We start from the raw sequence: 288,358 nt of genomic DNA on the forward strand, positions 1-288,358 counted from the left end.
CTTTTTAATCAGTTATTTCTTGCCTACTTTCAGCCTCCCGCTAGATGATTTTTCTGGAACAGACAAAACAGCAATGAAACTTTTGCCTTTTGGTGATATGGTTGATCTGTGTGTTGATTTTTATCTTAAAACTAATGTTTTTCAAAAAAATGACACGTGCACTTGAAGGTTATGGCCTGGTGGTTATTTCATTCCCCTCCCTGTTTTTCTTTCTCAGTGACAAATACATGTCTAAAAGCATAGGGTAGAGAGAAGAACAATGAACTTCCATAAGCTATCTCCACATGAAGAACAGTAAGACCTAGAGATATGGCAATTATTTTACAGAATTCAGAGATCCAGGTTTAGGCCCTTGTATTTGCATCACTTAGATACATAATGCATTATTTTTGCTAAATAAGTGTACTGGGGTTGGGGTCCTGTCTTCTTGAATGCATATGTATTCTTTGGCTTAAACCACAAAGCCACGCCTTGAGAACGCATCTGGTATTCAGCTGTCAGTTTGGTGATCTGGCTTAAGATTCAAAATCTTTCCAAAATTCTGGTGTAGCAGAGACAGTAACTTGTCAGTTCACTTCATTGCAGTGAGAAGGGAGTGTCTCTGTAGCTATGTGCTATGTAGCTGTATGTTCTTTATGTTCTTTGTTTTGTTTTGGAATTTTTTTTTTTTTTTTGCAGCTTCTTAGTAGTCTTGTCCCAGGGCAAACCTTAGTGGCAACTGACAGGATTTTGTTGAGTCTACATTGGGCAAGAAAAGCTATAGGATGAAGTATAGAAATATCAGATACTTCTATAAGTATATAAGCAGTACAGAAATACCAGACTTGGATAAAACTGCAGGAAAGTAATACTGCCAGCAATAAAAAGATAGGTGACGTGTTACTGTTAATGGAAACTTATTAAAAGTATTGCAGATATACTTTATGTAAGACCATCTTTAGACATACGATTTTAAAAGGTATTGTGCACCAAAAAACTGCTACAGTGCTGTTCTCTTTTTTTTTTTTCTGGTTCAGATGCAGTAGGAACCTAGTGCTCCAATCTAGCAGTTTTCTTGTCTGGACTTTGACAGTCTTAGCTTTCCCCGTGCTTTAATACTCCTGCTGGTAAAACAGTGAGAATGGTTATACTTTTAAATATATGGGTATTGTTTCCTTAAGTTACTACAGATCTATGTATGCTTCCCAGTTTTAGTGCCTCAGCATATTCAATTGCTGTTCATATGACTGACTGGAGTTCAGACCCTTAAGGAAGACTCCTGCGTTTCTCATTCGTTATGGGTAATGTTCACTCTGTCACTTTTCCATCATTTCTTCATGGTGTCATTTGTAGCAGTGGTTTCTAAGGTTAACTAGATTTGAGCTGGCTCTGGATACTTCTGTTCAGGATATACTGTAGTACAATGTAGACACCCTTTGATGCATGGAAGTGCTGCTGAGCTCCTGCTTTGGCCTTCAAGTTCAGAATTTTAAACCTCAAAATCCCTGTTTGGGTAACAAGTACTTTTTGAGCTGTCATAGTGATGGCACACCACCAGCTGTTTCTGCGGGTGTTCCTTGTGTCTCAATATCTGGTTTTGGCCATGGGTAGAAACACCTCATTCTTGACAAGCCCAAGCAGCGAAGAGGCCTAGCTTGTATTAAAATCATGTCCAAATACACAGGTTAAACATTTCTGTGATCACCCATGCTGACATATGGTTGGCATTCTTGGAACAAGCTTCACAGGTCACATGAGAAACCACCTCCTTTGTCACTTCTGTAAGGCTATGGGAGCAAAGAACTTATTTCCTATCTCTCCTACAGCAATTTGGTGTCAAATACATAAGGAGTCGGACTAGGGACTAGGATTTTATTTTAGATATAAAATATTGTACTTCTGCCCTCTCACGTTTTCCTTCTCTCATGCTTTAAGAAGTGTGAATGTAGAGTTGTGAAGCTTCATCCTCTCAGAGGAAAGTTCATAAATCCAGCCCTTTTCTTGGATTTAAGATATGTCTGTTTTGCAGCACTGGCTAGTTTAGGTGCTCAGGCTTATTTATAACACGTGGGAAAAACTAAGAAACACACTTAGGGCAGTGAGATTTTTGCTGTATTTAGTTTTACAGTGCATTGCCACTCCTGAATTCTTCTGTGGGTTTAGCACAAAGGCAGGTTCTTCAGCTGTCAGTCTGCAGACCACATCCATTACACCAAAGTTGAACTGCTGATTCCACGTCAGTCTAATAAAATCCCACAGAAAACCACTCCTTTCTGGGAATGCTGACTGAAGAGCCTGACCTGTGAAAAACTGTTACGGGCCCATCCTGTTAGAGAAGGAACATGAAATAACTGGCTGTTTTTGCTGCTGTAGCATTATTGCTGGTTAGATTAAGAGGTGCGGCTATGAAGAAAAGATATGATGTGCTCAGAAGTAATTACTGGATGCTTAGACTCAGCAATACTCCCTTCTCTATTGAATTGGAGCCATGCTTGAGGAAGAAGGAGGAGCCCTAGAAAGTGTGTACACACTTTTTAGACACTTTGACACATACATAGAGGTCACTCACTCTGGAGCATTTGAGGATAGAAAAGGAGGCATACGTGCTTTGATGGGCCTGGTAATGTTGTGGGGTTCTAGTAATGATGCTGAACTTCAGTGCTGGCATGCTGGGAAAGCAGATGTTGAGTTCTAGAGCTGAGCAGCTGAATCCTTGCAGAAAAGCTGGGAAGAACCGAAAGACTTTCCTCAAAAAGAAATTTTAGGTTATCAATTACTTACACATATATATTTTAAAATTATTATAATGAGGATGTATCATAGACTTGCTAAAATAGCTAGAGTGTACTGGTGAAATGCCCACTGCCTAGGCCTAGCTTAGATGTTACTTTACTCACTACAATCTTGCTTCAAGTTGTCAAGAGATTTATACTGCAGTCTCTCTTAAATAGCAAGGCAATTTTCATTTTACTGTTAGCAACAGATTTTGGGGTTTTGTAGCTTTTTGGAACACTAGTCTTTCTGTGCACGTGTAGTCAGCTTTCTCATTAAATATTTAGAAATTAAAAGGCTAGCGGCTATTAAAGGGTAGAGTTTGGAGAAATATATACAAATATATACTGTGACAGGATGGGTGTGACAGGAAGTGGCTCTGTTTCTTGCTTGGGCTTTTTTTTTTTTTTTAATATCCAAGATATTTTTTCATCTGGATTTGAAGCTGGGAGTGACTTCTTTCTGGGTATTGTGCATAACTGTCTTGTGCATTTTAAGATGGTAGGGGGATAATGCTGCCTTTCTAGTAAAAGGATAAGGTATTTTTTGTACTTCATGCTTACTGTATGATTAGTTAACACAGGTGTTACCTGATGATAGTTTCTTGTTTAGAAAAAAGGCTTTAAATCTACAAAGTGTGCAGAGCACATGCAAATAATCTCCGTCTACTGATAAAGTCCTCCAGACCTTGTAGCCTCAGAGGAGTCGTTAGTAAGAGTGTTGCTACTATTTTCTCTCCTTTTTTGAGAGTTGGCAACAAAGGGTAGTGCTCTCCTGAGCTCAGTCTGTTGGCTTTCCTTGCGGTATGTGTTTCCTGGAAAGCTCCCATTTTGGACAGAGAGAAGCCTTCTTGGAAACTAGCTGTTAGAGTTGTTAAGTCTTAAGTCAGTGCTGTACTGGATATATTTATCAGACCTCTAGAGGTCTTTTTATTTCTGTAGATGTCAATCATTTTACCCAGAAGCAGCTTTGAATCATAATGAAATTTGCGTGACCATATCTGAAGGTAAGTCTGGTTCCAGGCAATTCCATATCGTCTTGTTTAAATCGATGCATTATTAGATGTCAGATAAATTTGAATACATATGTAGGTTTCAAGGACTACCCAAGGCAAATAACTCCCATCAAATAAATCAGTAATTATGAAAACAATTACAATGTCAAAATTCCTGATTATTTTCTTTCTTGAGTGAAATTTAAGTGTACGATTCCTTTAAAAACTTGTATTTCTTTTATTACTTTATGAACATTTTAGGGAAGAGGAGAGGGACAGCAGGGTGGCAGGAGAGGTATGTTAGCCTGGATCTCTGAAAGCATGGGAAAGAGCAATTTTATGCTGAAGAGAGTTCTCAAATACTAGTAAAACTCATTGTTACAGCATCCAGTAATTAGAACCTTAGACCTACAACTTGGTTTTTAATGCAATTGACTTGTGAAATGCCACTCCTTCAGAACAGCAATAGAATATGTAGGGCTAATTCTGCTGGTCCAGACTGTCTAAGTTTTATACTATATTCAGAAACTAAAGAGTACATGTTAAACAAGCATTTTGCATCTTAGTTCAGTGCTTAACCCAATGTGTCCGATTTCCCTTTCTCTGGCTATTACCGCTGTGACAAAAACATACAGTCAGTATTGGCCATTACTTACGTCGTGGTTTAACCCTATCCCAGCTGAAACTAGGACAACTTAAAAATAATCACCAGTTTAACTCTGAATGGAATAAAAAGACAGCGTAGCTTCTGTAATGAGGTCTTTGTGGAAACCTTGCATACTTTAAGAAAAAACATTTTTTGCACTGTTGGGTTTGACTGTGTACCTAATGAAGGGCATTCAAGGAAGAGACTGCCAGCAAGCAAAGTACCTTCATTGATGGTCTTACCAGATTTTTGCTGTTCAGGTAGGATGGAGGTTTTACACGCCTACTCTTAAATGTATGGGGATTTTTTTTTAGAGCTGAATTATCAAATTTAAATTGTGATGGTCCTTCACCCCTCATTACATGGATAAGCAAAACTTTCTGCAAGGCCAGCCCACTTAAACCTAGTATATTGAGAGGGACAGATTTTGAGAGAGCTAAGGCAGAGTTTTAACTTTTTAGGGACAGTTTAATTACTGTGTTTCAGCTCTGTCATGATAGAGAAACTAAGTCAGCAAATGCTGTACAACCTTAAACGTAAGTGAAGAAGACTTTGCACCATGCAGCTCCTTCTTCTGTTCTGAAATCCTTCAGATTTACAATTAGATGCTTATTTTGTGTAAACAACAGACATTTCAAAGAAAACAACTACTCCAAAATAAGCTTTATTGCAAGAAAAGTGTTGTCTTACTGATACACACCTTCAAACAAAACTTTTTTTTCTTACAAACATTTGATTAAAAATGTACAAAGTTTCTTTTTCTTTTCAAAATCCCCAAACTCAACAAAAGAAAAGAAAAGAAAAGAAAAATCACTGAGTATAACTTGATATAATCTTTGGTCAGCACTGATATGCAACTGAAACAATCCTGGAGTCAGCATGTGCTTTGGCTATTTTCACATATGAGATTCTGTCACATGACTAGTTACAGGCACCAGCTGTCAAAAAAAGCACCATTGAGACATACACTTAACACATAATGGTACGACATTTTAAAAAAAATACTACAGTAAACTAAATGTCAACTCATTGTACAAACATCTTTCTTACAAAATAAGCTATGATAAAATGAGGCGTACGGTGTATAACTACAGTATTAATGAAACCTCTAACAAATGGATTTCAAATACACATTTTCCTTGTCTGCGCTGCATAATTAGTTTGCACATATGGCAGTCCTGATACAGCTTTCAGTTTTTAGTAAATGCACCATTAATTCAAGCCAGCACCAAACAGTATGAAACATCACATGTTCCCTTCAGAGAGACATTTTCTTCAGCTGCCTACAGTAATGCAAGTTTGTAGAGCACCCTTTCTGAGAATGAGGTGTGGTTGCATGTGTGGTTCCTTGAGGTTATTGGAAGGAAGTACAGTACAGTTTGGTTCTGCAATTCTAATGGTATTAAAAGCAGTCAAGGTATTTTGCTACAGTGGTTGTGCCTCTTCTTCCATTATTTGATGTGGGTGATTCAGAATACAATCCTATTGAGCTGCTGTGAAATATGATCTCTGCAGAGACTGATATTGTAATTCTTCTCCTTTAAGACTCTTTTTTTTTCCTTTTTTTTTGAATACTCCAAGTTTTGCAAGAGCACTTTAGAATATCCGTAAGATGTACTACAGTGCTCTTTCAGCTCTGATGATACATTTTAAAATTACTTATATACTATTTGGATGACTGGCCCAAATACAAAAGGAAACATCTTTCAAATCTCTTTTTTTTTAATTAAGAAAGTACCTCTAAAATGTTATAGCTCAAATTTATAAATCTAAAGAAAAACAAGCAAGTTTCCCTTTTCGTTTACATAATTTGTTATTTTCTCCATATATTACTGCATTAAAAATAAATAAACTTCTATATTTTTTTTAATTAGGAACTATAGCAAAATACCCAAAGTGTTACAGACTGCTAACAGGAAAAAAAAAGCTCACATTTTTGTGCCATTTAGTGCCATATGATGACTCCTTGAACTTTAGCTTTTTAATATACTTTAAATTGAGGTTATATAAAAGATACAGTAACCATGATCGCCCTTGTAATCAAAGTTTTGGCGGTGGCAAAGTTTAAGTTACCCTCCTGCAAGGGTGGTTCTGCAGTCTCGGCAGGTTGGAAAGAAAGAGGTCTTCCCCTCTCCCTTCCTCCCCCAGAAGTCAGTGACTATTTCAAAGCCTTTGAAAAGCAGATATGCTCAGGTGGGTAGATAGGTGAACAGAAGTGACTGAAGAATTGGACTCTGTCTGGAAGATGGCTAGTAGAGGTCTACCCACAGCCTCATTCTGAGAGCTTCCCCGAGCTCTCCTAGGAGGTAGTTGTCCTCATTGCTGTCTTCCAGTTTCTGCAGCTCCTTTTTCTTAAACAGAGGAATGCTAGTGATTTCCAGTGTGTGAGTTCCAGGCACTGACTTTTTCTTAACTGTGTGCAAATAACTCAGTCCATCCCTCTGATGGATTTGAAAGATGCCATCATCATTGCCATGTGAGATGATGTAGCGCACATGGTTGGTAAGGGGCTCGATGGCTGGCATGAGTTCTAGGATGTGCTCCTTGTTGTCAAGCCTGGAAATGTTGACTCTTATCTTCAAAGGACTATCCATGTCTAAACTTTCCAAGCTAATCTTCTCCATCTGAAGTAAAGGAGGAAAGATTGTTTAGAGCAGGAGAAAAACAGATATTCACTTGCATTGAGAGAAGAATAATATGTGATTATTAACAGTTTCTGTATTTGTCAAAATCTAGCTGTGAAAGAAGCAACTGTAAATCCCTTCCACCTTGGAGAACCGCTTGATTTCATATAACACATCCTGTAAATCTTAAAGGCTTCTCACACAGGTTTAACAGGATAATTAAAGTTACAGCATCAGGTCTACAGAGGGGGCTCAGACTTCAGGCTCTTTTCAGAATCTGTTTAAGTTCATGCTTGCAAAAAGTCCATGTAAAGAAGAGACCTATGTTTACTACTGCAGTAAAGACTGTACGTGAGGCACAGTCTTGTTCTTATGATCAACTTCAGTGAGGAGCATTACAGAAACACATACCACAACACTGTATGGGAATTCCCTGAAACTTCTGGTAAAACTGTTTTAATGAATCCTAGCTTCTAAAAACAAGCAGGCTCAGCATTTGGTGATGAGGAAGTACAGTGCTTATAAAGGAAATGGAAGTAAGGAGAGAACTGCTGTATTGTTAGCCTTCTGCAGAAAGGGCTGGTATGTCACATTCTCCAATTACATCCTATTTGGAGTGTGGAAAAAAGTCCCAGCATCATTTTTTCTGACAAATCAGTCATGTTCTTTTTTACTTTGAGCTTCAGGATAGTTATGCTGCAGATGTGAATCTGTGCAGAGGTGTTAGCTGTGAACACACTTGGGGGAGGGGGGCGACAATGAGTGCATTCCTAGAAAAGCCATCTAACAAGCAACGGCTTTTGAAAGTGCTTCTACAAAAACATATAGGCTGTAGTCTTCTTCAGGAAACCTCATACTGTGAGGTACCTAGCCTATATGTCAAGATCCTTTCATGCTTGTAAAGATAGCAAAGGATTTCTCTCTCTGAGGGAATTCCAATCACATGTGAGTGCATATGTGTACTAATATGTAATGTAATTAAAAACACATGGTGAAAACAAGGAAAATTTGTGGACAGGAGCAAGTACTGTAGTGACTTAAATACCGCACCCCCTAGATGTCATTAGTGATGAGATTATTTCTTTTTTCACGTAGTTTTATGGATGTGAAACCTTTCACTTTTACTGCTCACGATGTTCTAGTAATAACATCTGAAAAGGTTAATGCTATAAAAAAAAGTAGTAACAAGATATAACAATTATGAACTAGATATGAAATTAACTGTGCAACAGAAAAAATGCTTTTCAAAACATCCATGTATTTCTGTGGTGGGTTGACCACAGAATTCAGACTGGAACAGGTCCAATGGGAGTGGCAGTGGGGAGGGAAAAGGGATGTTTGTGGGACGTATGGATGTGTGTGGGGAAATGAAACATTTATGTTTTAAGTGCCATATCCTTTAGATCAGAAATTAACGGGATTACTGACTTTAGAAATTTTGCCAATACAAGATCTGGCTTTGATGGCATCATGCAAAGTAGTGTGGAGGCTGGAGCTGCTGGATTGTTTAACGTCCTTACCCTTTTAGAAAGGAAACTTGTTTTCCCATTGTTTCAATGTAACTTGTTTCCCCATTCTTTCAATGTAACTTGTGTGGCTAGCACACCTTACCATTTTAATTGAGGGTTTGCATTTTGCCTGTTCGCATTACACAGCTCTTGTACTACTGAAGGAAAATCTGTGTGTCCCCCTAAATTGAAGGGGACTAAATTGAGTCAGTGTCCCATTACTGCAGATTTCAAGACCACAGCTAATGCTACAAGACAACATCATATCATGCAGATAAAGCAGATAACAGATATACTTGTAACTTTTGGAAAAAAGCATCTAAAAGGTGTAAATTGTACGGCTGTCCTTTCATGAGTATCCCATAACTTGTTTATATAAGTCCACAAAATGCAGTAAGAAAAAAAATTAAGTCCGAAATGTAACTCTCTAATACCCTCAGCAGTTCTGCAAATATTGGACTTAAGTGTATCAGCTAGGTCATGGACTCTAGTCTCCCGTAACTGTGAGCAACCATGGAATAGACACTTAGACTAAAATGATCTGCAAGAAGATCTATTTAGCTGTCCCAGACCACAAAATGCTGGCTAATCTCCTGACAGTAGAACAGATTGCAGACATGACCAGTTTCCTAGCTCTCTGTAATTATAGGAAAATTATTTCCCTGAATATATTTTGAGGAACTAGATCACATCTCGCACTACAAAGGATTCTTTACAAGCTTTAAAAACTTCATCCATTCATAGTTGTTGATGTCTTTCTGATTGTCACATCACTCCTGCCAATAGGACCCAAGTGTGAAAACCACTGAGGCAGGGGAAAAAAGATTTTCACCATTGCATGTGGCCTGTTAAAAAATTCCCGCCATTTACTGATAGTGTTGAGTATGGTATCTCTGAAAATACCTCGAAGTACATTATAGTGCTTATTTATCCTGGTACATACAGTGTCATTAGCACTTCTCTTCCTCCTGTTGTCTTTTTTGGAATAGCCATTGATTTTGCACTCATAACATGCTTCAGGGGACAAAGCATTCTCTTCATCAGCATCTCCATCCAGTGGCAGGTACTGGCCTTTGTTAAATCCCATCCCTGAGACACAGTGGCTGTTGAACAAAAACATGTTTTAGTTACTTCTTGCAGTTTTATGAACTGCCCTGTTGAATGGAAAGTGAGTATATGTAATCTGTACCACAGTGTCTGTATCCCCTTCCTTTCCTTTCTCGCAGCAGGAGGTCTGTGTGTTAATTTTCTTGACGCTAGTGTGGCATACTGAATGAAATACAACCATTGGCTAAAGGTCTGTAGGCTTTTCTAATCTTCATTTACAAGTTTTACAAAGGAACAGAAAAAACCAGCCTGCCCTGAACTTTGGAACTGAAGAATTTAGCCAATTACAAATTGTCACATACCAGAACAATACTAATTTGTGTTTGATATTCTGGGTTGATCAGTGTGGCTTAAAACCATTAATTATCTCAGTACAGATGGTACCTATCCTTAGGGAGGAACAGTCCTCATTGCGCAGGTTTGTGAAGGAGTTCTTGTGCTGATCCTGGGAGAGAAAGCAGAACTAATTGCTTAATGTTGCTTATATACTAGATTTAAAATGAGTGTCATGCTACATGTACGGACATCTTTTTTTCTATCTTATTGTGTGCAAAGGAGTAGAAAGGATGACTTAGTAGCCTGTCCTTCATTTGCACCTCTGCTCTTCAGTCTGACTAGGGTCCAGTCTTTTTATAGCTTTCTGAATGTGTCTTTGATGAATGACTGTGTGGAGATAACTCACCCTTGTCCAACTCTGTAATAGCCAGGTGGACAACCACAAAGATAACCACCTTCAGTGTTGGAACAACCATAATTGCAGGGGTTCTTGGTAGAAGAACACTCATTCACATCATGGCATGCACTGGAGAATTGGTCATAAGAAAATCCAGATGGGCAGGCACACTTGTAACTTCCAAGTGTGTTGTAGCAAGAAGCAGAGCCACATGCGTTAGGATTGGAGCATTCATTTTCATCTAGTAAGCAAAAAAAAGTATATTGGTATCTTCTAATCTGATAGATATCAGGCAAGCATGACATAGCTAACAAACCAGAATATCTGCAAGTCCTAGGGTTCTGCTAGATCCTTGACCTCATTACGCCACAGAGACTTGGCTCTCTGAAGAAAAAGTACATTGGATCAGGACAGTAAGATCAGCCTGTAAGAAATGTATGGCAGTGCTCACAGCCCATGCTCTGATTATGACACCATTGACAGAGAACCATGAAAGCAAACTTGAAAGGGTAAATACATTATGGTGCCTTGCAAACAGTACAGGATAGGATTGTTTGGGTGTGTGTTGTTTTTTATTAAAAAAAAAATGCCCACATTTCATTTGGTATGGGAGTTAGCTTAGTTCATGAAACACAGAAAAGAAATGATGGATTGAATGAGCAAAACCTACAATAAAACTGCTGAGCTGATCAATTTGTCCCTGTTCCATGCCCAAAGAACTAATGTTGGCCTTAAGACTGTATTTTGGAAGTAAGAAACCCTTAATGGATATGTTGATATTTTTTCTCCCCATTCACCATAGCTGCTATTCTGTAGTATTCTCAAATTGCTAATGATGGTGAGTGATTCTTACTGATGAAAGGTGGGATTTTTTTCTTTTTCTTTTGTCCCCCACCCCCAGCAGAGGTATTTACATTGATGCTTTCAGGAATTCAATTAACATCTTTCCAGCTTTCTAAAATGGGGATTTTTCCAAGGAGAGAATTTAGCCTTTACTAGGAAAACTCCTTGTCACATAGAGTTTCAACAGGATGAGTGTGTTTTATTGTTACCTTATGTCATTGATTTATGTTGGGAGTAATAAGTGTATGGAAGGAGGGGGAGAGAAGAAAAAAACATTTGTTTGCATACCCTTTGTTCTGCCCATTCCTGTCCTCGCCTGGCAGTTGTCACTATAAACACTATGACACCTTTGCAGTTTAAATGTATTCTGTGCTGTTTGTTTCCTTACCAACACATTGATTCCACTGGTAATGCTGAATATATCCTTGTGGGCATCCACATCTGTATCCACCCAGGATGTTTTGACAGCCATGCTGGCACCTATGGTTTCCATCACATTCATCCACATCTTTGCAGTCGGGAGAGAAGTAGAACATGAAAGAACACACAATTATACACATTGCCAAATACGTTACTCACTTTGATCATAATCATTGAAACACCAGTATTTATGACAGAGGAGTACTGCTGTAAGATGGAAGCACCACTCTTCTTTTGGAAAAGTCTTTTGGAAAGCCTGAAAGTCAATTAATGTAGTGTTCTTTCTATCTATCAATAATCCGATTGGAGCTTTTGAGCCTTTACATTCCTCAGATTTGGAGAAGAAACACTATTCCTGGTAATCCCACATGATGTTGCTTTGATGTAATGTTTAGAATCTAAATGGTTTTTTATTTCAGTTTTCAAACCAACTACGTAGGACTAAGCTTTCAGTTTTCTGGAACATATTGAAGTGTTTGAATATGAGGATACATACCAAATTTGCATGTAAGTGCTTACCTTTGCAATTAAAAAGAAAAAGCCATCTAAAAAGTCTCTGAGGTATGTGTAAATAAAGGAGAAAGCCACAAAGAAAAAACAAAATGTAAAAACTGTCATCTGAAATAGTGTCTGCTGTAAGAAATAAGTAGATTGTAAGCAACCTAATGTGTCAGGTACAGTATGCAGTTCTCGTAAAAAATAAAAAATCATGCATGATATCACAGATTCTAGGTTACACTCTAGTTGTCCACAGTTGGGAATTGTGATGTCCCAAAGCCTGAGGTGCAGAAAACCATCCTGCCAGGAACAGAAAGCTGTCATTTTATCAGTAATGGCAATTCTAATCTGCTAGTTGTGTACGTATCTCGTGAATGCTTTGATATGTATAATTTAGTGTTTTGTTTCATAGGTGCTGGGTAAAGTACACAATAAGGATGTATCTACTTTATAAGAACAAAGTAATCTGACAGAAAATAATGCTTTCTAAAACTTCTGCCTGCGTGTATTCTGCACTGTTACTCTAGAAATAAGCTCTAAATACCAATTCCTGTTTTAAATGTTGTATCAAGGTAGCTGACATTTTGAGATGTCATAAATTTGTGCACGTATACCTCTGCATTTCTAATTCTCAGCAGCCAGATGGCCTAGTACTGCCTTTTAATTTCTTCTTTGCTCAATATCTGAGGCCCACTGAAGAGTCTGGAGATCTCAAATAGAGATTTCCTGACTGGGGCTCCCTTTCGGGCCAACAGAGAGAGATGAAGCTCAACAATGTAATTTGTGTTTTAACTGTAGTGAATTACCCTTCTAAATGTCTATCTCTATGGTAGAAGACTGAAAGTACGGAATTTAGAATCTAATCTTAGATACGTTCAGGGGGATGATTACAATTAGCTGAAACAAAAATTGTAGATTCTGTTTAGACTGTATGAAAATGAAAATGAAAAAGAAGAAACTGGACTTTTAGATGCATAAATCTATGTGAAGTTGAAATGGCAGCCTGGAAACAGTTGTTCAAGAGTTCAGCTAAAAAGTCACTTTTTATTCTAATCTGTGTAAAAATTACTCAGGCAGTATGTTGTTACATATAATTATGCTTAAAATTACTCAGATACATTCCTATTTCTTTTTGGTATTTACTTTTACTATGACTGGTGCTTTGTTTTATCTGTCTTTGACACCACAGGATTCACTAGACACAGAAGTAAGGATTTGCACCGTAAAAAAATTCGACCTTCACTAGTTACCTTCGCAGTTTAATCCAGTAGAATCCAGAGAAAATCCCCTTTGACATTCACAGGTAAAACTTCCGGGGGTGTTTTGGCAAATTCCTTTTGATCCACAAAGCGATGGCTGAGAACCACATTCATTGTTGTCTTAAAAATGCAGAGGAGAGAGAAGAAGGTTGGTATACCCTGTGGCATGATTTTAGACATGTTCATGTAACATTTCTTACGAGGCTGAAATCCACAGAGATACAACAGTTTATTTTGAAAATGTAGCCTTTCATATTTAAATGTCAGATGACCTGATGACCCATGCAGAGCTATGAGTAATTAATAAATTGGAAGTGCAACTTGTAATTCAGTTATGAGTGCAAAAGACCCAGTATGTAATTGCTGACAGTGGAAAAATGCTGCACTTCTGTATTAGCTGAAATAAAGTAGTTTCAGTTGGCAAGAGTCATACATATGCTTAAGATCTAAAGACATCTGTATCTATTAAAAAAGAAAATGCAGTCTGTTTTTGTTTAACTACATTTTTAAATCAGATTTTAATACTTTACCCCTTTGTCTCCATGTGGTTATACTTAGAATATAATAACATGTATTAAGTATGTACAAGTGTTCACTAAGCAAGAAAATACAAATGGTGGATAGACTGATTTTTCTTTAGCTGTAATTGTTGCTTTTCAAAATCTGTTTTCTGGACTGATGACATTATTGCTCTGTATTATTACTGTTTATACAGAGCAAAAGAAATGAATGAGAATTGAGAATGTTGTTCTTACAGAAAAACTGATGCAAGAAAACTAATGTTTTTCTTACCAATACAAGCTGTGTGATGTTGCGTAAAACCCGGTGGACATTTGCATGTGAAGCCTCCAAGGGTGTTGACACAGAGAAACTGACAATTGTGTTGTTTGGTTTGACATTCATCAAGATCTGAAAGTAAGAGATGTTGTTGTCTTAAGAAAAGTCAACAAAAAAAGAGATACATTTAGTCTAACCTGATAAAAACATCACACTTCAAAACTAGTTCCTGTTAAGTCAAAGTGCAACAAAATTAAAAGTTACTGTGTATAACTTTCTTTACCTTTACATGTCTTTCCATCTTCTTGAAGGATGTAGCCCCGAGGACATGAGCACTGATAGCTCCCTTCTGAGTTCTTGCAGATAAAATTGCATGGTTTAGGAGACTGGGAGCACTCATCAAGATCTAAAGAGAGAAACTGTTAAGTATCTGTTGTACTGATTTCTTTGTCTGTCTTTAAAGGATGTTTTCTAAACAGCACTGTATTTAAGAGAAAAATGTTTGTAGAAAAAGTCCCCAATTTACATTTGTTCAGAGTTCCTATTTCTTTCTCTATGGATGTGTTGCTGTGGAGTTTCTAGGGAGTTGCCACTACAGTGACAAACTGAGTGTCTTGAAAGATAACATCCTAGAGCGACAGTGGCATTAATATTTCCATCTAAGGACTAAGTATTTATTTTGGGGCATACTATGGTATACTTGTATATGTCAACCAACATAAAGTGGGAAAAGTGGAAAGTGGGAAACTGTAGACCACAAAGTAATAAGCTGGTTTGTCAGTCAAAATGATTATACAGCTGAAACATATTTCAGTGCTCATTCTACTGCAGGAATATTGCCAGTAGAGCTTGCTTCTCGATTTCCCCAAATAAAATACAAAAATAGAAGTGCATATTAGGAAAAGAAAGATAGAAAAGAGATAAAGAGAAAAAACTGCTTTGATACAAAGGTTTACAGAGGTTGATACATCATGTACCAATTAAAAAAATAACTGATTAAGATATTGAATCTTACCAATACAAGATGTGCCGCTTATGTCAGTGGTATAGCCAACTTTGCAAAAGCATCGGAAGGAGCCCATAGTGTTAATACACTGTCCATTTCTACATAGGTTTGGCATGACCTTACATTCATCAATATCTGTACAGAAAATATTAAACACGTCATCTTTCAGTTTTAAATTTGACTTTTTTCTTCTCTTTCATTTTTGCACTGTTCCTCATCATTACGCTTCTGATAGGAACTTTACCCTTTCTTTCTCTTTAAAAATGGATCTGAATTCAAAGTCAAACATCCTTCAAACTTTCCTTATTGTTTTTTGTATCAAAACCTTCCTGCTATTTCATTGGGTAATCAGGTTCCAGTTTTGCTAACTCAAAACACAAAACCCATAGAAGTGAATTTTCTTATGACCAGTTAGGTGATGTCAAAAATTTTTCACCACAATTTAAAAATGTACATTAGCTTCTGCTTCCTGTGTGGAAATAGTGACTGCAAAGCATTCAATGAGACTGTTGTTAGAACAACTGTTGTTGCCTTTGCCATGTATGCATCTTTTCAGCATACAGAAGGTTTGGGATCATTTCTAGCTTTTAGTTACTGGTTGGTACTCCTGTTTTAGATCCCAACCCTGAAAACTCTGCACAGCTGTGAGTATTCTGGTTGCAGCTACTGTTTAAAGGTGTTTTTAATTTCTGGTCTCTCAGCAGCATTTGAAAAATCAAACTCTGTTCTTTCACAGGAAATTCTTCGAAGGAACTTCAAAGACAATTCTGCATTTTCTTAAATATGTGAGCATATTCGTTTCCCCTTTTCTGCCTCTTTTCATCCCTGCAAATACCTCTTCCATCTGTAGTATAGCCTGGTCCGTGTGGACAGAGTTTCTTATACTGGGTGGTTCCGGGAAACGGACAGAGCTCACACTGGTTACCCCAGCCCCGGCCTCCATCACAGCAGCACTCAGATTTAGTGACAAGATTCCGGCTGCTTGAAGCCATCTGACACATTGTCTGTAAAACTTCAGCAAAGCAAAACCCTTGGCGATTATCTGTAAGGAAGAAGTAGAGAGATCAAGAAAGAGTAGGAGATAAACATTTGATCCATTAGGCATCTGATGTATTATTCTGGCCCTCTGTCAACTCATGCAAGCACTAGAAGATTATTAGCAACCAGTCTGTGAAGTCTATTTTGATTTAGCCTTTCAGATTTGTTGTGTCTTCTGATAATCTGCTGCCATTCCAATTGTATTTCAGACATTCCTAAAGTTCAATATCTGCATGAGTTGGGTAAGAGTTTTACTTCTAGGAAGGTTGTGCCCTGGGGCATATCTGCTTGATATGAGCTTGCTTGATAGCAAAACAGGCTACAGGCCAAACTGAGCTTCCGCTTAAGCTGCCTATATTTCGCTTGCATTTGAACAACTTACTTGGAGTGGGATTAGAAATTTCTTTTGTTTGTTTGTTTTACTGGTCAAAATAGCATGTCTGATCATCTGTAATTATCCTGTTGTGGTTTAAATGACAAAATCCTTAGCACTTGGAAGTTTCTATGGAACTCAGTACTTTTTCAGTGGCACTCCTAGTTTTTGTTGGGGGGAGAAAAAGAAAGATTTATATGGCCTTACTGTTGATCTGTCCCTTTCTAATTCTGTTTTCCTTAATTTTTAAATCTTTTGGTTAATACCTGTCTATCATGAAAGAGGCGCAAAACTTCAGAGTCATTAAGCTCCTACAATTTCCTTCCAATTGGGGAGCTGAGATTCCAGCTGTCAGTGTAATGGAAACTCCAAATTTTGCAGAGATGGTATCTTCTAACTAGGCTATGTCACCTGTCTTATTTGTTAATTAAAATGGAGATATTGTCAACTATGGTCTGACAGATGCTTATATGTATCAACGTGTATATGTATCAACACCCAGCTGACCTTCTCTTTTACAAGTATGAGCAGTAGAATCTGTACATTTCTTACATGAATCAGGTAAAATGCAAACTTTGGCTTTAGGCAAAACTTACTTTGGGTGCCTGGTAACTTAACTGTTTACATCAAATAAAGCTGTCCTCACTGAAAGTGTCAGTTGTGAGACAGCATGTTTGCTGTAGTAATTTGCAAGACTCAGCAGATTTCTCTTCTCCTAGATGGGTATGTTGTGCAGGTCTTCATGCACATTATGACTTGAGGAACATATAATGCTTTGTCCCCAATTTGAGATGTGGAATAAATTTTAATGTGAACAGAATATAAAGGTTTGCACAATATATTTAAAATAATGTCATCTAAGACTAAATGTTTGTGCTTTAATTCTGAAGAAATACTTTGTTTCTGCCAGACTAATTTTTCATTGTAATTTCTGATCGAGGAAACCCTAAAGGAAAAGCAGCAATGAGCAAACTAACCCAAAACATAGTTTTCAGAGAATAATAAGAAAATCATATATTAAATATAAGAAAGCAATAATGACCTCCAAGCAGGGTATCTGCCTGGCATTAATGACTGGCTGGGGTTAACAGACTGCAACATCCTCTTCCCATCTGGTCTTAATCCTTAGGAAATACCCTGCTCTTCCAATGTTATTGCTTTGCCATGAAGTCAGCACACTACTGATAACAATTTACAGGGAACTGGTTTTATATACTTGCATAAGATAATACAAAAGTATTTTTGATGCAAGAATACTAATAAATACTCATACAGTTTCAGTATTGTAAAACACTTTGAAGTATCTACACTTGAACACTGATCATGAGAAAGTAAGGTTTTGCAGTTCTTTTTGATTTCTAAAAAGAGAACAATTAGTTTTATAGTGCAAATGACAAGTCTGAACATATTGAAAAGGACATACAGGTTGATGAATATAAACTCCTTCATCAGCATTTAATAAACTCCTTCATCAGCATTTAATTAAAACTTTTTAATATATCTTGCAATTTTTTGGTGAAATCCTAGTATTTTGTATTCACAATCACTGTCTGAATTAAAAGTACAGAAAATTCAGATGCCTAGTTGCAGTACTGTGGTGCTTAAGATCGCGTTCTGAATATGGAAACAATTTTGCTCTGCATCTCAGTTTTTGATATATCTAAGGTAACTAAATTCTGCTTTTTCTTTGAAAATACCTGTATTTTGTCTGGATAGTGTTGCTCAGCACCATATTGTCCTTTGGAATTTAGACACTTCTATGTGAGGCCCCTGATTTCTAGACTCAGCTGACATTCTCAAGATGCTCCTCATTCCTATCATTATTTAATATCGTAGCATCGTTTAATTAATAAGGATCACTATTTAATTTCTGTAGATATGAGAGCTGTGAGGTACTCCGAAACCTAATTTACACTCTACATCCTTTATACTTCAATGTATGATGAAATGTATATGAAAGAGGCATTTACCAAGACACTCAATGCCTGATGGACTTGACAGGAATCCTTCATTACATTCACATCGGTAGCTCCCAATAACGTTCACGCAACGACCATTTTCACAGATACCTGGCTTGGTGCGGCATTCATTTTCATCTTTACAAAAATGTAATTAAAAAAAAAATTGTTACAAGGAAATATATCAGACTCATAGAATGTGTTAATTATTCTGTGTAATATTTGCAAAATATTTGGAAGAATGGAAAATCAACAACTGATTAAGCCTGGAAGCACTATCCTGTTCCATTCCTTATGTACTGCATCCTAGGACAAAACCTTTAATCCTTGTATGTTCTTTGTAACTTATAACAAGAAGCAGAAAACACTTGCATCAGAGCAAGTTCTAGTCATAACTTTTACCTGGCAAGTAACATTTAAATGAAATTGGAATACATGCATGATTTGAGTAACAAATTTTCACTTTGTAATCATTAAGAGTCTCTGAAATTCACATTGACCTCTTCTGCAGTCAGTCACATTTCAGTCTGCACATCATTTCCCTGAAACAGTTTACAATCTTAGTGTATTTTCTTCCACAGCTGATGGCACAGATACTGAAGCAATTACACACCTTCACAGATGCTTAAAATAAAACCTCAGAAAAACCTCAGGTGATTTAAAGGCAGCATTACATGGCAAAAAAGGCAAAATTCTTGTTAATACAGATTATCTCCCCTGAAAAAAATCATAAAGATCTGTAAAGAAGAATAGTCATTCTCTTGCTGAAGGAACACCATTTTAAAATATTTTCATTTAAAGCATTCACTGAGATGGATGTTAATTTTTTTTTTTCCTCTAAGCCAATGAGGAGCAGCCTCAGCTACTTCTGTCCACAGAGAACTTTGGAATGGTGTTGGGTTTTTTTATGTACCAGAGGAAAGTATAATTTGCCAAAATGTAGCTATCGTTTCCCCCTCAACTAATTGAGAAAAAGATGGAGGAAAGCTGTTTGCTTACTTACAGGATGGAGAATTATCTTGAACTGTGGCAGTTTCCACATCTTTTGCTCTTCATGGCTTTTGTATGTTGTTTCAGAATCTTACAGTTTTAATTCTTTAAGGAACTGCCACATTATTTATAAACAGTATTAATGCTAAAAGTGTAACTTTTTTATTTATGATAATTTTGCTTCCTACTCATCAAATGAGGTCTCTTTTATTTAGCAACTTAATTTTTTAAATCTAACAAGTGTCTGAAAAACTTTCTGATTTTGTTGTACAAACCAGAGTTGTTATTCTGAAATACTTACTAGTCATTTAGAACTACTCTCAGATAAGGCTCAAACCTTGATATAAAAAAGAAAGTTTAAGATGTTGGGCATCATTAGCGATCTTAAGTGTCCTTTATGAATTGCTATTTTCTAGTTTACTATATACATACACAGAGAATTTTTCATTTGTTTGCTTGCTTGTATTTCAGTAGATGTCTTCTCCCCTTTCTAAGCTTTACCTGTGCAGCCCTCTCCATCAGGTCTCCGGGTCATTCCAGGAGGACAAATGCACATGAAGGTACCAATCAAATTTTTGCACATCATGCCTCTTGATTCGCAGTCATGGAGACTTTCAGCACACTCATCCAGATCTGGAAAAAAAAATGTATTTTGTGTTTGGGCTTCTTTCCGGTAGCTTCAGTTACTGAAGACAACAAGCACTTTCTCAAGAAAAACTAACAAGCTCTGAAGAAAAATCTGAGAGCTATGCTTAGCTGCAGTTGTCTTAATCATTGTGAGCTGTATCATCTTGTCACGTTAAAGATGAACTTCACCACTGTGACCTTCTTGGCTTTATAATCACCGTCAAGGGGGTACACTTGATAACAAAAACACTAGATACTGGTCTTACATAAGTTCTGAAAGAGTAAATCATCATCTGCTGGGCTGCTTGCTACATTCCATCGAGAGGATGAATGCAAGATGTGCAGAAATATTTGGATTATGCTTTAGCCAGTACAGGGTGATAGAAGTTGGGGAAAAGTTTATATGTCAGTCATTACCTTTGCACATCTTTTGGTCTTCTCTTAGTTCATAGCCGACTGGACATGTGCATTCATAGAAACCATAAGTGTTGATACAACGAAAAGCACACAGCAAGGGATTCTGAGCACACTCGTTTATATCTGAACAGAAAGGAACAAAATAAACGTTCTCTACTAAGTTTTAAAACAATCACCAAGAAGGTTTTCTTATATCTGTGCTTCTCTTGTCAACTAAAAAGTATCAGAAATGTAGTAATTCAGACCAGAAACTTGTGGATGTTTGGTTTTGAGTAGCCAGAGAAAATTGAACAAAGCTCTGCTTAAAAATAATGGCATAATAAATATGGATCTACGTGAGCTTAGAATGACAAGTTGGGACAGGCCTATTTCAGATTTTTATTATATGATCATTTTTTAATGCATTTTTGTGTGATGAGAGATGTCAGCTTTTTTCCCAACTCTAAAAAAAAATGAATTCTTGCTTCAGAAAGCAAACTGATTATGATTCGTGAAATACAAAATTTGTAAGAAGCATCCTGATCAGCATCTGATGAGAGTAGAATGGTTGTACACAAATCCCACACTATGAAAAATTAGAGGTACTTAATGAAACTAATAGAGGATTAGTTTAAAACAGATGAAAGAAAATACTTCTCTAAGTAGTGAGAGTAGTGACATTCTGGATCTTGCTCCCACAAGAGGCTGTGGAGGCTGTGAATCAGCAGATTCAAGACTGTACCGGACAGATTCTTGGACAATAGATCCATAAGTGGAGACTAAACCCACTCTGCAGGGATGCATCCCCAGTTTACATCATATTTTCTCTATATCCTCTCTTGTATTAGAGGAGTGAACTGCAGCAAGTTGTTAGTCATGCCCGTATGCTGAATTAGCATTTCAGCTATGAGGGATGAAATAATGGACTAGATGGACCAGTGGTCTGACTTCAGTTTATTGCATTCAGTGTAACTCACTTGTTAGTACAACTGTGATAAGTGGGTCAGTTCATAACTGCTCTGCCTCGGTTATGAAAAATGCTCTGCAAATTCAGGCATTTTTGCCATGGTTAGCTATACCGTTTATGAGGGTATTTTGTTACTTTTCTGCGCCTCCCGCCCCCCCACTCCCCTTTCCAACAAACAGCTGAATAATGTAACATACCACAACATGCAATTTGGGAAATCCTGTGATAAACTAAAAATACTGCTTAAATCAGCTCAGGACTTCTTTTTCAATAACATATTTCAAGCAGAGAAACTTTTTCTCCTCCTAGTTATTATAGCACCAAAGGCCTGATTAATAAAGTAATTTGAATACTGAGGACTGGACAAAAACTAAAGGAAAACTAAAATAAAAGAGGACAAGTTACCTTCACAATTCATCATTGGGCCTGGCTCAAATCCTTCATGACAGTTGCACTCAAAACTGCCGATCACGTTAGTGCACGTACCGTTTCCACATGGGTTGCCAATTGAACATTCATCAGTATCTGTATATAATAAACAAATGCAAACTGAAGAAAACTGGGACATATTTCAAATTGTGTTTTAAATTCAAGTGTTACAATTCTTAGAATTTATGAAATACGGACACACCAATGCAATGTACTCCAGTGTAATCTAAGTTGTATCCCATGGGGCACTCGCAGCGGAATGATCCATCAGTGTTGATGCAGTGACCATTTGAGCAAATCCCTGGGCTTTCAAGGCATTCATTGACATCTAAAAAGCAGGAAGATATTAGCAACTACTTAGCTGATGCATTTTTGTATCAAGCCTTAAAAAAGCATTTTAAAAAAATGAAATGCCCTATTCTGTTTGTCTCTAGCCATGCAATTTCAAAAGAAATCTTTTAACTGTCATTTCATAATGGTCCACATTTATTAAAGCTCAGCCTCTTGTCACCTGGAGTTCTGGGGACTAAGCCATCACAAACTATAATATCCAAGTCTAGTTTTAAGCATAAATAACTTTTTTTGAATTATCAGGAAAAAGAATACCTACCTTCACGTGTATCATCAATTCCAGGAATAGTTCCATGACCATATGGACACAGGTCCTGAAAAGCAACTGTAGAGGTATGTTTTTTTAAAAGAAAGAGTGAGTGAGAGACAGAACCATGACAGACGGTTAAAGCCATCCAAAAATCTTCTATATCACATTTTTCAAATTTGTCAACTGTTTAAATCACGGTCATTACGCTGTCTTGCCAGATGCAGAAGTAACACTATCTCTAGGTCTGAGAAGCAGCACTAGAACTCGTTGAGCTTCTGTGTGCGCATGCTTGGTGCCTTCCCCTTTCTGTACTTGGACAAAACCAAGAACTTCAAACTGTCGATTACTTCAGGGATTCTTGGCAATGTCCCATTTTGCTCTTCTCTTTTGCCTAAAGCAGGCTAGATCTACAGAGGGAGGCTACTAGTTCATTTCTCTACAGAGCAAAAACAACAACTCAGTATTTCTCTTTTTCTGTAGTTTCTTCCATTAAATTTTGTTCCTTTTGTTGACCCGAAAATGGTTCTAGAAAAGGCCGTTAAGAGAGAATGCCAAAAAGATCTCTCCTTCTAATGATCAAAAAGGTACAACACAAATGTGGTCTTCCTTTTCTCCCACCTAAAAAGGTTTTATTTTAAATCTTGATGTGTACCTTCTTCTTCCTTTGGACAGAGCTCACAAGGATCACCCCATCCTTCTCCTGGCATTTTACTGCAGCAACACTTTGCCTTTGTGGTGTTGAAAGCCTTTGGCACTGAGCATTTCCCATTCTCAAAGTTAGTGAAACAGAAGCTCTGGCGAGTATCTAGAAAAAAAAATACAGTTACGTGGAGCTAACACCTCCTACCTGGTTAGATGATGACTGTCTAGCCCTGAAAGGAATAACGTTAGACCTGTATTTTTCATACTATTTTGAAAGCATTTTCCAACCCTCCCAAGGGCATAGTTTAGAAGGGACCTGCAGAGGTCCGTTTTTACCCATTCTACACAATATCTGTTATCTGTTAGAATAAGTTACTACATTCCTTCATCATTAACTTACCAAAACATCTCCGTCCATTATCAGACAGCACAAAACCTGTAGGACAGATGCACTGGAAACCTCCTGGAGTGTTCGTACAAGAGCCAAAGAGACAGATGTTGGGATCCTCGTTACACTCATTAATATCTATAAATCAAAGGAGAAAAGGTTCACCATAACCCTACTGGCTGTGAATTCCTTGGTTAAGAAAGATTGTTTATTTTTTTATTTAACTTCAGCAGGAGGTGCTCCTCCAATAAAGCACTCAAGAGATAAAGCATCCTGGAGGCTCCACTAACTCTTTCAAATTTATTGCGTTTCACTGGCATGCACCTTCCTCTCCAAATACCATTCTCTGTTCTTTGCCATAATTATAATATAAACATTAAATAAATGTTTTCAGACTGAAACAGAGGAGAAGATATATTTCTGATACAAAAAATATTTTTCTGTAATCATAAAACACCCAAAGATGAATTTTTAAAAATCTGTAAGTTGGGGGTTCTTTGTAATTAAAGCTGGGCATTTTTCATTCTGATTGATTCTTAAACTGACACTATAGCTAGTTATTTTATATTTATATTATAGCTAGAGGGAGACCTATGATTATATTTATATATTCAGATTTATATTTACCAGTCTTCCACAGCCACTCTTGATGTTATTTAAAATTTTTTCCTGTCAACTGTATAATTCAGAATATATTGCTATGCCTATTGAAATGTGCGATTTAAATTTATTTTTAAATAGAGATCTTTTTATAATTATTAAAAACTGAAACCAAAATAGGAGTACTTAATACAAACACCAGGTGCCTGTAAAATTGTGCAGCTCAAACAGTATCAGGCTGCATATCCTGCATCTATATAGACAACAGACAGAGTAAGAAAAGTAATACATTAATAGGCCTTTAATTTTTCATATCTATTATTTTGAACTATATTTTAATTTATTCTATTCCGCAAATACTGACAGAAGATATAAGCCTCCTTGCTAAAGTAATTGGTAAAGGTAATTGTAATTTAATAAATTGTGAGGTGTATTTTAATAATCTTCAAAGCTATACCTGCAGTACAACCCCTCAGTAAAGGATATTAAAAGATCCATCACAGAGACCTATGGCTGTATAAGTGTTCTACAATAATATCCATATTGATCTTAATCATAAGTGTAGGCAGGAATAGGTATTCTCCATGAAAGTAAGTTTCATGGATGTTGAGTCACAAATTTGTAGTGCCATTTTTGCTGATATTTGTTGGACTCTCTACTATATTGAATCTTAGGAAACTGACCTGTATTTAGCAGATAAGGAAGCAATAGAAATACAGTCTTTATCACTAGGAAAATATAAGTGGAGTGATGGAAGAAGTCAGGTAGGAATAGATTCTTTGATGTTACTTCTGAAAAATATTACCTTGAGTCCCATTTTCAGAAGTTACTATTAGGTACAGCACATGAACAAACCACTGTAGCGTAATCTGGCATATGACCAAACTCTGCAGTAGCTTCCCATGGAAGGCTCTTACTATGTGAAGCATTTTAAGTCAGCTTATTTCAGTGAAAAAAAGGTAACTAATTTCCCAGTTAGTGTGGCAGTTACTAATATACAAAGCTCAGCAATTCAGCTGCATTAATGGGATGGAAAAAATGCTCTTCTGAGGTACTGATTATTACTGTAATGAATGGCTTGGGACTAGTGGAAGAAACTCCTTTTGTGGCCATGATGAAGAGGTGACTAGCCAGACTGTGGAAGTAAACGAGTCCTCTCCCCTTCATTCCCATAAAATGAATGGGAATATATTACACGGGTAGGTGAAAACTAAGAATTTTTCTGTGGCTCCCATCTGTTTTGCTTTCTCTTGCATATAATCACTCTGAGCTCAAAAAGTAATCTAGCCATTGCCAACCTTCACGTTACAGACAGAAGTAATGAATTCTTATAAATCTGTTTGCATATAAGATCAATGGAAAGTAATGGGGAACATATGTTCCAAGAGCTGTCACAATATTAATCAAAGTATTAGTACAATCACACATGATTATCTAGGCATTTTCTAGGAACTTTAGCTGCAAATTTTCTGGACACATGGTAGAATGAAGAAAAAGAATGCAATTAAGTTCCTTCTACTCAGTTCGGGCAAAAACCTGTTTGGCAGTCACTGATGCTGTCAAAAACATCAAGAGAGTCTGTCAGGATACTAAAGTGGCCATAAACAGTGATTTTCCTGGAAAACCAATAGCTTTCATTTTAAATTCATGATTTTACAACTGTAGGTGATTTGAATTCATCTCAAACATAACTGCTAATATGGAAACTGCAACTGCCAAAAGAAACCATGAAGTTGGCAGGCAAACTGAATATGGTGGCAGGATACAAATGGATGAGAGAACTCTGGGGCTTAGAAAATACATCCTGTTGTTCAAGACAAAAATTCAAAAAGGTTCCTGTGATCCAGTTCCTGCACCCATACAGATTAGGTGGCTATAGGCCAAATCTTTATGTCCTCGCCAGTGTTTTCTTCAGTCATACAAGGACAAGCTGCTCATTTATTATTGGGAGTTATTTGGATTAATGTGTGTCTGGGTGTCACACCAGCTAACTTCAGTCACTTAAGCTGAAAACCAGGTTTTTTAATGTAGTCACACTGGAGAGACAGGTGCTTACTCTGTCCTCTGACCATGCAGAAACTTAAGGCTTCTGGGATAGCTACCTAAAACTAGTTATGTGCACCTTCCTTGCAAGGTGACCCACGTAGTACAAAATATCTTGCCTTCCATTTTTAAAACCTCTTCCTGAAGACTTTTCCTATTTACTTATTCCCTGTCACCATGATTTTAAGTCGGGCAACATTCACAAACGTTAGGGTGTACAACTTCTTTCCACCAAATTAGAACCAGCAACTTCTAATTTTTAAATTGTTCAGAAGCATCAATTACAACTTGCCTTACCAATACAACTTTCACTTTTGACTTCATATCCTGGTGGACAGATGCATCTGAATGATCCTTCCAAATTTTGACAGGTACCAGGAGAGCATGAACCGGGTAGTGCCACACACTCGTTAGTATCTTTGGAGAGTAGATGGAATCAAGAACGGTTTAGAATCACGTAATTCTTACGGTAACAACAGGCTTATTCATGAAAAACACTGTAGGATTCTTTTCTAATTTTCTTTTACTAAGGCATTTAAATGCTTGAAGATCAACAACTATTCCAGAACCCAGTTACTTCTACTGTGTTTTCATTAAAGCCACTGTCTTTTTTTTCAGATACTGAAACTGTGGTGCTTCCCTCTGGATGGGAGCTAATAGTTTGATTATTTCAGCTCATCAGTACTTTAACATCTCCGTGTGGTATTATACATACCAATGCAATTCTTGCCATCTAGAGTAAGTTCATATCCTTCATTGCATAAACACTTGAAGGAACCAATTTCATTGAAACACCGTCCATTTCTGCACACCTGACCAAAGAAGGAACTGCACTCATCGATATCTGTAAAAAAACCAAAATAAAACCCCAGAAGCGAGAGTTGGGTCCCAACATAGTATATAGTATGTTATAAATACACTCAAGTTGCAATATATATTTCTGTGGAAAAGGCAAATCTTGCAGCAACAAGGGAACAGCTGACAGCTAGTGGAAAGTAACTCTCACTCAAGTGCATTAAGGTGTATGTTCTATTTAAACAACACCCCTTTTTTATAGGGTATTATAATTTTCAAACTTGCAGCATTACCTCAGCTACTGCATCTGCAGACATTCAATTACTGCCAAGTGACTGTATGATACTAACTCCAGACATAGAAAAGAAAACGTTACATGGAGTGTTCTGGATTTTATCTGGATTTATATGCGCTCAAGTTTCCTGCTAAAGCCTGCCTTGTCATTTTCAAATTTTGGAATATGTCATTTGCTTTGCGCAGGATGATTTTCTCCTTCATAACAGTTCTGAAAATGAGGCTTGAAAATGCTTATTAGTTTGTAGAGTTACTTTAATAATGCAGACTTAAGGGAGCACTGCATAAGGAAAAATACAGATGAGAAAGTGTCAGAACAAATGAAAAGGAGATCGGATAAGCTTCATAGTGTAAGAACAACTTACACTTAGCTGTTTTACAATACTTGAATTTGAATGATGAAGACTAACTCAGTTAGTCTGAAGAGGTTTTAGTCTTCTTCAGAAGCATTAAGTACCAGCTCCTGAAAAAGATGTATCTTCTGTTTCAGCCAGTACAGCTGTGCCTGTGTTATTAGTTTATTCCATAGTGCATTTCTTCTGTGTTACAGTTCTACAAGCAGAAATACCTCCAAAGTATTATATTGGGATGGACTAAATTGCCTTTGAATGACTGGGATAGTTTGGAAGAAAGCCCTGAGGCTCTCCAAGCTGTCAGGAGGAGTGCTAACAAAAGGCCAAGTCTCTGAGTCAGCTTGGGCTCCTTGGCCTCTTGAAGGCACAGCCTGGAGCAGAGGCGCTGGACGCTCCCGGCAGTAGATTAGCAGCTATATTGCCAAGGGAAAGAACTTCCTGGGCAAATAGTGCCATTCTTTGGTAGCAGACTCTGCTTACTTCAACAATTTAATTTTCTCTTTCCTGGACAAGAAGAGGATTTAAAATACTTATTTAAGATGTTTTAGTTCTCTCCTGAACCAGAAAGGAACCAGTAGACTTTGTTCTGTCTTTCTTCTGTAGCAGGAAGGAATGTAAAGCCTTCCTCTCTATTGGCTTATGCTCTGCACAAGGGAGAGGATTTCCAGAGACACATGAGAATGTTCTTCGGCCCAGGGAGATTTTAGTTGCTTTATGACAAGTATCCAGGAATAAGTTGTCCAAAACCATCAGATATTCTGGTGTCCTCTGCTTTAGGGAATGGGAAATAGCAATGCCTGTACAAACTCTGTATGAGCAGAGTTCACCTTAGGAGAGCAGATCTGGTAGATTAGTTGTACTGGCTTTCTTACTGCTGGTCTGCTTCCTCTTTCACACTGTGTGCAAGTGTCAAGTAATACGGTGAAATAAAGAAATGATTTTAAATTCATGAGGCAACACTGGTGCTGTGATATAATATATGCTTATTGTGAGTGGTGCCTATGGACATGTGCTGTAATTACCCAGGAAATCTAATGGAGGTGAGGGCTGCATTAAAATGCCAGTGAACTGTAAGTTTGTCCCAGTGGTCCAGAGATTTAGGGTTTACGTTATCTCAAGCTGTCCAGTAAAAAATATTTTTAATTAGTTTAAAAAATGATAGCAATGATTAACTTCTAGGGCTGGTAACAGTATCAGTTACTGCACTCAATTAACTTTCTTAGCACCCTGACCTGTCTTCTGTTTAACTATATACCATCCTCCTTGCCATACCAAGCCAGCAGCAATGAAAATAAAGTTTGGATTACATCACCTACCCATACAATCATTATTATGAGTTAATTCAAATCCCGGATAACATAGGCAGTTATATGACCCAACCGTGTTTTTACAAGTTCCATTTCCACATGGATGGCGTTCACATTCATCAACATCTGCAAAGAGAAACAAAACTGTATGTGGGAACTGATTTTCCAGGCATGTGTTAACATGTTACCTGTGCAATAGTGACAATATTCTAAACCTCAGTCTCTCCTTTCATCTGTCACATTTTCTATTTATACTCTTCATTTTTACAGCTTCTGAGTACACATAGGAAAATGTTACGTGATGCATTTTTTATATGTATTTTAAAATAAAAGATACTGAAACGTGCAAAGATAAAAGTAAGTGCATGTGCAGTATCTCAAAGCATTCTGTCTTTTTATTTTCCATACTAACATTTCTTAATTTATTAATGTAGGCTAGTGATCAGAATTTAGTACAAATGATTGAGCATCACAGCCCTGGAACTATTTCAAATTTTATGTACGTATTTTCCTCTTATGCACATGAAAATCTGTTGAAAACGCTCTATAAAGGAGGTTTGTATCATTGTTCACAAGTCAATTTACATATGTAAATATATTATGTCAATACTACATCCAGAATTATAAAGACTGCTTACAAACTCTTGGAAACACCAATTTTTAAAAGGCACTAAAATTCAATGTTTCCTGCTGCATGTTTCAGTAATTTCTGGAGTTTCATGGGGATCTGGAAGGTATTTAGATCTTGTTCTCCTAGTTCTTGTGGACTTTCTGAAACATTTTATTTATTTACAGAAGATAAACATCTTGTCATATGAATCATTTCCCTAACCTGTCATTATCTAGATTTGTATTTCATACTATGAAATTTTTAGAATTAGTTTTAGAATTATTTAAGTTACTGTTCTAAGTAACAAGGCTCTCAAAATTTTGCATTGTTAACACAAGTCACTTTCCCAAATATCCTCCTCAGATGGTTTGACAAATGTGATTTAGTCCAAATATGAGAAGACTTAAGGCGTATATGAATATGTAATACAATGTGAATAGGTTTTAAATGTCTGTTTAAAGTTGAAATTGGAACACGCCTATGTTATAGAAGACATTGAACTTATCTATATCTTAGAACTGACATTTAGATGATCATTATTTCAAAAATCAAAATAATTTTTTGGCTATTTTTCTCAAAGAGAACCAAATTCACATATGCATCACCTTTTCTTTTTAAAACCCTATAGAACTGATTATGAAAGATTAAAGGAACAAGAAAAACACTCTTATTTCTTATATCATCTCTATCATGTCATCATTTTAATACAAAATAAGTATAGATTTAAGTTACATTAAATGTGGGATTCTGTTTTTTAAATGAAACATGAACTCAATAAATTTCTAAAGAATTGAAAAATCTGTCTTTTTTTGTCTCCAAACTCTGTGATACATCCTACAAATGTCTCTGTCAAATAAGCCACTATGATGTATTTTTGTGAAAATGGGGTTAATATATTCTTCAGTAACATGGAGCTATCTCTGAGAATACTGTGATTTTTTTCTTCGAACTAATATATCCACTCCAAGAACAACTTCACATACTTTAGTCACAAAAATCCAAAAATGTATGAGTCGGTCTTTTAATGTCACTGTAATGTCCTCAAAAATTTAGACTCATCTCCTCCTCCTTTTAAAAAAAAAACCAAACAAGCCACACACAAAAGCATTTTCTTTCCATACCCATGCACATAGTCTGGTCTTGGGATGCCTTAAAACCATTGTGACATATGCACTGGTAACTTCCTTGCATGTCCACACATAAACCATGACTGCAAACATTAGGAATTTCCAGACATTCATTGCGATCTACAACAAAAATATAAAACAGATGGTACACATTATTGACTTTTATTATTCATTCATTTTACACAAACATGTTTTTACAATCTGTTATTGTTATTAAAACCAGACTCAAAGTTATCCATAACTAAACCTGAATCATAACAAAACTTCATTTTATAGGAACTTCTTGCCTATACACCTCGAGGTCAAAACTACTGTTAGGATTTGGTTGATGCATCAAGAATGTTCTTTAAAAATTTTACCCTGCCTTTTCTTCCCTTCTACAGAGAAACAGGGCTATAAAGTAAAAACTGTTACATAAAACAGCAGAATACGCAAGGTAACAGAAAATAAATGATGCTTTTACTCTTCGAGAGGGTCACACATGTACCATTGATTAGGTACAAACAGATTCAAACAGATGAGAAAAGTCAACTGATTTCTTACCAACACAGGCACCATTGGGTGAAAGTTTAAAACCAGCAGCACATTCACAGCGGTAACTACCAGGACTGTTGATACAGTCTGCGTTTCTCTGACAGAGATTGTCTCCATTGCTGCACTCGTCAATATCTGAAATACAAGAGTCACGGTTCAGACATCAGAAACCACAAGACAGTTACTTCTGCCTAGAATTCAGACTCTATTGTCTGTCTTGTGCAGGACGAATCTTTTGTCCTCAACAGAGCATGCATATTCTGATCTTCAGCCTCCTCTGCTATAAATGCAAATGAAAAGCAAAATAAATACAATTTCATCCATAACACACTTTTTGGATGAAGGAGGATTCTACGAAACTTACTACACACTGAAGTGGTTTTGCAATTTTAAGTGTCTGCCTAAAGAAATTAGTTTTTGTATTAATAAATGTTCCTCTTCGCCTTTGAACTGAGATAGTAAGTGGCACAGTTTGTTAGCTTTTTAAGGTGCACATGGCAGCACAAGACCCTTGAATATCAATGACAAAACTCCTATTGACTGGAGGACACAAAAAATTTCACTATTAGCTTCTATGAATATCTTCACCTAGAAAACTGTAGAAGAACAGACACAAGACCAAAAAAATCAAGAAAACTTTTCTTTGAGAAGTTTTAAGAACAAGAATTAAATTTCCTCCCTAAAATAAAATAAAATCAAATAAAAGCATTTCATTTACTTCCTATTTAGGAGTCAGTGAATTGCTTGACACAAAACTATTACAAATTTTATTAAGTGCATGTGCATATGTATTAAAGACAAACACATCACAAACTGATTTATACACTTGAGCCCTACAAAAAAGCTCAAAAAAAGCTATCTCTTAGATTTAGAAAAACATGTAAATTCCATGTTCCCCTTCCCTTTAAGATAAGCATGCTTATGGGGATTAAGTAGAAAATAACCGTCGTTTCAAATCACCTTCACAGACCAAGAGCAGGTCATTGTAGCTGAATCCAGTGGGGCATTCACAGCGGAAGCTGCCAATCTGATTGATGCAAACACCATTTGCACAGATTCCTGGGATTTCCTTACATTCATCAATGTCTGAAAGTGAGATGAGCTAGTCAAAGTACAATACTTCATGGCTTTACATACCGCTTGGGTTCTCAATTTCACTATGCTTAAAACTGAGTTGAGAAGTTCCTTTCAATCTACAGAAATTGTATACAGGATATAAATCTAAACATCTGCCCATTATGAGAGAAAATAAACTCTGTGAAGTTCAGGAAGTGATCAAAACAGAGTAATACTAAATATTAGACAACATGCAGAACTGTTACAAATGTGCAGATAAGTCTCGCAACATTTTTGAAGCCAAAACCTTTTATTTTACCAGTTAAAACTGAAACCTGTGAACTAGGATGGAGGGTGAGCAAAAGATCATAACAAAATGTAGAAATAAAAAAATATAAATCAGAAATACTTTACACAAAAATTGGTCTCACAATTTATGTCACCATTGTAACTCCATAATGAAATTAGAATTTTATTATATGAAATGTTCATTTTGGTACCATTATGCAGCTGCAACAACCTTACGCAAAACAATTTTTCGTTAAAATAAGTTTAGTGAAACTTACCAACAGCTTTTCCAGTATGAATGTCAAAAGTGAAGCCAGGAATATTCCCGCATGTGTTCTTGAATTCAGCTAGAGCAAAACAGAGAACAATGCATTTTTAGTGAATATTTATAAATCTCCCAAGAATTACTTGTAGTCTTCACAGCTTTTCAAGATCTGATACAAGCCAAATCTACTCAGAAAACCCATTGCCTCCTGTACAATTTGTATTGAAAATTCAGATTGCCAATAAATGAATGCAAATTGAAACCCTAATTCATACTTCTCTTTTCTCAAATCTTTGCAGACTTTTGCACATGAGTAAATGTCTGGTTTGAGAAAGCAGCACTTCAGTTTTTGTTTTAAATAGAACTCCTTAACTTACCTTTTAAGGTTTATTCCTGCTTTCTAGACATCGGTAGAGAGAATCTTCAGCAACAGTTTCGATAGGAGAAATAAATGCAACTTACCAGTACCTAGCCTTCTTCGACGATACTATCTCTGTTCTTTTCTGCAGAGGTTACTGCAGCTGAGTTCCACTAAACTGTAGAGCAGAATGGACACTCTGCTTTCAAAAAAGATGCTCCAAAAAAGAGCATTGTTTTAGTATGCTCATTTTATATCCTCTTTTCCAGAGCATCTTGAGGATGGGAAATGCACGGTATAAAGTATAAAATCAATGAACCCATGGTTTTCCAGGCAAGGTGTATGAAGTTGAGTGGATTTGCAACATACAGAGAAAAATTTCTAGCATGGAATTTATTAATTATTGCAGGATGTAAGAAATCATTATTTCTTTAAAAAAAGTATTTCTTATAAAGCATCTATGCTGGCATGAGATTTTACTGGTAAAACACTGCTTTCCAGAAAAAAATGTATTACACAGTTACAGTACATTGATAAATTTTGATCTAGGTAGAAATATGAAAAATGACAGGCCTACAATTACAACTATGTCAAATCTGTAAAATACAGACTACCAGTAGAATTGTGAAATGACAGCCCACTTGTTTGAGGGGAACAAAATAATTCCCATGTGAAGACACAAGCAGTTTGAATGAACAGTTTGCTTTAAGTGAGTGTTTGCAAACAATAACCATGCAGCTGCTATTCATCATCTTTTTAGATCATATCAGCATTCAAATTCTCCAGAAAAATAATAAGTATATTTCAATATTAAGTTTCCAAACTGTTGTTAAGGAAAAATTCCAAAGCACGTGGTAGATATTTGTACATTCAGGGCATTAAGCCAAGGTAAAATATCCTTCTAAAGAACGTGGATAAAATTTACAGAAACTTCCCATTGACATAACATTCAAAGGGGTTCTGGAAGTATAGTCTCTGGAGACTTCCATGAGTGCTTGGTCTACTGTTCGTGCTGCTGAGGACCTACAGGAAGCCTATTATCTATCCAACGAGAGGGAGCATATGGAGTTTACTTTTAACTCACCTCTACACCTGAAATGCAGACAAATTATTAGTCGTCTCTTCTAGCACCAGAAAAAGAGAAAGGAGACCTTTTGTTTTCCTGTGAGTAATGATCTTTAATCTAAAGAGGTGATAGTTTATTTCTCTACGGGCTGTAGTTTGAGGTTCTTGATCATCTACATTTTAATGGCAGCCCTTCAGTAGCTTATAATGCTGTAAAGTTTAACCACTGGGGTTATAACTTGAATAATTCTTGTCTCCCTTACACCAAACATTCTCATTTATTAAAATTTCAGCAAAGGTAGTTGATCATTGCTCAGAATGAGATCTGGCAAAATGTTTTTCTCACATTCAAACATTCTTTGTAATTTCCTGTATAAGCCAAGTAGGATCCAGTATACCTGAACTTCAGCATTTTCTTCTTTCTTCTGTCCTATTGTTTAATGACTGCTTAATGCCTGCTGAGGTTATTCTTGCAGTGCCAGATACTGGACCATAGAGGTTCCTGCCACAGTGTTTTACCATCCCGCAATTTTCTGCTCTTTTATATTAACATTTATAAGATTTGAGGGTTAGAAAACAGTTCTTTTCTGCAGGGAGCTTTATGCCATTTACTGCTGTCAGTAAACCTGTGAAACACACATACTAGATAAAAAGAGGGCCTTGTATTCACTACTCTGTCTCCATGGGTGATGATAACCTACTCTCGTGATAACGCCTAACACATCAGGTCTGGGAGGTTGAAGAAGAGGCTCTGAGAGTTGCAGGCCTTCTTTCATCCTGTGTTATGCTACCTACACATTCCATGCATTCCATTTAATAGAGGTTTTCCATATTTTTTTCAGTTTGTACCATGTAGAAAAAGAGCATATGATTAGGTAAGGACTGTATGATAATGCATTTATACAGTGCCAAATTATCCATAAACAAACATGCCAGAGATTTACTTTCCAAAAGCTTGACTTTTCATCAATGACTTAAAAAATATTTCAAAAACCCGTATCTTATCACCATATTATTTTTTAGGACAGAACAGGGAAAAACTCTCTGAGGTCAAGCACTCCTGAAATGATCAACCATGAAAGAGTTCTGTAAATACTCGGTTACCTCTTAGCAGTGAAGCAGCTTTTTACATTTCTTTTTGTGAAAAAGAAACCCAAACAAGAATGATTATTTCTGATTATAGTCTGTATGGTAATGGTTATGATCTGTATAATGTGTAAAACCAAGCAATACAGTCTTTGCTACCTAAAATCATCAAACAGAGATCGATTGTTAAGCATAAATATATGAAAAGGAAGAAAGAGCTCTGTTCACAAAGGAAAAAAAATGCAAATGCGTTGGCATGTGAAGTTCACTTAGAGGAAAAATATAATTCTCATCAGAGCAGAATAATGCTCTTAATGAGCTACTGGGCTCAGTCTAGCAAACTGGTTAAGGTCAGTGTATCGTAACCCCTGACTGTGATGTGTAGCCTCCACCCAGATTTCAGAACAACTGATTATACCACATAAGTGCAGCTATTCAACCATTTACACTTGGAATTTGTGTTTGATCCCTCACGCAATCTCTTTTCATGGCGAAAAAGGTTCAAGCATGTCTCCAAATACAGTAAAGGCATTTAGAAGAGCTAACAAGGCAATATTGAAATATTTCGGGAAATATTTTAACCCCATAACTGCTTGCAGACTAAGTGGAGTTGTCTTAACAAATCTTTAAAAGCTGCAGAAGTTTTTGAGAACTTCAGTCTTACCAATTTAAAAGGAGAATTCTTTCTTCCATCCAAGAATATTAATTGCATGAATCCCTGCTAGTACTTTGCTGTATTTTTCTCATCATGTTGTCATCATGATGACAATTTTATGGCACTGAGATAAATGACTATGGGAAAGAATTTTATGAGCTCTCTGTGATAGCAAACATGTATTTCCTCTCTCAAGCTTATTTCCATCTCCCATTCCTGACTGCTAAGAACATTCCTTCATTCTCCCTCCTCCTACTTAAGAATGAAAAGGAAGACGCTGTTTTTTCTTTTCAGTCCCATTTTCCTCCTCTTCACTGCTTGTGGGGGAAAGTCTTTCTTAAATTATCTGCTGTTTCCCTTATGTCACCAGGATAAACTACTTGGAGTGAAAGTAATACATTCTTTACACCAACATCACAAATGATGCAGCACCAGAGGTATGGGTTTAGTGGCAGTAAACTTGGGGCAAAGTCAATTAAACACTAGAATGTATTTGTACTAAACAGGCATCTGAGTTTTATCTAGGCACCTTTGCTCTTTTTACAAATATAAGAATCTTTTATCGAAGGCCAGGTGCTACTGTCAGGTTTCCAAGTTGGTGACTCTCCCACCAATGATTTTTCTGAGTGAGCTTTCAAGGGTGTTTTGTTCCAGGCAAGGAACTCCGTAACAACTAACTGAAAAAGAACTGTACCTTATTATTTTCACCTCCCTTTATAGAAGGGAATTTTTACTTCCCTTTACAATGCCCTGCTTAGTGAGCTTCTGCAAGTTCATCACCCTCAATAGAAAAAATGTAAAAGCAACTGAAAGGATCACACTCAGATATGAGACACAAGTGAAAAATCTGGAAAGGCAATACACTCAGTAATGAAACCCGATCTTTTTATTCTGACAGATTAGTACTACCAGGATAACTGTATCCCCAACTATGCAGTAACTCAATTATACTATCTTAAATTAATTACCCTGGAAGACAGACCAGGCAGCAGGCATCTCTTATCAGCCAATATCTTCAACCCCATTATTATTGCCTGATGACTGCTTTTCCAGAAACCTCCCAGCTTTAGAGATGGGAGTTCTGTCATCATGCATTCAGAAAACTTGCTTGTGCCTACTGTGCCACCCTGGTGGGTCTTACCTAGACAAACATAAAATTTTTGACATAAATCTAAATAACTGAAAGTAATTCTATGTCCATACAAGACCTCTGAAAACCTTGGCATTTGTTAGGAAGAAAGAATAAAACATCACAGCATACTCATTTTATAGAGCCCCATCACCAAAAAAGAGGTCTAAATAATTATATCTACCTACAGGTACCTGTCTTAAAAACATCCTTTTAGCTACAGCACTGACATACTCCTGCTGCTGATGGGAAGGTCAGTCTGTACTCTCCAGGCCTTTTTATTCATCTCAGTGACACCTGACAGTAGTTTGTTCCCTTGCCCTTGCATTCAGTGGCAGCTGAGAGGAAAAATATGCATGTTGTTCCTGAATTTTTTTTCATCCAGGGGGAATGATTGTGCCTTCAAAGTAGTCAAGCTGTATCTTTCCACTCAATATGGAGTGATACTTCTTCCACTTAAAAATATGGAAGAAATACCTATTTCTTGTTTAGCACACTGAGACTGAATCCAGGATGGCGGGGTATTGTCACTCTGCTTTGGGAGTACAGCAAAGGTTTTTTGGGGCTGAAATATTAACTTTAGCTAATAGGTCAAAGGAGCAAATAAGTAAAGAAAGTAACAAAATGGGATGATTATAGTAGGGTTTACCTGTTCCTGGAGTTGGACATGGTTCACAAGGTTTGTTCCATGCTTTCCCAACATTGTATGTGCAGCAACACATCCTTTTGGTTACATTGAAGGGCAGTTCATTCTCACAGGAGGTTCCATTATAGCTTCTGTAGCAAAAGCTTTTCCTCATATCTAGATGTGAGAAAAGAATCATTTACGAAGTAACCAACAAACTAACTTAAGTAAATATCAACTCCCTACCAATCTAGACAGTGGTTCATTAACTCTGGCTTCTGAATGCAACCCAACCATATGCATGGATGCATTTAAAAATAATTTAAGGATGGAAGTAATCTACAGTCTTTGTTTTAGACTTCCCTGAAATTTGATGTATTTTCATTTTTCATTCAAAGACACAAAGGGGAAAAAGGAAAATTCCCAAGAAATCAGAAACACACTGTAGATGCTCATCAGATCCATTTGTATAGTAAAACCTACCATTTGTAAATGACTAGTGAAAATACAAAAAAGATTTCTGAGATCTGTTAAGGAATAAGAGCTCGTGAACACTGCACATCAGTCATTGGGATCTCTTTCCTGGCTACATGACATAACTGTCTGGGAGTTAAAGGCAGAAAAAAGCAATACAAGGCTTTAGAACTGGCCTCATCTAAAAGGAAATTTTAAGCAGAGAGTCTGGCCCCGAAACAATCTGATCTTCAAATGGTTCTAGTAAAGATGAGATTTTGCATACCCATGCAGTTATGTCCTCCGTTCACTTGCATATATTCAGGTGGGCAAATGCAGGTGTAGTTCCCCAAGGTATTGTAGCAGGTACCAGGACCACAGACACCGGGATGTGCAACACATTCATCAATATCTAGAGACCAAGTGAAATCACTACAATTAACAACGGAAAAGAGGAACAAGTCCTAGCAAATATTTCTGAGAAATATGACCATAATAAACCACGCTAAGATAACCAAAATGTTTCATTTAAAGGCTAACTTGGAAAGTACAGCTCACATTTGGGCTAAGTAGCTATTGTAACAGCCGCTGCAAAGTAATATTGTTAACCTCTACTAAGTCCAGCCAGTGAAGTGAAAGAGAACACCCTAAATAAATTCGAAGTTGTTGAATTTACCTCTGAAACTGGAGGGCTTGCGTTCAGGAGAGGGAATATATGCATGTTGTTCCTGAATTTTTTTTTCATCCAGGGGCAATGATTGGTGCCTTCAAACTAGTCAAGCTGTATCTTTCCACTCAATATGGAGTGATACTTCTTCCACTTAAAAATATGGAAGAAATACCTATTTCTTCCATATGGATGATCCCATCAGTTCCACAAAAGACATTTACACCCTCTTCTCACAGGAATGTTACGTCACGTTTCAGTTCTGTTAATGTGTTCACTACTTCACTGAGAAATGACATTTTAAGTCATTTCTAACTCTAGTTAGAAATGGGCAAGCTGAATAATCGCATAGTCTTGCTGCTCTAACCTTGGATCTTCTTGTTTAAGGTATTTGGGGTGTAAGCCTTTTTTGCCCATACAATTTTAATTTCAAACCCAGTTTGGTCCGTTTTCTTCACCTGAGCTTAGCAAAGCCTCAGGATTCACAGGCTCTGTTTTGAAAGGAGACAATTTTTTTTTCTCACAAAGTGAATGAAGAAGGGGAAGGTGACTTACAACACTCCAAACTAAGAGAAACCATGAAAGATTCTTTACATTTTTCGGTCTATTTACAATTTTGGGTTCTAAAATGACAAATCTCAAACACAAAAGGAAAATCAATATTAACTTTACTTCACGTTGTGTAAATTAAACTGCTACTCTAAGATACTGTGAAGAGAAAACACCTTTTCTCACTTAAAATACGAAGAGCCTAGTGAAACTAGCAGGAGATACAAGGTGTTGCAGTAAGAAGCCAGAAATCATGAATAACCACCTTAGTTTACTGAATACACATAGCTGAGATCTATCATGCAGAAATAAACATTAGTATATTTAAGTGTTGCATTTCAAGCTTTATATTAATCATATCACTGGTGCCAAAGATAATGATTTTAGAGAGTATTTTAGGCAAGGGTGTGGGTACCATAACCACTTATGAATTTAAGGCTCAAAATGACAGCGTTTTTCATAACAACTGCACTGTGATAGAGAAGGAGGTTTTAAGGGACTCAACCTTCACAAATTCTTGTCTCTTCACTGAGGTAGTAGCCTTTTGGACATTCACACTGGAAGCTGCCAAAAGTATTGATGCAATTTCCACCTTGGCAGAGGCCTGGCAGTTCCTGACATTCATCAATGTCTGAAAACAGAGAAAAAACCCACCATATTTCCATTCCAGAACGAAAAGAAACAAGAGACTTTAAGTACTCCCCTGAAATTTTACCAACTAGTAGCTTTTAACGGTCACATGGATTTTTCTTTTTTGCTTCTAAATTTTGCACTTCATGAAAGCATGGATGAGATGCTCATTCTCTTCCTTTAAATAGCTCTTCAGGAGCACGTTTCTGCTTGATGAGCCCATGGAGTTCAACTTCCATTACTGTTCACAGGAATTTGGCATCTAATTCCTCATTCCTGCACACTCAGTTTCTTTGTCCAATGAGTATTTCCTGAAACTTATACCTTCCATTGATAACCTATAATTTTCATAAATGACTTATCCTTCAGGGGCCAATTTCAAAGGCCAATTCAAGTACGGAGGCACACAAAAGGTATGCATCAGCTTATTTTCCTACTGAAATATTGTTGGACTTCTTCAATATTCTTTTATGGTATGCCTTTTCATCATGTTGTTGTCCAATTCATATTAGCAGAGGGTTTTGCTTTGCACTAAATGTAATGATTTCTGCAAAATATAGTTCCTGTATATATCTCTCCGAAGGTGACACTTTTTTTTTTTTTTACCAGTCATCACAGTAATTTACAATAATCTCACCTTCTAAAATAATAGTGATGGGATTTGGTCTGAATCCTTCTCCCCCTGGACAGAGTGTATTATATTCCGCTAAAGTAAAACAAGAGAGAGCATGTCAGTCATATGAAGAATAAAATGCTAACAACAGAAATATAAAATTTCACTTGTTTTTTCAATGTGTCTTCTTCCCTACACTCATTGGTTTTCTCCTCTTCTTGACCAATGCACAGTAAATAAAGCAAGTGCATTAGATTAGTAGAAAATCAAGGTAAGATTAAGAGTTCTGCTTAAAACTTTACCATAACCTCAGATACTTTTAAGGCAGGCACAACGCTTTTTTCTCCGTACTGTGCCTTTATAAAGGCACATACTTTGTGTTTTGACTAGTTCTTTAATATGAAATGTCAGTATACCATTGATAAAGATACATGTCAAAATTGGAATTTATACTGTTATGAGACTGTTAGGAACAATTGTTTAACATTTCTGTTGCATTATTCATTCAAAGAACTTCAAATCTCTACAAAATTGGTAAGTATCATCGGGTAACATTTTTGAAAATACTCACGAGTGACTTAGAAATAGTTACCCAACAGTTACCAACACTGTCCTACGAGAACTACTGCAGTTCTCCAAATTAAAGGCATGATTTGAGTTCTAAGCATTACTAATTTCTTTACTTCCCTAACAACATGGAGTTGTTAAGTAAAAATTCCTAGTAGATGCATGCAGTCCGTTCCTTTCTTAAGACACATAAGCATATCTGTAACTACCTTAACTTTTTTTTTTAATGGGAGAAAAGTAAAAGCAAAATAAAATAAAGTGCCCAAAATTACCCAAAGTACATGGGACTGGGCCAGTGGGAAGTGCCTTCCAAAGTTACCACTGATTTATTACTGTGAGAATAAGCACGAAGTCAGCCACAGAAGACTAAACGTCAGGTTTTCTGATACTCAGGTCCACACCTCTGCATCACCCCTCTGACAGTAGTAGGGAGATTTTCTTTTATAACTATGCCAGAACACTGCCTCATGAAGAAGATCAGTTTCTTAAATGATAAATGTATAGTAATACAGTAAAAGATTTCAAATACTTTTTCCATCCCTTGTTAGCATCTTCTATAATAAGAGGGCAGGGGGAAAATAAGAGAACATTTCCTTACTGCTGTTTACAGGGGGACACGTCTCACAGGGGTTTCCCCAAGCCTTTCCCAGAGAGCAGCAGCACGAGGAACGACTGACTCCAACCCCAATTTCAGTGTTGCAGGATAGGCTCCCATCCCCTCGTGGTCCATACTTCAGGTAGCAATTGCCGACACGGTTATCTACATATAAAGCACGTATGACTACAGCTTCACACAATGATCCGGATAAAGGAAGAGCAGGCATTCATTTTTACATTTCATATCAAGAAGCAGGAAATTCAGACAACATTGTGCTTCTGAAGTCATTGGCAAGCTCAAAACACTCATGTACGCCCGCAGTTACTGATGTTGAGAGAGAGAGCAGGGAAAATGGGTAGCTTCAGCTTCCTAAGTACCCAGAGACAAGTTCAAAATGTTTGCATGTCTTCCAAAGTCACACCGTACTCTAATGTAGCACATACACTACTCCCAGTCTTTCACTCCAGAAAATATCAGAAGCCTTGCTGCAGTTTGCTGTTAATATTTCTTCTCTACATTCTGATTGTGACTAGGCTATGACTCTCTGTTGTGGAACTAGAAGAATTCACATATTTTTCTATAGACTCACAGAACAAAGACGTGTCACTGGAAGAATTCTTCCACTGGCAAAGAAATTCTCCAAAAATCATTAATATTGAAACAAATAATCTAAATGTGCAGTAGGTTTGAGAAGAATGAGTTTATTAGTCCACTCAGACTGTAACTTAATGATTTAGACAACTGCTGGCATTAGTAGAATGAGCAAGGAATCTAAGAGAAGTAAAGCTAAGAGTTTTCTTACTTCTATACATACTGTCTCCTTGTTCTTTATAAATGGAAAGTAATTAGCAGTGAGTCATAAATATAAGGAAAGAGAGGATAGTCAATTATTATAATATTTCTTATTACAGACAAATAAGACAAACATTAATTTCCTCAAGAGTAGTGTTATAATTCTAAAGATCATTTCTATCAAAGGTTGCCTCTAAAGAAGCACAGAAACCCACTCAAAAATTTTTTGATAAATTCATTGCATAAAGGCCGCAGTATCTTTTTGCATTTTTACTATTTCTGTTAATGGTATGACTAAAAAACTTATAAATGAATTTTTGAATGATTTCCCAAATGCGTATTTTACCAAGAAATATTACATTTTTAATTTATTGCTTGCAGCAAGTGCCAGATGCTACAGCCTTAGCAATTTACATAGAGTAAAATGAACACAGTATGATAAATGTGGGTAGTCCATACTTTCAAAATTTCCAGAGTTTAACAAATGTCTTGATATGACTTGGGTTTTTAAATTATCCTGAGGTTTGGGACATATCTATGAAAAAAACTTGAAGGGAACTTTCTGTATTGTTCGGAACGACTTGTTCTCAAGATCCTCAAGTTAGTTAAATATCTATAATATAAAAACACAACTTCGCATTAAGTTTCAGGCTGAATTTTTTTTTTAAAGTGTCTTAACATAAATCAAGAAAAAACCTTCAAGCTTTCCAAAAGATTTAAATTTGTTCAAATTTAAGCATTAATAGACAAGTTTGGGTGAATCTTTCTGCACAGTTTTAAGACCATACTGTAGCAGAGATTGTGAAAAAGGAGCATTTTCCTGGGCCCCACATATTCTACAACAAATTTCAGTATCTCACCATAAATGCACACTGTTGTAAAGCTAAAATACTCAGTTAAGCATTGAGTGGCAGAGGCATATGTATTCTGTATCTCTGAGCCTCCGATGGAAAGAGAAGAAACTTCAACCAGGATATCTTTATCTCCCTAGAGGCAAGATTTACCTGAGATCACTTGTCAGCATATGTTAGGGTGGAAGTCCTTTTTTTTTGTTTTTAAAGACAATGTTAGAAGAGAGTATAATGAACAGCCTTTTTAAAAGGCCACATCCTGTTGTTCTCATTGTAGACTTGACCTGAAACAACCCAAACGTGATTATTCTGAGAATACCTGTCTCCTCCTGTTCTCAGAGAAATTGCATGCTTCTCTCCATCCGTGATAGCATGAGACATCTGCCTTTTTAAGAGAAGCCAAGAAGAGATTGGCTTAATTCTTCTTGGGAAAAGTGAAAAACGATGACCATTTTGGAAGATGGCTTCAGCCCAAGACCTCAGGCCCATTAAGAACAACAGGAGATGATAGACCTTGGAACGAAGGCAGAGTCTGGAATCCTCTAGCAGAATATCGATACCGAATCCATCAAGAGTTTTAGGTTTCGGTTCACTCCTCACATGAACTGTCTTGACACGGCACCATGTTCCTCTTTGCCAAGGATAACATTTCTGTTTCTTCTGAAAGGAACTGAAATTTAAATTCCTCCGCCTGTTTTGCTCAAGCGTGCAAGAGATAATGCTGTTGAAGAGAACCAGAAGCTGCTGTCCTTTGACAAGAAGTTTCTGGAACGTTTTTCAGCACAACTTGTGCATTCCAGAAGCGAGAAACTTTCCTTCTTCTGGGTGAGGTCTACTAGTCTCTGTGGGTGTTTTTTTCCAAATGACTACAAGCTTAGAGTGAAAACTGGGTAATGTTTTACCATGTGCCAGTGACACAAACATCATTGCAAGTGAAGCTGCAATTTGGAATTGCAGTCCTGAGACTATAAAGGATCACAAGCAAACTGAACTTCAGTTCTTTCCTCTTTGGACTGCGTAAGTCAGTAGACATACTCAAAGCATACCAAATCTAGAACCAGAACTAGTATAGCTGCATTGGAATGGCAACTCTCTCTATTTCCACTTCCCCTGCAAAATCATTTAACCCTCTGGAAATATTACAAATGAGAACTGCTGGTGAAAGAAGAAAAGTCCAAAACCTAACAATGCCTATAGTCGTATAAAATAGTATAACTAATACGTTTTTAGTGGCCCAAGGGCTTCTACAAAAAAGGGGCACTAAAGTGTAATTTCATTCACGGATTAGGGCTTTATTTCTATTATCTTACTCTGATGGTATTTCATGGGAAGCAGAGGCTTTGCTTGACCTGTCAAAAACAAAAGCTGAATGTTCACTGAGTGTTTTTTGCACTTTGTTATAGAATCAGGCTGTAGAGAGATTGGAAGTGTACACCCAAGGCTAGCAGCTCCTCCCACAGACACATAAGTGGATTCCAGTTCTGCCACTGTCTGAAATTGAACTTGAAAAAAATCCAAAACCCAACCAAAACACCCATGTTTGCTCAGTCTCTTTTCTGTACAATCAATTGTTGAGAAACTAAAAATGCTTCTTACACAAAGGAAAGGAAAAGAGTCTTTGTACCAGAGAGAGGGACAGCTCTAGTAGTATTTCCTCAGGAGAGAAATAAGGAAGGGCCAAATAGTTTTTCTACCACTTTCTTATTCAACATTTTCTCTTCAGAGAGGGAGGGCTTGCTCTTTCATTTGGGACTGTAGAGTTGCTAGATTTACCCTTAAGTAGGTTCCCTTCCACTGTGGAGGCTTCTCTAAGAAAGCATGGGACCCCTGCCAAAAATGTCATTGGGACAACTGGTCCCAAAGTAGAGTGCCATTTTTTAGCAAAACAAAAGTCAGCTAGCAGTAGGATAGTTCATTCTCATAAGCTTCTTCAGAGAGCACGTAAATTCTTTGGTCATAATTCAGGGCTTGCAGGGCTGATCATACACAGCATCTGGTCGTAGGAAAGAATGAGGATCTTAGTAGTTACAGATCTTAGTAGCTGCAGAAGAGGAGCCAAAAAGGCAGGATTTCATTGCTTCAACTGAATCTTCAGATGAGGCAAAATTAAAAGCTTAAGTTACACTGCAACTGCAGAAGAAAACTATTAAGGCAGGAATTGTCAGAAAAGTCTATGGGAGACAGAAACACAGGTTTCCAATAGATTACATAAATTCACTTCATCTCTAAAAAACTCGGCTTAAAGTTTTAGAATAAATTGGTCAAGACTGTGGACATCTGAAGGTCTCAAACAGGACTTGTTTCTAGCATCCAGAGAAGCAACAGAGCATATTCATAGGCAGAAAATGGAGAAACATGGAAAAGATGAGGAATAAAATTTGTTCTGAAGGAAATATGCATTTCTTTAGAAATTATTTGCTTAGAATGTCTTTATTTGCCACCACACTGCAGTATCACTGTAAACATTTAGAAAATGGACAGAGTTCTAACCACCAATTCAGGAGAATTTGAGTTTTCCCAAGGTAATAAAATAAAAAGGCTGTTTTCCAAAAAAAAAGTTAGAAGGCTTTCCCAGGATCCCACACAAATCTTTTTGGCTGAATCTTAGCCCCTCTCTCAACCCACCTCTTCCCAAAAAACTTCCCTAGACTCTAATCACATGACAGTCCTGTATCATGTAGCAAGGGGGAAATGTAATAAAAATTCACTTTAAGCCTGTGTAAGCCAGAGAGAATTACATAAACTACAGTGAAACATGTCTTTTACTTTGTTTCCAGCCAAACGGGTACCACAACCAGTTTTAATTCATTTAGACTTAAGCTAAATACATAAATCAGTCCCAAGACACATCTAGGATTAAAAAATTAAGTTTTTTAAATAAGAATTGTTGACTGTCAGGAGAATGGAAATGCAGATAATATATGTTTTGACAAATTTTTAAAAGGTATATTTTAAAGAAACTATAAACACCATTCATCAGTTAAAATAATTAACTCCATCTATAGAAAACTACATAACAGGATATGCAGCATGAGCATGTGGAATTATATTTTTTCTGTCTTGCTACCCTCATTTGCATCAGAACAGTGACCTGGTCTGTGATTTCTAAAGTAATACTTCAGGTAGCTTTTACTTACCCACACAGCCCACTCCAGTAGGATTCAGCTGGAAGTCTGGAGGGCAATTACACTCATATCTTCCAGGAGTATTTACACAAATACCATTAACACAATTAATGGGATCGGCACATTCATCAATATCTGAAATAGGAATTATAAATCTGCTCACTGGACAGAAAAGAATAATTTTACTTTTTAAGACAAAACAGGCAAGAAAATTTCAAATGCAAGTGAATTTTAGCTGAAATTGAACAGAAGAACTACTAATAATTCATCAACCATTTAGGAATAACCTTTGTACAGCTGCATATTTAAGAAGCCATTCTTTTTGTTCCATTCTTAAACCAACTCCAAAGCATGCAATTCTACACATCACTTGTTTAGTGGGGAAAAAAGCACTCTGATTGTTGTAAGGGAATACAATGTATGTTTTGTGAACTCATCTTTAAATTAACTTGATGCAATTAAAAAATAAAAGAAGTCTTGACATATTTCTGAACAGAAGAGACATACCTGTACAGTTTCCCCCGGTTCGATCCAGTTCATAGCCATCATCACAGATACAATGAAACATTCCCGGTAGATTATTACAGGTACCAAATACACATATGTTCTGGAAGGAGCATTCATCGATATCTGAAGGAATATATTAAGAACAGAAATGTACATAACATTACCATATTAATATTACAATAATGCGTTGTACTATTAAAAGCAAATGAAGACACATGTAACTTAAAAAAATATTTTAAAAAGCAACACTGAGTAATCACTTTTGGTTTTGTGTAGAACGCTACAGCTAGGGATTTGTGATGCATTCTCCATTAAGCTGCTTGTTACTTATTCCTGTTTTATGTAGTGGGAGGTAAAAATACCAGACTGACTTCTCAGGACTCAAAATGAAAGCTAAGTCAAAAAGCCAGTAAGTTCTTTTCAAAATGTGCATTAAATAGAATGAAGTGTAACACCATACAAAGGTGTCAGTCATTTCTACAGACCAGTCAATCTCACCTCTGTGCTTGAGAAGATCATGGAACAGATCCTCCTGGAAACTATGCTAAGGCACATGGAGGACAGGGAGGTGATTCGAGACAGCCAGCATGGCTTCACCAAGGGCAAGTCCTGCTTGACTAACCTAGTGATCTTTTAAGATAGAGTGACTAAATCAGTGGACAGGGGAAGGGCTACCGATGTCGTCTACCTGGACCTCTGTAAGGCCTTTGACTTTAAATTGAAGATGAAACAAAGTTGAAAGACATTGACAGAAAATTAGATGACTTTGTCAAGTACAGTGCTAGAAAAGGAGTTAAATATTAACAGCACAGAGTGCAAAGTTATGGTTTTAGACACAAACTAAAAAGGACTTCTGAGTTGAAGATAAGTAAAATAAGAGGGAAAAAACCCCTGCATGCACTGTCTGATATCAAGACTTTTAAGTTGCCAAAAGAAAGCAGCTGTGCAAAAGGCTAACGCAACTCTAGCATGTACGAGTGAGCTATTTTTAGCAGACACAGGAAAGTGGAAAGCATTAATACCATTTTACAATGCACAGCTAAATCTTCATTTGAAATTCCGTGTACAGTGCTCTGTTCAAAGTGATGAACTAAAATTGAAGGAGGTGTAAAAAAGGGATATTAAAATGATTAGAGTGATGAAATACCTATTTTGAACTTGACTTGCTTGCCTTAGCCAAAGCTTGAGAAGTGATATAATGACTCTTTATAGGAACATATGAGAAGGGGTAACTTTTGAGGGAGAGAGAGAGAGAAATTTTCAAGGGAAAATGAAATTTAACATAAATGCCTAATATCCAACAGTCCTGAGTAAATTTAAACTGGAAATTAAAGTACGGTTTCTAAGTACCTTGGAGTAGAGCCATGGAATGAACTCCAAATTAGATCACGAACATCACTTTGTGTTCAGATGAAGCTTTACAAAGTTATGGAAAAGACTATATCATTGAGAAGCTAATGTACTGACATTTCAAGGGATTTCTGAAGAAATTGGATGAATTATTTGTATTACAACTATTGTACTAAATCCAGGCTTTGGATTTTGTCCCTTGATTGCAGAAATCAGCCAAGAAGTCACCTTATCATAGGACAAATTAATATATAAACTTTAAAAAAAAACCCAAAAAGATAACTTCTTTTAAGTATTCAGCACCCAGATCTTTTAGTTCTCCAACAACACAATTTAATCTACAGAATGCTTTCAGATCTCTGTTATACCAATAATATACCAGTAATATACCAATATACTGAGCATTTTTCCAAAATTCTTCAATTTATTTTTCAGAGCATCATTGTGGACAAATTGAAAAGCCAAATGTTGGTGACCTGCTGTCCCAAGAACTAGAATCATACTGTTTTTCAAAACATTGATTGGCTGATATCTATTTGGGGATTTTTATTAGAACATTATTAGACTATGTTAGACTATAATATGACTAACTGAGTTGCACTGAGAAATTCAGTAAAGACAATTGACAATACTTGGTGACTGTTAACAGATCTGACCAAAACAGCTGCGTAGCTAATTTCTGAGAAGCATCTGCAATTTTTTTACAGCTAGAAGTCTGATTCATACATGTACACCTGAATGCCAAGTTACGGGCTAAAATCTGGAGACTACATTTTGGAATCTGTTTTTCATGTCTCATCAAGAATTTTTATTTCCTAAGATGTTATGAGGTTTCCACCATTAAATATGAAACAAGTTAAAAAGCTTTGGAGCACCAGCTAAACAGTTCTCTTGTATTAAACAACAAAAAGACATAGGAACACAACAGGGAATAGAAGCTGAATTGGACTAGAAAGATAGTAATTCCTTTTGCACTTCAGATGATCTGGTACAATACTGATAGTGAAAGGGTGATGATAAAAAATCTCCAGTATGCGTTTTAAGGAGTATTACAAACTTGTCAAATATAGGAGTGATTTGCCTACTTCAATTTTCCTGAAAACATTTGTTTTAAAATGAGATCACCTAATGCAGTTTGTGTCTCCTATGTAAACACACTAAATAAAACAGTGATGAACACACTATTCACTAGTGACAAAAAGAAGAGAAATAATTAAAAAAACAAAATTACTGAACCAAACCTCTACTCTGGGATTTTTGGACAAAGGCAAGGAAAACGTCATAAAAAGATGAAAGCTACCTTCAACATAATTCACACTGCAAAATAATCCTTGCTTGAAGAAATTACTCGTATGTGAAGCATATGCTGAATATTCTGCTTCCAGGCTGAGGTCCTTCCAGCATTTGTCGTTTGCTTTATAGCAGCCAATCCAAACTCAGAAAATGAACTTAAAGTACCCGTGGCTTACCTTGGCACGACTTGCTGTCCGAGGCAGGAGTGAACCCCATCTCACACTCGCAACGGTAGGCACCAGGGACATTCAAACACTGCCCATTTTCACACAGATTAATATTTTCTGCACATTCATCAACGTCTGTGGGAGACAGAAAATTTCTTTGAAACTAAATGTTTCACTAGCAAAATACAAATAATAATATCCTGACGTTGAAAATAATAGTGCTGGTGAGTATTGTTGACATAAAAGAAAACATTTACACCTGAAGATGAAGTAAATTGAAAGAATGCCGAAAAGCAAACATAATGTCATTTCCAAAATTATTCCTTTTGCCCTGCCAAGATTCCTTATTCCTTGTTTTTCATTAACAGATCAAGAGTTTTTTTTAATAATGCAAGGTTTTCAGACTCAGTACTATTAGATTTGACAAATAAGTTGAATACTTTGCTTACAAAGTCAAAACTTTGTCTCCTGGTATATATTGTTATGTTACTTTGACATAAAACACATTCAAAAGGCAAATTTTCTTAAGTAAGTGAATCATACATAGAAAATTATTTTCATAAGCATTTTAGAAAATATTCTTTGATGTCATAGTATGAACATTACAAGTACCATTTGCACACTCTGGGTATTCTTCTTTTTTTTTTTTTTTAAGAGGTATAAAAGAGCAGAATGACAAAGGAAGGCATTCACCATTGCAGTCATCATAAGGACTCAAAATTTTGTCAGATATGCTTACGATTGCCCAAAAAAATTTTCAATACACTTGCTACATTTTCTTAGTCAAGCTCTAGTATCTCATCTGATTTTTAAAAAACAGAAGATCTGAAACATAGTGTGTTAATAATAGGTATGAAAGTTCTTATTCATTAACCACAAACCTGAAACACATAAACAAATAATATTTGAAGATCCTTATTCTGAAATAAAAAAACTTACGATACTAATCAGAAAATTGGTTTGTTAAGGTGTAAATTAATTTTGATTTAAAATTAGCCAGTTAGCTAGTAATTAATGCATTCACATTCACATTCACCTAGTTTCTAGGTATTTTACTATCATTAGGATGCATTCCTTCAAACCTTCAAATCTGCTACCACTTACAGGACACGTTAGAAGTCAAGAGCAGAGATATTGTTGCATCTCCACTCTGTAAGTGATAAAAACCACAGTAACTCAACAATCAGCCATTAATGTTCAATATAAAATCTTCAACTTTTATGTAATCCTTTACACATCAGTTTATTTTGAATCACTTGCTGCATGCTAAACAATGTTCATTCTTAATAGTGAGCATTTACCAACAGATTTAAATGCAGAGATCATGGGCAGTATTTTTCAGTTGTAATTTGTTTTTCTTTTTAAAAAGTCCTATGTTAATGATTAAATCCCATTCAACTAACACAGTGAGGGGAAAACAGATGATGCCTTCCCTGCCAGAGACAGACCTGGCCTACAAGACAGGAACCATAACAGAGAGCTGGTGTTTTGTGTGCTTGACTAGAAAGCCTGCAGCTGCAAGCAGTACATGCACATTCAAAAAAATTGGCATGAAGAAGAGAAGGAGGAGGAGGAGGAAGAAGCAGCAGACAGGAACTTCACCCAACAAATGGGCCTAGTGGGTCCAATTTGGCACACAAATCAAAAGAACAATCAGTTGCCTTTGTTAGCATTTTTTCAGCAGATGGGAAGAAAACTGATCTTGAAAGACCCTTTTACATTTACTATCTTGCACTTCGGGCTTAGATCTAATTTGCAAAGCTTCCATACAACAGAAACAATCCGTGACAAGTCAGCTTTCACAGAAACTTCTTACCAGAACAAGTAAAGCCATCCCCAGTGAATCCCTCTGCACAGGCACAGCGGTATGACCCTGGGGTGTTCACACACTGAGCGTTCACGCTGCACTGGTGGGTCCCATTGGAGCATTCATCAAGATCTGCACATCAGGGGCAAAAGAGTGCAAGCAGTAACAGAGCAGTTAGTATACTTGGTTTACAATTAACTGTCAAGCTAACAAGTGCAACTGCAAAGATGATTTATGTCTCCATAAACATACAAAGTTCTCATTAGAAGATACAGGGTTAATCTATAGTGATTTTATTTTAATATTTCTTCCTTTAGATTAAAATGCATGGGATTGGGTACAACGTTTCCAAGCAACAGACGGAATTCAGCTGACTCGTTACTTGAATGTTAATACCCTGCTATAGAACTTGAATTGAAAATGAGTTAAAAACCCAATAAACCAAAGAAATATAGCGAGGTGAAAATCTGCCATACATTTGGAGAGTCTTCTCAAGTAATAGAAGAATGTGACAACAAAGTAACCCCATGAAAGTTAATGCAAGCTTTCTTATTTACTTGGATGTCAACCTGGATTAAAAAAAAAAAAAAAAAAGAAAAAAGAAAAGAAAAAAGAAGAGACTTTCCCATGCCCCCCCCAAACGGGCATGTTTGATGGGAATGGCCATGTGGGTCCATGACATATGAATCACACTAGCTAGTGCTACGGGGTAACCGACAGTCCTTTCTGACTCATCTGCAGAGTAGTCTCCTGGAAGAACACTCTATACCCAGGAGCTATTCTAACTATGAGGATGCTGCTGGAAAAAACTTTTTAAAGTTTTCTCCTTCAAATGGGACTTTTTATTTACTTAGTAGAACCTCACACGCTTTTAATTAAATGATAATAATAAAGACCAAGGGCCCTTCCCCTTTTTCTCAGATATGGCTGAAAAAGCTTAGAAAATCTGGCTTGTAGTAAAATCCCATAATATGGTACTTTTTCTTTCACATATTACACCAATAAAGCCTAATTCTTAAATGAAGCTCCTCTTCCATAGATCCCAAAATGTTCTGGAAAAAAAAGATAAATATTACAATCTTTTACACACCAAACTAAAAAATGAAGGCAAGGAGATACGATGCTACTCTAGCAGCCCAGCAAAAGTAGAATCAAGTTTCCCATGCCTCAAGTCTGATCTGTTTTATGTTAGGGCCTATAAACTAGATATACTACAGGTCATTTACAAAAAATGGCATTAAGTAAGAGGAACAGTATCTTACTGGCAGGAAATCACAAAACAAATTCCATTTTATTTTTGACTGATTTTTTTTATTTTGCACATTCTAGCAGTTGTATGTAAACTTTGTAAAATACATAGTTAATTCAGTAAGATGTTACACAGACAGGCTTCTGAGACAAACCAGTTTTTTTCTCAGAAAACCAAATCCCTGAAACATAAGAATCTTGCATATCCATCTATCCACAGAGTGCAGCAGATAGAAGAATAATACTTGCTTCTAATGGAGTAATCACACAGTCCCATTACTTGCTTTCATTAAATAAAAAAAAAAGAAAAAAAGAAAAAAGAGGAAAGCTTTATTTTCTGTACACTTACCAATACATTTAATGCCATTTCCAACCCATCCTTCTCTGCAACTACATTTAAAACTTCCTGGTACATTGACACATGAGGCATGCATGTCACAGTTGTGAGCACCAATTTCGCACTCATCCACGTCTACAAGCACAAAATAAACTATTAGTATTTACATCAGGAGCACCGGAATATTACAAATTATGTACCTCGCTTATTTCCACTGTGCAGGTTTGTAGTCCTTTAAAAAACAAATGTTCAAGACTACAGAATAATTCAAGCAAGTTACTTCATATTATACATTCATAAAAAATAGTGACAGCTGTATTTCATTTTGTTCTTTGTTTGTAAACATGACAAAATTAGTCTGCTTTCCTACAACTGCTTTTCAGTTTGAAATGAAAGCTGTTTTCCAGACATATTAAATATGCTGATCTTTATACATCTAAAGATGGGATGAGACCTTTGCACAAGCATGTTTCAGTTATAAAAATTAGTCCAAGATTTTAGTAATTATAGAACAAATTCTTAAAGACCAAATTATAGGAGAAATTCTGTCAACCTTCCCAGAAGAATAATTTTGGATTAACTTATGTCGTGGTTTAACCTCGCAGGCAGCTAAACACCACATAGCCGTTCGCTCGCTCCCCCGCAGTGGAATGGGGGAGAGAATCAGAAAAAGGTAAAACTTGTGGGCTGAGATAAAGACAATTTAATAGGACACAAAAAGAAGGGAAAATAATAATAATAATGATGATAAAAGAATATACAAAACAAATGATGCACAATGCAATTGCTCACCACCCGCTGACCAATGCCCACCCAGTCCCCAGGCAGCAGCCGCACCCTGCCCTGGCCAACTCCCCCAGTTTTTGTTCAGCATGATGTCTTATGGTATGGAATATCCCTTTGGCCAGTTTGGGTCAGCTGTCCTGGCTGTGTCCCCTCCCAGCTTCTTGTGCATCTCCAGCCTCCTCGCTGGCAGGGCAGTATGAGAAGCTGAAAAGTCCTTGACTTAGTGTAAGCACTGCTTTGCAACAACTAAAATATCAGCGTGTTATCAACATTATTCTCATACTAAATCCAAAACACAGCACTATACCAGCTACTAGGAAGAAAATTAACTCTATCCCAGCCAACACCAGGACACCTTAGCCTCCTGAACACAGTGGACCCAGCTTGCAGAAGACAAGGTACTGCTTAACTATCACAGAAACTGACTGACTATGATTCTTTAAAATTTGTTAGCATGTGTTGAAGGATGGCATACACTTTGCTTTTTACATCATCACTTTTTTTCATTCTTTTCTTTTTTTTTTTTTTTCCTTTTTCATGTTCTCTGACTACAGGGTCATTTCCTGCAGCTTTCGTTGACAGATGAGTTCATACTTCAAGTATGTATGACAAATGAGTACTGATAAAATACTTCTAATACAAATGCAGCTGTGCCCACCCAAGCTATATTTCGTATCACAGATACTCCCCCAATCTATACTGATAAAAGCTTTGCCTTTAAAATTACAATTATGTAAGGGGCCCTTCATATCATTTATACTGGTCAAGAAATGTACCTTCTCAAACTCTGGATATATGCTGACAAATGCTTACGCTTATATTTATTATTATATACAGATACCACTCTCTCACTTGTGTGTGAACATTTGTGCATTTATTTTACCTGAAAGCCAACCAAGATATGTGCACACCATGCCCTATATGCTGGAAATTGGCTTTACCTGTGCATCCAGTGGTTCCCTTCTTGACTGAATATCCTAGCTGACAGTGACAAATGAAGGAACCTTTAGTGTTTTCGCACTCCCCAAACATACAGATGTTGGAATTCAAATCACATTCATTCACATCTGTAAGTGCACATAAATTCATTATTAGTTGAACACTACTGTCATTTAACAGTATACTTTCTCTTTTTGGGATACTTTCATTCACGTGAAAATATCAGAAGCGTGGTCCACCCCTATGACATGTGACATTTATTCATCTTCATCATAATATATTTCAGCCATTCCATTCTGTATTCTTTTAATTCTCTAAAAACAAGTAAGGATGAATGTGTAGTCTAAATATCACAGTGTTTCCTAATTTGTTTAGAATGCTAATTATTGGACTATGAAGTCAACTACTTCTTACAAGAATCACTTTAAAATATTTTTGAAAAACATGTTCTTGATCATAATACAGCTATAATTTTCTTCCGAAGAAGAATTAATACAGTAAGTTGATTACTTTTCCTGTACTGATATTATCTACAGATTTCAATTTGCACATCTTGATCATTATTTAAAATTGAATATTGATATATACAAGTGTGTCGATACCTCTGAATAGCATTTGTCAAAATCATAAAAAATAATAATAAAGTAAACTCAAACAGTTTTTTTAATAAGAATTCAACTTAGGAAAGACAATGAATCTTATGAAACAATGGAACTAGTATAAGAACCAACTAGAATTGGGCACCTGTCAAGTGGGTAACTGAGGAGTTTCATATGAGTATTCTGAGTCTTACCGCAGTGGAGTCACATGGCCCAAGAGTTTTCAAATACCTTGTCCAGTATTTCCATTGGTCCCTTGAAATGATATTAACTAACAGTATTATACTATGACATTAAGGAGAGTCACTGTACTGTGGACAAAAAGGCATTTCTGGTATTTGCAGTTGACCTTTTGAGTGAAGTAAGATGTCATGTAATGCAGCCAAAGCAGAGGCCCATATCACACGTAAATTAAAAGTATATTAATTGGGATGTAATTAATATTAGTTTGCCTTAAACCCCAATATAAGCATGTTAGAACAGTGTAACTAGCAACAGCATGTAAGTGTTGTGTAATACTGTGATGGCATAGCCAAACACAGTTTTGCATAAAGACGTGAGCAAGGAGACTGCTAATAGGACAAAGAAAGATGGGCGTAGCTGAATGTAGGACACATCAAAGTCATAGAAGTTGCCAGACAAAGGACAGTATAAGCACAAGGGACTGCAGATAGGCAGGAAAACCTCACAGGTACACTACAAGAATGGCTGGCAAGACAAGAAAACAAGATAAGCCCTACAAGGAGTAGAAAAGACCCTGCTTTTTGTGAGGGGGGCAACAGCATAAAAACATAAGCATGGAAAATTGGAGAAGAAAGAAGACAGAGACACTTCAGTTCCAGTTTTTCTTGTAGATAAGCGCTCAAGCCCGATCACCTTGACCTTTGTGAATAAGCAACACGAAGGGCTGGAATCCATGCAAACTACCTGTAACAGCTCTGTGGTATTGTATACTTGCATATAATTTAGAATGTGATTGTTAAAAACTAACAGTTTTGTATGTGCAGTGATAATGATAAATATTGGGTAAGAACTGACCATTGGCAATGTGTTGTTATTAAACGAATTTTGTAAAATTTAGTTTTGTGTTTTAAAACAGGGCTGATTTCGTCAGTCTTCTAAATAGTCTCACTACAGCAACCTTTATTTCCCTAGTATATTCAGCTGTCACACTATGAGGCAAAGGAAAGCTGCCATGTTCTAAGTCTCCTCAGTTGCAGGAGCTGCAGACTTACCTCTGTAATTCTGCTTGCTGAGACACCCCTGGAACATAAGAATTGACCTGCTTTTCCAAAATCTCACTGGAAAAGCCTGAACTATGAAGCATATCAAATAGGGAACTCTTAACACCACAAGGAAACTTCAAACTCCTTCTCTTAGTAGCTCATGGCTATGAGTAGCTCTGGCACAGCCTTCCATTTAGGTTTCGTAGAATGTCTATAGATCATTGGCAGCTTTTTAGTACAGACCTTTACCTATCACTCTGCTATGCCATTAGAAAATGGGTAGCTAGGAAATAATTTTTAGTAATGATCCCAAGTGTGTATGTGTGTGTGGTGGGGTGAATTCCTTCCTGACAAGAAACAAAGTCCCTCTGATTTTGAAAGAAGCTGAAAGAAACTTCAAGACATTTCAAGAGAGGAAGAAAAATCAAAATGTCTATCGAAGCTGAGGTTAAGTAGGAGGGAAAGAAGAGGTCAATAACCATTGTCCTAACAGTGTTGCTGAAAGCCAATTTGGGAGAGGGTAAAGAGCAGAGACATTAAGGGCATGCCCTTGAGAAGAAATGCTTCCAAAAGTTAGAGCTGTCTCTGGTACATACAAACACACAAAGCCACCACAAAGGCAACATTCAAGGAGAAGTCTGGCTGCAGGTGGACTGGGGAAAGACCCTTGCAGAAAGAGCAAGTGATAAGCCACAACCAGAAAGTTTTCCGACAACCATATTAAAAAAAAAAAAATAGCCACAAGGGAAAACAGGTCATCAGGACTGTAGATGTGCTCCTGTGCCAGACTCCCTTCCCAGACACCTCAACAATGTGACTGCTCAGCACTTGCTGCCTTGATGCAGTCTGAAGTTTCGATGTCTCCCTGTTCTTCCCAATTTCACTGAGCATTGCATATATGACGAAAGCTTTCCATTAGGAAGAAAACCTCTCCTAAAGAATAATATACCTGAACCGTGTTTTAGATTTTTGTACTGCATACTACATCTTCAATATAGGCTTTCAACTATAATACAAGGCTTTAACATTATTCCAGAATTTACCTCATTTGGAAGCTAAATAGTTGATAATTAAAGATCTGGTTAAAAACTTGTAGTTAAAACATAGTCTTATTATGAGTTACACCTATGTCAACTTTTTGACTTTATTCAAATAGCTCCCATTTTACACCAGTTAAATGCCAAAGATCATCTAATTTCACATACTGTCAAATAAATACAAGATATTGAAAATATTTCTGCTGAAAAAAAAACAAGTACTTTGTTGAAAGAAGCGTTAGGTCCAGTATGACACTGTAGTTAACCCAAAGGCTTTTTGACAAACTGGATGATACTGTTAGCAAGGAAAGCAATTACATTCATGGCAGAAATTCACACTTCCTCACTGTAAGTTTCTAACCCTAATATCAGATACTGTTTTCCTAGAAAAGAACATTTAAGAACGGTTGTGTATAAAATGAAAAAAAGTATTCTGATTTTACAGCTACTAACATGGCTAATATGGAAAAAATTATTGAATAGATCAGTTCTAAACTTTCAAGTTGGTTGCATAAACATGGAGTATGTGCGCAAAACTGAGAACAAGAACCTGGAATAACATAAAAAATGAAGGTGAAAAGAAAATCTTAAATTCAACTCTAACTCTGGAAAAAAGGAGACAAAACCAGCTCAGGACAGCTTTGCTCAGCATTACATATAACTAGTTTCTCCTCAGTGTGTGTGTCTGTGTGAGTGTGCACACGTGCAAAGTGAAGGTTTGTTTGACAGATGCTCACAAAATGTAAAAAATGTTATCAGTATAGCCAAAATCACCTTAAAATATGAAACATATGAAACTTTATATTAAATGTAAACGGTAAGAACTTCATATAAACACCAAGATAAACTAAACAGGTTAAGTTAATTTGAGGAGATACTTTTATTTTAATTTCCTTTATAATTACTCATGATAACTTTCTGTAGTTGAGGGAACAAACTGAAACATTTACAAGAGAAGAAAATGCTGGGGCACTCAGATAATCTCTTCTCAATAGAGATGTTTTAGAGGAATCATATCATTACAATTAAATCACTCCTATTTTTGGAACTATGTGATCTGATTCATCTTTATGGACTTTTCAAATTTTTTTCTACCCTTCCTGACACCTATAGTGATAGTCAAGAAAGATCAATAGTTTTTTTTTTTTTAATAATATACGTAGTTTCAATATCCACTTTCAAAGATTCAGTAGAACATCCTAAAGCATTAGCCGCAGAATTTTTAGACTTGCATTAAATTTGGTGCATACAGCTACTTACCAATACAAGTTTTCATATCCATAGAAGCCATAAATCCATCATAACAGAGACAGCGATATTCCCCTGGAATATTAGTACATTGCCCACCATCACAGATATCTGGGTTGTTTTCACATTCATCAATATCTGGGAAGAAAAAAAAAAAGAAAAGACAATAATTCTTTCACTCTGGTACAGATCGGCTAAAAGAATACCATGTTCATATGGCTGGCTGAAAGATACGATGCTGGAACTTTTAAGATATTAAAACCTACCTGCACATGTCCTGACATCTGGCATTAGAGCATAGCCATCACTGCAGCTACATTCATAGCTGCCTTCCGAGTTAGTGCAGTGGGTGTCACAGCCTCCATTCATTATCATGCATTCATCAATATCTGGGGAAGCAACATTACTAGTAGTAAGTCTACTTTTATAAGGAAAAGTAATCTTCTCTTGCCATTTTACTTAGCAGATGAAACCATTTATCAGTGATATGATTCTGAATTTTTATTCTCACTCTACTCTCTCTGATTTCTATTTTGTTCAGCTTTCTCTCTTTCAACTGCATTTTCATCTGTGGGAGTAAGTGGCTACTTTTAGTTGTTGCTTTTGTTCATATATATCACTACGGATGTAAAAAAAAGTGCAAAAGACAACATGTGGAAAGGAAAGAAAGAAAAGCCCTGAGAAAATTAGGTTTTATTAAAGCTTGAAATGTAGCACAAATTTATATTTTTGCAAAAAAAACCCACCAAAACCAACAAATAAAAGAAACTCTCAATACTTCTGTTTTCCTCAGCAATGTGATGACAACTACATAATTCAGTACTACTGTAGTGAAGGATTTAAGAGATGTATACAATAAGGAGAAAAAGTGAAAGAGAAACTATCGGTGCTTGATCAAAAAGCAAGCAATATTTTCTGGTTGTTAGCTCAAGCCTCTGATTTTAATGGAATAGTACCATAAGAATATTTTTTCTCTAAGTATTCTGCAGAGTTCAGTACAGCAACAATATTTTTATACCTTCTTTATATTTCTAAGGTAAAAGAAGGGTCCATGATAGTTCATGATATGCTTAACAGCAGATGAGAAGATGGCCCTGCTCAGTTTCAAGAGGAAGGTATGACATTAAATAAAAACAAAGACAGATGAAACAATATATGCTGGAGCACAAATACATAGGTGAAGGTGTACAACACTTGCCTATGCAGCCTTGTCTGTCAGGAGTGGCCTGGTACCCAGAGTTACAGGAACACTGGTATGTTCCAACCATGTTCACACACTTGCCATTTTTGCAGAGACTGTCACTTAAGGAGCACTCATTTACATCTGGAAAAGAATCATTCGTATCAATTACTTGTTATTCAGAATGCAGGCTCTAACTGCCAAATGCCAGTGAAAGAGGGCGAGAGGCAGTATTTTAAACTAGTGGTTTTCGGGCTTTTTCAATTTCTTTCTTGTTCTTAGCATGCTCCAGTTCAAGGTGTGGAGCTCTGTATAGTATGTTTAAGCCAGCGTCCAAAGATTTATCTTCTTTGTTTCTGGTCTGTGCGTATTAACTACACAGTCTGTTGGTTTAAACCAACTCTTGAAGCAACTATGCATCAAACACAGAAACCAAAGAGACAATATGCATTATGTTTCTTGCATGTTTTTCACCATTTTGGTGAATTATGTGCAAAAAGGAGAGCTGCATTTCAATAAGAGACAATTCTTTTCTGTGACTGCAGGAACGAAGTTCACTTTGTGCTTGTATGTATTTTACTTGAAAGTTGCCAGCATGAGTGGTACAGTCCTTTGAGTTGCTAGATAATCCCTAAGAGGCCTGGTAAAATACTCCTCTTTGAAGTCAACAGCGTTAAGGGCACTGGAAATTTTACAGGATCTGCTACAAGGTTTTAATTTGAAGATACTCATATAAAGGAGGAGCATGAATTTGTATAAGATATTCCTGAGACCCCATCCTTGCCAGAGACAACAACGTTTCATAGCACAAATGACCATTCTTCTTAGAAAGCTGAAGACCACTATTCTGAGTTGAAACTCACCTACACATTCCTCACGTGATGGTGACAGCTCATGTCCCAAAGGACAGTCACATTGAAAACTCCCTTCGGTGTTCACACATGTGCCACCTCTACACAGCAGAGGGTTGCGTTCACATTCATCAATATCTGCGAAGAAACCACGATAAATAAATATAAAACCATTACTAAGGAGCAACAAAGAGAAAAGCAATTCTCAGTGTCTGTAAGTGACAAAATCTGGAGGTCAGAAATAAAGGAATTGTTTCATTGAAGCAGTGCGGCTCCTTTCCTCATACTGCATAAAAGGGCAAACAAAAAACTATACATTAACAACTCTAAAAATGGGTATTTTTCTCCTCAAGAAAAACAGAAATTCATCATTCAAAATTAAGTATTCTAGGAGACACAGGACACAAGAAAAGACAGCAACTGTTTGGATGGCTGCCATTTAGAACAATGTATTAATGTGATGAAATTTTTTAAAAAGTGCTTCGTAATATAACCAGACACCCATTTATGTATGCACTGAAAGTGTTGTCTATGGATGCCACTAATGGGGATGTGTGTGTAAACTTTTAACTAAATGGCTATTCAATTTGATAACTCCTGCGTAGGTCGTTGTGCGGCTCAGAAATATGCTTGCTACAGCTTATAATGGCAAGCTGAGTATTTGACCGACAAACCTGAAAAAAACAGCTAACACTGTAGATGTGGTTGAAGAGAAATATGACCAAAAGATGTTCAAGGTGGGACTGGGCATGTTTGGACTCCCAGGAAGCATTATGGCTACCTATCCTTGAAACTAGAGACTTTTATTCAGATAGGCAAACTAGTGTTATCTTTCATTAGCCTGAGAATTTAGCCAAGATATCATTGGGCTTCGCAGGTTATTCACATGAGGGGAGAAACTGCCTGATGATAGAATTCAACATCTCTTTTGCTATACTCCTGCTTGGACAGTCCTCACAGCTCCAAAATGTTTTCACTGAACATTATGCCCTCTCTTTCTTAGTTCCTGCAAAAGGCTCTCAGAAAGTCATTTATCTTCTTATCTCCTCACTCTCTGCTTATTTATCTGACATCTTGCTTTCCTGCCTCTATCTTACAGATAATGTATCTCCGTCATACAGTATTGATTCTCTGCATTTGCACTCTGTCTGTCATGAAGGTTGTTCATCTTCCACGGTTTATCTTCTTTGTTATGTTCATCCGTGATTCAGGCAATGATTTCTTGCTGACTTTTGGAGTCTAAAAGCATCACAATTTGCAGAAAATCAAGTAAAGGTATGCACACAGGGGCATAGGACAACTTATTTAGTTCAATTATGAGCACAAAAGCTCCTGACAAAACTCAAACACAAAAAGGAAGCATAAAATAGGCAAAAGCAGGGACAGGTGATGCAGGAGAAATAGAGAGGCATTGTCTGAGTGTGCAGGGATGGGGTTAGCAAAGCCAAAGTCACCAGGAGTTGACCTGGCAAGGGATGCGAAGGGTATAACAGCAGCAGCAAAAAGATGAGGGGAAATGGGGGAAGTGAACTGCTTATAAAGGACATGGAAAAGACCCATGAGCGCTGAGAGGGAGCAGCCCAATGTCATTTTGAAGCCACTCCTGACCATCCTTGAAAGGTCACAGAAATCAGGCAAGGATCTTTAGGGTGGGAGGAGAGGAGATGTCAATCCAATCTTCAAGAAGGGCAAGGAGGAGGACCCACTCAGCCTCATCAAGATGAAAATCTCAGACTTTCTAATTTTGATTATATATTTCATGATGTATTTCATGAAGTATTCCACAATACTAACTCAAGATTTTTTAAGGTGGCTATTAATTTTTGGCGTCTCCATATCTATTCTTACAACTTTAGACAGATTAAAGAGATGCAATTTTTCAGGAAATGCACTCAGAATTTCTTGAGTCCTAGAAGTATCACGGAAAAGGGAATCACACTACTTTTGAAACTCCAGCCTTCTATTCCTAACTTCACCAAATGTTTGGATACCTCATTAGCCATTTTTAAACTAGATGAATGAATAGTTGCTGCCATTCTAAAATATCTATACAGAAATGTGTAAAAGTAATTAGCAAAACGAACAAGCAAAGCTATATGCATTGTTCAGTTATCTGTCCTATAAACTGTGTATCTGTCTCATTTGTTCAAGAAGTCACAATAATTATACATATGAAGAGTTCAGTGGAGCAGAACTAGTATAGTACAAAGTATAGTCAGGCTTTGTACAGTAAACGGACAGACTTCAGGTCACTCTGGCAACACTTACCCATACAGTTCTTCATCATCATAAATCCACTTTCGTAACCATCAAAGCACTCACACTCAAAGCTTCCAGGAGTGTTGACACAAGTACCACTTCCACATAAGTCTGGGGAGATCCGGCACTCATCAATGTCTATTTTATAGTAATGGAGATGTAGAAAAATCAAACACAGTTTAAGGTTATCCTGCTTTTCACAGAAGTGAACACTTAGCCATTTTAAATTAACTCTACAGAAATCATATACAGTACATAAAGCAACAGAGAAAAATGAAATTCATTTAATATTTAAAGGAATATGGATCATGTGAAACAGTGTGTGAAAGATTCATAATGCAATGCCTTCAGAGCTCTCAACTATAGATTAAGCTATGTAACAAGTAGGTGTCCACTAAGTGTAATTTAAGTTTAGATTTCTAAGGAAATTACTAACTGTAACAAGTTCTGAGTTGTTATTATTACAGAGGTACCACTGACTCCATGACTACAGCGCCACTGATATTAAATTGCTTATTAGGAAGACATCTATCCAGTAATAGCATTATAAGCTTAGATATACCCTTTCCATTAGGAATTAAAGTAGCTTCTTTGAAAGCTAGATTTACCGTTTACTGGTTATCTATCTTATTAGTTAAGTTTGAATGAAACTTACTGTGGAGGTTTGTAGCAGGGTTGTAGAAAGTAAAAAGAGAAGAGAAGGAAGAGCTCTTTGTAAGACACACGGGTAGTGAGGCAGGAAGCTAAAGGAATTTGTAATATAGACATGATCCAGTGAAACAGGTCAGTGTTGAAGGAGAGGACTGGAAAGAACAACTGTATAGCCTGTTATTTACTACCTCTTCATATCTTTCCAGATTTCTCTCTTCCTTACTCTATTGCCCATCCAGTGTTTTTGGGATGAACTAGGGTTTAATGCCTTTGTTTCATGTTCTCCACTATACCCTCTACCTTCAGCTTCATTCACTACTGTGTCATTAATTTTTACATATTAAGAAATCATGAAGTCTTTACAGGGAAATAAAAAATAACAGAATATTGGAAACAATGAAGACAGTCCAGGATAGAGACTGGAATTAGTCCATAGGATTGGTTCTGTCATCCAAGAAGTCGAGGGAGCAAGGAATCAGAGAAGAGCATCAACATGTTCGTAGTAAGGTGGTGAGCTGGACAGTAGACTCATTTGTGTAAGTGGCTGAGGAAAATTAGGCAAGTATAAGCTTAACTAAAGAAATTGCTAAAGATTTAAAACAGTTCTTTTTTCCCCACACGCAAGAGTCTCTTCTGCCTCTGTGTCACACCCTATGGCCAGGTTTTGCTGGGTGAGGATAGTTCAGTCCTCACACACAGATGTGTAGAGGCGTCAGATGGTAACCCATGTGGTGGGCCTGGGATGTTACAGAGTATCTGCCCTCCTGCAGGCTTTATAAAACATTTTGTTGCTAATTTAAAACAAAAAAAAGTCTTCCATTTAATAAAACCTGGTTCTCTACAGCTGCTCAGTGGAACATTCTCATCAGAACGAACTTTCAATGGAAAACAGAACCAAAAAAAGCTTTTGTAGAGAGAAGTTTTCTTGACCTATTCTTGTTAGTTTAGAAATAAAGTTTGTTAAATGCATTTCTCATCAATGCAATCACTATAAAAACAAGGAAATCACCAGTTAGGGCAACATTAACATCCAGACCAACCTCAGTTAATATGCCTTACCACCCACACTTCATATCACTCAGACTCACTCATAGACACCAGTGTGGTATAAAAAAACCTCCTTCATTTTCAGCACAGAGCCACCCACAATGCAGGCATCCAGGCTCTCATAACCAGAAAACTATCAAGCTTATCTTCTGTTTCAGTTTTTCCAGGCAGTAAATAACAAAATATTAAACTTTTAAATTAAACGCACGTCTCTTCTTGAGTTAATGTTGCTCTGATGTCAGAATTGCAGAGGTGCCTCTGTGTGTGCTTGGTTATCAAATTTAAATGAAAATTAATTTGCAGTGGAGTCTCTAAATTCATTTGGTAAAACAATGACCAGAGAGTAAGGAACGTAAATTAAGTTAATCTGTATGTTAAAACATTGAACTTGGCTTCGCTGATGATTCTTATTGATTTTTCAGGTTGTACTGATAGAGCATGACCTTCACATCTTTAACATCAGTTTAAAAAATTCCTAACGTATGTGTACAAGAAGAATGTTACATTTATTAAAGAATCATTTTCTGAAAGGGAAACTTAAGACAGTTGGCCATTCTGTCCAAAGATTAAGCTCTTAGAAACTGAAGGAAATTAATGACATTAAGTTTCCAGATCACCAAGCTATGCAACAAGTGCCAGTTCCTTTAAAATGCCCCAGGGACATGGTAAAGTCCCCATCACTGGATGTTTTCAAGATGGACAGGGTGCTAAATAATCTCATCTAGGCTTCCTTTCCTACAAAAGGCTGGAGCAGATGATCTTTTGATCTTTCAAGCTGGACTATTCTAAGATTCTAGGAGAAACTGGGGAAAATGCAAGACTTACCTGTACAGTTTCTTTCCTCCATATCTAAAGTAAACCCACTGTTACATCTACATTTGAAACTTCCAATTGTGTTTCTGCATTTACCATTCATGCACATACCAGGGAACACTTTACATTCATTGATATCTATGAAATAAAAACAAAAGAAAAGAGCATTCTTAAGCACAAATATAGATAAAATTAATGGGGATTTCCTGTTCCTTCTTACCAATTGTATTGGGCGTAAAAGACAGGGTTTGGGTCGCAGGGGACTGGAAGGATGGCCTCCTCCTACACAGGTTAGGAGAATTGAAAAATGAAATGGAGGAGGCAAGCAGGAGGGGATGTTGTTGGAGACATGACTGGAGATGCACTCTCGGCAGGCAGAACTCCATGTCCGAGGAGGAAGTCCTGAGGAACTGCCACCCCTGGAGGACCTATGTCAGGGCAGAAACACCCCTGAGGGACCGCAGCCTGTGGAAGACCAACACCAGGGCAGGGACACGCCTGAGGGACTGTGGCCTACAGGTGACCCAAGCAGGGGCAGGAACACCCTGAGGGACAGTGGCCCATGGAGGATGCATGCTGGGGCAGAGACACCTCTGAGGGTTTGTGACCCACATGCAACTCCTGCTGGGGTAGGGAGATCCCTGAGGTACCATGACCTGTGGGTGATCCATGCTGGGGCAGGGACATCCCGCAGGGACTACAGTACATGAGTGACCCACATTGGGGCTGGGACATCCTGAAGGAGCATGGGCTGTGGACAACCCATGCTGGAGCAGGAACACCCCTGAGGGCCTCTATCCCATGGAGAAGCCCATGCTAGGGCACAGGAAATGAGAAGAAGGAAGGAGCAGCAAAAGTAAACACTAAGCAACAAGGGGTGACAAAGAGAAACCGTCGCAGTGTCCCCAACTCCCTGTGCTGCCAACTGCCTCATCCATGGGACTAGAGGGGCCAGAAATCAGAAAGGGTGGAAGAGAGGTGCTGGGCTGAAGCCAAGCCTGGGGGTAGGGGAAAAAAGATGTTTCCCTACCTGTTGAATTATTTATGCTTTCTTTTGTTTCTCAAACTAGTAATTAAAGGTTTATGTTAATCAGCAATCAATCAAATTCAGTGAAATTCCCTGAGTTGAGACTCTTCTGCTCATGATGCCAACACGTGTATTGTGCTCTATTTTGCTTTTTAACACAATGAATATTCATGGTGTTCCTGAGCCAGTTTGTAAAAGATGTAACTATTACCTGTTTGACTGGCTTTTTTTTCAAATTGAGATTGCCAGAGTGGTATCTGGAGCTCAGTTTAGAAAAGGGTAATTTTTCTTCAAATGAAATGTTTCACCTCTTCTAAATGCATTTCGCTGGACAGCTGTGTAACACAGACTGTTGAAGGATCTTGCATAGGACAAATAAAGGTTTTTCATGTGTCAGCCTCTGTCATATGCACCCCCCTCAACAGCATTTACAAACTTGAATGAGCTTTTCTTACAGTGTATGATATATGATATAATTTGCTGGATGAATGTCCTTACCCAAGAATCACCTTTGATGAAACAAACTTCTATCTCCTATATATTAGTGTGAATGGAAGAAAAGTGTGGTCCAAATACAAAAGCAGAAGCAAAAACCTTACAAAAATCTTGGAGTGTACAAGATTTCATTATTGTTATTAAATAATTAAGAATTTCTTATTTCTAATTAAATATATTTTAATAAAAATAAACAATTATATAATTATTATTATTAAATTCCTCATTTGGTTACTAAATCACCACTGAATGTTCAAAGCTTTCCCTGAGAATAGTAACTCCTGAAAATCAGAGCTTATTTATGGTGAAGCAGAGGTCCAATCTGTTAAAGTTTTCTCAAGCAACTCAATGTATTCCAAGACAAATGCTTGAGAATACATCTTCTTAAAAACAAATAAAATACTAAGACATTTCTGGATCGCCTCAGCTTCTGCACACAGAAATTTAGTTCTTCTTCTCAGATGTCAGTCACCTAAAGTATCTCATATCTGGTTTCTTAACATTTTCCAGCCTCTTCAGATTTGTTTTTGCTTTACAGGAGTTGAAGCTAGTAAAAACTGGACAAAAGGCTTTTATTTACTTCTTTATCACTGCAGCTCCTCATTATCATTGCCCTCATAATTTTGATGCAACAGACACCCTTCCCTTCTAATCACTTATTAATTCTGGAAACCAGAGAAAGAACCCATCTTCTTCAGTCTCTCTTTCAGAGAACCCTGGCTAAATTTTAGTAATATTTTACATTTACATCTTAACTCCCTGACTTTATGGAACTTCATCTGACCCTCAGTTCACTCTTCGCAAAGCACTACCTTAAAAAAGGTGCACATTTTCTGTTATTCTTATCATTCAGAGGTCCCCTCCCTTCAGTCCTGTCGTAGTCATTTCCTTTTTCTCCTTACCAAATTCAAACTTTGCACCTTTTCCTTTTAGGCTCCTGTAACAGTCTTGAGCACCATGCAAGCAGAGAGTTTCCCACTTGTAAGGTCAGCTCTTTCAGGCAAACATCTTTATAACATCTCTTACCTCAAGTACATAACTAACATAGACACAAATCCTAGCATTTTCTTACAATATTCACCCAGATGTACCTATAATCCATTTTCAGATGCAAGAATGAACCCTTACCTTTATAAAATGGCCTGCCAGTTAGAATATCTCCCCTGTTGGAAAAGCCAGGACCTCTCGGGCACAGAGCCTCATATTCCTTGGTGCCAGGCTTAGGACATTCCTCGCAGTCGGAGCCCCAGGCAGCCCCCACAGCACAGCAGCAGGCATCCATACGAAACTTGCCAGGCACAGACTGAATGCACTCATCTTCATCCCACTTCAGGTAGCATTGCTCCATGCGAATATCTGCTCATTTTACAACAAATAGACATTTTGCCCTTTACTAAAGTTTTCTGTTTTTCAGAAGCACCTATTTCTGAGGGATGAGTACATGTGAGGTTTAGTTTCTGCTCAAGACTCTACACTTCTGCACAATGTTCAACCATTTGAAGTAGCTAATATTGCGCTATAGTTAAGTTTCTGGATCTCTGTTGTACCACAAAAAAGTAAAAGCATTTCTTTTGTTCTCTCCCAATATCAAGATATATCATTACTCTGACACGATTGTGCTTTTGAGGTTTCTATGTGTATTTGATAGGACAGAGACATGTATTTCTTTACTGTATCAGGTATTCTCATTTACAAATTGACCTGCATTTGTGGGAAAAAAAAATATTCCTACCTACGTTTATATTATTAAATTAATTTAATAATACAAGGAATACAGAAAAAAAAAAAATCTGACCGCTGTTAGGCTTACTTTAACACCAGTTAGCAGGAGAAAACAATACGGTTTCCAGAAAAATTAAGTATGGTTATACTCAAGGGTCCCATTTGCAGAAAAGCAGGTCAACCAAAAGATAGATCAACCAAGTGTGCAGGCAAAATCTGTACTTGCATACCCAACTGTCAGGAAAAGTACACCACACTGGTTTGTACACAGAAAAGATCAGCCTTGCTATATCTCACATACAGTAAAAAATAACAATAATAACCCATTTGAAAGCATTAGTACCTTCCACACTTTTCATCTATTTGTATTTCAGTAAAGAAAAATAGTTTAAAGTTTTTAGCAAAAAATTTAGTATTTGTTAAAATATAAAATTGGTATAAAAAATGGGTTGTTAAGTCTCTACATGTTAATTTCTACAACATAGGAGAATTTCTATGCCCAAATTTCAAAAATCTGGCAAATAATACCAATAATGGGAAATGGACAATATCAATTACAGCAGAGAAGATGTCAGTGATACTATACAGAAATTTATTGGTAGCTTAATGGTCTCCAGGAAAACAGAGTTTTCAGTGTGTAAGGAAGATCACAAGGACACACCGTGTCTGATAAAATAGCTTCTGGACATATTCTAGAGCCTCCAGACTGAAATGGACTGGAGGTCAAGCTGTATTTTCAGGATAAATATAAGCATTAATGTTTCATATGATATACTGGACTGGAAGTTAGGCTTTAGCAAACCTAACAGAACTCTTAAATGACTACCGCAAAAAGCTTTGGAGAAGATGCAAGATCTAAAAATAACACAGATGAGCTGCTGAACTATTTTCCATAAAAGCCCTTCAAAGTTGTGCAGATTTATAATATAAATTTACCCCATGCACATCTGAAGTTAAACAATTTAGAAGGAACTATAAGAAATGGAAATTGTTCAAAGAATACTCATGGTTTCCTGTAAACTATTCCACATCAGGATCATATTTATTTTCATTTCCAGAGATTCAGCAAACATACTGCTAATAAATATTTGTTTGCACTAAAATCACTGTACTGGATCCTGCAGGAAATAAACATATTTCAGAAACTTATGACAGAGTGCACAGTGCTTGTGTAGCATAGCAGAAGGCACATATCTTGTCATATAAAAGGTCATTTTTTCATTAGAATAAGAAAAGGGAACATGCGTTTGAGGGTAAACGAATCCTGTGTCTTGCTTGAAAATGGCTTCTTCGTTCCAACTTTTTATTATACTTATCAACTGCAATTAAATTCACATCTGTCCTTATCAAATTTCTCATTGAGAAATAATATAGGGTTGATGGCCACAGATGCCAGTGACTGGCAAGAGAATTAGTAAGTTTGGGGGGGCTCAGGGTGGTGGTGGAACATCACCAAACTGCATATGGTATGCACAAACATAATGGATACGTGCATACGGGCAGACTTGGTTTTGAATTGTTTCTTTTTTCTGAGACATTTATACTGATTGTACACATCTGCTTCATTTCAAAATTCTGCTTATTTTAATAAATATCTCTAGAATTACGTTCATATTAAAAAACCCCACAACCTGGTAACTGTCTGTATCAGCTATTGGTAAGGCATAGTGCAACTAAATCAGAAGTGTTTGCTTAAATTTGAATCTGCTTGAGGAAAGAGAACACTGTTGAAATAAAAAAATAAAGGTTAGAGTAGGAAAATCCTTGACATGAAGCAAGGGCTGAAAAATCTTTTTTGTTCTGCTGCACTGTTTTCTTAAAAGAAATCAATGCTGTCAGTAATCATATTTTTACAGTCCTTAGAACTGGTAAGAAAAATTAATATGGATCCCAGAATCTATTCTAAACATCCAGCACCCTGACTTTATCTATTTTCATCTCTGACCATTGATTTCTAAAGATGCAGATTATTAACACTAACTACACTTGCTACCGGATACTTCTCTCTTCTTGAACTTACACAGGGGTTCAGTATTTTTTATACCTGAAGTCTTGCCTAGAGAAATGTGTGTCTTCACAAACATCATGTTTTGTCAGTAGAAGATACTAATCCGTACAACAAAGATGAAGTCTTATTTTTATCTACATTCAGTTTGATTACTCTCAGACAGACCAATTTGCACCAGCATTCATCCTACAAGGTAGTATCTGAGTTTCACAAAATTACGAGATAGTAATAGAGAAGAGCACTGCTCACACTGCATTACAAGCTGCTGGCTGACCAGCTGACTGCTTATCGTCTAGCTCCCAGCGAGTCAGACATTTCTGTTCGTGAACAGGAGTCACAGTAAGGGCAGCACTCTAGCGAAACCTATTGATTGCAGTGTGGGCAAAACAAATTTTAACACAAACATTCATATTCCCCCAAGGGATTAAGAGCTCTTCCCTGAGCTGACACAGGCATTGCATATCTAAGCAGGCATAAACTAAAACATACGCTTCACAAACTGCTTTTGGAGGAATTCAGAAACAAACCAAACATCCTTTCACACCCTTTGAGAATAATTTCAGACAACTGTTGGACACAGCTAAAAAGCTGGCAGAGTTGAGTGCACTCTTACCTAAACACACTCGCCCTGTTCCATCCAGTGTCAGTCCTTCAGGGCACTCGCAGTGAAATGAGCCTCTGCTGTTAACGCACCGCCCGTTGGGACAAACCCCCGGGAAAACAGCACACTCATTTACATCTGTTGGGGAAACGAAGAGTTGAGTTATATGCTAACTCGAAGGAGACAGCTACAGCTTTATTGAGAATTTAAGCTACGTGAAAGAAAGTGAGAGGCTTTCATCCATACTGTATTAGAATCTGAACACTGTTCTGAATACGCATCTGGCTCAGTCTCAAGGGACTCTTGCAAGATCTTCAAGACATAGGGCACTAAGATGCCACATTCTCTTCTCTAAGACAAGATGATGGATATGGCTGAGAGAAAGGAAAAACTGAAAGGATTAAATGTATTTTGAAGGCTCAGTTCCATTCTCCTTGTATCATTTTGATATTCTCCAACAAACAGTGTAACATAATGCTTCCCCACAGTCAGTAACTGTTTGTGAAGGCATTCATCTAAGGTCAATATGATTATGCCCTGACAAAAACAACATCATAATAAATCCCCTTTTATCTCATTTTCAGAGGAAAAAAAAGTGACATCTTGAGTAAGAAGCAAAAACTTCACCTTCACAGGTAACACCCTTCACTCTGGCAAATCCTCTTGAGCAAGCTGTGTCTGGAATCAAGCCAGAAAGATATATCACTGCTTTAGAATGACAGAAATATAGCAGTAAATAATTTAAAAATAAATGTATCTTTGGAATTCTGTAATAATTTGACTGTATAAGGAGGTGAGTGCTCTAGCCTCAATCAAGAAAAGCACTGACTCATACATGTTACTTAAAACAAGTGAACAGTTGAGGAAATTCAATCTTAGACAATTACTTTCTCATGTGCTTTCCTTAATGGAGACCAGAATGCTCAGCATCTGATCATATCAATCTCTGCACTCTGATACAGCTGAAAGGTAAATTTCCTGTAAAGTTGCCTGAAGATTTAAAGCTTTAGTGATGCCAGTTATCACTAAAGACTTTTTCCCCACTGCAGCTTCACAAAGGATCTGAGCAATGACATTATTTTAGGATATGCATGTAAAATGTAGCATGATGTAGTGATAGGAAAGCTTGCTGAAGTTTAACTAGTTAGAGAATAAGAAATTAAATGGCCAAATGTACCCAGTCTGAGCTAATTAGCTCTCTAGATTGATTAGATTTTGATTTGTTTTACCAGTCTAACCTGACCATGCTGCTTTCTGGAATCCAAAGTAATATCTTTGCTTGACGCTGCCCTGCACAGTTAAGAGCTCTGCTGGATGTTGTTTGCACCATGCTTACTAGATGGGATACATGTGCCCACAGTTATTGTTCCAATTAAAAATGAAAGGCTAAAACGTCCTGACACTGGTTCAGCTGCAAGTGGCATTATTCAAACCTTATGGGCAGAACGCGGCACAGTATTTTTTCCACAAACTACAACATGCAGTTAGCATTCTTGCTTCCAACTTCTACACCTAGCCCTGTAATCTAATAGTAGTACTATTCTGCAACCAATAATTGTACATAAACTATGTGTTTGAAAACAGCTGGAAAAAGTGCTAACAGTCCACAACATAAAAAGCCCTCAAGACTTCTACCAAGTATTTCACTTTATTATTGTAGTCCTTACTTCCCTACACCAATGCACAGTGCTTGTGGAGACGAAACATATGTAATTATTAAAAGATTTATTCACATGTTATTTCCTGGTAATTTGAAAGGTATTAGAATGATCTCTGATTGTGGAGATTACAAGTGATCCTAAATAAGACAACTTCATTTCATAGGTTTTTTGTGTTGTCCGTCTGCTTGTTTTCTATACAGAAAATGATGAGAATCTATCTAGTGGTGCTTCCTCTCATCTCCCAAAAGATGCAGGATATGAAAGCATACCTAATTCACATCGCTCACATGGGCTGCCCCAAGCTGCTCCTAAGGTAGCACAGCATTCAGATTTCAGTGTAGCACCATTGATGTTGACTTCACAGCGACTGTCTTGGATGTTGAGCCAGCAAGTCCCCTTCAGGCTATCTACAGCGGAATAGAAAACAATACGGAATATTGGTCACAGCAAAAAGGGTTGGCATGCCATGTTCATGCCATCAGTAGACAGGGTACCAAGGGAGTGCAGGCCCTCTTTTGAAAGAAAACCTTCCATCAAAGTCATTTTGTACAAATTTTAGTTTAGAAGTGATGGAAAGGAACAGCACTATCACGAAAAGTGAGCAATACAGCACACTGCTCGAGGCATTTTATAGTCCAAGTCCCACAGCTAGCAGGGGTCCTCCAGATTCCAGTAAGTGCCCAGCCTCGTCAGGCAGCACCTCCTGACTGTTGCCCAGGCTAGACAGCCACTGAGCAGAGGCGAGATTTTCAGCCACAAGCGTCGTCTCTGCTGCCTGAAATCCTCTGAAATTCTCTTTTAGGTACCCAAATCTTCAGGTCTTAAAATCTATACTTTCAGTGCCCAAGCTGTTTTTTAAAATGTCCATTAGATCCTAAATCAGTTACGTACTTTAAGAGTTGTACCTACAGCACCTTTGCTCAGTACCTTTACAATGTTACACTCAAATGGTATAAAATCTGTTGAAGCAGACCACAACCTTTGTGATCAGGCAGCAAAAGCAGTCTGTAAAGATCTAACCCAGACTGCGCGGTCAGCCTGGGTAGAGTTTAAATGCATGTGCATTCTCAGAGTTCAAAGCTAAGCAAGTGGCCCAGATGAATTTAATGAGATGACTAATGAAAGAAGAATAGGATTTGGCTTTAAGATTTACATATATTATATGTACAAAAAGCCAGACCGTCTATTAGGTGCTGTTGATCAGTATTACTAATACCTCATGCTTAGGAGCAATGTGCTTTAGACAGAATCATTCCAGCTTATTTTTTTCAAACAACTTCAACTTTGCTACAAAATTGTCATGTTATAAAATTATGTAGAACACAGAGAGCACAACCCTTCTTTGGCTAAAGTAACAGGAAAAAAATCAGCCCAAGAATGTGACTGGAATCAGCTCTAGAAACCGGGCAATGTACTTCATTAACAGTTAAGTGTAAAACAGTTGCATTATTTGCATTGATATTGGGGCAGAACACCACACTTAGAAAAATGCACAAACCAATGAGGGGTATAAAAGAGTGGAAAAGGCATCTTTTCCACCCCTTGATAAGCCTTTAGCTAACAGTCAAGACCTCGGTCAACAAAGACAAAACCTGGACAGTCATTAGCTGGGTTGGCTCTTACCCAGTCATGGGATGGGCATGTCCCCGGTCATCATATGTCCCAAATTCAGGGACCAACATGGGGAGAGGTAATATAGGTTCTTTAACTGCTCTTTTACACCACATCCAGCTTGCTGCTCATATGTTGATGTCTCTGCTTTATGTTATCAAAATGTAAATGTTTCCATTGCTTTATTCACTAGAAGTTTCTTGAGCTCAGTATTATTTAGTTTTAGTAGCCAACTTTACAGGATGGGAAAATCAAACTAATATCTCAAAAATGATTTAAACTATACAAATTAGCAGGTGGCTTTCCTCACACCAGCTGCATCTGCATTACCCTGCCGAAGTCTGCTTGTCTTATCTTTTTCAGACTATGAGTTAATTTCCTTTATTTTACATAATCTCTCTTGTCCAGACGAAATCTACAATGGGCAGTCACTGTGGCTTTTGCTTTGGTGAAAAAGTTATTATCCAGCATCAAAGCATTCTTTCTGTTGCTTGCATCTCTTTGATTCTGTCTTGAAGAATAATATATGCATACTACAGGCAGATGGCAGCCTACTTATCGTGCGCTGTATGCATTCCACAAATCTTTACTAAAACATGCATAAAAAGCATATATTAAGTGCACACTTCAAAAAACACAAATGGCAGTATCCCTACTGTATGAGCAATTCCCAAAACAGCAATGCAACACTTCTACCACCAATAGATGTATTTCAAAAACAATTTCACTTTTTTCCTCTAAGAGTGCAGCTTCAATATTGCAAACACTGTCAGTGTGCAAGCAAAATAAATGCAAAATATGTCAACGTTTTTTGCTGAATGCTTTTCTTGTAACTGCTGAACTAACAACCTGGAGGTTTGAGCTTAAATTTGTGACTTGAATGTTGTGACTTGAAATCTGACTGTAATTTGAGCAAGTCATTTTTTCTCTACCCAGGAAAGCTCACAGAGACAAATGGCTCATATCTATGCTCAAATTCTACAGGTAATATGGATGCAGATGGCTCAAGCCACCTGGTTCTTCAGCCTTGAGGCTGAAGCAGACTGAGCAAAGGAACCAGAGGAACTGACAGACTGAAGTCTTCTGTCCACAAACTGAGTAAAGAACAAGCATCAGCCATATAGCTTCTCCGTATAAGATCAGTCTAACGTGCCGTACATGATCTGAGTCCACAAGACAGTGAAAATCAGAAATAAGATCAAGTAGCAACAAACACATTGGAGCAATAAATTGTAAAGATAAAATTAACAGTGATGTTATGTTAATCCTTTCTTATTCTAATGTTGTTGTCATGTGCTTTTACTTAAAAATTTTATGCCATTTTTAAGTTCAATAACTTTAAACATCATCATGAAAGAAAGAAAAACTTACTCTTATAATGTAGGACTGATTCTGGTTCTGACATGAGAGCAAATTTGAAATTAAAGAAAAACTAGAGAGGGGTCAGAATCTGACATTACCTTACTTTGATCATTCTTATGAAGAATACAACACATTCCCAAACCACAACACTATTTTAGCCATACATTTATGTTTTGGCATATGCTTTTCATATCTGATGCTACAGGAATGCTTTACAGGAGCAATCCGCCAAAAAATTGTGGCAAATACATTCAATATACAAGTCTTTCACTGCAGTTGTAATGGGAAAAAACAACTTGCTCTACTGTAGAGATTTAAAAAGGCATACATTCGATAAGAGCATTTGCAAGTTTTTCACATGGTAAACTACCTATAACTTCCAACCCCTTACTCACTTTTCAATAACCCAGTCTTCCCTCCTCTCATCACTACCAATTCCAACTGAAATTTTGCCAAGGTAGAAAAACATAGAACTGGGCTCTAACGGTATAAGCTGTATATCTCGCATTAGCTGCACTTCTGTCCTAACATATTCTCATCTGTAGTGGAGAAAACTCTTCCTGAAACAATTTTAGTCAATGTGAAAAATTAATGATTAGGCTCACAGTATATAGGTGGTTCCTAATCTTCACTTTTTATCTGACTGCCCAGGTATGTTTTTTGTTTACATTTTATGTTACTTATCACTAATATTCAGGCCAAATGGGAACTCACGATGTAAACACTCCAACGGAAACCATTTGCAAAGTAAATCCAGAACATTCTCATAATTAGGCCCTTAGTGAACTTGTAGCACCTTTGGATGTGAGAACACCACAAGATCAAAAATAAGCAGTACAAAGAAGCATAGGTTGGTGTAGTTATATCAAGAAATTAGCACAATGTAAAAAAGAACAAAAACAGTACTAAACTTTACTGGCCAGTGATGCTACAAGCAAATCCAAGAGAAGGCTTAAGCACAAAAGTAACATTCACTTAAAAAACATATTAAGGCATAGACAGACTCCATCATTAAATGGAAACTTGAGTCTTTGCATTCAATTTCCTATCTTAAGAAAATCTTGGCAAGGCAAGAAAGTTGAACCAAGAACACCAGACAAATTCATCTTAAAATAAAAGGAACATTTAAAATTAGCATCATCCAGTTATTAATGACACTCCAATCCAATTTATCCCACATATCCTACAATGACTTCAACTATGTTACACAAATAAGATGGAACAATGGCAGCTTATGATCACCTGAGAAGTACAGATGTCTCCAATCCTTTCAGTTTTCTTGGAAAGGCAGGAAAAAACCACTAATGAATGGCTTCCAAAGATAATGCCAATGACATCTTGCAGACAACTTGCTGCTAGCTCCAGTAAAATCTGTGCAGTCTTCTGCTTTTTTTCAGTGCCACAGAATCCTCAAAGGATGCTAACATTTTTTTTTAATATATTTTTATTTTGTGTGTGTGTATATATAAAACCCAGACAATACTCATGTGTCTGCTCCAGGGGCAGGGATCCTGACACTCAGATCTTTCTTACTCACCTTTACCAACTTCCTACAAAAAAGGTAAAGTATGAGATTGTGCTATAATGCAAAAGCCATTAACATTTCCTTATAGCTAGGAAAGTCGGCCTTCAGTTTATGAAGAATGCCCTAGAAGCCATGTGCTTTCCTATCACTATTTGAGTAGATGTTCCTGCAGTTTTACCTGCTTTCTTGTCTCAGATTTGAAAATGGCCAAAGAACTGAGTGGGCATTTCTGCTTTACAGTTTCTCATCTACCAGACTAATCAGCTATAGCTTTACTCATATTCTCATTCTCCCAAATGACGAGATAATTCCTATTAATAATAAGACACTCCCACTCTCTCCCAACAATCGATACCTGCGTTTCACTACATTCACCATAGTTCGGACATCCTCATGAACTATGTTTCTCTCAGTTTGTTCCTGCTCCCATGGAAGCAATCAATTAGTACATGTTTATTTGGTCTTACCTATAGAACTAGACATATTGCCTGCTATCATGGGGAAATCACCCAAATACATTATTTTCTTGCTTAATTAATCAATATGATCAATGTTTTTCAAGTTAGTAAGAGAAAGGGAAAATAACAGGAGGAAATACCCACCAATACATATCAGTCCCGTAGAGTCCAGCTTGCTGCCAGGTGAACATTCACAATTGAAAGATCCAAGATTGTTCCTGCAGGCACCATTGACACACGGGCTGCTTTCACATTCATTTATATCTACAATCCCAAAACAGAAGACACTGTTAGAACTATGATGTGCTTCTGGAAAATATCATACAGTATAAATGCTGCTGTGGACCATGATTTTACACATCTGCCTGGTAAATTTGCCGCCCCCACACCTCCTCTCAGCATGACATTCAAAAGACACTGGGACAGGCAGGTAGCAGGACGTGTACAGGGGCACATATTTTGAAAGTGTTTATTAAATGGCTCTTTTCTACCAAGATAGTAATTTCCAAAAACTTGGACTATAAAGCATCAGTTGTAACTCTCCTGTGAGAAAACAAAACTCTTTTTTCATAGAATGCAATGCATTCCCAGCCACAACATGCAGTGCACAAACAAAGGCCTTATTGTTTCTGTCATTTATGGCTCCATGAAGCTTTGGAAGAATTAAGAAAACCCTGTCAGAAGCAAAATATTACAATGCTGGCTGCAATTCTCTAGTTCTGGAAAGCATTCAAGAAATAGGAGTTGAAACTGGAATACTGTAAATGGTACTTCCCCTAGCCCCTAACTCCTTCTATTTTTTACCCCTGTGAGTTTTTTAAGCCTGTTCACATGTAAGAATAGAATCCCTGTAGACGGTATTATTTGCTGGGGTTTTTTTAAAGTGAAATCAGTTTTAAAACAACACTAGCAAATTCTTTCAAAGAACAACTGCAGATGCATTTCCACCATTTCTTCCTGAACTCAACCAATTTCATTTTTTGATTTGGGTCCTGAATCAAGCCATACATTCTAATCCAACCAGACAGTTCCTTTGGTGGGCCAGAAATAAAACTGTTTAGTGCTTGCTTATGTTTGCTAGTAGTGCTTGAGGAATAATGTCATATCCATAAACTAAAATAGTCTCATTTAAATTAATTATAAATTAATGCACGATCTAGTTAAGCACTGGAAATATTAATAGCACCAAGAGATCATTTTCAAGACAAACTAAAATGTCTTCCTTATTTTTTAGAAGTCATGAAAAAGGTACCATTTGCTATTTGCTATGTTATGATGCACCTAGCCTTCATTTCACTAGACGTATTCTTTCATAATCTTCTGGGGTCATAGGAAGGAATATGTGTTTAAAATACTCACCAAATTATGACAAATTATTAAAAAAAAAGAAAGAAACAAGAGAGATGGAAAATGCCCAGAAATCAGTAAAGTTAGGAAACTCTGATCTCTCTCTTCGTGCCAAAAGCAAGCACTTAATTTAAAAGCCAATTTTTACTTAATGGAATTACCTAGAAAGAGCAAATAGGACTTGAATGCCAGGAAGTTTTTGAATAGCAACAGAGCTTTACGTTTGTGAAGTCTACTCTTAAACTTGTGGATTACGCAGCTTACACATTAATCATACACAGATGCAGAGATATAAAATCTAGGAGGCCTTATCAGGTCAAGACAGTGTGTTACATGAACATGCCCACACAGCTTCAATGGCTGGCTGTACTGGGCTAACTGCTTGGGTCGGCAGCACCCAAGCTGGCAACCCCCATCCTACTATGGGCTGGTAGTCCCGTAGGGCATTAGGCAGAGCTTCCATGTTTCTCTGCAAACAGCCTGCTGAGACACAGTTGGTCGTGTTGTCTCAGGTTGGGTCCTGAGCCAGCTTACTATGAAGAGTGCAGCACACTGTATGAGCAGGTAGGGTCAGGCGGGGTCTGGCACTTTTCATGTACTGTCTTGATACGCTGGGAAGTGCAGTACAAAGGTAACCAAGTAGATCCAGAAAGCCAGCTAGTTCTGACAGAGCAAGCTCTAAGTCCCTCTGTACGCGAGCTGGCAATCTGGAGGGGGTCTCCGACATTTATCTGCTCTGCATCTCTTCTCCGCCCTGTAAATACATTTCACACTTTATTACCTAAGGTTTTATTATCCAAGATATGCTCCCTGCCTCCCTTGCCTCCCGCTCTCTCCCCAGCCAGCAATACCTGGTAGTGGAGAGTAGTCTCTGCTGCTTTTGCAGAGAAACCAAGTATCTGGTTCCCACAATTAGAAACAGATCACACTGAGACAAAGAAGTTATCTTAAATATGCACTGTATGTCCAATAACTCTCCATACAGAAACGCTCTTGGAGAAAGATACACTTTTTCTTCCTTTCCATCTGCCATCTTGCTGTCAGCAGTTTGGCTAGCTTTAAAAAAATGAGAAAAATTGAGAAGACAGGACAAATTAACTAAATTTAAGCTATATATAGTTTCTCCCTATCAAAGGCATCAAATATTCACTGTCTCTTAAAGTCCAAGAACAAAGGGACATCCAATGAAGCTGGCTGGTAGCAAAACAAGTAAAGAAATGGTTCTTTACACAAGAGGGAGAGAAATTGGAAATCCTTGCCCTAGGATGCTGAAAGCGTTCATTAATCAATGGCAGACTGGACAAGTTCGTGGAAAATAAATTCATAAAGGTCTGTATAAGGTAAAGATCCTACTTCTGGTGTCAGAAGCCCCTGAACCACAACTGTTCATGGTTCAGAGACTATTTTTGGAAAATAATGTTGTGTACTTCCTCTGTTGTGGGCTGGAGGGATCTTTGATCAGTCTCTGCATTTATGTCTTTGCTTTTATGCAGATACGATTCTCTGTCCAGTCAGTTGCAAGTGCTTTTCCCTGCTTTTAGCTAAGATGCAACTTCAGAGAAGTTCCCATGACGTACCAGGCATAATCTGTGCCACAAAATCTTTGGGGCTTTTGGACACTAAAAATAGTCTCCACTGAGCACATACAAAATGAGACTTACAACTTGGTCACATCTGAGCACATTTTCAGAGTAAAGAGACACCATCCTGACACAAAAACTACTCAAGAAATTTCAAGCTGCAACAGCATAGAGGAGCAACAGCTTTTTAAAAAAAGGTCACAAGGTTTGCATGTTTCTAAATACACAAATCAACATTTTCTTGCAAATGAACAAAGCTTTGTGTGAATTTTTTAAAGGCAAAATTAAAATCTAGTCTGACTCAGACAACCAGGGAAGAAAATTACAGGTCAAGAGCTTGAAGTCTGCTGAAGATATTTATAGCTGAAACAGGTGACTTTCACATAAAGCGTCAGATGGTTTTAACAGCTGGCAGCCCCACCACACACAGGTCTGCACATACACAACCATTGTGCAAGACTGTAATAAGCAGATAGTTGCCACTGTCCAAAACATCGCTTCAATCATATTCAGAACATTAAAAAATGCATGAAACTTAAAATACTTCACATTTATAGATGTAGTACCAGGTTATCATGCCTATCTTTAATTCTCCCTGATATTTAGCAAGTTAGGTTTACAATCAATTTTCTTCAAGGAAAATACATCTTGTATTTTAGGTTTTCAGAGTTAATAAGAAACTCAAACCTACAAAAAATAGTTGAGGGCCACACCTGGAAGTCAGTGTCCTCAGAACTATAACCTAAGATAAGTGAGTAAGTGGAGATGGAGGGGCCAAAGCATCTAAAGTTCAACACCTTACGAAGAGGGAAGCAGCTCTCTTGATTTCATGGGCCATATTCTTCATTCTCTGCCAAAGACAGTGAAAGGAGAGAAGAGGACTCAAACCGAACATACAGGTGAGGAAAGGTGGGGAAGAACAGAAGGGTGATACACCCTTGTCAGAGCTGAACACTTTCTAGACTGGGATAACTGCCTGTCCATTTCAAGCCAAAGTCAGACGATCTACTCTCTCACTCAAGTTTGCATAAAACATGTTCCTTGGCAAAACAGCTGACTCGATCTGCCAGGTTGCTGCCATCTGCAGGGGACATTCCCCTTTCACCCTTCCTCCTCCTTTTTCTCCCACTCTCAGTTTCTACCTTTCTCAAGTGCCAGTGCCAGCCCCTCACTGATCCCACAGAGAAATAGTCACTTTCCATCTTCTGGGATGAGAATGGCAGAAGCTGGTCGCCAAGATCGGGGGTGAGGGAAGATGCATCACGTAACCAGACTCTTCCTCATTTCACTTTGCCCTGATGCAGGTGAAGGAATATTCATCCCATTTCTCTCTACGGAGTAGAAAGAGGGAGAGCAGCTTTCACTGAGGATTAGGGTACACCTATCTGGAGGCATTAACTTCTGTTTTTTTCTAAAACGATCTTGTGACTATGCTCTAGATCTCTAACTCCCAAAAAAACTGTTTGTTACTTTCTGCATTTCACATGCTTCAGCACTATGCTAGGAAAAAATAATAATAAAAAAAAGAAACTAAAAAAAAGAAACAAAAAACAAATGCAATGCTTTTGGGTATTAACAGGTTTAAAATACTGCATTGAGTACTTCCCAAAAAGCACCATTCAGGAAAAAAAAAATTAAAGGATGACTGTAATTCAGCATTAGTGTTCTGCTGAATCAGGCGAAAAAGTATCATATGCACAATGTAAACAAACTCCAAATTGTTTCCATACACCTTCTTATAATAATATTAAATGGCAATTTTAACAAGACTGAGCAAGAAACCAAACTGATTTCAATACCGTTTTATATTTTAAAATAAAAGCCACTATGTATGAAAATATTTATCAAGGTTTTTTTTAAAAAACACTTTTTTTTTTTCATAAGTGAAGTGAGTGTACACTGTAAATGTCAGAGAAACAAAAATTGAAATAGTCCACTGTACATTCCTGGAAATGAACTTCAAAGCACATCTGGTTTACATTTAACTAGTTATGTCACTGGAAACACAATCTAAACCACAGAGCTTGTTGTAAAAATCTCAACTTTCACAGACTCTGGAGCCTCAAACAATTCCCCCACTCTCCACAACAAATTGATAAAAAATTTCAATTGAACTATAAATGAAAACAGTGAAGGATTTTGTTGTTTCGTCACAGTTACTGAGGAGAGTTATATTAATTAAAAATATATTGGTGAGTAATAAGCATCAGAGCATTTTCAGAGCACAACGCAAAGCTTCTGGCTACAGAAGTTTTTTACAACTACTGAACTTGTAACTCCAAATCGAATTACGTAGCGTTTCTTTGAAAACAGAATTTGGTCAGAAAGAGATTAATTTATTCCTCTACTGCCAACCCACTCAACATTAGAAAAAATGCAATACATTTAATAGGTTTTACAGACAGTTTTATGCCAAACCCCTCCTGATCAGCTTTTTCACCTCATCAGCTAAATTTAAATGTATGAGATTGAACATGAAGATGACAGATCCTTCATGACCTATGTATGTAAGTTAATGTAGATAACAATATTGAAAGAAACTGAAAATCCTTCAGATTCTGCTGTACAGATAATAAAAACGATAAGTATTTTAGGGTCATTACACTAAACCATGTTCAGAAAGGAAATACTCTTACAAGTCTGAAGTTTTAGTTGATGATCAGTTGTTTGTTAGGTTTTTTTTTTCCCAAATGAGAAAACAGGTTTTTTTTCATTCCATTAACAAAAAGTTTTATTATTTTAAATATTACTGCCGCATTCATGCCCAATCACAAGCTCATTGCTAGGAGTTCAGCAGACAAACAGGATTATGAAATACAGCCAAGAGAAGCACGGCCACTGTCATTCTACGAAGATGGCAAAATATCCTCCTTTTCAGTAACAAGTTAAACCTGATGACTACCACGAAAGGGAGATGAGACAGGGGCAGATCTATCCTTTTTTAGAATCTTTTGGAATATCAAATAATACGCTTTCATTAGACTTATTATACGAATATTGCAAACATGTACAGATGCATGTTCTTTTATGAATATCTAAAAAAAAAGGTAAAAAAAGAAAATGAGATTAAATGCATTAATTAAAACCTCACCAAACCCACCAAATAGAAACCCAAACAGTCTTACTAAATGAGCTTGAATGATCGTTTCAGTAATTATTCTTTCCCAATAGAATAGATTTTAATTTCCATAACAACCTGCTTAAACAAGGTGTGCGTGCATTTTCTACCTCATGCTCAGGTTCACTCGAGTTGTGAAATATCTCAGTTCCTGTATTACTAGATGACTGTCAGAGGCACTATAACGTGTTAGTTTGAATAAATCATACTGGTTCTTTATTCATGTTTTTAGAATTGATTCATCAACTGATAATTTGGGGAATGCACCTAATTCCCTTAAACAAAACCTAAAAGTGTCACATTCATTAGAAAAATGCGCTAAGGAGCCATTAAGAGGGGACATGCTTGCCATTTGGATTTCTGCTATTATCTTCTCTTCATATATTTTCTTATAAATTCTATTTTATCTTACCTGTAACTTTTTTTTCATACTATGGTTTTGCAGTCAATATCAGCTCTCAATGCTATCTAAAGAACTCAATGAACTATTAATTCAAATGAACTAGTAAATTCACTTCCCCTCCAGAATAACTCTCCCTCATGCTATACTCCACTTACACCTCCTCACAAAAAAACTAAGATAAGGGATGCCCAGATTTGGTTCAACTATATCATGATCCCCAGACTACTTCCAGCACAAGAGAAAACACACTGCAATGATGATAAGGATGTCCAGAAGACAGAAAAGATCACTTTTTTCCTAAGGCTGTGGTGGCTCAATGCAACCATGAAACCACTTTTTTGTTGTTGTTGTCAAATCCTTATTTTGAGCCTTTATATTAATATTACTATTATTAATACCATTAAAAAACAAATTTATGTTTTGTATTTGAAAATCTAGATACATTTTATTTCAATAATTTTGCCTAGGGTGTTTGCATTCCTGCATCTCATTCATCTACCTTTTGGTCAGTGTTATGCTCTGAAGTTGATGGCCTTTTCATCTTGGTAATGACCATCTCCCTTTACCATACTATTCTAGTTTTTCTGTCTAGAAGATTCCTTAAGAAACATGCACATTAAGGGCACACACGGTAAGCTCTTTTCACAGGTAGAAATCTTTCAGTGCACGGAAACTAAACATACAGACAGACCCTGAACAATAAATTTCACCTGAACATTGTGGACAGATACAAGGCATTGAGACAAGTTAGCAGAGAGAGCACTATAAATCCGTGGGGGTATGATATAAGAAAAGTTCTAATCTGAACAAGTGCTACTAATTTGTAACATACCGGGAGAGAAGAAATTTTAACTTTCAAAAGTGACCTCTGAAACACACATGTACTAAAATATAAAGGAACATAATTTATTTTGAACAGATGGGGTGAAGAGGTGAGTGATTTGATACTGCCAGAATTCAAACCATTTCATGAGATGTTTTGAATGTAAACACATGTTCACTTTCCAAACAGTTGGAGACATTCAAAACACTATTGCCCCTCCCATGTTGCTTACTTCCACTCCTCTGCTGAAAACTGGCAAAGAGCACATGAGTGCTCCTCACCTGCTTCAGTGCAAAGTTAGCCCGTTCACCATATGCTGCTAAGGAAATGGTTTAAGTTAACCTGACTGATCTTACACAGCAAGAATGGTTTATAGAGTGCTTCCATTTTCCTTTCTGTGTGTTTGTTTAGCTGTATGGCAGTAACTTCTGTCTCATCAGTAATAAAAAGCAGTTGAGGACAATAATGTCTGCCACTGCTTCAGACAAATCTGGACAATGACATCGGTTCACCTAATAGGTATTCCATAACAAAGGATTATAGTTTCCCCATCACTCACTCAAATGCAAGACTATTTACTATAAAAACTTTCTAATGACACAAATATTGAGATTTACAGATCATGGAACCAAATAAAAAATAATGCAAAAGACCAGTAAAATTCTACTACTCTGAATACTAATTAAAAATTGAGACAAAAGCTAATGCTTCTATTTTGACTTGTTTTCTACAGCCTTGCTTAATTTTTTTTATAATTAAAACTTCTTATTAGTTTCTGCTATGTAACATTTTCAGTGATCTAACATCTGTGTTCATTAGTAATATAAGAAAGCAATTTTGATTATACTGTAAAAATAAAGGACAATTTTAGTATCACCAGGCAGTAATATCCAGATCCTGGAATTCAAACATCACATAAAGCATCACAAATACCAGAATTTGATCTAGAATTAACTGTCACCACAGATTGAAGGGAGAAAAGAAGGAAGAGACTCTGTGATCAAAATAGACGCAATTCCCTAAATGACAGATGAGGTGTCCCTGCTACATGATCAAAGGCAAGCATATGTTCTCCTTTATTCTAGCTTAAAAATGTTTCATTGAAGGAAAAGAAAATATTTTCATATAAAAATGAACTGATTACTTTGAAAGAAATTCAATGGCAAGACCCAACACACTGAAAAATAGTGCAGAGAAATTACAAGAGGAATGCAATGATTTATGCAATATCTTAGTTCTGCTTTTCCTCAGGTATTGGTCACCACTCTGAATCTTTTGTGATTGTTTATCTTTAATGTTATATAATAAGCAATAAAATTAACGCAGCTTGCAGATTTTTCACCTTCACATGTGTCTGTCTCAGTGCTGAACACATAACCCTTTGGACAAGTGCAGCTGTAACTTCCAGGGGTGTTTCGACAGAGCCCGTTATCACACAGCAGCCCGTTCACTGAACATTCATCAATGTCTGCAAAAAGATGAGTTAGACATAGCAATGAGTGCAAGTGCCATGAGATGCCTTCACCTCCACAAGTAGCCCCTGTTGCTTTCTACAGCAACAATTAAGTTGCCGGATATGCAGTTTTCAACAACAGTGACTGAGCAAGCAAAAAAGTCTAATTCATTTTCAGATTCTTATTACCAAAAATTCTGTTCTGCTTTTAAAGTTTTTCATTAGCAGGTTCTAAAAATAGTTCATGGTTAGTCTTAAAATAATAACTATGTTCTCCTAGAATGACCTTGGGATCTTTGTCAATTGTATGATTATGTCACCATGGCAACTTCACGAAGGTCTATTTGCTTTGAAACCAGCATTTTAATGTATTTTTTTTTTTAGCACACAAATAACAGTGTGTTAGATTACTGTTTTAATCCTGTTTTATGGGCGAAAATTGATTTTGTTTTCCTTGAAGTGAATACGTGCATTAAAATCTAAATTGTACAGTTCATGTATGGCAGACATCTCAAGAGTACACATATGTACCTCCCCTCCAGAGGTATATTGTATTAAAAAAACCTCCTATGATTAAGATATCAAGCACACTGAATAGGAAAAACCCATAAATTAACATCACTCCCTGAACTCCTCCTATATTAACTGCAAATAACGGTAATAAAAAGCAATCAATCTTCCTCATTGCTCTATCGTTTATTTTTAAAAAGAAAAAAAATTATAATTTTAAGCTACTTTCCTTTAATGCCCATCACATGTCACAGATACTTAAGCTTAGCGAAAATACTGAAAGGATAAGCCATGATAAACCTGACACTTTATCCTGCTTCAGGGTGTCTCCTATATTTTGACTGCTTGATTTCCCAAACTTAACACTGCAACTTAATTTTTAAATCAACTAGATTTTTTAGAGAGTTTAAGTTTAAAAATAAAGAAGAAAAACAAGAAAGCAATATAACTACAATCTAGAGGCTTTTGGTTTCCCTACTACTTTAGATTTTACAAGCTATGCCTATAAATTCCTTTAGGATTCAGAAAATAAAGTCTAAATTTCCCCAAATGATGAAGCCGAGATTTAAGTTTGGCAGCTGTAAAGAAGCTCTTCTAAATTAACCTGTCCTTAATCTAACCTCATCTGATTTTAAGTAAAGAAGGATGGATTTGGAATTTGACGTTTTCAAGTGCAATAGACTTTAATTTTGAGCGTGTTGTCATACAATCCCTTAACCCAAACTAGCAGTGCTATGAACGTATTATTTCCTTAGAATCTCACAGAATACCTTTAGATTTGGACTGTAATCTATTGTGATATGCACTGTAAAAACACAGAACGATATAGCTCATGCTCTAAAAGCACTTAAAACTGACAAAAATACTGTCTGCATCCTGTATGATGACCATTTTTATTTCCTGGCAGCTCATAATCTGTATCATTAATTAAGACATTTCAACCCGTTATTTGAGTGTTCATAATTAAATTCTCTTGTGCAAAAATTCTCCTAGGAATAAATGCACCCTCACAGTCAGTATGCTGTATTTTTCTTTAAGTAATTAAACAGATGTATACCTATACTAGCACTTACATAATCCCAAGTGTAACTAGATAAATAAAATCCCTTGCCATAAAATCCATTTGGAAAAGGAATATTATGTGAAGTATTTTAAAAAACCACCAACAGTTTTCTGCAGCAGTGCCTTTCCTGCCAAAAGGTCATACTTAGGGCTTTTAGAAAGTAACTAGCTGTAAAATTCCTTAAGTCAAGCAGATGAAAAGAAACACTTTTATTACTTTGTGTTTGCTTTGCGTCACTAGGTAGGAATGTTTGGTATTAAAATTATACCACAGTTATATAGTCCAGGTTTTCCCTACCAAAAATGGTGGGCTTTTATTGACCACAAATATCAGTGATAGGTCAGTAAACCTTTAAGTGTGGAGAATAGTAATTCCCCAAAATAAACACATCAGATGGAAGGATGATACTTAAGGCTTTCTAATGGTTTCAGATAGATTTCCATCAGCTTTTAATACAAACAAACTTCAGTTTTCTATTTAAAATTACAGGACTATAACAGGACTATAAGCGATATTATTGTAAAATGTACCTGTGGTATAATACACTTTTTTTGGATGTAAGAATTCCCAAAAGAAAAAAAAAATCTGAATTTCATGTATGACCATGAATAATAAAATTATTAGACAAAGAGTGAAACGTGTAATATAGGTATCTTCTGCTGGGTATTCCTAAACTCTTCCAGAAAATGTATTATAGATACTGCAACAACACTGGTATAAACCTAGACCAAACTACAAATACCAAGTTTCTGAAATGAATCATTCCTGTATACTGGTGACCTGAAATTCTGAAGAATAAAAGAACAGCTGTTACATTTGAGCCCACTGTTCAGACATGGTTTGTGAAATCCTAGGAATGGGACATTGCTTCCTTCATGCGCTGAAGCTTTCAGAAATTAGAGGACTAAGCGTGCAGCAATCCATTCTGCTGTACTTGAGTAACTCAGGGAATGAATTATATATTATATACATCATGAATTACTGCATGCTGCAGAGATTGTGTACACAGGCCATCAATTATCATTCATTATGATAACGACAGCCATCTGTTACGTTTTATTATGCAAAATCGTGACCTTCAGCTCTTGGCAAATCATCCAGCCTTGAAAGGGACACATTTTAGGTGGTTTTGACAAATGTTATACATTAAAATATAACACAAACTGATCCATGCGTTTGAGAAAATTAATTCCTAACCTGCAATGATATCTCCTGTTTACACTTCCCAAACAGTAATACCCCCCTGCCAAATAACAGAAAAATACACTAGTAAGAATATTAGCTATACAGTGACTGAGAAAAGCAGTTTCATCAGATTTTTTGCATTTTCATTCTAGCTTTAAGAAGTACATGTCTTGCAACCTAAATTTGCTCAATTCAAATTAGCATCAATATAGTGATGAATAATTCAACAATAATAAAAAAATGGAACAGCTTACCCACACAATTCCTTCCAGAAGGATCAGGCTCATAGCCACTGTTACAGTTACAACGATAGCTGCCACGTAAGTTTTCACAAATTCCATTGGAGCAAATATCAGGATCCAATGCACACTCATTAATATCTGTATTAACACAACACAGAAGATAACCAGATACTGAAAGATATGGAAAACCTGATCCTGTCATAAATGTGGACAACATCTGACTCACTGGACGCTGGGGCTGTCAGTCAGAGCAAGGGTATAGCAAGGGTGCAGCCAGAAGGCTGAGAGAAGAGATTATTCCCCTCTATTTGACACTAGTGAGGCCAAACCTGGAATACTGTGTACAGTTTTGGGCCACTTCATGAGGTTCACATGGGCCCACTCCTCAAGCCTGTCAAGGTCCCTCTGGATGGTCTCTCTTGCCTCTAGCGAATCAATTGCACCACTCAGCGTGGTGTCACCTGCAAACTTGTTGAGGGTGCACTCAATCCCACTATGTTATTGATGAAGACATTAAAAGTATTGGTCCCAGTATGGACCCTTGAGGGACACTTGTTACTGGTTTCCTCTTGGACATTGAGTCCTCGACCATAACTCTTTGCTCATGACCATCCAGCCAATTCTTTATCTATCTAACAGTCCATCCATCAAACCCATCTATCTCCAATTTAGTGGAGAGAGAAGAATGTTGTGGGGGACAGTATCAAAGGCCTTGCAGAAGTCAAGGTAGATGATATCAGTAGGTCTTCCCTTGTCCACTGGTGCAGGCACTCCATCGTAGAAAGCCACCAGATGAGGCAGGCACGATTTGCCCTTGGTGAAGCCATGTTGGCTGTCTCTAATCACCTCTATCTTCCATGTTTTGACATAACTTCCAGGAGGATCTGCTCCATGATATTAGCGTGCACTGAGGTGAGGCTGACTGGTCGGTAGTTTCCAGGGTCCTCCTTTTTACTCTTTTTTAAAAATGAGTGTGATATTTCTTTTTCTGCACTCACTGAGGACTTTGCCTGACTGCCATTTTTCAAATATGAAAGTGGCTTAGCAACTACACCTGCCAGTTCCCTCAGGACCCTGGGATGCACCTCATCAGATCCCATGGACTTGTGTATGTTCAGGTTCCTCGGGTGGTCTTGAGCCTGATCTTCTCCTATGATGGGAGGGACTTTGTTCCCCCAGTCCCTGCCTTGATGTTCAGAAACTTGAGAGATATGGGAAGAGTGATTACCACTGAAAACTCAGGCAAAAAAATTGTCGAGTACCTCAACCTTCTCCATGTCAGTTGTCACTAGTTCTTCTGTCTTATTTATCGTGTGTGTGTCTGTGTACATTTTCTTGTAATCTTCCTTTCCTGACCGATGTACCTGTAGAAGCCTGTCATATTCTTTGCATTCTTTGCCAAACTCAGCTCCAATTGTGCCCTAGCTTTCCTGATCTCATGCCTACACATCTGGGTGGCATCCCTGTATTCTTCCCAGGATACATGTCCCTCGTTCCACTACCTATGCATTTCCTTCTTACACTTTAGTTTGACCAGGAGGTCCTCACTCAGCCATGCTGGTCTCCTGCCTTCCTTGCCTGATTTCTTGCACATGGAAAATGAGAGTTCTTGCGATCTAAGGAAGATGTCCTTAGAAAGCTGCCAGCTCTGTTCTGCTCCTTTATCCTTGAGGGCAGTTTCCCAGGGGGTCCCATCCACTAATTCCTTAAAAAACTGAAAGTTTGCTCTCCTAAAATTCAGGGTCCTAGCTTTACTCTTCACCTGGCCCACATCCCTCAAGATCATGAGTTCCACCAGGGCACGATCGCTGCAGCCCAGGCTGCCATCAGTCTTGACGTCACTAATTAGTTCATCTGTGTTGGTAAGCAACAGGTCCAGTAAGCTTCTCCTCTAGTTAGGTTATCACCTGGATTAAGAAATTATCCTCAGTGCACTCCAAGAGTTTCCTGGACTACATAGAGCTTGCTGTGCTGCTTCTCCAGCACATGTCAGGGTGATTGAAGTTCCCTAGCAGGACCAGTGCCTGATGTATGAGAAGAGGCTGAGGGAACTAGAGTTGTTTAGCCAGCAACAGGGAAGATGAGAGTGACATCTAATAGCAGTTCTCTGATCTTAATAGAAGTTACAGAGAAGATGGAGCCAGATTCTTCTTTGAGGTACACAATGACAGGACAAGAGACAACAGTTACAAGTTACAACAGAGCAAATTTTAACTGAACACCAGGAAAACAATTCTTCCGCATGAAAGTGGTTAAACACTAGCGCAAGCTGCCCAGAGAGGCTATCCTTGGAGATTTTCCAAACTCCACTGGGCAAGGCCTTGAGAAACCTGATTCAACTTTGAAGTTACCCCTTCTCTGAGCAGAAGGTTAGGTTGGACCACCTCCAGATATCCTTTCTAACCTAAATCAATAGGCAACTATGTGTTTTTAAGAATACCTTGATACAAAATATCTAGCCTGTGCACTCAGTGCCTGTGGTTTAAGGATCTAGGTAAGAAGTTATAAATTATTAGGTGACACAAATACTTTTCCTAATAGAGGACTAATGCATAGGTCAATACCACAGCATACTCAGTCTTATAGAAATTATAGCGCTTGTTGGAAATTTAAAATTTTTCTCAGATTGACAGAATAGGATGATGAATGAGATATATTCCCTGAATTTACAGTCCCATATAGAATTTCTGCTGTAGTCGGAAAATTCCAAAATATTCACATGAACTATAAGAACACGAACAGGCTAGATTTAATACTTTTTGTCTCTGAGGAAAAGAGGGTTTTTCAATATTAAGTTATTTCTTCCCATACGGTAAGCCCATTACTTTAAATAGTTCCCTTTCCAAACCCTGGAAAGAACAGTAGGGGTGCTGGCCTAGCTGTGACTTCATAAAAAGCTTGTTTTATACTTGTACTGCTCAACTTTTTATAAAGCACATTTCCTCTTTAATCATAGTGCAATTTAGATCATGATTTACATATACTCAGATATGCATTTGGAAAAATCGTGCTATCCCTGGATTAAACTCAAAGCTATGAGACATCTGAAAATTTCATAAGAAAATACGAATTAGCGTAGTATTTCAGCTTTATGTTTTCTTTTGAGTAAAAAGTTTTCTGTAGTTTACTAAACTTGTTTGTATCTTGGGGACAAGCCACACGACTTCATGACTCTATCTCTCCTTATCAAATTAATGATTTCAGTAGGTCCATCCCTTCCCATTACTTCTTATATTGAACCAGACTGCAAAACCTCTGTCCTCACCTATGTCCAGACTTCTCTCACATGAAGACATGAAGGTTTTGTGCTTGTTAATCACAAACTGAATGAGAGGAGTAGGGATGTAGTGATGGACTGCAGTCTAATTAACTGAAAGTCAAATAAAATCTCTAAGACAAGAGCTTCACTGATAAAGTGTACTCCCACTCACTCTTGATAATAAGAATGCATGAGGAACAAAACAGAATTTTTATTATGGATTAAATGTGGTGGGATCAGTATTCCTCTCCTATAGGAAACAGAATTGGCAAACAAAGTCCTTTGGTGTAAGCAGTGGTAGGAGTAGCAGCAAGAAAATTGTCTGCGAAGTCGCTGCACAAGATGTACAGAAAATACTAAGGTTTTCTTTAGAAACCTAAACAAAGAGGGATTTTAGTTGAGATTATAGTCTTTATCATGCAGTTGGTAGAGACCACCATTGGTTTTATGTTTTTAGTGAGAAATTGTATTTTTCATGTATCCAGACTACATGCAAATTCTCATGGTAGGATGCTGTTTGCACAACAATATTATGGTACACTGCTGTTATTTCTCAATGAGATTTAGAGAGTCTTCAAATGGACCTTGTATAATTCATTGAAAAGAAAACTGAGAGAATATACAAACTCTATGGATTTCAAATTACTTGTAAGCTTGGCAACATGTTAAGCAATGAGCTCATAGAGAAGAAAAAACTACGCATATACACTTACAGTACTGAACAGAAACAGAATTTCTTTTATTACAGTACTATTTTTAAAAGGTATGTAGGCTGTTACTAAGTATAACGATCAGAGGGTCTCATTCTGTTCCTGCTGAACTGAACAGGAGCTTTAATGCTGACACGGATAAAAGCTATATAAATTAAATGCCTGGAAATATTAAATGTACAGTATCTGCTTTAATTTGGCTGCAACTTTATTAACTCATCAGGGAACTATCTAGCAATAAATCATAATATTGTGTTCCACCATTCCTTCTTCAACTCACTCTACTTATTTGGCAGCTGCAGCATGCGTTGCCCCTACTTCAGGCCTGGCTCAGCTATTATTTTTAAAATCCCTCTCTCTGCGGTGCTAGAAAAAGGAGCTGGAGCTTCACAGTTCCCAGTACTAAATGCAAGTGCTCACTTTCAGGACTTTTTTTAGGAGGATTTTTTTGTAGTAAGCTCCCTTCCAACTCCAACTCATCAGAGAAACGATTCCTCCATGGAAACGGTCCATGTAGTGAACACTGGATCTGGAGTGAAAAACTGCTCTATTACTATCCCAGCTGATTGAAAATCAACTGCAAATGCAAGTGGCTCCTGTCATTCCCCAAATGAGGGAGAACTGTCTTACGCCTATTCTAAAAAAAATAAATGATAGGATGGCTTTTTTTTTCTTGTCAAGGTCAGGCAAAATCCAATGTTGTAGAGAATGAATTCTGGCCTTTTCTTTAGACAACATTTAAATATTGTACTTTGATAACGAAAATACTAAAATCAACATATTAATCTTGAGGCAAAAAACTCCACCCTAGTATGTTAAAGAAAAATATAATTCTGAGTATATTTTTTTTTAACCTTGAATCGTATACATTAAAGAAAATGTGCAACATACCTCGTCCATCCACAGTAATACCTATTCCACTGCTACACAGGCCATGGAATTCAGCTACTCAATTGAAGCAAGAGATGTTGGGGAAAAAAGAAAATGTTATTTCCAGTGTTTCACCTTCTTTAATCCTAAACCAAATCCACCTGGTCTTTTTTCAAAATAATTTTTATACAATGTAACTAATAAAATGCCAATGTTCACATGAAATAAATATTTGTAGATGATATAGCTAAATACGTCAAGTAGCATTCCACCCTGAACTTTCACATACATACAAAACTGAAATTTGATAACAAGAATTAAACACTTAAGCAATTTCATTAGTCTTGACAGTACTGTCTCCTTAAGTTACTGCTTTCAACCATAATGTCAGTTTTACTTCATTTCTTCTAAATAGTTTTATGCTGTCTCAGAAAATGACACTGAATGGAAATACTGTCCAAGATACATCATCTCAGTTATACATTCAAGAGATTTTTTTTTTTTAATCAATCCCCAGGTTTATTTGGAGAACTGATTCTTATAAAATGAAATACAGATTTCTAAAATTAATATAGGCTGCTCTTTTAAACTGGATTGATTTGGCCAGGAAATTTACAGATTCATCAGAGAACTCTGCTTATTATCTTTAAAGTATTATTACTTACAGCTAATACTTAATTCAGGGACCCAACTTATCCTTAGCATACTCATGTGCTTCGTCTTGAATTTTGTCACAGTCTGGCCAGCTCTGGGACTAGGTTCACCTCAAACATTACAGTGCATAAAAACACAAATACTCAACGTAAAATACCAGAGGGTTTTTCTTTAAAGGAGAAACCATTTCCAGAATCAGTGTACAATTCCATTAAGTACCTTATTCATTTCTCTTTAAGGCATGAAATAAATGAGCAACCTGATCTGAACAAGATTTTTTTAAGTCTGTATGTTCACTGTAGTATTCAAAGAAACACAAAATTTCACCTGAGTTTTTAGCAGGGCAGGGGTGACATGGCTCTCCAAAACCATAGTCAGGATTGGCACAGCAACATTCAGACTTTGTCACAGCACCAGGGAAAGGACGGACACACGCTCCTTTTTTGATGCCTCCATAGCATGTGCTACGCATATGAGTATCTAAGAAAGGGCAAGCAAAGAAATAATTTATTTCCCCAGGCTGAGAGTGAAATATATGCATACTATCGCAATGAGAGCTTAAAAAAACCCCAACTTTTATTCAACAAAATGGTTACACTGCACTGCTCTGTGACAATAATCCTGATGGCATCAAGGCCAGTTCTCAAAATGGTTAGCTCCCAGAGCTCTCTCCAGAGCACTTTAAACCCACCTAAACTAGCATATTGTGGGCAAATTTAAAAACATTCCATAGGACCCAGCAAAGACGACCCACACACCTGAGCAGTTTTGTAAATCCATCAACACATATCTCAAGAAGAAACACAGAATGGCTTGAATCAGCATTTTTCCCTTTGAGAAGTACTACAACCATAACCTGGACATGCAGATCTCTTATTTACTTCCAAAATGATTCCTCATGTAGGATAACTCACGAGCAGCCGAGGGCTGGTAATATGGGAGGCTACCTATTTCCAAAAGGAGGAGCATAGCCTCCTACTGCATTTACAAATTCTGCACAGAACTGCAATTTCTGCAGATTGTTCAGACCAGGATTTACGTGACATGGCTATCTTAATAGGTTTATACATAAACTGGCAAAAGTGCTGGATTAGGGTTAGGATATCAAAGACCTCCCAATACCTAGCTAGCAACAGCGATTTAGTAATTCTTACACACGACTAGGTAGTGGGGAAAGCAGCACTACTGCCTCGAGTATAAGAAACTTCTGGAGGTTTGTGATCGAAAAGCCACTATGGAAATTACAATGCCATCCCTGGGGAGAGGGCTGGAAATGATGGCCAGGACAAACCACCACTTATTACACAAAGAAAACAGATAATACCTGGAAGGTCTCCAACCTCAAAAATCGTGTCATAAAAGACAGCAGAAAAATTATACAGGACAGCCACAGAGCTGTAAGACTCATCATGTGCATACTGCCAATCTTGCAGCTGATTTAGTCATATAAATCAATTTGACTGACTTGACCAGTCAGATGTAGTAAGACGCATCTTCCAAGGCAGGCCTTCAGCCCTACCTTTGCAGGTATAACCATCTACTATACTTACCCAAGAACTATGAGAATGTCTTTTAGACTGCTTTTTATGTTTTGTTTTGGTTTTTGTTGTTGTTTTGGTTTTTTGGTCATTCCAAGGTTAGATGCTTTTTGCATTATAGGATAATATTGGAGATCTTCTAACAAGCATGTGAGCAGACAGTCCACCTAAACCTGTGGTTGAGAACTGCAGGATACAGATGGAGTAAACAGGCTTTAGTTTTGACTCCCATATTTCTACAGCACTTGTTGGAGATACAGAAATACTCTTTATTTCAGGCACCTTTATGGACCAGGCCAGAACACGGCTTTAATTTATGCTCCTTGTCAATCTCCCAGTAAAACTACCATACCCTGTGGCCTGGACATGAGCCTCGGTGCACTTAGAAACTGAGTAGGGTCTGAGAGAATCCAGACAGTTACTTACTTAAAAGATGACCCCAAAACAACAGAGAAAAGTTGCATGAAAAATCATACAGTGGATGTTAAATACGCTGTGCCAATCCAAATAAGAACTGGCAACTCCTTCTGTGTTCTGCCTGCTCTTTGAGTGTTGTAAGCTGGCTCCTACAAAACAGGATTGCCTGTACATAAATGTTTTCTCTTGCTTTTGGTATCCCATGGAACAGATAGTTCTGGAGAACAGTTAAATGTGGCCCAGATTTCAGGGCTTATTTCTTGCCAGGAGTCTAGGTGAAGCCAGTACAATTTGCTTGCACTTGACAGCAGGAAAAGATTATTATGCTTGACAACAATCAAGAATTTTTGCACAAGAAATGTCTGTTCATGTACTCTGCAAAATAATGAGTTGCATCACATCCTTTCCCTCCACCTCTAACAAAACCAGATGCGACTCTGCCATGCTCTGCCATGAATAAAGGGGCTTCGATCATAGCCCTGTCACAGAAGGGAAGGCTTCCCCCTAGTTATGTGTTTTGGAAAGAATGGAGAAGCAATTCAAGGGAAGGAAATGGCACTGAGGGAAACTGCAGTGGCAGAAAAGTTTGGAAAGTGTGAAAGAAACACGTTGCAGGAAGGTCTTCAAAGATGTGAAGTGTGGGAAGCAGCTGGAGAAAGCTAAAGATGTACTGAGCAACTGCTCCGCATAAGAAGAGAGCAAGTGCTTTTCCACATAAACCAATGTTTTATAGAAGCAGCACAGGGAATTTGGGGAGGATGTCTAACTAGTTATAGGAAAACAGTCTTATTCACACAGTCAGTGATTCACAAAGCGTGTGCAGGATAAAGAACCAAGCTGGCTCCCCCAGAACCAAAACAGCAATCATACGTCAAGGAGAATGTCCTCTCTGGGCTGTGCTTCCCATGCTGATAGCAAGGATGAGAAAGAGAGTCACTGCTTTGTCCATGGCTTAGTTACTGTAGGCACCTCACCAAGCTCAGGTTTCCCACGTCACGACAGTTCTGAGTGTGCACCTTACTGATGAACCTGTGCTGCTCCCCATGTATAGTTTGATCAGCCTTTGGCTACTTAATTTCAGAACACTGGAAAGCTTATTTTATGCCCTGGATCAGAGTTTAGCATTGGTGCTGCTGTAGCCATGTACATGTTTATGGGAAACTCCACTGTTTCCCAGACAATAACATTTCTAGACTCTTAAATTTTGTGGTGTAGCACTTCAACATCTGTAAATGTTATCACTACCATACTTGTGGTCAAGGTTGGGTGGATCAGCGGTTGACCTATTCTCAGTGAAAGTCACTGCATTCATCTAGGTGCCTTGGAAGGTCAAATCATGCAATGCTCATGACAGGCACTTTGAGGTACAGTTCTGCAAAATAATCAGAGTAAAATAAAACTTGGCTACTTTGTCCTGGACGGCTATAGCTTTGGGCAGAGATGTGAACTGCAGACTGAATTATAGTTAAAAGTGTCTCAACAGAGAACAAACAACATTGCGCAAAGCTATAGCCATAGCTCAGTACAAGTTCTGAGGTGATACACAAACACACACACAGAGCCAGCTGAGGTATCTGAGCATAAAGCTGCACTTAGAAGTACAGCCAAACCTGAAATGCCTGCAAATACTAGTTTGGCTCTGAGAATTTATCTAACTGTTCCTTTTCCAGGCATTTGTTCCCCCTTGCTGTATTTTTTTTTTCCAAACTTGTATAACATTTTGTGATTGAGTCTGCCGTACTTATTAATACTAAATAAAAAAGCAATTTACTCTATGAATAGTCCCACCAGAATCAATGGCACTATTCAGAAGTAGAATACAGCTCAAAGTAACAGTGAGAGAATTGGACTGTAGGCTCTTTGATTTTATATTTTTGCTAATTGCCTGGTACATTTGTGGGAATACTGTTAAAAGGAAGCCCCATGTAACTTATTAACTTTCAGACTACAAATACTCTTCTAGCAGCCAGAATGTCTGAAAAGTATTATTTAGCTCATGTAATACATGGGACAGAATAGCCAGACAGAGAATTCCTGTAGTTAACACAGCATGTGTATTTATATATAAACACAAACACACACACATACACCACACACAAAATTCTGAACAGCAGATTGGCTCAGGAATTCTATTCTAAAGGTCATGTATGGAGATATCTTTGTAACACAATATTTGAATTTCCCATGTTACTTTATGCCTGGAATAATTACATCATCTTTTAACAACGAATTTTCCAAATAAATCATGATTCTGCCGTATGATTTTTGTCATATTAAGGACAAATTTCCTGTTGAAAATTTAAGCATTTATGGTAAACCTTAAGGCTATGTGACATGTGGAGCTGAACACATTCAAATAAAAAATAGTGTTCACAGCTGATGGCCAACTTGTGAAGCCTTCAGCTGCTAGAACTGTGATAGCATTAGGTAAATGAAAGCACAGAAAATTGAGCACTGCATTGATTCTTTGCAGCTGTATCACTGACAGGGGTAAAGATGAGGCCAACTTGGACCACAAAAAAGGTACTGAACAGCTTGTACTCAAATCTAGTATTGCTGCTGTGCCACTAAGCAGTGAAATTCCTGTATTAAAAACAGTATACCAAGCCTTTTCTCATTGTTTTATCTTTTTACTGCTTTTCTCCAAACGTTTGATAATTCAGAAGAAAACAACTTGGCTACTACATAGGAGAGAACAAACCTTGCTTTTGTTGGTTCAATCTTTAGTACAGTTTTGCCTACTAAAAAAGCTCGTTTATTTAAAACAACAAATATTTGGGTTCTAACTGAGAGACTGAGAAAGTGTTCTGGCTTTTTATTAGCCTATTTTTTAAGCCATTCTGAGTTTTTATCGTGCATTTTTTAAACTGAAGTGGTAACAGAAAGCGCCAGCTTGCACAGGCATTTGATAGGAATGCTTGCACTAGATTTTATTTTAAAGAATGATAAACTTCAGCACAATTTCGAATTTTGTTTTAAATGAATTGCTAATAGTAACACAAGGATGTAGTATCTCACATCCCTTTGGTGCAAGACAGCCTCCAAACATTGTGAAGAAGTCTGTCTTTCCTTTATGTGGACACATGCAGATAAGACATAGGCAGATAAGACATATACGCATCCATCAGCAAGAACAGTCATAGCACTGATTAATATATACAACTATTGCAGAGCTAAGCCAATGGTTTCCTCTCTGCCTTTACTGCTTCATGAACCTGTCAAACATCATGACATAACCAGCTGGCATCTAATACCTGCTCCAATGGCAGTCCAGTAACCAGCAGCATCTAGTACAGAAGGCCACATACCAAAAGTCAAGCTAATGTGTTGTGATGCTGCCAGAGGTGCACTTTTCACTCAAGAAGGCCCGATTCCAGGCACATTTGTCTGCTGAAGCTTAATGACATGCCTATCCACTAACTGAGCCTCGAGTCACCAATACGCCTCATGATAGATACATTCATGAGCTAGGAGAGAAGAAACTTACAGGATACAGAACTGATGTTCTGATATACAGGAGAAGGGAAAGATGGTATCTCCTGTGGATTACTGGTTTAAAGAACTTTGCAGTATCGCAGACCCTAGTGCATGTAGAACCATCACTCTCAGAAATTCTTATAAAACGTATATTCCTCTCCACCCTCTTCATCAGCAATCAGTAGAAAACAAAGGACTGAATACCTCTTGCCCTCTACCCTTTTTTATTCTTCATCAGGTTGAAAAGGCTCCATTTTTCTCCGGTAAGCTCCCTGAAGCTTTGCTAGAGATCTTGGTGGAGTTGGGTAAAGAAGCTCTTAACTGTCAACTAGTAACATTTGAGGGGGTAAGAGGCTGCAGTTCAGATTATATGACAAAAGATTACTCATTAGCAGACTAGAAAAGGTATGGCTCAAAAACAAAGAGATGCCAGGAAGAATAAACACTGTAACTTTATAGGAATAACAGATAAACAAGAGATGGTGCCACTCTGATTCCACAGAGGAATTTAAGCTTCTTGTCTTTTAACGCTAGGTTTATGGGATAGCATAATGCAAGATTTCTTAATAATTCTTAATAATGATATTTGAGTTCACAGAAACAAGCCTATCTAGTTTTCACTATTTCTTCTGCTAGTAACACTACGGAACAGGGAGAATAAAATATTATCAGATTAGAGGAAGAAATGAAAAGGGGAGTGCAAAAATATCAGTGTCACAACCAAGATATGTACCTGTTTTAGTGATTTGAAGTGGATGATACACAACTGAATATAAATATGAATATACATATGTGTATACATGCACATACATATAGCAGAACAAAAGACAAATACTCCAGATTTATCCTAGAAGAGATCCTCTGTGGTTTGATGTCAACATTATCTAGAAGGATGTCATTTGACACGTTTCTTTAATTTGACAACCTGATAATTCCACTTGATTTTAAATGAAAAAAAAAATCTCACTTACCTACACACACACGACCATCAACTCCAACAGCCAAGCCAGATGGACACTCACACCGAAAGGATCCTTCAGTATTTATGCAATGACCATTCATACAAATTCCTGATGTCTGACATTCATCAATATCTGTCAGGAGGCAATACAGTTCAACCATGTATTCACTGGTTTTAAGCAAGATTACAATTAATATTACATTGCCAAATGACTTTATGATAGCAGATGACATCAACATATCCTTGTTTTGTTTCTAATAAAAATCTCATCTTGGAATTACACTAAATAATTAAAATTCCAGGTGTGCATTAAAAAAAAAAAAAACAAAACCAGCAAAACTGTAGGATTAGAAGTACTTCAGATTCTACATTAAGCAAAATTAATGATACATTTTCCCCTTTGTCCATCCCACGATACTATAACTTTGCTTTAAAGTGTGGTTAAGGAAGCACTAATCACAGAATATCCATATGATGGTGAATTTTAATTTCAAAGAACTTTTCAGTGGTCATCAATTTCTATCTAAGTCAACAGCCCAGCTGCAATGTACATTAAGAAAACCACAATTAATAGAAATGGTTCAACTTCAAATCAGAAAACTAACAATTTAGATGATTTTGCACTTACTAGAAATGACTCAAGCCCAAACCTACTTCTACTGGCAGCAACAGGTATCTTCCATTAATTTGCTTAAACTGAAGCTAAATCAGACTCTATTCTTAAAATGTTTAATATAAGTTTTCGATGACCTCACTTTAAAAACTTTGTAATGCTATGTAGCAAATACGATGTCTTAAGTGTTATGCACTGTGAATTGTCAGAATAATGATGGGGAAAACATACTTGTGTTGTTTATCAATGTAAAAACTTTTAAACTTCCCATATTGCTGCTTACTTTACGCTTCATGAAGGGCCTGCATATTTGGCTGCATTTACAATGCTCCAAGACTTTTCAAAAGCTAATTTATCATCTGTTGTAGCTTTCACAATACTATTAAATAATTCAGTTATTTCCTTCTGTAAGTTAAAGACCTATTTCTATTCTAGGCAGCTTAAAAAATCTGCGGTAATGAGTTAGTAAGGTATTAGTATGATATTAAATCCATGTGACAAGATTGCCATTCTTGCATGAATGAATGGACCGGAAAAGCTGTTTTCAATCAAGATTGTCTTAATGCGTTACCCCTCAGTTCTACATACCAGTACAGTAACGCCCATTTGGAGCCAGAACAAATCCTGGTTTGCAGATGCATTTAAAACTCCCATCCTCATTTATGCACATCCCATTTAAACACATGTTTGTAGTGGTACACTCATCGTGGTCTGCAAAATATTGCAAAGAAAACTACTTATACTTCCTCACCTTCCAGAAGATGACACAGTAAACATAAATGATCAGAACTGCTGTGACATATTCCTTCACTTGAAGATTAAATTCTACTCATAACTCTGATGAAGTATCTGAAGAGTTTTCACTCTATAGACAAAGCAGCAATTTTTTTTCCTGTTGTGATCAGTTACTTTGCGTGTTTTAGCAGACTGCATATGGAAGAACAGGGTGCATCTTTCCTTCTTACATGAAAGGATAAAAAGCTTCAATCGCCTGACAGAATTAAGAGCTTGTTGTTTATCTAGGAATTTTTTTTTGACACAGTATAGTCAAGATTAAAAACAGTTATTTCTTCAGCAGTGCTGATATATGGAGCACTTGCTATGAAGCTTCAGGGAAAAATGTCATTCCTGGCACTGAGTTAGCTGGGACTCTGGAGGAGAGATGTAGCTTCAAAAACAAAAATTACCTCAAGTTTTCTTCGAAATCATGCAGTTCCATACAGTAACTATTTGAATGCAGGGGCTATAATTCACCTCAGGTCGTACCTTATTTCAAAAAGGTAAACCTTAATGATCCTTAATTGTAGTATGAAGTACAATTTCTAGAATCACCACGGAATGCCTCCCCCATTATTTAGAAGAGTTCTTACCCACACAATTTTTTCCATCTGTAGTCAGTTCAAACCCAGCATTGCAAATACACTGGAAACTTCCATCGGTGTTTACACACCGGCCATTTTTACAGAGAACACCATTCTGGATACACTCATCTATATCTAAGGCAAAAAAAAAAAAAAATCTCACAATCAGAGAATTACTGTAAGATAAAAACACATATAGTGACAATTATTGCTTTGAAAAATACTGGCATGTTATTTAAATACTACTTAGAAAAAAATTTCCAAAGATGGTTAAGAATTTATTCTCATTGCATCAGAGATAAGAAAAATATTATTTTACAGATTTGTACAATAAATGCTACAATGCTACATTTTGTGATGCTCAGCAATTACTTTATGAATACTTTTAAAAACCTACTTACACATACATACATAAATATAAACCTGCCGTACTAATAGTCTATTTCCCGATTTTTTTGTCGAACTCCCGGCTGGGGAATTCCCTGGCCAAGTGATAGATATTCTAGAATTATGGATAAACGTTAAAAGACAACAACAGAACAAATGGAATGGTAGCTCAGAACTAGAGCTCCAATTAATATAACAACTGTTGGGATTTACTGAAATTGCATTGCTAACTATTTTTTGAACTCCAGTGGGACCTGACAAAAGGGGTCAGAACATCTGCAATGTGAGTGGACATGAAGCAAGTTTTCTTACCGATGCAAGCTTGCTTGGTAGGAGTTCTCTGGAAACCTGTGTGGCACTTGCAGTAATAGGAACCAGGTGTGTTGACACAGTCTCCATTAGAGCACGGGTTTGATGTGCATTCATCAACATCTGTTGGTAGCACAGAGGAGCATTAGTGACTTCACAAAATATAGAACATTTTTTTCAAGTCTAGAAGTTTCTAAGTGAAAAAGACGGTAACTAACAGTCAAATGCTAAATACTAAAACTTGTTCTTGGTGCAAAATCATTACTTTCCTAAGCACAAAAAGCTGTTCTTAGTCCAACTAGGCAGACATTTTTAAGAAAGGAAATGCTACTAAATAATTTATACGCATCTTGAAAGACAAAAGAAAAATACGTGTGAGGATTTTGAGACATGGCATCTGACAGTTGCCTAGTGAAAGTGAACAACACTTTATTCAACATAGTTTGATTTAACTGAATGACCATTCATTCTTCGGAATAAAACCAATACAAATCAGAATTGGCATTTTAAATGCAAATCATGGCAGCCAAACCCCCCCTATTATATTACAGGTTTATTGTAGAAATATGAGGAGGGGCCACACACCAGCAGGGAGGATTCTTAATGAGACCACAATCTGTGCACCACATCTCAATTATTTATGCCCCATTGCATCCTCAATCCCAGTCTTTGCATTTGAGCAATGCCAGACTTAATCTATCCCTTCTCTGTCATGTACATTACTCTCCTTTCCAAAGGTTTTTGGTATTTGGGTGCAACCAAACACACTTTAACGACCTTAAATCTTACGTAACCGCTCAGAAATAATTCCCATTTGACACAGGGCTCTGAAAACTTCAACTCGTTTCAAGAACCCTTCCCAGATTTGATCCCCAGTGGTTACCAATGAGTGAGCTGTGTTTTTGGCCCAAGACAGCTATTCCCAGCTCTAAATAACACTGATTGTTCCTCCCCATTACACTCCTCTAAACCCTCCCAGGATCCTTGCCCTCTGTGATCCCAGGAGGGAAGCAAGTGCATCCCTTTGGTCTGGCAGGCAGGACTGCTGGCTGAGTCTCTGCTGCAGCTAAATTCACAGGTTACAAACCAACTGGATTCCTTGGTGAAATCTCCCTTTCTTCATCAATCACCTTTGCTAATTTGACTTTTTTCCCTCCAGCTATGCCCTCCATTTCACTTACAGGTCTGCAATTACTCATGTCTTCATTTAGGTAGGCTTTAGCACCACAAAGGCAATGCTGATTTGTGGGGGTTTTTGGTATCTGGCTGTAAGCTGCCATAGGAAGCTGGGGCTAAGTAAAGCCACTGCTGATCAGTTCTTAGTAATGATGATCTTCCCATGCATTTTGCAGTGTACGCTACCAGAAATATTAGGAAAAACCCAGGGTAATTTTGTTGATCATTTGTACTCACCTTTTATCAGGTCTAGTTCTAAAATTTAGTTCATTACATCTTGGAAATAATGGGATGGAATGAGAAATTAAACTTATAAGAACATTTATATGTTAAATAAATGTGTACTTCTAGAAGGTGGTGTGCCATGAATGACTTGATTCTAAAAAAATGGCAAAAGGTTAATTTTCTTCTAATTTAACCATAAACAAGACCATGCATTCCACAGGATTTACTGCGTTAATGCCACAGTTAAAACCAACAGCATCAATATCCATATCAAAGAGATCTGGGTTTACCCAAATCACTGATTTAATGAGCTGGTTTACAGCACTTTTGGTGCCTAGATACAATCAGACTGTTTTGGGTAAACAGTTAAATGAATAAAGGCAAAGCAAATGGAAGAATCAAATACCTCCTCTCACGTGTATTTAGCTCATAGCAGCTAATAGCACCACTCCAGTAAAACCACAAGAATGAAGCAAGATAAAGGAAAGAGAAAGTCAGAGTGTTAAATACAATGAAGATAACAGTAACTATATCTTTATACTGCAGTAGACTTCTACGTAATTTTAGTATTTTCCTGCTCTCATTCTTCTCTATGGTGCCTGGCTGTTGGGACGCTCTTTCTCATGAGTGCTAGGTTGGTTATTTTTTCCTCAGTGCTCAGCTGATATGGGGGGTCAAGGAGGATCATACATAATTCCTTCAGAACAAAGTCCTCAACTACCAATAAAATGTCAAACTCTAAATGTCATTTCCATGTCATGAATATTTTGTCAAATGTCTTAATTCAAATGACTTTACTGTATATTTATCTTGCTTTAGTATAGGGGAGGACAGGGGAAACTCATAAAAGCTATTTTATTTAGTTTTCTATTTTATTTATTTATCTATTTTATTTAGTTTTCCTACAGAGAATGACATTTATGACTTACTTTATTATAGACTTCAACTTGCTTCATCTGTTAAAGAAAACATATTCATGCTAGAAATGGATCTCACTGTAAATTAACTTATAAATTGTACAGCAGGAATGCAGTGTTCCTCTATGAAATAGTTGACTTAAGGTTAGAAAATCCTTCCAAAATCATGTGTATCAAATGATTTCCATATAAAATATGCATCTTAAGATGCTCTTATTTTTATAAGCTCTTGATAAAAGAGGGAAATGGCAAATATATATTAATATATAGGAGTTGGCTTTGAGTTTGCATTGCAAGCATGCATATTCCAGCAGTATAAACAGGAAACATCTGAGACAGAGATATTTAACCCATTTATTCTATCTCCCAGCACACCCCTCTTCAGTGTCAAATATTTCTCTTTCACCACTTGCATCACACTTATCTCCACTTTTCAGCGTTTCATCTGTAACACTTGTCAGAATTTCACTAGACACAGTATGGAACTTCCAAAACCCCCTTAAGACTCACTGCGATGAGTCTGAAGATGTATTATAAAATTTAAAATATGGAGATTTGTATTTGCAAAACAACTAAAATTGAATACAGATACAGGCTTGCTGTCACTTTCAAAGCCTCTACTGTTTTATCCAGAGTTTTTATAAACAGAATGAAATAAGAAAAGGTAATAATATTACAGCTATCAGTTTGGGGAAAGGGACTGACCATTCAGTGTCAGATCACTCAGGACACTTATGGTCCTTGATGCATCAGGCATGTCCCATCATGAGAGCAGCATAATACAAGTTTAAGTCAGAGAGCAGTATGTAACACCATTATTTTTTGATTTGGCAGGATAATTTTGAAATAAGACTTTTCTTTAACTCTATACAAAAATACCTAACGATTCTGGCTTCTTAATTTATTGCCTGGGGAGTAGGCAGCCAGAGAGATAGAGCAGTGTGGAAGCAGTGTTCATTTATATTCCATTAATCTCACCCCAGTCAGTGAAATCTAACTGTTCCCAATGCCCCAAGACTGTTCTTTCAGTAATGAGAAGAGTATCCAAGCAAGCCTTTAATTTCATTTAATAGTATCAGAAATTCCATGCAGTTAAGTTCCTGCCTACATTTCCAAGACAACTTTCTGTGTGATTTATAGCAACTACCATTCACAAATCCATGATTTAGCGTGGCACTTAAGAAACTCTGGCTACTTCTTTATAATACAATTAGAAAGCAACAGTGAAAGAAAGCTGTGTTATCTAAGATAAATATTCACAAAGTATACTCTCTTATAAAAAGTGTTCTGAATATAAGCAGCTACTTGAAAGGCAAACCACTGAAGAGGCAAAATAATTAGTAATGACTGATTTGTTTCACACAGAAAAAAATAGGCAAAATGACTTAAATGTGCTGGAAGCATTATTAGAGTTTTTCCCCCACTTTCAACCTAGGACATTACTGTAGCTGGCACAGCATCTTCTGCTTTTGTTAAACCAGCTGAAACTTTTGTTTTGATCCCAGCACATACAAAATTGCCTCAGTTTTCAGACTACTGTTTCATGCTGAGGTGTGCATTACAAAGTCGAGACTAAGTTCCCTAAGTAATACACCTTCTTCCTGGGCACATACTGTGTGTTAGAGAATTAAGCAGGTCGACAATTTTTTTTTTCCATCCACCTATCAATCTAGTCTCACAGTTTTCAGGCACTTTAACCTCAAACTGAAAATCAGATACAATTTCACTGTTATCACAAGCCTGGAGTGGAAGGTGAACGACAAGGCTGGTGGCCTACAAGGTGACCCCACAAAAGACAAAGGGACAGAATGCCACCCAGCTGTTAAGAACACATTATATCTTTCTGTCAATCAATTTCAGCACCCAGACATGTAAATCTGATGGGCCTTTTAAACCATAGATGGTTGTCCTACTTCATTTTTTCATGCACGATTTCTTCAATGAGAATTGAAAAATAAAAAAGTTTACATTAAATCCATATAGCTTTACTTGCTGCAACCGAAGTATAAAGGGGCACAAAGATAGAGCAAATGAAGCATTTCACAATAGGCTCAACCACAGAGTTTAAATCCTATTCTGGACTAATCCCAAAAGCCACTCTCAGATTAAATTAGTACATTAGAATCATAGAATCATAGAATCATTAAGGTTGGAAAAGAGCTCTAAGATCATCATGTCCAACCGTCAACCCAACACACCATGTCCACTAAACCATGTACCTAAGGGCCTCATCTACACGTCTTTTAAATATTTCCAGGGATGGTGACTCCACCACTTCCCTGGGCAGCCTGTTCCAAGGCCTGACCACTCTTTCAGGAAAGAAATTTCTCCTAATGTCCAATCTAAACCTCCCTTGGCGCAACTTGAGGCCATTTCCTCTCATCCTATCGCTTGTTACTTGGGAGAAGAGACCAACACCCACCTCGCTACAACCTCCTTTCAGGTAGTTGTAGAGCACGATGAGGTCTCCCCTCAGCCTCCTCTTCTCCAGGCTAAACAACCCCAGTTCCCTCAGCCGCTCCTCATAAGACTTGTGCTCCAGGCCCTTCACCAGCTTCGTTGCCCCCCTCTGGACACGCTCCAGCACCTCCATGTCCTTCTTGTAGTGAGGGGCCCAAAACTGAACACAGTATTCGAGGTGTGGCCTCACCAGTGCCGAGTACAGGGGCACGATCACCTCCCTACTCCTGCTGGCCACACTATTCCTGATACAGGCCAGGATGCTGTTGGCCTTCTTGGCCACCTGAGCACACTGCCGGCTCATGTTCAGCCGGGTGTCAATCAGCACCCCCAGGTCCTTTTCCTCCGGGTAGCTTTCCAGCCACTCTTCCCCAAGCCTGTAGCGTTGCATGGGGTTGTTGTGGCCGAAGTGCAGGACCCGGCACTTGGCCTTGTTGAACCTCATACAGTTGGCCTCAGCCCATTACTACCTGGTCCTTTAAGTTGGGAAGCCAAAAGGGAGCCAAAGGCACCATTTCTTTTGTGCCAGTGTTACTGAAACTGGTGTTCACTAAAAGCAGAACTTTAGACCTTTAGAACTTTAGACATAAAGTCTAAAAGGTCACCCAAGCTCAGGTGAGGCCTTTGGTTTATCTACTTACCTAAAATTTCCTAACATTATTAATTCCTAGTATTTAATCTGGAGTTATCTCTTATTTAGGAGTTAACCTTTCACCTGCATCAACACTTGCTTTGGTTTGACTTTATTTTTCACAATTCATTTTTTCCTAAATTCTTAACTTATATATGCCACATTATCAATATACGCATTTGATTAATAATGCAATGCTTGTAATAGTATCAAACCATACTAATTTTTACCTCGGCGCTGCCATTTATTTTCCATGCTTTGCAAACTGAAAAAAGGGCTTTGTGAGTTTAACAGCATTCAAACCTCATATGTCACAGTGAACTGCTACTTAATCACAGGCCAGCTTTATGCTATCTGCTGGAATAAAGCACAAAGTAGCTCAGCCAAATTTGTCTTATCTTAATAGGAAATGATTTTAGGAACAGGTGACATTGTGCCTTTCCATGGTATGCAGGCTCATTTTTTAGAGCTATGTCCTCTTTCAATATATTTCTTCATGCAGAATAATTCTTCATAAGCATGAGCAAGCATTTAACATAATTATGCTCTACCATGATGTTATTTATCACTGCTTTGTAATGATTCGAACACAGGATGGTTGTCTCAAAAAGTACAGTTTAAAAAAGCCTTTCAGTTTTTTCAGTTGCTAACTTTGTAACAACCATATATTCAGATTTCTATCATTACTCATCTTTATTTCTTCATTTGAACTTAGAAAGCAAAAATAATAAAAATTTAATAAATGCATTGTGTTATCAAATAAATAACAAACATCTGTGTGCTTCACACAATAATTTGAACTTGCCCCCAAATAACAAAGAATATGAATACAAGCTGTAAACTAGATTTCATCAAGAAACATTAGTTCAACATGCCAGCTTTCAGAAGATGCTCAGCACATCTCAAGACAATTCCTCAAGAGTCAGGGTCCACCATAGTTAAAAATATTATTGATTTCAACGACGCAAAATTTAGTGCTGGGAACAAAAGTTCCAGGGCTCTCCACATACTGTTGTCGCGAATGAGTGGTTTAGAGGCCGCTTAAAGAAAGAATAGCCATGCAAGACAGATTTATAGTAAAACTCCCACTCCCCACTTACAATGCACTTATAGCTCTTGAGGCCCAAGGATGCAGCAACAGACTAAGCCTCTTGAATTTCCCAGCCAGAGATGAGAGGTACAGAAAACTCTCAGCCAAACAAAAGAAGCTGAAAAAGTTGGACTTGCTATATCATAGAGGACAACTTGGAAGAAGAATTGTAACAGTCTTCAAGTACACAAAATTGCAAAGAGAAGGGTACTGAACTGCTTTCCTTATATACTGTGGACAAGACAAGAAACAATGAACTGAAATTTTTTGCAATATAGTGTTTAAATTAGATTAGACATTCTGAAAACGTTCTGGAAGTTCAACTATTGGATCACTGCAACTGCCTGGGGAAGTGGTGGAATCTCTATCAACTGACACTTCTTAAGAAGACAGTGTACAAACAGTTGTCAGAAATGATGCAGCTATAACTGACCTCCCTGGTGCAAGCGAATGGCCTTAGCTAGGGGGCCTCGCAAACTTTCAGGTGCAGTATATCAAGTCAATTTGAGAAAGGAAAACAGAGGTTAAACATGGTAAGAAACAGGGATATCAAAGGAAAAGTACTATTCAACAGTTGTCACATTTCACTTTTCCAGAAGGCAGGGTGCCAAGCCAGGCAGGTCCTGATACTCAGTTTGCAATTCAGCTGGAGGTGGAAGAATTTGCAACTCAGAGATGCAGTATTCCCAGCTCAGCTTCTGGTTGATACCCATTCTGCTGCATGTATGTCAAAATCTGCCTGTACTATTCTCACTTGCATACCGTAAACTGCATAGTCGTGGATTAGAAGATTTTTTTAAGGATTCATGTAGCTGCAATTTTCTGCGTTCCTTTGTTTCTGTATTTTCCTCTAATCCACAGTCACTCTAGAAATTGATTCTAAAAGCACAGTTTCAGTGAGAAAAGCCTATTGTTAACAAGCTCTTGTACGATATCTTTCATTCACAGATCTCAAATCTCTTTATAACGAATCAGTAAGCAAATATTCAATCAGAAATATAACCAGACCTTTCTATTTAGGATCTTACATGTTTACTAAGTTGTATCCTGCATACAGGATTGTTCTCCACACACTTTAGATTGGACATTAGGAAAAATTTCTTTACTGAAAGAGTGGTCAGGCCTTGGAACAGGCTGCCCAGGGAAGTGGTTGAGTCACCATCCCCGGAAGTATTTAAAAGACGTGTAGATGAGGCGCTTGGGGACATGGTTTAGTGGGCATGGCGGTGTTGGGTTGGCGGTTGGACTCGAGGATCTTAGGGGTCTTTTCCAACCTTAATGTTTCTATGATTCTATGATTCTAACTACCCCACAAGAACCCCCAGATTTTGTATTTTTGCTGAAATACCTGATGAGCCTTTGAGACTGCAAGAGTGAAGTCCACAGTAACTGAATAAAAGTGCAGAATCCCAAATTCAGCTCGTTATAAAAAGTTAGCATTCAATATTTTCATATGAAATGCAAATATAACCAAAAGTTAATTAATGCATTTTTTTAATGACTTGATATCCTTCAAACTGTCTTTCATCCTTACGAGTAGGTAAAACATGAATTCTACCCTTCGTTATCTTGAACATAAGTCAACACTAACTCCTGTAGCAAAAATGGAGCTATGCAAGCATAACAAAAGAGAACGTGGAACAGACCTTACTTTACTGAATGTGAAGACAAAAATGTACAATACCCATCAAGAACAGGAATACTCAATACCAGTATTTGCGATTAAAGAATTCCTTTTTTTTTAAGGACACAGATAACTCTCATGAAGATTTTAAATTATTCTATTGTAAGTAATACCATGGTCTTTGCACGCACTCTCACAAAAGCAATATCATTAAAATTAGTATGTATGCGAGGGAAAAAGAATATGCGTTTTTTTTTTTAAAAAACAGATTTAAAGCAGAAAAATGTTAGCATTTTAAAAGTGAATAATGGATTTTAGAAATGTGCACTTACCAATACAATCCCCATTTGCATCCTGCTTATATCCCATGTTGCACTCACATCGATAGCTAGAAAGGGTTGGTATACAACGTCCATTTAAACAAAGGTTGGGATGGTGCTTACAGATGTCTATTGTCTGATTGAGTATTGCTAATAAAAAAAACAGAACATGAGACAAATATTCATATTTTCAAATAGAAGTAAATATGAAGATTACACTCGGCTTCGTAAAGTATGTTATCAGGTGCATAAATACATGCATCAAATCAAGTATTTTTTCCAAGCACTATGTGTTGACACGACAGTAAACTAACAAAAACAAGTAGCTCTCAGAAACAAAAAACACAGTCTTAATTATGATTTACCATTTATGTGAATAGCCTGATGAGATTGTCAGTGGCCTCATGAATAAACTACAATCTGGGTGAAAGTTGAAGCAGTCTGTTCCTCTGTGTTTACTATTTTTGGTGTACCTGTCTTAGTAATGCTCCTTGCATTTTATTAACTTTACGGTTCTGATCCTAGAGACGTGCTTACACTTTATAAACAACTTTACATATATGAGACTTCCCTCTGAATAATATTCATCTTGGGCTTTCAGTCAAGGCAGTCATCCTGCAGAATAGGTAAGTTTTACATTTGGAAGAACAAGGAAAAAGAACAGTTTATTTTAAACCCCAGTGGTTTTTGGAAAACAGTTAGAAATTTGGAGTTTTATGAGTGCTGACCAAGACAGATCAGCAGGGACAGCACAGGCTCAAGGACTCTATAACTGAAGTGAAGGAAAAAATCTCTACATCTAAACTCTTGTTAAAAAAAGGGCTCCTGAACCTCCTAATGTATCAACTGAGGTCTCTTAAATGTGCTTGAACAGAAAGGCATTTTTATGTGTTAAGAACACCATGTTATTTCCAGACTTAAAACTAAGCAGAAGAAAAGGAAAAAATAGAAGGCATAAAAAAAAGAGAGAAACAAGTCAGAACAATGCAAGTACTTACTTAGTCCTGTAATTATTGGACCATTTCCAGTGGGACTTTGACCACCTGTGCCTACCCCTGCTCCACCTACACCTGGGGAGAAACCATTGCTTCCAGGGATGGGAATGAATCCTGCTCCTCCTGGGCCGTAGCCATTGCCATTGCCACCGGGAAGGAACCCGTTTCCTCCTGCCGCACCACCTCTGGAACCACCTCCAGCAGGAGTGCCATCCACGCAAAGTCTGCGGTGTTCATCTATTAATCAGGAACGCACAGAGAAGGATAAAGTAAATCAACCCTTCAGAGTCAGCTTATAACGAAGATACAGATCTTTTATGCTACAAAAACCAGAACATCAACTCCTCGTTTCTTTGATGTTTTTTGTTCCCTCTCCCAATCCTAATCTCAGGCAGATCCCATGATTGTACAGGTGTTATTTAAGGAAGGACAGTAAAAATAAAAAAAAAAGAAATACTGTAATTTACAACTATTTGTTGAAACCTTTTTGTTGATATGTTGCCAGCAGCGCTGTAACTCCCTGGTCACTCAGAGATCTTGATATAGATAAACTGAAAATACATTCATTAGGGATGTGGACTATTGTTCTGTGAGTAGAGTTGAAAGAATAAATTCTAGTTCAAAGTAACCAAAAATTTAATGGAACAAGAGAGCAGCTGTTTCTTTAAATCAAAAAGAACTATGGACCCTCAGAGTCATCTCCTCTTCGAGCTTGACCACAAAATCTTTCCCATTTCCCAAGAACTATTTCCAAAGTCAACAAAAGGACGTTAAAGAAACTAGTCCCAAACAATCATGGACCAGAAAAAAATGGTTCACAGATGGTAACATCAGTATTAAAAACACAAGAATGAATAATAATGTAATTCCTGACTTTCTTTTTCCATTCAGCCTACATTTTAAAGCAGCTTAAAGTATTCCAGTGACCTCCATCCCAACTAGAATGGACAGCAAGAAGGAGAAAACAAACCAAGCAACCAACAAGCCGCTCACCAGATCCTCTGACAGGACACATTTCTGGAACAGATCCGATGGCCCAGCACCGGCCAGACTCACAGCAGCACTGCCTTTTGGTGAACCTACCGGGAAGCTCCTGTGCACAGCGGCCACTCACTATGTTGGAGAAACACGTCCTTGCCCTCTGATCTGGAAGTTAATTTAAAAAGAAAACCAAATATAGTAACATGAACTCTCAAAATTACTTTCCCTTATTCAATTCATGTAAGGACTAAAATGTTTAAAAAGTTGTATTAAAAACAACCCAAAACCAAACCCCAAAATACCCCAAAACACACCCAATAATTATCTGAGGTGATCAGCATCAACACTTTCCACATTTGGTTTACTGCAGGATCACATATTTGCAGTGACACTAGTCTTGCATTAATCCAATATGCAATCTTAAAGTCTGCTCAAGCTAACAGGAAATATGGATGATAGAAAAGATACAAAGCAATACAAATAGAAACTAGATACAAATATATAATATAAAAATCCTACTATGGCAAAAATCGAAACACTTCATGTAACAACTGCAACATCAGTTGCAGTGGAGTTGCGATGGAGGGGAATGGACACAGGTCCCTGCTCGGGGCACCAGGTGAAGCCCCGCCCGGCCTCCCTCACCTCAAAATTCCCAGCTGCCCCTACACAATAGATACGGGGCTCTGGAACTTGAGGGCCAGACGAACGAGGATGCAGATGAAGGCCCATCCAGGGGGCTGCCCGAGGCGAGGCAGCCAGCCCCACAAATTACGACTGCCTCCGCTAAGAAAAAAAGGAGGGTAATTGTCATTGGTGACGCCCTTCTGAGGGAGACGGAGGGCCCAATTTGCCGGCCAGACCCATCCCACAGGGAAGTCTGCTGCCTCCCTGGGGCCCGGGTGAAGGACATCACTGGGAAACTCCCTGGTCTGGTACAGCCCTCCGATCACTGCCCGCTACTGGTTATACAGGCTGGCAGTGAGGAGGTTGCAGAGAGAAGTCCCGAAGGGATCAAAAGGGACTTCAGGGCACTGGGGCGACTGGTGGAAGGATCGGGAGCACAGGTAGTGTTTTCCTCGATCCCTTTAGTGGCAGGGCGGAATACTGAAAGGAACAGGGAAACTCATCGGATCAACATGTGGCTCAGGGGCTGGTGCCATCGGCAGAATTTTGGCTTCTTTGACCACGGGGAGGTTTACACGGCACCAGGCCTGCTGGCGACAGATGGAGTTCAGCTGTCTCACAGGGGGAAAAGGATTCTCGTGTATGAGTCGGTGGGGTCATCGAGAGGGCTTTAAACTGGTTTCGAAGGGGGAAGGGGATAAAACCAGGCTCACCAGAGAAGAGCCTAGGGGCGGCACGCCAATGTCGGGGGAGAAATCGGCAGCCCAGCTCAAGTGCATCTATACCAATGCACGCAGCATGGGCGGCAAACAGGAGCAGCTGGAAGCCATTGTGCAGCGGGGTAGCTATGACTTAGTTGCCATCACAGAAACGTGGTGGGATGAGTCTCACGATTGGAGTGCTGCAATGGATGGCTATAAGCTCTTCAGAAGGGACAGGCGAGGAAGGAGAGGCGGTGGGGTAGCCCTGTATGTTAGGGAATGCTTCGACTGTCTAGAGCTCAATGGTAGTGATGATGTGGTTGAGTGCTTGTGGGTAAGGATGAGGGGGAAGGCCAACAAGGCAGATATCCTGCTGGGAGTCTGTTATAGACCACCTAGCCAGGATGAGGAGGCAGACGAAATATTCTACCAGAGGCTGGCAGAAGTCTCACAGTCGCTAGCCCTTGTTCTCGTGGGGGACTTCAACTTTCCGGACGTCTGCTGGAAATACCACACGGCAGAGAGGAAAGAGTCGAGGAGGTTTCTGGAGTGTGTGGAGGATAACTTCCTGACGCAGCTGGTAAGCAAGCCCACTAGGGGAGGTGCCTCGCTTGACCTGCTGTTCACAAACAGAGAAGGACTGGTGGGAGATGTGGTGGTCGGAGGCCGGCTTGGGCTTAGCAACCATGAAATGGTAGAATTCTCGATACTTGGTGAAGTAAGGAGGGGGGCCAGCAAAACCGCTACCATGGACTTCCGGAGGGCGGACTTTGGCCTGCTCAGGTCACTGGTCGAGAGGGTCCCTTGGGAGACAGTCCTGAAGGGCAAAGGGGTCCAGGAAGGCTGGACGTTCTTCAAGAAGGAAGTCTTAAAGGCGCAGGAGCGGGCTGTCCCCATGTGCTGTAAGAAGAACGCGCAGGGAAGGCAACCGGCCTGGCTGAACGGGGAGCTCTGGCTGGGACTCAGGAAGAGTACAGGGATCTCGTTAGGTTGTGCAGAGAGGAAATTAGAAAGGCAAAAGCCCAGCTAGAACTCGACCTGGCTACTGTCGTGAGAGACAACAAAAAATGCTTTTATAAGTATGTTAATGACAAAAGGAGAGCCAAGGAGAATCTACATCCTTTATTGGATGCGGGGGGGAACATTGCCACCGAGGACAAGGATAAGGCTGAGGTACTTAACGTCTTCTTTGCCTCAGTCTTTAGTAGTCAGAGTGGTTATCCTCAGGGTACTCAGCCCCCTGAGCTGGAAGACAGGGACAGCGAGCAGGACAAACCCCCCATAATTCATGAGGAAGAAGTTAATGACCTGCTACGCCACCTGGACGCTCACAAGTCTATGGGGCCGGATGGGATCCACCCGAGGGTACTGAGGGAGCTGGCGGAGGAGCTTGCCGAGCCGCTCTCCATCATTTACCAGCAGTCCTGGTTAACTGGGGAAGTCCCAGACAACTGGAGGCTTGCCAATGTGACGCCCATCTATACGAAGGGCCGGAAGGAGGATCCGGGGAACTACAGGCCGGTCAGCCTGACCTCGGTGCCGGGGAAGATCATGGAGCGGTTGGTTTGGAGGGCGCTCACGAGCCATGTCCGGGACAACCAGGGGATCAGGCCCAGCCAGCACGGGTTCATGGAAGGCAGGTCCTGCCTGACCAACGTGATCTCCTTCTATGACCAGGTGACCCGCCTAGTGGATGAGGGAAAGGCAGTGGATGTGGTCTACCTGGACTTCAGTAAAGCCTTTGACACTGTCTCCCACAGCATTCTCCTAGAGAAGCTGGCAGCTCACGGCCTAGACAGGTGCACTCTTCGCTGGGTAAAAAACTGGCTGGACGGCTGAGCCCAGAGAGTTGTGGTCAACGGAGTTAAATCCAGTTGGTGGCTGGTCACGAGCGGTGTTCCCCAGGGCTCAGTGCTGGGGCCGGTCTTGTTCAATATCTTTATCAATGATCTGGACGAGGGGATCGAGTGCTCCCTCAGTAAGTTTGCAGGCGACACCAAGCTGGGCGGGAGTGTTGATCTGCTCGAGGGTAGGAAGGCTCTGCAGAGTGACCTGGACAGGCTGGATCGATGGGCCGAGGCCAACTGTATGAGGTTCAACAAGGCCAAGTGCCGGGTCCTGCACTTCGGCCACAACAACCCCAGGCAACGCTACAGGCTTGGGGAAGAGTGGCTGGAAAGCTGCCCAGAGGAAAAGGACCTGGGGGTGCTGATTGACAGCGGGCTGAACATGAGCCGGCAGTGTGCCCAGGTGGCCAAGAAGGCCAACAGCATCCTGGCCTGTATCAGAACTAGTGTGGCCAGCAGGAGTAGGGAGGTGATCGTGCCCCTGTACTCGGCACTGGTGAGGCCGCACCTCGAATACTGTGTTCAGTTTTGGGTCCCTCACTACAAGAAGGACATGGAGGTGCTGGAGCATGTCCAGAGGGGGGCAACGAAGCTGGTGAAGGGCCTGGAGCACAAGTCTTATGAGGAGCGGCTGAGGGAACTGGGGTTGTTTAGCCTGGAGAAGAGGAGGCTGAGGGGAGACCTCATCGCGCTCTACAACTACCTGAAAGGAGGTTGTAGTGAGGTGGGTGTTGGTCTCTTCTCCCAAGTAACTAGCGATAAGACAAGAGGAAATGGCCTCAAGTTGCGCCAAGGGAGGTTTAGATTGGACATGAGGAGAAATTTCTTTACTGAAAGAGTGATCAGGCCTTGGAACAGGCTGCCCAGGGAAGTGGTGGAGTCACCATCCCTGGAAATATTTAAAAGACGTGTAGATGAGGCGCTTAGGGACATGGTTTAGTGGACATGGTGTGTTGGGTTGACGGTTGGACACGATGATCTTAGAGGTCTTTTCCAACCTGTATGATTATATGATTAGTAAATTTATTTAATGGATTTTTCCTTGGTGTAAGAATGTTTCCTTGGACTGAAGAAATGCTATCCAGTCTGCTCTACTCAGTAGACTGGGTATTTTCAGTAGTGCCATGTGAAAACTACTCTATATAAATATGTCAGTGTTTATTATACTCTAGTTCCTTCAAGGACACATCCTAGATCTTTTGTCACACTCCTGATTGCTGACTAGGAGAAAAGCTCAATTCATTTGGAAGGACATGGTACTAATTACAACAGTCGGCCACATCCCAGTATTTTGGTTAAAAGCAAATATTTATCTCAAACTGGGAAGAATAAAAAATTCGTATTAATAAGGATTACATTCTTCACTTTTCTCCTAAATAAAGGAGAAATTATACTTCTAGAGTATACAAATTATACTCCAATACTATAAACATTTGGTAGCACAAGAACTTTCAGACACATGTACATTTAAGGGAAGGAGACTCTGTGACATAAGGGCCTGCCTTAGAAGACTAGGGCATGTGATTTGTATGCAATTGGTTTCGGGAGCTGACTTTAGAAACCAGATCAAAAAACATGCCAAAATGCATAGAAATTTTCATTGTATTGGAGATCATAGATTCTCAGTATTCCTGAGGCTAGCCACAATATATTTGAAGTTTGGCACTCCTCAGATGGACCTGGATAACAAAAGCTGGCTACATTGTGCAAAAAATTATCCCTGTGAAATCACTTGTAGGTCTGGTGTTGCTACTGGCTTACATAATTTATCTGTAATTCAGAAATCCCTTCAGAATTCCCATCCCTTTCCCAACATGAGAACAAAGTGCTTTGAGATGTCTGAAATAAGAAGAACCACATGAGATATAGAAAAGACACTATTATTGGCAATTGTTAATGTTTTTTATACATGGTATGCAGTATTTTTAGTTAATTCATCAGAATGGTTTATACCATATATTTAACACGTGCAGCTGTATAAAAAAAAAATCACATGAAAATAAGCATACATCTTTTTTATAATATAGAAACAGGTTTTAAATAAATTATCCTGGAAAAGCTACAATCTAGTGAAATCTAGTATTTAGTTTGTTTTATTATCTGTTCCAGCCAAATTAGTGGCACCTCAGCATACACTACTTATGTCTTCTGAGTTTATGTATGATGTGCCTTACATTGGTCTCTAAAGGTTAAATTAATCTATGTGAGATGGAACTTGAAGTACCAAGTAAGGATAAATGTTTGCTCCTTTAGAACCAAAGCGAGCTTAGCTTTTGGCTTCATCAGATGCAGGTTAGAGAAGCAAATATAATTAACATTTCCTATGTTTGCCTAGACAACAGAGAGATATTAATTGCTGTTTTCCTAAGAAGATCCAGATCTCAGGCAGGAGTTCTCAGGCTACAATACAGTCAGCACAGAGGGATCTACTATCTACATAGAGACGGTTGCAGTGGCAATCATCATCAGAGGAGGGTGTTACAAATTTTAAGTAGCTGGATCAGAGATAACAGTGAATTAGCATATAGTGAGGTCCTGGGGCGGGAGGGGAGTGCTAGATGGTTGGGGCAGAAGTTCTTTTGTTGCTGTGTGTAAATTGCCTTAAGAACCTTGAGAGCTCTAAAAGCCGAAAGGGTGGAATACCCACCAATACAGCGGGAGCCATCCACGGATGTGACATAACCCCGTGGGCAGATGCAGAAATAACTTCCCACAGTGTTAGAGCATTCACCACCTTCACAGATTCCTGGGATGATGCTGCATTCATCAATATCTATCCAAAAAGAAAAGGACATAGGATAATTAGCAGAGCATTTGAACATACTGTATTAAAAAGAGGGAAAGAGAGCTTTTCTGAAATGAAGTTGTTATTCAACTCAGATTGAATAACATATTGCTGGTGTTTGCATACTGCAAATAATTTTGTTTGCCATCTAATGGAGGCTTTCCTTATACGTTCAAGGGGTGCACCACTTCAAGTCACAGAGTATGTGAGAGCAGTCTGGGACACATACTGAGTACCATCTTTAGGAAGCACACAACAGCTACAATGCAATACCAAAATACACATCCTGCTTTTGAGCTGAAGGAAGAGGATGGTACAGTAGCCAAGCATGACAGCTCTGGGCTTCTGCGACCACAGAAATATTGCTCATCAGATCTGACTGCTTTCTGGCCTTCTAATACTCCAACTATAAGCAAGAATTTTGGCCAACCTCTTCAAATGTGACCAAATGTTGCATTTTCACTTTTTTTCAGATATTTTTAATCCGTTCAAATGTTTCTGCTAACTAAAAGCAGTGGACTCATTTGAACACTGAAACAATTTTGTATGTAAATACATATTAAAGAGATGTCATCAGGCTGCTGAATGAGCTGCTGCAGGTAACAAGGGGCTGTTAGGGCACTTGGCACCAGGACTGAGAGCACCGTGTCCTGTTCCAGCACAAATTGGAAGCAAAATGAGGAGCTGAGGCAATGAGAAGCCGTAGGAGGAAGCAGTCTGACTGTATTGTTAGAGATGTGAAGCACAGCAGAGCAATCTGGAATGGAAGAATAAGCGGGAAGAACAGCATGAGGGTAAAGACTATGTCACGACCATTTATACAAACAAGCCATTTTAAGCAACCACTACAACTGTGACAATCTTTAGACACACAAAGATTTTTAGGGTCATTTTAGTAACCTAATTTTGCTTTTAAGTGACCTCTGTATATTTCCTTTTTGAGTAGCTTTCAGTGAATGTGAACTGTGGCCCAGGTTTAACATGGGAGGCATTCTGAGAAAACATGGGAAAACATGGGCCAACTTTCTAACTTGCTTGAGATGAGTTATGTTTTTCAGTTGGAATGATATGATACCGCATGTTTTGCACAGCTTGATACCAAAGATAGTTACAGGTACAATTTAAATTAGCTTTCCTACTGCGAAACAAAAGTCAAAACAAAAAAATCAGACTATTGAACCCATGTCTCATGTCAGATAATGCAGGAGAAGCATCAGAAAGAGCGTATGACAGAAATTATCTTGTGATGACACTGTGAAGGTCTTCACATTCCTGACCCCACAGACCATTCCTTGCACTTTTACACAGACCTATCATTTCCTTGGACCTGTCACTCTAGAAATTCTCGAGATGAGTAATGAGAAATAAACTTTAGCAAGGGTTATTTCTTAGGAGACTTTTATGTGATGAATACTTTGCTCCCTCCCTTGCCACATTCTCCACACTGAAAACTCAAAAGAAGAGTGCCAAAAAGATCTGGCATGCTATATTAAAAATATAACTCCCCACTGTGGGAAGGTCCATACATGAAGAATTCTGTTTAGATATGAATCTACAGAGGACATTCAAGTACTGAAATGAAAATTAAGTTTTGCCACAAGGCCACTAAGAATGTGAAGACTGTTCTTTGTAAAGTGAAGGTATTAATAAAACAATCCCTCTCCCCAGGCATGTCATTTGGAGTGTCATTGTAGAAAAGACAATTTATCTTACAGGTAACGTCTTCAAACTTCCTAACGAATCCATACATATAAGCATCCTGCGGCCTTTGTTGTTTATTTTACACTATGAAGCAGAATCAGAGGAAGTGAAAATTTTGCGTTTTTAATAAGGTTATTTAAGCATTTCAGAGGACACAAAAAGTTTAAATTTTACATTAAAATAGTTACAAAATGATGACAACTATTCCCTACATTTTAGATATCTGTTCAAGTATGTACAAAAGAAAGTGTCATTTTTGCTAAATCAAAACACTTCTAAGAAATAAGGCTTTCACTTAAGACTTCATAGTTACCCACTGCAGAGATTCCAGAATTCCAAATGATGGTATAAATCAAAACCAAATTAATTCCCTAGGAAATCTCTGAAATCTTGCATTAATTTACTACATTAAAGACAATATATATAATGTGGTGAACTGCTTACCATCTGATTTAATCCAATGAAATGAAACCATGTGTGTAAATCAAAACAGAACCGGAACCGGCTGCATGCCTTGATGAGATCTTTCATGCAGTACAGGTCTTTCACAACACTTAAGTCTTTTAAACATGAATACACACAGTCTGAAACATCACGTCAGAAAGACAGGTAAGAAAATTGGACGAAATGAGGACTCTGCAGGAAGAGCTTACTTTTTCCAGAAAGTGACACCTTCCCGATGGCAGAGTCACTGGATGCTCATGCAAGAAAACTCCTTTGTTTTACTATCCCTTGAAGCACACCTTCAATCTCAAGAAAATACTACACTATGCTTTTTCATCACTGCTGTAGCGGTTCCAGAAATAAATTCCAAGACTAATTCTAAAGTTCAGAGGCACCCAAACTTTGATAAAGATATCACCAGCATGGTGATCACCATTTACCAGCATGGAAATGCTGTCTGAAGATGCAAATACTGTACACAGGAACAGGATATCACAAAGCTGGTAGCAACGGCCACCAGTGGTATGTGAGCAAGTTAAATTTAAGAATCCCTGTGCTAGGAACTAGTTACACAGCATTTTCAAAATATCTGTTTCATTCAGTCACTTTCTTAGAGAGTGGGTCTTAAATCTTCTAGGTTTTGTAGCATTTCTTTCTTGGTTTGTTTTTTTTTTTTTTTTTTTGATAACTGAGGTACAACAGGAGCTATGACACATAAGGAAAACAAAAAAACCACAAGAAAAACGAATCTATAAAAATTTTACTACTAAAACCAGCAGGCACTTGAAAACTGAAAATTTCCCCTTCGTTTTCACTCTGTGAAATAGGTACCTGTTACTTTACATCTGATCTCCTACCAAAGGAAACCAAATTCCAAACTAGTTGGTCATACGGTAGAAAGCCTATTGAGGTAATGAGTAGGTCGAGTTTGTAGCGCTGGCAAGTGAAAGACATAGGAAGGAAGTAGTTAGCCACTTCTGCACAGCTGCAGGACGTAGACCATCTTTCTCACCTGGCTACATGCACAGGAGTTTAACACTGTCTAGGGCTCTTGTCCAAGAATGACAGGGAGCTGGGAAGGGAGGAAGTACCTTCCTGAAACCTGGGCAATGACCAGAGTGGTAGTAAGACTCCAGAGCCTTCTCCATGCAGAGAGCAAAACTTTTTTTTAAGCAATTAACATGGAGAACCCTTATGAAAGAATAATTTTCTTACTTACTGGAGCAATACCAAGTCAGTGGATTTTTCGTTTCACTAGTTTTTGAGCTAAATCTCTGTCTCTCCTTTCCCCCTCCCTGGTTCTTGCACGTGCAATTCTTTCAACAAGATCTCTGTTACCTCTGACTGGAAATTCTGAGACTTTACCTCAGTAAGAGCTATTTTTAGAATGGCTGATTGAAAAAGCTACTCAATTTCCTCCGTTCCCCCCCTCCAAAATATATAAATTAATGGTCTCGGGAAAAATGCTCCAAAGACAGTAAGAGGAGATGCTGTCTTAAGGGTGAAAAAGACTGGTGGTGTGAATGGCTGTGGTTCCAGCATTGCACACGAGATGAGAAGGCCAATTTCAATGTGAGAACAAATTTAAATGTGTGGCATAAACTTTGCAGGTGTGAGTATTAATAGGTGAGCTTCTGCCAAAAAAACCCAGTCTGGCTACCTGTCACCCAGAATTCATTTTACTGCTAGAGTAAGCAGGATTTTATGAATAACTGAATTAAAAGTACCAGAAAAAGGGCTCTCAACTGCTGAATTCTGAAAAAGGGTTCCCTGAAAATAGTTTTAGTCTATAGTGGTACCTGGTAGTATCAAATCTGAATAACGCACAGTGTAATGAAATTATAGGAAGGAATTATTAAAGCAGGAAAACCAGAAATAGAACGGTTTCTTTTAAAAGGTTCTTTACATTTTTGTGCCCCGTTTAAAAAAAAAAAAAAAGGAGTTAGCCTGTGTCATATAGTCCTAGCCCTTTGATGTCAATAGTACAGCAACATATATTTTCGGAAGAGCATCAGAGGCATCCTACCTCCTAGAGTACCTTTGACTGTAAAGGGTGTCATAACTAACTACATTTAGTCAAGGAGTATGATGTATTTTCAATTTGAGAAGAGTAAGTGGAACACATTTATTAGATCCTTGAAGTACTAATAAGTAGTAGTCCACCTCTTATGTAAACCAGCAAGCACAACTGAAAGCTTATTTCTCCTCTCAGTTTATCGATATACAATCCATCTCTGAACAACCCATAGACGCACATTCCACTAAATCTGGAAGATAACATCCTAAAAATGAACAGAATTTCATTCCTAAAAAGACAATGAAAACTCAATATATTGTAGATCAAAACTTTTAGGCCAAAAAGGAGAGGTGGTTTTCTTTTGTTTAGTTAAGACATCACACCAGTGCTCCGGATATCTGGAATTTGGTACAACCCTTGTAATGGCCTTTTCCAAATTTTTTCAGCTCTGTGCCCATTGCTTGAATCCTTCCATGACTTGCCCAGTATTGGAAGGAGTTGTCCTGACTGCTGTGGAAAGTCTATAAATCAGAAATACACAAAACTTATAAATAAAATCAGTAATGTTGAACCCTGAGCTGGATTAATTTTAAAGGTCATATTTCCCCAAATAGCCTAAGCTACCTAGTTACATTTCTGCACATGAGGGCATATACACACAGTTACACATACAAGTTGTTCTCATGTGTTTTGGAAATCCTTTAAACCCTCTTAACTGATATACAATTGCCAGTAATTTCTGAAAGGTCAGTGTTGGTAAACTGTAATCTGAGGCTCAAAATAAATCCGGTAAGTCAAATACTGATTTTTTTAAAAAAGAAACACGGGAATATAATGGAAGCAAATAGCCTAGCAAAGTAATGTTTATTGCTTAGCATACTTCTAGCAAAATACCTTATGGCACAAAAAGCATAATGTGAACATTTCTACTTATTCTAACAATAGCTATTGTCTCCAGGAGGAACGATGGGAGAAAAAACTCTAACCTACTGTCGTGGTTTAACCTGGCAGGCAGCCAAATTTTGTCTTACTTTGTTTTATAGCAAAACCAGCCTTCAGAAGGATTTGAATTATTCTCTTCCCTTTCTCAAAAACTTCTTCTGCTGTGCTGCCCCACACAATGATGTCATCAATGTACTGCAGGTGTTCTGGAGCCTCACCCTGTTCCAGTGTGGTGTGGATCAGTCCATGGCAAATGGTAGGGCTGTGTTTCCACCCCTGGGGCAGTCGGTTCTAGGTGTACTGGACGCCCCGCCAAGTGAAAGCAAACTGTGGCCTGCACTCTGCCGCCAAAGGGATTGAGAAGAACGCATTAGCGATGTCAATTGTGGCGTACCACTTGGCTGCCTTTGATTCCAGTTCGTATTGGAGTTCTAGCATGTCCGGCACGGCAGCACTCAGTTGTGGCGTGACTTCGTTTGGGCCATGGTAGTCTACTGTTAGTCTCCACTCTCCATTGGACTTTCGTACTGGCCATATGGGACTGTTAAAGGGTAAGCGAGTCTTGCTGATCACTCCCTGGCTCTCCAGTCAACGAATCAGCTCATGGATGGGGATCAGGGAGTCTCGGTTGGTGCGGTATTGCCGCCGGTGCACTGTTGTGGTAGTGATTGGTACCTGCTGTTCTTCAACCCTTAGCAACCCCACAACAGAAGGGTCCTCCGAGAGACCGGGCAAGGTAGACAGCTGTTTAATTTCCTCCGTCTCCAAGGCAGCTATACCAAAAGCCCACCAGTAGCCTTTTGGGTCCTTGAAATACCCTCTCCTGAGGTAGTCTATGCCAAGGATGCACGGAGCTTCTGGGCCAGTCACAATGGGGTGCTTCTGCCACTCATTCCCGGTTAGGCTCACTTCGGCCTCCGATACAGTTAACTCTTGGGATCCCCCTGTCACTCCAGAAATACAAATGGGTTCTGCCCCTTTACGGCTTGATGGCATCAGGGTACACTGTGCACCAGTGTCTACTAGAGCCTTATACTCCTGTGGGTCTGATGTGCCAGGCCATCGAATCCACACAGTCCAGTAAACCCGGTTGTCCCTTTCCTCCACCTGGCTGGAGGCAGGGCCCCTCTAGTTCTGGTCATAGTATCCATCTCTCACTTCTTGCAAACGCGAGTCAAGAATTTCTCCGTTACAACTCAAAGTAAGATCAGTCCTTCTAGTCTGTCTGCGGAACTGTTCACTGGAAACCGGACTGTTGTGAGACGGGTTTTTCCTGAAAACTGGAGCAGCATTTTTCCTGGGGGAACCCCCTTGTGTCATTGTCTTTCCTTGCAACTCACATATTTGTGCCTCTAGGGTGAAGGTAGGTTTTCCATGCCTCATGTCCTCTCCGTGGTCACGCAGGTAAAACCACAGGGTGCCCCGTGGTGTGTACTCTCTATATCCTCTCTCTTGAGCAGAAGAACACTGACTCCTAATGGCTGAGATACTGGTCCGTACAGGTGGAGAACAGGACCTATTGTCTTTGAGTTGCTGGACCTCCCGGGACAGTTTCTCCACAGCCAAGACAAGGGAGGAGGAGACAGTTTCTTCATACTCCCAGAGTCTGCTATCCATGTCATCCACCGTTGGTGCTTCTTCCTCTTTCCAGCACAATACTGCCAACGAACTGGCATGCGACACTGGTACGCTCCGAACCAACTTCCGCCACATGGGTCGCGTGCACTGGACTTCATCTGGATCTTTGGGCGTTTGGTCATTGTCCAGGTCACAACAAACCACCTCCAGTATGGCTAATTCTCTGAGGTACTGGATACCTCTCTCCATAGTGGTCCATTTGCCTAGGCGATATATAACATCTTCCTTGAAGTGATACCTTTCCTTCACGCCTGAGAGGAGTCGCCTCCAGAGGCTGAGGGCCTGTGTCCCTTTTCCAATTGCTTTGTCAACGCCCCCTTCCCAGGGATCCCAGCTGTTTGGCTTCCTTCCCCTCTATTTGCAGGCTACTGGCCCCATTACCCCAGCATCGGAGCAGCCAGGTAACAATATGCTCGCCTGGACGACAGCTGAAATCTTTCCGCATATCTCGCAACTCACTCAGGGATAGGGATCGGGTGGTTTCCGTCTCGTTTATGAGTTCTTTCACTTCCTCCTCCCCTCCTCGTGATGGCCCTGCTTTTCCATCATCCCTTTCTAAACGACCTGACTTCTGCTTACAAGATTTCTTCTTCTGTACAGGGGCGATGGATAACAGCAAGGGTTGGTCCTCTGGTTCAGCTGTAGTACCTGTTCCTGGGGTTTGGGTAGCTGCAGTGCCTGTCGTGGGGGTTGGACTAATTGCAGTGGCTGTTGCCAGGGTTTGAGTAGCCACAGTGCCTGTCGCAGGGTTTGGAGAAGCTACGGTGACTGTTGCCGGGGCTTGAGTAGCCACAGGGTTTGTCGTGGTGGTTGAAGTAGCCGCAGTGCCTGTCGTGGGGCTTTGAGCAGCCACCGTGTCTGTTGCTGGGGTTGATCTCCCGCTGCCCACCACCCCCAGGACCCGCCACTCCACCTGCCCCGATGAGGCGCCACTGTTTGCCCTCCCTCTTTTCTTGTTGCTGAGGGTTGATCTCTGGGCAGTATTCCTGAAGAGTTGTTTAACCCTAAACAAGGCCTGAACCACACTCAGGAGACATAGCAATATGATCATGCTTGTTTGAACATCCCAAGGATATTCAAAATTCTCAGGGAATATTGTGGACATCTTCGAGAGGAGGATAGAAGAAAAAGGAGTTTCTGACGATATGGAAGGGAAGATGAACAAGTGGGAGAAAGTGTCCCATCCTGTCTCCCCCTTAAATTCATTCTCCGAGGAGAAAGAAGTGTAATTACTAATAGTTTCTAAGAGGTGGTTCCCAAGGTACAGAGATGACGGCAGTGCCAAGTACAGATACCAGATTAGACTTACAACCAATGATTTTATCACCTCATAACAGCAGCAAAATGATAATCTTGGCCCAGTTCCGAATAATGATAAACAGCACAAAAGGGAACACATACTGCAGGCAAGGTATTACATGACCCAACATTGAGAGCCAGCCCCACAACTTTGAGAGCCAATACATCAACATTGTGACCAATCAATATAATGAATGCTTATAACAATCTTGCCTTAACACACTTTGATCAGATCTATCTTTATCTCAATCCTTCGAGCCCCACGTTGGGCGCCAAAAAGGACTGTCGTGGTTTAACCTGGCAGGCAGCCAAATACCACGCAGACGCTCACTCACTCCCCCTGCCGGTGGGGCGGGGAGAGAATCGGAAAGGTGAGAGTGAGAAAAACTCATGGGTTGAGATAAAGACAGTTTAATAGAACAGAATGGGGAAAATAATAATGATAATGATAGAATATACAACATGAGTGATGCACAATGCAATTGCTCACCACCTGCGCTGACCGATAACTAAGTAGCGATCGGCACTTCCTGGATCACACCTACCGTTCATATACTGAGCATGACGTCACATGGTATGGAATACCCCATTAGCCAGCTCGGCTGGCTGTCCTGATTATGTCCCCTTCCAATCTTGTGTACCTAGCTCAGTCGGTAGGCATGGGAGCTGTCCTTGGACTAGGAGGGTACTTAGCAACAACTGAAAACATCAGTGTGTTATCAACATTCTTCTCATACTAAATCCAAAACACAGCACTAGGAAGACGTTTAACCCTACCCCAGCCAAAAGCAGGACACCCACAAAATATATCTGGATGTTTAAGGGCAAAAGATACAGCAGGGGATCTCAAATCCTTCCTTCTTAAGTAGAAGACTTGCTGTTAAACAAAGAAAGTCTGATTAGTTAGTGTAAGATTCCAGCCTCTGCCTCTGAACACTGGAACCTTGCCTGATTACTGACTCCAACTTGGATTTTGTCCTTTGTAGCCAACAACTAAAATTTGATCTTGTTTTTCATACTTAAGGAAGGGAAAGGAGTGAGCAGAATACTCCATACTACATCACTTCTATATAATGTTTTAAATAAAAAACTTCATTAGAACAATGCAGTTTCTATTAAATAACTTCTCGGTACACAGGTTCTCACTCTTTATATCCTTCCCAATGGCCCAATCCATAAATATAAACGATATAACTTTACTCAAATGACCAGTTCCACTAACTGAAGGTGTAATTGTCTGAAGAACTGGCTTAGTTTTATCCTATAAATCTCACACTGAGAGATTATGAACACTCAAAGCCTTTATTGGAAAAAAAAACAAAAGCCTGAATAAAACTATGTCTTGGCTTTCATTCTCTGCTTCATTCTTGGAATAATGTAAGCATGGTATTATGCTGGTGTAATTTCGGCATTACTACCTCGGTTGTGAACCGTGGGGAAACGGACAAGTAACAGTTTCATTATGGTTTGTTCCCAGAAAAAATGGCACAAACTAGGCACTGCGGGTTGTTATCTGCATAATTCCCTGTGGGGAATTACATGACTAGGGAAGCTAGGGGGAAGCTGTGACCAGAGACTAATTAGTACCTAACTTCTGCCACAGACAGAAGTGGCAGGGGCTTAGAAGAAACAAAGCCAGAGCATATGACCTGTTCGGCAGTAGGCTGCCAAAAAAGCTGGAAATGAAACCCCATTGATTACTGAACTATGAGATAACAGCAAATATTTCAGGCTGCAGATGATGTTTCACTTCTATTAAGCATGGTCCCATAAGCACCACAGATTTTTAAGCAGGTATGTGTTGAAAATACATTTACCTTTTCCTGTGGATACTATCAGGGACAACTGTTGAATAACATTTTTAACAATTCAAGCAGTACTTTAGATAGGTTAAAGAAGTAGAATGCAAAGAATGCTTTAATTACTGTTTCCAGAAGGAAGGAAACATCACTGAATAGGTTCTCCTTTTGGCATCAAAGCTGGAGTGCAGATGCCAGACAGAAACACAACATACACAAAATGACTGCATTTTTTGGATGTCTATGAAAACAGCCATTTGATGGATTTTAACTGCATCCTTGCCTGAGAGGAGGTATCAGGTCTCCTTCACATGGAGCTCTTCTAGGGTTAAGAGCAGTAAAGCATGAGCTCTGCCACGGGCAGATCACAGACATCACCAGAACAGGGACTTCATTTATTGAACTGAGACAGTAGTCCACCACAACAGATATCCAAATGCTGTCTTTGCTCTGATGATATATTTATCACATTAGAAATGGCTTTTTTTAGGACTGACACCTCAACAGCTGGCTTGGGCAAAAGCGCTATTGCCCTACTCCTGCTGTACAAGTCTCATGGAATAACAATAAATACACCACGATTGAGAGAATCAAAAAAACAAGTACACCTCTAATGAACGAGGATAAGTAACTATTCATCAAAAAACATAGAATCATAGAATCATACAGGTTGGAAAAGACCTCTAAGATCATCGTGTCCAACCGTCAACCCAACACCACCATGCCCACTACACCATGTCCCTAAGGGCCTCATCTACATGTCTTTTAAATACCTCCAGGGATGGTGACTCAACCACTTCCCTGGGCAGCCTGTTCCAAGGCCTGACCACTCTTTCAGTAAAGAAATTTTTCCTAATGTTCAATCTAAACCTCCCTTGGCGCAACTTGAGGCCATTTCCTCTTGTCCTATCGCTAGTTACTTGGGAGAAGAGACCAACACCCACCTCACTACAACCTCCTTTCAGGTAGTTGTAGAGCGCGATGAGGTCTCCCCTCAGCCTCCTCTTCTCCAGGCTAAACAACCCCAGTTCCCTCAGCCGCTCCTCATAAGACTTGTGCTCCAGGCCCTTCACCAGCTTCGTTGCCCTCCTCTGGACACGCTCCAGCACCTCCATGTCCTTCTTGTAGTGAGGGACCCAAAACTGAACACAGTATTCGAGGTGCGGCCTCACCAGTGCCGAGTACAGGGGCACGATCACCTCCCTGCTCCTGCTGGCCACACTAGTTCTGATACAGGCCAGGATGCCGTTGGCCTTCTTGGCCACCTGAGCACACTGCCGGCTCATGTTCAGCCGGCTGTCAACCAGTACCCCCAGGTCCTTTTCCTCTGGGCAGCTTTCCAGCCACTCTTCCCCAAGCCTGTAGCGTTGCCTGGGGTTGTTGTGGCCGAAGTGCAGGACCCGGCACTTGGCCTTGTTGAATCTCATACAGTTGGCCTCGGCCCATCGATCCAGCCTGTCCAGGTCCCTCTGCAGAGCCTTCCTACCCTCCAGCAGATCAACACTCCCGCCCAGCTTGGTGTCGTCTGCAAACTTACTGAGGGAGCACTCGATCCCCTCGTCCAGATCATTGATGAAGATATTGAACAGGACCGGCCCCAGTACTGAGCCCTGGGGAACACCGCTCGTGACCGGCCGCCAACTGGATTTAACTCCGTTCACCACAACTCTCTGGGCTCGGCCGTCCAGCCAGTTTTTTACCCAGCGAAGAGTGCACCTGTCTAGGCCGTGAGCCGCCAGCTTCTCTAGGAGAATGCTGTGGGAGAGAGTGTCAAAGGCCTTACTGAAGTCCAAGTAGACCACATCCACTGCCTTTCCCTCATCCACTAGGCGGGTCACCTGGTCATAGAAGGAGATCACGTTGGTCAGGCAGGACCTGCCTTCCATGAACCCGTGCTGGATGGGCCTGATCCCCTGGTTGTCCCGGACATGGCTCGTGAGCGCCCTCAAAATGAACCGCTCCATGATCTTCCCCGGCACCGAGGTCAGGCTGACCGGTCTGTAGTTCCCCGGATCCTCCCTCCGGCCCTTCTTGTAGATGGGAGTCACATTGGCGAGCCTCCAGTCATCCGGGACCTCCCCAGTTAACCAGGACTGCTGGTAAATGATGGAGAGCAGCTCGGCAAGCTCTTCCGCCAGCTCCCTCAGTACCCTCGGGTGGATCCCATCCGGCCCCATAGACTTGTGAAAGTTACTCTCCAACATTAAAGCAATCATTGCATTTAATACTATAAAAAGTTCTAAACAGTCTCAAGCTGAAAGAGTCCTGCCAAGATAACCAAATGTAATTCAAAGAATACCAATTTGAATAAAAGCCTTCAAATGAAATGTCTTGCAACTGACAACACAAATCCAAGATGAGTAACAACAAAGCATACATTTCTAATCTATACATTGCCTACACAATCAAATACACTACATGTTTGTTTAGCAATTACAGCTGGTTTTGCTTCAGCTTTGAAATGAGTTGATTATAGTTCTAACATTTTCAAATTCACTCTTTCAAGTGAGGCATCACAGTCACATTTTGGAAAACATTCAACATTTGCAATTTTTTGTCTGATAGTTGTTTCTATTTAATGGCATAATTACAAGAAAACGTTTCTGAATTTTGTGTACTTTATGTTGTGATGCTCAGTAAACTTAAGGTTGAATTCCACTGAAAGATAAACTGTAACGCCAGAATTTTTCAAAATCATGGTAACTGTTACTTATTGTTTGATATCCCACATAACACAAAATGATGGTAAAAATAGCCAGTTATGCAAAGACAATTGCAAACAGTAGATGCTTATTCATTCCCTAAATGTTGTGTAACCATTGCAAAAGTACATTGCTTAGAAGGTAATGATAGCATTAAGATACTAACAAAACTAATCATGTCAGGTATATGTCAGATTTAAGGTGGGTACAGGTAGCTGTTAAGTTTACTGTGCCTGTGGTCTGGGCTGGTAGGATACAAACTAGCTTTGGTGCGCAAGTTACATATCCACATCAGTATGGCACCATGTCTGACCTGATAGTAGTGCCAGACATTGTTATATAAACTCAGTCATAAACTAAGTTGCATATAATTGTTAATGATATCTGCCAATTTACCTTTCCAAATGATTAGAGTTCGTTATCAGAAAAAAGCAGGTAGTGTTGGATTGTTATTATACATCTTCATACTTTGTGTTCTGATTCATCTATTACTAATACCCCCGCACCCCTTGCCACCACTACTCTATAAGGAAATAAAAAGGAAGTTATAATTTTAAGAGACAGTGATCGAGCGGCAAGCAATTCCAACAGCAGCTGGGTTTCTGCAGTTAGCAATGAATGGAAAGGGATGCTTCATCCTTTGGGCTTCCTTCCACATAGGTGAAGAGGAGAAAGCAGCCAAGTAAAGCATCACAAGCTAACAAGCATGATGTCCTTTTCTAAAAACAGCAGAAGCGGTGGATACGTGGTCTCAGTTACCTTTTTTCTACTTTTTCCACCATGGGTAGAGTCCAAAGGAGGGCTCTTGTGAAGGGAAAACAAAGCACCCTGCCCTCTTCCTCTTTTTCTAATTACTATTCTCCTTCCTGTATGCTGATGCCTCACTGAGAGTCTACAAATCTCATGTATCCTACCCACTCCTGCCTGTTCGCCTCCCTAGTAATAAAAATCCCACTACTTCTTGTCTATGGTTACATTCCCATTCTGTCTCCCACAACAAATGAAAGATTTTACTAGGATGTGCTGCGCACTTTATGCTTAGCCCTGTTCGTCACAGGTTGTCACAAAGCACAGGGTAGATGAAATGCCTTGGGTTTAATTCTCCCAAGGAAAGTGGCTCTGATTACAAACTTCCCTTTCGGTCATCTTCTTTTGTAGGATTCCTCATGCCACTTGGTGTCTTCTGGTTTCTCCCTTGATCCTGCAGAAGGCTGTGGAGATGCCATTCTGTTCTATTGCTCTACAACTCTTCTACTGTTCTATTGTCTTCAAGGTATGGGGAAATTCTTTTTGCTGGTGTCTCAGCAAGTTCCCTGGTGTTCCCTTACTTTTAAAATGGTTCAAATGGATCTGCTTTACCTGTGAACGTGATTGCTCCCTGCAGAGCCCTAAACTTCTGTGCATATACTGGATACCTATCAGCACACCCTTGAATACAGTTAGGTAGATACACAGGCGCACATGCTGCTTCTGTTTCTCCTCAAGTGTGATAAGAAAAGCAATATTTCTATAGTTGCAGCTCTATTTCTTGCAAATTGTTTCTTGGAAGGTTTTAACAAGATATAGCCAGGTCTGTCCTAGAAAAACTCATGACAGGAATATCATTGTGTACTGAGCAGAAATTGAAACTAATAAACATTAAAAAACAGACGAAGGTGGAGGACAAGACCAGAGAAAAATATCTTTGGATTTTTTTTTTACTTACTCTTCAGTCTTACTTGCAACAACACCAGATGCAACATTGTCACTTATAAAATGTGATTTTCAAACTGATTGTATTACTTAATTTCTCTGCGAATTCTGTATTGTAGGCAAAACTAAGGAAAACTCTGAGACGACTTCCAAAATTGGCTACAAATCTTGTGTTTGTTTGTAACTGAATACTAGGTATAATGTAATTTGGTAATATACTTAAATTGCTGCCTAATCACAAACCAAAGCCTTGAACAAGCAGTCCTCTTATCTGTGTAACTTGAATATGAAGGTACCCACCAGCTGTGATGAAGTTTGAGAGTTCAGATTTCTTTCCAAGGCATGGCAAATTCTCTCAAATCAGTAAAGTCTTCATCAAACCCACAAAAACTCAGCAATTTTCTATCGCATTATTTTAAACTATACAGAATTGCTGCTCTTCATTATATCAACATGTTTACTGAATAAACATGGTCTACGTTTATTAAACTACGCCTACTAAACATGGTCTATTTGATTTTCCATCTGAAAAAGAAGGACATTTCCAATGCATTTTACTTACCCAGGCTCTACAACAAAAAATGTGCATAGCAGTAATTTCTTACATCCATTACCAAAACTGTCACGTTTGCTTTTCACACTGTAGTCAGTAGGCTGAAAATACCCACCTGTACTAGAATATTTTGGACATTTTTGAGAAAACAAACAAAATGTGAATAACTCAGTTGCGGTTATATGCTGCTCATGGATGCACTCTTTATCAATAGTTCTAAATTTTGAAACAGGATGAACACTGTCTTTACCCACATGAGTCAGACAGAAAAAAACTTCTAATGCAAAATATGAACAGCAAAGTAGAAACAGATGATGCTGTGAAGAAGAAACAAAAAGCACATTACAATGATGTTATGTGTGTTCAGATCAGACACTGCAACTATTCAGAACCTTTTCTTCCATTACTGAAGCACTCTAATGCTTTACTTAACCACTTTTTAGGTATATTCTCTGACAACATCACTTACCATCACATTTTTGAGTTGCCTCATTCTGTTTGTGACCAGCAGGACACTTGCACTCGTACGAACCTACTGTATTAATGCAGTTTCCTCCTTGGCAGACTCCAGGGATAGCCTGGCATTCATCAACATCTACAAAGACAAAAAAGAAGGATTACTTGACATAAGATACAAAATTTCATCATGGCTTTTGCTGATAGACAGAGAGCTCTGAAATTATTCTTAAAAATTACCATAGCAAACCCCAGCACATTCCTCCACTTCAGCACCCACGTAAGATATGGCAATTACAGCAGTAACGTGACTCAGACCTTCATGCGTGTTGTATTCGATTCCGTATAAGCTCAAAATGTATTACATGTATTGCCTTACAACTCACATACATAGCTTTAAATATTTAAGAAGTGCACTTAAGTCAAATCCGTACAACTTACTGTTGATATCCCATGCCCTCAGATTGTTCCTTATATATTAATTAAAAAACACAGATTCTTGTTTTGAAAGGATCTCTACCTGTACATATGGACTACCCTCCTGTCTACCTTAACAAGATATGATAATTCTTGCAGGATATTCTTTCTGGACAGAAGTCAAACTACTCAAGTCAATAGAAAATAGGTGCTATACAGCCGTGATAAGTTGTGTGGCTAATGATCTGCATAACTTTATTTACTGAAGTAATAAGTAGTACTAGACTTTCATAGATTTCTTTAGGCTCGACTGTCAGTTACATAAATGCTCTTAGTAAACATATTGCTGTTTTTGCTTCACATCTTACTTTCAGTAACTTCCTGTTGTATTTTATTATGTACTATTTCCAGTTCAAATTGTGTTGGGATTTTTGTTTCCCACTTTTGTTTGTTTATACATAAAACATCTTGTATTTCTGCAGGTTTTTATACAAAACTATCACATGACTCAATGTGTAAGTGCAAATGGGCAGTTAGAGTAATACCAAGGATCATAGAGGCCTCTATGAAATAACCAGTGCTAAAGCAGACTGAAATTCTTTGTACACAAGAGAGAACAGGCATGATATACATCTGATATGTGGTATTTAGCTTCTTAGTAGCTCTTTTTAAAAGTTCAGTTAATCTATAGCTACCAGAGAGTTCAGAATTAAAAAACCGTACTAATTCCTTCACAACAAAATTTTGCATGCAGCCAAATGTTCATATAAGAGAGAAGGCTTGGAAGTTTTGTTCCAAAACCGGCAGAAGCTCTTCTGTGAGATTTCAGGTAATATCTCTTGTCAATCATTTTGCCCTTCCACAGAAGAGGCAAAAAACAACTGATTTTCTTAGCTCTCCACACTGTGAAACAGAAATAAAGGAAACTGTCTTTTGCAGGTTGTAGAAAAGGGAGCCACACAGCTTCCAAAGAGTTTCCTCTGTGCAGAGGTCAATTTCATACTATTTTCTCTTCTTGGATTACAATTAAGTATGGAATTCAATTATAGAGTTAAAGCAATATAGTGCCTATTCTAAAAAAACCACAATTTTATTTCACTCCTTTCTCCACTATGATTAAAATACCTATTTAAGATTATTATATTTTTAGAGCATTTAGGAAAAATATTTTTCATCTTTTTTTCCCCAAATTTTTCATTAGTGCCAAATAAACAAAGAATCTTAACCATTACCCTATTTTCCACTTTCAGTCGGCTTTCCTGTTAGCTTGCATGCATTATTAAATGAAGCAGCTGGTAAACTTTATTTAAGATGCAGAAGAAAGCATCTCTTTCCTCTTCACATTCATGTTTTCTTTCTCTCTACCCTTTCCCTTCCACAGCCAGCTCTTTGCCACTATGACTGTACAGAACAGCGAGATACAGATGGGGTAGGACAAACATAGTAATAGTATAATACAGTACTCCTTTTCAGGAGGATGTTCATTATCTCGAAGCCCTTACAAGACACCGAAATTCCACCTGAGCCTGTGGATTATAATACTTCCTCGGTTTTTGTTACTCCTCATGTTTGTGTTATAGATAAAACCTGTGATATATGCCTTCTCCGTTCACCCGCTTTTTCATTTAAGCAGGTATAATTGCTCATTGTCAAGGAAGAAGACAATTTTTTTTTTTTAAACTACTGGACTTGGTTGTAAGTCCATTTGCTGGAGAAGTTTGCATGTAGTTCCTGAATCTGTGCTGATTTAGTCAGCACAGTACCATGTCCAAAAGCAACAGTTAGATTGTAAATGGATTAAGGACTTTATGAGAGGCATAAACTTTCTGCAAGCATTTTTCTTCTAAATAACTAGTGTTTGGTGCAATCTAGTTTACCTGGAAAGCAAACTTTTCGTCTCTGAATTGTTTTAAGGAATTTGGACACGATTTAGCAACATCTAGACAGAAGATGGGTTCCATCATTTATTCACATCCAGCCCACCTAGTAGCTCCCTTCTGAGTAAAACTAATATGGTGTTTGTCTTTTGACCCTTGGGCCTCAAAATGCATTCATCACATGCAGTATGCCTGTGCCGTGTGTCATTTATTAATGCTCATTTAAATTAAGCCAACTGTGTCAGCAGATCAGTGGTTAAAAATAACCACTGTATATCTTTCACAGTTTTGTAAGCCAAACATGTCAAGTAATAGTAAATTAGTGGCAGTAGCAGCCAGAAATGAATACTTTCCAGAAACAGAAAAGGTATCACTGAAGCCTTGAAGTGAACAAAATGTTAAGAACTATTGATTCCATTCATTTCTTCCAATTCCAATCCTATGAAATTGAATAATTTAAAATCCAATCCTTTAAAAGGACAAATAAATGTCAAGCTCTGCTGAAGTTTGAAAAGCCGATCCCAATTATGCAACACAGTATAGTGCTTGTCCAGTGAAGAAAACACAAATAGTATCATGTACACTGTCCTGCTTTTCTGTGCTAATATCAATCTTAATTTGCGAGGGCTTAGATGTTAACTATTCTAAGACATATTCAAATGTAGAAGGAGTAAGTATATTCAACTTCAGTGTTAGCTTAAAAACATATATACACACTACAAGCCTGATGCTTTTTTTTGGTCAGTATCACCTTTTGATGAAAACCCAAGTTTGTTTTAATATATCATTCGTGCTTTGGAACTGAGAGAAGTCAGAAAGGACAAAAGTATTTTCCTAAAAGGACGTATTTTATTAATTGCTTCCTAAACGCCATTTTAAGATATAAGACTATTTTATCTGAAAATACAACAAATTAGAAATGAAGCATATTTTTATTTACTTTTTATATCTTTGAGAGTCAGGCTAAGCCACACAGAAGTTTTAGCATTATTAATTATCCATTTACTCATGCTTTTAAACCCCAACCACATTAACACAATAAAATTTTTGCCATAAACAGAAAATTAGATGAATAACTCTTTAGATACAGTTCATATACAGAGGTTCAATATGCTACAAATTAGGTAAAATGTTTCCATGTGTTCATAAGCTTGATAATATCTGGCAAGTGAAAAAAAGGTTCTTTGCTTTTGCAGAGTTTTCTCTGCAAAATGCCTGCGGGATTTGCAGAGCTAACTTTAAACATGTACCTTTGAAAATAGAGCCAAATTCGGCTTCCCCTTCTGATGAGTGGACTGTTTCTCAAAAAACTCTGAAGAACCAAAAAGCTCAGGAAAAATAAATCCTCTCAGATTTTATACACAAATTTTGGAAAGTGCACTTTTTATTTACAATGGTAGTAGTAACAATTACCCAAATACAAATTTTCTCTTGAATTTTACCTATAATACGTATTGGGAGTTTCTTTGCAATGGATTTGGCATGTGGGAACTAGGAAGTGAACTGGTCATCAATATAATGGAAAACTATTGGTTCTCCCTCTGCATCCTAGATAAAGAAATACTACAAATACAAACATACAACAGAAATAATACTAAGCTTTTTTTTTCCTGTTTTAATCCTTATTTTCATGACAGCAGGATGGGATCTTAGATGACACTGTTAATACTGTCAGTAAACCAGACACATTAATTCCAACCACTAGATTATCCAAAAATTATCATCTATCACTCTTCATTGTGAATTTGAACCTTCATCTGTCTTTTCTCTTTTGTCCAGTCCACGTCAGTGGCTCTAGTTTTCAGTACAGGATATTCCTACTATAGAACAGATTTTTTGGGATATTATCTCCTGTAATGGCTATACATACTTAACAACGTCAGCAATGGAGGCAGGAAGAAGAACCTTCATATTTTCAAAAGCTATTCAGCTGGGACTATTTTTCTCTCCTTAGTGCAAAAAATTAACTGTCCGAAGGGAAAGGGTGTAGCTGAGAAATGGACTGCTGAGGAATGCAGGGAGGAACTGAGAAAACGTCCAACATGGGATTTCTGCCATTACACTATTCCTAAGGCCGTGTAGCAACTGCAATAAAGTACTTTCAAGTGGAATATTTACGTTCTTCCTGACTGAATTCTTGAGAAGAGGGATGTCTGAACAGCTACAGTTCCTGTTTAAGCAATGACTGAATAGAAACTGTTGAGGGGGAAAAAAAAAACCAAACCAATTCGAATTTTGATTGGTTTTGCTTTTCTAATTTTTTAAAAGCTGTTCATGTTAATAATGAAATAACAATACTACCATAATGTTCTATACAAGCACATTACTCGGAAAACTTATTCATCCTGAAAAGGTGTTAAAGAGCAATTTAAGATACACTAAGATTGCAACATGTACATCCTGTGAAGAGTAGGAGCAACTTCATACTCAGTAGCTAAATCTTGTCACACTCTGACATCTAACGCATATTGAAATTATGACCTATTTCCCAATAGTAAGGCTTGCACGTTCTATTGATTTCAACTTCTTCGTATCAGCTCCCGAACTAGGCTATCTGCTGATGTAAGCATTCACTTCAAAAATGACAAGCATTCAAACTGTGGACTGAGTGAGTCTGGTCTAATCGGTATGTAACAAAAATACAGTTTTACTGAATACCAAGGAGTTTTGTGTTCCTTTAATAAGTGTCTCTGTAAATTTGATGTCATCAGCGGAAAGAAAAGCATTGAAAAGCATTAGCCAGATCCCTGTATTTGTTTCTAAAACCCTCAGAGAAAATATTTCATGCCCATCTCATCTGACCTTTGTATTTTGTGAAGTGAAGCCTCCTCAGATAGGAGTTATCACACTTGGAGAACAACTGTTTCCTGAACTGCTAATACTCCTCTCTCGTTAAAATTTTAGTAGCACCCCCCCAGAGCTCCATCTTGGCCCCTTTATTTTCTTCTTCACGGTTTACCTCTGGGCAGTCATAGCTGTTATCATTATTGCAGCTTCTGTCTATGCACAACTCACAGATCTACCACTCTTTACTTCTTCTATTTGGATTAAACTCTCCATTCACCTTTCTCTGCCAGGATGAGTTTGGCACAGAAATTTTAAGAATTGATTATATTTCCTTGCAGTATTGCAGTGTAGTAGCAAGTACGTCAGTCCCAATTTGTCTGTTCAGCATACCCCTTGGCTCCCTCCTAGAGTTTCTACTTCAACCGAGGTTGGTTGTTGGAGGTTTTTTTGACCCCCTGTGAATAAAACTGCTGTATCGCTTTTTTCTAAAATTTTCATACCTAGCTGTAGCAAAATCCTGCAGTTTATTTCTACAGATTATGTAGATTATGGAGTTTGGAAAGGTAAAGAGCGTCTCCACAGTGTCAAGTGCTATATCCAGTCCCTTCCTCCAGTAGAATGGTCTGATAATTTAGGGCAGAGCAGACAACATGCTATCAACTTGTAAACACCACAGAACTTAGGTCAGGAGAAATTACCAGTACTCAGAGCTTAAAAGGGACTGTCTCAACTGTTGGAAGTAAAGGCAATGACTTTGTGGAACAAAGAAATTCTTCGTCTCTCCTTTTCCACACAGAAAATCTAACTTTTCTTCATCTGTTTGTGCCTTACCATCATCTTGTAACATCACGTGCTAACTCCTGCTGACATAAATACTATCAGATCTTCCTATACAGTAATAATATGCCAAAAATGTAGCAAAAAATATGTCTGTTTAAAATTCCTTTGTTCACCCATCACACAAAGTAGACTACCACATTGTTTCTATGCTTCCCAGTGGAATTCAGCAATGAGGTTAACTATATAACTTAAAAATATTTGCCACACAGAATAAGCTGGCAGAAAAAGAAAACACAGTATTGTGGGCACCAGTGCTAAAGAGCTCTACTGATCTCTCACATAACTTAAATGAAGCCCCAGAAGCTATGCCAGGATCAGTTTGGCAAAGAAGTTTTAAGAATTCATTGTATCTGGCCAATGTTTTTGTCATACAAAGGAGTTTGACTTGGAGATTGTAACCAACGTGCATGTCTTCAGTACGCTGTTTCTGTTTATGACACTGTTGTGAAAAGAATGTCTAAAACATACTGATCACTTCAAGATGAACAGTAAAACGTAAGGTGTTATACACAGACAGAGGCCTATTTCTGACATATAAGGAAAAGCGTCATCAAATATTTCTCCTTAGTATAATTTGGATGCTTTAAGCAGTGTAAGCACAGAAAAACAGGAAAGCAAATATTTGAAATAAAGAAAACCGAAGGGATTTATTGTCCCTTAAAACTAATCTAAGCATTTTAAATGAGCTTCCTGTCAGCCCATTTCTCCAGCCTGTCGAGGTCCCCCTGGATTGCAGCACGACCCTCTGGCATATCGGCCACCCCTCCTAGTTTGGTGCCATCTGTAAACTTGCTGAGGGGATGCTCTGCCCCATCATCCAGCCCATTAATGAAGATGCTAAATGAAACTGGACCCAGTATCAACCCCTGGAGTACAGTACTAGTCACTGGCCTCCAACCAGACTTGGCGCTGCTCATCACCACCCTTTGGGCCCGGCCATTCAGTCAGCTTTCCATCCACCTCGCTGTCTGCTCATCCAGCCCGTACATCAACACCTTATGGGATACACTGTCAAAGCCCTTTTTCTGAATTTCCTAACACAAATTCTTGCTAACACATACATACACACAAACAAATCCTACCACTGTGTGCTTTTTGTTGTTTTGTAAATAGGGAATTACAGTAGAAAGTTCTCCACCACTACAGGGAATCACCTATATAAAAATATAGAGCAGATCATTTTAGTCAACTTTACCACGTTGTAAGAAAGATCTTAACTCTGTCACAGAGACCTGCTTAGGTACGCGATGCCTGCAGTACCCCGACCGTGCTGTCTCACAGGGATTTTGGAAGCCGTAAGATTCGGATAGACAGAGACAGAAAAGCACACAGATGCTTTGTGAAATCAGAAAACAAACAAAACCAAAGAAAATCTGCGACGCAAAATTGTTTGAACCTCTGTTTCTCCCCAGATTGACTGGGAATTGGTTGATCAAAAAGGATTTTGCTCTCTTTGCTAATTTATTTCATTATACAGATCATAATCAGCACTCAAAGAACTGTGTTGATTTACAGCATCTGATTTCGGCCCAGATACCAACCTTACTCTGCACTGTTAACAGATGTAACGCTCTGCGGGAAGATGACCCAGGTGGAGGGGCCCTGCTTTGGCCAGGGTCAGGCCCTGCTTTGGGCCGGGGTCGGGCCCTGCTTCGGCCGGGTCGGACCTTGCTTTGCGCCGGGGTTAGGCCCTGCTTTGGGCCAGGTCGGGCCTTGCTTTGGGCCGGGGTCGGGCCCTGCTTCGGCCGGGTCGGACCTTGCTTTGGGCCGGGGTCGGGCCCTGCTTTGGGCCGGGGTCGGGCCTTGCTTTGGGCCAGGTCGGGCCTTGCTTTGGGCCGGGGTCGGGCCCTGCTTTGGGCCGGGGTCGGGCCTTGCTTTGGGCCGGGGTCGGGCCCTGCTTTGGGCCGGGGTCGGGCCTTGCTTTGGGCCGGGGTCGGGCCCTGCTTCAGCCGGGGTCGGGCCCTCCCTCCTGCGGGGGCCGCGCCGGCCCGGCAGCAGCGGAGCGTCACCGCTAGGCAGCGAGCACAGGCACCGCGAGGAAGGGTGTATGAATTGCTCCCCGAGAGGCGGATTCGAGCGCTCCCACGCCTTGGTGGTCTCCTCTCACTTGGGACGTCAGGTAAGGACACTTTCCTGGGAACTGAGTGGTACCTATTAAGTGGATTATAAGGAAATTTGGAATAGAAGCAGAATAGCCCCCACACGCAGAGTGGTGTAACTGTTAGCCACTTAATAAGCGTCTTTCCTAATACACCTCACTTGGTACCTCGGAACCTTGCTCCTTCAAGGGGTAGATAGCGGCAGAGGGCAAATGGTGCAGCGAGCAGGGTCTGAGGATAACAGGGTAGGGGTTTATTTGGGGTAAGCATGGGATTCCCCCCAGCCCCGGTTTGACAATGCTTAGGTCCGAGACCGCTGGTCTGAGTGGGACAAGGTGAAAAGCCACACGGACCTGGCACAGGGAGAAGTTAAAGATGGGACAGGTAAAGGCATCATCTGTAAGATGTTGGGTGCATGCTATCATGCCGATTGTAATGAAAAGAAGCGATGGGAAGAAAAAAAGAACTGCTTGCCCAAATTGAAAGGTTACAAGAGAAGGAGAAAGGCAAGAGATGCAGCTGATGATGCAAGGTCTAACTTTCCAGAAACAGAGAAAATGAGAACAGATTAGATGATAAAGTAGCACAGATGGTCAGTGCTAACTTGGAGAAACAGGGCGGGACTGTGGATGCCCTGAAAGTGTGGGCCCTAATACGAGATCCCAAGCACCGGGACGGGGACATTTGGAATGACCCCGATGAGGAGCCAGGTGACTGGCCAGATGATGGTGATGATGCCGCACAAGGAGTCTTCCCCATTATCAAACATGAGATAAGTGGGGGGACAGACAGGAGACCTGCCCGGGACAAGACCTGCCGGACCACTGCTTTTCCCCACTTTGATCTGGCCAAGTAAAGAGGGAGTTTGCTAAACGGCCTGATGAGTCTCCAATCAAGTGGGTCAAACGAGTTCATGAGATGGGAGGTGATCGAATAGTTTTCGATCAAGAGGAAGCTCAGGCGGGAGGCTGGGGAGATGGCATCTTTCTCAGCACACGTCCAGGAGCGCTCTGTTCCCTGACCACCCAAGCTGCCTATTGGGCAGGGAGGTGTCCCTAAACTGGAGCGAGGAGAACAACTGTGTATTCGTGCTCGCTCTGCTCAGGAATTAGCTAACGGATGACTGCAGTTGGCTGTTGAACAGTTTGTTGATCAAAGGGGACACAATAATGATGGGGAAGCCTCAGACTCACCATTGTATCTGATCCTGATCCTAGATAAATTGGGACTGCTCATACAAAGGTTCGGACCCAGCCTTAAATTAATCTTAATTAGTACCGCCCATGCAATGCAAAACAGGCAAAACAATTGGGGATTGTTCATAAACCAACTAACAGAAAAGGCTAAAACGATAGGGTGCAATGAAGATGTCACCTGACCAAAATCCCTGAAAGAGGCCAGAACTCTCAAACAAGGTCCTGTGGGACCTCAGGTTAAATCCTCAAGACAAGAGATGAGAAAGACCTCAGAACCAGACGGTGGAGGGAAGGTTTAGACGTAGGTTTGTCACTAGAATGAATGCATAAGAAACACACTAGCAGTTTTAGGGGCCATGGTCCAAGCTGTCCGTGAAGCCGGCCGGCGTGGCAAGGATGCAGACCACCTGTCCGCCAACCCATTTTATAAAGATGCCAGAGAGGCTCTAGACGCCATTTGGCGTGCTACTGCCCCACTGGTGGAAAACTAGTAGTGCCCATACCCTGTCTGGTGTTCCGGGTATGGCAGCTTAAACTTTTCAAGTGGAACACCACGGGGGGGTCCACATGTCATTATCGGCCTGGGCCCTAATATGTTCCCTGTAAGATGTTTGATTGACACTGGAGTCCAACTTTCTTGTTTTCCCTCTGCCTTAATGGCAACCTCGGGTATCTCTCCCCGTGCATGCGTTCATGTTCAAGGAGTGGGCGGCCAACCTCTCAGTGTGTTCACTGCCTGGGTGGTGTTGCACCTTCCTGATGAAAAGACATTGCCAAGTTAAAGTTTCTTTTGTTCCTGACCTAAAACAAGCTCTACAGCTCCACAAGCCTGAATGGGACACTTGTGGACAGCGCTGGCCAAAATAAGTTTCCACTGGGGCACACGCGGCCAACCAATTGGCAAGGCTTTTCCGCCTGGACTGCCCTTGTCGAACCTGTCGACTCCCCCGGGAGTGCCTCGAGACCTGCAGATTGGGCAAGCAGTATCTTTTAACCACTCCACCGAGGGACTTAAGCAAGGCCTCCTTTTGAGCATGCATAATAACATCTGGAATATTCAGACTCCTGACAGCAAGACCCTAAAAATTCCCCAAAAGTGGATCCAGGGGTAACCGTCCAGGCTTTCACCGTGGAGACCGTTTTCTTTTCTGTTCTCCAGGAATGTCAGGGATCAATTCACGACTCAAAACGGCCTAATTTGGTTCACTTGTATGGTACACAGTTCTTGTATTCTGCTGAAGCCCCATTGCCAGCACAGTGGGAATACTGGGTGGTGTTAATTGACTTACTAGAGGGAGCAGGCAGATTTGCCCCTAGTGACTGGGTCAGTTCGGGTTCCTGTAGGTTTTCTGAACTTTTGGTGCAGCTGTTCGGCGTGCAGCACCATACCTCTAAGACGGAGGCAGCAAATGACACTACCCCCAGTGGCAGGCTAGACCAGGCTCTATTATGAAGAGCTTGCTGTAGGGTTGCTGCTGGTAGGATGTGGCCAACCAGCTGCATTTTGAGTAGCGTCACAGATGCCTGAACGATGCCAATATTAAGTGGCTTGGCCTCTTTTTCCTGACGGCCATCAACGCAGCCCCACAGACAGATGCTTCAGGGAGGGCTTAAAAGTAATGTAGTCTTGAAAATGGGAATGGATTTTGCGCGAGATGTGGACATTAATGACGGTCTGTTTTCTGCCTGTATTGCCACTCCGACATCAGCTAAGAACTTGCCTTTACACCTTTATGGCTCAGGCATTGCCATATCAGAATTAATAGCAAACATTTCCAAAACAGCTGTTCCCCTCAATACCACTGAAGGTGTCCAGGTGTGTTGTATACCTCTAGCTTCAGGTTGCATGTGCTTGAGCCTAAATGACAGTGAAAGCTGCCTGGAAGGGGTAGATGGCTGGACCACCAACACCACCACCCATACTTGGGACTGGGATTGGGCCACCCCAAGTAGTGGATTTAATTTAACCTACTTTAATGCACCAAAGCCTAACATCTCTATCTCCTATACAATGCAAGATTGTGATATGACACACTCAGGCAAAACATGCAATGGTATTCTGTGGGACATTGAGTGGTTCAATTTAGAAGCACTAAAACAGCGACTCCCACGCTCATTTCAAATTCCTTGGTTTCAAATACAAAATGTTCCCTGATACATCCACTTAGGAGGAAAATGAAATCTAAGTGGGCCCATGCAGTGCATTACTCTAAGGTCTAAGAGTTTTAACTCATTGACCCACCTCAAGAGAAGTGGGTCCTCTGGTCTCATACTATACATGAAGCTTTATTCATGTGGGAAAAGAATGCTTCCATGGTGGTACGGACACCCCCAGGGATGTATGGCTGTGCAGTGATAAATATGCCTATCCCAACTTTAATTGGTAGAAAAATGAAACCTGGGAAAATGCCAGCCACCTGCACCCTAGGTACCATTCTATTTTGTCCTAGGAAATGGATGCCCCATATGTTGCACCCCTTAACTGGGCAGAACTATCGGATAGAGTGAGAAACACTTCCTTGGGAAGAAATAAATGTGGGTCACAGATGAAATGACAGGATGGGTGGCTAACTGGTTTATTCCAGATAGCAACATTAAGACCAACATTATCGAAGATAGCCTCGTCCAACTGGGACGTCTGGCCAATAGCGCCAGAACAGCCTTCACGTTGGTCAACACACAATTGCAAGCCACCACCAAGATGATACTACAAAACAGACTGGCGCTAGATGCCCTCTTGCTCAAACAAGGTGGAGTGTGCGCACTCGTCAACGCAACAACAGACTGTTGTACCTCAGACTTTGAACCTTATTCCTTCAGGGGGTAGCTAATGGCATAGGGTCTGACCGCGGCACCTACTTGGTTTCCATTGCTTCTTGGGAAGGTTCTAAGACAACACAGCCTGCAAACTGACCATGTGCACCAGTCTGTAACAGAAAAGTAGTACATTCTCCTTCGAGAGCCCTAGTATCCTCCGTTATTGCAATTTAGCCAAGCAGCTACAGCAGAACATATCTTTCAGGATAGGCAAATTGCAGTAACAACAGAAAGGAGGAGCAGCAAGTCTCTTCACATCACGGAAAAAGATATTGGATAAGGCAAGAAGGCTTTCCCATTTCTCCAACATTTTATGAATCGAAACACAGAAGACTGTAGTCCTTCCTTACTCATGCATTTTTTCTAGCCTTGTACAAATAGTCCAAACAGACCACCTAGAAGGTTCACTATGTGCTTTATCTAAATGATAGAACTAAAAAAAAAAATTATCTATATAATAACTCCCAACCACTTCAGAAAGAAAACAATTCAGTAGAAAAAACAGTGAATTTTTCAGTAGAATGGATGAAGTATATATTAGTTAAGGGCTAAAGCAACGTAAGCCTGTGCCTGATTGGTGCTGTACTGCGGTATCTGATATCTGTGCTCAACAGGCATTCTGACCTTTTCATGCTCTGTATTTATGACTTCTCGATTGGCATTCATTTTTTCCAGGCACTTGCGTTTTGTTCTATGTGTTCACTAGTTAAAATCTGGAAGCAGCAAAGCATATCCATATTTTATCAAAAGTAAGACACACAACACACACAAAGAAAACAATGATTTTGTTTTAAGTAGACGCAAGGTTTTCGAGATGCGTATCAGCAACAAAACAGTCATGCACAATTTAAACCAGAAGGCTTACCTTGACATGCTCCAGTGCGAATATTAGGGATAAAGCCACGACGGCATGGCTGAGGCTGAGCAGGGCACATTTCACAGGGGTGACCCCATGCACGCCCAATGGTTGCACAACAGAGGGTTTTTGTGCAAACAATTCCAGTTAGCTGGCCCTGGCACATCTGGTTGTTAACTTGTGTGAAACATGGGCCTGTTCTGTAATCTGCAAAAAAAGGAAAGATCACTGTATTATACAAGACAGTGTACCAGTAACTACAGAAGGAATCAATTTTTAATCCAGTACCTACATTAAGAAAATTCCAAGAGGACCTGGAAATTTAAGTTATGTTAATGCTTACAGAAGTAGCATGATACCTTCCACTGAAGGTAATGATTTGCACAAGGTTATCTTATCTTTCAATTTATTTCTTCCTGATAGACACAAGTAATGAAAGGCAGCTGGACCCAAAACTGATTTGTGCGTTGACAATGTATCCAGTAAAATCCATAATAAGTGAAACAGTTTTACAAACAAACAAGCAAGCAAACAATCAAAGCAGATCAGATTAAGCAAACAAGGACTGGGAACTGGTTTTCTTGTTCCTAAGTTACTTCATGGCGATTCATGGGAGGGAACTACAAACCACAGCAGCCACACATTTGTTCATTCCACATTGATCAAGGTCTATGCCAGCGACCATCACAGAATCAACATTCCTGCTGGAATGCTTAGTGCAAAATATGCTACCTACAGAGGACTGATTGGTAAACTATCATTTATTTTCAGAGGAATAACATGAGATAATACAACTTTTTCAAGCTATACTGAGTACACTGATTATAGCATACAAACTATATGAAAATACACTCCTAGTCAAATTCCTGTAAATAGTTAACTCATTAAGGCTCAACCTGTATAAAGAGAAAGATTTTTTGAGCTTATGAGGCAACACAAACTGGGAACAACAATTAACTGAAATTCTCTAGGAACAAATGAGAAACAGATGGTTGCTCTAAGCCAGATTTCATATCCTTACGGAAACTTTAAGAGGGGAGAAAAAAAAAGAAAATGCAAAGCTTCCACTCAGACTCAGTCATGTGAAAGAAGGCATAACAGTGGGGTTACGGCTGCTCTCCCTGCTATCCTGTCCTATGAACCCTTCTTTCTTACTGAAAACAGACCCCAATACTGATATGTGGGTCACACACTGTCTTCCGCACACTTTCATTTGTGTGCAATGGGTCTCACAAACAAGCTACAAATGGGACAATCGATGCCTTCTAGAATTTGATACTTTCACCCTGAAGAATAAAAATAAGAGCTTTGACATGTTTGGAAAGGGAGAAAATGGTCTTCCCAGTGAGATCCCATATTAAGTTTTCTTTGCACTAAGATACAAGGCTCTTAGAGTAAAAGCTAGCTCAACTAGAAATAAACGTTCTGCTCCCTATCTTTGATAGGGTTCATTCAGTCTGGGACAGACTTTTGCACACAGTTAGTTATAAACATTGGCAGTTAATTTCAGCTGGGCTGTTCATTTTATTTAAAGTTAAGCAGGCACATAAATATCTACAACAAAAATGCCTAACAATAAAAGAAGATTAAAAGATCTTAAATAGGTCTTGGTAAGGACTATGAATTTTAATCTTTCTTGATTTTCATTAGAAAATAATCTTCAGGCTTATACTTTTGAGCTTCCCCTGTGTCCATCAAGCCACAAAGATAGTACTTTTTGTAAAATACGTACATTATAAAAAGAAAATCCTGTCTATTAGAAAAAGGTTTCAGTGATCTTTCATCCAACGTACTGGAAGACAATCAGCTTTACAATGGTCTCCGTTTAATTATGTCCAAGGCCCTTGCCAAATGGGAGAGAGATTAATTTTTAACATAAAATACAGATCCTGATGACTGATAGCAGAAGGCAATGATCTCATCAAGCTATAGCCTCATAAGAGAATGACAAATATTTGAAACACAAACTCCAACCATCAAAGATTTAAATTCCAGTAACTCACTGTAATCTTGTCTGGATTTTAGGTAAGGAGTAAGGGTAAGAAAAAGATTCCATCACAGATTATTACTGTATACTTTTTTCATATCAAGTTTACTCAGGTGTCGCAAAGATTGAGGGCAATACGTGATAGACTGCATTTAACCTGCAAATCATCAGCAATGGTCAGCCTGCTATCAGAAGAAAAAAGAACTGTTCAGAATTTAACAACTAAAGGAAATGGAATTAAATCCTGACTCCGGTGAAAACAAATGGGAATTTGGCTATTGAATTCAATGACAACACTATTTAGTTCTTGGAAAACAGTATTGCACTCTTTAACAAATAGTTGTATTATAATTTATTGCATAATATCATCTGTAAATGCATTCTTTATGTCACACAGCAAAAGTAATGAGCTTCATCTGCACAGAAAAAGCTTTTACTACTGCTCAGCGAGCAGACTCCCATTCTAATGTCAACTAAATCATATACACCACTAATATGATAGTAATACAAATGATTACAAAGAGTCCACTCATTTAATTTTCTCATTAATGACTAAAGTAAAAATAATAGGCAGATTCTGCGAAAGTCTGTGTTCTACTTTATGTATTGAGAGCTGATTGTTTGACTGTAACCCACACATTGCAGAATTTTTGCCCAAGTGATGATTGCTGTCAGATCAATAAAGACTGAGTCTTTCCTGAAAATTGAGATTGATTTTAGCCTCCTCATGAATAAGCTTCTCAAAAACATGAACCTGAAAAAGACAAAAGGATGTGTGTGGGTAAACCTGAAAAGACCATTTACGAGCCACTAGCAACACTGAGAGTCCCATTATAAAATATCATCACTCTCAGAAGAAAGTAAGATTTCCAGTAGTGCGAGGGAGCATGATCTCTGGATCCACACAAATCTGAATGGGAATACCAAATCCTGTCCTGATTCTGAAGTTGTATTCTGCATCAGCCCAGGTAGGCATAGATTCCTGGAGGGCTTCTCAATGTGCAATTCCTTTGCAGAACTTAAGCATGATGGCTGGTCGTGCATTCCTTACTCATGCACTCAAATGGAGTCTAGTTCTTCATGGGGGAATGCCCCCTGTAATGAAATCAAATAATGATTTATTATGCATCTCTAAAATTTCCAAAGCTTGCAGTCTCCAGGACTGATAATCTTGACACCCCAGCTCACTTTGGAACTCCTATTCAGAAAATAAGTAGTTCTGCTGGACAGTATTGTATTTTTATAGCATCTGTTCTCCGAGGCACCCTTTTTAATAGGACGACTCTTTGGACAACATGAAGCAATTACAGTAGGAGTAGAAATAATACAAATTATGTATTTTTCTGTTTAATGGTTGGTGATCCACAGGAATATTCTAGCCAAAGATCTTCCATGTTAACAAGTTTGGAATTCAATCAGACAAGACTAAACTTGGAACTTAAATTTGAGTTGTGAATTGTATTTGAGTTCCATTTCCTTCCCATAAGACATAAGATGATTCTGCGTATACTCTGTCAACCCTAGTAATGGAAAGTTCAGTTTGGAGGGTGTGTTTGAAACAAAGATTAGAGAATATAACCAGACTACAAAGAGTGTTTGTGCAAGAGAATATGCATGAGTTAGATACAAGAAGGAGTGATACCAGTACACCCATTGCTTAATATATCCTATTAGGTGAGAAACATACACTCTGGAAACCTATATGTATGTGCCTGCCTGTGCCTTAATAAAAAGAGAACACATTAATCATAATGTCATAATGTTCACGTTCTATAACCAAGCAACTTCAATCAATGTAAATCTGCAGGAAGGCATCTGAAAATCTGACAACTGCAGCTTAAACAGTAGAAGAACAAACTAAACTATTATTAAACTTTCAGGTAGATTTACAACTAAAAATAAATTCAATTCAAAATGCGAGATCCTGAATGATACTTCAGAATAATGACATATAAGCAACAGATCCTGAGCTCCTAAGAGAATGTGAGGCTTACATAACGTTGGGCTACAGAAGCAGAAACCTAGCAGCAGACCATTTCCAGATAGCAACAGGGAAGTAACCTGCTGTCTGCACCCGGTAAGAGTGGTTCTTTGCACAGCTGTGGCAATTGCATTTCAAATGGGATGCTGGAAAACTGGAAAAATTATGCAAAGAGTCAGAAGAATAATTTAAGATTTCAGAAACATGCTTTATAGTAATATTAATATTTTAAAATAATACTGTCATTAAAAATATTATCCATAACAAACGTATCCATTTTAAAAATCTTTATCCATTCAGTTTATCCAAAATGAAGTCCAAAGGTAAAGAGTCTGAGTAGTGGCTGGTCTTCTACCATAAGAGGAAAATGTAAGATTTTACAATATGAAGTGAAGGCAGGCATGTTCGGGCTAATAGTAAAGTACAGCTGTTTACCAAGGTCTCTAGTCACATAGTATATTTTTACTTATGGGAAGCAAACATACTAAAACTAGATGCCATTCTGAAGATACTTTGTAGTTTCAAATGAAGCTGTGGATTTGATTCAGAAATTACCACATGAGATTCTATGGTCTGTTTTATACAGTCAGTCAGATTATATTATTATAATGGTTCATCTGACCTTGAAAACCCTGAGTTTATGAATCAGTCATCTTTTCCATATTGGTTTTCTCTTTTCCCAGCATTGCTGCCGGAATAATTTTGCCAGAAAGAACATATATTAGAACATACGTTATAAATCATTTGTTGCTTAGAAAAGGTAACTGCTTTGGTGGAAGAAAGTAATTTTCAGCACATACGTGTTATGCATTTTTTTTAACCTCAGAAAATTATATTCAATATGCACCATGACTTGAAGAATGACAACATTTATCAACAATCCAAATTGTTAATATAAGTAAATTTAATAAGAAGTACTTTTTTCTTGGCATCACCATAAAAAAAAGAACACTGGAAATAGCATACTGGACTTCTAAATGTCTATTCCTTCATAGAAGGGTGCATTCTGTATTCACAAATGGGACTATCCAACTATCATGGTTCTTGGGATCTTTTTCATTAACTCCTTTTTAAAAAATTGTAAGTCTGTTCTAATTCTACCTGTAGTTTAAAAAAGGCTGTTTGACAGGGAACCTGCCACAAGCATTAGAAATGTAAGAATTCTAGTGTTGGGTATGGTCCAATATCCATCTATTTTGTTTTTCTTCCTGTACCTCTGGCCAAAACCAGATGATTCAGATGAAGGTGTAAAAAGCCTGCTGTAAGTAGACATGGGATAATCTGTCTGCCACATTAAGTTTCCTCCTGGTGTCTAACACCCACTAGCTCAAAACCTGAAACACAACGTTTAACATCCCAACTATGATTTGTTGTCGTTCAGGACAAAACATTAAAATATTTGGTACACATATAAGGATCCAATTTCTAGCTGAATTTTGTCACAGTCTTAGCCTCCACAGTTTCATGCTGTGTTAACTAACTACTCCTGCCCGTGAAAATTTTACCTCTTCTCAGGCAACTAAAAAGTGAGACATAAAGAAAAAGAAAAATAAAAAGGCACCTAGACATGTTGGAATGTCCATTGCAAGTTATCTGGAAGAATATGGAAAGTTTCTTTTCATGGGAAAGCACAGACTGAAATTTTAACTGAAGGCTCCCAATACCTTGTTGCTTCCGTGAGAAGCCCAACAGTACTATTGGTGGTGCAGTGGCAGTCTCCTGCAGCTACATAAAGCCTATGTAAAAGCTCCGGAAGGGTAAAAGGACATAGATTGCAGTGCTGGAGCAGCATATTATCACAAATCCTGTATTTCATGTCTGTGAGTGCTAGAAAGATTAGCAGGAAGGAACTTTGAAGTCTCTTCCATCATTTTTATTTAAATAAAACTCCATAGAACCGTAACTAAATAAGGAAGCAATGTGTCTGGACGTAAATATTTTTAACTATAAGCTATTTGCAATATTGATACTTCTATTACTAAAAATAAAATAATGAAAACATTAAGCATGTTGAATCACATGAGAAGTGAGTAAAGGAGGAGTCTGAGATATGCCCTCCCACCCCCGTCAATTAAAGAAAAAAACCTAATACTTGATAAATCTGTTTCACTTTCTTACAAAGCAAATTTGCCTTTCATAAGGACTTTTTACAGAATTTCTCTCCCATAAGTATGATTTAGCAAACATTAATGAAGGGATGAGAAAATGAGTCATTTCAACTTCTACCACCTCACTTGCAGGCTCAAGTATAGTATACAGACTATTATCATTAATGACACCTCAAAAATCAATTTCATACATCAGCATTATTAGATAAACCACCTAATACATGGGACTTGAATGCTGGAAAGTAGTACCTGCTGTTAGGGTTACCAGGAACTTTATCCCCTTTCAAAAGAAAAATTAGTACAGTGGGTGAAAGTCCAAGCAAGAGACTGGATTCTGTGTCAGAGAACCTTCAGAGTGAAGAGATTAAATCCACATTGGCAAAGATCTGAAGTTAAATTCATCTTGCTAGAAGATGCTCCAACAGGAAACATGCTGGAGAAGCAACTGTCTTTATTACACCTCTGATGACAAATTTCCCCATAATTTCCACTAACATTCAGAGTTCTCCAGAAACTTGAAACTTATTTTTGCTGCTTGTTGCAGCATCTACTCCTTGATTACTGATGAGATTTTTCAAAGAAACTGTATCTGAATTTTCCCCTTTGCAATGTGAAATCTAAATGTTTCAATAATTAAAAGTATAATTGATCTCTATCTTCCTGCAATGGGAAATCCTACCATAATATCAGCAGGATTGGAAGAGTAAGGCATACCCCATTCTCTCACTGATTCTGCATAAATGACAATGTTGCCCAGACCTGGAGTTTCCAAAAAAATGGGAGATCAGGGCTTTCCTTGATTAACTTTTCATCTGAAGATGAAAGGGTTGGTAATACTCATAGTTGTACTTGAGTTCAGACCACAAATCTGAAATGTGTGCATATGCAAATATTATTCTTCTTGTTCAACTCCAACATCTGCAGATCATAAGTCACAGTATGCAAAAAGATATTTAAACATTACAAAGGTACATATGTTTGTTTTATTAAAGATTACCTAAAATTGTTTTTCCTTCAGTATTTTAATCATCCTAATATGGAAAATTATTCTTTTTGCAGTAATGTTTAGCTGCCAACACTAAGGGTTCACCATAAGGGAGGTTTCAAAGGTAACAAGAAGTTAGATGAATTGTACTGATTCAGGCTTGATATAAATAAAAAGCATTTTTTTCAAAGGTGACATCCAACAAGTTATGGAAAAAAGATTGTTGGCTGAAAATGAGAGCTAGTCTCTTGGAAAATGAAAGAGACTTGGCAAAGCTATTAATTTCTCTTGGAAAAAATAGTCTATGGGCAGTACAGCTATTTAGACTAAGAAGTTCACATAAACCAAAGCCTGAATAGTAAAGTCTGAGCCTCCTTCCCCTGACTTTTTTTTTTTAAAAAGAAAACTTGTGTGTCAAGTCCTTAATTAAGTATTTAATACAATTAAATTTATGATTAACGTAAACAATGAACACTGAAGTCTTTTAAACATTTAAATCTCAACTCAAAGTTCAGATACATCCCCAGAAGGTTCTTTAGTCATTATCTGAAGCAATGATTTTTATAAAATTTATTTTGATATGTAATCGTGAAGAAGAGCAGTTTAGTTGAAAAAGGTTTTGAACATTTATGTTAAATATATCATGAAGGCTTAGAACATTTTTGCACAGCTGACAGCTTTCATTTTCAGGTTGAATTTTTACTACTGTTCTACTGGTCCCACATGACCATTTCTGACCAGCTCCTGCAAAGCAACACTTTCCATCACACAAACTCCTGCGATTGATTAGGCAACTTAATATACACATGGCAATTAAAAAAGGAGTGGAGGGCAGCTCTAAATGAAAGAAGAAAAAAAAGCATGTTAAATGCAGCAGTCTATGTGGGCTTTGTAGCTTTTAGCAAAATTCCAGTTTCCACCAGTACTGCTGTCATGTCCATTCTAAGCACATTCTCATTTTCCTCTTGCTGGAACAGCAAAAGTAGCTCTTTTCCAAAAACAACATTCCAGGGTTTGAACACCCATTTTAATATAATTGATATTATATCAGTTTTAAGCAGATAAAGTATTAGTATAGTATTATCTGCAGATCTTAAAACTCTTTTTTTTTAATTAAAAATAATTCATTCTTACACACCTAAGCATATGGGAAAGGATGGCAAAGTACCAGATAATCAACAATATTTGTGAAATAATATGCAATATTCTGTAATCAATCATAAAAGAAAATGTTTCTAATATTTTCAAAACATTTTGAAAAATATACACACACAAAAGGCAGAGAAAGATAGAAACATGGAAATACTTTGGTTTTGTCATTTATGGAATTTAGTTGCTTTCAGCAGTAAAGTATTGCCATATACTTACAAACTTCTTGGAAGAAACTGTTGCCATGTGCAACTGCAGTATCATACACTGACTGCTACAAAATTTCAAGTGTCAAATAACAGCTGGGAAATAAATACACCTGAATCTTGGTTCCAGAAAGGTCACCAATTTTGGTTCGTTTGGAGCTTCTTGTAAATGTATGTATTTCCTTGTACTTCCATAAGCCCTGCTACTATGAAAAGACTGCATCCGAGTTTGGATATTGGACTCTAATGAAATACCTCTATGAGCAAATATTTAACACACAAGCTAACACACAACGAAATACTAATCATCAGTTTTACAAGAAGTTACAGGCTGAATTACCCCTGTGCAAAATGTACATGGAGATAAGAAATCACATGAATAATTTTTTGCAAGATTCAGCAGTTCACACCTACTATCCTAATATTAGCTTCTTACATCTTTACTTTGCTGAGATGTCTACAAAATTCAAAGCAGTGAAGTAACTCTGTATCATGCTGCCTACTGCTCTCTCCTCTTATGTTTCTCCTTTGAGTTAGAGCAATTCCCTGCATTCTGCCACGCTGGTCCACAACGAGGCCCCTTCAAAACTACAGCACAACAAATAATACCCGAGCCCAAAGCCCCAAGCCCCAAACCTCACAGCATTAATGGAAGGGAAGCCAGAGATTTTCCTCTCCAGCATACAGTCAAGGGTAAGACCTAAGTCCACCAAACACCAGAAGAGCAGAGTGAAGCCAAGGCCATTTAAATCCTCACTGGGAGAGCACACTACCAACAAAGCTTTGTAGGTGAAACAGGGAAGTGCAGAAAGATATTCTGTTACAGCCTAACAGCTGGATGTTTGATTTTCAATGACAGAAAGGATTTTCCTTACTCCTGTTGAAACTCCGTACCCTACACAAAACCTTGTATTCAGATTTCATTGACAAGACAAGATTTGCCTGTGCGATGAAAAGAAAAAGACATTACTTGTTAAAACTTGGACTCTGGAAAGCCGGACAAATGCACATGATATTCTTTAATTTCTTCATATCCCAACAATTAAGAAGTCAATACCTTGCTATATGCCTGCAAAGAAAATATGCTACTTTTCTGGACCATAATATGAAAACTTCAATTACATCTTCCACAGGTTTTTGGTTCACCCCAGGAAATCAGCGCTATTCAGTTCAACCTCAAAGGAACAGAATCCCTTGTCAGCAAAGAGGAAATTTAAAGATTCAGGTCTGTAGATGTGATAAACTTTTAAGAGTATTGAAGAATAGCGTAAAGAGCAGAGCGTAGACTCCTCCACCCCCCCCTCACCCCCCGCTTTGGAGTTCAGTGTCATTACTCATGCCAGAAACCAATCCCACTAATGAAAGTGAGGCATTTTATACTGCTTAAGACTACCCACATGGAGAAGGGTTTGCAGAACAGGTCCACAGCGAATACTTAATTATTCTCAGAAACTCTGATCTCACCGTGGTATGTTGGGACGTATTTCGGTTAGCTGAGTGCGAAAGAGCAGTCAGGAAAATTTAAAGGTGCACATGTACAGTTTTCTATAGCTGCAAAACTTAAAAGCAGCTAAACATAACAAAATTAAATTTTAGGTGGAAAAGTGGTCTAATGTTTTTTTTCAACCCTCTGGCAATCTGCGTACTACTTTGTGAGGTCGAAATAAGAAGGAAGACATAAAAGGAGATGATGTTTAGATGTTAGCCCCCAGCTGGCCACAACCCAGAGTCAGAACAAAGTTAGGCGCCGTAACGCACAATGGAGCCTCTGCTGATATTAGGTAAAAGTAAAGGCTGCAGCCGTGGAGTCTCTCCCATTAACTGTATTCTTCTTAGTAGCCATTTTAGGAAGGCCTTCAGAATGTATCCATATTCACAAAAAGAGGAGGGAAAACACTGCATAATCAATTCCTGAGTAAATTAAGAGAAACATGCAAAAAGCCTCAGCAGATCAGAAGCCCTATTAAAACCACGGACATGAAACTGCATGCAAGGTTGTTAATTGTTAATATAAGTAGGAAAAACAACTGTTTCACACACATAGCTCTTAGGAAAAAAAAAATCACATTTAGCTTGCAAGAAACATTTCCCCAGATGACTGTCTAGACTATCCTGATACTTTGTTTGCGTTGATAATAAACTGAAAAGCCAGCTACTTATTATTTACTAGGGTGTTCTTTGTGGAGAGGCAGAAGCAGAGTTTCCTCTTCAGATCCCTGTTTTTTATTCAGCAAAACAAAAGAGCTTTGGAGGTTTACCTCTTTGGCTTATACAATATTTTCAGTGGGACACTATAAAGCTGGGTATCTTTTAACAATCAAAATACAGGACAGAAGTTAATTCAGAGGATTCATCTCTTCTCTCAATAAAGAAACAACTTACTGCTGTTTCTCATATACCAAGCTATTATACTCTGAGGTGGAATAAACCAGCTTACTTTTGGCACTCCAGTATTTTGCAAGCCTGGACGCAATGTGCTCTTGATTGGCTTCAGCAAACTCTACCCTTGATAATACCTGGATTACTCTTTTCCATGTAATTTTATTAGAGTAACTATAGCTTTTAAGACATTGCATAACTAATGCTTATGAAGACAGATATGGTTGAAAATTTAAAGCAGATCAAATTTAAAGAATTTTAAGCCTTCATATTTAAATTCATTTTAAATTGAACAATAGTTTAAAATTAAACATTTCATTTGATACATAATTGCCGTGCCATACTTGACTGTCAAAATTGTTAAAACTTTAATTCTGAAGTCCAACATGCTTTCCACCAGTTACACGGAGCTTACTTTTTGACTGTTTCAAGCTGAAGAACAGAATCATCTTCCAGCCTCTTTCAGTTTCCCTTTTTAGTTCTTTGAGACCTGATCAGTGCTACAGTGTTTAGGTAGCAAAACCAGAAGATCTATGTTTCAATGCAAACAATGGTCCTAAACCTGAACTCTGTTCTTAAATCAAAACTCCCAGTAGCTTCTCTGGGATTTCTGCCATACTTAGTAGTGCAGGACTGAACCCAAAATGTCTATTTTCATTGGCTTCGGCTGCTCCCGAAGGCTGCTCCCCTTCGGGAATCTGCAGAGAAGCCTCTCCTCCCTCTGTCAGCAGAAGAGAGAGTGATGACTGCAGCAGGCTACCAGCCTTGTGAAGGGCACTCCATGAGGGGAGAGGCTGTCCACAAGGAAAGACAATGAAGTCGTGGCAAAGAAGGAAGGACATACACATTATACATTTCACCCTCACCAGAAACAACTGGGGAGGATACTCGAAAGTCAATACGTCCGAAGACTAGATCTGCCAGCTACTCAGAGCCCCTGCATTTTGTAAAATCTGACCTCAAACACAAGATTTGTCAGGGAGCTGGCAGCAGAACAGACATAGTGAAAAATATCAGGGCATGCAAAAAACACAGGAAGAAAAAATAGAAAAAGAAAATTATTTCTGAATATCTGGCATCTGTCTAATGCCCAACCGCAGAGCCACACAGAGTCTTGTGTCCTCCACACTCATCCTCCTGGCTCAATATTTAGACAGTTTTATTAAACTCCTTTTTTATTAATCAAAACAAATATAAGGTTTAGAGTGAAGGACTATGCCCTTTAAGGGAAAAGCAAACAAACAAACAAACAATCTTCCCATTTCTTAGTTTTCAAACTCAAGTTTCCATGAGAACTGTTCAGGTGTTATTGAACAATACATCTATATTTTTCCTCTTTTACTTCTCGCTCAACCATTGAGCCCCAGAACAATATTACAAAAGAAGACACAAAGGAATATTCGAAGCCTTCTTTTCACTCTCTCTCAGCTCTAATTTGGTATCTCTGTCTACACAGAACGTGCATACACACACCCAAGATAAAACAATTCAACAATTTTGTTGTATGATGACCCTCTTCATGGGCTTTACAGAAGTTAGATAATTCTATGTGACAGCAGTGACATAAAATATATAATTATTTATATAAAAGTAAGAAGAAATATAAACAAATATATTATATTACTTATATTGAAAGTATATAAAATACCTTCTTCATATATATGTGTGTATAAACATACATACACAACATTGTCAACAGTACAGGTTAGCATATGTTTACTATGCTTGCTTGCACATTCCTGTGTAAGAATTTGGGAATAATAATATGTAATTTTATATATTAAAATTTGGGAACGATTATATAGCTATCAAAACTACAACCACTAAAAACACCCAGAGCAATGACGTAACACTACCAATACACCCTACAAGCTTGAACCGCTTAACAATAGAATTCTCTTTAAGACTACTGACAACGTGTAAAAATGTTTTTTAATTTACATTTCCTATTTCTCTTCCAAAGGATAATTTTTTAAATACTAGGCTGACAACAAACAGTGCAGATTACTGGAAACTTGCTACCAATACCGGGGCTGGGGGAGAAAAGAGGTAGAGAGAGAGAGAGAGGAACTTCCAAAGCCTACTCAAAGTATGAAGTAATTTAAAATTTTAATTATTTGTATACTAATAAAGGCCTATGTTTGCTTCTTTCTTTCGATTAATTTTTTCGTCTATGATCCCTTCTACTGTGAAGCAATTTCAGCTTAACAATTCATTAATGTAGCACAGTTCAAAAATTCCTGCCATTGTTTTAAATATTAAAACCAACTATGTCTACAAAGTATCAATTAAGTCCTTACTTAGAGCTAAAAAATTCAAGGGAAAACACTAATCCTTCACACCACTTTAATTATTATGAGTTTTCTATCTCTTCTTGTTTCCAGCTTTTAAAAGTGAATTAGCATTGCTGATGAGGAGGGGTTGGCTCTTTGACTGTTTTGGTCAGAAAAGAATCTTGTAAGAATTTGTACTATTATAGCTTTTTTAGTTCAGATACATAGTTTTACCTAAAATGTATACAGAAAGGTAAGCTCTTTTATTGGATAAAGCTGAAACTGTTGAAGAAAAATGGAAAAATAATTGGGATCTGTGTCCCCTTATACCACATCCAAGAAGATTCAGGGTTTGTCTGGTTTATTTAATTATGTAAACCAGTCTAGTGAGAGGTACCTTTCCCTCCAGCCCTTCCTTCAGAAAGCATCTCCATAAATGTGCTTAATCGGTGTCTGTATGTCACTGTATATTCAGATGTTACTAGAAACCGAGCAATCAACGCAGAAGCAAAAGCATATCCCATGCATTCAAGGGCTTTTCCTTTCCTCCTTGGGAGGCCTTAGTTAACCCGACTGAAATGAATAGAAATCTTTCCACTAGATTTCAATAAAGCTGGATTTGTTACAAGTTTCTGTGTTAGGTTTCTTCTACTTCTTTTATAGGCAGTCCCCACCCCTTCCTTTGCTAATCCATTCCACGCATTTTCCTGTATTTGTTTTTTTCTTCCTAAAGTGTAAAGTGTGAAGAGAGCCAGAGTGAAAAACATCACACAGCTGTATTTTTAAAGTACCCACAAAATCTTAACAATATATGAGAGCATTAAAAAAAATATTGCTTGTTATGGTGTTATATTTTAGAAATAGGCATGCATCACAAGTAACCATGCTTTTGGTTCAGTTCATTGTAATTTTGAACCTTGTATGTTTGATTTAGACAATAAGCAATGTAACTTCAGGCAGAGGACTGGCAATAGAGACAGAAGGGAATTGTAAAAACATAACACTGTGAAGCAATAGAATTACACCTTTGGAGTGTAATGGCGTTAATAAAAAGGAGATTTACTGAAATACAGTTACACCAGAAGAAAACTACTCTACTTCTTTAAAAGCTACTGTCTTTTACTTTTACATTTTTTACTTTTACTGCTACAGAAAATGAAACAAAAGAAAGTTCTTTGGTTAGAAAGGTTTTTGCTTAACTAATGTGAAGATCTGTAGTTTAAGTAACTTTTGTATTGTTTTATATTTTAAGATATTCATAAAATTATAGAAGTTTTTATCATCTAAGATACGCTAATAGAAATGAAGTGGAATGATTCTCTAGGCATAAAAGAGAAAAGAATTTCAGTTATTCCTAGTGCCACACTCAAACTGTGTTTTGGATACCTTGTTAAGAGCAGATAAAAAGATACTTTATTCTGTTCATTATGCTGGTCCATCTGTGACCAAGCTGACATCTCACGAAGTTAAAACAGCATTAATCATCTTCCCTATGCTGGCTTATGAGTGAGAATGATTGCTTCAGCAACTGTCAGAAACCACAGACATCACTTACTAAAGCCCCTTCTTCTGCCTCGATCAAAATGCCTTTTCTATGAGCAAGATGTAGGGTTATACACGAGCAACACCAGTCGCTTTACAGTAATTAAACAGTAATTGCAGCTTGCCATGAAAATTCTTCCTCTGGCAGGATCCTGATGGCCTTGGGGAGCCTTAGAGCTCTGCATTGGTACAAAGTGGCACAGCTCAGTCTACATTTACAACAAGGAAATAAAAGGGTCCAAAAAGGGGACTGAAACATTAACTCCTATTATACAAAATTGCAAGAAGAGTGAAAATTTTATGTAATTACATTGAAATTAAACTTTTGCCAGTAAAGAACTTTGCATTATACACCTTAACTCTAACATGGAGATGGAACATCTTTTCACATACATGCCTAAATTGTCACATTTGCATACAGCAGTCAATCAAAGGAATCCTCTACCTAAAGAATGCAAGATTAGATTCTAAATTGTATCATCTGAGACTTAATTTTGTGACACTGATATCCAACCTTCAATCAGCCAGGGTTTAAAAACAAAAAATTGTTTCTCAGGAAAGAAAACATCTTACAGTTTCAAATGATATAATTTCTACACTGGAAAATATCCCTTCCATTGTTACATTTTATTATTTTCAGATGTTTTTGGTTTAACTGGGAGGCCTTGCTTAAACTTTCCATTTACTGTAGATATTGCAGATTAAGCTTGCATTCTACAAATATTCAGAAGCAATGAAAGTTTTTGGGCATCAGACTTCTAAGTGTGAGGTAGGTACATGATGTCTCTGGTAGTACGATGTCTAAAAAATCACGTTACAGTATAATCCATCAGTTAAAATAGTTGAAATGAGGTAAAAAATTAACAAGGATTCTCCCTTTACATTATTCCTGTCATTTATGCTACAAGGCCCAAAGGCTGAAAAGATCTGAAAATCTGTATCTGGCATATAAACCAGGTTTTAAGTTTTAGATGCAAAGAGGAGACACAGCTCAAGGTCTTGAAGCAGGTGAAGAGCTAAATTTTAGCTCACATGCGAAGGTCACTTACTGTCAGTCCTAACAAGAAAACTGCAGACTCAGAGTAATGCAGTGTCGGGGACTGAGAAATGGTACACCCACTCTGGAAATACACATCTGCACTGAAAATATAGGGAGGATAACAGAAACAGCCCACTGTGTCTCACCCCAACATGAAGGGATAATTAGGGAGGAAGAGCAGAGCAGAAAGGAAAAAGCAGGTTACAGGGCTGGATATCATGACAGTAGGGAGATGCATCTTTTTAGGCATGGCAGGGAATTGTTTTTCTGAAGCCAGAGATTTATAGCTATCGAGAAAGACAACAGAAAGGTTCCTTGGGAGAAAAAGTTTAATCTGACAGTTTTAAGGTGTGAAGAGAAGGTCTGGACATCAGCTATAAACGTATTTTTCCTTGATGAGTTACACTTATTGAAAGCACAATGAATTGGAGGTACTTTGCGAGCCTGTTATATTAGAGCCTGATTTCCAAGAAGCACCTGGAGCTCCTAATAAAGTCAGTAAGAGGAATGTTGTTCCTCACCTTTGAAAAATCAGGACACTTAATCTTACTTGATTCTTGCAGGTTAGGAATCAGTATAATGCGAGACAGATGTAAAATAGCTTTTCTTGGTAGACAATGTTAGCTACTGTAATGCTGTACTCACATTAAAATGGTATTACACACCTGCCTCGCAAGAGGAAAAAAATCAAGCAGAGAAGAGACCATACATGGTCATCAGACTGCAAAACTTTGGATCCCTCCTCAGCCCTGATTAAGAATAGATGACCATGTTTATTAAGCCACTGACTGGAATGAGGAAACCTTTGTCATCATCCATTTGTTTAGGACACATAATGTATGCCATACCCTACTTGAAAATCAGCTCAAAGCTCACAGAAAATACAAAGCTGTGCACATACAGGAAAAGTCTGCATTGCGTGTTAAGCCGCGCAGGCAAAATACAATCCTCATGTTTTCTTAAATGTGAAGATGACAAAGCATCCACAATAGTAATTTGCCCAACAACCTGCCACATAAGTAGTCAACAGTTTCTTTTTTGAAAAATAAATTTCATACCACAATCGCAAAACACACAAAGATGCTAAAAAAATAGCAAGATTGTCACAGTGCCACAAAGCGACATGCTGAGGTGAATGTCCTTAATGGGGCACACAGAGCAGCTGCAGATTCAGAGAAGAGCAGGCAGACCTGTGCCACTACTCTTCCAGTAATACTTCCTTTATAAGGATTATTATTACCCGTGCTTTTTTTTCACTTTATATTTAAATCAGTAAGAACTGATCTTAGTGATACCCCTCCTGCTTTTTCTGAAATTTGTCCAAAATCCTGGTTGCATGGCTTTTAACACCTCAGCAAGTTTAGCAGCATGTCAAGATTTCCAGCCAATACCTTACTACAGCTTTTTCAAACGTGCTGATAGTGTTACAGGGTGTATAGCTCCACTGCTGTGAACCGACAATGTGTTGAAACTTGGCTATGAATTGACCTTAAGCACTAATGTCTTCATTTTCCATGGGGCTCATCAAAATGCTTTTTGTCAGATCCTGTCTGATGCAGATTTTACCGTTTACCCATGATGCTTTTACGCTATCCAATTTCATTCCTGACTGTTTTCCTTCCACTGTTTTCAACAGCTCATTGCTTCATAAGGAATATTTCAACTCCCGCTTTATTTGTTATTTCCATTGACTTTTCCTTTGCTGTTCTTTTGGGCTTTTCATGCTTTGAACACTTTGCCTATCACTGGCTAATTGTTGGCTAATTTAAGATAGCGATTAAATAATGAAAAATCTTCTCTCTAAAGAGTCATCTAAAAAAAGGTCAGCAACAGGCTTTTACAAACCATTGTTCCTAAGGAGATATTCCCCTGAAAACGTCATCATTTTGTTCTATATTTACTAGACCACGAAAAGTCATAACTGTACTAGAAACATACTTAATATTGATCTAATAACACTTAATCTAAATATCAATTACAATTAAATCACATTTTATTGTTATCAACTTAGTTAATACTAATAAATTAAGCTATTTTAGATTTCTACTAGCACTTTACTTTCCGTTGTATGGAAAGATAGGTATCTGTCATCTATCTCCCTTCCTTGCATTTAAAACCAGAAAATCCAGACCAGTAGACCCTTCACCGGCTCTTTGGGAGGAATTACAGAGTAAACCAGCCTGAGCATGCAGCTTCCAAAGGAGGAAAAAATAGTGTCCTCCCAAAGGACTCACAGCAAATCTCTTTCTTGTCAAACACTCCTTTTCATAATTTTCATAAAATATTTGTCAGTTACATGCTTTGTGCAACATTTTTTGTTTTGGTCATGTTCTTGCTTCTTCCCAAACAACAAACATGATGTAGTTAATTCTTCTTTAACTGTTTTTCAAGTTATGATGATAATTTCTATGACTATACAAATTATTAACTAAATCCTTTCAAAGAATTTTAATATTGGTATACATATACACACAGATTTGTTCTTGTTATGCTATGCAACTGGTTATATGCTATTATTCCTGTTTTACAGGTTGGATGACTCAAACATTTTTGAACAGGAAAAAGAAAGAGGAAACGCAACTTTCCAGGTTAAAAAATTACATTATTTAAACAGCAGGAGTCATTTGGAAACACACACAAACCATGTCACAGCAGCCCCAACGAAAGCATAAGAACAACATGAATCAGAATTTGGTTTTACTCTACAGAAAATATACATTAGTTTTTATTGAAACAACTCTATTGAATTATTCATGCATTTCCTATATTGATATAAGGCCACATTGGCATTATGGGCATACATAAAAATGGTGACAAACATTCACTCAGGGCAAAGAGCATCACACCATTTTGGTATGCCAAAAGAACAAGACTACTTATGATGCTTCAGGGCAGTTATTCATCAATATCTAAAGCCATAGATAAAATGTGTTGACACCATACTAGACAGCAGTCAACTATTTAATTATGTAAGTTGACCAATCTACAATAAATGCGCACCAGGTCATTTAGACATCTTATTATGAAAATGTCCTAGGTATGGCAAAACCCAGAAGGGGTTCTGGAGGCTCTGGAAGTTAGAGGAAAGGGAATAGGCCCAACATTGCCTCACATAGCCTCGAAAACTTGTAAAAAATGTGTAAAATGCCATTATTTCACTATTGTCAGAACAGCAGCTTTTCTTACTGTTTTCTCACCTGATTTTATAAAAGAAGTCAGATGAACTACCATGTGGTAACAACTGGAATAACAAAGCTTACCCATACACCCCCCCTTCAGTGATTCATTTTGCATATAAATGTATGACAAATCATGCACACAACACTATTGGATTTGTAGTTATAACAAAAGTTGAAACTGTGACTACAGGACCAACAATCCAGGACGTCAATGCTTAACACAGTGGAATCATACAAAACTATCACACAGAACTTCAGTGTGATCCGTCCTACAGTGATGGCATTATGGTTTATTTTCAGTTTGCTGCACAATGATTAATTTTTTAATTTGATTAATTTGAATTTCAAAAATTAATGTGAATTTCAATTAGAGTTGAATTCTGAAAAATTCTTATCCATTCCTTTATTTTCTTAAATAAAAAGTCCACTATAAATCTATACTGTCTGAGAAACTTTTTGGGAGGTGTACTGTGTCTGGCTGGGATGGAGTTCATTTTCTTCACAGCTGCTGGTAGAAGTGCTGTGTTTTGAATTTGTGACTAAAACAGCGCTGGGAACACACCAGTGTTTTGGCCACGGCTGAGCAGTGCTCACACAGTGTCAAGGTTTTCTTCCGTTATCCTTTTCCCGCTCTGCTCTCCCCAGCAAGTAGGCTGGGGGTGGTCAAGAAGCTGGGAGTGGACCCGAGCAGACCAGAGGGATATTCCATACCATATGGCTTCATGCTCAGCGAAAACAGCTGGGCGAAAGGAGGAGGAAGGGGGGAGGTTTGTGGTTATGGCGTTTGTCTTTCCAAGTAACTGTTACGCATGCTGAGACCCTGCTTTCCAGAAAATGGCTTAACAGCTGCCTGCCGATGGGAAGTAGTCAATAAATTCCTTATTTTGCTTTGCTTGCGTGCACCACTGTGCTTCACCCATCAGACTCTCTTTAGCTTGACCCATGAGTTTTCAGCTTTTGCCCTTCAGTTTCTCTCCCGCATCCCACTGTGGGGGAGCGAGCAAGTGGCTGGGTGGGGGCTTACCTGCCAGCGGGGTCAACCCACCACAGGAGCTGGTTGGTTTGCTTCCACCACTTGTATATGCCGAGGCTTCAGTCCGAGGCACTGGATCTTTGGACTGACAGCCTCTGTCCGGTTCCCATAACTGCAACAATTGCTTTTTGTGGATGCTGTCAGCACGCAGGTCAATGACTAAGGATGGGAAATAAAACTACTTTTTCATTCACCCAATCAAGACTTGAAAATCTTCATAAAACTTAGACTGGAAAACAGTGAAAATTCTTCTTTTCAAAAAGACTTGACTTTGACTTCTTTTCAAAACTTGACATTAATAACAAAAAATATGTCATATAGAAGAACTGGAGGAAGTGGAACATTCCCAAGAAGATTATTTTTGTTTCTGTACAAAACTGCCATTTAAAAATCAGAAGATTAACATAAGCCAATGAAGCACATTAAGTCAGAGGGTAAAAGGAAGATCTAGACCCCACAGAGCCAGAGAACGACTTTATTACCAAGTCTACAGAAATTCATGTACCTTCACATAAAAAAAAAAGGCAAGAAATTACAGAATTCCTGTAGTTTGCACTTCTAAACCTGTCCCCACACCAACCTGAATTTAAAAAACATTCAGAGTCAAGAAGTATGCCATAAGCCTCCCTTTTTCAACAGCTAGGTTTTAACTGATGTAGGAACACTGGTAAGTATAGCATTGTGGAAGAATCAATGTGGCTTTTGTGAAAGAAAAATCAAACCCTGTATACCTCGTGTAGTTCCTTAATGAATCAACACACCTATTAGGTGGAAGCAGATACAGCCTAGCGGGATACCCAAAGGACCTCAGCTGTAGGCTCTTCAAGAAAACAAAGCACGAAATAAGAGGGAAGTTCCCTACCTGGGTAAGAAACAAGAAAGAGGAAATGGGGAGTACGTGACTAGTTTTCACACTGGAAGGAATGCTGGGACCCACGCCGACTCATGTATTCCTAAGTGATCTCAGGAGTGAAGAAAGGGACAAAGCAAGCTGGTCACAAGCACCGTGGATAAATGAATGACAAGGTGTTAAAAACGATTACAATGCCACTTGCTCAGAAAAATCCTGAGCCACAAAATTAACTGACCCTGGGAAAAAACTCGGGGAAATTGCCACTTCTCCTGTTAAACTGGCTACTGGCAGCGACGGGATCCTAGGCTAGACTGACACTTTAGTCTGATGCTGTACGACAGCTCTCCCGTACGCTGTGACTTGCCCTCCAGGCGTTTTCAAGAACTTCTTTTCATTTCTCTCATGTTCTTGGATAATATAAACCTCTATACAACATGAAAAATGTTTCAAAGTATACCTCAGCAGGATCTCTTTATGGGTAGAGTTTTTCAAGTTTTTTCAAGTTTTTTCAAGGCTTCCAGGTTTTACACAAGTGTTTATAAGGAATACAGAAATCCAACACAATTTCGAACATTTGTAACAATTACAGAAATAAACAACTCTCAAGGTTCCTGAATTCCCCAGAGGATCTCTAAGCCTCCTCTAACACAATATTTGTAAATCTGTCAGTAAATCTATTTGTCCAATTTGTCCTAATACATTCTACAGTCACAAAAGCAAAGAATTTAATTTTTTCTTCATTTTTACAGTACTTCAGAACCGGGTTCTTTAAGTTATCTCTGCTTTTTTCCAATTTTAAAATTTGCCTACAAATTTTAATCTGCCTACATAAGCAATAGAAAACATTAGCACTTGCTGAATTTGACAAAAGTTTTCCTATTCACTTGAATATTTCAGGGGGCTTTGCACTTTCTTTGTTAAAAACAATTCCTGTTGACAAGTGTCTCAATTTTGTTGTGATCTCTAACTTACCTAAATATTCTGCAAATATCTCAAATTTTTTTTTTCTGGATATATTACAAATTAATTAGTTTAATAAAATCAATATTTTTCCTCATTTTTCTGAAGAAATTATTTTTTCTTCTGAAATTCTAACAAAGCCATCATGGCTTTGCTCAGCTCCTGTAATCTCATCCCCCAAATAATTAAAAAAAAAAAAAAAGTCATATTCTAATGCATCTGAGAAACAGTAAAATTTTCACTGAGGAAGGAAAGAGATAAGACTAGACAGAATTTTCCAGAGACATCATCTTCCCTCTCCTCTGCAACACACTCCCCACTCATGACTTTGGTCCATTGCTCTATATTATCAGACCCTTGTTTTACTTTTCAGGGAACAATCTCTAGATGCGGAACATAACCCAGTCTAAGTCCTACCTGACACATAAAACCCCCATATTTTATGCTCTCCTGGACTTGTTCCTCCTGCAGGTAATAGAAAACACTAGTTTTCAAATACAGATTTAAAAAATACATATATAAAGAAAATATATCTATTTGCCATAAGTATAGAGTATAAGAGCTCTGCTAGTTCTTTCTTTCATTTCACAGTCTGGAGCAGTGTAGCTACAGTGCTTCCCTTTTAAACCCTGACTTGACGCAAAGAAGCTTCCCCTGTGTCTGAGTTGCAGGAGAGCTCCATTTTACTCTGGTGAAGATTCCCAAGTCCTTGGAAGCGGTTATTCAAGTCTATATTTTCATCTTCCTTTTGTAGACCTAGTTTAAAGGCATAAAATTTCTGCTTTTGTTTCTAACACAAAGTGCAATAACCCCACATCTATAACACTTTAATACTTTCCTGTCATATGCCTGAACTAACTGAAAAGTATTAAAGATTTCAAGTGCTTCAAAACCAGCTACAGCAAAAAGTAACAAGGCTGCTTCATTGAAGGATTTTTGCCTTTTTCTTCTGTTGGTGCTTAGTGTTTGTGGATAGAAACATAGTGTCATTCAAATTTGGGTGTTTTTTTTCTTTTTTTTCTTTACTTTTTTCCTTTTTTCCTTTTTTTTCCTTCTCAGTTTCAGCTCTGGAGGAACTTGTGACTGCTCTATACTCCTCAAGATAGCTTCTCAGGGCTTTTCGAATTGGGAGGTGGGCAGAGGCTACTTCTGATAAACTGTACTGCTCAGAAGTCACACAGAACTAAGGATGCCCATAGCCAGCTGCTTCCTTCAAGGTTTGGTTTCTCCATAAAAGGAAAGGAAGGAACCGATTCCCCAGTCACACCATATCCTTTTAAAAGGTACGGTTCCCTAATACTGTTGGCTTCCCATATTCAGTTTAAGCATCCTTCCCTCTTCTCATTTGTGGTAACAGGCCACAGGAACTCTCCAGACCCGAGATTACCTTTGTTCAGTTGATTCGTACAATGGCGCTTTGATCCCTGACATGGACTTCAGCTCTTACCGAAATGATTTTGCTGCCATTGCATCTGTGAACCGTAGGTTCAGACTCACGAAGTCTGCTACTATGATCATTTCTGTCGAAAATAGCATAGCCAGCTTTGGCCTTCTGCATTCAAAGACAACATGTACTACACTTACTGTGAGAATTATTCAAGTAACTTACAAGCATATGCTATATATTATTAGCATTCTAGCATAAAGTGACTTTGTTTGCTGTACCCCTTGCTAGACACTTAGCTAACAGACTGACTACGATAATGCCACCAGAGGAAAAGTGGGCAAGAGGGAGGGAATACTAGTCATCACATCCTGAAGCACCCAAAGAAAGGAAAAGAAGGAAGCAAGAGAAAGATACTGACTGGGATTACACTACTTTCTTAATCATCACTGCCAAGGGCATGTCCAGCATTATCCATGTCTTTTTTTAAATCGCAAAACGTTAAATCTTTTGCACAGTTAGAAGAGAAAAATTTTCAGATACCTGCTAACAACAAATAAACATATACTCTTGTGGGGTTTTTAGTGCTTTAGATTGTTATTTGTCAGCTTGTAAAAGGCCAGGGAAAGAAAGTCCGAAAACCTTGTTATTGGAGATAACGATGGATGGCAAAACCAGGTAATGTAGTGCCAGGTCCTAATACCTACTGATACCTAAAAGCACAAAAGTAACTTTCTGAATTTGCCCTTCAGAACTACTGTAATCCCTCAAAGACTGATGTATGCAAATATCTACAGGTCTGATCCCGTAGAAGGAAAAGCAGTTCTCTGAACAGGGACTGCACTTAACTGTATGTATTATAAGCATCTGATGACTGTTTGTCTCAGAAAACAATGAAAATAACTATCAGGTTCTTCTAACACAGATGATCTGACCTATTTTCCTGAATGAGGTACTTACCTCTCAGATAAAATTTTACCTCTTATTGCTGCAGTATTTGCAATTGATATCTCTTACTATCTCCAAGAGAAATTAGAGGTGTGCTTTTTTATTTTATATTTATATTGAAGCTTTTTTTAAAAACACCAGCACCAGTGTGACATTTTGCTTATAATCAACTTTCCACTATTGTGGAAAAAGCTGACAGAAACGTTTTTAACAGAAAATTTAGAAAATAAAGTAGGAAAGCACGGTGAAAATCGAAAATTTTAGGAAGAGTCACACTTTGTAGAGCTTTAAGCTACCGCTAACTTATTTTTAGTTAAATAGATTAAACTTAATTCATTTTAGTTAAGTTAGACTTCAAGTTGATGATGTAACTCTTGTGTTTACCCCAGTGGTGATGAACACCCCCTGTGAAACCACGTAGTTAGAGTATGCTACAGCGAACTAACATTTTTCTTCTTCACTCAACAGGCCCTGAATGACTCCTCTACGACCTTGCAGAAAATATCTCAAGACCATACGGTCTACTTCCCAATGGCTAAAAGCAGACTGCAAATGAATTAAACTGGTGTTTGGCAGGTAAGTATTCCACTTACTGTGGACTAATAAAGAAAGACACCAGGACACATGGCCCTGTGGCAAGAAGAAAAGAAGAATGCTGGTTCATATTTGAGAGCAGCATTTAGTAATTATTTTTTATTTAATCTTACTCCCTTCCTGCCTTCTCCTGAAATGCCCTGCATTTTCATTTATACTCACTCCTAGAGCACACAAAATTCAACAGTCTTACACCACCTTAATAAAACAGGCAGGATGACCCCCCTAGTTAAAACCTCAGACTGAAACTCAGGATATCTGGTTGATTGCTAAGTCTGCTGAAGCTTCCCTGCTCAGCCTTCAACAAGTAACAACCTGGCGTGCCTCAGCCTGTCTTGGGGGCAGGGAAGAGAGTAATAATACTTCCTTTGTCCGGTTAGCTCTTCAGAGTGGGGACCCGCTTATGCGTACACACACACATCCTATCCCACATAAAGAACCTCTATTTCAGTTCAGGCTAATAGTAGCCACTATAAAGCAAAAACCAGCAAAATTAAAAAGTTACATTCCCACAACTCCTACAAAAAGAGAAGAGCTCATTGATCAAAAGAGCATTTTTGCTGCTAAGCACCTGAACAAAGTTTACAATCATTGGGGGACAGCTAAAATAAATCAAGCAACTTGAGAAAAAGTACAGGTCATTTTATAACCGCTCATGCAGCAGTACACCACGGCTGGCAGACAGGAAGCCTCTTGAACACAACCAGCCATCGCCTGCATGGCAAGAAGTTCTGCAGTTTATGAGATTACAGGGGTAAGACCAAATATACAAGATCTGAATAGATCCCCAAAAGGTTTTCACTTCTTCTCATGGTACTGCTACCATCAACAGATATGGAAAAGTTGTGTAAAGTTAAAAGATCTTTCGAATATCTGTCAGAGGAAACAGTAGTTTCTTAAAGAATTTCATTCCCTCCTCGCTTCATTTACACCTAATCCCTGTCACTTAAGCACGCACAAGCATCTTCAGCAGCACTACAGACTAAATACAAATTGTATGTTTTCTTTATAATAAAAATATATTTGAGAAGTGTTGAGTCCTAATTAAAATTGTATCAGTTTGCTATATAAGCTTAATTTTATTCATATGTATCATCCCAAAATACCTTTATAACTTTTAAGTGCCAATCAGTTTCTTCAGTACAGCTCCACTTCAGTTCTGTTTTCTTTGTTCTTTCCTCTTTTGCCTCAGTTACTATACACTATTGACACTTCCACGGAGAATGCTTTTTGCTTCCTCCTACCCCTTTCTCTGTGCTGTTGATTAGCTTCTTCATCCTCTTCCAGGCTTGAAGGAAACCTTTTTTTTCTTTTTTCCTCTTTTTTCCCCTTTTTCTTCTATTGTCCTTAGACATAGGATCATCACTGATTATTTTTCTATCAGGGAGGGTCAGATGAAGGTAACTGATCTCAAATATAATGTTAGATGTACGCTCTCCTACGCCACAGAATGAACCTCTTTTTCCTTTACATCTTCTGCCTCAAACTTTTTTCACTGTCCTCTGCGACATCCTGTTCTCCCACCCCAGGGACACTTCACTTACGCTGTTGCTGTCCCTCTTAGGGCTCTTCAATTGCATGGGCCAAGTTCTTGTAGCGTTGCAGAACTGGCATAAAAATTGCTGCCTTGCACAGAGGAGGGCTTCTACTGAGTACCTGGCTGCATCTATGCAGAGTCTTCCCTATCAGCCCAGAAAGAACCTGTAGGGAAGCAGCTGCCCCGATCACTGGTATACTGCATTTGTCATGAGGTACGGGCTCTCAACTCCTTTGATAGATGAAATTCCAAAATTCAGGCAGTCAGAGAAAGTGTCCAGACACTTGTACTGGGAATACCAAGTGCCACAAACACATTGGGCTAAAACACATTAGCAGTGATTTTCCTGAGAACAACCCAAAAGCTCCCTCCTTTCAGAAGTTTTATTCAGCTGTATTCAGCTATCATATTTCTTCATTTTTCCTTTTCTCACCTACTCAAGCTTGATAGCTGTAATTGAAATCCTTTCCCTTCTTCAAAAGGATATTCTTCCCAGCTATGCATTTCTACTCAGTCCAAACCCTTTTGCTTCCCATTATAAGCCACATAGGTACAGAGTAAGCGAGCACTGTTCTTTCTCCTTCTGCATGGGATAAAAGTTAGATCAGTGACAGGATTCTCCTTTCCCACTGCTTCTTCTGCCCTTTAACCCATGATAAAGAAGGAAGAAAACATCATTGCTTTTCCATACCTTCATACCTTTACGAATCATCAATTAAAAAAATGCACAGGCCATGTGCAGTAATACAAATATCATTTGCTCAGACAGTCTTGAGAAACCAAAGGAACTGGTCACGCTAGAAAAAAACTGCTCTTATGTGTACAACTGAGGATGAGGCCTCTTAATCAGTCTGTTTCTTTTTTCCAATTATTTTCACTGGGAAAAATTCAACAGCAAAATTTCATCATCTATTTTTTCTTTAAAAAAAAAAACCACCACCACAAAACAGACAAAATCAAATGCTTGAATCCTGTGTGTTTACAAATCAAAGACAAGAAGGTGACCAAAAGAACAGCCTTTGATAGGAAATATAAAAGGTCATTGTGTATATAAGAAAGAGTAAAGCACGAGCTCCCAAACAGGTTCTGCTTTCTTGTTAACCCAGCAAGTCTCAAGTTAAATACTGTAATCATGCCAGTCATTAGTTACTGCTCAGCCTCCTGTCTCCAGCCCGGAAATTAGTCTGCTTGGAGCCCAGATAGCTGAACAAGCAGTCACGTTTTATCATATAACTGAGGCTGGGAGGCCAATCCGAAGGAAAGCTACATATGTTCTATATTAGGAAGAAAATACCTAATTTAAAAGAACTTAATTTACAGAACAATAAAACGTATGCATTTAAAACACAGCGATGTAAAAGAATAACAAAACAAAATCTCTTATAACTCTGATGTGATTTGCAAGGGAAGTTCACATAACCTTAAACTATAAAATTTTAGTTAAAGAGTTATGAACTGTTGCTAAACTCAGTTTAAAATTAAACTACAGAGGCATTTAATACTGTAAAGTATTACAGGCAACTATAGCAACCAATAGATGAAGAAATCATTGCCTTTTGCATTTTGTTGGAAAGCATAAACTTCTTATTAGGTCAAAAGTATAAATTACAAATTACTATTGAACAGAACAGGCATTTAAGGTATCTTTTACAGTTTTTTTCATGAACTCCAGCTCATGTAAAGCATAAAAAAATTAACATTTACAGTTACTATATTAGAGACTTTTTATAATCATTACCAAGATATACTACAGGAGTCATCTTTCTTTAACTGAATAATAGGGCAATAAATTAGTAACTACTTCTTTTTCTGAACATGAGAAAGTCTAGGCAACACCAAGATAAGAGACTAGGTGAAATTTTACTTAGCCCTGTCCATTGTTGTAAAAGCATATTATATTATATTACATATGCAAATTATATATGCAATTATATATATTACATATATGTTGGGTTTTGTAACAGTGACAGGAGCAAATTGGGCTTACTACCTCCAATTTCAAGTAAGGAAATGTAAACTTTTAATTATAATAACTCAATTTCCAAATAACCATGTAATGTAGCTTAAATCTCGCATAACAATAGCATTCTACACATAGAATTGAAAGGCTAAGACTTTCAAGGACAGCTAAGAAATATGGATGCCAAAACACTGGTGTTTAGTTCCTTTACGTGGCTTGAATTCTGCAGCTTAAAGTTTTGCAATGAATTATAAGAAAGCAAACTTCAATGCTTTCATCACCACAAAAGTTAAGTTACAATACCCATATGTACTAGAACCTTTTAAACAAGTCAACCTATTTCAAGGATAAGCATCGTTATTAAAAACTCTAAGCCATCATCACAGCTGGAGTCTGTCATATATATTAATATGATTCCACAGTCCTGAAACTAGTCAGAGAATAGAAACAAATCTTAACCAGGAATGATTGCTTCTATCTGGGACAAAAAGCAAGCTTACCAAGTTGTTTGGCAATAAATAAAAAAATACCTGAATGCAATCAATTTAAAAAAAAAAAAATCAATTTGCAATATTACAATTCTATCATGTTATACTTCAGCTATAACTATCGTCCATCTTGGATAGTTTAGACTGTTGAATTTGGACAAATGTAAGCTCCATCTGAACTACGGCTCAAACTATAAAGCAACCTAACATTGTCCAATCCCTTGAAAATCCATCCTAAACTGACAGACTTGGTAGTCTCTTATTTTAGCTAGAAGGCAGGTGCACATTCTACAAAGACATAGAGAAAATGGCTGTAAATATTAACAGAGTTTTTAACAGAATAATGCTTCCTATTTCCCCACTAACCAAAATATAAAAGACTTGAGTCGTTGCACTTCATTCATAAGAACCAACTACAAAGAACGGGCTGGACTAACATGTAACAGCATAAACCTAAACCAACAGCGATGAATAGGAGTCCGTAAGTCTGGTTTTAAGAATGAAAGCAAGAAGCAATTAGAGACAAAGAAACAAATTCATCCTTTACATTTCTCTGTTGCTTGTGACATCTAGTGGGTATACAAAACGGCCTGGAACAGCAAATAGAAACTCCTGCTTTTTCAGTGTTTGGTTTAGTTATTTCCTTCATCTACATGGCAATTATTTCCGTTTCAAGTCAACAAATGTAAAAAAATGGTGCAAGATATTTTCACAATTCACATACACCTTTAAGCACTTCAGAGCTGAGTTTGAAACAGAGAATTCCACAGGATTCCCTTCAGAAGCTATTTCTAAACACATGAATGACAAGAAGGTGTTTGGGAGCAGCCAGCATGGGTTTACCAAGGGCAAGCGTCATCACTGCTTTCAACCCTGAGGTCACTGGTGCCGAGGGCAGTGGATGTTGCTCGACTTGAGCAGGACTCTTGAGACAGGCTCCCATAGAGAGATTGTGGTTGGTGAGACACAGGCTGAATAAGTAAACAATAGATAAAGTGAGTGGAAATTGGCTGGACTGCTGGCTCAAAGAGTTGTGATCAGCAAAGCCCAGCTACAGGCCAGGAAACTAGTGCAGTCCCTCAGGGATGAGTACTGGGACAAGTAACAGTTTGATGTCTTCATTAACAACGTGGGTGATGGTACAAGAGCGCGCTCTCAGCAAGGTTGCAGATGACACCAAATTTGGGGCACCAGTCAATGTGCTGGAGGGCAGGGCTGCTATTCAGAGTGATCCGGACAGCTTAGAAAAAAATCTCATGAAGTTCAGCAAAAGCAAAGGAAGTATCACATCTGGGATGGAATAACCTGATGGAACAACATAGGCTGGAGGCTAACTGCCTGCAAAGCAGCTCTGAGAAAAGGATTATGGGGGTCCTAGTAGACAACAATCTAAACATGAAGCAGCAGCGTACACTTGCAAGAGAGAAGGCCAGCTGCATGGGCTGTATCAAGAAGAGTGTAGCATCCAATCCAGGGAAGTGGTCCTTTACCCTCATTTGACACTTGTAAGACTGCATCAGAGTACTGTGTCCAGTTTTGGACTCCCAATACAAGAAAGAAATAGACATACTGAAGAAAGTCCAGGGGAAGGCCACCAAACTGGTCAGGGAGCTGGAGAACTTGCCCTGTGTGGAGAGGCTGAGGGATCTGAGTTCATCCAGACTTAAGAAGAGATGGTTTCAAGGGGACTTTATTGCTGCCTGTAACTATCTGTTCAGAGGATACAGAGAAATTGAAGCCAGACTCTTCTTGGAGGCTCACAGCAATCAGACAAGAGGCAACAAATACAAGTTGAAACGTGCAAAATCGCGATTAGATATTAGGGAGGGTTTGGGGGTTTGTTTGGGGTTTTTTGGGGTTTTTTTTGGTTGGTTGGTTGGGTTTTTTTACCATGAGAGTGGTCAAATACTGGAACAGGTTGTCCAGAGATGTTGAGGAATCTCCATCCTTGAAGGTGTTGAAAACCTGGCTGGACATGGATCTGAGCAGGCTGATCTGATTAGACCTGTGTTGAGCAGGTTTTGAACTAGATGGCCTGTGGAGGTCCTTTCTGATTTAAATTATTTTACCAATCTAAGAAGACTACTTCTGCCCTGGGTGGGTGTCTCATCCACTGCTAATGTGAATTAAGAATGTGACTTTCCATTTATGCAAATGATCCCATCCCCCTTTCTAGTATTGACAACCTTTTGAATATTTTAAAGGAGTAAGATAACAGTGCATACTAGTATTCAGCATCTCACACACATGGTTGTTCAGTTCTTCAGTACCCTTTTTGAGGAAAACACGTATTTGCAAACACACCAACTTGGAGACAGAGAATAATATTTCTGCTAAGCTCTTCAGCATCATCTTTGATTATTCTTGAACACTTCACGTTAAAGGATGTACAACATTATTGTTTTGATAAGCAATCCTCATTATATCCACTCATTAAAAATCTATTCTAAATAGACAGTAATTTCAGTTACACTTGTGAGTTTGATGCACACAGAATACGTTCTACAATTACGTCTAATTGTTGAGCAGTTCTACATTACTATATTTCCACAGTCTTGGTATCAAAATACAAATAATGCTCTGATTTATTAAAAAGCAAGAAGTATAAATTTCTGAGAGTGGAAGCAGGTTTATTCTAAATCACTACACATGGACTTAGTGCCTTAATTATCTGTGTACTAATCACATAGAGCAACGCTAAAGATATTTTGTTCGACATCATTAAAACTGAGTTTGTCAGTATCTCTAGGCCCATAAAAGAAGGTTGAGGGACTTCTCCATAGAATTTTAAAATAAAATCCTAGTTTAGTCCCCAATTCATGAAAGCACTATAAGTTACGCCATATGTAAGATGTTTTCTTGAATAAGAATGGTTTTCGGAATTGATTTCAGTATTACTGTAACTGATTATTTTTTTGCTCCATCTTTGACTTTCTCCTACAGGATAGAACTAATCAGAGCAAATAACTTATCAAGTTCCTCTTCTGAAAGAAAGAGGATCTTGAAAAACAAGAAAAACAGAAAAATAAGAAAAACAATCCTTCAACTAGTTACACTTATGCAATTCTAACACCTTCAGCAATTTTGCTGTAATGTTTTTTCACGTAGGTGAGAGCAAAAGATAGCTCATCTTTTAACTATTATATGAACAAAATAAGCAGCCTAAATTAGCTCAAATTCCTACCAATTGTGACAGCTTTGTACTTGCCAACCTGAAATGCGGCTACCAAATTAAAAAGGAAGACACTTTGTAAAATTACAAATAATAAATGGTTTACTGGAAGTTTACTGGCTCAGCCAGAAAATATGTATAATAAATATAAAATATGTACATACTGTATTGTTGCATATAACTGCTCATAATTTCCTTCCTCATTTATTTCTTTTACCTCTTTCACACTGAGGGCCAGTAAATCCGTAGACACATGCACAGCGATTAGGTCCAATACACCGTCCTCCATTCTGGCAGCCATTTTCACAGACAGCTTTAATTAACAAAAAAAAGTTTTAAATGTTATAGTAATGATATTTCAAAGATTACCATATGCGGTACTCAAAAATTATTTTTTTCCTCTCAACTGCTCTAAGTCTTTCAGGACCTGAAGATCGAACTGATCTCCTTCCTACCCATCATCACCAACAATAATTATTGCTCAAGTCAAATTCCATTAGCCCAAATTCCATTAGCACCTGCTTAATGCTAATTGCAAGCACCTGTTTAATTAATCATATTCAGCACAGATTCTTAGAAGATGTTTAAGTATATTTTTAAACCGTTGTGCTCTAGTCACTAATCATAAGAACTCATATCCATCACCGAAGTTAGCAGATAAAAACTCAAGTATTTTGAGTTTTTTTGAGCATATTAAGTTGTGCTCTTCAGTCACAACAGCAACAAACCTTTCAAGAAGGGAGGCTTGGGGAGTCCAAGAGACAGATAATTCAGCTCTTGGAGTTGATGCTGCTGGCAGAAGTAGTGATGTTTAGAGCAAGGGAAAAGAATTACCAGGTTAAGTACCTTCAAAAACTGTGCTTCCTAAAAGATCCCAAAAGAAATAAAACGATTTGAGGGGGGGTTAAATCCACAGTATATATGGATGGAGAAGGTACTTCACAGTTGTGGGACTTCGGAGCACCCACTCATGCTATTTATCAATGGTGTGAATCAAAAACAAAGCCTCCTGCCAAAGCACTGAAATCTTCTCAACTTGAAAAGAGGAGAGTTCTTCAGCAAGGTTGAAAAATACCATTAAAAGAGTGCTTTAACTAACTAATTCCGTCTATTTTCAGGCTCATTGCTTCCAGGACATACAGCCTTGTTCAGAATTAGCACATATTCCAAATCAAACTATTTCACCTTAAGCCCCACCATTTTTAAGCAGCTCTGAACAAAGAGTTTTTGGTCTAGAAGTCTCTAGGCTGCCTTCCTACGCAGGTCTCCCCAGTTTGAAGGTGGCATTTGTAACATGTTTGAGTATCCAGCGCAAAAGAACCTCAGCAACCTATTTCAAACTGTGAAAAAAGCACACGTGCCTCCTATATCACAATGGGGAACGTAAAATATACTGTTATGTGGAAATGTGATAAAGCCTTACTTCTTATCAAGAACTATAAAACTGAATTACTTTTTACTGACAATACATGTCTTATGCATAAAATGAAGATACTTCTCTGCATATGTTACATTACTGAATTAATGGACAATGACACTTTAGTGAGACAATTTCAGTAATTTACAACGCAATTACATTTTAGTAAAAAGAAATAAAGATGTATTTACTTTTTTCAGACATTCATTCCTACTGTGTGTAGAAGACAAATACTCAACCTTACTTGAAATTTTAACTGTCCTATACACTGAGACCAATCTCCACATGTTGTTCAGATTTTCTGGATTGCTTTAGAGTCACTGCTTGAAAATTCAATCCTCTTTTCATTTATTCACTGGAAATATGCCCCGCCTGGGAGCATTCAGGTGTTGACCCAATATTTTAAAATTAGGAGGAAGGGGCCAGCAACTCTTAAAAGTAAATCTGACTGTGACTAGCGTCACATTTTAGGATTACAATTATTACCTAAAATTTTAGAGAATTTTATCCAGGTAAAAATAAAGCAAGAACAAGACTGCTCTCTGGCATTTGCAAAAATGACTAAGACAAAAGGATGTTCTTCCACATTATTCAGTCTAACTGTTCATTGCATAGCTGCCTTTTGTTTGTCTCCAGTTCCTTCAAACTACCTTCAGCAATTAATTTCTCAGCTAATTAGTAGCCAGCTGGCCTCAGAATACACTTTGAGTCTTTCTTCACCCCTGCAGCCTTTAGTGATTTTTATTGTTTGCTAAATTCGTATAGCTTTTAAACACTGTACTGTGATAGGCAGAGCTGGGCAAATAATTGACTTTCTATCTTGTCTGCCAAACCAAAAAGGTATCCAAAAGCTTGACCGGCATTTAATCTTTTTCCTTAGTCAAGTACAAAACAGAAAAACATGCTTTAACCTAGCAGTTAGGCTGTTCTTCTGAGATGGAGAAACTTTGTAAAGAGAATGAAAAATTAGTGATCATCTAGTAAGAAAAGGAGAGCAGGATGCATACTCCCATTGCTCCCAAAGGATTTTCCAAAACTATTCGGTGAATTCGATCCTTAATTTGACTTTTAGAGAATACAAACACACTTCATGCATGAACTGACTTTCAGCTAAACACTATACCCCAAAATAGCATTAAATTTCTCACAGACATTTCGTTATATTTCAGCATATTGGCTTTTTTATGTTCTTACTCTACCTAAAGTAAGAAGGCTAACTTGCAGGACTTCCATGGATTTAATTTTAGATGAAACAGAGCAGTTACTTACGCTGTCCACAGTACGTTCCGACGTAGCCCTTCTGGCACTGGCACCGGTCGTCCGCGCACGTGCCGCCGTTCATGCACCTGATGCTGCACTGTTGTACTGCAGCGGAGCCCAGGCAGAGAGATACCAGTGTTAGGCAAAAATACCACAGCAAATGTGGATAAAAACAGAGACATCTGAAAGAAGACATGAGCTTTGTACAATATATGCTACGTATTTAATTGTACACTCAGGTGTTCTTGTAACTAAAGGCATCCAAGCTGCAGCTATTAGTCAGCCATGTTTTAAAAGCAACCGTGAAGAGTTTTTTTTAGAGTTTTCCATGACTATATTTCGCAACTTAGAACTTTTAATTATCTTGGAGGCTGTACAATCTTCATTTCTTCAGCAAATGGACTCGATGAAAACATTAATAGCACACACATTTATATTTAAACTTGTTTATCTCTTTAAACATATATTTTTTCAGTTTGTCACACAGAGTAAACATGTACACATGGTATATCAAACTTTATCAAAAACTAAGATATACCAAAGTGTAAGTTACATGTGTGTATGCAGTAATGACAAGTTATTTTTAAAGAATTTACACAGTAGTTATTTTTGAGTTGACTCAAAGAGAATTACTTAAAATGAAATCTCTAATGAAAATAAATATAGTAAGTCCTTACTAGATTTTGATCCACAAGTAGGTGATATTTGTCCACTTGCACAAGTGCACATGTTAGGACGGGAACAAAATCCATCACCGCAGCTATTTCTACAAATCGCTGAGGAAGAACACAATTAAAAAGACAGTGATTAACAGTAAGCTTACTCTTAAACTACAGGAAAAAAAGCTAAAAGTATGTTACCAGCTTCTTTTTTAAAGAAAAAAAGAACAACACTTGAATGTTCAGTTCATTGGGACAGTGAATATACACACAAAAGTAACTGTAAGTTAAATAAAGCGAACTGAATTTTGGTATAATCAGTATCTCTAACGAATTTAAAGAGAAACAGAATTGAATATGGCATATTCAAACACTAGTCTGACCACTGAAACCAGATGAATAAGTCTCTCCCTAATTAGAAATACCAGCCTATTACACAAGTAATGTAAAATTATTAAAATTATATATTTTAGACCACAAGACCTGTAGAAAACTTTACCAAGAACCCAAGATTTGAATGAATATAAACAATATAGATCATAAATGCCAATTTATGGTATGGTTTCTCTCTTAGAATCGCTATTTTAGAGGCATTTTAGGGTCTCTTTTTCCTAAGATTATCCATCCTTTACACAAAGCTGTTTTGTGGGAAGTCAATGTCCAAATCCTGGGCTTTGCAGATTTTGTATAGTTTCCCTAAATACAGCTTTCTGTACTCACATATTTCCACATTGTCATTTAGAAACTAACTTTATAAAAATCCCAGGGAAGCCTGTCCACACCATATTAAGAGTGCATAATGTACATGCCGTTGTGCTATCCCCTGATGCATCAAAATCGTGCCTTCCCTTCTCACTCACCAGCCAGGGAGCTCCATTGCACAAAGGAATGACAGAACCAGAAAATAATAAAAGGCTAAATCCAGGTTCTAAAGGAGATCCAAATGAACACATTAAACAATCTGCCAGGTTAGCAAATGCACCAAAAGAGAGCCTGAAACATTAAGAGCCAGTACGACACGGGAGGACCTCAAAAGACACATATCGTGCAAGGGACAGCTTGTAAAGCAAAAAAACAAGCAAGAATCACAGTTTCTTTGTAAATAACTCTGGGGTTTTGAGAGAATCAAATAATCTGGAAGCACATCTCCACTGAAGGACTACAAAAGGAACAAATACCTCAGGTAGAAAATTTGCCAAGAATATACCGACTCCCTAAAAAAACTGTCTATATACATTAAAAGGAAAGAAAAAAAAAACACCTGGCCATATACATAAAAAAAAAGAAAGCAGAGGTAAGACCTTTCCCAGAATGCTTGTGCTCCGCTTCTGATTTAGAAAAACATGCATAAATGCATTGCAACTCCCATAAGGAAGCAAATTGTTTTCTTGCCCCATTATAGAATTCGAATATGCCCCCTGTGAAATTACATGCTCCCTTTTACCCTTTCTCCACCAAATCAGAAGCTCTGTACTGATGCCGAACATGACCAAACCAGACCAGATTTTGTAAACCCGCATCCTCCTTGACATACTCCAATAAAGACCACATTTTCTTTACGAAAGAGGAGTAGACAAAGTCACATTAGTGGTCTACTGACACCATGCTTTGGGCATCAAAAAGATGCAATGTGGGTCATCTACATTTATCGTTAAATTCCTCTACAACTATGCCCTAAATGTGAAGGCATGAGAGGTGAAAAAGTTTGTGGGATTTCGCTATTTAGTTGAAATTAGAGACATACCACTGATTGATATGAAATATTTCCTCGATTAGCAGATGTAAAAGTGAGAAACGGGACTCAGATTTAAAGCACTTGACAAACACAAGGAACAGGGCTGCTTTCCTTATATCACTGTTCAGTCCATCTTTATACAACGTAGCTCAATCTCCTGGTTAAGCGAGGTCTACATTTAGGCCATTTTGTAAGTCTATTGTCTGTTAGGGAATAATTTTTTACCAACTGAAAGCCCTATAGCTGAAAGCATATTCTAAATATGCTTTCATCGGTACAGTTTATTTTGTTTAAAGAAAAAGTAAACCCAACCAGACCTTTTTTTTTTTTCAGATAAAAGATCACTTTTAATCATAAATATGTCACAGACCACCACCAACCATCATCACGTTATCAACTGAAAACACTGTAAGGTCAGAATGGTTTCCTGTTGACCTACCAATAGCTCATAGATCTCTCTTCATGAAATTATGCTTTAAAATCACCAGTTACAATCTGCACTAATTATAATCAACGCATCTCCAATAAGAGGTTTGCTAGCTTGTCCGTCCATCCTGTGCAAGAGGCTTTGTCTAGCTAAACACCTCTAGCTAGAGGGACCATCATCTCACCAAATGTTTAATGTGAGCATAGAAATCTGTGCTTTTAAACCGTCACCAAAAATACAAACAGAAAAGCATCACAGCCAATCCTACAGATGGCAAGACCATTTGCCCTTCGAACATGTTAGCTGCAATTAAGCTCCAGTAAGTAAACAGGAGCTAAAAGACGTTCTTTGTGCACGTGAATTAATAGTAAGTCAAAGATTATTCTGGATGTGAAGAGACCTGAGACCGAGGACTGTAAGAGGCACTGAGAGTCACATTTAAGGATAATTTATACGGATTTCTGAAAGCACCTAAATCGTCGTCTCTCCCTAATTTCATTTGAGCTAGATACCCAGCTGAATTTGAAAAACCTATCAACAGCATACTAGGCAGCCGAAATCCATTTTAAAAACTCCAGTTTACATTTAAGTAAGCCAATATTGTAACAGATGATAAATGTGAACTGAACATTTTGAGGAGCTCCTCTTATTCCACAGTGGTATTGATACCAGCATCTTCCTCTGAATGACACTAGGAAATGCTAGGTCAACCTGAGATGAAAATCAGTGATACATGGCACAGTCATAAGAAGTATTAGCAAGGCAAATTGATTCACGTAAAATGATCAGGCTGATAGTCCTGAATCGTAAGGCAATAGCCCAAAAGTCACCTTTAAGTTTGGCAGATCTTGGCTTACCACCCATTCCTTCCCTAGTTTAGTCCTGGATGTCTGTAGTTTGTTAGATGGAGTATTTACAAAGACCTTCATTGCTTACATAAAGGGCAATATGTTCTTGAAACTGAATTGTGAAGTTGAGCATACTTATTAGCAAAAGAGATGGTGACAGGCTAAGATGAATGGGAACAGACTCACATTAAAATTCAAGGATTGTAAGAAGCATGTGTCTAATATCAGCTTTTATCTAACAGACAGAAAATTCAACTTAATTCTCTATTTCCTTTCCAGGTAGACAACGTTCCCTAAGCAGAGTATTGAGCAGATTTCCCCCTCCCCCCCCCACCTTTTTTTTTCCCAAGCCATGTCAACAGCCACATCTGTCAGCACAGTACCTATTACGACCAGGCAGTAATCTGAGTCTACATCCTTTATAGCTATTAAAGCACAACTAAAAGTGACAGGCAAGAGAATAAGCACCCCAGATGTAAAAAAGTTTTCCATTTGATTGTAATTCCACACCTAGCACAGAAGTTTTGCAAAACTTCAGATCTGATTTGCTTTATATCAAGACATTTTGGCTTTTTTTTCTTGTTACTATAGTTGATTATTTGATTTATGGAAGCTTTTTGCCTTTTTCCTTTGTTGTCATGTTCTTTTTTTTAAAAAAGTAAGTGGAGACATGCCTCTTACGAACACACCAAAGAAAATACAGCAATTTGCCAATCTTTCGATTGCAAGAAACATGGACCTGTAAATCCACTTTTTTTTCATTTTCTTCGTCTTAAAAATAAGGCAAAAGGCAGAACTGAATTCTCTTTTCTCATACCAAATGGAGCAGTAACTGACAGAAGAATATTTATTTTTATTGTTACCCCTAGGGCAGTAGAAACTTGAAGTCAGACACTTACGAACAATGCACTGATTTCCTCCAGGGAGCGTTTTCCATCCAGGGCAACAGTACGAATGGAATCTAGAGCCACACACATTTGGCCTGTCACACAGACAAACAAATAAATGTACATACAAAAATACAAATCAGTGTAAATAGAATCCAAAGTTTTATGTTCACACAAGAGGAGAAACCAGCCGCATGAAACAAAAAAAATGTATAGCAAAGATGTCTACAAAAAATCCACCCCAAAGGAACACAATTTTTCTCCACTATAAGAAGTTCCAAGCCATTTTATTTTGTATTAGTTCAACTGGTTAGTATGAAGAGGAGAGGCAGACTAGGCAACAGCAGGCCACATTCATCCCTGGTGGAACCACTGAGGATATGCAAGGGATGAGTTTGGCTCTGCATTCACACACAGTCTTAGAAGTCTTGCTATAAAAATTGGCTTCATGCTGCTGTCTGACACAAGACAGAAGGGATGACTGGTCATAAAGATTAATGAACTAATTCAAGTTACCAAGAAGTCCCCAAAACATTAGAAAAAAAAAACAGATTTTGCATAGTTTCTCAGCAGCAGCCAAAGCAGAGTGAATGTCAAAGTATCTTAATATTGTAACATGCTTGAATAAAAAGCCCCGTGTGGTACATCTGTCAGCTGTAAGGCAGCCCCACACAATGTCTGCTTTTAATACAATCGCACTAATTAAAAGGCCGTATTTCGTAGCCGAGGACAAAATACCAAGTGCAATTAATCGCAATGCCTTAGCCGCATAAGGGGGCCGGAAGGCAAGATGCACCGAAGGCGAGCCCGGAGACCACGGGCTCGGGCGGGGGGCGGCTGCAGGGGAAGGGGCCGCTCGCTGGGGAGCGGGCTGCGCGGCGCTGCCCGGACGGCGGCAGCGGGCAGCGGGTCCAAAGGGTCTCAGGCTGCGGAAGGCGGAGGCCCGAGTGCGGCGCGGCGCGTCCCTACCCGCGGAGCACGTCCTGCTGTCCTCGCCTGCGGAGCCGGCCGGCCCCGTCCTCCCGGTACGCGGCGGCAGGGTAGATGCCGCCCGCTCCGCCCGCGGGGCGGACCGGCGGCGGCTTTTGTTGCCCGGCTGCTCCCTGCGCCCAGAGCGCCAGGCAGCCCAGCCAGAGAAAGCAGGGCTGCACCCGGAGCCACCGCCGTCTCCCCATCCTGCGGCTGCCCCGGTGGGGAACGGCGGAGGCGGCAGGCGGGGAGCCGGGGAGGGGTCTGCCTGTCCCGCACCGCCCTCAGCGGGCACGGCTCCGCTCCTCGTTGGGGGAAGGCTTCAGCCGCGGAAACTCTTTCTTCTCTCCTCCACAGGCTGCCCTGCAGCCGCAGCCGTCAGCAGGACACGGCGAGACCAGCAGCGGGGTCCACGTTGCATCCCCCCTCCTCTCTCTCCAAAGAGAGGGGAAGAAAGGGGGGAAAGAAGGAAAAAGGAGTAGAGGTGGCGGGGATTTTCTTTCCCCCCTCCGAAGAAGGAAATCCGACAGAACCACGTTGAATTCCCCTAGAAAAAATAAGAGCGAGATGATAATTAACAACAACCGCCTCCGACGAAACGTGCCGCGACGGACGGCGGGGCGCGCGCACGCCCCGGCCCGGCGCAGGGGGCGGTTTTACCGGGGCTGGCGGCGCGGCAGAGGCCGGCGGGCGGGGGCGGGGCCGGTGCCTCCCGGACGCGGCGGCCCCGGGGCGGGGGGGCGAGCGGCCCCGCGGGGCGAGGGGTGCGGACGGAGGGATGCGGGAGGGATGCGGGCGGAGGGATGGAGGAATGGGGGATGGAGGGGTGCGGCAGGCGCTGCCGCCGCCGCCGGCTCCGCGGGGTCGGGCCGAGGGGCGCGGAGCGGGCGCCGCCGCCCTGGCACACGTGGGGCTGCGGCGGGGGCAGGGGAGAGGGGGCGGCGGGGGAGGGGAGGGGAGCGAGGGGATGGGCGGGCGGCGGCCGGGGGGCGCGGAGCAGATGGGGGAGAGTGGTGCAGGTAGAGCGGGCCCGGAGGGGAATTCTGCGCTTTCCTTCGGCGCCCCCTCCCCTCCCAAACCTCTAAGAGCTGCGCCGTGAGATGTCTGCCGTGCCGCCGCGGCGGGGAGACTTGCAAGCAAAACCCCTCCGGGGATGAGCAGCTGGGGCTCAAAAGAGAGGTGCGGGTGGGCGCTGCAGGGCGCGGCCCGGCCCGGCAGGGTGAAGCCAGGGACGGGCCTGTCACCTGGCCGCGCCAGAGCCCGGGGCAGCCGCACCCCGGCTGCCGGCGGGCGCGCGGCCTGGCCGGGGCCGGCCACCGAGCAGGGGCGGCTGGAGCGGGAGCTCGTTGCCGGCTTGTGTCGGTTCAGCCTCGTGTATCGGTATTTTTGTCACCAAGTTGACAAATTTCTTCAAAACGCTTGAAACAACACCAAGAGCTGAGAGACTTTGAACTGTGTTACTTTGCAGTTTCCTTCAAGAGTAGTTTTTGCAAGTTCACACCTTAAGGTTTTGCTTGTTTTGCTCTTGCTGTTTTTCTCTGTATAAGCGTCTTAAAATTAATGCAAAAAAACCCAGCTTGGCTAATTTCGTACTTACTTTTTAAGGCCAAAACCGTGCATTCACCTAGACGTGCTGAATAGTTAGCCGCCAGTAAAAAGCAAACAAAAGCAATGAAGTCATGTTCCCGCTGAAAGTCCCCGAGTGCTCCCTGTGGGTCGCGCTGGTAACAACAGGACACAACCTGGTTTTGCCATCTGAGGTGCATCGCTTTGAATTACAGCTAGACGGTTGAGCACCTCACCATACATACCATGGCATACTGTGGCAAACAGGAAACTTTTTTTGTCTTTTAAAACAAAACAAAAAACATGTAGCAGCTCCACGTGCATATTATCTGTCATTTCTAATTCTGGAATGAGAGGCAGGAGTCATGTTTTGTTATCCCTGAAATAAAACCCACTAGCTAAGAAGTCATGAAGCCGTTCCCTTATTCAATTCAGTGCCCTACTTTGATGGTCCAGTGGCTCTAACAGAGGCTCCATTTACAGATCTATATTCTGACTGATTGGAAGCTAATTTTGTTTGAATTTGGAAGGTTAGCAAAAGTAATTTTTCATGGGAAGATCTGAATCTTTAAAGGTAAGACCTTGAGAAATTAAGGGAAGTGTTTAATGAAGGAACTATTTAATGAAGACAAGTGGGTAGAAGAGCTCAGGAACCTCGTAAGTATAGATAAGGTTTGGAATTTCTTCAAAGCAGAGGCTGTTAAACCTGTCATGAATGAGATGCGCCTAATAAAGCCAGGGGGAGAGAAGGATTCCATGCCTGTTTGGGTGAATAACTATCTCAAGAAAAATGCGAAGAATAAGCAGGCAGGCTACAAAGAATAAAAAGGAAAGAACTGATCTGAGATAAACTTAGAGATAAGGAAGTAATTCCCAGAAGTTAAACACAGCTACATCTTGAAACAGACAGCACAAGAAAATCTTAAGGAAAAAAAAGATCCATGAAACAAGCAATAAAAAAAAGTGAACCAGTTACACAGCAAGGGTGAGCTAGAAATTAGGGGGAAAAAAGTAATGTTTCAAAGCGAAGATATATATACTTTTTATTGTGTTTTTTTTTTCTTGGAAACTGTAGGTATTGAGCACAGGAAGAAAAGCAAATGGGCAGCAGCTGCCAGTGATTTGTAAAGTGATTTATAAGACTCTGAGACCCTGTTGCACTCAAACCAGAAGAGGACTAGGTAACACCTTTCCAGAATTTTGAAAGGAACTAGCACACAAAACTACAAAACATTCAATAGCAAAGAGTCTTAATTCTGATAAGATTGCAATATAAACGGTCCAGGTAAATATGCATACAGATTAAGTACTTAAAACTGTCTTTGTTACAAAGGAAAACATTAATACTTTTTATGCGTACAAGATACTGATCAGACATCATCTAAAATAATGATTACATTCTCATCATTCACATTAGAAGAAGATGCGTTAAAATTGGAATAGCTGCACATAAAAGCCACTAGTATGGTCAAGGGAAGAAAACCACTCCTAAAGGGTTTGGATTCTTTAGCTAACAGCAGTTCTCTTAAAAATAGTGAAGGAATATAGCAGAAGGAAAAAAAAAGTAAAAAGTTATGATAATTCAAATTAGTGCTACAATTAGAAGAGCTTCTTAGATAAGACAGGAATACAGTTCTGCATTAGAAAAACTAGAACCTAAAACTATAACTACTTTTGGAATGAAATTAGATTTCTTTAGGAAAGATATTGTGGGCTATGTCTCCCAACTCTTAAAAAGCATTTGAATTTGGTAATCCCAGAGGTTCCCTCCCATCCTGTTCACTACCTGTTATAAAATAGAACAGCTTCTTTCTCCGAGGATGCCATGGCATATTGACATCATGTGACTGATGCAGAAGGGTGAATGATGTCTGCTTTGCTCTAACTGAACTTCGACTTCAGGTCTCACCAACTCTGATAAAAATAGTTCAAAATGTTACATATAGTATGTTATAGGATGTTCAGGAAACTTTTAAGTGTACATTTACATACAGAAAATATTCCCACAGAAAAACTTGTAATGGAGATTATTTTTGAATCCACACTTTTCCCATGCAGTTAACTTTTTTCCTTCCCAAACAAGGGTGGGAGTTATTTTTAAGTAAAGGCACTCCTACTATTTTGGCATTTGGAAACAAAGTAAAAATGTGGGCTACCACTTTGCTGGATCTAATTAAAGCAGGATCCAATTAAACTAGACTTCTTGGATGTAAAGTGCAGTTTGATCTTTCCTCTTTTTGTTCAGCTTTTAATAAAGAAAATTACGAAACACCTATTGATTCCCAGGCTCATGTGGGACCCTAGGTTCCCACATACTAAATCCTATGGAAAACACACCAGAGTGGAACTCGGGTTCTGTAAGAACTGAGGCACCTAAGTGAACTTCTATCTATCTGCTGATGATTCGTAAACACCATTCACTTCTGATAAACTGTTTTCCTTCAACCAGTCTAACATGTCATCCTGTCTTTCTGACATCTTCCTGTGAATATTTAGTTGTTGTGTTAAAATAAACATTGTAAAAATTGTTTTTGGACTTGTTCTCTTAAGCCAGTCCTCCTCCTTCTCTATGAAAAAAAAACCCCAAACAGCACAAATCTTGTAAGCCTTCTGTTGCTCAGTTTTGTAACTTCCATAGCGTCCTCTACTATGTCCACTCTCTCCCCAGGAGTACATGTTCAAGCTGTAATGTCTACCCAGATAAAAAACTGATTCCATGGGTCTAATTTACACTTTACTTATTGCTGCCTCTTCCTTTCTGGCCTTACCTTATATAAACCTGTTTGAGATAACTGCTGACAGAAATGTCTCTAACTACAGAAGCTTCCTCTCTGACCCTTTTCAGCTGTTCCCTCCTCCCCACTGGATCTGATGCACACTCCCGATCTTCACCTTTTCAGTCAGGGCCAAATCTTCATTTGGTATCTTTCTCCAGTATCTTCACCACAGAAACATTTTAAAAGTATTTCTGGAAAAGACCCTGGAAATTAATATGATTAATCGTCTCTGCTGTAAAGCAAAAAAAACCCAACTACAACCTGTATCCTACAAATTGACCATTTAACCTGTGCCTCAAGTACAGGAATTCTGCACGGTTGCAGGTGGTCTGCTACAGATGCCATTGATTTACCACTAAAAAGTTTTCCAAACATCCAATAGGAATCCTTCTTTCTGCATTTTAAACACCTCCCCCCAATTCACTTGTTATTTCCAGCATCTTCTGACATGCTTCATGTTTGAAGAATATCATTCTGCCCTTTTTTGTTCTTCTCTGACTAGACCAGTGAGTGTCTTTTTTCAGGCCTTCCAGATCTTCACTCATTCTTCTTGCCTCGATTCGTTCTGCTGGGCTGACCTCCTTCTTCAAGTGAAGTGCTCAAAGCTCAGGACAATTCTGTAGCTGAGACTGTGCCCAAGCTGATCAGAGGGAGTAATTCATTTATCTTACAGCCTAAAATCAATAATGCTTATTGACTACATGGTGCTTGTATTTTTCAAAACAGTCCTTATGTTATTACTCACTGTAGCTTATAGTATTCTATAATAGTCCAATCTTCTTCTACAAGAGTGCTATCTAAACAGTAAAAATACCTGCATTTCAATTTATTGAGCTGCGTACTATTTTTTTTTTACCTTTTCTTTTTCCTTTTTGCCATTTATCTAATTTATCGGACCGTTTTGAATTCTAATCCTGTCCTTCAGTGTAGTTGTGCTCCAGGTTGGCATTAATCTGCAAATGGAATAAATTTTCTATCATCTGCTCTTTAAAAAAAACACATTGAAAAGTAATGAGTCCAAGACTATCTGAAACTGACATACAGTACTTCCTTCCTCCTTGGCAATAAGCTATTGATAACTGCTCTAGTATGCTTTCTTTAACCAATTATATATTCACTGTGTAATTTAATCTAGACTGTGATTTCTTGCTTGCTTAGAAGAATGTTAGTTGAGGCTGTTTCAAAAAACATTACTAAAATCAGGTAGACAAGATTTTTTTTTTTTTTTTTGTTCTATCCATCTGTCCTGTTATCTACCCAGGTCTTGCTTGGTTTTGACAAGTCTCTCTTGGTTGTTTTTGATGTTCTTGTTTTCACATGGAAACTTGAATTATTTCTTTTTCAGCATTATTTCAGGCCAGGAAATTAGATTAATTAGCCTAACTTTCTTTTTCCTCTCTTTAAATATATGCATTGATTTGGTATATGCCCATAATTTGGTAAACAACAAATAAAAACTACTAAGCAAAACCAGAGAAAATGAATTTATTCCAACTCCAAATTTATTCTCAATAAAAAAGAAATAAGTAAATAGTTGTGATCTCTTCCATGTCTGTGCTCATCCATAAAATTTCAATGCATATAAAGGATATTACAACCATTTAAGAAGCAATTCTGATTCATATTCTTGACTAATTCACTTATAGTTGCTCTACAGTTAGGACTTCGGATGTTGTCCCTCAACATAAAGTCCCTTACATATACAAAATAAAGATCAATCATCCCACAGAGTTGCAGGTTTATAATTTGTAAAATTCAAAATTATTTTAGCAGTGGTTTCAAAGTAATGCTTTCACTGCCGATGAAAAAAATAGTATCCGTTAACTGAAAAGAAGTTATATTGAAAAGAAGAAATGAAACCATTAAGTGGGGCTTATAAAATAAAAACAGGACGATACTTAAGATATAAGACAATAATTTGAAAAAAGCAAAAAAACCATCACAGTGCTGAAACATGTTACAAGAGAACTGTTCCATGCAATTAAACAAAAAATCTTTCAATGCTACAAAGCTTCAGCTGCAAAAAGGTAACCTAGTTTTGAATGTCTGATTCTTGAGAAAATTAGTCATAACTTTAAGATGGCAGCTACTTTACCTTTATGATACATACGGAAATGTAAACAAGGCAGAATATCTTAGCACATCCTTCCAGGACTGATTTGACTATTTTGCTTGTAAAACCTCATATTATTTGGGGATTTTTTTTTTTTTTTTTAGCATGGGAGATGTAGGATGGACCACTCTGTACTGATTTTTCTTTTCTCTAAGTGAGAAAAAACGAAAGTGAAATGTTCCTAATTTAGACATCTCAGCTACCACAAATGAAATCCTACTTTAAGCTCCAAAATCTATCATCAGAGGGAAGGAGTTGAGGGAGGAAAAAACCAAAAATTAAGCACTCTCTCTGTTTTTTCCTATATGCAGAAAAGGTTAATCAGATTTTATGTGCAAGAACTAGCAATGGAAATAAGATCTGTATATACGTCATGTCTATTTTAAAATGAGTCAAGTTAAATAAAATATAAAACACAACAGAGATTCTTGGATATTCTGTTTTGTCTATGAGAAAAACCATATAGCTGCTGCAGTACTTTCCAGATTCCAGGAAGACGTATATTGTTATAATTATTTTGATTTGTCTTCATTCTAGAAACTCTACCCTGGGGAGTCTGTAGGTGGAGCACATAAAAGGATTCAGTTATTCAAGAGAAGTTTAATCTGGCATTAAACCCTGGACTACACGGTTTTAATTATTTAAATACATTAATAATTTTATAGCTGTATGATTTAAAATAGTTGTTCTTTTATAGGTTCCTTTAAGCATTATTTTCTGACTCAGATTCTCTTTAGCAACATCTTTAAAAAGAGAGGGTTCAAGTACCCTAAATCTCACTGACATGACACGTTCAAATACACATTCCTCTAGCTATTCATCTATCTAAAAGCATACATAATATTTATTATGCAGTATGTTAACAACATCTCTGCAGTTACTTTGTGCACCGAGGCACTTTTCTTTGTCTAAACCAGGGGTGAAGTTCTAGGAGTTGCTGCTACAAGCACGTGAGTGTTGCACAACAAATTAGGAATCTGAAAAACTAGAGGTCATGTTTAACATGACCTGTTCTACATTTCAATGCTTCTGCACGCCCACATGAAGATAAAGTTTTAACTAAAGAAAACAAGGATGAACTGGGAGAGTATTTAAGAGTTGCAGCCATTCATGTCAATGGTGCAATTTTGTACTGACTGCTACTCTGGCTGTATCACTGCTTAAAGCCTATGTTCTCTCTTTTTATAAAATATTACGTCATCTGTGGAATCACAAAAGTAAAGCAATCTTGACAGCAGTCCCAAGAATCTCTGATAAGCCCCAAACTAAGCAGAAGCATTATCTAAATAAAAATAATTCTTAACAAGAAATTAATAAACAACAGTTTTCTGTTGTTCATCCTCTCCGATGGACATGAGATCATTGGTTTTGCATGCTAGAACCAAACTTTATTTTTACCAAATTAAAATAGGTTTATGGAATGTAAATACAGGTAGACTTTGATTCGTTGCATGCTGTAAGACACATGGAAATGTTCAGTTGCTAAATTACTATCATGGCAGTTCCTTTATATAGGCACATACCTATCAAAGGCAAAGCTGGTAACTTTCACTCAACTGTGAACTGAAATAGGTGGGTGCCAAATTTATGTAAGGTTCAAATCAGCATAATCCTGATATATAAAACTCTGATCATTATTCAGGAGATTTTAAAAAGCTCCATGCTCAAAAACACACAGAGAGACAAATATCTATTTTATATTCTATTCTAAACGTCTAATATATGATATTATATAGAATATTATATATATAAAATATATATTATCGTTATGGAATGCTTCAAAAATCTGTGATGGCACTACATATACTAGGAACAATTCAAACTTTGCATTAACTTATTTCAGCAACATTATGCCAGCATACTGTAATTATGGCATATTATATACAGCATGCGCTTCGTATAGACTAATGGGAGGAAAAAGAATAGGTCATACACCAGTGCAAATTCCGTAAGAAAACTGGCAGTCAGCAGAAATATTTGTAATGTGGCTTTCCAAAAAGAAGGATTTTTCTCTGTATACTGATGCTCTCAAATCCAGCTGTAGTGCCTGCAAATATAGGTACGTGGTTTGGTATATAGCCTGCTACACACTGCCTCTTAAACAGATACCTAAAGGTGCAAGGGCTTAAAAATATTATGAAACTGTCTGCTTTTATTTTTATTTTCTTAAAAATATAATTTTAGTCTTTTTAAATATTAGACCCTAAGGTACAATCAGTCCTGATATTTTTATTAGGTAAAACAAATTTGGACTCAAGATTATAGACTCTAGGTTTGCAGTCACATGAATATCAATGTATTAGGGAGAGAAGCCATGCTAATTCCATACAGATGTGCTGTTGCATTCCTGTAAATTTTCAGACTGAAAAGGAAATGCTAGTTACACCCCTTTCCCCTTCAGCCTACGGTAGAACATTTCACAGATTGCATATGTGTTTTGCATTCAGAGAAAAATAGTCATCGATCTCTTTGACCAGATACTCTGTTTTTAACTTGCCATTGACATTTTAAAATCAAAAACCCATGTTTGCTAATTCAAGCATCATATCTATGATATATGTATTTTTTAACAATCTAGGAAACCTAGCTTTTGGGCCTCAGATGTTTTTTTCAACATGCACACACAAAAATATGAACAGCTTTATTCTCTTAGGTGTTCTCCTTTGCTTGGGAAGAAAGCATATTTATGTTTTTATGTATGTGCAAATATACAAATATGGTTTTATATATGTAAAATGTAAATATTTTTTAGAAGGACTTTGTATCAACATCCCAGTTAGAGCTAAGAAAACCAAACAAAGAAAATGTAATAATACTTACCTTAGCCTAGAATGTTCTTTGCACAGAATAAGAGCAAAGACTTTTAAGACTACCACGATAGAGCTTTTCAGACCAGGAGCTAAAACCAAGCCACGTTCTCCACTGATTTCCGTTGGCACAGACCTTGAAGAGACTTTCAGTAGTGGAAAATGTATGGGAATGTGACAGTAGAAAACATCCAATATCCATCTTCCCAGCTTGAGAAAATTCATAGACCCAGCCAGAGATGGGAATGACTAGAATAATAGAAGGGCAGAATATGCTGGTTTGGGTGAACCTGTTATAAACTTTTCAAACTGAAAAGTCACCTTTGCACATCACAGTCCAGTTTTGAAAGAAGGCAGATTTCAACATAGTTTCTTTGTTCAAAACATTCATCCTTCCATGCTGTGTACTGGATCTCACCAGTGATGGCTATGCTTCAACAACTGGTAATACGATTCCTGTTTGTAAACATAGTGTAGTAAAACTTCTCATAAATCACTGCTAAAGGGACTCACAAAGGTCTGTTGCCAGACAGAAGTGGTCTTTAGCTAATAGTCAAACAAAATTTGTACTTGAACCCGTGAGGATACTTCAGGCCACTTAGAATGTGGTTGGGGTCAGGATGGACACCTACTTACGCAGCAGATCCTCTTTGTCATTACAGTCTAATGCACTGCGTTATAAAATACCTTTTTATTACGTTGTAATTCAGTTATCTTTATCGAAAGAATGCTGTTGTGGAAATGTTTTCTAGAATCTTCTTTTTAGCCAGGTAATGCCAAAGGCAGAAGGAACACAAAGTCTATGTAGTATTCTTGAAGTTCAACAACTTACAAACATCTTTTTTTCTCCCTAATCTGTTGATTGGTATCTGTTTATCAAGTTACTTGAGTTGAGTGTCATTCAAGATCATCTTAATTGTAAAACAATTCTGCTACTATTTACAATTGTTACCGATTTTTATATTACTACAGTGATATCTAGGGGCTTTATTAATGGATCAGGACTGTGTTCTGCAAGTGTGGGATAAACACATGAATTAAAGTTTCTTGATAGCAAAATATTACGATATAAAAGAGGCAGGAATTATCTAGGAGAGACTGCACAGAAGAAATATTGGTAAGCTTGACAGGTGGATTCATTATGCATGTAGCATAGCTATTTACTAAAAAATATATAGAGAGATGAATGAGGGGGAAAAAAGGATGTTTTACAGATACCTTCAGGATTTATTTTTCTAGAGCGGAAAAAGAGCAAGAAAGATGCAGAAATATATAAAGTTTTTAAGCATGCTTGTCTATGAAAGTTTGTTCCACAGGCCAGACAACCATCAGTCTCTTGATCCCAAAGCGTGGTGACAGCAAGAGTCTTAGAAAGTAAGTTCACATAACCTATATTTGATATAATAGAGGATGTGGAATCAATGAAACAATGGAAGAAATGTATCATTGTATTAGTAGTCTGGATATATATATTGCATTTCAAAGCACTAGACAAAGAGTGGTCGTCACTGGCATGTGAGATGGCAGCCAGAACAAGACTTTTAGTCGTACAGATGGAACATCATATGCAGTGCAAATGATGCAAATTGCAAATGATGGTGAGAGTATGGGCCTGCATGACAGGCAGGGTGGCAATCCAACTAAAAATAGTTAGAGAAAGGAGGTAGGAAAAACATGCAACTAAGTTTTTTATTTTATCCTTGCAGACCTTGCACTAACAGCCTGAGTTCCCAGACAACAAATCAGAGAAACAGGCCCGGATTTAATTTAGAGGACAAAGACCAATTAAATGAGGAGACTAGAACCAAAAAGGAGACTATAGCTTCAGTTCTTTGGAAAAGTAATAATCCATAGCTGAAGGACAGAGAATGGAAAAATAAGAAACCCAGAAACAGAGTTCTGAGGTTTTTAAATAAAATTGGAGGGCTAAAGAGTGCATTTTATCTTATCTTATCTCAGATACCTTAATCTCAGAAATTTTAAGATTCATGTTCACCAATCATTCCCCAAGTCAGATTCAGATTTTTTTTTTTTTAACAATGTTAAGGCTGTAAGATAATGCCTGACTATTTTCTATAGCCAACTCTCTTGACAGGTGGCAAATTATTCTCAAGATTAGAACATTTGGCACTTGCTGTATTTGCTATTTCAACATATTCTCAACTGCATCAATATAACATCAAATTCTTTTGTCCCATTTTGACGACAGAATTAGGTAAATCACATTAGGAAAGAGACCTTACATTGTTATTGAGAAGTTAATTTAGTCTATAAATGAGCTTCAGTAATGGAAGATACTTTAAGGATAATATGCAATACAAATTTCTATTGAAAATTTAGCTATGTGGCTTTGAAGTTAGATGCCCAGTTTAAAATAGTCCTTTATGCTCTCTCCAATACCGAGGAACCAATTCATGGCTCTAATCTTAGATACTTCTCATAGGAAAATATGTCTCCTGCACCCTTGTGTCTTGTTACAGGCTAACTTGGAACACACACTTGAGGAAGAGCAGATGAATCCTCTCCATGCATCATAAATAGTATCAGTCATCTAGAAAAGTATCTCAGTAGAGAAATTGGAAGATAACAAGAAATAAAGAAGAAACTACACATCTTTTTTTTCCCATTTTTTTTTTCAAGATAACAGTGATGTAGCCACGTTTTTTAAGAAGGTTTGTATCCACAGGATTGCATCCGTAGTTGTCTTTCCATAAACAGTTGTCTTCCTATGTATGGAAGTATCAAAAAAATTGTAAAATATCACTTCATATACTTTCATTCTTCTGGGAAGAATCTCAAACTAATTTAAGGTTTATTCTTCAAACATTTCATTAAATGAATAAAAGGAGATAAATTTATTTCCTTTCTTTTTGTAACTGCAATGTAACATGTTCCTTTGGAAAATGTCATTAATTTAATTTCCAGATTTTCCTGGCAATTTAAAAATACAGTATCAGAACCTCCTGAATTCTCTTAAATGTGATGTACCTAAAATCTGTAATTTGAAACTTCAGGGAGTTTATGCTTTACTTCACGAAGAAGTAGCTAAATTGCTAATGTTAAAAAAAAACCCAAAAACCAGCCCACAGTTTCAGACACAGTTAGGTTGAATCAAATTTACACTGATCTCCAGAAAAAGATATTGCAATGATCTACCATTGATAGTGGTATGGCACTGGTGATATTGATCTGCATGAGACTTTTTGGTAGAAGAGTGTTTTCATACAGAATGCTGTCTCTTACTTTCAACAATTTGTTTTAAATAAAGAAGAAAACAGTCAGAATTTGGACTGTCCAGTATTAAAAATGGGTGTATTTCCCATTAAATGTTAAATCCATTAAATCATCATTCACACAAAGAATGTTACATTTCTTTCTACATACTCTTATCAAAATTAAAATGACAAAAAATTTTAACTAGCCCAGAGCCTCACTCAGTTAAACTATCACAAACCCAGGTAACCCAACTTAATTTCATTGCTTTCCTTTAGACTTGCCAGCAGTATCCATACGAACAACGTACAGAGAAAGGAGAGGAAAAAGAAAGTACAAAACATGCTGAGAGAAGTTAACAGAAAATTAATTCATATTTGCTGGAAAAAGACAGTGTGGATGAGCTATGGATATATTGCTTTGTCTAGAAAACAAAAACGTTCATCAATACAAGTCACTCCAGATTTAACCTTGGAAAAACTGAGAGCAGAAATTGGCAGGTGTGATTGCATGGGTCTACCTCTTTTATGAATGTTAATTGAATTATTAAATCTACAGTAAATTAAAGTAGTTTAAAGCTTTTTTCTTTTGCTGATGTAATGCGACTCAAATCCAAACTTCCTCATCCCCTTACACTAATATTATCATTCTTTATGGTATTGGCAAAATAGCAATATAAACAAGGTAAAAAATTAAAATTTTTTTCTAACACTGCAAATTTAATTACCAGCTGTTACAAAATAGTTCAATCTTGCTTATCTAACAACGTATCATGAACACATATGTATCAGAACACACATGTATCCAATCTTTTCCTCAGTTTTCCCCTTGTGTAATACCATATTTTTTCTGACAATATGAAATCATTATTTCTAGTTGGAATTATAAATTTAATAATTTGAGTTCATAATTCCCTACTTTATATAGAGTTTGATCTCAGTCTTGTAAGGATTTGTAAGGAAACTCTGGCATCTGAAAACACAGTGATGGCTAGGACACTGTTCATCATGCACAGAAAGAGGTAAAGATATGGGGCAGTAAGAGATGTTCTAATGGAGTCCCAATTCAGTATTTGAAAAAGTCTGAGCAGCTCTTTTGGTCACTTTTATAATCCCAATCAAAATAAAACTGAAGAGGAAATTTGGTTAAAGTTCTCAATAAATGATCGTTACATAAACTGAAATATCTTTTGGGTAAGTCAAATCAACTCAAACTCTTTTACGCTTATGAGTAACAAGCTGAATAGTAGTATCTGGGTAGAAAATGTCTTTGATTAATCCAGAGAGTGGCACTGGAAATTTTGACTGTAAAAGGAAAGACAAAAGTCAGTACTGACTTCTTAAAAAAAGAGGCCTTTGCAGTAGCAGAACAAGACACAACAGACAGAGAGGTGGACAGGGGCTACTTCTGATAAACTGTGCTGCTCAGAAATCACTCAGAACTAAGGATGCCCATAGCCAGCTGCTTCCTTCAAGGTTTGGTTTCTCCATCAAAGGAAAGGAAGGAATCGATTCTCCAGTCACACCATATCCTTTTAAAAGGTATGATTCCCCACTACTGTTGGCTTCCCGTGAAGGCCCATATTCAGTTTAAGCATCCTTCCCTCTTCTCATTTTTGTAACAGGCCACAGGAACTCTCCAGACCAGAGATTATCTTTGTTCAGTTGATTCATGCAATGGTGCTTTGGAACAGGCTGCCCAGGGAAGTGGTTGAGTCACCATCCCTGGAAGTATTTAAAAGACATGTAGATGAGGCGCTTAGGGACATGGTTTAGTGGGCATGGTGGTGTTGAGTTGATGGTTGGACTCGATGATTTTAGAGGTCTTTTCCAACCTTTATGATTCTATGATTCTATGATCCCTGACATGGACTTCAGCTCTTACCAAAATGATTTTGCTGCCATTGCATCTGTGAACGATAGGTTCAGACTCACTAAGTCTGCTACAATGATCATTGCTGTCGAAAAGAGCATAACCAGCTTTGGCCTTCTGCATTCAGAGACAACGTATATTAAACTCACTGTGAGAATTATAATAGCAGGCTGTAAGCACTTTCCAGATCAGAGGTTATTTGCATGCAGATTATTAGCGTAATGATGCTTTGATCCCTGATATGGATATAAGGACAAAATTTTTCCCATAAGAAGAGCTGAGCAATGGAGCACATTGTCCAGGGAGATTGCGCAGGCTCCATCCCTTGAGGCTTCAAGCGTGGATGGGGGATGCCTTGAGCAAGCTGGTCAGAGCTCACCCTGCTGTCAGTAGCACATTGGACTAGAGATCTTCTGAGCTCCGGTCCAACCTGAACCATTCTGTGATTCTACAGGCATAAAGAAATGATAGCTAGTTTTTGTTAAAGTTTTATTATTGTTGCTTTAATAAATAATTTAAACTCCTAGGTTTTGGGATTTTTTCTGTGTCTTAATGATTTTAATAGCACCTTTTTGATAGCATATCCTTATAGCAAATGTTCCCTATTTTATACAGTTCAGGGAGGACAGTCTTCATCCCTATTCGAGCATATGCAGAGCAATCTTTTCATCCTCTTGGTAGAAGTTCATAGAGCTAACATAGTTCTGAATTTGTTATACAGAAATGTAAAGTTAGTTTGGTGATTTTTACCTTTGATTGCTTCTGTAGTGGAGGAAAAACTCTTTTTTTGTAGTAAGATAGGACAATCACTATTTTAATTTATCTATCAATCACCTAACAATAACCTGGAAAATTTTACAGGAAGGAAACTTCATTTACTGGGGAAGGGAAGGTCCCTTTAGCTCGGCGAGACTTTCCTAAGGACTACAGAGATGCTGCTGGTCAACTGCTAGATGAATCCAGAGCCATATTCCAAAGAAATAACTTTATCAGACTTCTTCTGAGGAAATACAAATCTATCCATGTTCAGACCCTGTTTTTTTCTATGATGCATCTTTCACTCTCTACCTGTTCTCTTCACACTTTGTCTATACTAAACTATTTTGGTAGTTGTATTCTTTTATCACGTTGAGATTTAATACATTTTCAAAAAATGCATTTAATTTCAGACATTAGAACTATTCCTAAATCGCTACTTTTTTTTTTTTTTGTCATTTTACAATAATACCTTAAATTGTAAGATATGCCTTCAAGAACCTCAGCTGGGCCATTTAAACAGTGCTATAATCTCCCTATTCTCACTAGAATTTTGTATGTAGGCTCACAGAGAAATTTTAAATTGATATGATTACCTCTCACAGTCTTTCTGCTTTGTGCTCTCCCAAGTACAAATCTCATCCTGCTGTACAATCTAGATGCTTTGTATCTAGATGTTATGCAGCATCTGATCACATAAAATCCAGGCTGTTACTTGATCAGCCATGAAGGTATCAGAACCAGTCCTTAGTAGGTACCGGTCTTTGCAGGGCTTCATTAGAAAAAATAAACTTCAGAGTAATATTCGGTAAAAAAAGTCCCATTAACACTGAACTTTGAGATCCTTCAGTTGGCCACCTGTCGTGGTTTAACCTGACAGGCAGCCAAATACCACGCAGCCGCTCACTCACTCCCCCCCCGCCCCAGTGGGACGGGGAGAGAATCAGAAGGGTAAGAGTGAGAAAAACTCGTGGATTGAGATAAAGACAGTTTAATAGAACAGAAAAGGGAAAATAATAATGATAATAATAGAATATACAACATGTGTGATGCACAATGCAATTGCTCACCACCCGCACTGACCGATAACCAAGTAGCGATCGCTACTTCCTGGAACATGCCTACCATTCATATACTGAGCATGACGTCATATGGTATGGAATACCCTGTTGGCCAGCTGGGCTAGCTGTCCTGGCTGTGCTCCCTCCCAACGCTTGTTTTGTTTTGTTTTGTTTTTCTTGAGCTGAATGTCCTTGACTAGCAGGGTACTTAGCAACGACTGCAAACATCAGTGTGTTACCAACATTCTTCTCATACTAAATCCAAAACACAGCACTAGGAAAAAATTTAACTCTATCCCAGCCAAAACCAGGACACCAACTTTAATCCATATACTATGCTTTCTGGATACTACATTTTGTTAAATCTTTTAATCAGTATTACACAGTATGCCATAGATGCTGAAATATTACACATGCAATTACTTTTATCCACCAGTTCTGCAAAATACAGTGCTCGACAAAGTAAGTTTTCCACATAAATATATCAATTAGAATTATTTTTATATATAGCATATATAATATATAACTACATTATCTATTAATTATATTGCTGAGAAAGTCTTCATTATTTGAAATCTGTATCATCTGTTAAATTGCTTACTTTCAGTTAACTCGCAAGTTAAACCTGTAATCAACTAAATTGTATGCTCTGATGACCTTTTAGCAGTATTGACTTAATTTTTTTTCCACATACCTGTGGACTTTCCCCACTCTTTCGGTGTAGCAGAAATTACCAAGGCTAACCATGTTTAAACTTTCAGTTACATTTTGTCTGAAACATCTGATTTAAAAAATTACTAAAGTAGATGATATTTAATATCTATCTCTTCAGGTTTTGTTTGAGTGAACAATACCTCATCACTGCATATCATCTCTATTTTTGTCCCCCTTAAAGGACAGTCCCCACATTTCTCATCTGTATAATATTGCCAGGATTTTTCTAATTACTGATGAAGTCTAAATTTCCTCCTATTATCTCTAGGTTTTGCCATAAATATTTTCTCTTAAATATGAAATTCATACCCCATACTGCCCATTTCTTCTGTATTTCTCTCTATCAGTATAAACTGTGTCTTATCATATTAACACACTAAACCAACAGCTAGATGCTGAAAGCAACAAATTGCGGGGCAAGACAGGTCTTTTGAAGAGTACCGGACCCAGGAGACTTACCTGGCTTGGCAACAGAATTTTACATATATCTAGAATAAAACCTAGAAAAGCAGCAAAAGGAAGGGAAAACCCAAAACAAACCAAAACACCAACACCTCCAAAAAAACAACCCCTCACATTTGTTTCTATTAGCTTGCCGCTCTCCTCATTGAGTCCTGAGAATCCTCAGCATCCCTCAACCCACAGACTCAAGCCACAGATTCCCAAGATTTCCAGGACCTACTTCATCCCTCCCATGTGCTTAAAGGTTTCTCATTAGTTTCCTTCATGTGATTTCAGGGCTTGCCATTCCTTACTAAAGGTGATCAGGAAATCATTCTGTAATTTGCTAGGTTCTTTCTTACTATCTACAATTATAGAAAATCAAAAACTGTCGGAATCATTCCAAAAAATCGGAATCTTACTGCCATTAGATCTAATAAAACCTACAGAAAAAAAATGGTAGGTGACACTAAAAAGACACATGGCTTTGCCTATGATTTTCCCATGTGTTATATATATAGAATATATACAATCTCTAAAACTTTCCTAGTTTCTTCCCTAGAAATCCAGTATCATTTGAGGGAGAAATTCAAACAGCAAGTCCTCCTCTTTCTTTTTATTAATGCATTTTCTTGGAGATATCCTGGAAGGTCCTCGACAGCTTGCTTTCAACCTCAGTGGCAGGGTTTAAGTGACTACTCTTGAAGCAGTTGTTGATGATCTTGACTGAAAATGGGGGTGGAGGGGTGAAGGTCAGGGTGAAGGTGAGGAGGGTGAGGAGGGAGTCTCCTTTTCAGAGTGGGAAGTCTGCCATTGAATGGTCTTAGCTAAGCCTAATCTCCTGGAGGGGTTTATTTATTATCCAACTGTGTTTTTAGCAGGTGTTTTCATACCAGGTGCAAATTGCTTGCATTTATTTTACATGCATTTTAAGTAACTTTGTATTATTTTGCTTACTACATTTTTGTATGTCAGTCTTATTTCTCCTGTAGCTTCCAAAACCTCTTCACAATAATCTAATTTTCCAGGATTACTGCCACCAGTCTACATTCTTCTTTCTTACTATCTTTAACAACCTTGGATAAAACCCATCTGGACCTCAGGATTTATTGGTTTTGAATCATTGCAACTCATTTATCACTTCTGTCTTACTGACCTTGAAATCATCCAAGATTTCAAGCCAGTTCAGATGAGATTTCATTACTGCATTCTGTCTCCAGTAACTGAATTCAGAAACTATGAATAACTGTCCTGAATATACAAACTTCAGTAGAGAAATATGCATACACAGTGGAGAAACCATATCTTCAGTTTTACTCAAGATAGTTAAGTGTGTGGGTGTGGGGAGGAAGGGGTCTTTCTGAGCAGTAATTTCCAGTAGCAATAGGTTACTTGTTACTGTAAATAAAACATATGTAAGTTTTTAATGTCTTATGTCTACTTAGGTGTAAAAAATGCTGATAGTTTGACTTATCACCTGCTTTAGAGAGATAGCCCTTTATTGCCTTGGTATTTCTGTCCTCCAGAATTGTAGAATATGTTTCTCTTGAGGCTCAGTCAGATAAAGTTTTGAAGAAATACAGAGCCAAAATATGAGAGACAACTTTTGTAGAGCAGTTGAGAGAGGCAACTGGGAATGCTGCATTATGGTGTGAGCCAGGATGGTGCTAAGCACCTTTATTTCCTGTGCCAGTGCTACACTCTGCTGCTGAGCTGGGACCGCTGACTGGTGCAATCTTGTATTAGAGCTGGGCTATAAATTTGCATGTTTAACAGTTTCAAAACGTAAAAACTATTTCCATAGGAGGGAACTTCAGATTCAGTGTAGACTACAAAAGTATTTGTACTGCATATTGCCACATAGTTCCTTGCTATTAATTTAAGGTATCACATAATTTTAAACTGTGATTGTAAAGGGTCAAGATGACAGATCTGGAGATTGTAGTCCTTTATTAAGCCCTTGCAATGGTAAAACTCAGCCCAAGTTTCTCTATGCTAGCCTGCTCATATGACGTTCCTGTTCTAGAGGGTCCACTTCTAGTAGTGTGAAAGTAACTCAGTTCCCTTCAAAAAGCAGAGACATAACAACGATAACAAGTAGGAACAAAAGGGGGGAAAAAAAAGAGACCAGGTCATCTACTCCATTCTTCTGCCAATCCAGAATTGCACCTTGTTAAGTATTTTCTACTAGTTTGTGAAGTTTGGGTTTTATGTCTGGATTTTTTAGTATTTCCACTGAGACTGCAGACGTGAGTGTGTATGAATGCCAGACTTGGTGGTAGTTTTCTGCGTGCTGTGAACAGTGGAGTAGAACAGATTACACCAGGGAAAAAGCATGGTCTAACGGCCCCAGCAGGGAAGGGTGTGTTAGGCACCATACGGCACAAATGCATGTGGTGCAGGATAATGTGCCCCCCACACACGTACAGAGAATATTTGAGACAGATAATATTCTGTGAGTTCTCCTGATTGTAATCAAAACTCACACTGTATCTGCTCCACAATCAACTTTAAATCCTGCTAAGAAAGGATCTTGTGTACCGACTTCAGCCTACCAAGATGTACAGCATGGGAAAAGAAGAGCTGGCACACAGTTATGGCAAGGTTGCAAATAGGTAAATTCAGTGTTTGTTTAAGAGAGCATTACTAGAGTATTCTTAAGAGTTATTGAAAGCTTGCTCTTCCTGTAAGAAGCATCAGTATCTGGAAAAAGTAAACCCCCCAAAACACACTTTGTTTACACCAGCCACTGAGAGGACAGTTCTCATAGGCCAGTAGTACTACAGTACTTTCATCCTTCCTAATCATGCAAGGTGAGAGATCATGACATTAATGTTTTAAGGGATATAGTCTAATGCAAACATATAAAGTAAGGTGCCCTTCTGCTGCAAAGCACTAGAGAAATGTGCCTCTTTTGAGCAGAAAAAAACAACCCAAATATATAAATAAGTTCAGTCTTTCCAGAGGGGGAAAAAAGTCAGGAGGAAAACCAATTTAAAGTCCGTTTATGGAAAAGCTTTACAAGGCAGCACCTATTCAACAGAGTCATCAAATCGATCAGATTTATTTAAAAAATTCTTTTTTCTGTCACATTCTAATTATCTATTCTCAGATATGCAGCTTTTTGCATCTTAATCCTGTAACTGGGCAATCTTATTTGCGTACCTTACTACAATGATCTACTTATTATAATTCACTTCTCATTGGACCCTTTGAAAGTCAGGATTTCACTATTTTACATTCAATATTCACAAAATGCAGGCTTAAAAGTGTAGAATTGTAGTTAAATGTACTTTCTCTTAGGGAACTTAGATAAGAATACTACATTACTCGGTGAAGTAAGGAGAGGGGGCCCAGCAAAACCACTACCATGGACTTCCGGAGGGCGGACTTTGGCCTGCTCAGGACACTGGTCGAGAGGGTCCCTTGGGAGACAGTCCTGAAGGGCAAAGGGGTCCAGGAAGGCTGGACGTTCTTCAAGAAGGAAGTCTTAAAGGCGCAGGAGCGGGCTGTCCCCGTGTGCTGTAAGAAGAATGGGCAGGGAAGACGTCCAGCCTGGCTGAACGGGGAGCTCTGGCTGGGACTCAGGAAAAAAAGGAGAGTTTATCACTTGTGGAAGAAGGGACAGGCAACTTGAGAAGAGTACAGGGATCTCATTAGGTCATGCAGGGAGAAAATTAAAAAGGCAAAAGCCCAGCTAGAACTCGACCTGGCCACTGTTGTGAGAGACAACAAAAAATGTTTTTACAAGTATATTAATGACAAAAGGAGAGCCAAGGAGAATCTCCATCCTTTATTGGATGCAGGGGGGAACATTGCCACCGAGGACAAGGATAAGGCTGAGGTACTTAACGTCTTCTTTGCCTCAGTCTTTAATAGTCAGACCAGTTATCCTCAGGGTACTCAGTCCCCTGAGTTGGAAGATGGGGACAGAGAGCAGGATAAACCCCCCATAATCCACGAGGAAGCAGTTAATGACCTGCTACGCCACCTGGATGGTCACAAGTCTATGGGGCTGGATGGGATCCACCCGAGGGTACTGAGGGAGCTGGTGGAGGAGCTTGCCAAGCCACTCTGCATCATTTACCAGCAGTCCTGGTTAACAGGGGAGGTCCCGGATGACTGGAGGCTTGCCAATGTGACGCTCATCTACAAGAAGGACCAGAAGGAGGATCCAGGGAACTACAGGCCTGTCCGCCTGACCTCAGTGCCAGGGAAGATTACGGAGCAGTTCGTCAACCAGGGGATCAGGCCCAGCCAGCACGGGTTCATGGAAGGCAGGTCCTGCTTGACCAACCTGATCTCCTTCTATGACCAGGTGACCCGCCTGGTGGATGAGGGAAAGGCTGTGGGTGTGGTCTGCGTGGACTTCAGTAAAGCCTTTGACACTGTCTCCCACAGCATTCTCCTAGAGAAGCTGGCAGCTCACGGCTTAGACAGGTGCACTCTTCGCTGGGTAAAAAACTGGCTGGACGGCCAAGCCCAGAGAGTTGTGGTGAACGGAGTTAAATCCAGTTGGCGGCCGGTCACAAGCGGTGTTCCCCAGGGCTCAGTTTTGGGGCTGGTCCTGTTCAATATCTTTATCGGCGATCTGGATGAGGGGATCAAGTGCTCCCTCAGTAAGTTTGCAGATGACACCAAGTGAGTGTTGATCTGCTGGAGGGTAGGAAGGCTCTGCAGAGTGACCTGGACAGGCTGGATCAATGGGCTGAGGCCAACTGTATGAGGTTCAACAAGGCCAAGTGCCGGGTCCTGCACTTCGGCCACAACAACCCCATGCAACGCTACAGGCTTGGGGAAGAGTGGCTGGAAAGCTGCCCAGAGGAAAAGGACCTGGGGGTGCTGGTTGACAGCCGGCTCTGAACATGAGCTGGCAGTGTGCCCAGGTGGCCAAGAAGGCCAACAGCAACCTGGCCTGTATCAGAACTAGTGTGGCCAGCAGGAGTAGGGAGGTGATCGTGCCCCTGTACTCGGCACTGGTGAGGCCGCACCTCGAATCCTGTGTTCAGTTCTGGGCCCCTCACTACAAGAAAGACATTGAGGTGCTGGAGCGTGTCCAGAGGAGGGCAACGAAGCTGGTGAAGGGCCTGGAGCACAAGTCTTATGAGGAGCGGCTGAGGGAACTGGGGTTGTTTAGCCTGGAGAAGAGGAGGCTGAGGGGAGACCTCATCGCGCTCTACAACTACCTGAAAGGAGGTTGTAGCGAGGTGGGTGTTGGTCTCTTCTGCCAAGTAACAAGCGATAGGACGAGAGGAAATGGCCTCAAGTTGCACCAAGGGAGGTTTAGATTGGACATTAGGAGAAATTTCTTTACTGAAAGAGTGGTCAGGCCTTGGAACAGGCTGCCCAGGGAATTGATTGAGTCACCATCCCTGGAAGTATTTAAAAGATGTGTAAATGAGGCGCTTAGGGACATGGTTTTGTGGGCATGGTGGTGTTGGGTTGATGGTTGGACTTGATGATCTTAGAGCTCTTTTCCAACCTTAATGATTCTATGATTCTATGATTCTATGATCATGCTTGGGATAGCCTGTTTCCTTTTGTTCCAGCTTGGGCATTGACTCATCGCCAACTGGATGCAAAGGAAAAAAAAAGACTAGAAACACAGATAATCTAGATTTTCTAAAACCCAGAGAAAGGAGAATGAAAAGAAACTAATGAAGGAAAACTGAACAAAAAGAATAAATCAAAGAAATTATTAATGAAGCAGATTAACAGAGGGGAAAAATATGAAAAATATAATACAAAAAAAGTAAAACATTCAAAAAATATCAGTGAAAAATTAATATATTTATTTAAGACAGAAGGAATAAAAAATGATTGGCAAGAAATTTGTAGTCTTGCTCAATCAATAGCTATTGAAAATATAATGGGTTTTATGTGAACATTTTAAAGTTCATTTCTATTTGCGATATATTTCTTAATTTCCTGTCATATTTCTCCACTCCTTTCTTATTTTACATTAGTTATATATTATTTCCTTTATCAGAACTTTGCTACTTTTATGTCCTGTCTTTGAGAGTTAGAGGCAACTTGGTTAACTGGACATGGGAGGAGATGGGAGAGATAGGTAAGTTTTGTCGTCTTGTTAAAATACTAAGTTCAAATAATGGCCCTGAACGGCAGGGTTCAAGGGGTTGTAGTGAATGGGGCTACATCTGGCTGGTGGCCAGTCACCAGCGGTGTTCCTCAGGGCTCAGTTCCAGGGCCAATTCTGTTCAGTATTTTTATCAATGATCTGGATGCAGGAGTTGAATGCACAGCTGGTAAGTTTGCTGATGATACTAAACTGGGAGTAGCTGTTGACTCTCTTGAGGGACAAGAGGCCTTGCAGAGGGATCTAGGTAGACTGGAGCCTTGGGCAATCATCAATGGCATGAAATTTCACAAGAACAAATGGCAGCTTCTGCACCTTGGATGGAGGAACGCCAGACCTAAGTATAAATTGGGAGAGGAGTAGCTGGAGAGCAGCCTTGCAGAAAGGGACCTGGGGGTGCTGGTTGACACTAAGCTCAATATGAGTCAGCAGCCATGAGGGCAAACCGTGGTCTGGGGTGCATCAAACACAGCATAACCAGCTGGTCAAAAGAGGTGATTTTCCCGCTGTATTCAGCGTTGGGGTGGCCTCGCCTGCTTCCTGAGGAGGGGAAGTGGAGAGGGAGCTGCTGATCTCTTCTCCCTGGTATCCAGTGATAGGATGCATGGGAATGGTTCAAAGCTGCACCAGGGGAGGTTTAGACTGGACATTCAGAAGCGGTTTTTTACTGAGAGGCTGGTCAGACACTGGAATAGGCTTGCTGGAGAGGTGGTCGATGCCCCAAGCCGGTCAGTGTTTCAGAGGCATTTGGACAATGCCCTCAGTAACCGGCTTTAACTTTTGGTCAACCCTGGAGTGGTCAGGCAATCAGACTAGGTCATCGTTGTAGGTCCCTTCCAGCTGGAACTATTCTACTCTGTTCTATTCTATTCTGTGCTGTTCTGTTCTGTTCTGAATCAATGTTTGTGAAAGCTGCTGAACCAAATGAAACCAGAAAGTGGTTTTGTGACATTGCAGCTTCTGGAAGTTGTTGCACCTTCGGAACCCTTTGCTACATTTCCCACTGTCAATGCTTTCTCTTCCAGGACTTCAGCGAGCATCCCTTCAGGGGCTTGTGACAGATGTGCTACAGGTTATGACCACTCAGGTCTTGAAGACCTCCAGGCTCCCTCTTGCCTCCATGTGCCTGGAGATGTCTGCCCCAGCCAGCGAGGTCTGACGGGGCCCTGCGAAGACACGGCTGAGGCCTCGGTGACGGGCGTGAAACACTGATGCTGAGCACAAGACAAGAGATGGGGGGATGGAGTGGGCACTGGCACCGTGATAACCCCAGACGCGTGTGCTGGGGCCACAGCGCTGCCGGGGTGAGCGCCGTGGGCAAGGATGGCCTGCTGTGACATCCCCAAGTGATGGACAATGATGTCACCAAGTGATGGGTTCTGATGTCACTGAGTCCCTGAGTTTCGGGTTCTGTTGTCACCGAGGGATGGACTGAGACATCTCCAGGTGACGGACTGTGATGTCACCCAGCGGTGGACTATGATGTCCCCGAGCGATGGATTGTGACCAGCCGTCCCTCGCTGCTTATATTCGGGCGCTGAGTCTCAGCCAGCCGGCTCGTGCCTGCACTCTGGCTGAGCAGTTTGCGAGGTTTGGAGTGTTGAGCAAGGCCTTCGGTGCTGGTGTCGTGCTCGGGAGTTGTTTGTTGCAGCTCTCGGTGCCCGACCCCAGAACCATCAGAGGACTTTCCCCGGCCCTGCCAGGTTCAGGCAGCCGGGGCATCCAGGAGCTGCGCTCGCAGCCGCAGAGGTGAGCTGGGAGGGGAAACCTCATCCGGGGGAGCTGGGAGGGTTTCCTTCTTGAGGGACCTGGGCATTTCTTCCACCCCTCCCCGGGCCAGCCAATGACCGTGGCCTCTCTTCCTTTTCTAGCGTGACGCCCGCTGCTGCAGAGCCGGTGAGAGGGAGCGGCTCGACATCCCCAGCTCCCCCTAGCCCACCGCAGCGAGTGGAGAGCATGGCCATGGAGCTGGACAACCGCTGTCCAATATGCCTGGACAGCTGGGAGGAGGCCAGCTACGTGATGCCCTGCCTCCACCAATTCTGCTACCCATGCATCCTGCGGTGGGCTGAGAGCAAGCCCGAGTGCCCCCTCTGCAAGAGGAGGATCCTCTCCATCGTGCACTCGGTGCGGGCGGACGACGACTTCGCGGAGCATGTCGTCACAGCATCTGCGGCGCCATCAGTCGTCGGCCGCCAGGCAGGAGGAGCTCCTGGCCGTCCAGCTGCCCACAGCCCTGCCGCAACAGAACGACAGCCTGTGGGGATGGTGCCCAGGGCTCCTCTGGGCGGCCTCCAGCCCAGCACCTGGGCATCCCTTTTCCGGGACCACCCAGCTCTCCTCCAGGCCCTTCTGCCCTGGCTGCGTCAGGAGCTGATCTCGGGGAACGGGCGTTCGCGGGCAGCCATAATGGAGGACATTGTCATGCCCCTCCTGGTTCTCGCCCGGCTCGACGAAGATCTCCTGGTCCAGCTGCTGGAGGCCTCCCTCCAAAACCACACGGCTACATCTGCGCTTATTGATGTCGCCGTGCAACGGTGCAGCAGGGAGGCCCGCCGTCTGCTGGGCCTGGGGGACGGCCATGCTGCCGAGGTGCGGGAGGGCAGCCCCGTGGCTGCCCCTGGCCCTGCTGCCTCCCAAAGGGGGTCTCCTGACCCTGGCCCAGCCGCATCCGTCAGCCCTGCTGGAGCCGACGAAGAGGAGCGCCCCAGCACCTCAGCAGCCGCCCTTCGTGGGGGTCCCAGCAGCCCTCCCTCTGCCTCCGTTCCTCTCCCTGGGGAGCAAGAGGGGCCCCAGGAGGAGCCCGAGGCGGCCGCGGCACCTCCATCTACTTCCAGCCGGGGCAGGGAACGCTCCCCTGGGGGGCCCCGGCGACCCCCGAAGAGGAGGGCCGGCTGCCCCGAGGCCTCTTCTCCAGCCAAGAAGAGGCCACCCCGCCGGCAGCACTAGAAGAACGCCCCAGGTGCTGCCGAAACCAGGGCTGGGCCAGCAGCTGGGGCACGCGCTGGCCCTCAAGGGCTCCCAGCCCGCTAATTATCAGGCACTGATAAAAGAAAATAAAGGCCTGAAAACTGCAGAAAAAGTCTCGGTGTTACTAACAGTGCAGGTGGCATTGCTATCCCCACCCGTGCTGCTTTCTCCCCCTTCTCCTGGGGCTAGGCCCACCGCTTCCTGGGTGGTCAAACACTGCAGCAGGTTTCCTAGAGAGGTGGTCGATGCCCTGTGCCTGTCAGTGTTTAAGAGGCATTTGGACTTAACATGCTTTGACTTTTGGTCAGCCCTGGAGTGGACTAGATGATCATTGTAGGTGCCTTCCAGCTGGAACTATTGTATTCTCTTTTTTCTTTTCTTTTCTTTTCTTTTCTTTCTTTTCTTTTTTCTTTTCTTTTTTCTTTTCTTTTCTTTTCTTTTCTTTTCTTTTCTTTTCTTTTCTTTTCTTTTCTTTTCTTTTCTTTTCTTTTCTTTTCTTTTCTTTTCTTTTCTTTTCTTTTCTTTTCTTTTCTTTTCTTTTCTTTTCTTTTCTTTTCTTTTCTTTTCTTTTCTTTTCTTCTATTCTATTCTAAATATTTCCTTCCTCAATATGGCAGTGCTGTGTGAAGAGAACTGGAAATACTGTACGGGCAGAGCAAAGGCTAGCCAGCTCTGCTATGATATACCTGTGGTACCTGCTCTGGAGTAATTACCTTTAAAATCATTTTATCCTCTCCACTAATACACTTAAGATCCAAGAAATGCAGGAGAAACTACACATTTTAAAAGGGTACTAGCAAATAAGAGGAAGATATTCTGCAAGAGATAAAGTTACTTTCCTGGGTTCAGTGTGGCTTCACACCACTCACGAAATAGGTTTTATGAGTTTCAGCAAGGACACCACCCAAATTAGACAGCTGACAACATCTTAATGCATTCTAATTTATAGTTACTAATAAAATATAGTTACTACTAATACTATCAGTTAAGATTGTTGATGGCTGAATAAGTCAAAGGTATTTGTAGATGACAGAAAATGAAAATAAACAGTTTCTCAATACTCTGTGTAAAACTAGTATCAAAAAATGTAAAGAACACTTTATCTTGCTGCATATCACTGATGAGTTTGGATGAATCCATATTCCATGTATAAGCAAGCTATTAGCTCCCTAGACAGCATTTTGGTTGACTCCCTCATTCTGCCATTTATTTTCCAGAAATCCATTCATTCAAACTCTCTTTACTGTCTTTTTTTAATGAATTCGACATTTTAATTCCAACTCTAATTCTAAGAAATTCTTTCTATCCCTTTGTAGCAAGATATTTTTGACTGATATTTGCCCTGGATTAGGCCTGACAGATTTCTTTACTGAACAGGTGCCAAGGTAGTATATGTATGCTCTGGTTATTCAGTTTGGACTCAAAAGACCCCAGCCTCTTAACTAACTGTATGATGAAATTTATTCTCAGTCCACTGCTCTTTGAATAAGAAGCGATGTATTTTTCAGTGATACATCACATGAACTCAAAAGGACCCAGCTTTCACCATCTAGGCTTCATATGGAAGTTACTTTTTCAATATCATCTACAAGATGTTATTAGATCCCTCTTCTATTCTTTTTTTTGAACAAAGCACTTTCATTCTAAAAATTTTAATGAATGATCTTCATGTAGTGACAAGTGGGATCAAATTGAAAGCATGATTTAAAGGTTTTCTTCATCAGCCTGAAAGGAATCTTCAGGTATTTTCAAAACCTGAACAATATTTATCCTTTTTTTGAAGTGAGAGAAGAAGTTTTAGCAGACAGACTGAAATTTCCTCGTAGCTTTATAGGAGATGGCCTATGAGAAAGAGGTTCAAGACCATTCCTGAGACATCAGATGGGAAAGCTATGAAGTAGGGTAGAAGATAGGGTTATGCAATCAGGAACAGATTCAGAGGGCACCAGATGAATACGATGGAAAAATATAATTCATATGATACTGAAACAACCGAGCTTAGGAATTTGCCACTCACCTGTTTAGAAGAATGGCATACACAGAAGCTACCAAAATGGGTGCAATGTAGATTGTATTCCCAATGGCTAGATTAAGATATATCACACATACAAAGTTTGCAAATTTATTTAACTGCCAGCTACTGACTTCAACATGTGACCAGGAATTTTCCATGAAACTCCTCTTTCAGTTGAAGAAGAGCTTAAAAGACTATGACAGATTCTGAGAAGGACTAATTTGTTCGTTTGTTGCAAACTGAAAACTCAGTTTCTGCTTTCTGGCAGGAAACAAAAACTAAGCTGGTAAAAGTGGTTTATAAATTAGTAAGTTGCAAAATACCATTTCTTCCTTGCATGTCCAAATAAATTCATTTAGGTCTGAAATGGTAAAAAATAAGATATGTAATATCTTTTCCAAGTTCTCTGTACTTTTATTGTAAATCAGTATGACAATGTCTTCCATTTTTTTCCTTTCCTTTCAACAAACAAGAAAACAAGGCAAAAAATGCAGGGACATACAAACCCACATTTTTCCCCCATGGGTAAAAATTCTGAAAATTTGACATGATTAAAAGAGATTAATGGATGTATTGTGCAATATAACTGTTGCTCCTGCTGACTGCATTGAAATCAACATTTCAAATATTCTAGAGTCAGCGATATTCAATACTTTTCAACATGCTCACATATGCTAAACGCATGGGAATTCACTGATGGACATTGAGAAATAGACTGAATAAGGACAACTGGAACTTCAGGCATGGGCGAAATGCACACTGTAGATAGATACTCAAGTCAGTTGTGCAACTGATTACAGATCTCTCATATATTTCCTAGTTTGGCAGCTTCACAGTCACATTAGACTGGCATAAGCACTAGGACAGAAGGAAACAGATCACCAGCAAAAGCTAACCAGAATCCACCAATAATTTGACCTTGCCACCTTCTCTAGTTTTCCTGTGCCTTATAGAATCATGGAATCATAGAATCATACAGGTTGGAAAAGACCTCTAAGATCATCGTGTCCAACCGTCAACCCAACACACCATGCCCACTACACCATGTCCCTAAGGGCCTCATCTACACATCTTTTAAATACCTCCAGAGATGGTGACTCCACCACTTCCCTGGGCAGCCTGTTCCAAGGCCTGACCACTCTTTCAGTAAAGAAATTTCTCCTAATGTCCAATCTAAACCTCCCTTGGTGCAACTTGAGGCCATTTCCTCTTGTCCTATCGCTAGTTACTTGGCAGAAGAGACCAACACCCACCTCGCTACAACCTCCTTTCAGGTAGTTGTAGAGCGCGATGAGGTCTCCCCTCAGCCTCCTCTTCTCCAGGCTAAACAACCCCAGTTCCCTCAGCCGCTCCTCATAAGACTTGTGCTCCTGGCCCTTCACCAGCTTCGTTGCCCTCCTCTGGACATGCTCCAGCACCTCCATGTCCTTCTTGTAGTGAGGAGCCCAGAACTGAACACAGGATTCGAGGTGCGGCCTCACCAGTGCCGAGTACAGGGGCACGATCACCTCCCTACTCCTGCTGGCCACACTATTCCTGATACAGGCCAGGTTGCTGTTGGCCTTCTTGGCCACCTGGGCACACTGCCGGCTCATGTTCAGCCCGCTGTCAACCAGCACCCCCAGGTCCTTTTCCTCTGGGCAGCTTTCCAGCCACTCTTCCCCAAGCCTGTAGCGTTGCCTGGGGTTGTTGTGACCCAAGTGCAGGACCCGGCACTTGGCCTTGTTGAACCTCATACAGTTGGCCTCAGCCCATTGATCCAGCCTGTCCAGGTCCCTCTGCAGAGCCTTCCTACCCTCCAGCAGATCAACACTCCCGCCCAGCTTGCTGTCGTCTGCCTTCTTTCAAGCCTGGTATGTACAAGTGTCAGCTAAGCCTCTGTTCCACACTGTGAGCATTTCTGTTGTGTACCAAACACTTGTCTCTAGGAAATGGAGCGGAATACTGCTAAGAGTGTCCTGTGAACTTAGGGTGGCACATCTGGCCACTTTTGCATTTGGTAATTAAATTTGCATTAAGAAAGAAAACTAAAGCTCTCCCCTGCATTTCATCTTGCTTGTACATTGTCTTACCTTTGCAGTCATGTGAACAAACTGTGCTGCCTACAGCTGCTTGGCAGAATACCTCCTGAGCGCAACAGATCAACCAACAAGAGATATTGCCCTGACAAGGCAGATACAGTATGAGACTGAAAAAATTTTGAAAAAACAAAATTATTAGCATTTTGTTCTGAGCGTTATATGAGAATCCTGGAGTAGGAAAGCATGTATCCCAAAGAACAAGTTATAGCAATTCCTGAACCTGCAGCCGAGAGAATTATGAAAGTCAGGCAGGGAAAAAACTGCCTTCTGTTAGACAAATCAGGGTCTGGCTTACCAGGAACATGGACTGAAAGATGCATCTGGAAATCACGCTTCATTTAATGCCCCTAAGCAAAGCTCCTTAAGAATGCATTCCCCATTCCAGCTCATGTTTGGTCCCTGCTACTTCTTCGTCCCTGGTTACATGCTGTTTGGTCTAAATCCTCCAGTGAAAGAGCTTGCGTGCATGTGAAAAGCACACATTATGTTGCTACAGGTTGCCAAAGAGATATTTTTCCACTGACTTCTGTCTCGTTTAATTGTTGAAGTGAATTTTCTGAGCTGATTCAATGTTATTGGGGAGAGATATACATCACTTTCATGGAGACTTTTGGGGTTTTTTTCTTTACTCTAAAAGGAAATAATTCAGACAAAGTCTTACAGTGTGGTATTGTTTTACTGCAAGTACAGCTTGTCTGTTTTCATTTCCTTATTTTGGAATCATATTCTGTCCACGCCTTCCATAGCTACAGATTGTGCAGGCGAAGAACACAAGCTGTTTTTCTAGCCTTCCACAGGACAGGCGGAATTATACCTTTTAACTTAAGCACAAATTAGTATATGATAATGTTGAATAGAAATGGAGTGTTGGAGAAACTTGAAGAAGCAATGTAGCTCTTGCTCTGGATCTAAAATATGCTTGCACATTGCTTCAACCATAAAAACTACATACACGGCATTACCTAAATTGTAGGTGGAAGAAGATTTTAAACTTTATCAGTGAAGATTTTTGCACTGAGTAAATGATGGACTCCAGGTCTCGTATGGGATTATGAGAGTCCACTGATTATAAGTGGACTCCAGGTCTCATATGGGAAGGATTAAAGCCTAATATGAAAAACCTCTCTAGGTTGGTCTAAAACTATGATTCCTATACTTGATCTGTAAAGCCATGGTAACTAGTTTGTGGCTACCCTACAGAACTATTTTAAGCACTAAAATGCCTAGATTTTAATTACATTTCATTGACTTTAGTTGCAGTGTAAAGTTGGACAGTGATGCATGAAAAATGCTGAGATTTAAGAATGATGTTTGGTCAAAGTAATTGGGAGACATTGGTCGAAAAATAAATTATCCAGGTTAAGTGAAGTTCAAGTACCTTTGGCTATTGAATCTGAAAAGTGACTGTGTAGCTAATACTGAAATATTTTGATTCCATAATGCTGTGGTTTAACCCCAGCAGGCAGCTCAGCCCCACACAGCCGCTCACTTACTTCCCCCCAGAGGGAGGGGAGAGAGAATCCGAAGGGTAAAAGTAAGAAAACTTTGGGTTTGATAGAGACAGTTTCACAGGCAAAGCGAAAGCCACGCACAAAAGCAAAGCAAAGAAAGGAATTTATTCACTACTTCCCATTGGCAGGCAGATGTTAAGCCATTTCCAGGAAAGCAGGGCTTCATCACATGTTACCTGGGAAGGTAAATGCCGTAACTCCAAATGTTCCCCCTTCCTCCCTCTTCCCTCCAGCTTTATAAGCTGAGCATGACGTCATATGGTATGGAATATCCCTTTGGTCAGTTGGGGTCAGCTGTCCCAGCTGCGTCCCCTCCCAACTTCTTGTGCACCCCCAGCCTGCTCGCTGGTGGGGTGGGGTGAGAGGCAGAAAAGGCCTTGACTCTGTGTAAGCACTGCTCAGCAGTAACTATAACACTGGTGCTTATCAACACTGTTTTGGTCACAAATCCAAATCATAACACTATACAACCTATGATGAAGAGAATTAACTCTATCCTAGCCAAAACCAGTACACATAATCTTTGCCATAGAAGCAGTGTATTTTTTGGAATTTAGGGACTAGTTATTGACGAATGTTATTGTAGCTGACAGATACAAAATAATTGGATTCATTTAAGTCTTCAAGTTCGTTACTCTTTAAAACTTTACTTCCATGCATAGGTAAAAATCCCCAGGAAATCACTTACCTGTTTCCAACAGAGAAACCTGCATACACACAAGTGTTCCACAGGTTAGTCTGTACCTGTGAGAAGGCTCTTCCTCACTTCCTTTTGACCACTCACTTTGTGGTTCCATGCACAATAACAGACTACAGAATACCTGCACAGTCTCAGGTTTGTATCATGCTATCTGTAGGTGCTTTTGCCAAAAGTTTTAAATAAAAACTCTTTCTACAACAAATGCAGTCATGCATGTGAATATCATAGACCAAATAATTTCAAATCTTGAACCATCCTGGATATATCATTTTAAGAGGCAGCTATCAAATGGTGATCACACACAAACTCTTGTATCAAGAAAATTCTCTTCCGTAAGCTTAATGTTAGCGTGCTGTATTTTACCAACAGCACTGTATTGAAGCATGAGATGTACATAAACACAGGAGTAAGACTTCCAAAAATTCCACTTCTCAGCTAGCAGTAACAGAGCTGGTAAAAAGAGTATTTGTATTTTCTTGTCTTACAGAAAATGTTATCGATATTTACAGATTATACCCATATTTTTTCTTAATGTACCTTCAAGTAGTTCGGCAAAGGATTAGATACCAAATCATATTTAGCTGCAATGATATTTCTAGAATGTTTTTATCCCTCTGTACTCATGAACAGGAAAGCTGACACTATCAAAGGCCCTGTCCATAGCATATCATATGTGGGAGATATAATGCCACATCTACACACAGAATTCTTAACAAAAAGGAAAACAGAGACATTAAATGAGGGAACTACTGCCTTCCTTTAGAAGGTAACATTCCAGTATTTCTAAATCAAGGTATGTGCATTCAGATTACTACTATTTTAATAGAAAGTCTCAATGTTTTCAAATAATAAAAAAAATCTTCAAAGAATTTTAAATTTTCATACATATTTTTTGAAGGGAAAAGTTTTGAGTGAAAATACTTTACTATTCCTGGGATGCATCTATACTTTGGCAGGATTGATCACTCAAAACATGTCAACATTTCAAAACCCACAATTCCTCACAATGTATCTATTTATCTTGAAAAATAAATTATTTTAAATATTTAAAATTTTACTTAAGATTTGAAGAGGTACGGAATTGCCATTGAAATCAGCATTTCAGAGATTAAATTAAAACAGGAGAGCTGCTGGAGGCCTTTATTTCAGATCCTAAAGTCCAGTAAATGAAGTGAATATCCATTATTGATAGAACAAACACAGGTAAATCTTTTGCTTCTGACAAATCCATATGGTTTCTTTCAAATTGATACTAATTTTTGCTTGTACATACCAAGTGGAGATTCAAGATTTTTAAGAGAGAACAATTTATAATCTATTTCCCCCTCATATCACCATAACTTCAGTAAAGCATGGGGAACTGATATAAAAAAATATAGGGTCAGTCCCATCTGATCTTTGTTTAGGGTCTGTCCTGTCCATTGCAGGTGACAAGGACTCTGGCCTCATCAGGCAATAATCAACTTACTTTACTGGCAGTCTGTACTTTATTCTAATTGCAAGACCCACCCTTTTTTTTGCTCATAACTGGAATGAAAAATGTCTCATTGACGTTTTTCCCTTTCCTTTGGGCCAGGTGCTAGCATACTGACACAAGCTGACCTATAATCATATCAACAGTCATAACTATTTCAACAGGATTACTCCTGGGTACACTAATAGTTAGCATGAAGAAAAGTGGCAAGACCCTTTCTGGGTAGTAACAGCCACCACTCTGTGACCACAACTATGCATCCCCCACCTGCACATTCCCCACCCAAATGTACCTTTTAGTGCCCGTTTAAACCTTAAACATGGGCAAGTGTACGCAGCTTCTAATTCCTCCCAGGAGAATTGCTGATCCAGAACTAGAGGAGCGTGGATTCGGTTTCCCTGCTCTTCTACCAGGGCAATGGTGTAACTAAGCTGAAGAAAGGTTTTCATAGCTTGTTGCAGGATTTTCACAATTAACCCTTTCACAATTAATCCTTTATTGGCCAGAGGAACAGTGTCTTAAAGCAGTGTCAGCAGTACACTACCTTCAGATTTCCTTATTCAGACTTCTGCCGAAGTTCCAGAGTGTGCCAACAGCTACTAAATACAGCTGCTTAGTGACCTCAGAGCTGAAGTCTAGACATAAAACTAAGAAACGTCTTTAAAGAAGTTCTTTTAACATCATCCAAACCAACACAGTTTAGTTAGTTACAAAACGCTTTAAGCCAAAATCTTACATTATGCAACTTTGCCCAAAACAGGTGCTTCAGTAATAGACATATTCAAAGATTTTTTCTTTTTTCTTTCCTTAAATTGAGTGAAGCCAGTTTTCCATCTCGAAGTGATGCTTAGAATCCTATGAGTATATTAGCCAACAAAGAAAAGCAAAGCAATTATATGAATGAATGTTTCTGTAAGGCCTTTAATTCTGGCAACTAAAGTCACTGAATTTCCCAAGTGATTTCAACATGCCATAAAAATCAGGATCTCCTTAAACATGAGGAACTGGTGAATGTGGTGAGCATCTTCTTAAGCATCAGGTGATTTGTGAATGTGTATCCCCTTCATGCACAGTTTTCCCCACCCCCATCTTCCTTTTTTCACCCCAGTTTGAGACTGGCACGAGCACTATTTTTGAATGAAGCAGACATTCCTTAGGATGTACTGCCAAAAATAATGGAAAGCATGATACAATGGAATGATATAAAATGGTACCTGAAATGCTCAGAAAACCATAAAACTTAATGTTGCACAGCTCTCATAGTCAGTGCCAACTACTGCAGCTGCTAAGACGTACTTGAGGAATCTGAGGATTTTTTTTTCCTTTTTCTGTGGAGTCTCACAGACATTTGTCTTTAGGAAACTTTGTTTATAGTATCAACAGTTACAGCCTATGAAATGAGCCAGAAAAAGGCTTCTGTGCATTCACAACAGAATGAACAATTTGACAAAGTGCTCCTAACAAATTCCCTCACAAGAATGAATTGTGGAATGAAGCATAGCATCTTAAAAGTTCTTCAGTAACTCTTCCAAATACAATTTGTAACGCTGACTTATTGCTAGCCACGATAGTGCACAGCAGAAAGCAGAAGAGAACTGCAATCCACACTGTATAACAGGGGTCTGAAAGGCCACACCGTGGGTACGGACTCGAAGAGTTTCCGAACCACCGTTAGGCAGACCCCACTAAAGCTGCACAACATGCTGCGGTGAAGAACAGAGACAGACTCAATCTGTCTATAGCATTCCTTCCTCCTGGCCTCACCATCAAAGACAGACAAGAAGCCACAGATCAGCTGGACCATGAACTTCAGAGAGCAAGTATCTCCTGTTCCCAGAATCAGAGTTATTTGCATACTGACTTGGAAATAGTCCTCTAGCTGGTCTAACGCAGAGTCAGAAAGTGTGATGGAACGACAGGTTCCCACCCCACCCCCTGCTGTTTCCCTGGAGGATAAAAGCTATAGGGCTTCTCTCTTATCCTTCTTGCAGGGCCAGGTGCTTAAACAGGCCCAAGAGGATTGTGCTGAACACTGCTCAATAGTAATGGGCTCACCTTTTCCTCACCTTTTATTGCAATTTTATTTCAATAGTCCCAAGACACAGGAATTAGATCTTTACAATCTTACAAATAATGTTTGAAGATAGTAATGAAATATTTATAATTCCTCTGAAGCAGATGCTATCATTAATGTAGACTGTCTATGTCTATGATACTGTGGATCGACTCAGCACTATTGTCAGAAATTCAGTATAGTAGAAATAGGATTGCAGAAAAGCTTTGTAGTACTTCTGACTTTCTTATCTGAAACTGCAGATTCTGATTCAGACTTGCAAAGAGTTTCAAGAAGACTTATCTGGGACTGAAACTGCAAAGTGTGTACCACTCCTCTTCAACCAAAGATTGGATAATCAGGACCAGATGCGAAAAGAAGAAAATACATGTTTCGGGAAACCAGAAGAGAGAGAAAGCAAGTAATCAACTATCTAAATGTACTGGGGACAGACGCCTTCTCCCTATCACAAAATAATGATGTATCATGCAGAGGTCTCTGGATCCTAAATTAATTTTGGAAATACAATAAATTAATGAAGGATTCCCAGGGTGTCTCTTCTGTAATAGTGTTTGTATGCAGCTTATAATATTTAGCCCAGATAGAGAAGTTATCAGCAGTGAATTTTTATATACTTAGGGCAAGGAAAGATGCAAAGCAGGTTTATAAGAAATGGAGAAATTCACACTATCCTCCCCCTGGCTATAAGCCACGTTTCCAACCTGAAGGATATACATAGTATATTAAATTACTCTTTCGAGAGATAGTGAAAAATTTGACAAATTAAATTTACCGGTACATAACTTGAAGACAAAAACTTGCTATCTTTGTAATAATGCCTTCAATTATAATAAGGAAAATAGTTCATGAACTCAAAGTAAACTTGTGGAATTCTTGAATACTGTAGTCCAGAAATTTAGTAACTCATCAGGTTTGGTCGTACCAAACATCACTTCTGAGAAATTATTTCCATTCCCAGTAGTATTTGAAGCCCTAAAAGACTGCTTCCTTTTGTAAATATAATGTTAAGAAATAATTTATATTGTATATGAATTATGTTTTCTAAGAAAAGTCATACTAACTTTTGAAACTCTCTGGAAAGCTAAAAATCAATTCCAACAATGTTATTGGGCATGAAGCATTTATATTTATTATTACTTTCTAAGAAATTATAGCTGTTTATCCGTAAGAGCATTTGCAAAACTTGCATGTTTTTGAAATACCTCACGTGTGCCCTGACTACTGACATCTTTGTATAAGTTACTATAGAATTTGCTTGATAGTGATGTTGTGCTGAAGTTAACTTTTTTTTTTATCACTGAACAAAGAGAAGGCATATATGTATATATATATGTGAAATAATTACCCAGTTTTTCCAGAGAAGTTGTTTTGCAAAACTACCCAAGTGATTTTACATATAAAATGACATAGCTGATGCCATGGCAACAGACATGTTTCCACCTCTTACACATCTGAGAAAATAACGTCTGTAATTTTGAAGGGATGTTTACATGTACACTTTGAACATTCGCTCACACAGTAATTCTGTGCTACATGTCAATTACATGCAAAGTTGAAGCCTGGGGTAGGGTGAGATAAGCTAATATCCAGGCATACAGCATACTCTTGCTATCTCTGAGAAAATAATTGAATTCCAAGGCACAAAGCGACGACTAGCTGTCCAAAACAAGTGAAAAGAAACAGACAATCAATATCCGCGCACTGTAGTGACATTATGCCACCAACTTCTGGTACTCACAGGACTGCCATAACTTACTCCTTTTTGTAGTAAAGATAGTCCATATTTCAGCTACATAGCCTAGGCCCAAACATACATTTGAACTGCACTCTCAGAGAGCTGTACTCTTAAAGCTGTGATTAGCACAAGTTTAGAACCTAGTATGGCCAGATTTTGAAAGTGTACTGCCTTTTTTCCATGTCCTACAACAAGATAAATTAAAAGATACGTTGCTTGGATACATTTGCAGGCATGCTATGAGGTATACATAAATTACTACACAGCTGTCAGCTGCAATCTTATATGAAACCATTTGGTAATTTTTCTGTGTAGCTGTTTTTCCTATTTTGTGCCCACATAACCATCGCCAGGGTGATTGATAATAAGCTTCTAAACTCGTAAATAGCTTAAATAGTTGTCATTTAAAACAGACAACATGATAGAAATGTTTCACATCTCACAGCTTTGCAGAGCCAGAACAGGAAACTTGCATCGTTAGAACTAGAAGATTGTCAGGTCCCTTTCAGACACATAGGTAATTACTTCTAAACATAACTATTGATAGACATTAAGTAATTCATTCATAAAAGGAGCAAATTATTTGGCATTCCTGAAAAAGAGGTCTTATGCTTTTCTATAAGCTTGCACTCATGACAACTAAGACACCTTCCTTTAATAGGGGAAAGGAAGGAAGGAAGGAAAAGTACCAATGTATTTAATGAACTGCGTAGAATATTCCTGTTTATTTCATACAAAATTCATCCACAAGACCTTCATAACAGAGTATGACTTCTTTGCTTGTAAATTAGGCAACCACTTTAACCACAATCCAGTAAACGTGTCATGTGTTTCTCCATTTCCCTCAGAGACGCAAATGATGGGAATATAGAAGCTTTTCACTACACCAACTATGATGGTTGCCTAATCTTATGCGGTCACATCAAATGAGCACCCCTAAAATTTTTAGGCTACATTAATCTCTTGAGGTGACATTTCACGGAAAACTGTTCTACGGTGTTGCAAAACAGTAGGGTTATTTTTCATATTTCTCTTGTAGAAAGCTAAATTCCTTAATATCATAAAGGTCATCTTAACGTATCACTGAGGCCACTACATAGAGTCTGATTTATTACATTGCACCTCAACTGTTAGGTTCTGACATTGGGCTGAACTACAGGGTACTCTTGAGATGCCGCACCTTTCATCCATATTATCCACGTCGATTTAACTCAGAATACCCAGACCTAAGAAACTCTGATGCGAATCAACTTGCTGGGGCCAGTCAATACAGCAGAGATATGGAGGCTGTAATGGTCGGGGTATACCCATTTTGCCTCATTTTCACACTAATATATCGGTTTGCTTGTCCAAAAGACAGCCCCAAGGAAACAGGCAGTACTGGCAAGCAGCACAACTGGCTTCAAATCTGTTTTTTTTTTTTTAATGTAAAAATTGCCTGCACAAAAGCCTTCATACAACAATTTCAGCCATAATGTAAGAGAAAATGTCTCTGGCGGAATGAATCACTGTTATTCAGTGATTTAATTTTTTATTTTTCCTCTTTGAAAAGACATTTGCTATTGCTTCTAGCAGGAAGCTATAGCAAGCTATAGGAACTTTGCTTTTGCTGCATATACAATAGTTACAGAGAGTATAAGAAGTTTCTTTTTCAAAATTGTTGTTTACTATTTCGACTGAAGAAAATGCATTCCTTCCTCTCAATAAAAGAGGAATTGATATTTTATGGTTAAATCTTGATGGGTCAGCTAGATGTTACTGTTTTAGTAGCATGCTTCCAGACACCAATTTTTTATTTTTTATAGAGGAAGCACTTATTAATGCAGCTTCCCTGAAAAACAAACAAACAAATGATCAACTCCTCCCCCCAAACAAACAAAAAAAACCCTCTCAAGAATCTAGCAACTATATTCCTTTATATTAATAACAAAAAAAGAATCAAATAAAGTTCAACTACTCTTAGTTTTAATTTCACAGACAAGAACTGCAAAATGAGCAGGCATCAAGCAGCCCCTTTGATAATACAGAAACGAATCATATTAATTTTCACATACACAGGAGAGAATACAAAAGTGTTATTTCTTGATTTATATACTGTGGTCACCATGAAGAAACAAATGATACTGCTTTCTGGATTAGAGCCTTGAATCTTTTAAATCATGGACAGTGTAGAGATTGCTCTTTCTTGTGCTAGCCAGCTGCACTAAGCCCAGAAAAGGTACTAATTCAGAAATAGTTGCCAACAAGCCCTTCCACTCTGGGAAGTGTTTTCCCTGCAGAGCAAGACAGTGGATTGTTAAACTTTTGATGTTACAATAAAGCTGTCAAAGACTTCAGGCTGATGTTGATGATATGATTTACAGTAACATTACATTTATTGAAGGAAACAGTAATTATAATTATAAAAACCCAAGAAAATTATATAAATAGTTTTTCTATACAATTTATTGGTTATTATTATATTTATTACTTAAAAAAATAATTTGTAGTAGTACCGACTAGCACAGCAGAGCATAAAGTCAGTGAAACCGTTCTCTCAGTTTTCTTATCCAAATCCCCTCGCGCTGTGGCAAAGCCTAAGGTAAAGACTCCACACACACCACTTGGAGCCATTCCGCGAGAGAAACAGAGGAGGGAAACAAGCTCCAAAGCCTCGGCAGACGGTGCTGCCCACCTCTAAGCTTGCTGCATAGCCAGAGGCTGGCGTGTGTCACAGGAGAGGCAAATCCCTCTCTGATAGCATGAAGTGGAGTCCTCTCCTCTTCCTCCCACCCTGAATGGCTTTGCAGCTCATCTTTCAGCCATCTCAGTACAGCATGGAAGGGAATTATGACTGAAGTTCAGTACATATTTCCAAGTTTCAGCTTGCGGTTTTTGAGTACATTCAGCTGCAAATAATGCCACAACACCCGCTTTTTCCTGCTGAGCAGCCTCCTAAAATTGACTTTTATCATAAAACCAAACATTTTCATCTTTTATAACTTAATTTTATTAAATTACAATGCATTGGTATCATATACAGGTACGTCTTAGAGGTGATGATGGTTGTTTTCTATTAATGCACCCTAAGGCTTAGCAAATTCTTGCTAACAGTGATCTCTACCGCTGTAAACACTGGAAGTAGTTGATGTTAATATACAAGGTAGGGTGCACTTAGAAGAAAACGTGCTGTTTGTTCACAGTCTGAAAGCAATAATTAAACATTGAGTAACGCAATATCTGATGACCCGTTAAAATCTGGCAAAAAGAAAATATCAAAGAGAATTAACTTTCAATAAAGTAAGTGTTGCCACACCAGTTTGGCTGTCAAAACAATAAATTTCCTCACTCGTAATTATGAAGGACTATTTATTTAGTTGTCTCCTTTTTAGTATTTCCCTTTCCAACAGGTTGAATTTCTGCTTTACAAGTTCATTAGACCCTCTGGAAACTACAGCACCCAGTTTGCTTTGGGTCTACATCATAGTAAAAAAACACCAAGCCTGACTCTTTTTCAAGGAGTCTTTATAGCCTATGCTAAAACTTCATTAAGCTTTTGTGTTCCCCAGGGTGTCCAGCTACACATTCTGCTGCAATAAAATAGTGATAATATTATATCACTAAATATTTTTTATTACAGCAAAATATGTAACAAGATCTCTCATGAGAAATGAGTAATAAAACTTAATTTAACATTATGAAACTTAAAATTACAAGTGTTCCTTCATTCTCAAGAGGCATAGTAAAATTCCATACTGCACTAGACATTCAGAAACTCTGAACCTCTAACTACTTCAGTTTATAACTCAGCAACTTGCTTTTCACTCCAAGGGCATATTTACATTGTGTGTAGCACAGTGCAGAGACCGAGTCATTTCTGGCTTGGGTGACTCTGTGCACACAGTGCAGTATTGAATCATGCAAATGCAAACTCACATCACGAAAGTGTGCAGTGATGCAACTAAACTACACCTCATTTTTGAATAGACTTGTTTAGCTCCAGTTCCAGGCTGGAATCACTAAAAAGCCATCATGGTTAAAAATGTAATGTCAGGCTACAAAATCAGCTTAGCCCCACCCCCCACAAGCTTTAAAAGTATTCTTTACAGATGTGAAAAATATGGATTTCTAACTTTGGTGGTACTCACTTCCTATTTTGAAGCAATTTTCCTTTCCTTATCTTTTCCCCCCACCAAGTCTGACACACTTAACTGTTTCTGACTCCGTTAACTATTTTAAGAACTGTGATAAAAATCATGAGATCATTATTGCTAACTTTCTATCTATTATGCTGCTCTATTTGTATCCTTTGAAAAAAATTTCTTAAAGCTATCTCTCTGCTATGAAGCCAACAAACTACCATTGTCTAGTCTTTTTTTGTTCAGCTGCCTAGCATAATTATTTTTGTATATTAACTACTAAACCAGAATTATTCTTTCCCAACTCTGTGCTGTAGTTTCCATTCCAAAGCCTGCCTTGGAGAGCAAAACATCGTTGTTCTGTAGATGAACAGGATGTCCTAAAGCTGCAGAGAGGCTGGACACAATGAATTTAAACAAACACACTCTTTACAGCAGTGTTCTGGGAATTCTGTTACTCCAGCGCCATGGGAACACAGGCTGAGTTTGGATTAAGCTAGTTTAGGGTGGAGATCAGCAGGTGGTCATAAAATTGATTTTGACCTGTTATTCTAGAATAGGAAGGAAAAAGATAGTGAGAGGGGTCACCTGTGCATCAGAAAAAGCGTTGTAATTGCCAGAAAGAGGATCCTGTAGTCTTTCAAGCTTGACAGGTTACCAGCTAAAGTGTCGTTCAATAGACTCCACAGTCTTCCAGTGCAAGGGTATTTGCAATGAGGAATACCAGCAGCAGTAACGGAACAGCTAATCAAGGTCAGTGAAGGTTTTGTCTGTATTGAACCTATGTGAAGGGCCAGAGAGAGTACAGAACTAGCCAAAGAATTCAAGACTTGGCCTTATCCAAAAACCACAACTATTTGGTACTACCAGCAGAAATCGAATCTTCAACTTTAGTATTAAAAAGTCTAAATGTTTGTTTTTGCTTGTTTTTGCTGAAAACACACAGTAATTTGGCAGAAGCAAATAAATAAATATTTCACAGCACTTAGCCTATCTTTGTGAGCAAGTTCAACTTACTCAAACTGCTCAGTGATAAGGATTGGTAGAGCTACCAATTTACATTTGAAAAGATCTTACCATAGGACTACTATTTATTTTTTTAAGACGTCTTCTCCTCACCCCCAAAAGCACTTCTTCAAAATCTCTATTATGCTATTTTGAGGAACAAAAAGGGTCCCCAACATTTAACTGGTTTTGTTAAGGGAATTGCTTGTTTGAACTCAGTCTAGCTACAGAAATTATCTGAAAAATTTCATCAAATGCGTATGTCTACTGAGTATATTCAAAATTTAGGAAGGAGATGTGTGTATATATCCATATAGATTTTAAATACACATGGTCAAAAAGACCAAAAAGCTGCTTTACGTATATACAAAGATCAGCTCAGCTCAGCCTTAGGTCAACAGCCATGACTGATTCCTGCATAAAGTCCTGTGTGTATTGGTTTTCTTTCCCATATTCTCTTGAAGTTAATATAAAACTGGAAAAGTACAATACAATACTGTATAATTAAAAAATTGAAAGCATTGTGATAAATATCAGCCCAAAGAAATCTAATATAAAATTAAATTGCCTAGTTGAGACATACTATTGCAAACATAACAAACTGCACCACACAGCCCTATCTGTTCCTTCTAGTATTTCACAAGCAACAAATACCGTCACTAATAGTTCTGGAAATCAATATTCCTTCTGATAAAATATTCCAGGATTGAATAAATAAACCTGGAATTAATAAACTAAGTAAAACTGGACTTGAAATTTGTTATATATACACAAGCTAATAACACTGAGAATATTCAGTATCATTTGTAAAAAATGTAAAAAATAATAAAAATCATTCATTGTCGTTTGCTTTCTTCCTACCAAGAAAATGTTGGAATCATTTTTCCAAACATGAAAGCAACAAAAATATGCAAGCCTAGGCTCTAATTCTCCAATAAACTCCAGGCTGAGTCTCACTTGCTTCATGGAAAATTGGTCTTACTACAGAAACCTGAAGAAACACCATCTTTTTTATGACCATCATAAAGAAAAACAATAAATGAATGAGCATGATAAAACAGATGGGTTGTAGTAACACTGGCAGTGACTGAGTCTGGCTCCATATCTGTTTGTTACTTTTGCACATAATTTGTTGTTGAATATGTAAGGTATGTGCACTAAGGACTGGATTAAAGCAGAGAAACATGAATGACACTGAAATAAACTTCAGGAAATTTTGTAAAGCTGGATTAAGATGTTTTATATTATTTTACTTTGTAAATTCTTGGAATGTGTCTTATTTATTATTTTCTGAAAAGCAATAAAAGGTTATATACTGGAGGGGAGGGAATGAGGGCAGGGGGGACGGAGGAGGGTCTGGACCTGTGTTTTCCATCCATAGGCTACTTACAACACTAACTGAAACCAGTAACTCACCTTATGCATATCAAAATATATCATATGTCCCCATGGGATCTAAAACATCTACCTAATAATGTAGGAAATACAAGCTTATCCTCTAAGGAGCTACAGATATGAGTATCTTCATGTGTATTGTTAGTGATTATAGTGTCAGAAAAGCAGGTAATATGGGCATCACATTCACCATAACCGGTACATTTACAAACTTTACCTACATTATGTGCTGACATTTCAAACTAGCTGCCAAATCCAGTGGTAAGCATAAAAAAAACTTTCATGAAAGATATCAGAATGTGATCTTGTACCCCACAATTGTCACTCACTCTCAATTTACACTGTTTTCTACTGCTGGCTTTGCTGACATTTTCTGTTTACAACATGCAGGTGTTTTGCTTTTATAGACACATGTAAAATGCATTTATAGTTTCCAAAATATGTGCAGAGGCTTATCCGCAATGTCCTTGTTCAAGTTCATCTCAGGTTTTACTTGACCTAGAACATACCTATTGAGAAATCCAACTACTTTTATGAACGGAAAGATTTTCAGTTGGAAAAATCTTCCCATCAATACTTCTGCCAGGTCTTGTGAGAATATGTGAGAATAATATACAGTCTTCATGATAGCATACAAACATATATGCCTGCTAAAATAACCCATAGAAACCAACTGTAGTGACTAAAAGCTCCTTACTGTGTGAGAAAGCTCAGGAGCTTTGAAGATACTGTTACAATCCTGATAAAGCCCTCTCAGACCCCACCTATGTTTAGTTTTGGAAAGGCAGGCAAAGGTGCCAGAAGTCTGCCAGAATAATTAGTTCACAGTTCATTCGACAGTATTATTTCCAAAAGATCCTGAACTGATGATTTTTTAAGAGAACACACAGTATTTCACACTTGCCTGATTATAGCAGTCAAAATATTAAAAGATTTCAATTAAAATAAAGAACAAAATTCTGGGGGTGATGACTCATGGCAATAAGAGTGTTATTTTGCTACAGCGTTGCTGGAAAGCACCTCATATTAGTCAACAGAAATATAAATCTTACAGGTTGTCAGTATTAGTGGTGCACAATCTCATCTACACAGAGCACACAGGTAGTAAATAAATTACTCACATGAAAACTGGATAAACCTAATCTATTTGCATTTACTCTTGAATACACCAGCAGATAAAAGCATGTGTGAATGTGATAATATCATAGTTCATTACCCTATGCAACTTAAACTGGTTACCCCCATTCTCTAAGGGAAAGCAGGGCTTTGGAGAGGCTGAGGGGGGTGATGGACAAGGACGCACATGACCTCCTCCCACCAAACATTTATCACTCACAGAAACACACAATTTTCATCAATATTCCCAAATATGTGAGTATGTTAGCATTATTCTACACATAAGATCATTTCTATTTTAGTGTTAAACATGCGTAAAATTTAATACACTTCCTACTTAGCATGTAATACAAGTCAGCAGATTGACATTAAAAGTTCTTGCTGGTTAATATCAAGTATATGTTTGGTGATGTGGCGAGAGACATCCTCTAACTGAAATGGTCTCCATCCATCCACTGAAGCTACACTACCTCATCTACATCATTGTTACAGTGAGGGTACTTGGAAGGAGCTGAAAATGCAGTGGGCATTGACTCATGAATGGTTTGCTATTCATCCACTTTCATTGGTGTCAAACAGGATATTTGTACCTAAATGGAATTTCATATGGTTTGTCTCTTCTTTTATTGAGATACATCATCTAGTCTACCTTGCACTACTTCTAGAATTTAGACCACTTGGAATCTGAGCAGCTTGAAAACGGAGTAAATATTTAGTACTGGATAGGGTCCTCAATTCTTAACATTTATTTAGAACTTAATTTCTTTGCAGATAGGACTATATATTAGCCTGTGAGAAACAGAGTATGACAAATTCTATCTGCAAAATTAAAGCTATACTAAAAGATTTGTTTTTAGTAAGGGTACTTTGGTTTAGATTAAAACGATAGATGTCATCCTAATTTGTTTCTGGAAACCCTGATTGGAGTTTGCTTGAATTAAAAATGCCAACATGACTTATACTTGTCTCCTAGCAGAAAATGTGAACTATCATTAATATAACAGCTGCTAAGAACCTCTACTTAGCACTTTCCAGTAATAAATTCTAAAAATGAAACTTTTAATTATTTTGCAGACTAAAGCAAAAGTTTCAAAGTCTCAGGCTACTTCTACATGATAAAAAATACATTTTTTTTTTAAGCATAAACCCCACTTTATATCCCAGAATGAATTAAAAGTTAAAAGAGTATAAATTCAGCTTAAGGAAGGACATTTTAAAAAATCACCATTTCTACATTTACAGTGATGAAATTCAGAACCACTTAAAGTGCCATTGTCAGAAAAAAGAAAGACTAAGGACCTCTGGAAATCAAAGAGCAACTTGCAGACTTTTTCTTGGAAGAGTGTGAAGATCTATCTTCTCGCTTTTTTCCATTTCTGAAAGTTCCTTTTCAAGACTAGAAAACCATTTATTGTGGTATAAAGGATTCAGTGTAACATGTAAAATTTGTAATGAACTAGATCATGTTTTTGTGATAGGATTTTCATATATTTTCAGTGTTTGGGGTTCTCAGGTAAGAGGTTCTCAAGAAGATGTGCACAGAACATGATTTCATAGTCCATATATTCAATAAAATAGCCTTGTTTATGACTAAATAGCATATAAACAAACTTGAGAATTTGGTATGTAGCCCACAGTGGAATAACTGACCAAGAAATGGTGTTGGGTAGACCATACATAGCAGTGGCATATTGTAGTCAGCTAACACTATGAAAATGAGGAGTCAAGTCTACAATTAGCAGTTAGATTTGCAACCATTACATTGCCCTACTCGTTCTCTAGAGACCATCATAAAAGCAAAATAATGTGGGAAACTTTGGGTTCTATTGTACTTCTAAGTCTTGTGTACAAGTCATCATTTTCTGGCTTGAATACTTTTAAATAGCTTGGAGTTTTAACAATAGTTTTCAGAGCATCCAAACTGTGAACAGTATACCCTTAGGGTATCAATTCTAACTCTAAAATTGCTTAAGCCTCTATGTTCTCACAACCATAATTGTCTCCTTCTTTCCTGCTTATAGAATTTACCACTTGCTTTTGCAGGAAAACAATACAGAACAGGTAAGTCAAATTAAATCAGAGCTATTATCAAGTTCAGTAGGAAACATGACTTCATTGAAAGTAGCACTTACATCAAATGATATTTTCCATCATTTTCATCTATGCTGACATAACCAATGCATATCTTATAGTAGATGTGAGAGTATCTGTCTGTATAAGAAAATCAGTGCTGGCCCAGCACGTCAGATTCTGTATTAGCATCTCCATCAAGTTTTACACATTGCAATAAAACAAAGCCACAAAGGTAAAGTTCACAAAGGAGATGAATGCCACAGTGATTTACTTCTGTCTGTCGGTCTGCTGACAGCTATTGCATTTCACATGGCCTCAATTGCCAAACTACTTCCTGTAGAAGTGCTCTACTCTGAAGTACTGAATGCCAAAGAAGACCTAGTTCAATTCTTTGCTATGCTTTGAGAAGACTGAACTCACATAGTAGAGAGTGATTAGGGTATTCACTGAGGAGGAAGAGATTATTTTAGACCCAACTCAGTCATTTACAAGTATCTAAGGAATGTTAGTGCCACGCAGTTAGTTACTGTGATAAGGATAAGAAACAACCAATGGAATGCAAAACTTAAAAGGAGTACTCTCCTGCCCCAAATTCTGCTTAATATTCTTTTTATAATTCTTGATCAATAACGAAGAATTGTTTTGAAGAATCCTGCATTCTGGTATTTCTTCCCAAGCTCTTGCTGTAATAAGTACTGTTTATATACAAACTACTGAACATAAAAAGGGTGGTAAGGTGAGGTGCTATACAAGCAAAAATTAAATTATAATTTAGTAAGTAGGGGATAACAACAGGAACAACCTGGGGTTTTTTTTGTTTGTTTGTTTTTTAAATAATAGGTATTTTGGAAATATGTTTGGAAAACTCTTCTCTCATTTGTCCACAGAGATTCAAGCAACACATTACAGTGGCTTTTTATGTTTTTACCAGCAGAAAATTATTCTTTGTGCCTAATCTACATCATTCCAATTTAAGCCTATTTCTTTTTCTTTTCAGCTTGGCCAGGAGAATGATTTTCTATCCTTTTTATTGCAGCCTTACATACTCAGAGATGTATCTGACCCTTTTTTTCCTGATGCGAGAAGAGTATTTTAATGTAATTGTTTACAATCATAACTAAATTTAAAGAAAGAATTATCTTGATAACTTTTCATTCCACCTTGTTCTCACTCTAGGGATTGCATTATACGCAGAGGGTAGCTAGTGAACACAGCACTTCTTCCATATTCTAGGTTAGAAAACAAGACTATAATTCATATATAAGTAGCAACCTCTGGAAACAATATAGGAACTCTTAGTATGAGGTGGAGCATTTTCTTTCCAAATCAAACTCTGAAATTTACACGTTGTTCAAGCACAACAATGTGGCTGCTACATCATTGTGCATACATAGCTTTGTTCTGAGTTGACTGTAGAGACAATTCAGCTGCAGATAGGGGAAGAAACACCTTATATTTTCGTAGGATTTTTATTACATACTAGTCCCTCTCTACTACATTATAGCCATCCGAAAAAACCTAAAATAGCTAACAGTCATTTCTTTCCCTACTCATAAAATGGTGGCATCAGTTTTAGTAAATTTGCTCTTTCATTCTTTTCGTTGACATTTTATACAGTTGTGTAGAAATTAGGGTTAATTTACAAAACACCCTTCACTAGTTCTTGCTGTTAATTGAAGAGCTTGCTGATGTCAACAGATGCATATCGGGTTTTTTAAACAAAAACGACAGTGTTGTTGCTCCATAGATAATCCCTACAACTAGATAACACTTCTATACTACCTATTCTGCTCTAGGGTGCTTGACATTCCAATGGGAATAGGGCAACGGTGCATACCAGTCAGGTTTCCTATTGCCTTTTTCAGTGTGGCTTTTAAGGTAAAGCCAAGCTCTGTTTCAAATATCACTGGAGTAATTTTAAAAGCTTCACTGGAGATATACTCCAAATATGTACAGCTGTGACAAAGTACAGTTTAATACCTGACATTTTTAGTAGTTTAGAAGCATCACTAATTTAGTTCAAAATGGTAATGAACTTGTGCAAATGCTGCTCTGCAGTTAAGAAGAATACACTAGATAAATATTGCTTACTCAGGCACTTAGCTAATGAAGAAATTATGGTAAAAACACCACGTATTCAGCATTTGTAAGTTTTCTAGGTGAGGTATTCTGATCTCTTACAACTCCCTTCTTGTCTCTAATTCTTTGATTTTAATTTTTGATTCTGTAATTGAACCAGAGATAAACCCACTCTGGCAGACAAATATATCCTCTAAAGAAAAAAAATCTTGCTTGCTCACTCAAAGAATAACTTGCCTTACCTACGTTATAGCAGTGTGATGTTGGTAAAATGGTCTGAATAAATAAAGAAAGGTGGATAAATTTGGGCAATATCTTCTATTAGACAAGACATTGTGTACTTTGACTGTTTTTCCCTTCCACTTCTGGGTCAACTAATTCCATTCACACTTTACACCACCTACAGCTTTCTGAACAGTAGAAACTCTACCAATACTAAGACTTCTTACAAGTGGGCAAGAAGCATTCCATTAAAAACCCAAGATAACATTTATAAGCACACAATTTCCAATATTGCATATATGCTAAGAAGATAAGGAAAACAACATGTGGCAATGCTTTTCTACTGCTAGAAATGCCCATTTTAAGCATAGGGTATTCTATTATAACACTGTTGCCCTATATGGTTTTTTGTCTTTCTCAGGAATAGAAATGTTTTCCTTAGTCACACAATAGTTGTAGATTTTATTTATTTAAACAATTTCATCAAACTTGTGGAGTATGACTGGACAAATTCTGGTTTTTATTTTAATCATGTTCAATGATTGGAAAAAACAACCTATAAAACTCCAGACAATGTGGTTCACCACTTAGCTACAGTTCTCATTTTGTTGAAAGGGGACAGAAGAACAGCTCTGTTTGTTTGGGAAAACATAGCCGAAAAGGGAAAACAAATTAAACAAAAAAACCTTTCTTGCTTCTGCATGTAGGGAAGAGACTGAATTCTGATCTCATTTGGAGATTATATTGATACTCACTTCAGTGGGGATACTTTGATTTTTATTGGCATCAACAACACTAGAATAATTTTCTAGGAATAGTCCTCTCACATTCCACTCAAATCAGTGACATCCCACCCACTCTCCATTTTAAACCTAAGTTATTTTGTGTGACTTTGTAGCACTGACACTTTTGAGATATGAAGGGTTCTTTTATGCAAAAATTACACAGTTTGTCATCATTACACACTTTTTTGTCATCTAAGGTTTTCTTCCATGTTGTTGTGATGACAGTTTTTATTTTATGGTAGTGTCAAACACGAACATGCAGAGGCATAGTCAAGTAAATATGGTTTGGGAGCATGAACAAAAGCTAGTGATACCAGTTCATATTGCTTCCATCTATAATACCTTATGCTTTTCTCTTTTTATGGAGCCCTAGCGGTCCTTTAATATGTTATTTAAGACTTTCATAGAAAGCAAAGTCTAGAAGACTTGGGAGAATTATCTGTGTGAAGAAGTAGGGAAGCTAAGAAAGAAACCCTACACATCCTACGGCTCCTTCATCAGTAACAAATATATGATGTTTTTTTTTTAAAGAGTTATTTTTAGAGAAAGATGGCTGGTTGCTTATAAAGTCCACAATTAAAGTCATCACCTCTCATTTCACTCTTTTGTCTCACAAGAAAGAAGATTCTTAATGCTGATTCAAAGAACCTTAGAAAACAAATATTTAGACACTACCATTTCCAATTGTGAAGAAAGCAACATTTTTAATCCAGACTGACGGATGTCTAAAAAGCTAAAGCTGACAACAAGCACCTATTGTGCCTAATCATATGATTACACTGAATTGAGTGCCTGACATAAATTCATAGCTGTATTAGTCTTTAAAAACTTTGCTTGTTAAAACTTGACATTGCATTGTGATTCTGGTTTTGCACTAAGTAGGAAATATTTGCTCTATTGCAGAGTGAGTGAGGAGTCCATAGTAAGGTACCACTTAGAAACACATGGCTCTTTGTGGCAGGCCTTAAAGACTTTAGGGGGGACAGGAAGAAGAAAAAAGAAAAGGGTTCTTTTTGGAAGCCTACCAGAGTTCCCCAGAGTTTTTGTCCAGGCTTAGTGGTCTGTAGGTAGAAAAAGATTCCAGCCTTTGCAGAGATTAACTGTGCTGTACTTCTGATGTGGTTTGGACTACAGAGAATACAGAAGGCAGATTTGAGATCTTGTGAGAAAAATACCCCCTCATAGCGTTAAAGGAAAAGCTGCATAAACTCGTAGCAGAAACTGAGTGGAAAGCAGCTCTCCGGTAAGAAGTGCAGCATTTACACGTAAGTGTCTCTCATACCTATACAAACGTTCCTCCACAAAAAGAGATTTCCCTCACAGTTTACCTGGGATATACTGCTTAAAAAGTGAAGGATTTGACCAATCTCAGAAGCTCTGTTACTACATAGCCAAAAGAGGAATAACCCATTATCTGTTTGTCTGTTTCTCTGTAAACTCTGTGAGTGTACTGGAATATTACAATACTATACATGTGTGTGTGTAAAGTCACTACTGAAAAACACAGCCATCAAATTTTGAGAGTTTATCACTGTCAACTGCAACTGTTAACTTTCAGAGACAGTAGGCTGTCAAAAAAAGTGATGGAGAAAAGAAAACGTTAGCTTCCAGCTACTAATGGAGATTACACAGTACATAATGCAACAAAATACTCCATGGGGAAATCAGTGTTTGATGGAAAAGTGTTACACAATATTTCTTATGATATTCCTTCACTTGCAAATGAGTTTCAGAAAACAGATAACGTTTTGTTTTGCCACTCTTGGACGCAGAGGACATTGAGGCATTTGAAGGGAACTTAAAAGGCTTTCCAATGTTTTTCATTTTAAATTTCTAGTTCTGGGTATGACAAAGGTGGCACTGCTAAAGGGGCTCTGCCACTGTCCTTTAGAAGAACCTGTATTTAATTTCAGTAGTCTTATATAAATCACTTGTTATACATGATGCAGCTTGACATGATTTATTCTTCAGTTAAAGAAATAGTTTAGTAAAATGGCTTTGCGGGACAAACTATGGCAGAAGAAGAAAATAAACATTGATTTTTATATGTAGAGGTGCCTCAATTTGAAGAAAAAAAGAGATGTGAGATCAAGTATTTGAGAACTAACTCACCTTATTTTTCAAGTTTACGTACTTTCTAATAAGAAAAGGAGAGTAAGCAGTTAATATTTCAACAAAAGCTGAGATTTAATAGTATAGTGTTTTTCCTACACATGCTTTAAAATAGAAGGTCATCCTTTATTTACCATCTTGAGAAGATGATTAATCTAACTGCACATTCACTACAGAAGCCTATAAATGTCTTCCTATTTGGAAAGCCAGGGAGACTGGGCATAGGAAAGAGGGAAGGAACTGAAGAACTTAAAGTATTGCCTAGGAAAAGCTCAAGTTAACTTGTCTTGCTACTGGCGTACCACACTCAGCAAGTCACTTTTTACTGGTAGTGAACCTGTTCAGAGAAATATGCGTGAGAATTTGGCTGCTTACTATAGTTCCAGCCTCTCACACAGCTGTAGCTATGGACAGAAAGGTAAAGCTAAAGCAATGAATTGCCTATAGAGGAAGCAATGATAGTCTAAGATACACAGATTCCAACCAGTCTCATAATACAGCACTGTAGACCAATGTCTCATAAAAGCAAATGGGTTACTCACAGCTAGCTTGATTTTTGTTCACATGTATTTTCTCTTCCCTTGCTACCCTCCCTGCACACCACTTAGTACATATATCCAAACTTGTTGAATCTTACTATTACCCTAAACATATAATAGACAAAACCCTCAAATAAAACAGCAGTATAATTTAAGTTTAAAAAACCCACACAGCAAACTGTACCTACCCACCCTGACTACTTTTTTTTTTTTTTGTTGGCACTTCTGATCTGTGAGGAGGTTAGTGTTTCATTGCTCCTTTTCAGCCTAATGGCATCCACCTGCCTGGTCTGTTGCCCAGCTGCTGCCTATCACCCTGGCCAACCTGGAGCCAGCGGAGCAGCTGTGACTCCTTCCTTGATCTCCAGGCTTGTGCCCACACACTTTCAAAAGCAATTTAAAAACATACATGAAAAATAAAAGACTGAAAATGGAGACAGCCTATGTCTTTTGTTGTTTCTCAAATAGTTTCATATACTTCAAGTGTTAACTCCTACAATAAGAAAATATAAACAGAGCCTTGTGCCTTTTTGTCCTCATTTATGCAGGCACTGTTCACAGTGTGCAAGAGCTTTCCTGAAGGCTCTTGCATACCATGTGAATTACTGTATGGTGCAGAGGGAAGGCCAGTGAGTATCACCTAGACATGGAGCCCAGGCAGGACAGCTGAACAGGTTATAGAATCAGAGAACACCAGCAAGATTTTTAATTTTAAAAAATCTGATAAATTAATAAACATTGCAATTTCTCCTTTTGATTAAATCGCAGTGGCCTATTACTCACTGCACAGTAGGACCGCTCTCTGTCAAAAGAGAAAGCACAGAGTTTGAAATCTGGTCAGGATGATGCAGTAAAGAAGTTTCAGAAGAGTTCTTTCAAAGGAAAAGAACTCTGACAAAAAACTACAGCAAGGAAGTGGGATTATTCCCTTGCTTCCCTTTCTATGTAACACTAAATCAGCAGAGCCGGTTGAGATATCAAACCCAGAAGACAGGCAATCCTAAATTGTACTAGAAAAGGCAATTTTGAAAATTTTCATTTTCCTGGAGTCCCATTCCATTGGCCTATTTAAGCTGTGCAATCCAGTACATGCTACACTTCTCCAAATGATTAGTTTTCTCTTCTGTCAATATGCTAACATGATTTGGGTGCTAACCCACCCAAATCGTGCCATGCATTCAGCTTCTCTGACCCTGTGCCTTCCTCCTCTCACTTTTAATGTCCCCATCTGAGATCATGGATACAAGTACTGATCTTGCTGCAGCCAGTGATATGGTGGGGTATGCACAGGGGCCTGCAGCATAGTGGACATAGGAACACACTGCCGTGTGCCTGCTGTTTTGCATAAATTGTCTCTCTGCAGGCTCTGTGAGAAGGTTTCACATTGCCTTCCTACCTTTGAAAGAGATGTTAGTTGGTTATGTATGTCACCCGCTCCCGGATGGAGTTTGAGCTAGGCAGGAAACATGGAGCACCCAGCAAACCGTAGCTTGAAGTGGGGAGAGAGTGACCAGGCCTCCTGAGAAATACACATACTCTTTCAAAAAGGTCAGAAAGCAACTGTCAATATGCTGGGCTATATTTACTACCAAGTTTTCCACTACCTACATTATTCAAATGCTGCAAAAGGAAAACAAACCACTTGCAGTTCTTATGCCAAGGACTTGAGCTTCTCAGAGCACCTGAATAGCAGCAGATAATAAAACTGCCAGAGATTCCCTCCCCAGTTTTGAAGGACATATGCTTAGCAAAGCAAGGAGGGGACACACAGCATTAAAAAGCAAGAGGGAAAGGACAACAGGCATTAATGACCACTCACGACCCTTTGGTGGGTAAGCTCCATGCTTATGAAGCAAATGAGGAGACCCTGGCCCTCACTATTTTGCTGTAGCAACCAGGCTCTTTCAAATACTTCAGTATATAATCTGTATAATTTATGCTTCATTGCTTTCCTTTTTATTTGAATTCTTGTCTTTACGGATCAGAAGTAGAGGATCTGCCCACACTGTAAGTGGGCACTGTGCAGTGTACCACCAGAGACAGAACTCGACGCTATTTGCCCGCCCAAATACTGAGCCTGCCAGCGTTCAGAGTTACAGCTCAGCCACATCTTCATTCTTCTTTGAAAATCTGGCATAAGCCTTTGTGATATCACTGCATCAAAGCTTACCTAAATACAGTATTTCTTCATCTGAAAACTATTTTGAGCAGATGCAATTTCTAAATTTGATTGGAACAGTTCTTTATTTCCAGTATTATTTCAAGTTTCTGCCTTATACCATGGAATATAACATTTAATGAGACATTTCACCTGTTGTTGGTGATTCTTTTAAGTGTTGGGCTTTTTTTTCTAACCTGTTTCCTGAAATAATCCCTAAACGGATCTGCCACTTCTTTTAGATATATTTAAAGAGATCCATCAGGACGCACCAGAGAGGCAAATGAAGCAGATCTCATAGCAAACAGTGTTTGATTTAAATTTTTTGTGTAAAAAAGAATGTCAAGGTACAATTTCTTGGTGTTGAATGTGACTTCTTTGGCTTAATATCATTGCTGAACTATGCATTGAGTCAGAACTTTGACACGGTTTATTTTGCAAGAACTGGAAATATGTTGCCATACTCGGAGCAGCTAAGTTGCAGCTGCTTAAGTTCCCATTTTCCCCTACCTTTGGGGAACAAAGAAGAAAAAAAAAAAAAAAAGACTTCTGAGAATATGATGTCTATCTTTTTATCCATGTGGAATACCCTTGAAGTCCACAGAATAAGAAAACAACAACTCTGTTTTATCTAACTAGTGTTGCATTTGAATTACAGTTCTGAACAGGACCAAAGGTTTAGGCAGCTTTTTTATTTTATTTGCTTTCTTGACTGCTTTTTCAATGCCCAGAGCCATACAGAGGAGGCGATTTGGTATCTTTCCAACAGCAGCATCTGGCTCTTTCGCAAACTGTTCCACTAACTGTTCTGACCTACTGACAGCTCCAGCACTGCTAATGAATACTGTGTAGGCTGGCTGGAGTACCTATGGGTCATCTCTTTTAATTCTTCCTCTTGGGAGTTATTTTTATGTCAATAGCATTTGATTTTGAGGAATTTAACGTAATGACTTTGGTCTATCTGAAAAGGAGAAGGCAAATTCAATATTTTTACACTGTAAAGGAAAAAAAAAGTACCACGAGTTTCTTTGGTATCACTTAAATGCTAACATTCCTGGTTAGGATCTGTTTCCCTAAGTAAGACTAAAATTCTTGTGCTGTAGCTCAGTAAGAAGTAGGAAAGTTTGCAGAACTAAAACTTTTGTCTAATAAGTTTAAAGATTTCTTAAAGAAGTCAAGAAAAATACTTCCTATTCTTATTTAGTATAAGCAAGGACAGTTAAAGGAAACACAGATAACTCTTCTTTCTTATTGAAATGGAAGGACAGTACACAGTTCTCCGACTTCATGACAGCATTTGCTGGCACAGATAATGTTTACATCTCTCTGAAACCACTAAAGTATTCTTTTTGTTCCAGCTTGGTTCATATTTCTCATGTTCCTGCAGTTTAACTGAAGTGTCCTCAGCATCTGTGAATGTCACTGGACCTCAACCGATAAACCATAAAATCTTTGATGAAAGCATTAGTAGCTAGTTTATCAGTGGCTTTTCTTCACCCTTTATGCTTTAATAAAAAATATCTATTTAAACCCAAACATGTTTGTTCTCTTATTCACATTAATGCTGTGGTTGTGCCTTATTGTTACAAGTTCTACTGAGAGTGGATAAAATAATAGATGGTAACAGTGGTATGGTCTATGGTATATATTGTATGAATTATCTCATGAAAACACAGAGCCATACCACTTATTTAGAAAGGATCACTTGTCAGGATTCAAGAGTGGTAAAAATTGCTCACTGGAGAAAAGTCATCTTTCCTGTCCTAGAAGACATTTTTTGTCCATTTAGAAATCTAATCCTGTCTACTTCTTATTTGTTTTATGGTTTGAGTGTGTTCAATTCTCCTTCATATAGCTCTAAAATGAGAAATTGAAAATAAAATTATTCCAATTCATGGTCAATGAATCTAGTAAGGTGCCTCAGGTTGTATGAATGTGTATTCCAATCCTTCCCAGGAATTAAAGAAGTTATTGAAAAGTATGAGTACTGATATTATTCAAGTGAAGCCCTGACATCTCAGTATAATTAAGGCAAAATCCCTTGTATTTTCTGTATTTCCCACGTGTGACATCTATCTCTAACCCAACCTGATAAAGTGTAGAAGGGGGAAAAAAAGCTCTGTGAAGAATATTAATCTGAATTTGTTACAGTTTTATTTCTTATGATGGTTTATAAATATTTCACCACATGTGCTGCCAAAAGTTTAATGGATGACCCAAATCTTTTTCCCATATATTCTGTAATACTGTCTCTGAATGAATGTTGTAAATCCCTAATATCTGAATAAAAACAAAGCAAATACAGTCTGTGACTTTGTGCCAAAATCTCTTCAAAAAACAGCTAGGAAAATGGGAAGTTTTTATTATTACTTAGTGAGGGGCCATATTACTGTATTACTGCACCTACTCTATCTATCAGATTGGTAGAGCAGTAATCATCTATTTTTCTGTTGTATCTGTGTATAGGGAAATAATTTAATAATTTAGAAACCTATACATTTATAGTTTAAAATGTCCTAATAGACTCTTTCTTTCATTTGAAATTTGATCAGTTACCACTGTATTCATAAATAGAAGAAGATGCTATATTTCCTGAAGTTGCCTCAACTGCAGAAGTTCTCTAATCAAAAAACCAAAGAAACATGTAAACTAAATCTCATAATGTCTTACAAAAGCAAGTAATTCACAAAGGTACGTGGAGGAATCAAGTTCCTTCTTTTGCTATATATGATATTGTTTTATCACAAAGTAAACATTTTCATTAGTATTTTGGGTAATTTGTATTTATTTTTCAAAGATTTCACAGAATTTGAATTCTAGCTTTTTAATATACATTTGTTAAAGTTCTTTCTATTAGGGCAAATGAAAGCTAATGTGATACTTCACCAAATTTTATGGTGGACTTTTTTGTTTATGAGTTGAGGTTTCAGGAAACAGTTATACTTATCGTCCTAAAAATAATTATTGTTTTCAGAAATAAAAAATCTGAGACCACACATATGTTAAGTCTTGCCACACTAAAATCTGATAACTACACAGAAGTCAGCATCCTAGCTTTCCATAAACACTGTAGGTAAGAACATTGACTAGACACGGTGCTAAAGAATTTATCGGTTTGCGTAGGGATGATGAGTCTTGTGGCCTTCTGGGCTCCTCTCTAAACTTAGACAGGTATCTGAATTATGAAATTTTTGAGTTTTCACCTTCATTACATTTTTGTGAAGTCTTCTGTGTTAAGACTGGCTTATGAGTAGTTTTCTTAGGCTGGGCTTGTTAAAATGTAGTGTAGCCGCACTACTACTAAAATTAACACCTTTCTTCATGGCATTCCTCTTTAGAAAAATCAGTAAGTCATTGTTTGTGTTACACGGCTCCAGAGGAGATGGAAACCCTGATATCTTTGAGCCAGTGTGAAGGTTTTGATCAGGCTTGATGAAGCTTTCTCTGTTTTCACAATGTATTCAAAATAACCTGTCGTTGTAATTGCTGCTCAAAAACCACTGCCCTTATTTTCCTTGCTTGGGTTACCGGACTTCTTTTTAAATATACAACTGTGCAGTACGTATGTTACAATTAAATTTTACAGAGGGGAAGAAAAAGAGATTGTTGGTACAGGAGTGTAGAGGTTGTAAGAATGGGAGAGATTCCAACAGGTTAACTTTTTAGCTTGCAGTCAATTTTCCTACATGGAAAGTGTGGAAAGGATATAAGTGAATGTATTAAACATAGATTGGTTTCTCAAAATTATTGCCATCATGGGGAGGTGATTAGCTGTCTGATAAACTCTTCAAAATTTAGAAACCTAGTTCTGAAATTTCACTTCAAAGTGAGTTTAATGATGGGCAGTGGACTAAAAGAAGGTCTACATTTGTTCATTAATCAGGTGTTAAAATTTTGATGTGTTCCACTCTGAACATGCATGAACATGCATCACAGAGTGATAATTTTTCACCATTGTTTACCTAAGCACAGCTGATGTGTAGCAGATAGATAGTAAACTCAAAAGTCACCTCATTGAAAAAGCATTCAATTCAGCATTTCACTGTTATTTCAGGTATATAAGAAGTTGATTGTGAGATATTGATTATCAATGATCAAAAAATTGATACAGTAAAATTGAACTATGTAACCATCTTCAAAAAATAAGTTCTTACAGATTTTTTTCTTTAGATGGATATCATTGATATGTAGCTTTATCTACTACAACCGCTTTTCCTGACCCCTACCATCACAGTAGTGTGCAAGTAATATCTACAGTATGCAGAGAGCAGGCAGTCAACGTGTGCAGTCCCCATGGAGATCTCAAGCACTATGAAGAATATTTTGCTGAAAACCCTATTAGATTAATTTTACCAATGTGAATAAACACTATGACGAATACTATCTTAGCTTATTTTAAAAGCTTAGAGCTATTTTAACAACTTGACATGCAGAACTCATAACTTGCTATATTATGGTGCGAGACAGATTATCCTTTGAAAATTACACATAGCTACTACTTTCTTAATAACATAGCAAGAAGTTGGACAGGTGATGCATCGACAAGGCAATTATTAAGTGCATCCCATACTGGGGGAAGATTAGAATAGAAGGTATGGATAGACTTAGAGAAACCATACATTATAGGGGTAGAATAAGAACATGAAACTCCTCTGAAAGGTCTTGAATGGTGTAAACAATGAAAGAAAGAACCTGCAGAAACTGTATAACAAAATTCATTGAAAAAAGAACTTAATCTAAACACCAAGCAATATTTTCTGAGAAATCTACTAGTGGAATAGTTTATTAAGGGAAACTCTTTTGCTTGAGTCATTTAGAACTACACTGGACCAACAACTGACATGGTAGTGGAAAAGGTGATCTAACTCCTGTGATTCTGTGATTATTTTAACTGGAAAGTTTTTGGTTTTGTTTTGTTAGGGCACTTTCCTTCATGGTGAGGTCTTAAAAACCTTGTACAGCTGTTGTCTGACTTTCTCCTGTCTGGCAGTCTGTGTAACTTAAACACCACTTAACACATGGCACTTGGAACATGCAGTGTTGGTGTAGCTGTTCTGCTCTTTTCAGCTACAACTCTACCAGCAACACTGTGCTCCAACTTTAGCCCTGGACAAAAAAGAAAAGAAACTGTACCTGTTTGCCACTTCATATTAGCCCTACTTTAAAATATCATCTAAAAATAAGTTGTGTTAATACATTGGTATCTCAGATGAGAGATGAATTAAGATTTAGGGACGGATTTTTAACATTGGCCTCATTTTAGTGTGAGCCATCTGCTTCACATTGGCGTTACAAAAAGACCACTGTATTACTATTATACTAACAGTCAAACATAAATGAATGTAGTGGAATGGGTCTTGAAAAGTACCCAGTAAAATTATCCTAACTTCAAGAGCAACAGAGTGAAGCCAATGCTGGGTGCTTTTGAAAGTCCTAGCCAGCAAGTTTTGCAAATATAGAACCATATACAATACTAGCTGTATTGTTGCTATGTAGTGGGAAACATGTAATTATATGCCAGCTCAATCCCATGCATGTGTTTCTGTTGAATTCTTTGGAGTGGATGCACTATGGTTTGTCATGCCACAGGCTGAAAAGCACTACTCACTACTATGTTCCTTTGATTTTGGCTACACTTGATGTTTTCAGGAACAGATCCTTGTTTTGGACAGTTGGCACGGAGTAAGTACTAGACACTCTGTTAGAGCAACAGCTTTTTTTCTGCTAGGCCTATTCTCCATGCCCAGCATTCTATTTTCCTAAGCCTTTCTTCACCCTCTTGCGACTTCCCTGATGCTGAACCTTGTCATTATGCTGGATAAGTATTTGAGCAGAAAGGATCAAATATGCCAAGGGTATGTTTGTACTCACATGTGAAGGCAGCACACCATAAAGCAAGTAGGTTTATCTTTTCTCAACATAGCTACTACAACTGCTCTTGAAATCATGAAATCAATTCAACACATAGATGGGATGAAATCTACTAGGAAATGAAAGGAGGAAAACAAAGATAAAAACGTCTTGAGAACTTAAATCTTGACCTGTGACAAAAGATATGAAGTATTAACTAAGCAGAATATACAGGAAGAGTCTGTAAATAGCTGAAGCATGTGAGTATCAAGAATACCATGGAATCACTAGTGCCATAGATAAAGGCATGACTATAAGTAACAGGATGCAACTGAAAGGGGAAGATGTAGACTGAACTTCAGGAATAGACCCACTAGCCAGGAAGATGGACAGAAAAAATAAGTCCTTTTATTTTCTAACTGGTAGGATTTAAAAAGGTAGATTTTCCATAGCACTTGCCTGCTCTGATTTAGGGAGGACAGGCTGGCTGTGACTCAACTACATATGTAAATGATAGTTTTGCTCTAGAAAGAAAATCACATACTCTGCAATTTATTAAATTTGTAGTTTTGTATTGAACATACTATAAGTAGACCTTCACATTAAAGACTTGTTCCAGCTAGACAATTGGTACATTTTATTGCTTTTTTATGACTGTATGTGCTTTGCATTTGTGCTTTGCATTTTTTGAAGCCTTTCCATGTTTCACATGGACTGCGGGATAAAAGCAGAGATCATCTGTTCCATGCTTAGAACAAGAGATTAAAATTAATTGTGAAAGCTGTTTGCTAATGCTTTTATGTCATTTAAATATTACATTAATAAACACACAGAGACTGTCTGAGTCTCTCCTCAGAGGACAATTATCAGGAGACAGAATAACACCATCACTAGTGCCAAAATAAAAATTAATTTTAGTTAAAAAAGGGTGATATACAGTTATACCTAAGCCTTAGTGCCTAACCCAAAACTGGAACAGACATTTCTGGGATTACTCAGATCTACCTGAAGTAGACTGCTCTGTTGCACTGAACACTGCATTTAGGTAACCTTCACCAACATATGTAGGAAGCATATGCTATATATTTTTCTGACAAAGATTCTCTTCAAAGATTTCTTCATTCTATATGTGCATGGAGTTGTTTTCTGTTGTTTGCTGGCATTCTGCTAGCAGTCTGTGGGATTTACCAAAGGTAACTAAGAACAAGTTATTGCTACTAGGCTTAAATTCATCTGGAAAAATGCAGGGATTTAGAATCCGAGAAAGGCTGAAAGCAAGTGCTGAATGCACAATATCTGAGTGACAGGTGATAGGAGATTAAGAGAAGAAAAAATCTTCTTTTGTTACCAGACTATCCTGTTCATCACTGTTTGTTTAACTAATAACCGATTACTAGTACTAATGGTTAATTGATAAATGAAATGAAAATTGCTAGCTGCTGCTGAATTTCTAAAGGATTCTAATACCAGACTTGCATGGCTAACAGCTACTGCAACTGTAAGCTATCATAGGCATAATGGTGAAGAGCTAATCTATCTATTTGTTATATAACCATATGTTATATATGTTTTTATAAACATATATGTGTTTTATGACTGTGTGTGCTTTGCGTGTGTGCTTTGCATTTTTGCTTTGCATTTTTTGAAGCAATATAAAAAGAATATATATATAATATATGAAGAATACAAAAATTACCTAAAATAGTAGATTGTTTCATTCTTTAGGAACTTCCTAGAATATACTGAGAAAAGCAAAACAGTCTTAGAGGAGCTGTTTCACCTCATATTATTTAACACAATTTAAATTAATGTCAATGTATCAGAAGAGTTAAGATATATCTATTTTTCTTGTTACAGAGAAAGGAAAGGATACCATGATCTTTCACAATTTGTGTAGTTTCTCATTATTTATCAGACAGCTGCAAGAAACTTTTCTGGGAGGATTCAGTTGAGAATTGAGGCCATGTTTGCTGGTGGCATTTAATTTTACTTTTAAGCAATTATTTCATGCTAAGAAAAAAATAAAGTAATGCATCCCTGTGGATACAACTAACTTCCTTTTAAATTGTGCAGGGACAGGATTCTATTACAAAAAAAAATTTAAATAGATTTTGGCAGCTCTTTTGACCATGAGGTACAGATAACATTGGCTCGTGTCTGTGATGGAGGCATAGCTATGCACCCTTTGTATTTTGACCCCCAATAACTTAACTGCTTTAGTCTTCAACGGTTTGTCAACTAAGGCAAACTTTCTGGTGGTTCTATGATATAGCCAGTCAAATGTACACTGAGGCACATACAGGGACCACACACACCATTTTAACCCGTGAGGTTAACTGGACTTGACATTTGCTTCACTTTTCATCTTAGAACAAAACAATTTGAATTATTTGAGCTATTATTTTCAAATCAGTAAAGCTCATTAATAGTATTGCACTACACTAAGTGCAAGGTAAAGTCCAATTATTTCATATGCCCACTACTACAGAACATACTCCAAATAGATTTTTGAAACTCCCAAACAAAAGAAAACTACAGAGGTTTAAAATAATTCCTACTTTATCTTCTTTTACTCTCTGGCTGTCAGATTCTAATCTGCTAACAATCAAGTTCCATAACATTACCCTGTAATTACATAGGAAAGTTTAAAATTGTGACTGGCCATGACTGCAGCTGCACAGAGGTGTTAACATCCTTTTTGATATCATTTACATTTACTTAGGTTCAGATTTACATGGTCTTATTCTCCGTTAGCTCCAGATGTACTTACATTCTCCTGAAGGCAGAGGACAAGCAATCTATTATTTACAGATATTGCAGAATAAAGGTGATTTTTTAAATTGCCTAAGTTGTCATCAAAGTATATGGGAAGACAATTTATTTCTTAAGAGAATTTTAAAATTAAAGGAAAAATCCTTTAATTAACGCCTTCTCTCCTAATAATCTGTCGCAGCAATTTGTAGTGAGACATGCCATGCCAGACCCCCTTGTTAAAAACCTAAACATGCTCAGCAACCTCCAAAAAGCATTAAGACTCTAAAAGTATGTCTAGACTATGTACACTACATTATTTTAATAAGGTACTGTGTCATTAAAGAGCACATCTAGATTCTATTAAGAATAAATAGGGTAGATAACAGTATTCATACTACTACAATGCAATGTTTGGATCCAAACAGTCTGGTAATCTGCCAAAGCAAAAACCAAAAGCATTAAAACTAGAGCCAGTTCTTGCTTGTAAACCTCTCGCTGCTACTGTGATCAATTCCTTTATCCTATAAAGAACAGCCTCTTACTCTTCATCTTAAATAGTATTTGTGAGTGTTACTCATGACAAATCTAAAATAGCAGGTGGATTCTGAAAATGACTGGTTGCTATTATCAAAACATTTATCTGCTTTTTCAAATGTAAAACAAAGCTTCAAGCTTTTGAGTAATTGAAAATATATTTTCCCTGGCAAAACTGGATATCAGCTCTATCCTTGTAAAAATTCGATTAAAACATATTTGCTGTATTCTAGCAGTTTCAAGTACTGGACTACCTGTTTAATGAAAAGTATATCCAGGATAGAGAGATTTAAATAGTTTTACAATGAAACCACAGAGCAAGAACATATTTTCACTGCTAGGCATTTTCAGGGAGTATGTGTGGAGAATGGATGTTTGCCAGGACTATCTGGAAGAACACAAAAAAATACAGCACTCAAGACAGACTATTACTGTCACTTAAAAGCAGACTTTTTTATTCCTGGAAAGGTGTCTGAGAAGTTGATGAACAAGCAGATCTAACACTATCTGCCTTTTGCTAGCAGACAAGATTCCCCACAATAGCTTCAGCTTTGTAAGATCACTGACTGGTTTTAGCTATTACTTTCTTTCCTCTGCCTTTAACAAAGGTGAAAAAGCTATACTTTTCCTCTTTCTCTTAAAATAGTTTTATTTCTTTATGGCTGTGTTATTCACACCCAAGTTATATTCATCAGATGAATATATAGAGCTATCTAAGAAATCTGAAAGTTGTTTTACAATATGCAGGTCATTTGAAAATCACTCTCTGATATTCTGTTCCCACTCTCCAAATATATTCTTAATTTTTTTATTTTTGTATGTAAATCACAACTCACTATAGACATGATCATACAAGAAAAATATTTGATGTCCTGTAGTCTTACCTTTTTTGTAAGTACCACACTTCAGAATATTCTAACTTATCTTTCTATCCCTCATACAACAGTTTTTAAGGAAAACTAATTGGACTGTTACATAGCTCTGACACTAATCTACAACAAGTAACCAGCTTCTGGATTTTCCTCATAGGTCAGCAATTTGCAGCCATCTTTCACAACTTGCCTAAAATGCTCTGTTTCCCTCTTGGCCTGAGGAAACTAAATAGAAGTATGTCTGTATTTAATATTTCTTCCATTCACAAATTCTCCAGATTCCATGAATGTGAGTTGATGTCTGTTGTCAGGGGCTAATTCTCTCAGGCTTTCTTCATGACTGAAAAGAATTAACAAGAATTTGATTAGTCTTGTAGAAGTATCTTGGGAAATAAAAATTAATTTGGGCTTTTTGCTGAGGTAATCAGTTCTACTGAAATGTTCTCAGTGCTATTTGTAAAGCAGTCTCCTGAACTTATACATAAAGTAATTTGATAAATAACCACTATAGTGTTTTGATGTATATTATAGAAGTGGCACTGTATGCTGTTCTGAACTTGAAAGCCCATCCCCAGATATGAATGGAGATTTGAATGATTACTTACATGTGGGTCATTTTTGATATAAGAAGCCAGGCAGGCTTGTGGCTTTACGAGAACAATAAAACACTGGGTGCCATCTCAGTCATACATTCTGAAGTCAATGAAAGCCACGCACTATAGATAAACAACTTTTGCATTTTCCAAATAGTTTTCCAACAAATCAGATTCACATTTCATGTAAGGATGTATTCAACAAGATGATGTATACGGACACTGTCCTGTTATGGTAGTACTCTTTTCAGTATCACCTCCCAGGCAGATGTTATACTTGAAAATGTACCTGAAACATGCTGCCTTATTATGTTTTCCTGTCTCTTATGATGTTTTAAATTTATAGGTGACATTTCATAAATCACAACTGAAGGGAAATATTGCTTGTCTGTATCTTTTTGGTTAATAGCAGTGATACCTGTGAAGAATGTATTACAATGGGTTAAATCCTTGGAACTATTTAATTTCCCTAGATGAACAAAGCGCTTTGTTTCTGATAATAAAAAGATATTTACTTTGGTGTTATAGAACTGTTGACACAAAAATACTTTTTCAGTTCATCGTGGTAGAGCTGCAGATACTACATCAAGTTCACACTGAGATTTGTCTGTAGTTCTGACTGCAAGAAAGAGTAGGAGAGTCAGAGATTGCATTCTTAACAAAACACTTTGTAATATTTCAGAACAAAAGAGAAGTCTGTGTTCACAAAAACTCAAGCTTATTGAAGCAATAAAATATCTAAAAATAAGCTTCATGCAAACACCAAATTCACCCCAAGGAAATGGTCAGATTTCATGGACTGCCTTTCTGAGTGTCTGGTATAACTATTTCTTCGAGATCACATGGACCCTGTCGTCATTTTTTTTTTTTTTTCAAATTTGAACTGACATCAGAACTTCTACCAATCACTCACCACAGTGATTAATCAGTGGTATATCCCTTATATATGACAGAAAGTCATTCTAATCCTTCATGGGATATAATGCAATCCTCATATAATGCTGAAGTCTAAGGTTGCCAACATTTTATTTCTGAAAAGCTCCAAACTCACTTTTCCATTTTTCAGTAGAGGATAGTTGTCATCGTTGTTGCTTGATAACAAGTATCCATAAATATAATACACTTGATAAAATCAGCTGGAGTTGATGTTTCATACAGGTGTAGCACGGGAGCTGTAACTCATTAAAGGAGATGAAAGTTGTGCCTCTAAGCCATCATTATGCCTTTGTGATCCTGGATGTTTCAGTAGCTGAGCTAGTTTTCAACAGTTTAGTAACATGTGATAGATCATCAACATTGCAACAGCCTCCTTAAACTGCTCTATGGATATCATAGCTACTTGGAATTTCTACAGTGCTATATAATTGTGCAGCTTCTGATCCTGGCCAATCTAAAAAAAAAGACTGATTTGGATTAGTCCAGGATGGTTTCTCAGTTCATCTGGTACAGCCACTTTTATAGGGGAACCTCAGCAGATGCTGTTGAATATCACCAGTTACTCTGTCATTTGGTCTTTTGGATGCATTCTCAATTTCTGATAGCTGACTATAGTTTCTGACTCATAGCTTGTCACGGCTTCTAACCTGAGGATCATATGTCTGTTCTTAAGTGTTGAGCAGGGCTGAGTAAAGAGAAAGTACACTAAGTACATACACTAAGCCAGAATTTTCCACGGTCGATACCAGATGGACGCCGCCATCTTATGGTCAGTGTTGGATACCAGTCTTAGCCCAAACACCGGAAGCTTCCTTAATCTGAACAAGCACAACCCTTCTATCTTTTTAAGAGCTCGTCACCTAATGGAATAATCTTTAATGCATATATAGGTAAAAACTTTAATGGAAATCAAATCCCTTTTAGTGGCACCAGACAGGCATTTGGAATGCTGGCTGAATGCTGCAGGTTGTCAAGTATGCATTTTCATACCAACTGATTTCCATGTGAATGACATGGCATAACTGAGAAGCTAGATATATAATGTCCTATAATAACAGGTCAGAACAGTTTCAGCAGAACTGAAAATAAAATTTCTGGATGTAAATAAAAAGTAATGTTTTTCCTGTACATTAAGAAAAATATGTGCACCCTCACTTTGACTTCTCAGGAAAATCTTCCATTTTCTAGAAGAAAGAAATGGACTATGGCAGAGTGTTCCCTACTGCTCGCACTGTGGCTTACACAGCTCTCCTGTTTTCATTGTGCTTCTCTGCTGCGAAAGCCAGCACATGTGTGGCCACTCGTAGGGTGTGCTTGGCAAGCATCGGAGCACAGACGCCAAGCTCCCGAATGCATATTTTCCAGCATCGATATATGGGACTGTAGCCGTCTTCCTGGCTGGATTTCTCTGTGCTGCTGGCTGGCTCCACATTTGGCTGCCAAAACTACTGCAGGAGTTGCCAACAGGACTGGTGTGAGGATTAGTCTGGTTTAGCTGTCCTAACCTTCAGGATGCCGTGATCTTTCAATTTCCCTTTCACAAAGGAGAAAAAAAAAAGACATCTTTTTTACGTTTAAGAACAAGATTCTAGAAGTTTTTTTTTTTAGAGATTCTTTTTCAAGTGACTTTTTTGTTGAAGGAAGAGGAAGTGCCATATTTATCTGAACTGTTAGAACACACACAGCAAACAAACCCCTGTACAAATTCTGCCCATACAGGCCACAGATTCATCAAGTTCCTTCCTCAACTTGCTCATAGCTAAATGGGAGAACCATATTGCTTTCTGCGTTTCTTCAAGACTGGGTATCTTGAATATTTTTAAGTTGGCGACAGGCAAAACAACTTATTTATGTCTCTAAAAACAGCATGGAAGAACAAGTTACATTGTTCAGTTTATAACTAAAGCAAGAATATTGAGAAGAATACAAAAGAACACTGAGACAGGGACCTCTGTTTGCATCTTGAACAAACGTACCGATCCAAACTTCTTCCTGAATGTTTTATATGCATCAGATAATGGTGACAGAGAGCCAGATAAATATCACAACCCAAAAGCAGGTTGAAGGTATTGAAAGGTGCCAAAGTGACACCTATTTCTTTGCATCTTGGCTGTATAACAGGTGTGTGGATGATGTACATCCTGAAAATGAACCAGTAGACAGCACTTCCCCACTACATTTTGGAGGTCTGAAAGGCACTGTAGCTTATTGAGGCACAATAGCTTTGAGCCATTATAATGTTCCTTTGGAGATGATGCAGTTCTGCACTGCCTGAATTCAAGGCTATGCTTATAAGCCACAAGAGAATCCATCGTGTGTTCACTCCAATATCTCTAGTTTCCAGCTAAAAAGTATCTTTGGTACTGATTTCCATAAGAACATCCATTGCTGAGCATAGGCATGGGCAGCAGAGGTGAATACCCTTGGCTCTTTCTTTGTGCTTTGAAAAGTTCTCATGCATTTGGTGGCCTCAGTCCTTCCTGGAACACTGCCTGAGGTGGTGTTGCTCCATTCCCAATGTGAAACAGACTGCAATTTGCACAGACTGTTCCTCAATCTTTTTCAGAAGAACAGAAGTTGGGAAATGTTTCCATCAGTGAAGTGCCTGGAAAAAGAAGGGGAAAAAGATTGAGAAGCCCAAATGCTCAAAAAATGAAGCACAGGGAAAAAGATGGAGGAAATAGAAAAAAGGAAGTAGCAGAAACTGGATCAAAGAGGGCTATATTTAGAGACAACAAGGTTTAAACCTTGTCGTCTTATGTGTAAATCATACCATAGGAATACTTCAAAAGTAGGGCCTGTAGTTTGCGCCCCATAGACCTTAAGGCAGCTCTGGAATGATGTACTACTTGGTAAGTGTTAGAGGGAAATGTAAATAGCTACTGTTTTTCCGGAGGCAGTGGGAAGGAAAGAACAGTGAAAAGTACAAAAAAGCCACCTTACAATTAACTTAAGACTGTATAAATCTTCATCCATTTGTTACTAAGATAAAAGATTGTTCCTAGGAGAAAGAAAGGATCAAGTGGGATAAACATTTTAGAAAGATCTTTTTATTCTTCTATTTTCTTTTTCTTGTCTGGAGAGGATGGGAAAAATAAGTGAACTTTTTATTGATTGAAAGGGTTTAAAATAAGAAACTGAATTAAAAAAAATGTTGGGATGGGTCTTCGGGATGGGAGAGGGATACAATAAAGGATTAAAAGAATGCAAGAAACTTTAAAGAGTTGTGAGGACAGAGGTGACATTTTATTTTATAGGACATTCAGTGTCATGTTTGTGGCTGGGGGCATGAAAAGTGGGTGTGTACTTTTGGGTAAACATCAAAAGTGTGGGAAGTTGCTTATCCAAACCAGTCTGGTTTGGAGGGGATAGCTCTTCTTGCAGTTCATTTCTGTTTCTTGTTGTGGTCAAAAACAGGAAGCAGAGAGGCAAAAAGAAAAAAAGAAGAAGAAAAGATTACCAAATGTTTTAACAGCCTAAAAAATTTTGTTTTGATTTGCCTTTTGAGGTAAAGGTTCAACTCAGTTCTTTCTAAGTTAGTCTGTTAAACCAAGATATAAACATACTGAGTATGCTAACTAGTGATAGGGTGTCTGTCTGGCTTAAGTATTGCAGTACCTATTTTTGGTTCAGAATGTTGGTAACTCAGGCAATGCAAGCAAAGGGTCACTGTAACTATTCTGCTAACCAGATATATCTGACATATCTTTTCAGTAATTATAGTAAATTTTGAAGAAACTTATTTAGGACAAATGTCAATAAAATGCCATCCAGCTGCAGGCTGTGAATTCTTCAAAAAACTGTCAAAAATCTTTCTACAGAGATCAAATATTGTCTCTCTGTGATCTGATGTAGGCTCCACAACCAGAAAACGCAAAAGAAAACATACTAGATTTTTTTTTAAGGGTAACTGAATTTAGCAAGTAATTCTTGAGATCACAAACAATAGATTTACGGATTCACTAACTTAAAATAAAAATACAACTACAAAATTAGTCCTATTCTTTACTGGTACATGATAGATTGTACTGCATTTAGGCTGAAATGAATGAGCAGATATATAGTCATACAAATTTTGAAATTTTAAATGCAGCTATCTACAGTTACAGAAGTGAGTGAGGTTTTATTCTACATCTCTAGAACATTTGATGTGATTTTGCTTTGCTTTGTTTATCTACAAGATGGGAATTAAAAGCACTTTTACAGTAAATTCTGTATTTGCAAAATGATCACATTTTAATTTTAGAAAAACACTCATACTGAAGTGTGGGAAACCTGACACTACTTTCTTCTGAAAGACAAGGTAAGCAAAGCTAGAGGTTAGAAGCAGGTCCTTGAGCTGAAATGCCAAATTTGCCAAGACCGTAATAAAATCCTCCAAGTACAAAATAATTTGTAAACATTAGCAATGGGATAAGAAAATAACAATAGTTATATCAAATATATGAAAAAAAGCTCTGAAAATTTCCTGACCCTCTCGCAGTTATGGCAAACAGAGGGCATATGGGAAAGCACAGAAAAGAAGAAAAAAAGAGAAGAAGGTGTAAAAAAAATTGAATCAAATAGAGGGATGTCAACCACACTGACATGTTGTTCATACTTAGACAGTTACTCTACAAGGTGAGAGGACACACAGGCACAGCTTTAAGCGTATTCCTCCTTTTTGTCCAAAGAATAAGGGAAATTTAAGTAAGAAAAGGAAATTCATCCAAATCTATACTAAGAAGCATGTAAGACAGAATGAACATTTTTAAGACTTTCAAATTAGAACCTAACAGGACATCTTTCTCCTGTTGTGAATTAGTCAGGAAATACACAAAATATCTTTCACTAGAACCCACCAGCTGATTAACTGACACAGGACTGCATTGTGTACAATTTAAGGCTTGTCTATACTGGCAAAAAAACTGACAGAGTTTAAGGGTGGATTTTTTTGCTACAACTGTAGTGAACAGGCAAATGTATTTCAATTTTCTTGTGCAATCTTAACGAATCCAGTGAGCATTTTGGAAATAATCATTTGACATACATGTTGCAACCTGCCCATTTGTTGCTGGGCTTTCTGGGCTCTTTTCATGGAACTCTGGGACTTGTGGTTAAATTTAGTAGCTCTCAAGACTTCTTTTCTGATAATACATAATTCAACCTTTTTAAATGAGCCTGTGACATTTTGAAATTCTGTGGTAGTAGTGTGCTGAGTATGGCAGTCCTCACTGTTATTAAAATGAATTAATGTATTTCAGATTCATTGGCAACCATACAGACAAGCATCTTCGGATGAGTAAGAGGAATGGCAGACAACCATTTGGTTTATTGCTGTGGTGCTACAACAGTTCTGTTTGAAAAGCAAGAGCTGAGAACTAGCCAGTTAGCCGGTTTACGTTAGATTTCCTCAGGCTGCTTAATTTATTTAAATGTGACACTGGTGGGATACATTATGAGGATGACCTACAGTGATGTCAAAACTTCAAAGTAAGGAAGGCTTTTGTGGCAAAGAAGGGAATGAACTGTATGCTTGTTCATTTTTATGAAAAAGTTATGCAGTTGACCTGTTTCATATCTTACCTTGTATCAACAGAGGCTCTTGTGGGATGAAACCAGTAGCAAATTAACAATGAGTACTGACCATGACAAAACAAAACATTGAGAGCTGGGCTAAGAATACCAAGAGTCATTGAGAAAGCAGTGGGGATACTAGTAAAAGGCAATTTTTAGCCTAACTCCAAAAGGACTGGCAAAGTCTATCCTGAGCCTAGGAAAAAAGGATATCTAAAGACGAAGGAGGCAGGAAGAGGCTGAAGGCTGTTAGTGCCCTCCCAAAGAGGCAGATGTGAGGGCGACATGCTTAAGAAACTACAATAAGCCTAGAAATGGGTAGAGAGCTTGTGTTTAAACAAAACTGAAGTGTGGTACAACAGGAAAAGCTAGCATGCATAATGACAGAGATTTATCTGTGCATGTTATTTAGCATGTGCTAACAGCTGGACTGCAGTGCAAAATCTATGCCCTGCTGACACCTTATTAGCTAGTCAGGCTTGTGCAGGTACGCTAGTTCTTGGTACAGTCACACCTTCCTTCTGCCACACGGACATCCTCAGAAATCCAATCTTTAATCACAACAGTGTTTACTATTTGTGCACAAATCACCCTGGAGTTGAACCCTGCAACACCAGTGTGAGAAGTGGCAACAGCGTGGACAGTGTTTGGCTGACATTCTTCTTTGCCACTGCTGATTATCAAAGTTTGAAAACCATCTCTGAGGACAGCCATGGACAGAGGCTTGGGAGGAGAAGAAGGTTTTGAGCTTGAGCTTTTGTGCTATAGAGTCCGTTTTGAGCCCAGCAGGAAAGAAGATTGATGCACCTTGGCCAAAGGAAATACACTTAGCCCTTCACATAGTCATAGCCACCATAGGTGGCATCAACCAGAAATAAAATGCTGATGTTTTCCAACAATGCAGTCCAAGACAGTCCTGTTCAAACCATTCAGAGACTTAGGCTAGGGCTATGATACTTGACTCCAAATAGACTGCATTTCAGTCAAAAATTTGATTAAAAGAACTGTATGGAATTGCTGTAGAGTGCACTGCATTGTGCAGGCTAATGGAGCAGCAGAGACAGTGATCAAAGTAGCAACATAAGCTACAAATTAAAGGAACTAGCTCAAGCAGAAATGAACAACATAGAGGGTGAGGGAAGAACTGGTGTACGCAAAGTTATCCATGTATATAATTACATACACATAAACACAGAGTTTCACTGTCAAATTCAAGATAGCCAAACATGCTTAACTTTTAAAAAACTAAATGGAGATAAAAGCTATCCTTTGTGCTAAACAAAGAGAAATTCTAGCAAACAAACAAACAAAACCCCAAACAAACCCTTACGCACATTTTGGGCAGCCCCACTGAAAGCCAAGAGAAACCCAAAAGGGTGAAAATAAGCACATGTATAAATCCTCAGAGAGAGGAGTATCCAAACAGAAAGTATGCATTATGTTCAACTAGTTATGAAAAATTATCTTACTGCATGTGACTGTAGTTTTTGAAAATTATGTTCTTTTCAATGTTAACATGTTTATCTTGAGCTACATTGTGACTGTACATTGGTAATTGTGTGCTGCACCAAATTGTTTTCAGTCTTGGTACTACTGTGCATGAAAAAATATAAGCGTAAGGAAAGTGACATCATTCAATTTGCAGCCAACACGTCAACTTTTGAAAAAGCATAAGAAATAATATATATTCTTCTGATATTCAAACAAACTGTCAAAAAGTTTCATGCTGATTTGAGTTCTCCTGAAATTGCATCACATTTACATAACACCTAAAAAACATTTGCAGTGCTGGTAAAAAGGTGAAAATCAACATGTAAAGGAATATAGGTTTAAAATGAAGAAAAACCTTCTCTTTTATTGCTTCTAACTTCAATTAAAATGATTGCTGTAAGACAGATGCCAGAGGCTGCCAAAAGGAAATTAATTTACTGACGGTAACAATGGTGACTGTATGTTACTCATGTTTGTGCTAGAAGGGATAGATTTGATTGGGTTTGATTTACTTGGCTGCATATAAAATTTTAAATGATAAATTATTATTTATTTATCTGTGCTGTATACCAGTGAGTGAATGTAGTAGTATACCTGCTGATACTATAACTGATTCACACAGCCTGTAAAAATTTGTATTTTCTTTCCAGAGTATGAAGCATGGTGGGGTTTTACAATACACAATTCAGTTGAGTTTTACTTTTACCTTACTTCTACTTTTACTTAAACTTACTTTAACTTGAAAGCATTTAAACACTGAATAATTACTGTACAGTGTGGACCAAGTAATCCGTGAATTTATGATGGTGTAATATGCCACTAAACATTACATCCTTACATCCCTGACTTGTGGATCAAATAGGATAAATTCTCCTTAAGCATCCAGACAGTTTCTATTTAAAGGAAAATGTAGCCGTTTAATTATTTTCACATTAGAGCAAATGTCTGCTTTTATTACTCAGCATTCACAGGATATGTTCTAGGCCAAGTCAGAAATCTTAAATCAAAATGCTATCTTTGGTATGAAGTGGTGGGATTTAGTTTTAATTATTTTGCTTTTTTTGTAGGGTGGTTTGGGGTTTTTTTGGTAGTTCACACAGAAATTTTTGTATATGAGAGAGTACTTTACATTGCAATTTTTTTCCAAACTACAGTCAGACAAAGAAAAACAAGTGTTAATAATATTCAGGAGGAAAAGGTAGATATTTCTCATAACATTTTCTATTTCTAGAATGCTAGAAATAAGCCTGAACTATCATGGTTGGCTCTCTTTTTCTTCCTGAAGGTTTCCCACAGTTAGGAAAAGAAGGAGACCTGCAGAATAATTCAGAATAATTTATACCTACATGATAATGGATTCTTTGGGGCTCTTTCTACTTTTGTTTGCAAATGGAATAGTAAATTTTCAGAAACACAGATATTATTAACTGGTTCTTTAGGGAGTCAGATTATCAGGGAAAATATAGACAAACGTAATATATTCATAATGAAGAGCTGGACAAGGACGCCAAGCCTCAAGTCGTCATTTTCACAGCTCATACAGAAGCATGAAGTTTGTCTTCTTTCTTCCCCTTCAAATCTGGAGCCTAAATCTGCTCCTGAATCAGTGCTACAATCTTTTCAGTTCACAACTGTAGAATTGGAGCAAGACAGGAAAGCCACATGCTCTTCAAAACAGTAAAGATTTGGGTAGAGAAAATGATCTTCATTTGCTACTACATGTCTCTGGAAAAGCTGAATGGCTGTTTTGTGTGAGGTTGGTGAGGATTTGAGCCCGAATCAAAGTGTTTCTCTAATAGCTTTGGAGCATGCAGTTCAGCCTATTTCCTAATGTGTGTCCATGAAATGGACTTCATCTTACAGTATTGACCATGACATTATAATGCAGATAAAAACAAAGACAGACAGATAAAATGAATTTTGCTCATAATTTATAAGAATTATAGATTTGTAAGAATTACAAATCATAATAAGGAATGGAGATCAGAATAAGTAAATCTATAGTCTACAAGGAATGCAAGGCTTATAGATTACAGATAATAAATATGGATATTTGCCCATAATATATGCACCTGAGGTTATGCTGTCTTCTGTATTTTTGAATTCAGTTTTTTTTTTTCCAAATAGGTGAACAGACAGCTGAACACAGATGGCTGGCTGAGAGAAATGAGAATTATCTTGCCTTCCCATTTTCACATGTACAATAGCCATCCGCAAAAAAAAAAAAAAAGAGAAAGAAAGATGCCAGATGTGTGTCCTAGCATGATGATGTGAAGGAAACTTTGCAATAAATGTTGACATTTTGGTGTTCAGGACATTGTTCTGACTGGGGTCTGAGTGGTGGAATGTCAACATTCTTCACTTCCTCCTAGTAAAATATTTGCTATAAAGTGTAAATATAGAGTTTTTTCTTCACATTAGCTTGCCAAAACATCTGGATTTGTGTTTATATTGGTTGGCATCACAGTCTTATCCTTCAAAGCAACCTGCTTTTATTTTCTAATTTCTAATGGAACCTCTCGAACATACAATGTTTTTCTAAGTAAGAAAATATTGTTTGACTATGGGAATGATCTTAAATATAAAATGAAAAAAACACTAGAATAAGGCCCAGCTGAATCTGTAGGATGCTGATGTGAAAACAGGTGAAATATAGGAATGATATAGCACATACAAAAAATGTTTACGTTGTTGTCTATGGAGAAAGAACCTTTCAGCTGCAACTGCTGGACTCAGTAAATAAGAATAGATATCTTCTTCCTTTATATCTACAGTCAATATTAGTTCTCTAACCTAGACTGGCTGATGGGAAAAACACACACAAATGTCTCACACAATTCACTAATGACACCATGTCTCCAGATCTCACAAGACCTTGGCAGTAGTTTTCAAACAGCAGCTCCTTTTTTACCCAATTAACAGTGCACCAAAACAGCAATGAGAGTCCTCATGAAACAATCACTTCATAACAGATAATCAGGACACCACAAACTACCAAGCTACCATCAGCAAATCAAAGGCTACCTCACTGTGAGGTTCAAAAAAAACCCAATCAGGTAATGTTCAATATGAGATCACTGTATCATGTATTACTGCATTCCAACATTGCTAAATGTTTTGGTTTTGGAGCCACTATATGTACATTGGACCAGAATGGTTTAGCCTGACATGCGCTAGAAAGAACAAGTATAAACCACATTTTCCAGTGCACTGATATCTGCCTACTGCTTTGATAAACTGTATCACATGGAACAAAATACAAAGCAACCTCACTGAGATACTGTAAATAATGTAATGAAAGGAAACAGCCATGTTTCTGGACTATTAATTTAGGTTGAATAAGATATGACCAAGGCATTCAAGGTTTTAAGATACAAGGGCTTTCTTAAACAAATTTTATCTGTGTTATCTTTTAATGTGTCTTGCCACATGTAGTAAAATAGTGAATAAAAGTAATTATTCTCAAATTATGTGATACCAAAATTAAGGTCACTCAAAATGGAAACTCTAAAAAAGGGACGTGGTTGCAGAAATTCAAAACTGACTTTTAACAGATGACTTAGTTTAGCAAACACTCTGAAAGTGCGAAGTGTTTTAGAGAGAGAATGTAAAACAAAAAGAAAGATGACAACTCTTTTACCTGAGAGTAAATTTTTGTGTGGTCATATGGAAGCTCTGCCCAACTCAATCCATAGTAATTGATTAATGTACGAACCTCTCTCTAACCTGAAAGACAGGACAGAAATACCACAGGGATTTGTGTTTCTACAAAGTAATGAAAGGCCTGGCATCTGTTTCTCTGATTTTTATCTAATGCCTTTTCTACTAGACAGTGTGGTACAATTTGACTGTTAGAAAGACAAGTGACTTTGCTGAACAAATGCAAGTCTTTCACTACTTTCATTTTTAACAAATATATTTTGAGAGCACCAATAAATCATTAAAATAATACAATGACAGAAATTAATATCTGGTTTTAAATATTATAGCATGCACTTAAATGCATGCTACAAATGCAACTCTTCTGTTGTTTCATTTAGTGATATTTCTATCTAATACTTGAATTTGAGACATGAAGAAGGCACCTAACCTTGGTTCACACTAAACATGTTCATAAGTGCTCAGAACTGTGTATTATGTTGGAATTTATAGTTAATCACAGCAGCAGAATTTTTACTCCCTGGGAAATTATGAAAAAGAGTAAGATTTTTTTAGTGGCTGTGTAACTCCAGATGTTAGGACAGACAAATGCAGAAGAGTAGACATATTTGCACTATCCACAGAATCATTTGGAAGCCATAATCTACTGCTTTATGTAGATTTATATACCTCCATTTAAGAAAACGCTCATAATTTAAGCATAATTACAGTTTCTTATGCCAGTTTATTTTTCATTATGGAGTAAAACAAACCTCTCTCACTTTTTCTGGCAAAACTAAGTTTTGTCTCAGACAGTTGCTGCTTACTGTTATGCAGTTTGACCCAGATGTATCCTTCGGACTGAAACCAAACATAGAAAAAAACCCTTAGCTAAAGCAAGCCTTTGACCGTCAACAGCAATGGTGCTCTAACTTTCGACCAATAAGGTGCTCCTGAATTTGTAACTTTTTATCATACGAGGCTTACTTCATCAGGTATTGATTAATTTTAACATTAAAAACCATCAATTTTAAAAGTTCTTTTTTCTTCTGTTGCAGAAATCAAATCCTAGCACTTGTTTCTTTTTTGTTTTAACCTTCTAAGATGTGTTTTCAGGAAAGCAAAAAAGCAAAAATATTGTTGCAACTAAATCTGTATATTGACAATTATATTTCAGTGATTGTAAGAGTTTTCAGTCGAAACCCCATACACCTGATGTGCATTTGCATAGCAGGTAACATGATTGAAAATTAGTACCAGAAAGGGTCTTCCAAAACTTCCAATATTAAAAATAATAATAAGAATGCAGTCAAAAATAATTTAGAAAAGCCAAAATTTTCTTTGTAATTTTCAGCCTCACTCCAAAGTGTATCTTCCTCCAGAATTACCTTAGTGTAAAGCTATCAATATATTTGTGCTTATTCTTCTTTCATCTCTTCACATTCATTATAGCTTAACTGAAAAAATTTTTCTCCTTCATGGCTAGGTTTTATTGGCAAATAAGGATAAACAGCCCTGTAATGGTGGGAGAAAAAAGTGATTACTGATTTTTTGTCAAAACTTGGACCCTTATAACAAATCCATGCAATATTCAAACCAAAACAATAAAACCAATGCTGCAATTCCTCTTTGAAATAAAATTTATTGAGAAGAAAAATATGCTATGTGCAATTCTCTTTTGTAGACAGTAACATTATTGGCTTATTCATTTACTGACTACAAATAATCATCTGACTGCAGTCTTTTTTCTCTTCCATTCCCAAGATACTTCTTATGGCATTTTAATGCGCTTAATGTACATGTGTATACATTTTTGTATAAAAATTAGTAATATGCTGCTGGGGTCTGTTAGTCTGTTGTTTATTTTACGTGTGTATATTTATATGAGAAATATTTTAGTTATTAAACTTCATGTCAATGAAAAATTAACTTCCCAGTACTTTTTTATACAGTAGATCTTATATTATTGTTATAGTCAGAAAAGTAACTGTAAAAATGGTTCTGTTTATGAGTGTACCAGTTCCTGTGTGTCTTTAAGTCAGTGGGAAGCTATAATAATGGCTCTGTAGTTAAGGAATATATTTTGCAGACTTTACTCTAGGGACACCAGCAGTTATTTTCCAGCTTTCTAAAATGCTTTAGCTTGAAAGAATTCCAGCTTAACATAAACCGATATTTCAATTTATTAGCAGCCCTCTTGTCATCAATAAAAGGCACTTCAGATTTTGGTCATCTTGATTCAAAGACAGTGAGATTCATTACATCTGTTAACTGTGTAGCAATGGAATAGGCCCCAGAATTGTAAAGAGGCTAGGAGCTTATTTCTCTTCCTATGGAGTAGTCAACATGGCATGTGGGAGGTAGACAGACAGTACAACACACTCAGGGAGACTTCTCCCATTTGCAGACCTTGATTTGAGGCAAAGAAATTGATAAAGAATTCAAAATAAATCAGACAAACCTCAGGCTTAGACAAAGGGAAAAATGAGAGCTGGTTGGACTCTCACTGAGTGCCAAAGGAAGAAAATTTCACTGCCGCTCACAAGTGAATGATAGCTGACTGTTGGCCTGGCTCCTACTCAGGTATAAAGTTTCCAAGGAGTGGAGTCTGAAGACAATTATTTTTTTCTCACATAAATGTCTTTTTCTACCATAGCAGATAACCAGTCTGAGCACCTACCTGAGTTAAATTATTAGTTACTTATAATGGAGCATCTATTGTAGGTAAGGGTTACATTTTTGCAATTTATTATTGTGGATTTTGTATTGTCTTTGTTACTGCTCACTTTGGACTCCTTAGGAATGCCACAGATTTTTTTTTTTTCCTTATCTTGGTTTTTGCACATTGGTTTGTTTCTTTTAGTAACTACCATTACATAACTGTTGGACATCGTAAGCAAAAACTTTAAATACAGCCTTTGTTTGAATGTGTGCTAGCCTTCATGTATGCAACAGGAGCTGCAATGTTTTGAAAATGATCACAAAGCACAAGTGATGTTTTTTAATGTACCGATATAGAGATATAGCTATACAAAGATACATGTGCAGCTCTTTTACTCATGGTACATTAAAATACTGTGTCAGAAATTACAGCTGAAGTCCTTTTAACAGATGCTAAGCATCCCGCCTTTTTTGGACTCACCTATTGAAGGGCAGTTAGGGTCAGTAATCTGGTCAGGTCAATGTCCCTCCTAGAGACCACAGTGTGGGCTGAAGTGAAATAACTGTCTCTGTACCTCGCTGTGCTTTTTGTAGCTCTACCTCGCTGCCTGTCTGTCTCTCATCTTGATGCTCAAGGTGGAACGATTTGTTCAGATTTGTCTGAATATCCTTCCTGTCTGTAAAGCAGAGATACAAAGCAGGCTGAAACAGATACTGAAAAAAATCAACAGTGGCAAAATTTGAAGTGGGTGATGTTAGAGTACTTTTGAACTAGAGAGAACACAGAACCACAAAAAAAAAAAAAAACACCACCAAAAAAAAACAAACGCAAAAAGGCCAGTGGGGAGAACTGCTCTTTTGATGAAAGGAAAATTTAACGGCTTACTGACTTGCTCCAGAGAGACAGAATTATTCTCTACTAAAAAGATGTGAACCCAAGCCCAACAAATGTTGCAGAAAAGTGAGGAAACAGAGACATGGACAAGCACACAGGATTTATTTTCAATTAGGTACTTCTTATTTTTTGGTAGCAGTGAGTAACTTGTTTTACAGTTGAATACAAAACCTGTATGCTTTATGCATTCTTCACACGTGCTCCTAAATGTCCACAATATCGACTACAATACTGTCATGTGGAAAAGTGCTGCTTATGCTATAGGAGTAAACAGTGATCTTGCAGGTCAGAGCAAGCTGGTGGCACTTCTGTGATAAGGCAACAGACAGTCTGTATTTCAAATACGTGGGAGAAGAAAGTGCTTCAGCACATTTAGAGCAAGTCCACATGATCTCTGCAGACCAACCAAGTCTCTGCCTATGCTTCAACTCAACTGGATACCAGCCAGCTCTCAATTGGAAACTGCTGTGCGTACAGTGCTATGCCCACATTAATAAGTCTTAATGAGAGACTGACTTCAAGCTCAGAGCTGGATCACAACTGGCAGACAGAACCAGTGTAATTCTGTCTGCAAAAGACTAAGCAGACATAGCTTTAGGGTAAAGGAAATCTAAGATTATATAAAGTCTATGGACTAGGATTGTGCACAGCATAGCTCCCAGGTGGGAACTCCAAGAAGGGGAACAGTACCTAGGCTGGCATAAATGCTCTAAAGCCTGCTAAGAACAAGATAGATTTGTAAAACAGTTGGGAGAGCTGAATTGGGAAATCTCTGATTGGGTGCCTTCTACAGATTGATCAATCACAACTATTTCTTGAAGCATATTTTCCCACTTAAGATAGATCTAAAATAGATACAAGAAGATATATATAGGATGAATCCCAGAGCCCTACATACAGTCTTTATGACCTATATGTTCTTGTGTGCATACAGTGGCTCTTCCGTTTAAAAGGCTTGTTTACTAAACTATGAGCATTTATTATAATGGTATATTTTGATACAAACTACAATAAAATGACAAAAATATTGACAAAACCCATATTTTTTGTTTAAACATGTTTTAATACTTTTAAAATCACTTACTAAAAATAAAACTTATTTGAAAACTAATTGCAATCATGGAAAGATGGCTGATCATGTTCATGTCCCATATAAAATATTTGTGTCTGATAATGAAGAGTCATACCTGCTTTGAATTTTATTTTAAGTACATTACCTTATTTAAGACTGTATGTAAAAAAAGATTATTTTCTCTGCATATTTCATGCTGAAACATGTAGCTGTCTTATAAAATTTGCCTTTTCATTGTCAAGCACTTCACTTCTGAAGCGTGTTCAGCATGCTTGATAAACATATAATTTCAGAATTTATCATGCTGTCCACTTTCTTATAACTGATGTTGAAATGGCAAATCAATATACTTTTTTTATGGAGGAATCTATTTGGTTACTAAAAGGTCCATCTTTCTTTGAGGAAATAACACAAGTGCTATTGAATGCCAGAAAGGAGACTATCAAGCAATGGGCTGGAGAAAGTTCCTTGAGATCCAGAAAGGCTGAAGAGAAATCCTTCTGAGATCCACTCTAGCACTGGGAATAAAAGCTGAAAGCCAACTTTACATCCAGACCGCAGTACTGAGGCAAGACATGAAATAAAGAAGAAAGCAAAACTGTGTGGATCCTAAGTCTGTAGGAATAGTGTGGTTAAGATACATCTATAGGTGTGTGGGGTTATTTATTTTTTAATTTCTGCAATTTCTTACTGCAGTAACAACGGATTTTATTTCTGAAATAATAAGCAGAAACATCTATTTTGAAGATAGATTGTTTTAATCAAGAATGAGTAAAGCACAACCAATATGACTCATCCCAAACAGACCAGGTTAAAAAAAAAAAATCAGTATGGCTAAAACTGGTATCAGAATGTGAAAAAAATGGCTATTCAAGAGAATGTTCAAAAAAGTCAAATGATACAAGGAGCTTTAAGAGCAGAGTTGAGCCTCTGTTGATCAAAGTGGTAGTTTCTTCAACTTAGCTTAATAACTCAACAGTGATGTCATAATTTTAGTGGCTTTTCTTAGGAATGTTTACAGCTTATAAGTGTTGAAGATCTCTAGAAAATTTGGAACATTGCATTTTACAATTAAGCCTGTACAAGGCTGTGTTTTTTCAGTTTATTAACTACCCACAGGTTCAATTTTGCCATGAAGTAAAAAAGCCCTAAGGTTTGGGTTGAACAAAGTTGAGGTAGATTGAAAACTGATTGAATGTCTAGGTGCAGAGGGTGGTGATCAGTGGCATAAAGTCTAGTTGGAAGCCAGTAACTAGTGGTGTACCCCAGGTGTCTATACTGGGTCTGGTCCTGTTCAAAATCTTCATTAATGATCTGGATGGTGGGGCAGAATGTACTTGCAGCAAGTTTGCAGATGACAAAAAAATGGGAGGAGGGGCTCCTCCAGGAGGTCATGCTGCCATCCAGCGGGACCTCAACAAGCTAGCGAAATGGGCTGACAGGAACCTCATGAAGTTCAACATGGAGAATTGCGAAGTCCTGCACCTGGGGAAGATCAACCCCATGCACAATATATGCTGGGGGCCACCCAGCTGGAAAACAGCTTGACAGAAAAGGACCTGGGGGTGGACACCAAGTTGAACATGAACCAGCAATGTGCTCTTGTGGCAAAGAAGGCTATCCTGGACTGCATTACGAGGAGTGCCACCAGCAGATCGAGGGAGGTGATCCTTCCTCTCTCCTCAGCACTGGTAAGGCCACACATGGACTACTGTGCCCAGTTCTGGGCTCCCCAGTGCAAGAGAGACATGGACATACTGGAGAGGGTCCAGTGAAGAGGCACAAAGTTGATCAAACAGCATCTCTCCTCTGAGGAAAGGCTGAGTCAGCTGGGACTAGAGCCTGGAAAAGAGAAGGCTCGTGGGAGATCTCATCAATGTTTATAAGGATTTAAAATTTTTGTTCCTAGTTGAAGCTTTCTGTTCACTCTTGGTGAGTTAAATGGAGACTCAGTGCAAGGAAAGCTTTAGCATAATCAGCAAAAAGGCACTAATATCAACACCCTGTGCTCTCTCTTCACAATCTCTGCGGGGTCCTTACATATAATATTATGCTAGAGATATAACATAATCTTCACCCCCAGTTCTTTCTACATACTCATAAAATCCACTCCTGATTTGTAGAGGCATCAAATGCACTCACAGTGGAGGAAATACTCATTGTCTTAGAATTACACTTCTGAACAGGAGAGAGAATAGGATTGTTAAGGAACTGTCTCTGCTCATTCAGCTGGTCTACTGCATTTTAAACGTGGAAACCACTTGCCTGTACTGGAGTAAGACAGTGACCAGATGCTACAAATATTCCTCCTGCGTTTCAGTGGCATTTGGTTCAGAACCACTGATGGACACAACGTTAGTAGGTAAGAAGTACATGACTTTTGCCCAAAGGCTACCAAAAATGCTGTTTCTGATTTTCCTGAAACTCTACTTATTGAATCGTTAATACTGCTAAGTACCAACACTGATGGACATGGACATTCCCAAATTAAATTACATGTTCTGGAAGAGACCCTCAGCTCAGTCACCTGAAGATAGGAACCTGTAAAAAATTATGATTCAGGAGTCTGACAAATTAGACGGATAGTGCTGGAATAAAACCAGTTCTACAGCCCATGAACATCGAGATTTAAAAAAATGCATGAATGCCACTGAATGTCTGCTCGCCTAGGGTCCATACTGTCTTTGAAGCTGCAAGTCTTCTCTAGAGTTTTTTTCACAAGTGGTGCACTTTCCTGAAAAGCAGGGACTGCGATGAGTTGGCATTATTTAGCAAAACATGTTTTGCTAAAAAGTTTCTGGTCTGCTGTTGTAAGTAGGGCATGACTTCACGCTTGGCACTATTTAGTTCTTAAGCTATTGAAACTCTGAACCAATTTCCATCAAATTGGAAAGCAGGGGAAAGGTCCAAAAAAAATCAGTGGCTTCCCCTAAGGAAGAGGATGGCATGCTACTTGCTGACTAGGTAATTGGCACATGGTTGACTCTGCCCAGCCACAGCATGTTTAGTGCAACAGTTGGGGAACAAGGTAGGGACTAAGGTTAGGTAAATGTGGGAGGGATGGGGCTAATGTGGAAGAACAGCCTCAGGTCCAGCAACATGATCACAGGAAAGCAGACTCCTGTGCCTTCAGGATATGGCCTACTCTACTTCTAACTGGTACCTTTTGTAAAGAAGCGTGAGCCATTATGGCATACATAAAAATATGTAGATTCAGTAGAGCACTGGTGAAGACACTTTCTCCAAACATGAGAGAACCATCTCCAAAACCATCATTTTTGCAGTGCATCTTGCACCTCACTCTGTGTTCAGAATTGCTAACACGTGCCTGCCTCAAAAATGAGCTGCAGTGCATTAGGAGTATGTGCCTAGGTCTATCACCGCTAGTCAACCCTATACTGGGACAGTGAAGTCGTTATTTCTATTTCCTACACAGGTACCTGTTTGGTTTTGTTTTTTTTTTTTAAGCTAAATTTAGAGAACTGTACAGCAATATAGATCAGAAGGGGTATTTGGAGGTCCAATTGCCCAAACAAATCAGGGTCAACTTAGAAAAGGTTGCTCAGAGTGTTGTCCAGGTCAGTCTTGAATATCTCCAAGGACGGATATTCTACACCTCTGCACCACTTGTTCCAACATTTGGGGTGGGGTGGGGGTGGGGGAAATCCCAATGTCTATACATCGATTTAATCATATTTGCATATGGTTTCTTCCATAAAACAGAGAAAAAATTAATTAATATTTGCAGATAGAAAAATTAAAATTTGCAGTAGAAAATAAATATTTTCCTTTATTCACTGTCAAACAGTGCAGCTTATTGGCACATGACGTTTTTCAGGTGACTAACTGAAACATTTTTAAGAAGTTGGGTGTGCATTTTAATCAGCAAGCACAGTCAAAGTTATACTGACCAATGCAGATAAAGTTTTAAAAGGGATAAAACTTCATGATAAGTTGCTAGCCAATACCTCTTAGGAGATATGATGAAATATTTGTAGGAATGAAGATGCTTTCATTTCTGCTTGTCTTTATGCCTTCAGGCTCTGCCTGGAGGTATGCACTGCTGGACTTTCTCACCGTGATGAATAAGACCATATTTTTTTACACTGATTACAGACAGAGAATTCCAAGTAGGTTCCAGTCAAGCGTTTTCGTATAACGAATAAGGATAAGACGAGTCCCAGCAACTAATTCAGGAAATCTCAAAAATCTCATTTTTCAGTTTTTAAGAAATGGAGCACAAAAGTCAGCTCTCTTACAGGAATACTCTTTGTATTAAGCAAAATCTAAACCACTAGGTTTATGTCCATAAACCATGTCTCCATTCCATGACTGACCTGGCAAAAATACAAGGAATCATGATCTTTTACTACTTTGGGACTTGAAGTCCTCAAGCGCATCGGGGGCAAAGAAATTTTTGTGAGTTAGTGATTTACAAAAGTTGCTAGTCCTAGAATGGAAGTTATATGCCATATACCTAGATCTTGCAGAGAAGTCTTGCTTCAGTAAATAATAGCTGGAATTAGCTAATTCCATGCTAACTTTACTTTCTTTTTCTAGCCAGAGGTACCAATCAAGGGAAGTTCTTTTCTACTTATCCCCATGACGAAGCTGGTAACTTTATGATTCAAAGTACATTAGTCCTGATAATATATAATACAATATATAATAACGGTATGTTTGAGACACAATAAAGTGTTTGTTGAGATCAGGAAAGTCTCTTCACCAGCTCTAAGCCAACTGCCAAACTGTCAAATCAGAATCTCTGCAAAATTTTGTTTTGGTAACAGCTTTCACTTGAGACACTGAAATAAATATTTTGTGTCTGGAAGTCTCAAACCAATCATAACTTGTTGCTCTGGACTGGAAGTTCCTGTTTCGACTTCCTGAAGTAAATAGATACCTAGGATATACCCAAATCCTCTGTGAGTAAGCCCTGAGAAAATACTGAGTTGACTTTGATCCTGGTGTCCTCAAAAACATATTTTCACATTACTCCTGTAAGCATTTAAACAAATGCACTAAACAAAGCATTTAAGCATATGCCTCTTAAGCAAGGCATATCATGTCAAAGGCACTTGAACTTGTATATAGCTCTGTTGAACAAGGGTTAAGAATGCAGTCTTGAATTAGGGATGTACAGCCCTTCTTTGGCTGGCTCTCAGCAGTGGGACACATTTCACAGTCAGAGGCGGGATGACCTTCCTGTCCTACAGTCGAAGGCCTGCCTTCTAAAGTTAGTGGAGGTATTGTCAAAACCCTTGACAGATCTCAGCTAACAACCAATCTTTGCTGTAATAAATACTGTTGAAGGTGTGTCTTTCATGAAGCGCTGCTAGCCATTCCAACAGTACCTGCTTGTGTTTTATTTAAAAGCAAACCAAATATTTGCATAAAACTTACATGAAATTGAAATATGGGTTCAGCTTACCCATTGGCAGCTTTAATTTATGCTGGGTAGGTGTGTTAATTATTTTCCTCCCTGGCTCATTTAAAGAATGTAAAAATGTGAAGAACAAGTGCTGACTCCTGGAGTGAGGCATAGTTCCTTGTGTTGTTGATGAAAATATGCAGTAAGTGTTGACCTTAAAATATCTGAGAGTAAACTCAAATACTTCCATCTCTTTATTACAGAAATATTGTAGTACTCCATTGCAATAACAGACCAAACAGTATGCCAAGCAAGTAACTACTGTAACTACATTAGCAGTAAAAAGGCTTCAGGTATGGAAACTATTACAGAAAGCTGCTTTTGTCTCTCTTACTGAAAAATAACTGCATAGCACTTGACCTTTTCACCAGAGAGCAGCATTTTGTCATTCTCCACAGTAACACTGGATATGGCACACGGCTGCAAGCACAGGAACCAGAACTCCAATGTTATTCCTTTTGTAGGCTTCCTTTTCCCATGTGTCGTGACTATTTTTGTCAGGCATTGAAATGTAAGTGGTTTCTTAGTCCCTTAAGGCAGCCAGTGCACTTACGGGAAAGACTGGATGTACTTTTCAAGTCAGGAACTTTCACATACCCTCCAACTATTCATTGAGCTGCCTTGCAGACTCAATCAGAGCCCACAGAAATACGACAAAGTAACTCCCTGGCAGTGAAGGTAGTGACAGGGAGCAGCTTCCTTTGTCCCTGTGATCCTGACACTAATCCACAGGGGTGGATCTGGTGCCACAGTGCGCTCCACTGACAGCAGCGGTGTCAAGACCACTTCTGCAGAGTGGAGGCCTGACACTGAAAGATACTCCCGCCAAATCTGTGTGCTAATACTAAGGAAAACTAAGGAAAGCCAGGTGGCTTTGGATTGCTTGAATTTCAAACATCTTTTCCAGGAGGCAGTTCCTCCTCTTTTTAAATTCTGAATTTCACATTGAAATTTAAGATTAGCGGAACAAGAATTGAGACAGAATGGAAGTGAGGATCAAAAGGTGAAGCTTTTCTGTGACTATTACCTCTCTCATTTTTCAGAAACTCCAGGTTACTGATAAAAAATGCCCCTAGCCTGGACAGCACTTTCAAGCCTCCTTAGAAAAAAGCTGAGTATGTGAGAGTCCAAAGCCTATAATATACCCTTGAAGTTTTATCCTGATAGAGAATAAATCTGACACATTTACTACACTCTTAGAGGAACAGAAATCAAAATACTGTCAGAATTCTTTGTTGCACTCAAATCCAACTGGTTAACAAGTTTAACTGTCCAAGCCTTCAATATTTTCTTAGCTATGTTTATTTGTAAGAAGATATTTAGAATTCCCTGTCAGAGAGACACTGTGAGTAAATTACCTCATAGAGAAGCTAACCTTTTCACCATGTTTTCTCTTGATGGTCTTTTGATATACTGTCGTGTAGGACTGTAAATAAAACCTCACTGATTTCTTTGATGAAGGGATTTGATGCCCTACATATCAAATCCGCATACATTTGCAGCTCCAATTCCAGAAAAAAAAATGTTCCCATGAATGCAAATTACAGAAGCCCTTAACAGAATAACACAAGACTCAATTTGTTGTGACTCAGCACAAGTCACTAGCTAGTATTTGGAGGGGATGTATTAATATACAAATCAAGACTTCTCAGAAAATTCCCTGCATTGTGAGATAGGTGATAAAGGTACAATGACAAGACAAAAGAAAGTCAGTGTAAAATTGAGTTTCAAAATAAGAATCTGTTGAAATCCACTGTAATACGAATCTGAACGTGAAATATATGTATTAGAAAAGTTATGTCCAGAGCCTGCATGCTAAGATTAGTGGAAACCCTAACGTTTTCCCATGGAACTGAGAAGCAACAAAAGTTGCGATCCTGCGTGAGAACAACTATGTGAGCTTTCAAAGTTTTCCATTTATAACTGAAAGCAGTATTTCTTTAGTAAAAATAGTCAGGTCTGGAAAAATTACTGCCTCTTGCTTTCATATCCCAAATAAAAAAGAAGAAAGACTTGAGGTTTTCTTCCTATCAAAGAAAATGTCCCATCAGGGCAGGAAGGACTCAGCTTTCAGTCCTTCCTCTCTCAGAACTGGACAACTCAGCAGAATCTGGAGATGGGGGGGACTGGCATTGTGTGAGTTTGTTGCAGCGGGTGTTACCAGAAGTCTCAGCTTTGGATCAGCCTGAGGCTGAGAAGAAACTCCTTCCAAAGAAAATGTTATTGATCCTGCTATGTTCTTGTAAAAGGGGTTGTTTTATATGAATCAATATTTTTCACCAAAATGTTTCTAAAAAATCCCAGTCAGTTTAAACCTCTATTCAGCTTTAACAGTGAGGTTTGTGAACTGCAGTGTCCTGCAATAAGTGGACATCAAGAGTGCAGTACTGCAACGGAAAGCAAAGCAGAGCTGCTAAAGAAAGGATGCAAAGAGAACCCCTCAGATTCTCTCAATGCTTTATAGAGACCGTTAATTTACACAGTAGGAGTCAGTTTTCAGGGGTTCTCTCCCTGGTCATTATTTTCACAACATGTCTGTCACTCCGCTGATGGGATACTTCCATAGTAAATGTTTGTTGTGGTTTGCCTGTTGCGTATGGTTCTTGGAGCAGAAGGGTACCGTATTACTAGAGCAACACGGGGACTGAAACCTCAGCTTTAATTTCACTTATTTAAAGTAAAGATAGACTTGTAAGAAAATAATCTAATTTGTAACAAACGAATAGTAAGGAAATGAAACCAAAATGTTGTGACTAATGGATGTATCTTTGGGGTTGACCCTGCTTTGATCAGGGAGCTGGACAAGGTAGATGACATAAAGCCTAAAGTATTTTATTATTCTACAATAAAGTTCCAACCACGAATAATTACATTGCCCTGATAGCATATAACTGCAGTTTTCTTGTGTGCAATAGCAGCCTTAAAAACTAAGTTTTCCTTAGTAAAACGCTTAAGCAGTTGCTCAAGTGCCAGCAAAATCAAAAGAAAACATTTGCTGAGGGTGATGATAAGGGGAATTTTTACATTGCATAAGTCAGAAACCTAGGACTTTGGCCTAAAGCTATCCTGTTCCCTTTGTTAAACCCCAAACCTGGGCACGAGCACCCACTGAATCCCACCCAGAAGTCTAAAATCTGAGCACAGAAATCTCATCTCAAGCCTGAATATAATGTGCAATAGTCCAGATTAGGTCAAACTTACACAATTTAAATGAACCCATATTTAAACTGCTGATGAAAAGAGTTGATACATTGTCTCCTTCCTTCTCTTTTCCCTTGCACCAACATTTGCACAGCTGATCCTGTTAATCTACTAGGACCAGGTTAATAATTTCTTTTTTAGATTTTCAATTTTTTTTTTTTAATGAGGTTAATTTTCTTTCTGATGATTTATCTGATCTAGCTCAGTACATGGTATCATGAACATTTAATGCAAGGAAAATGGAAGCAGCAGAAAGGAGTCCCCAAATCAAAGAGCAAACAGGACTCTGACAAATAGTTCAAGTTTTTCTGCCCATGTAGTCACAGCTCCAGGCTGGTGTCTCCCATGTTTTGTGCTATTCTTTCAGGAACATCTGCAAGACAACAGCAACTCCTCTACCTCACCCATTTCACCTTCTCTTTCACAGGTTGCCAAAAATTTATTTAGGTATAAAATCATAATTAAAATAAACACAACACCCCAGAGTTTTATCTTCTGTGTTAGCAAGTAACAGCGCTTCTAAGTGAGAGTGAGAATTAGTAAGTGCTAACAAAACCTGGGTTAAAGTTATTCCTTTTCCTCTCTCCTACCCAGACAAGGCTGGCTACATAACTTGCCAACACTGTGAACTTCTTGCCCCGTCTGCTAAGGTAGCAATTAGCTAAAGAGCAGGTGGAGGGAAGAGTGATAAATAAATTGTCGGTAAATAGTTTGGCCAACATATCTACAGTCTTCTGCAAAAGCCTTTCTTTTGTCCTGGTGCAATAAAAATCACAGGCAGAGGTAAAACATGTTCATGTTTCTCCATAAAAATCAGCCTCCAAAACTGCCTAACCTGTCTCGACTTCTCCTGCCCTCACCTCACCCTTCCTTCTCTCCTAAAAGACTGGCAAGCATGACTCCCTCACCTGCGCAGGAGCAGCTAGCAGCCCTCTAAGGGAAAATGAAGGAAATCAGACAACAGTCCAGGTGCAGCGTTTAGCAGTGCCTGAGAAGTGCTGGTTGGGATACACAGAGGCTGCTGCATGGGCAGCATCCACCTCTGCAGCTGCCACAGCTTCAGAGGTGTCAGGAGTTGCAGCATTTCCTCTGCGGGCTGGATGTGAAAGGCAGGGTTGGGGCAGGCAGAGCAGGGGGATAGGGGCCTGTTCAGTTTTCTGCATCTTTAAGTCATCATTCTCCGCTCCCTTTGTTATTTCTTCCCTGAACTTTGGTGAAGGGATAGGGGCAGGTGAGTGGCCTGTTCCCCTTACTCTGCCCAAGAACTGGGCATTTCTTTAGTCCAGGGTTGCAGTAACTGCTCACGGGTCCCTACAGAGGGGGTGGCCTCACCTTTGCCTCAAACCATCATCTTTGGCAAAAAAATAAAACCACCAAAGGATATTCTCCTGCAGAAGCCACGTGGAGAAGATATCCCAGTATATACAGCAGCCTGAAACAGTGATTATGCATTTTCATAATCTGCCCTAACAAGATTGTACTGCATCAGACTACACACCCGCAAGTGCTGTAACTGAGTTTACAGTAGTGGTGATTAAACTGTCTGCCAGGTAAACCCAGACTGTTGTACATATCTTACCAAGCACATGAGAAAGTAGTGCAGAAAGAGCATACATTTACTATCACACAATTTCTGAGAAGGCTATACAAAGCGCTTAAAAAATAAAACTGTACTTTTCAATAGTCCATTCACAACAACTTTCCTTTCATAATGGAAATACCAGTAGATCAGGAACAATCATAGTCAGGGCCTTGTTCGCATAGGCTTGGTGACAGACCACGGAAGTCAAAGGGCATTTGACCTTGAAGTCCTTCATACAAGAACCTGCCTCTTTGCCTGATGGTCTTATTCTGAGCACTTGTTTGCTGCTGAACCAGAAGTCGCAGCCACATGATTAAACCACATGATGTCACTTATCTTCCTTTGCTACTGCTGAAATGTGTTGAGGTATTTGTTCATTTTCTTCCATGAGACAAAAGAAAGAGTCACTGAACTGAGGCTGCAGACCGTAGGCTTAAAAACCATCATTCCTTTATTTGGCCATTAGGACTTGACTGAGGCTCAGTGTTACTTTTATATGCTATTAAGGGGATTATTTAATAGTGCTATTAGCCTAAGGCATAGCATTAGAATAAATTTGAAATGTCCAAACCCTTTTTTAAAATAAAAACATGATTTTTTATTGAGAACATTAGGTCATTTTATAACCAATGGCCTTATTGTTTACCCTATGTAGTTCATCAGGACAACTTTATGCTTATTTTTTCTCTCATTAGTAAGATGGCTGTTTGAATGCAGAACAAGTCAATTATTTATGATAAAGTCCTCTGTTTCAATAATGTTGAAGGAATATGAGGTTGCATTTCTCAGATTTGGACACAAAAAGCTGGAATCTAGAAATATACTTCTAAAATAATGAATTGCAGCCATTTGAATTTAAAACATTAGACCTCTATGATCAAAGAAATCAATTTTAGGAGAAACAATGATCATAACTGGGAACAAAGTATTTCCCCTCTCCTCCCAAAATTTACATCTCTTTATCCTCCTGATAGTGACAATAAAGGTAGCAGGAAGAAAAAATACTTAAAACCCCATGAATATAGTGTTTCTTTTTTTCCCCATGCATACTACACCTGAAATATTGTTAGTGCTCTGAAGACTGATTTTAAGTATTCTCCCTTTAAGTATCGCTAGATGGTACCACTTTGCAGACTTCTTCACACTGAATGAAAATGTGACCCTAAACGGTGATTTAAAGAGATTGTATTTATTATAATACAATTTTATTCAGTTGTGTTGATCTATGATGGCTGCATTTATACCTGTGTTTAAAATGTGTGTAACTTCAAAAACTCAGTGAGACAGTTATAACCTTTTGAGATTAAAATAAGGAGGGGAGAAGCTAGGTGACTAAGAGAGTGGGTCTATCCTTTGTTTTGACTTGAGGAAGCCACGGTCTGGGGTTTAGCTAGAACAAGGGACTATAAATACATACCAATAATATGAAACCTGAAAATTGTTTGGCTGGCAATCTTAAGAAAACCAGACCAGTTGTAGCATCTCTAAGCAAACTTAAAAGTATACAAGCAGGGGAAGCACATGAAAGCAGACTTTAATGATATTTCTCATCATAGTCATGTCCAACATGACAAGGATCAATAATTCTGTTATTCATTGTGGAGGCAAAACCACAATTTTATTCAACCTAAACAAAAATTAAAATGTTTTAGCCTTCCTAATAGAAATGCAAAATTCCATTCAGAAGTTGTGTGTTTCTGATTACTGACCTGACACACACTCTGTGTGCCAGAAGACATCTGCAGTCTATGATGAAGACAGAATGGTATGAATCCTTTCTGCAGGATTCCAGTTGAAGCCTCCTTAAGTAGAAGAGGGATTCAAAGCTGACTTTTCCAAAGCTGATGCACTTGTCAAACCAGTGATAGTTCAGAGATGGGATACTCTCAGTTTCTGTTTTATTACAGTCCCATTTTGCACATTATGAATAGGGATTAGCAATGAGCCCAGAACTCTGCAACACCAGCTATTAGCCATCAGGCATTGGGCATTCCTCTGGGAGAATGCAAGTTATGTATCTGGACACCCTTAAAGTAGAAAAGACCCAAATTTGGGGCTTTCCTCATCACGTTTGCATGCACTGACTCCAGCTTAAAAATGGGAGTATGTGTTTGTTTAGTTTTAGGAGAAGATTCTCTCTAATGAGTCAAACAGAGATTCCCTGATTATTGATCAGACTGTAAACTATGGTTATTATCAGAAAAGTTTATCCCATCACTCTCAATATTTTATTTACAGAGTTTGAACAAAGCTCAACCCCCCAACCCCAACCCCAAGACCAGAAACACATCAGCCCTCAGACCTTACCAGCGAACTGTGTCAATTTTACCAGTCTCTTCTCCTTTCTGTGCATCACCAACTCTCTATATCTCCTTCGGGCAGATCTATGTTCTTCAGAATTTTGCATTCCTGTAAGAATACCAGCAGAAGCCAGAATACTCAACACAAAATTTCCCTTCCCTAAGTCTTGTTAATCAGTATTTTAATGACAAAGTGGAAAATACTTGTGGAGAAGAATGCTCCCAAGTGATTTGATAAGTGCCAGAAAGCTTTCCTGGATACCCTTACTCATTTGAAGATGCTTATTATTCTCTCAACGTTTGTGATACCACTTCTCTAGCTGCCTAGTTCACTCCTAGTGGAATATATTCTAGTAACCTTGGGATATTCTGGGGAATGTGCCTCTGGGAGGTAAATAGTGTCCCAGTGCCCAGGTTTATAGGTTCACTGTGCTGCTGTGTGAAGCGTGTCTTGCTAGCCAGTTTACTGTGAAATCATTCTTAACTCAAGCCAAGTTAATGTAAAAATGCAAATAAAATTATTCACAACATCAACAGAATATCAACATAGTTACAGAGACTTAAGCGAAGAAACGAAGGAAAAAGTACTTTTAATCCCCTTGTTGAATTAAATCAGAAGTAGTCACCCTCTCCTGCCAGTAGATTAACTTGTAATTTTTCCTAACACATAGTTTGTCAGGGCATCTCTGTTTGACTCATTAGGAAGAATCTTCTCCTTATGGAGCATTTTGGCTTTTACAGCCAGTCTTGCCTTTTGAAGACTTTTAGGGACTAAGGCGAGTTGAGACAGACTAAATCCTTCTTTCCAAAGCTTGGTCACTTCTTCCCGTTCATGAAATATTCCTCTCAACTGAAACGGTTCCACTTTATTCACAAAGTGAATATCTCGTCGTAATCCAAGTGTCCCTTTCTGCATTTGTTTGGTTAATTAACAACACTTCCATCTCAGCAACTGAAAATCCCTGCTCTTGGTAACTCACTCTATATGTTCCTTTATGAAATGTCTTCTCTGCCATGCCCTTTACAAACCATCCTGTGATAACAACAGATTTGGAGTGAACCTCACCAACATCTTCCATTTAAACCTGCTGTATGCAACAGTTACTCCAAGGCTCTTCTATCTCTTGAGATTCACACTTTATGTTCCTTTACGGAGGGCTCATTCCTTCAGAAAAGGTGGTAAAACACCAGTAATGAGGAACTCTAATGGTAACTTTCCAAGGGGTTCAAATTCAGACAATCAAGCGTTAGGCAGTATTAAAATGAAACTCTCTTTGGCATCTTTCATTCGTACCTCTTGTCCCCTATGCACAACCATATGGGCTTTAATTACTTGGTTCTATGTTATTTTTTATCACATGAAAGATCTGAGTTTCAGGTGCAATAGAAGATACTGTGTTTCTTTGGAAATATGACAATTTTAGCTGTAAGAGGAACAGTGCATTTATCTTCAAAAACGGCATCTTTAATGCCCTATGGCTCACAGCTGATTCCTGTTCTTTTTCCCATATCCCCCCACCCCAATTTTGAACAGGAATAGACATCACAGTGCACTGAGTAATATGATGAAGCAGAGGGTTACTGAAGAGATTATTTTAAATACTCCAGCATGCCTATGCGGTGTGTCTGGGATCTTTTTATTCTCACATTGTGACCTACAAAGTGCTGTTGAAAATTTTGGTATAGGTAATTTGAAAATTAAATTAGAGATTGTGATGAAGAATAGATATTTCTAGTCCATAAATTCTGGAGGATTTGTTATGTACTTATGTGCCATTTTCCCCAGTTATAATGATAGAACTGTGTTCAATACAGATGCAGTAAACAGAAATTACATCAAAGCTGAATACAATGAGAAGGAAAAGTCTGGAAGTGTTAATAGGCACCAGAAGCTGAAGGGGAAGAAAAAACAAATTCCCCATAATAAGAATTCAATATGAAGCATGAGGGCATTAAAAAATGAATGTGCTGTATCTTCTGCTACCAACCAACCTAGTCAATTCAGTACTGATGTGCAGGCTGCTATTGTAAAAGCCCACAATCAAGGAAGGGATATTCTGCACTAAAGGTAAACTTAAAAAATAATAAAAATCCAGAGTTTCTGCTGAGAGGTTCAAAGCAATGAGTAGTGAGCAGACCTAGGCGTTATATGTTCAGCCATGAGAGAAAGTCAACTCCTTCAACAACGCACTTTGCCAGCGCTGACTCATCTGGAGCAGGGTTCAGTCACCTTGGAGTAATTAGGGCCGGTTCAGAAGAGCCCTCTTCCATATTTGCAGTTGCTCATTGGAACTGTCAGGGGTTGAGCGTCTTGCAGAGAAGGTGATAAATGTTGACAAGTGCAGGTGACATGGTGTTGTCTGGTAACGTATGCCCACTGAAACCCACAGAACTGCTCTGGTGGAAAAAGCAGCATTTGCATACCTCTGACTGACCTGGATCAGAGAAGCAATGGTTGTCAGGGGAAAGGTTGCCACCACACTTAGAGCTGGTGGGAGGACTTAGAGAAGGAGGCTATTTTTAAGTGAAAATTATTAAGTGGGGGAAAGAATCATGGTTAAAAGTTTTGAATCTCCCAATAAAAAGATATTGGCATTTTCAGTACAGCAGGACATTTTGGGAGGAAAAAGATTTCATGAAGAACCTGATTTCCTTTTCTTTGTTACAAAAGGTTTGCAAGAAATATCTGCCCAACTACAGGTTAGGTCTAGTTTAACATACCTGGACATCTATCACTTCATGATTGTCCCACTCAGAAAAACAATAGTAAGAAAAAAATGGAGCAGAACAATCAAGTTTTACCAAATTAAACTTTTATCCCTCACCACTTCCCTTCCCTACTTTCTCTGTTCCCTTATAACAAATGTCTTTATATTCTCAAAGTTGCTGTTCAGGACATCATGACTGCAACGTCCTATTGGAAGTTTTGGTATAGATCATTTAAAAATAGAAATTAGAGATTATGATGAAGAACAGATATTCCCAGTCCATAAATTCTAAAGGATTTTTTATATTCCCCTTTTTAATATCTACCTATGTGCCATTTTCCCCAGACATGATAGAACTGTGTTCCATATAGATGCAGACGCTCCCTCAGGGAAAAACCCACTCTCTCTTGGGCTGGGGACAGCAGGGCAGGCAGCAAGAAGGTCTGAACAGAAGCATTGTTTCTCCAGCATGATCCTTATGACGAGAAGTCACAAACACTTCAGCTCTGCTCTGTAGATTTCCCAGGGAAGAGCTGTTTTGTCCGCTGGCTTCTTCAGTTTTCCGTTTTATCACGTGAGACAGATGATATGTATGAATGGCTTGTTTTCACTGAGGGCTATGTCACTCTCTGAAGAAAGGGCAAAGACATAGACAACACATATCTTCCCTTCTTCTCTTTTGTAGCAACAGAGCCTGTTCAGGGCAAGCACCACACTTCAAAATGTGGCAGTCACATGAGAGAAAAAGTCTCAGTTCCGCAGCTCTTGAAACCTGCAGGTCATGTACACCTGTCAAAAGCAACCAGGAACGTATTAGCCAGGACACACAGATGAAGGAAAAATGAACTCTCTTGGACCAGAGTCAACTGCTGCTCAGAGTTCAATACAGCTCCATGACCTGACTCCAAACGTACAAGCAAGGGACTTTTCTAAAGACACAGTGGGTATGGAAGAGTGAGCTGGAAGCAGCTTTTGTTTCTGTTCTGACTTAATCACTTGGAGTTTTCTTTGTTCACAAAGTAAACTGTAAGTCACACCTCATCTGCATTTAAAGGGCGTTTGGTCTTTTGGGTGTGCTCAGTATGGGAGAAGATCTAGCCGTATCCACCTCAAAGCTGTAGCCAACCTGAGGGCCCAACATAGCTTTTTTATAACTACTGAATCCAGGTACACAGAGCAGAGAAGGAATTGATATCAAGCTCCTTACAGAACTTTGTCAGGTCTGCTGTTGGCTTGATTAGGGAAATGATGATGCAAACATTGATATACTTTTTTTGGCCTTCATTTTCTAGAACTCAGTTTCCTCATCTAAATGAAAACAATGTTATTTACTATTTACAGAGAATTCAAAGTACTCTAGAATAAAGGAAGAATGGGATTTTCTGTTTCCTCTATAACTCAATAAAATTATATTGCCCAGGCTTGGCTAAAGAGATTTTAAAATGCTCATCTTCAAATGCAAATTTTGGTTATTACTCTGCCAGCTGAACTCATACTCACAGATTTTCAAGTGTTCTTTGTCTTTCCAAACATAGCCTTAAACTCCAGCTCACAGCCACAAGCTAGAGCTACAGTGAATTCAGCAGTCCC

At 38.5% G+C, this 288,358-nt stretch overlaps 1 protein-coding gene across 2 annotated transcripts; it reads right to left on the bottom strand.

The window, feature by feature from the left end:
* Positions 1-5,082: 5,082 nt before the first annotated feature.
* On the bottom strand, positions 5,083-189,321 carry FBN2 (fibrillin 2). 2 transcript variants are annotated; one of them, XM_075136377.1, is made up of 65 exons: positions 189,116-189,321; positions 188,159-188,241; positions 184,268-184,366; positions 183,600-183,695; positions 181,131-181,226; positions 149,166-149,363; positions 136,281-136,406; positions 120,887-121,012; positions 115,077-115,229; positions 114,087-114,320; positions 113,101-113,238; positions 104,649-104,768; positions 103,959-104,084; positions 103,177-103,299; positions 101,986-102,108; positions 95,910-96,062; positions 94,950-95,003; positions 90,102-90,227; positions 86,979-87,104; positions 78,510-78,629; positions 73,679-73,816; positions 72,376-72,426; positions 71,761-71,886; positions 68,546-68,773; positions 65,908-66,033; positions 63,394-63,522; positions 61,138-61,263; positions 60,293-60,418; positions 59,361-59,483; positions 59,107-59,232; positions 54,987-55,112; positions 53,272-53,394; positions 51,684-51,806; positions 49,877-50,002; positions 47,058-47,180; positions 46,563-46,685; positions 41,783-41,944; positions 40,642-40,710; positions 39,880-40,005; positions 38,445-38,570; positions 37,730-37,882; positions 32,801-32,869; positions 32,139-32,264; positions 31,188-31,313; positions 30,639-30,764; positions 28,917-29,033; positions 26,874-27,002; positions 26,456-26,575; positions 23,528-23,653; positions 23,138-23,290; positions 22,495-22,560; positions 22,087-22,212; positions 21,861-21,980; positions 20,510-20,632; positions 19,967-20,098; positions 18,488-18,613; positions 15,942-16,148; positions 15,116-15,241; positions 14,384-14,506; positions 14,116-14,232; positions 13,315-13,443; positions 11,535-11,654; positions 10,313-10,544; positions 9,467-9,626; positions 5,083-7,015 (listed from the first exon to the last, which is right to left on the bottom strand). In XM_075136377.1, the coding sequence occupies exons 1-65, from the start codon at positions 189,319-189,321 to the stop codon at positions 6,641-6,643; spliced, it is 8,679 nt and encodes a 2,892-aa protein (XP_074992478.1). In that variant the 3' UTR covers positions 5,083-6,640. The 2 variants fall into 2 exon arrangements, with proteins under 2 accessions (XP_074992478.1, XP_074992477.1); XM_075136376.1 differs by having other exon boundaries at positions 9,437-9,626.
* Positions 189,322-288,358: the final 99,037 nt, after the last annotated feature.

The sequence above is a fragment of the Calonectris borealis genome, chromosome Z (genome assembly GCF_964195595.1).
Source record: "Calonectris borealis chromosome Z, bCalBor7.hap1.2, whole genome shotgun sequence".
Lineage (NCBI taxonomy): Eukaryota > Metazoa > Chordata > Aves > Procellariiformes > Procellariidae > Calonectris > Calonectris borealis.

Coding starts and splice junctions, on each gene's coding strand:
- FBN2 (XM_075136376.1), bottom strand. CDS start 189,321: ATGGGGAGACGGCGGTGGCTCCGGGTGCAGCCCTGCTTTCTCTGGCTG. Junction 114,321..115,076: donor GTGTCCTGTCAGAGGATCTG/GTGAGCGGCTTG, acceptor CCTGATTAATAG/ATGAACACCGCAGACTTTGC. Junction 87,105..90,101: donor TTCTGGAAGGAATTGTGTGG/GTAAGCTGTTCC, acceptor ATCTTTTTGCAG/ACATTGATGAATGTTCAGTG.